This window comes from Drosophila subpulchrella, unplaced genomic scaffold (genome assembly GCF_014743375.2).
Source record: "Drosophila subpulchrella strain 33 F10 #4 breed RU33 unplaced genomic scaffold, RU_Dsub_v1.1 Primary Assembly Seq24, whole genome shotgun sequence".
In the NCBI taxonomy this organism is placed as follows: domain Eukaryota; kingdom Metazoa; phylum Arthropoda; class Insecta; order Diptera; family Drosophilidae; genus Drosophila; species Drosophila subpulchrella.
In genome coordinates, this window is record NW_023665550.1 from 258942 (window position 1) to 539747 (window position 280806).

General features: G+C 41.9%; 28 protein-coding genes and 2 long non-coding RNA genes across 77 annotated transcripts; 16 read left to right on the top strand and 14 right to left on the bottom strand.

Moving 5' to 3' along the window:
* Positions 1 to 267: 267 nt before the first annotated feature.
* LOC119559470 (YLP motif-containing protein 1) lies at positions 268 to 5318 on the top strand. Of its 2 annotated transcripts, XM_037872581.1 has the most exons (5): positions 268 to 513; positions 1508 to 1709; positions 1765 to 1901; positions 2096 to 2939; positions 2999 to 5318. In XM_037872581.1, exons 2-5 carry the CDS (start codon positions 1512 to 1514, stop codon positions 5195 to 5197), a joined length of 3378 nt encoding a protein of 1125 aa, XP_037728509.1. In that variant the 5' UTR covers positions 268 to 513; positions 1508 to 1511; the 3' UTR covers positions 5198 to 5318. The 2 variants fall into 2 exon arrangements, with proteins under 2 accessions (XP_037728509.1, XP_037728510.1); XM_037872582.1 differs by lacking the exon at positions 268 to 513 and having other exon boundaries at positions 661 to 1709.
* A 12291-nt stretch (positions 5319 to 17609) lies between these two features.
* LOC119559392 lies at positions 17610 to 35865 on the top strand. The gene is made up of 4 exons (XM_037872455.1): positions 17610 to 17675; positions 21863 to 21952; positions 22012 to 24117; positions 35647 to 35865. Exons 1-4 carry the CDS (start codon positions 17637 to 17639, stop codon positions 35863 to 35865), a joined length of 2454 nt encoding a protein of 817 aa, XP_037728383.1. The 5' UTR covers positions 17610 to 17636.
* On the bottom strand, positions 27370 to 29354 carry LOC119559393 (cytosol aminopeptidase). Its single transcript, XM_037872456.1, has one exon. It carries the CDS (start codon positions 29087 to 29089, stop codon positions 27506 to 27508), a length of 1584 nt encoding a protein of 527 aa, XP_037728384.1. The 5' UTR covers positions 29090 to 29354; the 3' UTR covers positions 27370 to 27505.
* An 8504-nt stretch (positions 35866 to 44369) lies between the features above and the next one.
* LOC119559400 (pro-resilin) lies at positions 44370 to 54885 on the top strand. Its single transcript, XM_037872464.1, has 5 exons — positions 44370 to 44497; positions 44683 to 44780; positions 53163 to 53279; positions 53887 to 53979; positions 54502 to 54885. The coding sequence occupies exons 2-5, from the start codon at positions 44751 to 44753 to the stop codon at positions 54787 to 54789; spliced, it is 528 nt and encodes a 175-aa protein (XP_037728392.1). The 5' UTR covers positions 44370 to 44497; positions 44683 to 44750; the 3' UTR covers positions 54790 to 54885.
* An 801-nt stretch (positions 54886 to 55686) lies between these two features.
* On the top strand, positions 55687 to 72066 carry LOC119559377 (voltage-dependent calcium channel subunit alpha-2/delta-3). Of its 8 annotated transcripts, none has more exons than XM_037872421.1 (24): positions 55687 to 56187; positions 56241 to 56322; positions 57834 to 57938; positions 57998 to 58274; positions 59341 to 59735; positions 59942 to 60391; positions 60482 to 60622; positions 60795 to 60878; positions 61226 to 61282; positions 63694 to 63774; positions 64882 to 64956; positions 65021 to 65128; positions 65192 to 65263; positions 65993 to 66195; positions 66258 to 66400; positions 66559 to 66615; positions 67260 to 67353; positions 67711 to 67758; positions 67880 to 67990; positions 68054 to 68172; positions 68238 to 68377; positions 68427 to 68651; positions 68889 to 69431; positions 70378 to 72066. In XM_037872421.1, the coding sequence occupies exons 1-24, from the start codon at positions 56072 to 56074 to the stop codon at positions 70468 to 70470; spliced, it is 3819 nt and encodes a 1272-aa protein (XP_037728349.1). In that variant the 5' UTR covers positions 55687 to 56071; the 3' UTR covers positions 70471 to 72066. The 8 variants fall into 8 exon arrangements, with proteins under 8 accessions (XP_037728349.1, XP_037728355.1, XP_037728350.1 ...); XM_037872427.1 differs by lacking the exon at positions 61226 to 61282 and adding an exon at positions 62405 to 62458; XM_037872422.1 differs by lacking the exon at positions 67711 to 67758.
* On the bottom strand, positions 68783 to 69743 carry LOC119559378. The gene is made up of 2 exons (XR_005220759.1): positions 69525 to 69743; positions 68783 to 69462 (listed from the first exon to the last, which is right to left on the bottom strand). It is a non-coding gene; the product is annotated as an uncharacterized LOC119559378 (long non-coding RNA).
* A 43-nt stretch (positions 72067 to 72109) lies between the features above and the next one.
* On the bottom strand, positions 72110 to 76966 carry LOC119559398 (pre-mRNA-splicing regulator female-lethal(2)D). Of its 3 annotated transcripts, XM_037872462.1 has the most exons (5): positions 76261 to 76381; positions 74368 to 74685; positions 74066 to 74190; positions 73666 to 73999; positions 72110 to 73447 (listed from the first exon to the last, which is right to left on the bottom strand). In XM_037872462.1, exons 3-5 carry the CDS (start codon positions 74153 to 74155, stop codon positions 72651 to 72653), a joined length of 1221 nt encoding a protein of 406 aa, XP_037728390.1. In that variant the 5' UTR covers positions 74156 to 74190; positions 74368 to 74685; positions 76261 to 76381; the 3' UTR covers positions 72110 to 72650. The 3 variants fall into 3 exon arrangements, with proteins under 3 accessions (XP_037728390.1, XP_037728388.1, XP_037728389.1); XM_037872460.1 differs by lacking the exon at positions 74368 to 74685 and having other exon boundaries at positions 76261 to 76966; XM_037872461.1 differs by lacking the exon at positions 76261 to 76381 and having other exon boundaries at positions 74368 to 76227.
* A 408-nt stretch (positions 76967 to 77374) lies between these two features.
* On the top strand, positions 77375 to 79703 carry LOC119559465. Its single transcript, XM_037872574.1, has 2 exons — positions 77375 to 77659; positions 77711 to 79703. The coding sequence occupies exons 1-2, from the start codon at positions 77422 to 77424 to the stop codon at positions 77929 to 77931; spliced, it is 459 nt and encodes a 152-aa protein (XP_037728502.1). The 5' UTR covers positions 77375 to 77421; the 3' UTR covers positions 77932 to 79703.
* Positions 79704 to 82658: 2955 nt separating this feature from the next.
* LOC119559388 lies at positions 82659 to 89587 on the top strand. 3 transcript variants are annotated; one of them, XM_037872446.1, is made up of 4 exons: positions 82659 to 82798; positions 85806 to 86032; positions 87707 to 87874; positions 87931 to 89587. In XM_037872446.1, exons 2-4 carry the CDS (start codon positions 85975 to 85977, stop codon positions 88170 to 88172), a joined length of 468 nt encoding a protein of 155 aa, XP_037728374.1. In that variant the 5' UTR covers positions 82659 to 82798; positions 85806 to 85974; the 3' UTR covers positions 88173 to 89587. The 3 variants fall into 3 exon arrangements, with proteins under 3 accessions (XP_037728374.1, XP_037728373.1, XP_037728375.1); XM_037872445.1 differs by having other exon boundaries at positions 82684 to 82833; XM_037872447.1 differs by lacking the exon at positions 82659 to 82798 and adding an exon at positions 83346 to 83363.
* Positions 89588 to 91825: 2238 nt separating this feature from the next.
* LOC119559390 (zingipain-1) lies at positions 91826 to 94069 on the bottom strand. The gene is made up of 2 exons (XM_037872450.1): positions 93890 to 94069; positions 91826 to 92806 (listed from the first exon to the last, which is right to left on the bottom strand). The coding sequence occupies exons 1-2, from the start codon at positions 94019 to 94021 to the stop codon at positions 91880 to 91882; spliced, it is 1059 nt and encodes a 352-aa protein (XP_037728378.1). The 5' UTR covers positions 94022 to 94069; the 3' UTR covers positions 91826 to 91879.
* A 1392-nt stretch (positions 94070 to 95461) lies between these two features.
* LOC119559397 (procathepsin L) lies at positions 95462 to 101114 on the top strand. Its single transcript, XM_037872459.1, has 3 exons — positions 95462 to 95527; positions 96663 to 96991; positions 100289 to 101114. The coding sequence occupies exons 2-3, from the start codon at positions 96663 to 96665 to the stop codon at positions 101019 to 101021; spliced, it is 1062 nt and encodes a 353-aa protein (XP_037728387.1). The 5' UTR covers positions 95462 to 95527; the 3' UTR covers positions 101022 to 101114.
* Positions 101115 to 101764: 650 nt separating this feature from the next.
* Positions 101765 to 103281, top strand: LOC119559453. The gene is made up of 5 exons (XM_037872555.1): positions 101765 to 102048; positions 102107 to 102391; positions 102448 to 102732; positions 102788 to 103049; positions 103103 to 103281. The coding sequence occupies exons 1-4, from the start codon at positions 101791 to 101793 to the stop codon at positions 103025 to 103027; spliced, it is 1068 nt and encodes a 355-aa protein (XP_037728483.1). The 5' UTR covers positions 101765 to 101790; the 3' UTR covers positions 103028 to 103049; positions 103103 to 103281.
* On the bottom strand, positions 103272 to 108908 carry LOC119559456 (synaptogyrin). Its single transcript, XM_037872559.1, has 5 exons — positions 108358 to 108908; positions 105732 to 105963; positions 105533 to 105672; positions 105299 to 105470; positions 103272 to 104739 (listed from the first exon to the last, which is right to left on the bottom strand). The coding sequence occupies exons 1-5, from the start codon at positions 108484 to 108486 to the stop codon at positions 104687 to 104689; spliced, it is 726 nt and encodes a 241-aa protein (XP_037728487.1). The 5' UTR covers positions 108487 to 108908; the 3' UTR covers positions 103272 to 104686.
* An 82-nt stretch (positions 108909 to 108990) lies between these two features.
* LOC119559448 lies at positions 108991 to 114889 on the top strand. 4 transcript variants are annotated; one of them, XM_037872551.1, is made up of 4 exons: positions 108993 to 109212; positions 111774 to 111932; positions 112083 to 114699; positions 114753 to 114889. In XM_037872551.1, exon 3 carries the CDS (start codon positions 112116 to 112118, stop codon positions 114696 to 114698), a length of 2583 nt encoding a protein of 860 aa, XP_037728479.1. In that variant the 5' UTR covers positions 108993 to 109212; positions 111774 to 111932; positions 112083 to 112115; the 3' UTR covers position 114699; positions 114753 to 114889. The 4 variants fall into 4 exon arrangements, with proteins under 4 accessions (XP_037728477.1, XP_037728479.1, XP_037728478.1 ...); XM_037872549.1 differs by lacking the exon at positions 111774 to 111932 and having other exon boundaries at positions 108991 to 109212; positions 114767 to 114842; XM_037872550.1 differs by lacking the exon at positions 111774 to 111932 and having other exon boundaries at positions 112070 to 114699.
* A 60-nt stretch (positions 114890 to 114949) lies between these two features.
* On the top strand, positions 114950 to 118327 carry LOC119559447. 2 transcript variants are annotated; one of them, XM_037872547.1, is made up of 2 exons: positions 114950 to 115582; positions 115631 to 118327. In XM_037872547.1, exons 1-2 carry the CDS (start codon positions 115001 to 115003, stop codon positions 118163 to 118165), a joined length of 3117 nt encoding a protein of 1038 aa, XP_037728475.1. In that variant the 5' UTR covers positions 114950 to 115000; the 3' UTR covers positions 118166 to 118327. The 2 variants fall into 2 exon arrangements, with proteins under 2 accessions (XP_037728475.1, XP_037728474.1); XM_037872546.1 differs by having other exon boundaries at positions 114950 to 118327.
* Positions 118293 to 119715, bottom strand: LOC119559455 (probable enoyl-CoA hydratase, mitochondrial). Its single transcript, XM_037872558.1, has 4 exons — positions 119607 to 119715; positions 119419 to 119537; positions 118521 to 119242; positions 118293 to 118463 (listed from the first exon to the last, which is right to left on the bottom strand). Exons 2-4 carry the CDS (start codon positions 119513 to 119515, stop codon positions 118398 to 118400), a joined length of 885 nt encoding a protein of 294 aa, XP_037728486.1. The 5' UTR covers positions 119516 to 119537; positions 119607 to 119715; the 3' UTR covers positions 118293 to 118397.
* A 93-nt stretch (positions 119716 to 119808) lies between these two features.
* LOC119559454 (very low-density lipoprotein receptor) lies at positions 119809 to 121155 on the bottom strand. The gene is made up of 2 exons (XM_037872556.1): positions 120355 to 121155; positions 119809 to 120290 (listed from the first exon to the last, which is right to left on the bottom strand). The coding sequence occupies exons 1-2, from the start codon at positions 121115 to 121117 to the stop codon at positions 120109 to 120111; spliced, it is 945 nt and encodes a 314-aa protein (XP_037728484.1). The 5' UTR covers positions 121118 to 121155; the 3' UTR covers positions 119809 to 120108.
* Positions 121156 to 121580: 425 nt separating this feature from the next.
* On the bottom strand, positions 121581 to 124125 carry LOC119559449 (rac GTPase-activating protein 1). The gene is made up of 4 exons (XM_037872552.1): positions 123848 to 124125; positions 122857 to 123787; positions 122011 to 122798; positions 121581 to 121956 (listed from the first exon to the last, which is right to left on the bottom strand). Exons 1-4 carry the CDS (start codon positions 123924 to 123926, stop codon positions 121880 to 121882), a joined length of 1875 nt encoding a protein of 624 aa, XP_037728480.1. The 5' UTR covers positions 123927 to 124125; the 3' UTR covers positions 121581 to 121879.
* Positions 124126 to 125343: 1218 nt separating this feature from the next.
* LOC119559450 (nedd8-activating enzyme E1 catalytic subunit) lies at positions 125344 to 127006 on the top strand. The gene is made up of 2 exons (XM_037872553.1): positions 125344 to 125448; positions 125526 to 127006. The coding sequence occupies exon 2, from the start codon at positions 125565 to 125567 to the stop codon at positions 126915 to 126917; it is 1353 nt and encodes a 450-aa protein (XP_037728481.1). The 5' UTR covers positions 125344 to 125448; positions 125526 to 125564; the 3' UTR covers positions 126918 to 127006.
* Positions 126915 to 128413, bottom strand: LOC119559452 (enoyl-[acyl-carrier-protein] reductase, mitochondrial). Its single transcript, XM_037872554.1, has 2 exons — positions 128124 to 128413; positions 126915 to 127861 (listed from the first exon to the last, which is right to left on the bottom strand). The coding sequence occupies exons 1-2, from the start codon at positions 128335 to 128337 to the stop codon at positions 127002 to 127004; spliced, it is 1074 nt and encodes a 357-aa protein (XP_037728482.1). The 5' UTR covers positions 128338 to 128413; the 3' UTR covers positions 126915 to 127001.
* Positions 128414 to 128477: 64 nt separating this feature from the next.
* Positions 128478 to 130599, top strand: LOC119559460 (E3 ubiquitin-protein ligase RNF25). The gene is made up of 3 exons (XM_037872566.1): positions 128478 to 128602; positions 128664 to 128732; positions 128792 to 130599. The coding sequence occupies exons 1-3, from the start codon at positions 128595 to 128597 to the stop codon at positions 129828 to 129830; spliced, it is 1116 nt and encodes a 371-aa protein (XP_037728494.1). The 5' UTR covers positions 128478 to 128594; the 3' UTR covers positions 129831 to 130599.
* Positions 130600 to 130659: 60 nt separating this feature from the next.
* Positions 130660 to 199897, bottom strand: LOC119559408 (microtubule-actin cross-linking factor 1). 25 transcript variants are annotated; one of them, XM_037872477.1, is made up of 36 exons: positions 189160 to 189324; positions 185572 to 186256; positions 181932 to 181993; positions 181831 to 181848; positions 181697 to 181756; positions 181245 to 181334; positions 180989 to 181159; positions 171456 to 171735; positions 170480 to 171393; positions 170052 to 170420; positions 169950 to 169973; positions 168905 to 169823; positions 167964 to 168594; positions 167718 to 167853; positions 166713 to 166796; positions 165836 to 166057; positions 161390 to 161520; positions 150337 to 160819; positions 148693 to 148839; positions 141153 to 148630; positions 141041 to 141052; positions 140539 to 140764; positions 138510 to 140469; positions 138276 to 138450; positions 137972 to 138031; positions 137610 to 137654; positions 137169 to 137240; positions 136851 to 137025; positions 136665 to 136782; positions 136368 to 136597; positions 136191 to 136308; positions 134504 to 134697; positions 133080 to 133353; positions 132755 to 132938; positions 132146 to 132232; positions 130660 to 131837 (listed from the first exon to the last, which is right to left on the bottom strand). In XM_037872477.1, the coding sequence occupies exons 2-36, from the start codon at positions 186062 to 186064 to the stop codon at positions 131696 to 131698; spliced, it is 26784 nt and encodes an 8927-aa protein (XP_037728405.1). In that variant the 5' UTR covers positions 186065 to 186256; positions 189160 to 189324; the 3' UTR covers positions 130660 to 131695. The 25 variants fall into 25 exon arrangements, with proteins under 25 accessions (XP_037728405.1, XP_037728407.1, XP_037728406.1 ...); XM_037872479.1 differs by having other exon boundaries at positions 185620 to 186256; positions 189160 to 189323; XM_037872478.1 differs by lacking the exon at positions 181831 to 181848.
* LOC119559411 lies at positions 163123 to 164690 on the top strand. Of its 3 annotated transcripts, none has more exons than XM_037872505.1 (3): positions 163123 to 163237; positions 164092 to 164399; positions 164480 to 164690. In XM_037872505.1, exons 1-3 carry the CDS (start codon positions 163157 to 163159, stop codon positions 164523 to 164525), a joined length of 435 nt encoding a protein of 144 aa, XP_037728433.1. In that variant the 5' UTR covers positions 163123 to 163156; the 3' UTR covers positions 164526 to 164690. The 3 variants fall into 3 exon arrangements, with proteins under 3 accessions (XP_037728433.1, XP_037728432.1, XP_037728434.1); XM_037872504.1 differs by having other exon boundaries at positions 164092 to 164394; positions 164476 to 164690; XM_037872506.1 differs by having other exon boundaries at positions 164092 to 164394.
* LOC119559412 lies at positions 179437 to 180227 on the top strand. The gene is made up of 2 exons (XR_005220765.1): positions 179437 to 179544; positions 179604 to 180227. It is a non-coding gene; the product is annotated as an uncharacterized LOC119559412 (long non-coding RNA).
* Positions 191710 to 192165, bottom strand: LOC119559375. The gene is made up of 3 exons (XM_037872417.1): positions 192023 to 192165; positions 191941 to 191978; positions 191710 to 191897 (listed from the first exon to the last, which is right to left on the bottom strand). The coding sequence occupies exons 1-3, from the start codon at positions 192121 to 192123 to the stop codon at positions 191710 to 191712; spliced, it is 327 nt and encodes a 108-aa protein (XP_037728345.1). The 5' UTR covers positions 192124 to 192165.
* A 13750-nt stretch (positions 199898 to 213647) lies between the features above and the next one.
* On the bottom strand, positions 213648 to 221379 carry LOC119559404 (protein DJ-1alpha). The gene is made up of 3 exons (XM_037872472.1): positions 218792 to 221379; positions 214612 to 214931; positions 213648 to 213842 (listed from the first exon to the last, which is right to left on the bottom strand). The coding sequence occupies exons 1-3, from the start codon at positions 218960 to 218962 to the stop codon at positions 213683 to 213685; spliced, it is 651 nt and encodes a 216-aa protein (XP_037728400.1). The 5' UTR covers positions 218963 to 221379; the 3' UTR covers positions 213648 to 213682.
* A 152-nt stretch (positions 221380 to 221531) lies between these two features.
* LOC119559401 (protein argonaute-2) lies at positions 221532 to 234207 on the bottom strand. 4 transcript variants are annotated; one of them, XM_037872465.1, is made up of 8 exons: positions 234053 to 234207; positions 233273 to 233440; positions 230217 to 230376; positions 227154 to 227228; positions 225486 to 226271; positions 225203 to 225425; positions 223529 to 225139; positions 221532 to 223470 (listed from the first exon to the last, which is right to left on the bottom strand). In XM_037872465.1, the coding sequence occupies exons 3-8, from the start codon at positions 230335 to 230337 to the stop codon at positions 223332 to 223334; spliced, it is 2955 nt and encodes a 984-aa protein (XP_037728393.1). In that variant the 5' UTR covers positions 230338 to 230376; positions 233273 to 233440; positions 234053 to 234207; the 3' UTR covers positions 221532 to 223331. The 4 variants fall into 4 exon arrangements, with proteins under 4 accessions (XP_037728393.1, XP_037728394.1, XP_037728395.1 ...); XM_037872466.1 differs by lacking the exon at positions 227154 to 227228; XM_037872467.1 differs by lacking the exons at positions 230217 to 230376; positions 233273 to 233440; positions 234053 to 234207 and adding an exon at positions 228607 to 229684.
* LOC119559405 lies at positions 229760 to 231050 on the top strand. Of its 2 annotated transcripts, none has more exons than XM_037872473.1 (3): positions 229760 to 229980; positions 230462 to 230589; positions 230818 to 231050. In XM_037872473.1, the coding sequence occupies exons 1-3, from the start codon at positions 229835 to 229837 to the stop codon at positions 231009 to 231011; spliced, it is 468 nt and encodes a 155-aa protein (XP_037728401.1). In that variant the 5' UTR covers positions 229760 to 229834; the 3' UTR covers positions 231012 to 231050. The 2 variants fall into 2 exon arrangements, with proteins under 2 accessions (XP_037728401.1, XP_037728402.1); XM_037872474.1 differs by lacking the exon at positions 229760 to 229980 and adding an exon at positions 229988 to 230119.
* LOC119559406 lies at positions 230995 to 231279 on the top strand. The gene has a single exon (XM_037872475.1). The coding sequence runs from the start codon at positions 231033 to 231035 to the stop codon at positions 231213 to 231215; it is 183 nt and encodes a 60-aa protein (XP_037728403.1). The 5' UTR covers positions 230995 to 231032; the 3' UTR covers positions 231216 to 231279.
* A 712-nt stretch (positions 234208 to 234919) lies between the features above and the next one.
* LOC119559403 (proteasomal ubiquitin receptor ADRM1 homolog) lies at positions 234920 to 237118 on the bottom strand. Of its 2 annotated transcripts, XM_037872470.1 has the most exons (4): positions 236981 to 237118; positions 236323 to 236864; positions 235583 to 235785; positions 234920 to 235477 (listed from the first exon to the last, which is right to left on the bottom strand). In XM_037872470.1, exons 1-4 carry the CDS (start codon positions 237104 to 237106, stop codon positions 235032 to 235034), a joined length of 1317 nt encoding a protein of 438 aa, XP_037728398.1. In that variant the 5' UTR covers positions 237107 to 237118; the 3' UTR covers positions 234920 to 235031. The 2 variants fall into 2 exon arrangements, with proteins under 2 accessions (XP_037728398.1, XP_037728397.1); XM_037872469.1 differs by having other exon boundaries at positions 234920 to 235785.
* Between the last annotated feature and the right edge of the window lie 43688 nt (positions 237119 to 280806).

A 280806-nucleotide genomic window follows, 5' to 3' on the forward strand; every position in this document is an offset into this window, starting at 1 on the left:
GCCGCCGTAGAAAGCCATAAAAACAAAATTGTCATTGCCTCGATGGAGTGAAAGAGACGGAGGCGCTTGCGCAATCGCCGGCTGGACAAGTTTTATGCTACACTTTAAGGATCGCAGCAGCAGCAGCAGCAGCAGCAGCATCAGCAACATCAGTTGCAGCAGCAGCAACATCGGCGACGAAAGCAACTTGCGACCCACGACGATGAAAAGAAAACGAAATGCTCAGTGCCCGACGGTTTCACTTTCATTCGCAACGCGCACGCGCAACTGGCAGGTCGCACGAAAAGAGCACCTGAAATACATACCTGACATACCGCCAAAGTACGCTTTTGTGCCATCCGCAGCCCAGAGAATTACAATTGTTTTAATCGAATAGAAAAGTGATTATAAGTGCGCTTTAATTGGGCGGCAATCAATATAAATAATTGAGTGTTTTCAATTCATTTCGCTGCATCCCAAACCCACGGCACAATACCAATAAAAATCCCGTCGCGCAATACTTAATGGATGCAGGTAAATGCAAAAAGCGAATGGAATATTTTAAATGCCCATTTAACTGTGGAAATTATTATTTTCTCTGTGGGCGCAGAGCAAAAAACCATTTGAATGTGCAAATTGAGTTAGAAGCGGCTGAAATTGGTTCGTGATCCGGTGTTCAATAAATTCCCTCACACGGAGAAATTCAATGCTTTCCTGTGAGGCCACTAACAAAGTCCTGAATGCTAAATGGCAATCAAAAAGGACTTAGGCGAGCATGCATACGAAATGTCTCCCGGTTAATAGCCCAGTTCAGATCATTATCCATACCCAATTAAAGCCACAATTTCCCTACCGAAAGCTCCGCTTTCTTGTGTTGTTTGGCCAACAGGACAGGCAACCGGGGGACCGGCTCAAAGCGCCCCGAGCCACTTAGCCATGAATATTGCAGGTGAAATATGTTTTGGCATGCATATTTAATGCCTATCAAAATACAGGCAGCGGCAAACTATGTGAAAACCCGTACGAACCATTTTAAACGCCATCAATTTCAATTTTCCAAATTAAATGCGTGGTGCAGGCGGCGCTGAGGAGGGGGCTAATTAATAATTCATTACGTTGCCAGTAGCAATGACATAAGCCCCAAGCAAACGCAGCCCCAAGTTCAACAACTTGGCAGGAAAAGCGACAAACGTTTTAGGGAAAATCTCTGGCGAAAGAGAAAGAAAAGCGCCGAAGTGCCAAGGCAGCCACTTAGGAAAAGTCATCATCCAGCGACGTATCGGTTGAAATCAAACAGCCCGACAAGTGAGTGGCCATAGTAGTCAGGAGCGGAGTCGAGTGGCTCGGACGCGAGTGGAGTGCAGGGGAGGCCAGTGGATGGCCTTTGGAGTGGGCCCAAACAGGCTTGACGACTCCTCCATTTGTCGCTTGGAATTTGTCGTGGTCGCCGGGGTTATTCACACCACCATTCGCACACCGAAGCCCAGCTGAAGCTAACTCTTTCTGCTTTTGGCCATTTCCGTAATAGCTCCATGTGGCCCCACCGCCACCAACGACATCTGCTAACGGCGGCGGCCACGCTCTGCTGTCTGTTGGCCATCATCGTCCAGCCGGCCCTCTCGGATGAGCCACCCCCGCCAGCACCCGCATTCCCCGCCCCCGATCTCCCCCAGAACTCCACGGAGGAGGCCACGCCAACTGAAGCCCTGAGTGACAGCAGCGAAAAGGAGGTGAGTCCGAGTTCAACGAAAGATTTTGACAGGCAATGAGCGTCGCTTTTGACAGCTTAATAAGCAGGCAGCCGGGCCACTCATCCGCGAGGTCATCGAAGGTCCCAGTTTGGACGGCGAACTGCAGGAGGACGCAGCTCTAGAAAGGGAAATCGAAGACAAGGGCTTGGAAACGGAACCAGAGTTTGTCGGGTAAGTCAAAGATCTAGGAAACCGTCCAGAAATATGAGGTTTATTGTCCTTTTGAAAATTAAATATCTTTTATAATTTCCATTTGTAGAAATTATTAGTGTGATATCTTAAATCATTAAAAAAAGTTCCAGAAGATAGCAGAAAATCTTGTAAGAAAACCACCTGTTTTAGTAAACCCTTCTCCCCGTTACCAGTGTTCCAGGCTTTCTGCCCACTGTGCTGCCTGCCAGGGCCTCCGACAGTCCCACTAACGGACACGGCTACATCCAATTTGAGATCAACGATGAGCTGCCCGTGGAGGTGGCTCGTCGCCAAAGGCCAATTGAGCAGACCGTAACTCGCTCGCGAACGGAGACTGTCAACGAGGTGCTGTCCAATCTGTTCCCCAAGGGATTCTCGGACATTTTCCGCTTGAGCGGCAACACAGAGGCATCCACCAGCGCACCCACTACCACCACAACCAACAAGGCGGTGGCTCGGCCCACAGTGGTGGATGTGATCAGCACCACCGAGACGGTCACCACTGAAAAGCCAACGGAAGCCCCAGCCCCGAACGCCACCTACTACAGCTATCAAACGACCGTCACGAAGGAGTACCGCCGGGAACTGGGGCCAGGCCACACGGAGATCGTGGTGGAGCAGATCCGGGATCCTCAGTTCCGGGACGGCAGCAACCACATATCGCGGGATGAGCTGCTGCGGATCAATCGCGCTGCTGTGGCGGCTCCAGTGCTGCCCAGCTTGCTGCTCCAGCCGGAGGGCGACGACAATGAGACCCTGGTGGCGGCAGAGAGTGCCCCCATTGTGATCCTGGGCGAGCACGAGGCTGAGCTGGAGGAGGGTCAGGAGATCAATGACAACCAGATCGCGGAGACCCGCCACGTGGGCAGGGAGGCCTACCAGCAGCGACTGCCGGCTCCAGCTCTCAATGGCATCGAGAGCTATGCCAACCAGAAGGGCCCTGCACAGGATCAGGAGATCAATGTGCACATCGTGCACGATGAGTCCTTGGGAAAACCACAGCTGGGAAAGGGAAAGGTAGGATTGAAATCGGGATAATGCAGGATATTCCGGTATTAAATGCTTAATATTTTCAGGCGGGCAAGGAGCAGACCCAGGTGCAGCCGCCCCAGCACGCCTTGGATCACTTCCAGGCGCACAGTGAGCAGAGGTTCCAGCAGCATCATCAAAGTCACGAGGCCCCTTCGCGCCAGTTCCTCAAGAGCTTCAATCCCATCGTCTCGGGCAGTGGCGATGGACCCCTTCCGAAGGGTAGTTTCCACTACGAGGTGCAGAGTCCTCCGCAGCTGCCGAGCCCGCGGCAGCCTAAGGAGGGAGACTACGCCGGACAGTTCGTGAGACCTGCTGCCCAGTTGGCCTACCAACAGGAGATCAGCCAGGTAAATCCACAGGTGCAGCATCAGCAGGAGTCGCTGCACACCAAGGCCATTTCCTCGCCGTCGCCCTCGCCGGAGGCGCAGCAATACTCCGGGTATGGAGGTCCCACTCCAAACAGCCTGGTGTTTGTCACCTTGAATACACCAAGTCCACCTCAATCCTCGCCTGCGCCTGCACCTGCCGTGGCTCATGCGCCCCTGGAGGCAGGTGTCCAGATCACCGTCAATCATCCGGCTCCACACAACTACGTGCCCGAGGCAGCCGCAGAGCCCTCCCAGCACAACATCCAGCATGCCCCGGCTCCGGCTCCCAAGAAATCCAGTCCGTTCACCTTCGTGGAGGTGCAGAAGTCCGTCAACATCCACAACAAGCTGATCACGGAGAAGGATGGACGATTGGTGGAGCAGCACGAGACGATTTATCACCAGCCCTATCTGCACAACCAGTTGCCGCAGGCCGCTCCAGCTGACCCTCCGAAGAACTATGCATCCTTGGCTAAGAATCCCATCCACGTGGAGTACGACAGTTCGCCCCAGGAGGTGGCCATCTCACACGCAGCCATCCATTTGGACACTGATCATTCCGGCCACTCTGCACCAGGTCCTATTCAACAAAATGTTCACCCGGGTCCGGTTTACACGCCTGCTCATCAGGAGCATTCGGTGCAACACCAGGAGAATCCAGTCCATCAGATCCATCAGGATCACCAGGTCCTTCACGAGGGAGATCATGCACCTCAGTTTCATCACGATCATCAGGTGCTTCACGAGGGGGATCATGCACCTCAGTTTCATCAAGGTCATCACGAGGGGGATCATGCACCTCAGTTTCATCAAGGTCATCACGAGGGGGATCATGCACCTCAGTTTCATCACGATCATCTGGAGCATCATGACCACCCCTCTCTGCAACCTTATCACGTGGAAAAGGTTGTGGACCACGACCATAATGGGAAGCAAGTGGTGGAGAAGCACATACCCATTCCCTACGCCGTGCCGCAACCCGTACCTGTTCCCGTTCACGTTGAGCACTACGTGGATCGGCCCTATCCGGTGGAAACCATTGTCGAACACCCCGTTCCTTATCCCGTGGAAAGGGTGGTGGAGAAAATCGTGGAGAAGCACGTGCCCGTGGAGGTGGAGCGAATTGTGGAGAAGCCCGTGCATGTTGAGAAGATCGTGGAGAAGTTCGTGGACCGTCCGATGGCCATTCCGATTCACGTCCCCGTTGCAATTCACATGCCCATGCCACCAGGCCACTCCTCGCTGGCGTTTTCCCACCATGGCCATCCAAACTCCCTAACTCCCTGGTCCCATTCGGTGGCCCACATTCCGCCGAAAGTGCTGCAAAACTACTACACCAGGATGCTGAAGAAGTTGCTGCCCCAGTTCGCGGCCAAGGCCCCTGCCCCTCAGTCCCCGTCCCCCAAGGCGGTCAAGTTGAGCAAACCGGTGGCAGCACTAAAGCAACCGGTGAAGCCCGTGAGGGGCGAGGCGCCCAAGGTCGCCACCTTCAGCTTGGCGGACATGAAGTTCGACCTTCGACCTCCGCCACCGCCGCAGGGATCGCCCTGGCTACAGGGAGCCCGTTATATTTACAACACCCTGCCCGCCGACTTGGCCACAGCCGCTGCCTCGGCGCCCGCCCAAATGGTCAAGTCCTACATTGGCCCGGTTCCAGCCACGACATCTGGCCACTCTGGCGACGGGGACGCCCCTCTAACCAGCGAGTTCGATGAGTTCCAGCGATGGCGCAACGGGCACTCCCTGAAACGCAGTCCCGATTTCGGACGCAACCTGCAGCTGGAGTACGGATTCAAGCCCCCTTTGGTGCCATCCATGGAAATCGACGACAAGGGGAATCCCCTCAAGCAGGCCGACCAATCGGAGACGCAGTGACGAAGGTAATGATGCGGGGAGAGCGGAGGAGAAAGCGTGCCAAAATATAAAGCTATAGTAATTATTGTATATTTATGTAACATATTTAAAATAATGCATTTAATAAAATAATATTCCATAAATGGTATTTTACATGAAACGCTGTGCTTTCTGTTCATAATCACCTTCTGTGCAGACACATGTGTACCTATTTGAATGGGTAAGCATTGTGATTTGCAACCTTTTTCGTGACAGGTCCTTAAAGATCTCTACCCTAGTCCACGCAGCACTTTGCAAATTGCCGACAATCCCCGAGAAAAGTGCACATGTGGCTGTCTGCGAGTAAATGCTCAACTCAAATAAATGCGGCCCTCATTTAGGGACAATATTAATTAAACAAATGACAGCTACAACCCTGGCATTAAGCCGGCGACGAGACTGTACCCAATTAGGGGCTAGGAGTCGCATAAAAATAACGAATTTCCTTAAGTAACATTCATGCAAATGAAAAATGCCGCATTTGCGTGGAAGGGTTCTCTAAGGGAATCCCTTATCTGCCCTCGAACAGGCACAACGCCCCTCGGATTCGGGGCACTCACGCCCCTCATAAGGGTGCCCAAGTGCAAAGATTTATATGACAGCTAATAAATTCACAACACATGTAGCGCCCAGCAGATATTAGGAGATACGAGTATTTTCGGTGACAAGCCAAGGCCTCGCACGTCTCGAGTTTTGAATGTTATTGAAGCGTGTTTTCGCAGGGCCAAAAAACCAGCCTTGCAAATGTTTGCGCAGCCAGTCGAAAATCACGTTCTGCGAACTGCGAGTCTGCAGCTGACATTTGACATTTGGAAGGCTTTCGGGCGGGAAATAATAGGGAGGGGCGTGCCGACAAACAGTTTAGCACACGTGTCGAACGGAAACGGAAGCCAAGACTCGGCAAACAATCGGAAACTTCGAGGAGCCAAAAGATAAAAAGGAGTTGAACTAAAAACTGAGGTGGGTGGATTGGCTTTCACTTCTAGGAATTATTTTGTTTTAGTTTAATAATGTTGAACCACTTTTGGAGTAAATAATATTTTAATTACATTACATTAAAGGAGTAAAGCAATGCTGTATGAAGCTAGCATTACTGTTTTAACCGTGAATCGCTAAAACATTTTTCTTCAATTTATACATATTAAGAAACTTGCCAACTTCTCTATTCCATGGTTTTTCCTCCTTTTAGTAATGGTACACCCTACGTTACAACTTATTGAGGTAATTTTCCATCGAAGACACTTAAAGCGTATTACCGATATGTTAATTTATAAGTTATAATAAGTTTGTAAGCTCCTTCGTGCCATAAATCATAAGTAAAGTAAGTGAATTCAGCAAAATTCTTAAATGGAAGTTAGTCAACAGCCAGGCGAACTCTCTTTAAACTCCGCCCATTTTTGCACTGTCTGCGGTGAATTCAGGCCAACTTTAGCCAAATTCAGTATCGTAAATCAAAAATTGTTCAATGCCACGCCCCCAGATATCAAAAAATCAATTGCGATTGCAATTGCAAATGCATTCGGCACTTTGATAGACTCCCCGCCGGGGGGTCAGAAGCGGAGCCAGCCAACAAGAAAGATAAGCATGGGAACAATTGAATAATTTATATGCAAATAAATAAAAGTACTTTCGGCACAAAGAGCTTTGGCAGAAAGCGAGCAAAAAGCGTGTGAAATATATTCTCCGTTCTGGCCACAAAAGGCGTGACACACGCTACAACGGCCGTGTTCCAGGAGTTGGCTTTTTTGGCGGCCTTCGAAGGCCCCACCTATAGGACCACCCACCATCCGCCACCCCTTCTGCGCCGAAAAGCTGTCGGCCTTTTCTGGTTTGGCTGAACGCTCGCTGCATGTCATTGTCAGGGGCTGCCAACTCTGCATTTGATATACGATGTGTTGGCAAGCCGCCCAAGTTGGCGGCGGACCGCGGGCAGGGGGCGTGGCACTGCGAGACAAATGCAGCTGAACCGAAAATTGCATTTCCGCTTTGGAAATTGCGCAAACTTCCGCAGCGAGCGGAGAAACCCGAATCCGAGGCCCGAGAAAAAAACAGGCAAACGTCACCAGACAATTGGCAAAAATTTTCTATAAAAGTGTGAAATAGGCCGTCACCCCTTGGCCCCCAAAAGGATGGGAGGACTGGTGGCACAGATGAGGCTGACGTGCCGTAAAGTGGCCCCACTGAACCACAGAAAACTTGTCACACAAAAATGAACGCAAAAATGTCAAAAGCACACAAAGATAAGGCGAGATGGAGGTGGAAGATTCGGGAAACTCCGGCCCAAAGTGGGAGAAAATGCCATGAGAACGAATGAATGACTTTGGAATCGCACGGAGAAGTGCATGCGAATCCCCAAATATAAACGAGTCGAACTCTGTTCCCTTTTTAATAGTGGTTCCATAGCCCCTTTTCCATACTTAAAAAATGTCCGTAACCTCCGGGTAATTTCAAACCCCAGGCTATAAGTGCAGCTTTCAGTTGACAAGGGTTAGTTTCCATGTCGCTTAACCCGCTAATGGGCGGCCATACCTGCGGTTGGCAAATCGATCCCCTTAAAAAACCGCAAGAGGTAAAGGTAAGGAGTAGCAAATATTTGCGACCCCACTTCGTCTAGACTGGGATTTCAAACTGCCTTTGGCAGGCCAACAAAAAAATAAATTCTAACACTTACCAGGCGACAACCGCAAACAAACAGGAAACCAGCTGAAATTCTATTCAATCAGAAAAGAAACAAGTCGTCTGCACGTACTTGCAAGGCAAACAGTCATAACTTTGGTGCATTGGGAATACTATGCAGGGGATATCTATAGTCTGGAGGATAGTGTGAAAATGTGGGGTCCAAAACAATGGCTAAATTGCGAAATCAAATAAAACGAATATAACGAACAGAGGTCTTTTTACAGAGCTGTTAACGAATGATTGGCCCAAAAGTATTCAACACAAAATAGCAAATCGGTTTTTGCGCATGTAAAAACCGAGTAAAATTACATTTCTGTTTACAAAACGGGTGAAGCGATTTGTTTATTGTGCCTATAGCATTGTCAAAAAAAAAAAAACATTTCATAAAAGTGGACTTTGGGATTAAAAATTTCACATTCTATATAATCCAGTTACCTTCACGATATTAATAAACACAAACAACTAATAACGAAGCTTTCTAATGCTTCCCCCATCTTATTATCATTGCCTTTTCCACCCTAATCCTTTGTTGAAGTAGATACAACACATCCTCGAGATATTAAAAGGGAGAAGATTTCATTCCGACCCAGCTCACAACTCGGCAACAATAAGAATACGCAATCAATGGCTCCCCATTGCAATGAGCAAGTAAAAACTAATCAAAAACCTCAATTGCAATGCTGAAATAAATGCAGAAGCAAAATATTGGCAAGTCTGTGGGAGAAAGCTCAGGAGCAGCAGACTTTATTGTATCCACAGCAACAACAATAATTAGAGCAAGTTGTGCAGATTTTTTAGGAAGTAGAATCATCAAACACCCTTGCAATGTGATGGTTTCCCGTGTGAAATAAAAGAAAACTTAAATTTCAAAATATCTTATCATGGTAGTATGGTCGCCTTAAAGTACTTAGGACCTTGTGAGTTTCTTGGCTAAAACGCTATCCATGAATAATTTCTTTAGGGTATAATAAGAAGCCATTGGCAAATAAACTGGCCACTGACAATATTAGTTGCAGACGGCCGACATCCAGCTGCGTCGGAGGAAAGGAGTCTGATTTTGATAATAATAATAATCATAGCTCAGATGAAAACTATCCACGTCCAAGTTGTGATCCTGGCCGAGACGATGCTGAAATTATTATAGGCAGCCAACGCAAAGCTGGCCAAGGAATTTCAATCAGTGGCGAAGACGACGGCAGCAACTTTGTGATTGCATAACTGCGTTGCGGCCGAGAGAAGTGGTTCCTGGCTTCTTGGCTCTCAGCAGGAGATTCTCCACACAGGTTTTCCGGCTTTCCGGTTTTCCTGCAATTTTCTGTCAAAAACAACGGCCGGCAACAACAAACTCCGGCCGGAACTTTTTGCTGGGCCACAAAGTCACCGGAGCCGCCGAACCCACACCTTTCGGGTGGTGGTGGTGCGACCACACTTTTAGCATGCGTGCGGTCAGCAGGTCGAGGACCGGGGGTATTAGTTTGCGGGCACTAGGAGCTGGAAGCTGCAGACTGTAAACTGCAAACTGCAAACTGCAAACTGGCAACTGGAACTGCTGTCGTATATTGGCAAAGTTTTCGTGTTCGACGGAGGCTAAGGGGGTTAAGTCCAAGTGTTTATTTTGTACCATAAGAGTGGAGTGCTTGTTTGCTTGTGGCAAATTATTTAGATTGCGAAATCTCGGCTAAAGATTCTATACATAGAGAAGAAGTATTGACTGGCTATGCTCACCCCCCAAGACGGCCGCAAACAGTGGTGCCAACAGGCAAGTTAATAAGCAGGTCAAGGGATAACAAGAGAACAACAAATTTGGGAAAACATAATCTTCTTCAACTTAATCAGAGTAAAATTGCGAGCAAAAATAACCTGTACAAAATTGCTAATAAATTAACTATGTTGAATATAGATACTAGGTCACAATAAATATTTTATTGTTTCTATTTTTAAAACTTCATTGCATTAAAAAGCTTGTATTAAACTCTCAGTTTGTTAAGTAAACCCGATCTTTCTTATAAAGTACAAGCTGGCAGCACTGTCACTAATTCACTTTACGACTTCTCAGAGACACAAATCCTAACTTAATTTCCCCAAACTCCCCAACTTCTTCGGATGGCATTATCAGGATTCTCATTACCGGAATAATCTTCTTTGTGCGGCGAAAACCCCAAACGACTCACGCAATAGTTAAGTATTTAACGACCCTTCTCAAGTCGGGTGTGTCAAGTGCAGTTCTCCCCTAATCCCGCCAAGAACTCCACTCCGAGCCAGCAATTGCTTTAAACTGTTTACACTTTACGTCGCCAAACAGCGTTGGTGCAAAGGAAAAGCTCGGCTTTACGTTAGCAAAGCAATTTTCAGGAAAAATCATTTAAATTTCCACTCAAACCCTATGTGACTGCGCGCCATTTTGACACTTAATTATTTCAATTGAGGCTGAAAGGGAGGTTATCTCCCAACTCGCCCTATGTGGGGTCTTTTGTTTTTCAGGCCGTTTACCTTTTTTGCCCCCTTTTCGGGCTCTCGTTAACAGCTTTTTACAATATATATACACACAGATATTTAATCGTGTGTTGGGAGCGCTGGTCTTTGTTCCGTGCCCGCCTTTGTCTGATGATTTTGTCGCAGTCTCATTTACAATATTTGCCACCCTGCCAGCAGAGAGCACAACAAATGAAATCAGCATTAGCTGCATTGGCCGTTTGTTTGGGCTCGTCCCGAATCCAAATCCGAGGCCAGATCCAGGTTCAGATTCATATCCCGACCCAAGAGCAGAACCAAAATCCCACCCAGACGACAGGCGACACATTGTACAAGGCCCGAGGACCGCAAATGATAAAGAAAATCACTGCAAACCTCTCCCATTCTAGTAAACTACTGACAAATTGCGGCGTTGCATGACGGGTAAATACACTACAATAAAAAGCAGAATAAACGTACTATGTATTGCATAAAGTACTACACACAAAAGTAATGTTTATTTTTCCAGAAGAAAAAAAAGATCGACATTTTTATAGATTATATTGACACATGCGCCAGACTATCCAAAAACATTAAGTAACAACAAAGGCACATTTTATTGTTTAAGATTAGTAAAAATATTGTTTTATAATTTCAATGTACAATGATATTGTATATATTTATTTCAAGCCCTTACATAAAAATAACCCTTTTTTTACCTTAGTTAAAACTTTTAATTTGGAGCACTTATTCGTCATCCCATACCTTTGCTTAACTAAAAACAGTTGACTTACATTTTACGCTTACATTATTTGAGCAGGTTAGGGTCTATATATAATCAACCTGCATTTGGCCAGATGTTTACACCATATGTCAAATTAAAATAAAATGTACCTAACACAAAATACCCGATTTGTTCTTAGTTCATCACTAAAAATATATTCTTTACTTTTGGGGTTAAATATCGTATTAATTGCGTTGCTTGTGTGAGCCTCAATAGTATCCTTATTGTTTCTACAAGAATAACACAAACAAAATGAAGTCCTTTCAGAGATTTTTATCGTTTTTCCCCTTAATTCGGACATGCCCAGCAACCAAACAGAGAATATTCCCCCATGTTTTATAACTTTGAGTGCGATAGAGGAAAGCGGCGATTTAACAATTTTAAATAAAATTGGATGTGATTCTGTGGGATTACACTTTGCCGCCGATCGCAGAGAAGCTAGGTGAGGGCCTAGGACCGGAAGACACATGAGAAGCCCCCAAAACAGAAGCCAAAATGACATTTTGCGGCCCATTCCCCGAATTGTCAGGGCGAATTTACAAGAACCCCGGCCAAATTGTGGGCGTGGCCGCAGACAAAAGACAATTGAAGTTAATGTGAGCCCAAAAACACTTGCCACACCCACCAGCGCCCAAGCAGAGCCACGCCCACATCCGATAGAGAGTGTGTGGGGGGGGGGGGGGGGGGGGGTGAAGGCAGCTGGCCATTTGGATTCGGTATTTTACTTTGGGATTATTTTGTGATTTATGCGGTCTTCGAGTTGACATGCAGATTTAGAATAGGAGCCGGGCGAAGGACATCTCTCTGGGAGATGGAATGCAGCACGCGCATAAATCTGCTTTTGGCCAGGCCGAAAAGGAGGGCGGTCGGTGGCGTATGAGTGATATTTTAGTTTTGTCGTTTTGCGGCTGCCATTTTGTGTGTGGCATTAAAAGATTTCGGAGTTCGGATTCTCGTTCTTGGCCCGTTCTTGGGCCTCGGACGTATAAAACAAGGATTTGCCATTAAGGCAAATTAAATGTCCCAGCTCAACTGGGTGTTCCGGCTGTCCCTGTGCCCGGCTAGTGGCGATAAAAGTTTAATTAATTATATGGTCAGTGGCCACTGAGTGATTTTGGTTTATTGTATCCGCATTTGATTAGCCACGGGGCCCTAGTATATTTATCATTCGGCCATTGGCTAATTAATTTCGAGCCAACTTGCAGGGGACTGGATTGGGAGTAGATTTGGCCCGAGGAATAAATAAAGTTATTAATGAACCTAACTACCAAGTGACAATTTCACCCATTAAATAATGAATTGTTCGTAAATGTTTTCCATAAAACCTCTTAGTTTTCCCTTCTGCCTCTGACTCGTGAAAAGCAATCATTCGAACAATTAGAAATCGTACTTAATATCAAATTGTTTGCAATTACAAAGCATTTTAGTGCGAACCGGAGGACACAGACAATAATGGAACGACACATGAGGCCAGCACACAGCCACACACACAAGTGACACCCTTTTGGCCAACTCTCCGACCACAACAGCAATAACAACGATAACAACAGAGTGTGGCGAGAGGAGGGAGACCTGGACCTGTTAGGACGGTACGAGCCAAGTCGAGCGAATTTGACTTAAAAATGGGCAAAAAATTGCGGCAATTAAAGTGGCAAATTGTCTCGAAGAGGCCATGTTCGAACGGTTCTCCGACATTGTCATGGAAAGCCCCCTTTCGCCATTTCCCCTGCTGTTTTCACATTGTGAAATGGAGCCTTAAATGAGTTTTCAGTTGACTTCGCTCGGTCTCTCGACTCTCGCCTTCCAGTTCATCTCCATTTGGGTTTTGATTGAAAACCCCTTAAATGCCCTGAACAGAGTCATTAACAGAAAAATGGGGAAAATACAAACAAAATGCACCGCATTTATTTTCGTTATTTATATAAAGGGAACCCCTGGCCCAAGCATTTAGTTTGGGCAATAAAAGAACTCTTCGGCTGCGACAATTTATGCATTTAAGGTTGGCCCAATCGAACCCAGTCCACAGATTACCCGTTACCCATTACCCATTTTGCATTTGCCAGGACAACTCTTTCTGGCCTTCTTATCTGCGCCCGACTGGGGTTCGATTTTTATGTGCATCTCAGGCCCAGATAAGCCCTGAAATATGGCCAGACTTGGCTGGCCAATGTCTTAAAGGGAGTCCAATCGAAGTGGGAGCAGCTGCAGTCCTGCTCGGACTATCTGCCACCGAATCTCAATTAACATAATTCACCTAGACCAACGTGGAAGTGGGGTCCTGACTGGCATACCCGCTCATAAACTAACAGTTTCGGTAGGAATTGTCGCCCCCAGATAGCAGCTTCCCTAAACAGGATCCGAGTTTCAACCCGGACATGAGTTCAGCTCGGGAATAAGGGGAGCGGCTCATCTGCTTGGAAGTTGTACACTAAAAAAAGGACTTTGGGCTCAAGTATCCCTTTATTTGGAGCTTACATTTTCACGCTGTCAATACTTAGAGTCCTAAGAAAATGTATCTTCTAAAATAAGTAGATGTTTCTTTTTTAGTTACTCTAAAATTAAATTTAAATTTTTCATTTCGAATTAAGTAAACATAATAAAATTTCAATTTTAAAATAATGACAAGCTATAATTGGTAAAGAAATGTTTTAATATATATTTTCAAGCTTTGAAAATATACCAACTCAATATGTATTATAGGACTTAAGTATTTTTGGCCGTTTTTGATCTTCTATAAACATTTGTTTCCCTTAATAATACTAATTTTTGAATCCCTTTACTATTTCGAAGAAACATTAGAACTTGTTCAGTACATGTCCAAAACTCACATGTAATTTTATAACGCAAATCCCAAAGCCAGGTATCCATTTGTTTTTGTCGCCGTGGAGCTATCGGCGGAGTGCTCGAGAGTTGGAGAACTCGCTCATTGTCAAAGTGGAAATTGTGTTCATAAATCAGAAACTGTCGCACATGTGTGACACCCGCAACCTCCGAACTCCCACTCCTCCTGTTTATTGTGTTGTCAATTTGCTGCGCTCGTTGGCTTTCTGGCTGCGATGGCGTAATTAGATTTCGGCCTGGTCTAGTCGGTTCGGTTCGCTTCGGTTTGGCTTGGATTGGTTTGGCCAGGATAGATGGCGGCTGGATGGGCTGGATGGGCTGATGGGAAGCTGACCACGAAAACGGGAAGTGTCGGACAATTAAGGCAGCACGGCAGACCAGCAGGGAGATCCCGATCTGGCGAATGAAGGAAGCTGCGAGCGAGTCAATTAAAACGTTCGATACGATCGCTATCGCTGTTGCAATTTCCTCAAAACCAAATGACCAACTGTCCAAGTTTTGAGCCACCAGCCAGCTAAACAATTTGAGGGCAATTAAGTGGCGGGCATGGCCATTGTCAAAACTGGAACATCGAATCCGTCGGCTCAACCAGTTAACCGGGATGAGCGGCTGGAAGCGCCAACAGAGCCACACATTTGGCCAGCAATTGTTGCCCCTGATTCAGGCTCGGAGTCACTTTGTTAGTTGGTTAAACTTCCGCACAAATAAAGCCGCAGTCTGGAGGAGATGGGGCCGGGAGATGCCGACGACGACTGCATCCGCAATGCAACTTTCTGTGTGAGATTTCCGCCTATTGCAGCTGCAACTGGCGACGCATCTGGTGGCGAACAGGGGCTTCCAGCCGGGGAGGGGCTCCTCCAACTTCTGGCGCATCTTCGGCGTCTGAATTTATTACGAGATTGCAAATATCCACCGCGATTACAGCAATTATGTGGCTTTCGGAAGGAGGTTGGCACATTGCCCGAGGAACGTGTCAGAGCTGGCGAGTCTAAGCTTGCCAGAGGGTTTTAAAAGAAATAATGGTTGGGATTTCTCAACTGTATGTTTGCCTCTTAGATAAGCGTAAATTAATTTGAGAAGTCAATTTAAAAATATTAATTAGCTGTATAATATTTATTTAATAGTTTATATTATTTTAAAACTGTTTTGGAGACCTGAAGACATTTAAAATTCTGAGAAACTAAGATACCGAATACATTGCTAAGGTAAGTCAGTAGAAAAACTAAATCAAAATAGGATAACGTTAAAGATTTATTTTTCAAAAATTGTCTACATAATTATTTTAAGTAATGTTCGGAAATGTATTTAGGATAGTGTTTTCTTACCTAGGAATGGCACTTCCCCTTCTATATTAGCAGATTCAGTACACGCCCCTGCCCGCTTACATGGCTTTCCTCTAATAACTCAATTTCAACACCAGCAAAAGCAAATGTGAAAGTGCCAAGAGTCGCCTCCTCGCACCGCCTCCCTGCTGGCAACCACCAATCATAGCCGAAAATCCCCAATCGGCTCTGCATCTGGCCCAGGTTTGATGCACTCCACTAGATAGCTCGACCTCGGCACTCCAAGCCGCCTTGGAGTCACACAATGGGCTGCAATAAAATAAAATAAAGATAATTTGTCAGCTACTTCATCGGCGGCAGCGCGTGCGTGACTCGCGGTTGCCTGTTGCATAATATCTGCAGTTGAACTTTCCCATGGGCTGGTATCCCCCTGCCCCGTGCCCCATGCCCCTCCCCCACGCCCTCCCGAGGGGATAAGTTCTTCCTATAAATCACATAATCAGCCAAGCCTTATAGGAAATGCGTGGCAAGGCATTTCACTTGTTGCCATTAATAAATTAATTATACAACCATGACGGCACCGAGTTCAGTTTTATCCTCAGTCGCACGCACACGACTCAGTAAAAAACACAAAAATGCACACAAACGAAACAAAAACTTGAACATTTTTTGTCATCAGCACAACAACAGCAAGCATTTGCAAATGTTGATGGTCAAAAGTTGGCTGATGCCTGGGCCAAAGCCATGGCCAAAAAAGATGCTTGAAATGCAGCCAGCTAAAAGACAAATATCAAGTGAGTGGTGAAAATTGCAGTTTTCAAAAAGCGAAAAAGGAATGCTCTACAAAAACTAAAATTTTATTTTTAATAAAATTTTCTAAGAAACTAAAAAGAAATAAAATAATGGGGAATAGGAATACAAATTTAATTTTTGAGAATCCTATGAAAAAAGTAAGTCAAGCACCGCAAGCCTCTCATAATTTCAATTTTTCCCAACGGACTGGAATGCAAATGCATTTCCCCGAACAAATCCCGAATTCGACTTCCTTCTGGGCGTTGCAAATTTAATCATCAGCTTATTATGCCCCACACTAAAAATCCACAAAAAGTAAATATGGAAAATGGAATAGCAACACACCAGACCAGGCCAAGTCTGCTGGCTGGCAAAGAAAATGGAAAATGGGAAAAGCGAAAAGCGAAGCAACAACAAACCGGCCGTCTACGTGGAAACTGCGCGGCCCGAACACACACAAAACTCAAGTGGCGCGAAAATTCGAGGCACAGTTGCAGCAGCAGCGCGCAAGCGTGCGGTTTTCCTCCTCAGTTTTTCCAGCCAAAAGTAAACAAGGCAAAGCGAAACGAAAACTCAAATTAAAAGTCGCATTAAATAAATGAGAAACGAACGAGGACTGCGACGAGCAAGTTTAAACAAAGCTCAAAGACAAAGTTGAATGGAATAGTCAAAGTTTGTTTTTTTCCGCAAAGGATATGAGGATATCATTTTGCAAAAAAGACTTACATTACATTTCTTAAAAGTGCTGGCTAACAAGAATACTATATACTAGACATCAAAATAAATATAATAATCGCTAAACTGAAAGTTGAGCAATAAGCTATTACAGGATTGTGGTATTAACAGGCAAAAGTGAATGAAAGTGCAAAATAGTTTAAAATAAACTCATTTCCTCAAATACATTTTGAAAGCCAAATCAAAATATAAAATTGGCAGTTTTGTTCGCTAACATCGCTATCATACAAAATTTCACGTAGTAATTTACTTTTCTTGCAGAATTGAGAACAACACAAAGGCTATTTTATAGTTCCCAACACATCAAATTGTGGGTATAGAATGTGTAGGCCATAGGGGTCGAGTTGATTTTGGAAAAGTAAATAATGCGAGAGGCGAGACAAATTTTAATAGATTAAAAAATATACAGTTGAATAGAAATTTGTCTATATACACACATTTAATTTCCGTGAAGGCTTTTCATCAACCACTAAAACCTCACATTTAAATTAACAGCATATAGATAATAATGTGAGTGGTTAGTACAAATAATGCGAGTGCTTAAAAAACATTTTTCGCCATTAACTCCTGTCATAGCTTAGCAAACTCATCAAATACTTTTCCAGGCTCAGCAAACAATAAAGTTCAACGCTAAAAAAAAACTCATTTACAATTTGCATTAAAAATAGCAAGATAAAGAAAACAGCGTGGGAGAATAACAGAAATTTAAACAACAATTACAAATTGAGCTGCCACTTTTGTGGAAACGCGAAAAGTGCAACGTGCAACGTGCAAAGTGCAACGTGCGACCTGCAACTTGACGCCTCATTTGCCCGAACTTCCGCCGACGTCCGACATCCGAGGCGACCCAAGGAAAATGAGAATGGCTATCTGCGGCGCCGGCCCCACCTTAATGGTAAGTGCACGGGGTTCATCATTCTGAAATTTTAATATAAACAACCGACAACTGCGAGGGCCATCGAGGCGTGAAAACAACAAGCGCCAGTGGAGAGTCTTCGGGCGAAAATGGCCTGGGAAAAATGTCGGCCGTCGCTGCGATTTTCATTTGTGGGCAGGAAATGGACGATCCAGTCATTCCATATGGTCTCCTCTTTCCTGGCCCGCACATTTTGCAAATAATTTATTTTCATTGCACTTGAACTTCAATTAGCCAGGAACAGAGGCGCTCGGGGTCTGGGCCACAGCGTTTCCCGCACTCATTTAATTACCAGCCATAAAAATCATAAGCCGAGTGCGAATGTTTCAAAGTCTTTTGGCGAAATTCGTTACGCAACTGGCATTGATTGTTTCGCTTTGTGGAAACTCTCTTGATTTTATGACCCCGGCTTTATGAAGGCTGTATGTGCCGCTGTGGTTATCTAACCGAATCGCAATCGGAATCCATATCCAACTGCCGGACGAAAGGAAAATGCAGCCCCATTTGCAATCGAAACTGGAAATTTGCAATTTAAGTGGATGGAAAAAAGTTTGCTGCCATTTCTGGCATTTCTTTTGAGGCAAGTTTCCTTGTGGCCCAGGAAGTACCATCTCCCTGCCTCGCTTTGGACCAGTCAAGTCTTTTATGTGCTTTGAACTTGACTTTGCCTGGGGTTTTGGCCAGAGAAAAAGACCGACTGGTTCTAACTGCCGCCACTGCAGCTGGTAACTTGCACAGCCACCTCCCTCTGCCACAGCCAACAATTAGCCCAAGCTGTGCCTTTTGCCTGCTCCAGTTTCTTCTGGTGTCTCGACTGGGGCTTGGGTTGGTCTTGCTCTTGGTCTTGGCCCGGCCCGGCTCTTGGCCCTCTCCACTGGCCTGGGAACACCGAGCCACGTTTTTCCGCCTTGTTGCATACAACAGGAGGCGATGCCGTAAGCGCATGTTGCAGCCAACAATTATACAAACTTGTGGCCAACAGCAATTACAGAAACCATTTAATGAAGCAACCTGCTTCGGAACAGAACAATAAAGTCCAGAGGGAGAAATGGATGTATTGATTGGTTTGAAGACCTTGTCCTCGAGGCGGACTGCAAAAAAAGCTTAACAAAGCGTAATGTTAATGATTATTATGAAAATAAATTTTACTAAAGCCACAAGAAATATTTCCTGAAGCTCTTTTGATTAAACAAAAATTGATTCCTTTTAGCTGCGTAGGATGCAAAGAGGTCATCAAAGGCCGAGTTACTGTACTAAAAGTATCACCCCAGTATAGACTCAACGCAGTTTGTTTCCCTTACCCAAACAAGACCTTTATTATTTGCCTTGTAAAATAAACGGAGAGCAATAAAAGATTGAGCAGCACTTTCAGATTGCCGGTACAATAAATATATCTTGTAAGCAGCTGTAAGACACAACAGCCAATGGTAAAAATGTAATTTAATCAAACTTTAGCTCCTCCTGCAAATATTAAAGTTTCAATTTGGAAACTAATGTCAAAACAAACGAAAACTTTTCAAATGCAATGCAGATGGACGGAGAAGCTCCGTTCCTCTGCCTCTTAGCGGCTCGTAAAGGAATAGTTAACTAGTTTTCGCAGCACTTTTAAGGACATAAAATGCGAGTGAACAAACAGAAACAAACGCAAATAGCAACAATTTTTATCGCTGCTTTCTATTGAATTTTAAAACGAATCCAGCGCGTGTCCCAACTGGAATGAAAAGACACTTTTTGCGAGCGAGGAAATAAACCCAGAATAACCCACCCGCCCGAAAGTGTTAAATAGAAAGCACATAAAATTTTATGCAACCCAACTGTGCGGCCTGAGGTTGGGTGTTTCCCTCTGTATAGAAAACGCGATGCAGTTGCCAGGTTACTAGCCTCAAGGGGCGGGAGTAAGGGGCGTGGCACAGGGGCTAGTGTGGGCGCAGGGCGTGGCAGCTTCATAAAAATTCACTCAGGCGCAGTTTTAACGGCCGTTAAATGTTTACGCGGTTGCATTTTTAACGGCCGTTGACAGTTCATTTGGATTTAGCTCGATGGGCTCAGTTAAAGAACAGCTGGGGAAAAAAGTGAGATAAGTCAGGGGACTCCAAAATGTAGCCATTTACATGGCCAAAGGCCTTATGGTACTTGCCGAAAGTTTAGCTGGCTGGCTGGATTTACTTTAGTTCCTGCTACTGAGCCACTAAAATACCTCCACAACTTTCTTATCGCAGTCCATCGCGAAATGTAAGTTAATGATACAGCTGGGTGCATTGCATCACTGACCAAACCAATTCGAGTACCATAATTGGTCTTACGTAAACCGAGAGTGCAAGAAAAGCAATTGAAATCGAGCATCGATGAGTTTAATGGCCATAAAAGCCAAGTTCAACATGTTGACGTGAAAGTGGCGGCCAGGCGAACACCCAACTTCGATCGAGGGGAGCGCGTGCGCAACTCGTTTGGTGTGTTTACTTTTGTTTTTTGAGAGTCCAGTCCAAGCCGAGAATCGAGCTGAGCTAAAGCTAGGATCCAGTTGCAGTCGGACCTGTAGCTTCCGTCCAAATGCGGATCGGTGGAAAGTGAAAGTGGGCAGACGACCAAAGAGCAGGTGGACGGGTGGACATACTCGGATTATTTATGGGTCTTTTTTTTGTAAACCAAAGTTGGTTCAACCCTCGCAGATGGTCAAAAATTATTGTTATGACCGCGAACAAGACTGTTATCAGTAAAAAAATATTTAAGGATTGAAACAAAGAAAGAGATTGTTTCTTCTTTAAATTTTAAGTAAACGAAATTTTTGATCCCAAACTATGACTTTTACTGATTATCAGAAAACATAACTGGATTGGTCAAATAACTATAAAAATATAAAAAAAATAAATAAAGATATAAAATAAATGGTCCTGATGGATTTAAGGTCTGTTGGAGAAATTTGAGACAGGACCCGATGGAATTCAGTAAGATTTCCCCAAAGTTCGGTTTTCAACGGGATAATGCCTCTGAGCACCCTAGTAAACCACTACAAACTGGCTTGGGCCCCATGAGTTACGAGTTTTGTCATGGTCAGCTTTTTCCTTCGATATGAACCCAATTTAAAATACAAGGCCATTCTTGTTCGTAGTATACATGATAAAAATACGCAATACAATTGCGTACTAAAACTTAAATTGGCAGATATTAATGTTAGGAGAAACTTTACATTTTAACCTTTTCATATCCGATACTCGTAGAGTAAAAGGGTATACTAGATTCGTCGGAAAGTATGTAACAGGCAGAAGGAAGCGTTTCCGACCCCATAAAGTATATATATTCTTGATCAGGATCACTAGCCAAGTCGATCTAGCCATGTCCGTCTGTCCGTCTGTCTGTCCGTCCGGATGAACGCTGAGATCTCGGAAACTATGAGAGCTAGGCTATTAAGACTTGGCGTGCAGATTCCCGAGCTTCTTACGCAGCGCAAGTTTGTTTCAGTAGAGTGCCACGCCCACTCTAACGCCTACAAACCGCCCAAAACTGTGGCTCCTATAGTTTTGATGCTAGAATAAAAATTTTCACTGAAATGTATTGTTCTCATCAATACCTATCGATTGATAAAAGTTGAAAAAAGTTTGCCACGCCCACTTTTACGCCCACAAACCGCCCACAAACTTCAAAAAATCGTAAATATGAACGTGGATATCTCGGAAACTATCAAAGATAGAGAATTGGGATATCATATTTAGATTCCGTAGCCGTGTACGCAGCGCAACTTTGTTACGCGAATATGCCACACCCACTCTAACGCCCACAAACCGCCCACTCCTGTGGCGCCCACAATTTGCATGCTAGATACAAAATTTTAACTGAAATTTATTGGTCTCGTCAATACCTATCGAGTGATCCAAAAAAAATATTGCCACGCCCACTCTAACGACCATAACGCTTAAATCTGTATAACGCCGGTAGGTGGCGCATTTAAATCTCGCTTTGCTGCTTGCATATCTCAATTTCCCTTTGGTCCCTTAAGCTGAGTAACGGGTATCTGATAGTCGAGGTACTTGACTATAGCGTTCTCCCTTGTTAAAATTGTACTATTTCAATAATAGAATGTATACTTTATCTTATTAACAAAGACATAGGTTGTACTCATCGAAAAATGTCAGGACATACTTTTAAATTCACTTTCTCTTCTTGTTCAGATACTGACCCTGACTGTGATTCTGACATTGTGTCAGTCTACGGATACCTGGCAGCGTTTACCGTCTCTGGAAACCTTCTCCTCATACGAGGTAAATACTAAAAGCCCAAACACTAAGAAATACCTAACTCAAGTCAAATTTTATACTAGGATATGCAACGTTACTTTGATCAGCGTAATTTCCGTAGCATGCGGCACATTGACAATCCCACGGACGATAGTTACCTGGCGGCATTCAATCAGTACAACGAGCAGCTGGAGGATCAGCATCCTAAGCGGGTGGCTCAACTCCACTCCAGGATAAAACGCGAACAACGCCAGCTGCCCACAGCACCAAGAATGCTGCGCTTCGAACTAGCGGATGCCGTGGAGCCGAGTCCGGAACTAAAGCAAATCCTGCGACAATACCATGCCAGATCCTTGAAGGAAAATCCCGCTCCTATGAGTCCAGTTAGTACAACTCAGGAACCTTCACCGGCTGTCAGTACCACCAAGGCTTCAAAGGTTAAGTCGCGGAAACCTCGTCGTCAGAGGCGATCGGTTGTTGGAGCCCAGCAACCAGCGGATTTTAAAGTCCAGATGATTCCATTTGAGGAAACAGACGCCAGGGAACCCGATCCCGTGACAGCTCAACTGATCAAGAAGGCTCGCACCCTGGATCTGCAAAGCCAGGCCACCAGATCTTCTGACTCTCACCAGCCGAAACCGCAAGTGGCTAGGAAGCAGCCCTTCCAAGTGAGGATTCGCAAGACGAAGCGCTCCAAGCGCTCCGCTCCGCAGATGGTTAAGTTTGAGTTGGCGGATGCCAAGCCCTTGCCCCAAAGAGCCGGAAAACAGTTGTCATCTGAGATTGTACCCACCCTCCTGACGATGGAAACCCAGGCACGGAATAAGACCCATTTTTCCCAGTTGACCACACCCACTCCTCGGGTTGAGGACAACGATATACTAACTGGAGAAGCCACGGCGGAAACGAAGCGCATGTATGTTTATAAGGAGTCACCTCTCACTTCTGGACATGTGAAGAGCAAGAAATCCCTGAGCGCACTACCCCATGAAGTTCAAAAGGTCATCGGCCATCTGATGAAGGACGGACTTGGTGGCAAGGCGTATATCAAGTATCTTCCTGCCCAGAAGTCCGACTACGAGCACTACAAGGCCAAACCTCTATCCTATGGGGCTAAGCCTTTGGGTAACTATATTAAGTACATCAACAAGCCGGCAGAACCATCTGCAGCTCCAGCTCCTGTCCAAGTGCACATCCAACCAGTTCCTGTGGTGGAGCAACTCCGATACGTATACAAGCCCAGCTATGTGGCAGCTGCCCCCACAATAGCCCAACCCATTGTGGTCCAGGAGGTGCCTGCCCCCACAGTCGCTGTGGAGGAAGTGCACCACACATACACCGCAGAGCTGGCTCCACCGCCGACCCAAAACCTAGAGGTTATTGTGCCACAGTTCAGGCCTTCCAAGCCAGACCCTCTGCTGGCCGAAGCTCCTGCCATCTACGGGAAACCCCAGGAGTCCTACAACTACGACATCCAGCAGGAGGCTTCCCCCCTGATCAAGATCGAGTACCATGCCCAGCCGGATGGCCTCAAGGAGCACTACAAGCAGCTGCCAGAGTTCCAACAATTGTCCACCCTTATTGGCAAGTCCCCAGACGATCAGATCCACGGCTTAACCTATCTCCTGGCGAAGGAAATGCAGGCCAAGCTGCAGAGGCAGGGCAAACAGCTGTTGGATCGCCCACAGGACAGTACGGCACCGATCCTGTTCCACCCAGGACAAGGTCCATCGCCGGCACCCACTCTCAAAACCCTGTTGGATCACGGGTCCCTGGGCGTCCAGCCGGGTCGGCTTATCGGCATGGCCAAGAGCAAGCAGTATGTGCCCATTATCGAGCCGGGCAACAACGACGTCAAGGAGCTGCCTGCGGCTTCCAGCAGCGAGGCCTCCAAGCTGCCCACACCCAGTTCCTACATCGATTACACCCACGGACACGGTCTGTCGAACGGATATGAGGGCGTGGCCAACGTGGAGGAGCCGGTGACCACGGTGGAGCATGTGGTGCACCACCCTACGGTGGCCACGCAGTTGCTCCAGCAGGTCCATCAGCAAAATCCGCACCAGCACCACCAACAGCACATCCAGCAGCAGCACCACGGACTTGTGGCCACCGTCCTGCCGGCGGAACTGGATGCGGACAAGGGCGGTAATGGTCTCCACTTTGTGCACAGCCAGGAGGACAAGTCGGTGAGTTGGGATTGGAATCGTAAGAGCCGAAGATTTAGTCACCCCTCAAGTATTAGCCAGTGGCAGGCGGTCTTCTCTAAGTGGAACTACCTGTAACTCATCTCCTTTCATAAAAGATATTTAGATAATATTTTCTCGAAATTAAAGTACCAGTTAAAATGTCAAATATACAATTGCTCATATATATATACTCAAAACTTATTCTAGTTGGGAACATATCTACCAAGTTAAAAAGATTTACATTTTAATTTAGTTTAATCAATTCCATAATCTAATTTCCTTTCCATTGAGTCATTTCCATACCAAAATTCCTTAATGTGTTAGTTCGCCCCGAGGAAGTTTCACTGTAGTGCCGGCTGGTAATCCCCCGAATGCATTAAATTAAAGCATACCTCAGGGCGCTGGGTAAAAGACTTAGCGCTCTCCGAAAGCGTGCCCATTGATTGGCATAGGCAAAAACACAATCAGCATAAATAAGACGAGCTGGGGCGGCCACAAACAAACACGGTGCCAGACGGATAGACACTCCATTGCACGACACTGCGGCAGTCACAACAATGGAATCCCCTGCAGCAGGGACTTCGCAAGGACTCCCTGCGCACCTCCGCACAACCTTTTAAGCCCACCTCGCCCCCCGATGCCGCTCTGTGTGCAATTCAGTTTGATTGCCGATCCATGTCTCGCCGGTAATGCACTTAATCGAATAATTTTCAAGTTCGACAAGCATTTTCAATGTCGTTAGCCAGTCCCAGCCCTCTCCAGTTCTCGAGGCTCTTCCCTCCGATCCATCGTCTGGTACCTGGCAACACAGCCACAAAAGCAATGCAAACGACTTCGTCTTTCATTACTATATAGTACTATCCGTTCGACTGCAGTCTGCAAGTGCACTCAGAAAAACTAGCTCCATACCTAGATAAATTGTATACTTTCCATTGTCATGATAATAATAATAAGTGTAGATCTCACAGTATCGGTTCCGAAATGGTTTTCATGCCATCAAAATCATTATGGTCTTGAAGTTTCGGAGACGAGAGGCCCTTATTGTACAGATTTTCCACAACATTTCACATATATTTTCGTACAAGTGTATTTGTGTCGGGCCGACATTTTGGGGCGCTGTCTGGACCAATTGATATAGATATATGGCAGCTGATAGGGTATATATTCATTTGGCCAACCTCAAGCACTTGGAGCGTGTGCCAGGGAAATGCACTCCACTCCACATGCGTCTCGGAATTAACATTTTCTTTCACTGGCGGAAAAACTTTCGCGCAGCTTGGGGTTTCCTGAATTTAATTTATCTGTATTTCTTTGGCGAACCAGAAGGCAAAGTCCCGGGCAATGGTGCGTCTTTGTGCGCAGCCAGGCAAAAGGCCACGAAAAGTGTCTTGAAAATGCGAAATGAGCAGAGTGTGTGTGCAGAGTCACCAGACACACCTGAGATGGGGCAGAGAAAAAAAGGTACAGCAGGTGGGGACAAACCCGGCAAAATAGCGAGTATAAGGACCAAAGACAGCGATAGTCGTATTAAAATCGAACTAAGATGGAATGGGCGGAGTATTTACTTTGTCGTATCAATTTGTTGTAACTCTCAACATTTTTTAAGAGGTTGGTGGGGACTCACAATTTAAATGCCTTCGTCAAAATATCTTCGCCAACTTTTTGTGAATATATGACCAATTCGGTTATTTTAAAATCAAACAAAAACACCTCTTAACGAGGTAGAAAGTAGTGGCGAACGCGCCTTTAACAAAAATTTCTGATATCAACAATTGTGACGAAAAATTCTATTACATTCGATAAAATAAATAAACTATATTAGGGACCATAAAACCATAACAGGTTTTCCGATTGAAAAAATCGTATAAGAATATTTTTCATCAAATTGGTTTTTTCTTGTTTATTAAAATAAGTGAAATATTTCGAATACGGAGCTGAAACGAGTTGCACTTTTTATCGCTTAATATCTTCCAAACGGTAATTTTGAGGGCAAAAAGTGTTATAGATTAAAAGTTGAGGAATCTCAAGGGCTATATGATTTGAAATTTAAAAAGAAATCGGTTGACTCAATTTTGAGAAAGTAGTCAAAAAGTGGTTTTAAAAAATAACTTTTTATCAAAACTCGAAATCTATTATATTCGGGCTACTTTACTATATGAAGGGTATTTAGCAAATTAAATTATCTTATCAGAGATATATAGCACGTTTCTGTAGGATTAGTTGTTTAGATACTATAAGCATTTTAAATCTGGTTTTTTTTTGGATTTTCCGTTAAACTAGCGGGTTTTTCCAAAAGTCGTAGAACAAACGTTATCTAATTCAAGCTACTTTATACACTCATAGGGTTTCCAAAACCCTAAAACTAAGATGGGATGCATACAAACCCACAAGCAAAGGGACAAACATTTTCATTTTGGGAAGAAGAAGAAAATCTTGTTTTTTGAATTACTTTTGAACGGGACATCGGGACAAATTAGGTGTCATTCGAGGCGTATTCTCAGTAAGAATAAAACTAGCCAAACAGCCGGGGGCTTTTATCCCCACCGTATTCAGCAGATCCAATTTTCTAAATTTTTACTTTTACACTTTCGCCGCTTTTGCTCCCAAACAAATCTATATTCTTGGTATGCAATCTTCTTAGTTTTTGCGATACCTTTCGATTGGTGTATCACTCGTTACGATCGGACCATAATGGCAGATTTTCAATTCTGCGGCTATATATAGTAGTTGTCTTCGCACGCTCTCTTGCGCGCTTCGCCAATACGGGATTATTGCCTAACAATTTTGCATTCTTTAATGCTTAAATTAAAAAATTCTAAAAGAAAGACTCGTGATTACTTGATATCAGGTACTGTAATGATTATTGATCTGTTTTTTTAACCAAAAAATCAACCACTTAGGATCAACACACACGGAAAAGGAAAATTCCATAGTGATTCTTTGGATTGCATTTTCATCATGATTTCAAAATTTTTTTATAATAAAAATCAAAAATAATCATTTATTATCAAAAATAATGATTATTTTAACATAAACTAATAGTTTTAGAAACGGTATTCGTTAAATCTTTTCAAAGTATATATTCGTTGTTTGTCCGATTCAAAATTTTGACAATATCATAATAGATTAAAATATATTTTATAACGCAAGACTTTATGAATTGAACTCGATTCTTCTATATCTCGCATTTTACTAATACTAGCCCTAATATCCCCCCCTCGAAATCCCGCAACGACGAAATAAACCAAAATCTTACGCCGAAACTCTTTGATTTACTTGGAAATATCAAAACAAACTATAACACTTGGCCGAAGATAGCTCCGGCTAGTCGTCAAGCACTAGTCGTCAAGCACACGGCTACAGAACCACCGCAGTCAGCTACTGGACCTCACTTCATTTCCGGGCAGGCCATTTGGTAGACGAACTGAACGAGTGTGCGAGTAGGACGTCCGGTCATACGCCTCTTGGTCAGGTAGGGCACCAGTCCGTAATTGCTCAGGAGTCCCGTGCCGCGGGTGTCCAGATGCGCCCAGTCCACGCAGGGCACCAGTTCGTGGAGGATGGCTGCCGCCAAGCAGGAGGTGGCCAGTCCTCGGCCATTGTTGCTCAGGTCGTAGGACCTCTCGTCGGTGACCTGGCGCCGGTAGTACTGCCACAGGGGAAGGCGCCACACGCGGTCGCCGGAAATGGAGCCGGCCCGCTGGAACTGCTTCCAGATGTAGTGCGAGTTGGACCAGATTCCGGTGGCGCCGCCACCGAAGGCCTTCTTCACACCAGTGTTCAGGGTCGCTATGTCCACCACCAGCCTGGGCAGGTAGGTCTTCTGTCCGTAGAGCAGCGGATCCGACAGCACCACCACGCCGGCCTTGTCCAGATCCCGCACGGCCATCGACTTGCCGTTGAGCAGGGTGACCACGTCGCCGGGCTTCGCGGACATTCCGGAGGGCATGTTCTCGCACAGCGGTATGATGCAGGTCACGTTGATGGGCAGCGACAGGGCGGCGATGCAGCGCATCATGGCCACGCAGCAGGCGGCGGCGGACATGCTGCCCCGGTACTCGTCCATGCCCTTGCAGGGACGCAGGTTGAGGGCGCCCGAGTTGAAGGTGATGCCCTTGCCCACGAACAGGATGGGCTTGTCGTCGGGCGCCGTGCCGCAGTAGCTGAGCTCCAGGAGCACGGGCGGCTCGCAGCTGCCCTTGGCGATCATCAGGAAGGCGTTCAGCCGCTGAGCTTCGATCCAGTCCATGGTCCGCACCTCCACGGTAATGCCACACGGACACAGTGCGTCCACGGTGGCCTGGGCGAACATGGTGGGAGTCATGCAATTGGCGGGGGCGTCACTTAAGCGCCTCGCCAGGTTCTGGGCCTCCGCCTTGAAGATGCCCCTCGTCCAGCCCTCGTGATCCGGCGACTCGAAAAGCTCCAGGGTCGGGACCAGCGGCATGTTCTTCTTGGACAGATTGTCCGGGAAACGCCAGACGGCCAGCTGCGAGCCCTCGGCCGCCTGCTCCGCGTAGTCCATGCCGTCCACCAGGACGTTGGTGATTCCCTGCTGCTGCAGGGACCTGGCTCCCACGCCGGCGGCCACGCGCACGAACTCCATGCCCTCGTCCAGCATCTCCAGCTCGTTGAACCCGATCCCCTCCAGGCCGACGCCCACGACGGCCACGGCCGCGAACTCCGTGTCGATGTTGTGGAACACCTTGCCGCGCCCCAGCCGCCCGTCCAGCTTCGTCTCGCAGATGACCTTCATCAGCTTGCCCTGGACCCGCTGGTCGATCTTCTGGCCCGCCGGCGTCAGCTTGGGGTCCTTGTCGCCCTCCTTCTGGTACAGGCCAACAACCACGCCCTTCATTATCGTCTTGCCCTCGCCGCAGGAAAATCGCACTCCTGCACTCGACAGGACCTGCGGCTTGCACAGGGCACTCACGCTTTTCAACGAGCAGTGGAACTGACGTAGCTTGTTCATTCTGACGGCGGTTGGCTGGCTTGATTATATTATGATACTTCGAAATCGGTTTAGGGTCTGCAAAAATCCCCTCAACGTTACTAAATACAAAAGATTTTGGGCGTTTAAAACAAGTCCGTCTGGTTCCACACTCGAAATTTTCACGAAAACCGAAACAAAGGCTAAGAAAAAATAACCAACTAACTCGAAAAAAGAAGACGGAAAATTTTTTCTGGGGACTTTTTAAAACAAACGATCTGTTCTCTACCGGCGTACGATTAAAATGATACTGAACATATTGGGGCCAAACATTTGGTAGTCCAACTGTCGTTAGCACTTCAAGGAAAACGTGATTGGAAATTTTTGTAGACTCGGTTTGGCCACTAATGGGCCTAAAATCTTAAATCCCATTAAGAACAGGCTAATTACTCTTTTTAAATTGACAACTGAAGAATTGGATTATATTACTGTTTTTTAATATTCAAGCCTTCGAGTAGTTAGTACTTTAGTGGTTTAGTCAAAAAAAAAAAAAATTAATTAATTTTGAAAACAAATGTACAAACCATACTAACCATCAGTTTTCTATAATAACACATATGTATATATTGCATTTACCAGAAATATAAATAGCTTACGGTTTAAGTGTAAATCTAATTTGCAAAGCAATTGCAAACTATTTCCGAGTGATGCAAAAACCCAGAGAATTATATTATAGTGCCATTGAAAAGCTTTTCGTCTGAGTAGAGTGTTAACGTGCAGTATCCAAAATGCAATTGCCACAAAGAGGCCAAGAGGACCGCTTTGCAGTCAAGATGGCAACAACTTGCTTTCCCACTCCCTAACTCTCCTCCGCCGCTGCCAATCCACTTAAAATTGTTTTCGAGCTGAATTTTGTTTTGCACCGAGCAGCACTTTTATTCGGCTCTCAATCGTCGAGTCGGGGGTGAAAAGCTGATTACATTTTATTTATTGGCGTCACCGAATTGCAATGGGGATATCAGCTTCACTCGCAACCCGACTTTGGCGTTAATGCGCATTAAGCCGCCTGACCAAGGGTGCAGCAGCTCCAGTAAACAAGGATGGAGTCGCAACCGGCTGGCGAAAGTGGGATCTGGGAGCTGGTGCCGAAGCACACATTGTTTTACTGCCGTTTAGCATGATTTTTAATAGGCTTTTGCCTTGTCCTGTCCGAGTTGTTGGACTTGTCGTCATCGGACTAAGCCCGGTGGGTCGGTTGGCCGGTTGGCCGGTTGGTTGGTTGGTCCGGCTGTTAAACCCCAAAAACGCCGCCTGATGGCCATGATGGCCCAGCAAAGGGAAGCCCAGACATTGTCCTGCTCCTGCTTCTGGTCCGTCCGGTCGGTCCGTCCCTGACAGGCAAACGACACTTGTTAGGCTCAAGTTTGGGTGGAGGTTAGGCCGCTTTGGGGCGGATTGGCCAGCAGGAGCAGGGGGCGGTGGCTGGCCAACATGCCGTTGCAGTGCTCGTCATGGGACTTGTTTGACGGCATCTGCCGCTCCTTCTAACGTGTGCGAACATGGTCAGATTTTTCGGGCATTTGTCATTTTATTGTGGTCGAACTGGTTGGTAATGGTCGTCACTCAGTCTCTCAAGCGGCGTACAGGGAAAATTGCCTTTAACAAACTCTCTTTAGACGAATAATAGGGAGTGTTTGGTAAGCTCCAGAAAACTTATTACTTCATAATGTGCTCTTTTATACGAGATATAAAATGGTTGTAGTTAAATACCGTTAACAAAAAAAATTGTTATCGGACTCTAAGATCAAATATTAAAGAAACGTTTTTAAGTATGTCTGAAATTTTGGACTCTGAATACCTTGCATATTTTGCTGATCTGAAAATAGTAAAAAACTGTTTTTAAGTCTTAGGAAAAGTAATGATTTAGATTCAAGTTCAAGTTAGCTTAGCACTACTGTGCTATGTTTGCGTTTGTTTGTATATTCGCTTGCCATCTGCAGGTGCAATATTTTCTGGTTCCCACTCACATATTTTAATTTCATTTTTATTTCAACCCCTTTGCCGTTGCTTGTTTTCTTTGCCTTATACTTTTTGTTGGGCAGTGTGGGGCACAACATATTTTTACAAGTGTTGAAAAGAGGTTGCCAGGGATTTAAGTTTTATTTAATGGAGCCCTCCAACATATGTTTCGGGATTAAAAGTTCGGCTCGGGGATTGCGAATCACTCGACAAAAGGGTTTTCGTATACCCAGCAGAGGGTTCCACTGAAAGGCTGAAAGGCTCCCCAAATTCCTCTTGGCATGTGTTGCTAATGTGCTCCGAGTGCCTTTGTCCTGCAATTGATGGGTGTTCAGTGTGTCTCCTTTTAAAGAAATTTGCAAGTGAAAGCCTCAAACAAGGCATACGAAATTGGTGTCGATTTACCAAGCCTGCCCCAGCACATCCGAACCGATGGTTGACTTTAAATTAGCTTCACTTCATTCGCTAACCATAATAAACCACAGCCACCCATCTTCAACTACAAGGACAGCTAATATTCTGCCCTCTGAGAGGGGAAGAACTACATGTAGCCAGGTCCCTGCCACTGCCTGTGCTATTCCTATTCCTATTCCAATGATGTTTGCAACGTATTGACAGTCACATTCGCATAAAAATCACGTAGTTTGACATTTTTCTTGCTGCTCTGCCATTTCGTTAGATGGTTTTTTTCAGCTGCCGCTCCGGCAGGTCTGCAGGTCCGACTCCCCGGGATAACAAGGATGTGGAGCAGGAGGACTTCCAGGAGCAGCAGCTGTCACGCAATCAGCCCGAGAACAGAGCCAACAAACTGATAACTCAATTTTGGTCGGAGACGCCACAACTCGAAAAATGAAAATTGCTAACAAGCGAGCCATAAAAACTGTGGGTGGTTGCATTTAAAATGTTCCCCCACTTTTCGGCACTCTCTCGAAAATTATACAACAATTTTCGTAGGAGGTCCGCCGGTCTAATCATCGTCCTGTTCGGATGCTCTTTTCGGGTCTCGAGCTGCAGCGGTCATAATTGCGTGGCCAAAAAGTTTCGTCGCAAGGCAGCGGCAATTGTGTCAATGGCTGCCGTGTGGCACCATCGAGCCCAGGACATCCATTTGCCTGACGAACGCTGTTGAACACGTTCCACTTGATGGGGATTTTCGCACTCCCGCTCCACGAAGGAGCCCTTTCGAGGTCCCGTCCTCAGTCCAGGCATCACCCACAAGCACATGGCATTGAAGCAGCTCCGAACGCATTACATTGTAAAATTGGTTTTTGTAAATTGTTTGGACACAACATTTATTTCCATTTAAATGCGATTTGGCCCGACCCGGTTGCCGGCCATCCTCGGTCCCAGCTCCTGTTCAATTTTAAATGAGCATGCAGCTGCAGCTGCCACGTCCCCTGATTCTGCCCCAATCCGGACAGGATGCCCACGCCCCTCCTCTCCAGTCTCCCAATCTCTGCCTGTGTCCCTTGAGGTTTTCGGGCTTCGGTTCGAGGTGTTTGCAGCGCTTAAACGAATTGTGTGAATAATAAACGCAACACATTGGGCCACTGGCATGGGCAGGGGCGTGGCAGGCGTCCTGGGCGGCGGCTTTAGTTACCCAACAGGGATTAGTGTTATGGCACTGGGCGAGAGGAGTACGGAATCCTTTCCGGCTGAGTGAAAATCATGGGCTAATTGAAGAGGGTAGCTAACGCAACGATTTGAATGGCTAAGAACGAGATTAAGTGGGGTCTCCCCAGGCTGGAGTCATGTGGAAATTTAATACCATAAAATCTAATGCTGTCCACTTCGGTAGCCTTATCTTGAAAAAGTGTGGCTAAAAACAAATGGGTGGTTGTCTCAAAGTGGGATCCTCTATATACTTGTTATAGAAGAAAGTTAAAGGGATGTGTTTCACGAGTAATTTAATAATTTAATGAGGTACAATAAGCTATATTTTGTGGCTTAATAACTTTATAGGAATACTGTTACTTTTTATCTTTTTATAAAACACATTAAATTTACATTGTTTTAATTTACTAGGTACTTTACTCGCCCTTTTCATATACTTATGGACTGGGCTAGTATTATTTTTCACTGACAGCCCGGGGGCATAATAATGTCGGTGGTTGGCCAACTTTTCTTGATGTTTCGACCGCAAAAACCTGACAGGCAAACAACAAATCGAATTAAGTGGAAAATCACAATGAAATCCAGTCGCACAGTGATTTGAGCCACGCCCACGGATAATGAACATCCTGACCCCCCAGGGCCGCAAGGGTTAACCACAAGGGCAGTGGCCAGGGGAAGGTTAAGGCCAGGCCAATGCCGCAGGGCAAACAAAAGGCAAAAACATTTTAATGAGCGCAGATGAGATGACAAAGCCACGGAACACAAGGGAAGGGGGAAGGGCCAGGGAATAACAATGCTGATTACATGCAAATTAAAAGAAATAAAAGTCAGCCAACGCCTTGGATGTCCGATGTCAAAGCATTTTCCTCTGGGCCAAAGGAAGTGGGAGTGGTTGGGGCTCGGAAGTGCGCATTAAGTTACCAGAGGAGCCGGGCGATGGCTTATTGCTTTTCGCCATGAAAGAAGTCGGAGCTGGTCGGCATGTCAATTTGGACATACTTCGGCCATCTGATCGCTCACTCGCAACTAAACGAACTCACGTAGTTTGGCCTGCAATTGCATTTTGCACTCGACTTCGCTGCACAATTCGCTAAGAGCCAGCGCCAATGGAAACGTGTTAAATGCAAAAAAGTGTCCATCGGATCCAGCAATAAACTTGGCTCGCAGGGGCACTTTTGTCATATTTGGCCAGCCATCTATCTGTTTATCCATCCATCGCAATCTGATGGAGACGGGGCGCAAAAAATGGCCACGTCATCCGAAAAAGGGTCCAGTTCAATATGGCACGTGATCTGATTCGGATTCCACTTCGCTGGGCTCTGTACTTTTTTGCAGCAAACATTTGGTCTCGCCCCCGACATTTTTTATATGGCTTGTAATTATGTTCACTTTAATCAGACCCACTGGTAATGAAATTCCGAATCGCTGAGACTTGCTGCACAATGTTATATCTCGTCTGGACTCTATCCACAAATTTGCATACTCGTCCGCTGTTGCGGTCTATTCTGAATTTTTCCTCCCAGACACATAGAAATCTATTAACATTTTTACCGTGCTCCTAATGAAGCCCTTACCAACGCAGAAATGTTTTTTGCATTTCATTAGGAGATGAAGGAGAGTGCAAATGTTGGCAAATTGCTGGAGCAGAGAATTTATTAATTATGTTTATCGCGTTGGTGGTAAAAAGATGAGGGGGAGAATGCAATCAAATCGAGTCTTTTCTTGGGGGAAAACTCCTTAAAACAAATGTCAATCAGGACTGCAATCAAAAGAAAACACTTGTGCTAGGTCTATACACTTTCAAAAGCCTGAACAACTTTTGTTCCGTCACATGGAATAACATTTCCCGCAGTCAGTGAAATCTAGTCAACAATGTAACTTAATTAAACTTAATTTACAACTCATTAACATATCAAAAAGTTGCCACGCCCCCTCTGGCGCACAAATCTTGGGCCAGGCCATAAAAACCGCAAAAGCAGCCCAAAACATGTAGCGAAAGTTGCCAACAATTGTCGTCGGGATCCCGAAAACATTTGAATGAGCGGAAACGGAAACGCACACTCACACCCGCGAACACACATCCGCTTGCTTATTTTATTTCATGTGGCTGAAATGCGAAATACTTACAATAAAAAGGCAAAGCCAAAATTGTTCAGGACACAACAAAACGACAGCTATGCTGCATGCAGAATGCCACAGATTTTGAGGGGGTTCGATGGGGGACTCGGGGACTGGTCTCGTATATTGTTGCAAATTTCATTACGATACAATTTACAATCGCATGCATAACAAACCGAGCCGTGCGAGTGACAGACAACCCCGTGTCCCCACTCCACATCCCAATCATCACCAGCCCCTGCAACTCCCAAAATCAGCAAAGACCCAATTCTGCTTTTGCAATCCATTGACGCGACTTAGGCACGGAGAATACCCTTGCTATCACTGAAGAACCAAGGTTAAATATTTTGTCTAAATAAAAATATTCAAAACAGATCGGAAAACATTATCGGAACCTTTTCTATGTAAATACTAACTAACTAATTCAGAGATGGCGGTGGTATTTTTTAAGTTTTTGAAATTTGAAATTCTAGAAAAGTATCATTTCTGACCGTAGCCCTAGGGTGTTGAAGCTCCAATCACAACCCCAAATGTCCCCATACGTTCTTACATTCGCTGTTACTTAAGCTAAAGTTGTCACAGCGCGTGTTCCAGTTGTCGCGTTCAGTCTCCACTGTACATGACAGTGTGCTTAATGCATTTTGCATCGCATACTTTTCAGCATGCGCACGAGTCCCCCAACTGCAGCAGTGTGGAATGTGCATATAGTGCGGGGCAGGGCTGCGGGTGCTGGTGCCGAAAACCGATTCCAGCCCCTTTGGAGGATGCAACTTATCGGTTTACTGAACAATCTACGCAAATACATAACTAACTTATTCCCCGCCCGTTCCCTTGTGATTTCGTTGCAGCTGCAGCAGTACGCCTCAAAGTATGCGTTCGGTTATCGCATACGTGATTTCCATACCGGCAACGATTTTGGCCACAAGCAGAATCGTGATCTCCACGGCGTGACACGCGGCCAGTACCACATCCTCTTGCCGGACGGAAGGATCCAGAATGTTATCTACCACGCCGACGACACGGGCTTCCATGCGGATGTCAGCTTCGAGAGCGGGGCGAAGCACTGAACTGTCTACACCAAGCGGCCTACCTTAAGTTACTAATAGGGTCTTCTCTCAAAAAATGTGCAATAACCCACTGACTAGGGTCAGTTTATGGAGGGCTGTATATTTATACAAGGAGCCATCTTCACCGACTCATTGAAGAGTTGCCAAATTGGCTAATGACTTTCGCAGGTAATGCGAGATTAAAAGTAGCCAATTACTTTCAAAAATTGTTTTTTTTAGTTCAACAAGAATTTTGTGCAGCACTCACAAAGTCGAAGCAAAGTATTGTAATTAAAATAACGAGATCGAAATTCATGGATTAAAATTGTTACGTCTTTCTAATACTTTTCAAACTAAATGCAGATAAAATTAGCTAAGACAAACATAAAACAATCGGTTAATATTAAGAAACAATTTTCGACTTCCTTCGACCATTTCGTTTTTAAAATAAGAGATAATATTGTTGATTCTTTCTAAGGTCACTTCTTACACCAAAAGTACATAGAATTGAGCATCGAAGCGTCGATTACTGTATTTAAGGGTAAGCTTATAAGTCCCATGTACAATTTAAAGAACGATTGTGCACAGAACATACGCCCCAGATTGGCCATTCATTGTTTTATTGTTCAACTAAATACCAAATAATGACATTCTGCATTTTCCATTCTTGTTCAAATGCTATCATAGATATTAAGTGATTTCCATCTCATTTCTGGTTACTTGAGCACTGCTCAAATTAGTTTAAGCTCATGAAAAATGTATTTTAAATTAAGGAGCCAGTGCAATAACGCATGCAAACAATGCCAACCAATGTGTTTAATCGATGTGCAATAAAGTGAAATCAATAAATTACTGACAGCATGCGTGAACGGAGGTCTCTGACAAATTGAGCAGCTTTCAACAAGGCGACTGCGAACTGCCTGACGGAATCGATTCGAGGCAAACCTTCGAATAGTATTGAATTGGCAGATGCGCTCTGCTCCGTTCGCCTTTTCTTCCATAATTGACTTTTAAATGTTCGTTATTGTGCGTTTAACGCACTACCTGAGCAATTATTCAAGCCTTGCCAGTGACCTTTCGCTTCCGCTTGGCCTTTTATGATTTTGGCTTATGTTTCCCACACTCAGAATAATAAATTATTTTAATTAAATTTTGAAAATCGACCAATAGCTGTGGTAGCCTTTAGAAGGCCTTGGCAAATATTAAAGTGCCTTTCTTTTAGAGCAACAATTTAATGACTGTGCGGGTCTCCCAAGCCATTTGATTTTTACTAGCATTGTTATCACTTTCAAAACTGTTGGGCTCCTTTTGTTGCACTTCAAAAACTTAATGTGATGGTATAAAAAACTAGTGGTTTCCTTTTCTTCTATTAACAATTTATAATGTTTAATTATAAGTTAGTTGGAAATAGATGGTCACCGAACAACTGAACAACTTCAAGAACCAGTGAGCAGCACCGTTAAAAACATAATAACATATTTTTTCCCAAGTGCAGGCACTTTTGCGGTACGAGTACTAACCATTTTTGATCTGCTCAAAGTCTTGTTTGACTTTAATTAAAATTGTAGCAAAATTTCTTCTTGCGATCTTCGTCCATCCGCTAACCATTTATCATCGCCGAAGGTCAAGGTGTTTCTGCTGGGTGCTCTCAACAATTTGTATTGCTTGTACTCCAAAAATTGTTGTTTAATTAATTTGCCTGCTTGGAATATCGATCGATCGCAACGGCTTTTGTGCCCCATCATCATCATCAGCGGCGTGACGTACTTGGCCCGAGAGTCCGGGCCAATGGCTTCCAGTTTCGATGTCATCGCAGATACAGAAATATGTATGAAAAATACCACAGATCAAGAATCACAATCACATGTGGCTCTGCTACCATTTAAAGTTCAATGTTGCCAACAATTGTAGAAACAAATTTCAGTCTCGCTTACTTCTGTAGTTGGCTTGTTTGTGTCGTTGGCCAATTTGTTGCCACTTTCCGGCTCCGCACCTTTAATTTGCTTTTGGCATTACTCTCTGTATTTGTTCTGCTGCCTTTGCCTTTGCATTTTTGCGTTTGTTATGTTTTTGTTTTTAAGGTTTCTCGGTTTTTCATGACGAACTCATGCAGAGCTCATTAACTAATTTAAGTGGCTGGCCCAAACAGTCAGCCAGATAAGTCTTCACATGGAGCTGAAAAGCCAAATTATATTTATGGTTTCGTTGGAAAATTCCCGATGTTCATTCACCCTTCTGCTGAATAATTTATGAAGCTTTGAACAAATCCACCAAGGAATTTCTAATTAAATATGTTGGAGAGGAGTGGCATTATATGGAATTCGGCACCTTTTGGCTGCCACTGTGACATACGTAACTTGAACATGATCTTTTTGGGTTTTTAATTTTCGATAGTTTAATTGTTTTGACATTAAAAAGTATGAAAATGATTTGTTTCCAACGTTCAGAACTGTACGTTCTCCTTCTGAGGTATTATGGCTCGGATACATCATGGCCCAAGTTGGTACTCGATCTTACCAACTTGATTGACATTAATTGCCAAAGCGACCAGGCCAAGAGATGCACACGTCACTCACGTCGGTGCACTTCTTATGAGTTTTGTGAGCATTTTTTGTAAGGTTTCTTGTTTTTTCTCTGGGTAATTAAGCAATTCTTGAGTTAATTAAAACAAAAGTATAGAAGAATGCACAATTTTGACAAGATTTATGTGGGCTGACCTCAAAAGTTGCGGTATGAATTCTGTGGAGCAATCCATGAGAACCAAGTGCATTATAATTATGGTATTATATATAAATCAGCGCATTAGGCGTGGCAAAAAGAAGAAAAATTATACTCCACGCCCTCGCAACTCGGAAACCCTGAGACCAAGCCCATTCTCAGGCTGCATGTGAAGCCAAAAAAATGGCGAAGGAGCAGCGAAGTTGAAGTTTTCGGCGACGATAATAAAATCCCATTTAAGTTTGACGATAAGTTTTGACCATTAGTCGCTTGCCAGGGGCTGTGGGGGGTCTGTCATTGCGAGTTAAATGCCTTGGATTTTCCCCCACCTTTCTTTTTTCACCACCAAGTTATGGAGCCAACTTCGGTGGGCTCACATTGCAATTGATAAGCAACTTAGGGGCGTGGCTAATGCCCTGCCAAAACTTGGCCAAATGTTGTCACCCACTGTATTTGATATATGTGGCGGGGTGGAATTTATCTGCTGCAGATCAAAATGTGCGAAAATTTGGCAGCGACAATTTGGCAGAGCTATTTGGGAAATTTTCTTTTTTTTTGAAGGAGAGTAGCAAATGATTTACTTTGGGTTCTTCCTTACTTTGTAGTCGTTAATTTAAGTATTATTTAAAGGTATCTTTTCTGGTTAAATATTTATTTAAACTTTGTAGACCGTACGTTGTATTCCACCACAAAAAGGAAACTATTTCAAGATTTTGTTGAACATTTTTTTAAAGCAAAATGTTAGGGCAGAAAGGAAACACTTAAACAAATTTAAATATCATTTATTTTGATGCGGTTGTACTTTTAAGTGGTTGTACCCAAAATAATATTATTAATGATTTTAGAATTTGTCGCTTTTAAAGTTGTACTATTGTGTATCAGGAAAATACAATTTGTTCTAATTCATTTGAGGAATCATATACTAAAAAATTCTAGGGAACTCAATCATTTGATTAACTTGATTCAGAGCGCATTTAATTGACTACAAGTAAATGCCAGTGGGACATGTGTCTCAATCAGAATCGTCCTTTGTCCTTCGTTTCCGCTTAACTTGTTCGTCGTCTGTTGCAGTCAGTCAGTTACCGAATGGACTGCAGGTGCCACCCGCAGAGCCGGAATGAATCCGTATCTGTATCTGCGCTTTTGTATCCGTGCTTCAGAGAAAACACGTAAACAAGTCAACGCAGGTTACGACTCAATCGCTCAGACCTCCGGATGAAGCCCAGTAAAAACTGGAGCTAAGGGACTTTTTTCTAGCTGGCTAAATAAAAATTAACAAGGATAAATGATGCGAGCAGGCAGGCGATGTCAGGGAATGCTGGTAATTGTCTAGCTGCCAGAGTTACCCTCCTCCATTATTTCACAGGGTTTTTCTGTGGGTGGGTGTAAATTGATTAAATGCAAAATTGGAATATGCAAATGCACCCACACACACTGCCAATGGGCGTGGCAAAGGGGCGGGTTGCCTGGTCTGAGATGTGATTTATGTTAGGTGCAAAGTTTTCCACAACTTTTTCCTCCACTTGGCCTGCCTCGAATTCATTCTTCTCGCCTTTTTTGGGTGCAATGAACGCAAGTGCAGAAGATGACGATGACAATGAGGATGCACAAGTTGGGGAAGGTGTGAACGCAGAAAAAATTCGCTTAATTTGTCTAAGGAAAAGCCAAGAGCATGAAAATTTCCATTAAGAAAAATGGTGGCAAGTGTGGCAAGTGACAGGGAAAGCTCGACTTTAGCCCGAAGATTGTTGCAGGAGCGCTGGAAAAACTTATCACAGTTGCTCGCTGGAATAATGAGAGCAATCAACAGGAAACTCCGGCAAAGAGATCAAATCAAATCAGAAGGAAGTGCCAAAGGAGATGGCCGTAATGAAAGCAATCAAAGAAGCCGTTAGCAACTTTAAAATGATCATTACTCGGTAAGTTTTTAATGAGAAAATCAGTGGATGAGTTTTACCAGGAATTAATACCTCAAGAAGAAAATATATGTATCGCGGGTGCTACAAAAACTGCTCAGCGCAGAGTTCGCGAAGAATTTGTATTAATGTTTTTAAAAATGTCCCTGTATATTCATATTTTACCAATACGATTACTTCTTTTTAATGTCACTTCCAAAATAAGCTCCAGTATTTTCTGTATAGCAGATATGATCGTGGGGAAATGCCAAGCAAATCGAACGACATTTGATGCGCCTTCACCGCGCGTCTATCGGAAACTCCATTTATTCCATCAGAAGTCCAAGACATTTGGTCTATAAATAGCAAATGGTAAAAAACGCGCCTCCGCGCCGAAAAAAATGCAAATCATTCGTCTGGACTTAAAACCAAAATAAAACAAAGATCGCTGCGGCATCGACCACTTCTCACACCAAATTTAGAGGGCCATGGCGGCAGCAACAGTTGCAAACACAGCAGCAACACCAAGTCGCCACAGCAACAACAGAAGCCGCCACAGCAACAAAAACATTAGGTCTAGGTGCAACAATAGTTGGGAAAACAATAACAATACCAGCCATGGCGGCAGCAACACCAACACTAACAACGGCAGCAGCAACATCTATTGCTGGTGGCAATAAAATGCGGCAATTACATAGTTGGCTATTCTAATTCACTCATTTTTAGCTTGAAAAAGGTGCGCCTTGCTGGGGATTGGAATGTATTTTGGTTCTACAGCAACAGCAACACTATCAGCAACAACAACACTAATAGCAACAGCAGCAACAGTTTGCAACAACCATCAACAGGTGATTCGCCCGAATGTTGCACGAAATGGGCAAAACAAATTCGAGGAAAAATCATCTTAAATGCTTCTTCTGCTGCAGAATTTGAGTCTGTTCTTTTAAATGTTAATTTTTTCTTTTTCTTCTAGCTGCAACAATTCAATAAACTTTAAAATGTCAACAGCTGGGCGACAAAAAAGCGCAAATGGTTATCGAAGCCCACGAAATGTTTGACTAAGTTTTGCTTCCGCTTGGCTTAGGGCTCTCAAGTGTCCACTTGATGAATTAAGCGGGAAATTTGCAAAACTTTATTACTTTGGACGTTTTGAAAAATGATCGAAAGCTGAGGAAACCGAAACTGCAACGGCGGCAACAGCTGCCAAGGCAATGACAGCGAAACAAAAGTTGCCCAATTGATGTCAAGTTATTGTTGAACGAATCAAAAGGGAATATTCAACACAACTTGCACTTGGCGCTATTATATAAAATTCGCCCCATCACATTGCTCTAATTACATTTTAAGTCGAAATCTTTTCGTAATCGCAGCTACCACAAATGCACTTCATTTCGAGAGCGGCTCAAAGAAATTTCAATGTGGCCGGGAGTGTGGGAGAGGACGGGGAACAATCAGTTGGCCCCGATTGTCGGCGGGTATTATGTTGTTAAGACGGTTTTGACAGTCTGTTCGCCTCCACGTGAAGAAGTGCGTTCGGGCCTCACACACATGTCTGCAGCTCAAGTGTCACGGAAATCAAAAGCCAAAAGTAACCACAAGATGTTCAATTGCTGATCATAGCGGACCATGGCAGCAGGTGTGAGCGGTGGTGGCAGAGGTACCAGTTTATTTGACGTTAGCTAGAGTAACCGGTGAACGGCTCCAAACAAAAAAACAAGGGCATAATGTACACAACTTGTTCATTTATTAACATCTATCCAATAATATCCCACATTTTTTAACAGATAGAAAGAATTAAAAACTTTTTTAAAAGGCGTTTGGGAAGTTTTTATTTTTTTGGTAATAAAAATATAGTAATGGTTTGTTATCTGCAAGATAATTTATGTTACAGATAATAAAGTTTAAAACATGGAGCATAATAAACAAGAAAGTAAACTCACTTCGGCAAGCCGAAGATTCCATACCCTTGCAGGTCGTTCCCATGGGAGCATTGTTTGTATAGAGCTTTTCGATTTTCAGAAAACTAAAAAATAATTACAGAAGTATTAAGATAATGTTTCGCTTCAATTTTCTGCCGTTTGTGTTTACCGAATACGAAATATAGGGTACTTGTATTATTCTGACATTAAATTTCAGATCCTCCCTATGGCTGCTGTATGATAAAGTAGTCCGATTTTTATTACATTTTTGTCGAGATTCTGAAATATTAAAATAATGATATTCCCAAGTAGAAGGTAATATGTCAAAAAACACCAAAGTTATAATGGTTTACGTTTTTTAAAAAATATGTTTATGATTATTCCTATGGGAGCTATAGGATATAGTTTTTCCGATTCGGCTTATTTTGACTTAAATACTATATGCAATAAAAATAAAACTTTTGGATAGGTTTCACTCCGAAAGCTTTAAAATTGAGAGACTAGTTTGCGGACATGACTTGTCTTGTGATGCTGTTCAAGAATATACCTTATGGGGTCAAAAACGATTCCAAACTTCTGACTAAAATCATTATACTCTCTGCAAGGGTATACAAATAAAATTGCATTGTTTTGTACAGATACAACATTTTTGGAACAAATATTACCTATTTGATTTAATAGTACTCAATAATAAAGCCTTATTTCGTTAAGTGTGGTTGGATTTTGAATTTTTTAATTTTAGGGGAGATTGCAACCCACTCATTAAATACATTTTCTTGGCTATACGACAACAAATACTTGTAACCCTTGTTTATATACATCGACTTCCCTTTAAAATAATTAAAGCATCTTACGGTCCCAGGAACCAAGACTTGCCATCACTGGCGGTGAGACGAGCTCTTTGAAAGTGTAGCTATTTTCGGTCGGTGGCTTCCCACAAAAATTTCAATATCTAATTTTAATACCGCACGCACGCACACATCATCACCTCGCAAGTGGTCACTACAATGTGAAGAAACTCTGAAATCAGACATCGAAAATAGATTGCTTTAATTGTTATTTAATCTCGCCCCGTACGGAGCAGTGTGATACATTCAAGGTTAATTGGTTATGGGATTTGATGCCTGACGGAAGGAAGGAAGGAGGAAGTGGGGCAGGGCCCAAAGCCCTTGTCACGTCTGCGAGCCTTGTGCAATGGCCAATGGATAAGTTTTGGGACTGCGACTCCTTGGCATGAGCCTCACGTCATAGATTGCATTTTGGCAGAGGTGCTGCGGGAAATTGGGACGCCACATGAACACGTTTGTGCAGCTTGTGCAATTTTCCCCAGGCAGCCGCGTCACGTACTTCTCACCAAACTTATTCTATGTTCTGCTGCTTTCCCGAAAGGCGAACAGCAACACAAAACCCAAGGCTTGGAAACACACAGAAAGGGCGACTGTATCTTGGCAAACCGAAACCTATCATCTGACATTCCCAGTGACATTTTCCTCCCGTCTCGATTTCAACTGCAGCGCCCGAGGGCCCAGACTTCATAAAAGCTAAATATCAAATTTGGCCGAGTATTTAATGGCCAGGTATTTAATGAAGTCATTCGGGGCGTTGCAGGCTCTCCAACTCGCTGTTATACATCCGCCCCAGCGAGCTGGCTTCATCATCGGCTAACCCATTCATTTATCATCTGGTTGCCCACCATCGTAACGATCGTGCCTCGGCGATGATCTGCAGCGTTTTTCACCACCTCAGACTTGGCCGAAACGGAGAGCGAGCGCCGTTCTCTTCGGGCCATTCTGAGAGCCCAGAGCTCGAGAGGCAGATGATCTAGAAGTTAGGCGCTAGACTTGCCTCAATTGTTCAAACCGCTTTTTCGTTACTTTTAGGTGCAGTTGGCAACGCGAACGCCGCTGCCTCCGTCGCCGGCGCAGCCAGCGTCGCTGCCAGCGTCTCGAGCGTTTATTATAAAAAGCAAGCGCATCTCCATTGTCTAACCTAATTCAAAACGTTCGTGTACTTCGTGCGGTTGTCTAGGAGAATCGAACAAACCGATCCTAAAATCTCCTCTGCAGAGGTCCACAGTCGAGAAATCCTCCCTCGAACAAAAGCCATTCCCGCCCAGTGAAAGTAAGAGTCAAAGTTTCAAATAAAACCAGTGCCTAAAGGACTGCCAATTAAACAATGTGCAATAATGTAAAACCCAGCAAACACTTGGTCAGATTGCTAAACTGCATTCATATATAAATAAATATAAAGCCGAGCTCTGTTCTTAATTCCCAACTCTAATGCATTTAATTCAATTTCAACTTCAGCCAGCGGCGTTGTGGATACAATATTTTTTGCCATCGCCTGCACATAAAATCGAAACCCAACTTACAATATGATGTCCTTCAAGTCGTTCGTCTTGCTGGTAAGTATTCATGCATAAACAAGACAAGGCCACCTATTTTTAAGGGAAAAAGCTAAGCCTACATAAATCAGTTGGCCAAACAAATCATATGAGATTTGGCAGGCAAGTCTCTGGCTAACGCAAAACTATGTGCGGAGCCCAGAAGTTAAGCTCGCTATATGTCAAATTTGTTTATCGTTGGCACGGAAAACGGATCCTGGTCACTCAGTGTCCTTTTTCGGCAACAATGTCGTTTTTCTGATGCGGCTCTCGGGGAACTTTAAATGGGATTTGCCAGGGAAACTGAAGGGAACTACCCATCAACTGGTAGTTTCGAGTGCCTGGCAAACAATTCGGTTTTCCTTTTTTGTAACACTTGCCGTCAATGGCAACGAAAACGATTGCATAACTTGGCACACGGCTGCCACAGAGACTCTCATCATCATCACCATAATCCCAAGCCTAATCCAAAGTCAAGTCTCGTAGGGGCAGAGAAACCCCGTCGAATCGAACAAATTGCAAATAATCAAAGACACTTAGGTGCTCCACTCCGCTCCGGTTAATATATGTACTCCTCTGTGGGGATGCGAATACGATATTTGGCAACATCTGTGCGTGCCGAGTGCCACGTAAAATACGCCCCAAATCCAGGCAATATTCTATGATTGTTCCCAACTAAACACTTGACAAGGGGGGCTAAAAGGTTGGCGGGCGGGGTACACATATTGGTAATATTTTTCCCTTTCCCAGTTAGGCATCGTTTGAGTGAGTCCCCATCTGAACGAAATTGCAAACCTTTTTTCTAGCTTGAAGTTTTTCGGTTAAGCGTTTCAATGCTCGCGCTAAGTCTTTTAGAACTCTGCGAATATCGCAGAACTACAGATTGAATACATTTCCAAGAGTAATAACAAATCTAGCCCGCAATCAACAGCACACTTACAAAGTCCAAAATACTTTCACTTGTCCGCCTTTGTTAAAGCATTTTGAACCGCGTTTTGGGACGACGCCCTTAAGCAGGCAACAAAACGAAAACCACGGTTTCCCTGGTCTGTTTTTTGTAACTGGGGCGTGTTAAACTGTTGGTGCGACACTTGGATGCAGTGCAGGTCCAGACATAAGACCACAGTGTCTGGAATCCATCCAAAGTCCCTCGGCACAGGGGAAAAAGTACAGTGGGCAAAATAATACTTGACTATATCTGAGGAGCAATAAGGCTTCAAAGCTTGGTACTAAAAGTATGCATTGCAGGTAAATGAGCAATACTGAAATAGAAAAGTGATTGTTTTGGGTGCCGACTCGGAATTCATATCCATTTTTGGCTGCTTTCTCCCAGTGTACTTCCCCAGCTCTGTGCGTCTGGTCTGCCAAGCAGATAACTGCCAAAAGGTAGAGCAGACGGTAGAAAGAAATAGAGTTTGAGAGCAGAGAGTAGAACTCCAGCCAGACGCGTGTAATTTGCCGCTTGTAACTTTTTGACTTTTCACCAGCGATTCCGTTCCCCCAAAGCCTTTTTTGCCATTTTGTTTTGGCCTGGCCCAGGCCAAAAGCAGCAGACGAGGATCCGGAAGGGAAATAAAATAAAAACCGGGAGCCAGCTCACGCCCACCAAAGGCAGACACTCGATAGACAAATGGCCGCTGGCCAGTCGAGTGCACGGGCTTTTGAGAACATCATGGCGAGCATGTTTTACATGTTAATTTCAGCAGTCCCCGCTGGCCGGAAGACCCTCTACATACTCGCAGTCCACCCACACCGTCACCCAGGGACTCCAACTGCTGCTGCATATTAATGCCCATGATCCCAGCTGCTCATTTTCGCACGCGAAAACTGCAGAGTGGCAACGAAGAATCCGAGAAACGATTGGCGGCGATAGGAGCCATCGACTGCAATTCAGGCACGCTTTTGAATTTCAAATGACAAGCCTAAAATATTCACAGTTTGATATTTGAGTACGTTGCTGATGAGCTGGCAAGCCGAAAGTAGGAGCTGCATTCCGCAAATGCTGAATTGTTGTAATTTGGCCACGGCGAATCGGGAATTGCAAACGCAGGCGGGTCAATGCTGCCCCCGGCTCTGATTAGAGCCGCCTGATTATGGCCAATATCTCGCATGTCTGGCCAAAACCCTTTCATTGGCTCTTTGCGTCGCTTCGCTCGACTGCTGACGACTGGAGTGTAAGCAATTGCCCAATGACTGATGGATAAGCAAAGGGTACATCGGCAGGATACTTACCTTTTCTCACTGCCCTGGTGAAACCTAAAAATGAATTCGGAATTTTCCCTCATTATTGTCTGGAAAGTTTAAGTCGTTAGATCATTTTGAATGATTTATAGGTGGGAACATCCAACCACGAGGGTACCAAACATCTGATCGAAAGATATTTCTGCACAAGAAACATAGAAGTTACTCAGGGATCATAAATATTTACTTATGTTACCTATGAAAAGCGTATCCCCCCTTCGTTATTTAAGTTCAGCTCCCCTCTTGCATTACAAATTCAATTTTAATTGAAATAATTTGGCAGATTTGCGAGATTTCGCTTGATGCCACTTGGCATTGCCTCAAAGCCGATCTGTGCCTTGGTAATTGAGCCCGGGGGTCGTCGACGGGGGCTCAGACCCATTCTTCTGCCTTGGATGTATGCAATTCTGCGGCTTCACCGATATTTGCTGCATCTTTGTGCGGTTTTTATTGTCTTTGGCAATGGCTTGAGTGCCGGGGGAAAAATACAGCCGAAGAAAACCCAAATAGCAAAAAATTAATGACGCTTGAGCAAGCGGCAAGTGCAGCAGCCCGATAGCCAGATACATTCAAGGGAGGGCTTTGCAGGGAAATGGTAACCAGCCAACCATCTGCGCCTTTGTGTGTATGTGTGGTAATCTAATTAAATCGAAATTTCAGCTGATTACAAAAGCCCAGCCTCCGCCTCCGCCTCCAAATCCGCTAATTGCCCAACCAAAGGCAAAGAGTCCAACGCGGCGTATGCGCAATGTGGTTAAGAGGCGCTTCTCCCCGGCTCCCCTTGGCGAGGAATTTTTAATTGCACTCTCTGGCTGCAAGTGTTATTCGGTCGGCGTTTTTGCGGGTCCACAACAGCTGGCAATTGGAAAATTGGTTCACTGGGGTTTTAGCCGAAATTTTAACATTTAAATGGCTGAGAAGTAATTTCCACTCAAAGATAAAAATAGCTTTGCGCACTCTTCTGAACAAGAAACCATTTCGGTTGTTGCGGCTGCTTCAGACCAATTGTCGAAATTGAAATTCCCAATTATATTTAGAAGAGAGTTTATTAAAGAAAAAACTTAATCAATTGTCAAGTTGTAGCAAAAAGAACAAAAACAAGAAGATTTAAACAGGTTATGTTAGGTTCAATTATATGAATTTGTTTTTATATTTTACATTCAAGAAACAACCTAAGGTCTTTATAAATATATCTCAAAATAATGCCCCTTTAGCTGTTAATCAGTTTTTATGAGACGATCTCCTCCAAAAAGCTCCCACATAGTTTTTATACCATTTTAAGTAATTGTGGATGTAGCTCTACAGCTTGCAAATTCATACTTGGCCATAAACAACTACTTGAAGTATTCGATCGTAACATATAATTTATACGATTTTTTTCTCGCCCGTTTTAGGCTGTTTGAAAGGTTAATATCTTTATGCTCTAGCTGGCGGCTTGGCCGTGTTGATGTGGGTGTGTTATTGAACTCGGGTTAAATAGGGTTAATGTGGTGTATGAGGGGGATCCACTAAGTTACGATCTGCCAATGGGCAGGGGACCTGGGACCAAAGAAATTGACTGATCAAAGTCGAATCCCCAAGGAGCGCAAGTCGTGAGACAAACTGGCTGACCTCTGATCTTTGGCATTGTCCTTGTGGCCGCCGGGCACGTGACTCTTTGGCAAACAGCTGGGAACATTGGGCAAATTGCACAAGGAGAGGGAAAGATCTTATTGAAATCGACTGGCAAGTTGCAACAAAAGACTCAAGCGGCGAACTGCAATAAAAGTCAGTTCCCATTGCAAGCTCTCTTCTCCCGCCGCCTGCCATTCACTTGGCCCATTAACTTTTATTTCGCCAAATTTGCATTTCAATGCCCCAAACTGGGGGAGAGCAGCAGAAAAAGAGGCTAAGACCCGCACAGCAACATGCAACATGCAACAGAGCACCGGAGCGATGCAGATGTAGATGGCGATGAAAAGGTCAACCAAATGTTTGTTGTTCTACTGAACGAGTCGCGACGCGGAGTCGTGTCGTGTGTTGCAAGTGCATGTTAATCTAACATCTATGTAGGGGACTTTTTTCGGTTGTTACTCTGGTAATTGCTGGGAAGCAGCTGCGGCGAGCTACGGGAAAAATGTGCAAAATTCCATAAATTAAGACAACATGGCATCCATAAGTAGGAAGCCCGGCCGAACCTCATCGACCAAGTGTGGGCGTTGCAGAATGCTGCTGGTGTCTAAGGTGCCGCCGCTCCAAAATGACGCAACTGATGTAAGATCCATAGCTTCCATTCCCGATGATGACGTCTTAATCACAGGCCCAGAAACTAAGCAAACAAAATGCCATGGTCCGATTCGAACAACTGAGATCTCAAACGCTTATAAGCGCTTAAACTCTTCCCAGACAGGGGCCAATTAAGTTAATTAAAATAAATGCAACGGCAGCATCTCCGTCCGTCCAGATATTTGTGAAGACATCTCGGCGTAAACATTTTTATTGCCCGCCATAAACTTCTTAGCTTGGCCAATCTGATGCGGCGATCCGATGCGATCGGCTTAAACATATTAAATGCTAACCGCCCATAAATCAACTTAGCTCCAGACAGTCGAGTTTGCCATTTAAGCCGCATTCAAAAGGCAATTGTCATAAATAAATACATCTAAGCGGATCGCTGTAATTCGGCATCCGACTCCGTAACTGGGTCGTGATCTAATGTGAGCGGGGAGTCCGACAAATGTGAAGATTTGCACAGCCATTACTTATTTATGGTATGCAAAACTCAGCCAGAGGCGGGATGACCTATTAGCTCTACAGGAAAGCACATCTACATCTTCCTTAAGTTTTAATTTACTCGGCGAATCTGTTGAACATGCCGCTAACCTCCAGTTAATATGAACAATATTTGTTTTATGTTCTGGGTGGCCCTCAACTTGAGTGACCAGTGGGCGGACCCAACATTCTGTCTAGAACTGAAGAACATGCTCATACTCCAACAAAGTTGAACATATTGTTACTTTTGACGGACTTCCGCACAGACTTCTATACCCAGTGATTAATTATGGAAGTGCTCGGGCAAAACTTGTTGATTTAATAAAACAAATTCAATTATTCGCAAAGAGCTCGTTCGTGTAATTAACAACTCAGCCCGGCCAACGGCAGCAGCCATGTAGCATAATAGCTGTTTAACAGTAAGCCGGACAAAGCACACAATTGTTAATTTATTGGATTGCGCACGATTAATGATGCTTCAATGCGAGCCGGCTCGTGCCTTTTGGAGTGGGGAAGCCTGCGTGCGATGAGCACCAAAGTGCGGGCACTTGGCTAAAGCAATCTTGGTCACAGACTGCTGTTTTGGTAGCACCACTGGGGCAAGATCAATGCCTGTTGCTCCACCGAGTCAAGGTGCTGCTGGGCACCAACCATGGCAAATGGGAAGCCAGCAAGCCATGGCAACCCAAGGAAAACCTTCGATATAATTAACATTTCTCAACAATGAGAACAGAACTTGAACCATATAAAAGATGCGGTTGCTATAGAAAACTACTATATACTATGAAGGGTAAACGAAGGCATTTTAACCGCCACCAGAAATTATTTTGCAGAGCTTATAATTTAAATAACTAAAAAACTAAATCCAAGGTTCTTGTATTTTTGTTCCCGACTCTGCCAAAGTAAAAGAGCATGTTTCATTCGTCGAAAAACAAAAGGTAATTTCCTTATGGACCATATTCGAATGTAGAAAAACATTGTGTTCTTTTACTTTTAGCCATATAATGGGCTTACTATATGTTTCTATATATGTTTTCTATAAATATTTAAGCTCCGAGGATTTCAAACCATTTAGGTTTTTAAATCCAATACTTTGAGATTAAGCCGATTACTTTATATAGTTAAGCCCAACGTGGCCATCTTAAATATCCAGCAGATTCGTTGCCGGCTTGTCTCAATCTTTCAGCCAAACTGTTGCCTCGACTACTCTTCTGCGAACTTTGCCTGAATCTCTTGTTGCAACTTGGCAGTCTGCACTTTTTGGCAACTCCGTCTCCTCTTGCCCATTAAATTTCGGCTGTCGTCGAGCTGCCGCAATTTATTTTGCGGTTCCTTTGCCTTTTATTTAATTAACACGAAAATTATTTGCCGTTATTTTATTGAAGTCAACTAAACTCCTCTTCGTTTTGTGTATCTGCTTGCCCGGCCAGAGATAATTGCATTTGTTTTACATGGAAAATTGCAGTTGACATGCTTATTGGCCAGGTTTTTTGTCTGTTTCCGTTTCGCGTTTTGTACTTGAAGATCTTGAAGGTTAGGACCACCCAGCACGGTAATTGCGGAAACTTTAGTGGAGCTAATTAATTTAAGTTTAAGCTCACTTGATGGGGGAGCAAAATGTATTAAACGCCGGCGGTAATTGCCTGATATACAGCATTAAACATAAGGAAAATGTAGTGTATAGGAGGGGTTTCATTAAAAATTAGATTTATGAACATTATCGTATTTTAACCAGAGATTGGCAAGGTAAAAGTTAATACAAATTTAATAATGAAAAGCAGGAGGAGGAAACTTTATATACGAAGCGCGAGAAAAATTATTATTTTTTATATGTGTTAGCCATAAATGTATAAGCAACACGTAGTAACTGGAAATGAAACGGAAACTGGAAAATTTTAGTAATTTATACAGCATAAAGTAAAAGTAATGCATAACAGTGTTATATTTGGTTAAACGAGAATCGATTGATTGTAGATGAACAATTGAATAACAAAGCGTTAAACGACAAGGTGAACTGGAATCACTTTAACTATAATATTAATACATAAAAAATTCTGAAAAGAGGTACGAGAACAAATAATAAAACGTATTTGTATTTTCGTGAAAACAGATTCTCCAGCAAGATTATAGATTCCAGTGAGTTTATCCATGGGAAAGCCTCGTGCGAAGCGGAATCCCGCTTTCCTTGACCAAATAGTCTCCCATGTGGCTGAAGTTACACGTTCGGCCAACACGTCGTATGTGCAATTAAGCAATATGCACACACACCTAATCAGCAAACAATGTGAAGCAGTTCCCACCTGGGATGCTAATGATAATAATGATCAATGCCCCAGCAAAGCCGCACATAATATATATTCTGTGAGTAATTTAGTGCCTGAGCAGCGCTTCCGCAATCCGTTGCAGCATGTAAATTGAAAAGTTGGCAGAAAAACCAGACATTAGATGACAGGCAGAAGCCCGCGGCTTGGCTCGGCCAAGTGGTTATGGCAACTAGTTGACCGGCGGCTGTCAGCTGCCTGATGGATGGCTGCAATCTGCAATGTGGCTGCGTTGACGAGCTGCCGTCACCAGCAACCACCAGCCACCAGCCACCATGTGCATGTGTCAATTAGCCGTGTTTAAAGAGCGGAATCGGCGGCAGATCGCCACTAACCTCCGCCATTTGTTGCCCTTTTGCGGGCGATGAGCAAACGCCTTTCGGGCACGTTCTAAATAAATTGCCGCCGCTTCGGCTTTGGCTCCGTTCCGGCTCCGGCTTGGATAGAGATGCACCTGCTCTAAGGCTGAATGTCAAACGCGATCTTATCGCCGCTTCTACATCCATTTGCAACCGTTCACTTTTCAGTTCGCCCTCTTAATTTAACCTTTAAGTCACTGATATAATGTCGCACAAGGTGTCCGGCTTTTTGCACCGCGAAAAATAAAAATATATAAAATATATTGATATATTGGTATATAAGTAATTTTAGGGATCACACTTGGGGAATCACAGCATTACGCACCGTAATATATTCTCCAGGAACAATACATTTAGGAATCTTGCTAAACTAATTACTCCCCCATTCATTTTTAAACTTTTTTAAGGGGAGTATACGTGCATACTTAAAAAAAAGTAAAATTAAAAAATTATCATCATAAAATGGATTGCGGTGTACATCATAGGGCACTATTCGGCTTTAAAAATTACTGCGTCTGATAGGTGATACAATTACCGTGGATATTAGGAAGCCCTTATTTCATATAATTCTTTTTTATTTTCAAATTTAAGGAATTCAAAATAATTCACAATATTAACTTTATAGATCTCTATAAATAGTCATTGGAGGAAAGGCCAATTTTAAAGTTAGCTTAATCCAAGTGCAGTATATCCTTCTTAATAAACTCAATTTTGTTCAATGTTTATTGCAGAGCTTATCCCTCGCTGCCATCACCGCCTATGCCTACGCCCAAATCGCCCCTGGCTCCAACGCATACCTCCCGCCCACCAAGAACGGCTACGACTACTCGGAACCCAAGACCCCATTCGTGAGTACCGCTCCAATCCGAATTATCTGGCCATGTGGCTATGGGGCTATCTGGCCATGTGGCCTGGCCAACCGCCTCAAATTGAATCCCAGTCAACGGACTAATTACGGCCATCATTCTGGGAGCAGTTGCAGGCACAGGCGGGCAGCCAACTCCAGTCTGGAGCCGAGATTTGTCGCCGCATTTATCACCCAGAGTGCTGTGGCTCAACTCAATAAATGCTGCACGTCATGCTGCTGAATGTCGGCCGAAAATGATGGCACCATTTCGAATCGGTGAAGGGCTTTGGCTTTGGCAGTTGAAAATGACTGGAAGTTAACCTTTTGAGATCCGTTAACTGCGCGGCAGATCGTTGCGAAAATAGCAGGTGAACTTCCATGGCTCGAAGTTCGCCCAATCAAGTTTCCTTAGCTAGAGTTTTAGAGTTATAAACTATAACTTTTAATTTAGTCCGACAGCCATATTCAAAGGCGACGAGTAAGGCGCTAGACATTATTCTCTAGTAATGTTTAATGTTTTGAGCTACTGCAGCTTGGCCCCATTTTTTTATGTTTCCTCGAATCATTTTTATAGTTTTCCATTTGCTAAAGTGTCTGTAAATCCGCAGAAGCCCAGCCAACCTGGCAGACCAGCAGCGCCCGGACCTCGGCCACCAGCTCCACCCGGCACTCCCCGCAACATTCCTGGCCAACCAGGCGATGTGAGTATATCATAATTATCATCTACCAAAATCGTCAGACATTAAAAAAATCAAAGCTCGCTTGGTAATGCCCCATTGTAATGGATTTTTCAAAGATCAATTTTTATTTCAATGGAACGATCAAAGTTCGCGCATAGCTATCAGCAACAAGTGTCAGATCAAAGATTAGTTTGGAATGGCAAAGAAACAAATTAAGTTACTATGGTTTCAGAAACCTTTATGTTCTAACTGTCTACGTTTCAAACTTTTTAAATAGGTTGTGCCTGTAAATATATAATCGAAAATAAATAACAAAGCCATGAGAAGAATTCAACAGCAATTCAATTAATGATAATGTTATTTGACTTAAAAACACTTTTACTGTCCCATTAAATAATATAACTATCGGTTAATGAAAATGTCGATGTAATTTATGATTAAATGATACTTTAAATATTTTTTTACAAATATAATGATTGCGACTCTGAAGTATAGTTATCTTACACATTGATATTTATATTTGTTAATCTTCATTGAACTTAGGACCATGTCCACGTGCCCGGTATGCCGTATGACTTCGAGTACGCCGTTCAGGATCCGGAGACCGCCAACGACTACGCGCACAAGGCGTCCAGCGACGGCGACGTGGTGACCGGCGAGTACCGCGTCCAGATGCCCGACGGACGGACCCAGATCGTCCGCTACACCGCCGACTGGAAGACGGGCTACCACGCGGACGTGACCTACGAGGGCGAGGCCACGTTCCCGCAGGGTCCCCAGCCGGGAGCACGTGGTGGCGGCGGCGGTGGTGCCGGTGGGTACAAGTACTAGGCGTGGGTGGTGCTTTGACTGGGTCAGCTGGGGTCACATATCTTGCGAAACGTGTAAGCCTTACGATATACCAATAAAAAGTATTGATAAACTAAAGCGACCGCTGGCTTTTGATTTTTGAACTACGGCGTATTCCTGAAAGCATTACGATATTCAGGATTGCTAAAGCTCTGACCTTCGTCCTTTCTGCGTCAAAAAAAATCGAACCTTTCAAGCCAAACTGTCGCTGGACGAAGTACTTTTTATTTTTACCCTCGAAAAAGCAATATTTTGGTTTGAACTGCCACCCTTCCCCTGTAATCAATATTTTTAAAATTCCTTTGTTTTGCGACAAGATAATTAAATACGAAATTATTTTCATTCTTCCATTGCTTTATCAGTTTACGAACTAGAGATTAAGAAAGTTAAAATTTCCATTTATTTGGGAAAACCTCTTTAAGCTCCTTGCGAGTTCTAGATTCCCTCGCAAACCGCCCCCTGTTGGCCGTTTAGGCAACTGCATTTGAATGCGACCTATGGCCAACGGCATCTGGACTGCTCCCGCGCAAAGTTTTCCCAACGAAAAGCTCGTTCTCCATCCAACTGTCACCTTTCTCCAGCTGAAGCAACAGATGTTCGGCCAGCTGGGGGGACACGCCAGTCAACATTTCCCGAGCGCAGGCGCGGTGACAGGTAAACAAACACCTGTGGGACTCCCACTGAGGTAAACAAGTTGAAGGCGCAGAAGCGCCAAGTGTCAGAGCAGGCGCACTGAACGCCTAGAAGAGCTCGGCGAATGGTTGTTGGCGACACTGGAGGGTTATCCCTTTTCGGCCACCGGAAACCCAATTAGAGAGCTTTAAGCTGGCCCAGAAACGTCAAAGAAACGTCAAAACGGGCCACGACAGTGTAGAGAGAAAAGTTTTCGCTGGCCAACAACACACACACTCGGAAAAGTGCTGGGTCGCGCGAGAAAAGTGCTGAAAATTCATGAAAAATCGGTGAAAACAGACAAGTATAAAATGCTCTGCGCTTGAGGGACCGTGAGATATAGCCGCATTTGAAGGGATCTAGTGACACCGCGGTGGTATGTTACCGGATGGCCAGGGCAGGTGGCCAAAACCGAGCTAACGGGGTATGTGGTGCAAACGTGGTGCGTGTGTGCCTGTGAGTGTGTGAGTGCAGCTGCAAAGTAGGCTAAGAAAATCGCATCGCCTGGTATTTATGTCGCGCTCCCACTGGATCGACCTCCATCATCAGCAGTCAGTAGACCATAGGAAAGATCGGAGGATCCCGGGGAATCATGGCCTGGTCGCGACTCCTGGCCTGGTGGCGCCTCTGCTTGGGCCTGCTGTCCGTCTTGGTCTGTTTGGCCCCGTGCGTCAATCTGCAGCCAGCCGAGAACATCAACTACAATCTGTGAGTGCGCCCGCTGCGGTTTTCCCCTAATTATAGCGACCTTTTCCCACCAGGGTTCATTCGTGGGCCGACAAACTGGGCATGGAGCTGTTTCATCTGGGCGATTTCATCACCAGGCGCAAGGAGGTGCAGGAGGTGAGCTGCCGAGAGCATTTTATTGATTTTTCCGCCGCTCCGTTTTCCCCATTTTCCAATCCCCATTCCCCGTTCCACGTGCCCCACTGTGTGTGTTTTCGGTTTTCTGTTTTTGTGCGCTCCTTGTTGACGTCTCTCTGAGGCTGAGACTTCGGCTCGGAATTTGGGTTAAAGGCTGCCCGAGCGGCAATTATAAAGAATGTAAAGCAGAAGCCAGATGAGAAACTGCGGGGCAGTACGTCGAAGCACCAATGCTCTTGAACACCCCTTTAATTGGTTTTAATGGGAAACATCGAGTCATTTTAAGTTACGAGGCACTAGGTCACATTTAAAAACACACTAACGTAACAGGTTATACGGCATTCGTTCTTAGTTAGCGATAATGAAACCTCCAAAAACCTATTCCAAAAGAATATGTAAAAGAACAGTTCGATTTTAGGTGGGTTGGAAAATATAAGGTACAACTGATGGGGGTTTAGAACTTAAATTGCAAATAAAAAGTAAGTTAAATAAAATATGCCTCAAGATATACCTCATATTAGGTTATTTTTATAAAGGGTGCGTAACCATAATCTTTAAGCCTACACTCAGAAAAAAAATCAAGTATTTCGTGCTTGAACCTAGTATTTTCGGTGTCAAAACTTCGCCAAGCATGGAAAACACAGAACGCGAGAACAAAATACTACTTTTGAGCACGAATTTTCAAGACCGAAAATACTAGATTTAAGAACCTTTCGGTCTTCAATCAAGTATGAATAATTCTTAAATCAAGTCATTTTTGGACTAAAAACAAGAACGATTTAATAATAAAGTAAGAAATTTGCAGGCATGATTTAAGGGCGAATAATTCTTAAATCAATATATAAATATTATGAAACTAAAATGAGTTTTTATTTTATGCTAGTAAGAGAAATAAGTATTGGAAACTGAAACGAAATAAACGAGATATATATAAATAATATTATTATTTTAAGTTTACTTACGACTTGCCGCTCACGGGCATTAACACTACCTAATTTATGCGCCTTATATACTGAGTACTTTCAGAATAAACAGTTGGGAATTATTAGAGTTGGCAGACATAAAAACTCCAAAATGTGCTCAATATGAGAATTTTTTGAGCACGAACGTTCTTAAATGTTAAGCATGCAATTTTTCTTAAATCAAGGCTGTTTGTACTTGTTTTTAGCACGGTGTTTTTCCCTGAGTGTATGAGGTCAGTTAGCTGTCCGACACAGCTGGTTATTTATTTTTAGGCAGCGCAAGCGGATTTACAAATTAAATGTTTCCGTCCATGAGTTACAACCGCATTTGCGCCAACTGTTTATAATTCTCTGTATGCATGTAAATGTGTTTGCCAATGGGCCCTCTGGGGCCTCTAAATGGGCTTTACGGGGAGGTTCCGCCTATGACGTACTTCTAGAACAACAATGGTTTGGGGAAATCGTACAAAATTCCTATTTTTCTTGAAACATCCCTTAATATATTGTTCATGCTTAAACTTTAAACAGAGTTTCAAGGATGCGAAAGTTGTTTCGCGCAACGGCGCCTCCATTGTCGACTCGATGGCCAAGGAAATCGAAATGATGATGGACCTCAAAGTCAGTGCAGTGAGGGTAAGTGTGCACCTGGTGCCCATAAAAAAAACTATCTACTTATTACCGATTATCTTCAGCGGATTATGGACACGGCTGAGAATACGGCTCTGTCGCATCAGAACGATATGGCGGACAAGATGTTCTCCTATTACAGTGCCAAGGAAATGCTGGAGCCCGGCGATCCCGTACCCCCTATACCGACCCCGGCGCCCGATATGGACAAGGACATAGGCGAACCGTTAATCTACGTCCAGCCGAAGGTGGTGGTGCTGGAACCCCGTCCGGAGTTCCACAACACCCCGGTCAACTTCAGCGTCAGCTCGGTCCACGTGCCAGTCAATGTGTTTGATCGAGGTTTGGAATAATACTGATCCATATAATCCGTATATCTCTTCTCTCCGCTCTCGACCTATCTCTCTCTGTATTTCTCTCTCTTTTGCTCTGTGTAATTGTAACTGTATTGTCGCCTGTGTGTATTGTCCTTATCTAACGACCCCGTTCCTAACTGCTATGCGATCGGGTTTGGGGTTATGGAGTTGTCAGTTTCTAATAGCTAATATGTGTATATGTTTCGAATATCACAGTGGAACTTCTTAGCTTGAACTTTATAAGTTCAGATAAGATGTAAGCTTTTGTAAATTTGATTTAGTTTTCAAGAATCATAATTTTGTTGGGTTAACGGAAATACTTGTGTTTTCACAAGGGTAATTGGACAATCAGATAAATTGGAAACCAATTACTATATCAGCTGATCATTCCCCAAACTCAATTAGGCAGGGTGTAGAACCTTAAAATCGCCTCTAGCTCGCTCTCTATCTATCTCGCTCACTCGCTACTTACCTGTTTACTAGCTCGCTTGACCGTAGAAGTTGATTTTTTTTGTATGCCATACAAATATTTGAATATATTATAATACAAAGCGTTATAATATAAAGCCATAAGCTGCGCCTTTTCCTATTTTTTTTATTTTAAAATCCGCTTGCGTCAATGCGTGCGATGAACGTGTGCGCAAGTCAAGCAGGGCATTGTGCCGCCCGGCCCACCCACCGTACCTAATGATCCGCCGAACTTGACTTTGATGATTCTCCGGGGCCGCCGGCGGTACAATGTCCACGTTGACGCCGCGCTCGCGTTTTGCGCCAGGGAATGTAATAATGCAAACTAAAATGCGAATGCTCCACTGCCGACACACGCGGAATGCTTGCCAAAAACCGTATAACACCCAACTTGAGCCACCAGAACACAACCCCAAGAAAACCCGAGAGCCCGTAAAAATAACACTAGGCTTAAGTGCACGACAGCAGATGAGGATAACTAATCGTGTTTCTTGCAAAATTCTTCCCATTTCTTTTAACATGACAAAAACCACAAAAAAAACACCCACAACCATAACAAATTATCCCTCGATTATATGACACAGCACCGGATGTGATCAAAGCAATTCAGTGGTCGGAGAATTTGGATCAGATATTCCGCGACAATTACAAAAACGATCCGACATTGTCGTGGCAATTCTTTGGCAGTTCGACTGGCTTTATGCGTCAATTCCCTGCATCGAAGTGGCGAAAGGACGTACCGGTCGATCTATACGATTGCCGACTACGCTCCTGGTACATGGAGGCGGCGACGAGTCCGAAGGATATTGTTATCCTGATGGATGGATCCGGTTCAATGTTGGGACAGAGGCTAGATATCGCAAAGCATGTTGTCAATACGATACTCGATACATTAGGTACAAATGACTTTGTGAACATCTTCACCTTTGATAAGGAAGTCACCCCAGTCGTCGCATGTTTCGAAGACACACTGATTCAAGTATATATCAATTATGTTTGTTTTAACCTAGTTTCTCTTGATTTAACGCATATTTGATTTCTGTCTATCCCCACAATCAACAAAAAAACAACACCACCACCAAAAAAATCCGAAATCTCAAACAACACACCCAATTGATGCCACCGAATACGAATACAAAACTCCAACAACTATCCACATCCCAAAAAACTCCGAAATTCATCCAGGCGAATCTGGGCAACATACGTGAACTGAAAGAAGGGATTGAATCGTTTAAACCCAAATCGATCGCCAATTATACCGCTGCATTGACAAAGGCATTCGAGCTATTGGAAGAGACCAAGTTGAGTTCGCGCGGGGCGCAGTGCAATCAGGCAATCATGATCATTGGCGATGGGGCGCCCGAGAATAATCGCGAGGTCTTCGAGTTGCACAATTGGCGGGACCCGCCGTACAAGCCGGTCCGTGTGTTTACCTACCTGATTGGCAAGGAGGTGGCCAATTGGGATGATATACGGTGGATGGCGTGCGAGAATCAGGGCTACTACGTCCACCTCAGCGACACCGCAGAGGTGCGCGAGATGGTCTTGAACTACATACCAGTTATGGCCAGGCCGCTCGTCCTGGGCAGGCACGACCATCCGGTGATTTGGTCGCAGGTCTATGCGGATATCGAGGTGGGTAGCGCCCCAGAAGGGGTGCCAATCTTTGTTCCCCCAAATGCGGATAGCAACGTTTTTCCCCAAATTCCCATCTTATGTGCGTAGGACACAAAACTCTCCGACTATCTGTGGGACATCAGCCAGTGCGAGTACCAAAAGGCCGACGTCCTCGAATACTGGCAGGTGCACGACCGGATGCTGGAGCCCAACGAAATGCACCGCCGGAAATACAGACGGATGAAGGAGGTGAGTTCGGGTCCCAGCTTAACGAGTACAAGTGAATATAGCCAGCCGCATTTTTAAAATGGCTTCGCAAGTCGAACAATTCGTTCGAAGGGGAACTGTCATCAGATATAGCTTTTTATTTAGAAAATGATCAACATTATCTCCATTTATTAAATGCGTTCTTCTTTCACAGACCTGGAATCAGCCTGTGGACTCCAATGTGTACCAGTTTATGACCACCGTATCGATGCCCATCTACGATCGGCGTGAGAATGCGGTAAGTGAAACTGACCACAAATCGATCGCGCCCCTGGCACGGGGGAAAAGCTATCGAATCGAACTCTATCAAGCGAGTTAGCACTGCCAAATTCTTAGCGGAAAATGAAAGAAAGAAAACTGAAATCAGAATCAGAATCAGCAGCCGCCGAAGCAGCGACGAATTCATTTTGCCCCTACTCATTAACGATCGAAGCAAGAAATCGAAATACAGCAAACCAATCCGAACCTATCTATGTAACAACTCACTTTAAACTACTACTACTACTACTGTATTAATAATTTATGCGTTATATATATAACACACTACTACCTACTACTACCAAACTATACACAACTATACCACAGAATATCACCGAAGAAGTTTTAATAAATGAAGCACTCTGGGAATTGCAAACACGTGAGGTACAAACTATAATGCCAAATTCTAACAAATAACAACCAAATCCAAACTTAACAAATTTCGAACGAAATTTTTGCGTATAACGTATTTATTGCTCTTGATAAAAGTTTTATATACGCCAATTAATTGCATATCGTATTGAGCTCTACCTACATATATACTCGTATATACATTATCCGTATATATATCAAATAAAGTAAACGATTTGTTATACTTTGCGCTACATACATGCATACCTAATCCATATTTAACCGATATATACTATAACTAACTATAATATAACTCGTATATAAATCTAGCTAATATGGTCTAGGACCATGGCATTCTTTAGCAACCTTTTGACATTATAGTTGACCACGTACTGGGTTCAACCCCCAAAATCGAATCCAAATCCAAAAGTATTCTGATGTTATAACGAAATCAATTCGAATTGGTCCAGTATTTATCGATATCTAGATATTGATTTTCTTTATATAATCGTACTCGTAATGTTATAATAATTTTTATAAGCAATAATCGAATTATAGCTATGCCTAGTTGATTACTAAACGTATAAATAGAACATTTTATATAGCATTTTGAGTAGTAGAATTTTCCATTTGTTGTTTTTAACTAAGAAAGATTGGGTTGAGCGGCGATCGAATAGACTCTATATATATATAGTGCTAATTGGTAGTCCCACCCTGTCCAAAATCAAAGAAACCCCACCCTATCCCCTAACAAATAAATGTTAGAACACATTGATGTTTAGTAAGTACAATCATTAATAAAGCGAAAAGAAACCAAAAATCAGAGAAATCCTAGGCTACTGCTGAGGACCTATAGAGCACACAAGAACAACCATTACAGATCAATTTATATATATAAATATAAACCAAAAACACACCTGAGCACCTCCCAATCAAGAGGCCAAGATTCCGACGGAGTTTTTATACCCTTTTGCTGGACAGGATATAGTAGGGCGCAGATCGAATAGGACCAGAATCCTTAAACGCACCCCGTCGCGCTTTCCGCCCACCGACACCGCAACGCCTCCAACTCCACCCGCCCCTAGAATAACCCTATTTAAGTTGCTTTCGTTCCTAGAGATTGATTTATTAAATACTACAAATACGAATTCACAGCGCATTAATCTAACGACCGATATAAATCCGGCTGCGAAAATAAACCTTCAATTTGTGAGTAAATTGTATCTAAATCAAACCAAAACAAAACAGCAAAATCTAACAAAATGCAAACGCCCATCCTAAATTTGTCACTTTCGTTTGTCTAAACCGCATGTGTGACTTGATCAAAATTCTTTTTGGCCCTTTAATTTTCATCTAATTTCTTAGAGCACCTACGAAATTTTTTATAATTTACCATATTTAACAATTGTGTAATGCCTCTATTCATGCCACCAATCCCCGTCCTCAGCGACAACCCTATATCTTATGATTTCTTGGCCAGTCCGATCAAGTGCTTGGTACTAACCCGAATAATTCATTTCTGCAATCCTAGAATAAGATTTCTGCGGCACTTTCTCTCTTTGTATATGTATGTGTGTAAAGCTTCGCTAAATGGACCCTACAAAACTGAACGATCGCTGATCGAATTCCTTGTCTATCCTGCTCTCTGTAACTCTTTATCTCTCTGGCAACTGGCATCTTGTAGATTTCCTGCCACGACCAAAAATGTTTTTGTGAAGGGTATAAAAACTGTGAAAATAAATACACTGCCAAACATTTGAAACACCAACAACGCAAACAGATACGCACAACTGTACTTTCTTCAAGAAGAAGTAACCTCTACACTTGTAAACAGCTTCTTTCACACATCTTCAGTTTACAGCCTCCCAAAAACCCACCTTTTAAAAGATTTATTTGAAAATTATACTTTCTATCTCTATTGTTTTACTGTTTCCGAAGCCTCTCCGTGATCTTAACACTTTATTTCCAAATTTTGGTTTCACACCCAAAACTCAACGCTCTCATACGCTCTTAGTACTACTCTGCTAGCCATGTAATTAGCCGCTAAAACAGAAAAAACGCTTAACTAAATTCTTTGTAAACATCAATACAAGAAAACAAAATGCAAAAAAAACAAATCTTTGAAATCGACTTTCTTGACTGTACTCGTAAGTTCTTGCGTAGTAAACGATGCTTCTCATATTTGCATTCGACATTGTTTCCGTTTTTGATTTACATCTTTGTATTTTACTTTGAGATGCCTTAAGGCGTTTTGTACTAGCAATGCCATTTATCGAATTCAAATTTCAAATTCATTTTTCAGTATTTGATTAACATGCAAATCCAAAATTAACTACCAATTCTCTGTACTTGTAAAATTTAAAGTCCAACTTGTGTATATGTTTCGTTTCCAATCACTTGACCTGACACAACTCTAAATATATATTAAAACTTCTTACGCACAGACTAGGATTGCGAATATACTGGGCGTGGCCGGCACTGATGTGCCTATTAATGAAATCAAAAAGCTGCTGTCACCATTTACGGTAAGTTGGACGTTGGGATAACATGAATTATCAATACATATCGATATAGGATCGATATCCTATATCTGCCTAGAGGCTGTTGAATTGCTGAAAACCAGAGTTATCATCTATTTTATTAGAAAGTCGTGGCAACTCTGTAATATTTTAGCATCACCAGTAGGCATTATTTAATTTTAAAATACAGTTATAAGTATATTTTAAGTTCTTACCTCAAAAAGAATTTTAGGCAATAACTTATAACAAACAAGAAAGGCAAGGCGTTCCTGTGGGAGCATTGTCTGTACAGAGCTTTCCAATTTAATAATAAGATTTAATATAAGATAAGAACTAATAAGATCGTTCCTATGGCAGCTATGTATATGATAAAGTCGTCCGATTTTTTTAAATTTTGTTCTAAGTTCTAAAATTTTAGAAGAATGATATTCCCAAGAGTAGAAGTTAGTATGTCTAAAAACACGGAAGTTATAATTATTTTACATTTTTTTTAAATATTTCTTGGATTATTCCTATGGGAGATATGGGATATAGTTGTCTGATCCGGCTTGATCTGACTTATATACTACGTGCAATAGAAACTAGAATTTTGGAAGGTTTCATCCCGATAGCTTTAAAACTGAGAGCTTAGTTTGCGTAGAAACGAAAAGACTGCAGACGGACGGATAAACGGACGGACAGACGGACATGGCTAGATCGACTCGTCTAGTGTTGCTGATCAAGAATGAATATCCTTTATAAGGTAGGAAACGTCTCCTTCACTGCGTTGGAAACTTCTGACTGAAATAAATATACCTGCAATGTTACATGTTTTTACTACCGAAAAATGTGTTATTTAGTCACAGCTGCATGAAATTCCATCGGACCCATATAGGGACGTTTCCTTGAATACTGAAATTAATTGTTGAATTTTTAACACTTTAGAAATTTAAAAGCTTAGGAATACACAATACACACAATCCAATATATTTTAAGCGTAATATTTTAGTGGATATATATTATCTGACTTTTCATTTGAAAAAAAAAATTGTTTTGTAATGCATTATAAGTTGGGTATACTTGTACTATTGGGTACCACGAATAATACTTATTAAATCTATATATTTTTCACAGCTTGGCGTAAACGGCTATGCGTTTATAGTAACCAACAATGGTTATGTACTATTCCATCCAGACTTTCGTCCAATTGTAAGTGATCTTATAACTTTTTCTTAGAATGTGTTAGGACTAACCCACGGCTCTAACCCAACAGTTCCAAGGCTACATATTAAAGCCATCATACAATAGCGTTGACATGATTGAAGTCGAGCTGTTGGATGACGATCGACCCGCCAGAGACTTTAATCCAGTGCTGATGACGGTATGTCTTTTATCAATCTTCCTTAAAGTTACAGTCTTTATTATTAATACCTTTTGTTGATAGATAAGAGATTCCATAATCAATCAGTCGACAGGCAGCAAATGGATGTTGGTCAAAAATCATTTTGATGAAATGGTGAGTAACGTTTGCAAAAGAAAGTGTTTAAATTTATCCCCAGAAACCAAAAACGATTTAAAAGCCATTGCATTAAAAAGTAAAAACACATATGTTTTGTTAATTAAAAGTTCTTTAAATTCGAATACCGCACTAGGGGCAGCATCGCTGAAGCTTAACAAATCTTCTTTTAGTATGCTATTATACTCGTATTAATATTAATTTGTGCAATTTTTATTTCTTCTTTTAGTATTTAACTTTATTAATATTAGGTAATGATATTTTGTATATTTGTAATCTCCGGGCATTATGACTCGCATACAGGGTAAAGTTGTCAGATTTTGATTGCGAAATTGATACAAAATCACTCAAATTAAGACCAGAAAATGTTTGTTTGGGTTGTCCTGTTTGTTGTTCTAGAGCTTAGGTTTCTCAAAAATGGACACTGCAATAGAAATTTCCTGTATATAAACACTTTTATGCTTAAATGTCTGAAGTTGACTAAAGAAGTTCACTTCAGAAAAATGTTTATTTTTGTAGATAATAGTTCAATACACTTTGAAATTCCTTTTGAAGGTGCGCTCGACACGACCTTTCTAGATCGTTGAGAAGTCTTTATGTTTGATACTTTATAAAGTTGCACGGTTGTCCAGCAGTGCGTTGAAAACTTGTAAACAATTTTTGGTGGATTTTCCTATCGTTGCTCTTATAACCTTTTCTAAGACACATTGAATTTTCTTTCATTTAAAGAAACGGGTGGCTCGCATAAAGCGACAATACTATTGGACGGCCATTAAGAAGACCCCCTTCACTCTGGTAATTTCCTATCCAGAACAATATGGCGTAAGCCACATGGACATTCGAGCTGACCAGGAGATCCATCGAATCTCCATAAAAGGCACAAACTTACGCAACGTCTTTAGTGGCAAGCGATGGAAAATACATCCCGACTGGTGAGCTGCAAACAAGTTAATAAAGATAGGTGAAAACTAATCGAACTATCTGACATTTTTAGGCTATTTTGCAAGCACAGCAACAGGACATTCAAAACGCCAGAGATCGAACTGCTGTACTTTCTCGAGCGTATGTCTGAGCCTGGCTGGCGATGGCCGGGAAGTCGTAGCGCTTTGCCCCCGGAACACGCGGCGGCCATGTTTTGTAAGTATATAGCACCCAAACACTTCCGGTAACATCCATTTCCGAATCTCGAATCGATCGCTTCGATAAGCCGCCGCTTTCCCAGACTCTGTTTTGCGTTTTTGTGTTCGATATGCGAAAATTACGATTGCGATTTCAATGTTCATGCAAATTCACAGCTAACAACTCATCAACTGGCCGTTATCCATCAATCAATGAAAAAGAAAGCTACTATTGTGAGTAACGAATATCAAAAGTCATCACAGTCACAGTTGTGCACCCACCAAAATACACACGCACTCAGTAGCACCGTCCTCATTTTTGACCTCTCCTGCACCTGCACTTTTGGCGAAATGGCCGATAAATGTAGCCTGGTCCTAACTTAACTCGAAAACTTTAGATCGAAATTCACTGGTAAAAGGTTAAAACCTTTAGAATCTATAGTGTACTTCATTAGCCTAAGCCAAGCATTTAAAAAACTTCGATATAAGCTGAAATGGTGGTTTACAATTTACAACCCTAGAATTTGCTTTTTTCTTTACTAAAAGAAAACCAGGCAAAACCAAGTTGATTGGGCCAGTTTAAATCCTCTATTTTCATAACATTTATTACCGTTTTAATTTAAATTAGTGTCTTATGTGTTTTGAAACACACTGTAGTTAGCTGCGGAATTTGCACACTCAAATCGTTGCATGTCACAAAGGACTATTAACTCTATATTATGTAATTACTTTGCTCACATGAAGCTAATAATCGTGAGTAATGGTTACAGAAGTAAGGGGAACTTTACTAGAGCCACTAATGCCACTGCAACCATTACTTCAGCAAGTTTCTCTCTGACAATCCTGGATTGTTTTGACCCTGTGAATTTGAATTTCAGGCGATCGACAGCTGATGCAGGCTCTGGTCTTCGATGCCCGAGTCACCGGGTGGTTCTCCAACAACACCAGCTTCAACTCCAAGGACGACAAGGGGTAAGTGGCGACGAACGGCGGTTTTGGGGGTTCTTAACAATGCTAGGCTTGACTCGTCAGACACCTTCAGTACAGTCAACGCCATGCACTCGAGTTTACGCACCGGAAAAGCAGCACATATTAACCGTTTTTATTTCTGTGTACGCCCTTCTTTTTCTCACATTTATTTGCATTTTATACCAATTCTTTGTCGTCCTTGTCGCTGTCGTTTAATGTCTTTCTCATATTGAATTTTTGCACCCACCACTCTAATACCACTCTACTGTATCTATATATGGACTCTTAAATATCCCGAACTTGATACCACAAAACATAATGCCTCTCCATTATGAAATACCAAACCATTCACAAATTTAGCACAAGCGCATCAAGCCCAATAGCCGTTCTAATGGGTTTGTTGCCAAGGTAAACAATGAATAATAAACTTCGATACTCAGTCCTCTTAACTAGCCTTAGTTGTCTAGTCACCATGTTTTAAATAATATTATGTTGTCTGGTTTTCTAATTAACTGATCTGTTTGCACAGAAATGAATTCAAGCAGCGCTTTGGCGTCACCGTCGCTTTTTTGGCCACCCATAGTGGCCTCACCCGCTGGCATGAGTTCCACTCGAACGCTGCCGAGGAATCTGGAGTCGGGTGAGTCTGGGAAGCCCCGGCAGTTTTGATGGGAGCTAAAGCTAATGGGTAATCCACTTCCAGCGAGACTTTTAGCCAGAACAACACACGGGCCATCGATGAGATTTGGTATAAACGCGCCGTGGACCAACATTTTGTACGGGAGGAGAGCTTCGTGTACTCCGTGCCCTTCGATGCGGGTGGTAAGTTGAGATGTACATTATTTTCAGACGTAATGTGACGATACCATTTTGTTTCTCACCCGTAGAAAGCAATTCAGAGATCCTGGTGACCGCTAGCCATGCAGTGTTTCACAATGAGGGCGGAAAGACAGCGCCAGCGGCAGTTGTGGGCTTCCAGTTCCAGCACTCGGCGCTCTACAAACTCTTCCACAACATCACCGGCAATGTGGGTCAAGTCCCTGACTTTTAACTATTTACTTACAAATTCTCCATAGGCCTGTGCCGTGGATGACAAAGACTGCTATATACTGGACAACAATGGCTACGTGGTCATATCGACGAGGGTCCACGAGACTGGGAGGTTCTTCGGGGAGGTAAACGGAGCGATCATGAAGCGTCTGCTGGAGGAGAACGTCTACAAACAGGTCACCGTTTACGATTACCAGGCGGTGTGCTTCGAGTCCAAGAACGACAACAATGCCTCCAGCATGTTGCTTTCGGTAGGATTGGTTTAACTGATCGACTTGGTTAGTTGCAGTCTAACTTCTATAACTCAATTAGTGGCTTGTTAAAGCGAAAATGATCTTTCGCTACAGATACAGTATTTTACCCTCCAAAAACTCATCTTTAATTTCCCAACATAGTTTTATATTAATGGTTTAGTTCTCGAAATTTAGTGAGTTATAGAGGTTCGGCTGTTAGACTCGAATCGGTACTAACATCACAACGTTTTTTAGCCCCTGATTCATCTGCTGCGAGTGGGCAAATGGCTGCTGCATACGGCGCTGTGGTATATTGTGCAACTGTTGCAGTGGGCGCCCGGAGTGTCCAGCCATTATGCGGATATGTACGGCGACTCCAACGACACCGAGCCTCCTCCGCCGGAGCCGCATCCGGAGCACCATGGCCGCAACGGCAATGGCCACGGGAAGAAGGACGACGACTACTGGCTGCGCTACTTGACACTCCATCGCACACGGCTCAAGCCGTGCGACATGAAGCGCGAGCTTTACACGCTGTACAAGGAGAAGGACAACGTTGTCTACAATATGACAGCCCATGCATGTGAGCGGCCATTTGTCGTCCTGCCCATCCCGTTCAGCAACCTCATCCTGCTGGTCATCGACCAGCTGTGTCCACGGGACGGCACCGTCGTCCTCACGGTCAATCCGCAGCCGATCGACTACCACCTGTCGGTAAACGACTCGCTTGCCTGCTACAAGCAGGCTCGGGAGTTCAACCGCATGCGGCCCCACAGCTGCATCAGTCGGCACGCGAATGTAAGTTCTTCGGGTCCTTGGGGCTGGGGTTCTGCGGGAATGAACTAGGGGTTATTTTTGGTGCTTCCTTACTTTTAAATGATATACACATACACTAATTTGTAATAGAATTAATAGTATGGTAGGGCTCGCCCATTACTGCTAGCAGCTAACTAATGAGCTTTTACTTAGGGGAGAGTAGGGTATAGTGCCGAACGATTAGTAATTTGAAGGCAACTTTTCCAAAAATAAATATTTTTCAAGAGTTTTAATGCAAAAAGTTGCTGAGATCTATTGAGCATGTTCGTGTAAAAGTTCAATGGCAAAATTCTAGCGGAGTTAAATTCTTAAGCTCTTGGACCAATTTTTTTTCACTTTTAAAAGTTGTAGGGTAAGGTGACGAACTGATTAATACCCGCTAAAACTCTATACAGATGAGACAATTATTTATTATTTCTTTAAGATTGAAAAATGGCTGTGGAAATAAAGAATAACGATGAGTGTCAAAATTTACCGAAATAAAATTTATGGACTTAAATTTTTTATTTTAAATTGTTGTCCTGAATGAGCTGATAAAAACAATATTAAACTTAAGAACATTAAGTTATCTTGAAATATTATATGCTTATTATCACAATGCATAAATCAAATTCAAAGAAATTCTTGAAAAAAAAAGTTTGTCACTATACCCTAAAAAATGTTCCCTTAAGGTACTGTTGGAAATTTATCGGTGTAGTTTTTATAAGACGCAAAAAAAACACAAAGTACCAAAAACTGTTGCTAAAGATACTTGATTAATACTTGTAAAAATTTGCCAAACAGGTGAAGGCAGATATGGACAGATTGTGGGTTAATAGCAACTTATAAGCCTCTGATGGCGATGAAAAGCGTTTCCTCTCTCCCACCCAATTTTGGTGCAAATCAAACCAGTGCCCACTTAATAATGTATCTAATTGTTCCGTTTCAGGAGAGCGGCATCAAGCTGTGCGGAAAGGCGTGCTCCGTCTACGCGAATCTGGGGCTCCTGCTCCTCTGCCACATACTGAGTCGCTGGCTGTAACGGCGGCCCATGGGTTTAGCTTAGATATAGACTATGTTTTTGTATTATATACGAAGGGCAATCCGGGAGGTGGGAAATTTTTTACTCTAACGCTTGAGCGCAGTTCAATATTTTTGGTCACCTATAGAAACTTTTCCAAATTAGTTGTTAAGTAGCTAAATACTAGTATCCGTATCCGCATTCGCATCCGTTTCGATCCTGCGTTCGCTGTCGAACGGAGCGAGCGGACACAGTGAACGCGGACAGTGTGTGCCGCCTATGACGGACGGGGCGCAGGGCTTATTGTAGACCTTCCAATAGACAGGACAAACCGATATTTAAAGCATATACATATATTATATACATACGCATAATTGAAAATTCCAACAACGGCCTTAAACGACTTGCAACCTTCAAGTGAGCTGAATGCAAAGCGCCGTCATCCAGGCGACAAAACTTATGGCACACACTGTACCAAATGCCGACTACTGCCCATGGTTATGTGTGTGAGTGAGTGTGCGAGTGTGTGGGTGTGTGTGTAGGTGTGCGTGTGTGTTAATCCTAATCTAAGAAGGCCACATTTGTAAGTAACACCTAGCTACGAGTTTATGTTTACAGAACGGATCAAGAAACCTATCGGTAAAGGCGAATAAAGGAACCATTTAATTATATATACACACTCATACGATAATACGATATACCTACGAGTACGCCCGGTACAGTACATGCTAACTAATTTAAGTAGCTTTTGTATATTTGCTTAGCTTAGCCCAAAAAAACTAACCGAACGTTCAGCCTCGGAGCCTTGAAAAACTACATACTTTTATAGACATGCGTTAAAGGATGATGTACGCCACTAAACAGAAACCGAAACCAAAACAAGCGAAAAACCGATCTTAAGGCATTGTTTTTATATACACTGATGATGACGATACCTAGCATTACCCACAAGTACCTACATACATATATGAGAAATACTTTTTATTACTAACTACTTGATACGAGCCACAGAACTGAGCCGAGATCGAAGACGATTGAATAACAGCAACAGCATCTAGTGACTAAATTATTAATAATACTACACTTAAACATTGAATAGTTAAAATTTACCATGACAAGCCATCGTACATCTAGACAACTCTCAGCCGAGAGGATCTCTCCTCCAATAGGAACAGAACTTGCTAAGCTTTAGCCCCACATGTCCCCATGGTAGTGAAACTAACTTGTGCCATTCGAACTGCCTAGAATTTGTTATTAACTATTTAATATTGAACTCATAAGCGCGGTTTTAGATGCGACTAACCGGGAAACCTGTTATCCTCCTCGCAGGTTGTTTCATTTCTTATTCATTTTGTGCATCCCGATGGAAAGTAGGGTGGAGCAAATATCAAGCTTGCAGGCCTCTTCACCAGGACATTAAGCTCGATCTCAAATTTAAAACTCTCCTCACGAACAAACAAACGAAACAAAAGAAACAAGACACACTTGCTGGCAACCACAAATGTACTACATACATAAACATATTTCGAATTCAATCAAATACAAGTAAAAACCATTTGTCTAATGTGCTAAAAGAAGAAACTGATAATAAACACAAAATAATTTCGAAAATCAAAACGATTGTTTTCTTTCCAGTAAATGCAAATGAAAAGAATTCTGGTTATTTGAAATATTTGTTATGCTTAACAATTTATTTTAACACAAGTTTATATTATTTTACACAACTTTCATCGTATTACAAAAAGGCCTTAAGTTCATAATTAAAATCTAATTTAGCTAAATGACGAGTTCTCTTTCTTTTTCTTTTGTCGAAGTTCCTTTTTCAGCATTTCAGTAGTTGCCGTGGTTTTTAAAAACATAAATAGGTTATCAGTTTTAGCATTATTGTTTAGATCGACCGTACATGTGGGCTGAAATGGTACACTGGTCTACATAATTATATTTCGTATGTATTGCAGTGATTTCTAATTAATTCGGGTATTAAGTATGCCTATGCTGCATGCAAACAAAATAACAAACGTATTTTACAAGACATGTGTAAAAAAATAAAAGAATCTAATACGATAGGTTAGAGTTATAAAATGAAGTCTGTCTTGGTTCTGAAATCTCAATTCACAAAAGTAAACGTCAGGAATTAACGATCAATATGACGAACTCATAAAGAGTGCACCCTTTTTATAAAAAAAAAGGTCCAACAACGCTTAGGTGGAGTAGTCGACCGCTCCGCTGCCGTTCTGCTGCATGCGGACTGACCGGCGTCGGGTCAGAATTCGGGCCGGTGCCGCCGGAGCAGCTGGATCGCTAGCCTCAATTGGAGCTCCAACCACCACTCCCGTCTCCGCGTTGTTGCTGGTCGCCGCCGCAGCAGCGGCCGCCTCTTCACTGGCCATTCCGGCCACGGCGTTGTCCAGGACTAGCGGCACAGCCACTGGCGTCGTCACGGGCTGATGATCCTCTTCAAGCTGAGAGTTGCGTCGCGTGGCTATGCCCCGCAACTTGGACTTTTTGGGCGGCAGAGTACGAGGGGCAGTAACTTCCCTTATTGGCGGCGCTTCCTGGACGGTGTTGCCCACTGGCGTTGTTATGGGCACCACTATTGGTGGCATCTCCTCCTCCTGATAGTTTCGCTTGCGGGCCAGTCGCGCCGCATTCCCGTTGCTATTGCTGCTCTCGTCCGCCGGTGGTATCTGTGGCACGGCCACGATCTGTTCGTTGTTAGTGTTGCCATTGTAACAGTCTGAATTTGATGGGTTGCTCGCCAGACAGGCGTTCTCATCGATGGTCTCTAGTTTGCCCACCGTCTGGTTGGTGCCACCATTGGTGGCTGTCGCCGGTGCCACAACCTCATCCTTGGTGCTAACCTGCTTCAGCTGGGCGTTCTCCTTCTCCAAGGTTTGGATGCGATCGCGAGTGGTCTTCAGTTCTTGCTGTAGAAACAGAATGGTGCTCTGCATGCCCTCCACATCCTCGTCCAGCTCTTGAAGGAAGTCGTCCAGCTCTGCGAATGGGAGTGTTTTTATTAGGCAATTTTATCTTCTGGTACTGGGTAAATGATGATAGATCTACGCAATAGATTTTTTCTCTCAATGCTTATATTTCGCGAAATTATATTGAGATCGACTTAGAATTTTAAAAAATTAAGTTTTCACGCAATAGAGAAAATTCAAAATTGCTTTCAGTTGTAAACATTAATTGAATCAGTTGAAAATGACCTACCCGACTGCGACTTCTTGACCTCCTCGCTGAAGCTCTTCTGCATCGCCAGTTCGGTCTCCAGCTTGGCCAGTCTGCCATTGGAGGTCATCTTGCCCAGCTCCTCGTTCTCCTGGTAGAGCAGACGGCACTTGGCCATAAGGCGCTTACCCGTGTTGGAGTCCGGTGTGAATTTCCAGGCGGACAGCTCATTCTGGGTCTCCTCCAGCTTGGCCTTGGTGGCCTTCAGTTCCTTTTTGAGCCGTTCGAACAGAAGGTTGACCGCCGGATCGAGAAGGGCAGTGCGCAAGGCCAAGGCAGTTGGCGCCTGTTGGGCCTTGTACTCGGCAATCTGGCTCTGAATGAATGCGAGGAGATAAAGATTTGTATTCGAACACTTGGGGGTAAAGACAGGTGAGCCTACCACATAGTCCTGGAATTCCTGCTCCTTGTTGGCCAGCCGCCGCATGAGGATCTTCTCGCGCCGCAGGGCGTCCGCGCACTGCTGACCCATGCGGGCCTGCTCCAGTTTGAGATTCTCGATCTCATCTGCGAATCGAAGGATAGGATTAGCTATTGGAACCTGGAGGGGGGTTGCAAGCTGAGAGAGCCACTCTGTTTTTGGTTTGCACGAGACATTACAATATTGTTCTATATGTATTTTACAAGTTCTTAGTGGGCAAGGCAAAGTGTTTGTTTAAGGTGGAACTTAATACGAAATCATACCAATGCGTTGCAATCATTCGTGTAAGTTCGTGACATGGTCGGTGGAAAAGGCCGCATCCCGTCGTCAATCTCTGGCTGATAATGATATTGATATTGATTTTGATTCGATGCGAGGGTCACAACCACTTGAACTTGCACACGATCTTGATTTCGATTTCGATTTCGATCTCTTCGTTATCTCTGGCATTATCTCTGGCACTTGAACAACCACACCTGCCATTATTTTCGTATTGATTTCTTGCGTTTGCCTTGGCATTTGCATCGAACTCGGTTGGCGATTGAATTTGAATCTTCGCGGCATTTGTGGAATTGCATACACTGTGGGAAACAACGACGTCTGATTGATACATTTTTGTGGCATGGCAAAACTGAAAATATTTTTGAAAAACACTTGCAAAAAACTCGACGCACACACTGGGCTCTCGAAAGCTTTTTCGCATACACGTATGTGTATGGGTTTCAAAAGCTTTCCCCTTCTCTTTTTTTGCGGCATTTTCGAACACTCTTTTGTCATACAAAAAGTTTATTGACTTGCATTTTTGTTGTATTTGTTGTGCAAACACGTACTTTGTTTTGTATTTGTATTTATTCAGACGAGTAATTATTTATGTATTTTTAATTTTCTGAGGCAAACAGTCTGTGTGCGTGTGTCCCACATTGCATGTAAATCGATTGATGGGCGGCCAATTAGGCGTTAAAAAATCAATTGAACAATCTTATCAACTGGGAGTACACACGCACACACCCGTTTTTGGCGCCCTTTTCGAATATTTATTATTTAACACACGAAGCTTAGTTTTTGGCATTCACTTTTCTCACAATTTCAACTGAAAAATAACTTTACTTTATTTTCATTTCGGTTATGCACTGTCACTTGGTACTGGGTTATTTACTATTATTATTTATGCTCGACAAGAAGTGAGAGGGGCACAAAGAGAGAGAGAAATATAACAGGGGGCGGAGCGGGGGCGCAGACACGTTGACTCTCTTCTTCCTCTCCCCACCTCTGCACTTCTTCTTCTTCTGGCACGTAGGCAAACGAAAAGTGGTCGCAAAACGAAAACTGTACACCGCAAAGACGAAGGAAAAGCGAGAAAACGAGGAAATTGGAAACCTCCGCTTTGGGTTATTTAATTATTTTAGATTACTTGGCGGTATTTTTCATTATATTACTGGAAACCCGTGTTTCATTTTGTTATTCAAGATTTTGATAGATCTTAACTCGTATTAGAGAAGCCTTGGCTCTTTGTTATGTGTATTTAGATTGAATCTGGTGATTTCTTTTATGAAAACCTCTTGTTATTTTTTCAATTAATAACGATTCTATTAATTTTGTAGCTTAGTTTACAAGCTGGGTGTTGATTATTATATTTGCTTTGTTGTTGATTATTAAAATTATATTTTTTATAGTTCTTTTGCACAACACTTTATAGGCACTTTATAACTTTTACAGGCTTCGTTGCCTTTGCTCTTAGTTCATATTTAGGCATTACATTTCATTATTATTTCGTGGTCCTTTTAAGCACTTTCACTGTGTGGAATTTTGCTGGGGTGGTGTGTAAAAAAATAACTTAAAACATAACCAAAACGCCGCTGAAAGAATGTTCGTTAAAAAGAGTGTTCGCTTCGATTCGATTCACATAATGATATACGTTGAGTTCTTTTCCGAGTGTTTTTCATAAACAAATTCAATGGCACAAAAACCCAAATGGAGGGGAGAGAAGTAAACTAAATAAACTAAGTTTTCTTTGGTGGATTCTTTTATACAATTTACACAGAGTTGACACTTTAGATCGTGGTTTTTGAGTTTGAAACGAGTATGTATGTATATAGGGGGTATTATACAGATCAGATCTCTGATCAGATAGCAGTGTACCAAAATGTGCAAAATACCTTCGAGCAAGCGTTGTCGCTGTTCGGCGGCTGCAACAGCCTCTGCAACAGCTGCTGCGTGTTGCTGCTGCTGCTGCTGCTGTTGCTGCTGGTGCTGCTGATGCTGCTGCAAGTGTTGCTGCTCCTGATGGTGGTGATGGTGCGGATGGTGATGATGGTGATGGTGTGACGACGCGTCCTCTAAGCCCGAGGGCGTTGGGGAGGCGGGGCCGCCGCCGACTCCACTGTTTTGGCTGCTGTTTAGGATATTTAGGTTTTGCTCGTATTTGGTCGGGGGCATTTTATCGTAACTGTTCATCAAAGGTCTCTGATCGTCCATAGTCATTGCAGCGACACTCATTATTTGAAAATTAAAACGCTGTTGTTGCTGTGGGTCCTTTGCTGGCGTTGTTGTTGTTGTTGTTGCTTTTCATAGGGGCCGCTCGCTCACACATTCACACACAGACGCTCCCACCAATACTCCCCCACTCACACGCACATTCGCACACACCAATGGCGACGCGTATTGCGAACGTTTTGCAAAACGTCGATTTCGCGTACTTTTCGCGCTTGCTCAACGCTCAATTAATGATTAATCGCTGGTTGGTCCTTTTATTCACACTTTACGTATGTTTTTGGACGTTTGGGTACACTTTTACGGCGTTATTCCTTAATTTTTCAACGCTCCGAAGAGATTTCTCGATTGCTGCTGTTAACTGTTGTGCGGAATCCAACATGGCGGAGCTGGAAAATACCAGATTTGCCATTATGTACGAATGCACCCCTGGGTTCGGAACTCAGATATATTCTAGCTACGGCACGATCCAATCGGCAGGAGTTTATTATCGATAACAATAGAAGTGCTAGAGTTGCCGCATTTCGTATCTCGTCCAATGCTATTTATAAGGTGGTGTAAATAAGGTAACTTACAAATTTGATCATACTTAATAATAAGCGCATGTGAACAATAACTATCTTTTGTCGAAAATGCTTATATAACTAATACTATAGCGAAGAAAAAAAATTTTTTTTTGCGACACAGAATGTACTTGTACCAAATCAATCAGTGGGAAAAGGCCATTTCAAAATCCCAATTATAGCTAGTTTGGTTATTTTTTACGGCCTGTAAGGGGTCACACCGATTGACTGATTGGGAATTGTTTTGTTTTAAAAACGTAAAACATGGAAGAATCATCGAATGTACAAGTTAAGATGGAGCAGCAGAACATCAAGGAACGTTTAAATTTACATGTCAAGCGACGCTTGCAACAGGATGCGGACAATCCCATCGAGAGTACAGAGTTATTGCCGAGTAATCCAAACCCGAAGCGCAGCAAGGGAAAAGATGATTCCAAGCCCCGAAAACCCTATCAAAAGCGCGCAGAAAAACCCAAAACGGAGGCAACAAAGTGCAAGAAAGGTGGGATTATATATTTTGTGTAAGCATCTCATTAGGATATGGCTTTTTTAGTTGGACAACTCGGCAGTCCGGCTGCGGAAACGGATCCCTTGGATGAACAGGAACCAGAGGGCATTATTCTGGAGGCGACGGACGGCAAATCCGTAAGACGGGACTGTTGCAAAAACGCCGACATCCTGAACATGGTATTGAACGTTAAAAAACGCACTCTAATGCAGGATCCCGAAGTTCAAGCCTTCTGGACCAAAATAATGACAGCCATTAAAAGCTGAATAAAAGTATAATGCTTACAATCGGCGCCGATCAGGGTATAGCTATACCAGTTAATCGAGAGTAAAAGGGTATATTGGATTCAGTATGTAATAGGAACAATCCCTTTTCCGACCCTATAAAGTTGGTATTTATAATCTTGATGAGGATCACTAGCCAAATCGATTCAGCAGCATTTGTGCGTATGAACGCTAAAACTTCGGAAACTCCTTTGGATATTCCAGCAGCGCAAGTTTGTTAACGTTTAAAAAGGACTGTTAAATTTGCGGACAATACACATCCCATGCCAAATGTTGATCAAATCGTACCATGCATGAAAAAGTTTTAAGGAAATAAAGGTATCCACGCCCTTCAATCTCGAAACCCGTGGCTTTGCCGCTTGAAAGTCTTGATCTCTTTCGCACATTCATTAGTCGAGTAATGGGTTTATGATAGTCGAGGCACCCGACAATAGTGTTTTCTCTTGCTTTGAGTTGTTATGTTAATATAAAAAGAAGTTATTAAGTAACGAGGTGTAAGTAAAATGAAGTACAACAAACCAACACAAAAAAACCCAAAGAAATCAGTACAGGTGACACGTTGGCCCAAAACACAAACAATAATTTGGGATGTTAGCCTTTTCAATACATATATAATTTAATTTGAAATATTTCAGAATCTTTAAGTACTTAAACAATAACAATAACAAATTGTGGCATAAACAAATGTTTGTTTATATGTATATAACAATTTCGAGTTATCACTGGTTTCGAATGGACTATGATGGCAGATTTTCACTTCTGCGGTTATACAAATATGTTCCAATTTCTACAATAATTGAATTCTGTTTTTAAAAGTTATTAGGGTTACTTATTTAGTAACTAAAGTACGCCCAACATGCGCACGGTATTTACAACCTAGGTGCATTTACCAAAAAAGTAGAAGAATTAAACGGCAACAAAAATAGCACTATTGATGATTTAAAGGATAAGTACTTTAATTTGATTCCATAAATAAAATGAAAGTGAAATATGGGTCAACAAACTCGTTTTAGGAATGCCGCAATGACCTCATAGCTGTCAAAAGGTCAGGTGCATGAATGCAAGTAGGTCCCATTAGGCGTTCTATGAGAAGTATGAAATTACGTAGATAAACATTTTATAGGCGCCTGAAGTCTTAATAAAATGTCCCTTGACTGGGAGCGCAGTAAGGGTCAACACATTTTTACTCCGGTTAACGATCTTAAAAGAATAAACATGGTGAGTCTAGTAACTATAAGGGCACGGCCATGTTTATCATACTATTGTGTACGTTCATATCATTAGGAAAACCAATAAAAGATCAACTTATTTACGTTGAAATGCTACCTTATTCGGAATACAAAATATATTTGATTTGGGAGTTCCACCAGGATTATAATCCAAAACAAATTGGAAAGAGAGTCGTCTGAAGGTTTGCAGCCATAAGATGGAAAACCCCATTACAAATCTTTGGAAAAAAGTTTAAAAAACACGTTTTTAATGCAAAACTAAGGAAAAAGACTCCCCATGATCCATTTTGGAAGAGTCATGCAAGGAAAGATTCTACAGTCTTTTGACTTAAAAGCAGGAGCGTTTTTGATGTTGTTGTAGCTGAAGCTTATGTTATGTTTATAAATTTTAGTATTAATGTACACACGGTCCCTGGCATGCAAGAAATGCTGCTGAACAATTTAAATTAGTCCAGCTCCTTTTAATTGTAAGGTTTAATAATAGACTAATAAAAATGGGTTTTTATTCGGTAATAATAAAGATAATCTTCAAGGCATTATATACTTGAATGATGGGTTTCTACGCAGTTCTATGTCAAGTAATGTTATTTTCACAGCTAGCTGGTTCAAAATGACCGCTTTGATACCCTGCCTCGAAAAAACCGCTTCTTATGTGGACGGCTGTTCACGTAGTGACGAAGCGCACCAGGAGAGTGTGCAAGGGCGATTACTATATATAGCCGCAGAATTTAAAATCTGCAGGGATGGTACGATCAAAACGAGTTATACACCAATCAAAAGGTATTGCAAGAACTAACAAGATTGCTTACCAAGGCTTAAACAATTTTAATTGGTTTGGAAGAAGAAGTGTAAAAGTGAAAAGGTAGAATTTGAGCTGTTGGGCTGGTGGGAATAAATGGCGCATGAGAATACGTGACGATTCGAATCCTATCCTTCGTCCAGTTAGTTTAGTTATTCCAAAATAAATAGGATGTACACGCTACAATAGAATATACCTTTGTATGCAAGAAGCTTAAATATTTTAGAAAAAGTATTTATGTAGTCGGTTGTATAATCATTTTTCGTCACAAAATTGTGTATCAGAACTTTTATATGTTAAAGGTGCGATCATCACGACTCCTTACCCCGTTAAGAGGTGTTTTTGTTTGATTATTTATTATTGTTTGGTAATAATTTTTAATGAAACGTCCGATTTGAATAATTTGTGGCATGTAGATGGGTATTTATAAACTGATTTAAAAGAAGAAAGGAAGTTAACTTCGGCAACCCTTGCAGTTATAATTATTAAATTTAAAAATGATATTCCCAATAGTTAAAGATAATATGTTAAAAAACACCGAAGCTATAATTTGTTTCATATTATTTTCCCACCAATTTTCCGATCGTTCCTACGGCAGCTATATGATAAAGTCGTCCGATTTTGATAAAATTAAGTTCGAAATTCAGAACTAATTAAAAAATGTTATTTCCAAGCTTAGGAGGTTATATGTTAAAAAACACCAGAGATATACTTTTTTTCCTGATAATTCCTATGAGAGCTATAAGATATAGTTGTCCGATCCGGCTGGTTCCGACTTATATACTACCTGCAAAAGAAGAAGGACTTTTGGGAAAGTTTCAGCCCGATAGCTTTAAAACTAGAGACTAGTTTGCGTAGAAACGAACGGACAGACGGACATGGCTAGATCGACTCATCCAGTAATGCTGATCAAGAATATATATATTTTATGGGGTCGGAAACGTCTCTTTCAATGCGTTGCAAACTTATGATTGAAATCAATATACCCTCTGCAAGGGTATACAAATTTTAAAAAATGTCGACGCTAGACCGGATTTTGCGTTATGGGCGTAAGAGTGGGCGTGGCACCCTGTTCAAATAAACTTGCGCTGCGCAGGATTCTCAGGAATCTTCATCCCAAATTTCAAGCTTTTATAGTTTCCGAGATCTCAGCGCTCATACGGATGGACAGACAGACGGACATGGCTAGATCGACTCGGCTAGTGATCCTGATCAAGAACATATATACATTATAAAGTCGGAAACGCATTTTTTTTCTCTGAGTGTTGGCCAGAAGTGTGCGCGGTTCATTAGGACACGTGAGATCTGACGTGAACAGGGTAAACAAAACGGGACTCACGACGCCCCTCTCCCCTCGACCATAAATCTTCGATCAAGCAGATATGATTTTAATAAAAGAAATTGGGCAGTCGGAAGAAGGGATTTCAACTTAAGAAATTTCAAATTTTGCTAAAGATTAGTAAATATTTTTTCTATTTTTGGGTTTTTTTTCTTAAACACAGAAAATTAAAATTTTGCTATACCTTAGAACAAAAAATTGTTTAGTATAGAATGTTGGGATAAGGCATGCAGATTCTAGAAGTTCTTGCACAGCGCAAGTTTATTTAATCAGGGTGCCACGCATAGGAACGCTGATATGTCTGAAATTATAAGAGGTAGAGTGTTTAAAGATTTAGATTCCTTAGCTTTGAACGCTTTGTTACACGAATAAGCCACGCCCACTCTAACGCCCGCTAACCGCCCAAAACTGTAACGTTTGGGAGCTAACGCCAACTAACCGCCCACAAACTTCAAAAATCGTCCTATGAACAGTGATATATGAGAAACCATCAAAGCTAGAGAGTTGGGATTTCAGATTTAGATTTCTAAGCTTCGTACGAAGTGCAAGTTTGTCACGCAAATGTGCCAATGTGCAATTGTCCTAAAAAGAGTTTGCCACGCCCACTCTAATGCCCGCATAACCATACATCGAAATCGTTGGTAGGTGTCGCTTTGCAGTCTTGTCTTGCTGCTTGTATATCTCCTTCTCCATCTTGCTATCTTAACCTGAGTAACATTTATCTGAAGGAATCTAAATCTGGAATATCAACCCTGTAGCTCTAATAGTTTTCGAGATCACAGCGCTCACACAGACGGTCAGACAGAAGAGCTAGAACGACTCGGCTAGTGATTTTGATGAAGAGGATATATACTTTATGTGGTCGGACACGCTTATAAATATATATATAGCATCTGCTCAAAAAAAATCACTTTTAATTATATACAAATTTGTTATCTTAAGAAAACTAACTGTTTATCTCCTATTCTGGACTGACCTTCCTTAAAATAAGAACATTTTTTCTTAATCTTAGTGAGACTTTTCTAGTGTTTAGAAAAATTGTTTTATAAGTGTATAATTTGCAGGGTCGGGGAAATGTCTCCCTAACTGCAAGGGTACACAACGTTTTTATTAACAAAATGAAATGTAACATTTTTCAATTAACTAAAAGTTTAACAGCTAATACTTTCTAATATTCCAAATATTGTTTTGTAAATTTTTTGGACAACGCTAAAACAGTTAGGAAGACAAAATTGAAATAAAAAGTGTATAAAGTTTGTGGATTGTCAGGGCTTTTAGTGCGCAGTCGCGTTCTCGCCGAAGCCTCCCAGAGAACTGTTTCGGAAATCTCGCCGGCCGCCAGAGAAGCGGCCTGCGGACAACTGCGGATTCGACAGAGCGCTCAGAAAGAATTTCACCGTGTTTGGGGTTGCATCGCGTCGCGTGATCGCATCACAGAGTCCACAAAAAACAAGGAAACCTTTGGCCATAATATCGACAATTGTGAGTCCGAGTTCGATTGCGTGACCACTTAAAAGGTAGCCAAGAAATCGAATCGAGTGTAAAGTGGCGAAATTTCGCAGCTTTGGGACCATCGGGCCATAAAGCCGTGTTAGATAATCCCGTTTCAGTGGCGCGGTTCGCTATCGATTTAACTTTTTTCGCTTGGATTCTCAAAAGGGCGCTCGCACCCCTCTCTTTCTTTTGAAGTCCACCCTCCTCTCTCTTTCTCGTTCTCAGGGTGACTGGTTCTCTCTTTCTCCGCTTCTCTCGGTCGCTTTGACTTTGTGCTTCGTCCTTGCGAGAGAATTTGCACTGAAATCGCACTGAAATCGGACCACCCGCCGGAACCCTTCACCCACAACTTTCCACCCCTACGCCCACAAGCCACCCCTTTTTCACCACCTTCTTCCCCCGGACACCTCCCACCCCCACCCATTTGCTGAGCCCTTCTCCCTGACATCCGATTTTCTTTTCGCTTTTCATTTCGGGTTTTTCATTCCACTTTGGTGTCATCAGCTTGAAATAGTTCGAAAGCCAGGGAAATTCCAAATGTCTCCACTCTTACGTAAATAAATAAAAGAAATTCGTTTCGAAAGGAAAACTTTGTGGAAAAGTATTGACAATGCTCGTGGGGGTCTGGTATTATATAACTATCAAAGTAAAAGTGAAAAGTGACTTTAAAATAATGGAGAAACGAAGTGCATAAGTGATTACAAAACAAACTGAAACTTCAAATGGTTCGAAAGGAAAATGGACTATGAATACATCGAAAAACATTGCTGATTTAGAATTTAAACTAAATAGATTTCAAAAACCAGAATAGCTTAAATAAAATTACTATACCTAACAATCAAGTGGCTAAATATCCGATAGCCAGCCTCATAAGCTTGCCTCTATGACTAAGAATCCATTAATCCCCGAGGCTTTCGACTGCGTTACACAACAAAAGAACAGACCCAACCCCTAATAATTTTACCTGGGTGACTATTTATGCCACTTGTGCTGCTCAACTTTTTGTTCATTCTATTTTTTAATGGCTAAATCGATATGCCAGATTCGTGCTTCTGCCAATTGTCTGAGCTATTACATAACAACAAACAGAACCAGCCCGAAGAAAAGCCCACTGGCAGGAAGGGAACTCAAAACATTTCCCGGAGGAAATGCCAAAAGACGGAGACAGTTGATAACAAAAAAAGGAGGAAAGGGGGTAGCGAAAAAGTGGGCTAGAACAGGACCTGATCTGGGTCAGTTATTGAATTTTCCGAGGAGAGAAGCGTGGTGTTGCATGTCCTGCAAAATGCAACTGAACATCGAATGCTGATGGGAAACTAACATGAAATAGCCCCACTCAATCAGCCATCCCCTCCATCGTTACATATCATATAGCCCCATATAGCCTGTCGATTGGAACTCTTCGTGTTTGCCTGTCCGTCGACCGACAACAACCCCATTTCGTTGGGATTGAGTGGCCGACATGACAACGGCCCCTTGACTACCATATTGATTGGCTTTTCATTTGCTCGGTTCTTAGTCGTCTTCCTTATAAGGAGGGAGACCTCCTCCGATACCTGAGTTTGTGTGCCAGAAACCCTAATTTTTTTGGCTACAGCGGGGCGTACGCGTAATGTTTCTATTCCGATCTGTCTGCCCACTTTGTTTTCTCCATTCTCGGGTCTCGACAATTTTGAAGTGGGCCCAACGGCAGTGCTCTAGAATCGAGCTAAGGCTTCAGTGCATTGCACTTTTCCGATTACGTGCCATAAAGGGTTTGCAATGGGGCTGTGGTTACAGTTAGGCCGAAATGGCCAATGGAACTGCAGGGGTCCCGGAAATGGGTTGACAATGTAATTACTTAAGTGGTCGGGAAATTGCTCATTTAAATTCTGGTAGTCATGTTGGGTAACTTATAAATTGTTTAATATTCGAGTGCAGACACTCGTATGAAGGAACTAGGGATATTAACACATTTCCAAAATCGAGCTTAACATTTGTTATAGTGTAAATAAATGATAAGGATAATAATAATAGTAATACATACATAAATTATAAAATAGGAAAACGTTTCAGATTTCTTATGAAAGATCTTTCTGACAATGTATACATTAAGTTGATTTGGGGTGTATCTAATTCTAGCACAAAACGTTGTAGGTAACATGTGTACCATGTACAATGTACGTAGCCCACTTAAACCTATTCAATCAGATTTGACGTACGTAAGCGTAGGCAAAGCCCAAGAAAGCCTTTTCGCTTGACAAATATGAAAAGGGAAAATAGATTAACCCTTGGCCGGGTGGCTTCAAACCACTTACCCACAAATTGCAAACGCTGGCAAAACTATTAAAAGGCCCAGAGAACGGTGGATAGAGGCTTAATGGGCGGTACATATTGGTAATTTGTTACCTAGCTACCGACAACCGTTAGCAATTACCCACCGTCTCCAAAAACTGGTAGTGCAGGCTGGGAAAATCAATTGCCTGTTGGCAAAAAGGAAGGGTGCTGGTACTGCGTTTGAGCAATCATTGCAATCCAATTAAACGGGCAGTCGATCCCAAGACAGAAAATAAAAAGAGGGTAAAAGTTTAAGAATCAACCGAGAAACCCGTCATTCCGATGGGTTCCGCATGGGATCCACAAGCTCACTAATTGGGTCGCTAGAGGGCGCGCGTCATCAGAGAGAAAGAGAGAGAGTGCGGACAGGAGGGAGTGGGCGAGGGAGAGCGCTCTAGTTGCATTGCGCCGTCTCCTTGTCGTCCCTTTCCCGCCCGCGGGCTGCACTCGATTTGCTCTTCTTCGTCCCACTTCGTGTTTTCGCCCCTCTCTTTCTGCTTCTTTTCCTTGGATTTATTTTTGCCCTGCGATTTTCACTTTTCATTGCAGTCGAACTATGTGGAACATTTTCGCTAATCGTCCGCGGGTGGTTCGGCAATGCATATCTGTACAAGTGAATGTTTCTGAATTACTTTAAAGTTAAATCCTATTTTTCTGCTCTTCTCGTCGCAACTTTCAGGCTAACATGCTAATTTAGCATCGAATCAGTTCGCAAATTGTCCATCGAAAGCGAAACCCAAGCGCCAGCGAACAAATTGTTGCTCCAGCCGCCGGACAAACAGCGTGGATTCGAAAATCCAAAAATAAAGAATTAATAATTAACTGCAATAAACCCAAATACATACAAAATGTCGCCATTCATGGAAAAGACGTTGTTGTTGTTAGGCGTGCTTTGCTGCATACAAGGTAAGCCAAAGCCCCAAAGTTTATGCAATGCGAAAAACATTCAGACCCACACACAAGCACACACTGACGCAGCCCCGAGCCCTGACATTTGGCTTTATGTAAACACACTTTAAGAATAGTATGCCATAATACCACGGATCGGAGAAAGTGGTCGTGGCTGCACCAAAACCCGTTTAAAGAGCGGAGACCTTAAGTTGCATATAATTTAAGCCTTTGCTTATAAAAGGTTGAGCATACATTTTGTGTTCTTTGGTTAATTCCGATATTTGCAAATCTCGGAACTTAGAGAAATCTACTTTTAAAAATTAATTGGACTTATTATATATATATTTTTTCAAATATTATTGTCTTACAAAAGTCCATTCGTCCGAATATGCTGAGCTTTTCGCAAACCATATTCCTTGCTTTTTTGTTTTAAGATGTCTAATTTTTAAGCTGCTCCTTTTTATTTACATAGTCTTATATTTTATTACAGATCAGGTTTAAATATCTTATTTGATTAACAGCAATATACTTAAAATTGTTTTAATTATTTTATTATTTAATTAACATTTAGTAATAAAAGTTTAACATAACGTTGTGAATTAACATATGTAGCTCGTGATTACAGTTACTGCAACTTTGTAACTACAAGGGTGGTCAAAAGTATTTTCACAAAACAAAAGTTAAATATACTTATAATTTGAACTTACATCTTGTTAACTTTGGCATCAATGGAAAGGTAATTTAAATGCCGTTTGAATGATACAATTCATTTCTTAACCCATTCAGTACTTATTGAAAAGGACGAATTTGTGTGAAAATGTCCTTTTTGAACTTTTTTCGTCGACTTAAAAACTTAAATTTTTTGATGCAAAAAGTTTCTTCAAACAAAAATAAAAGTAACTGCAAAAAGAATTTTTTTAAAAATCATTTTGCTTATATTTTTTATGATTTTATGAAAAAGTTTAAAAACGTGAATTTGAGCCATATTTTTCTCTTTTTCATAGAAATTTTTTTCGACATTGTCACCTTCAAATTATGAGTATATTTAACTTTTGTTTTGTGAAAATACTTTTGACCACCCCTGTATACCTATTTAAACGCCCACTGTTTAAGTAGTGGATCTTTACTTTACTTACTTTACTTTACTTTACTTTTTAAGTCAACAAACCGGCTGAGTTTCTTTAAGATTAAGATAAAAAAATATTATTACGTAATTTATTTTAGTAAATTTAATAGTAATTTTAATTTTAATTATTTAATTAAACGTAGTGTGTGAGATAGTTAGTTAATAAATAATATTAGTAAGTAGGGGGCTGTCCATATGTAAAGTAATCATAGTTTTACCTGTTTTTGACCTCTCATTTGATACATTTTTTAAAGATATAATTAAGCTAAATTATAATTATACATTCCAAATGTAATTCTGCAACTAAAGGTATTCGGCTTAAATTTTATAAATACGATACTTATTGCATTTTTTTAATTTTAGGAACAAATACTTTTATTTTATTAAATTTACTTTATTTAAAAAATATTGTCTATACTGATTATGGAAAAATTCCCAATAACTCCTAATTTATATAATCCAGAGAGAATACTTTTTGAGTGTGAATTATAATTCGCATTTGTCTAGCTCCTCTATCTTCTTGTCTTCTGTATGGATCGTTTCTCTTTTACTCCAACCTGTAGTGACTACTGCCCTGATGTGCTATGACTGCAATAGCGAGTTCGATCCCCGATGCGGCGATCCCTTTGAGCCGTACTCCATTGGGGAGGTGAACTGCAGCAAACAAGAGCCACTGGAGCACCTCAAGGACAAGTACAAGCCCACCCTGTGCCGCAAGACCGTTCAAAAGAGTAAGTTAGAATCAGACAGCCTAGCACCCGCTTACTCACCTTGACTTCCCCCAAAGTTTACGGGAAGACCCGGATCGTGCGAGGCTGCGGATACATCCCTGATGAACACACCGACACCAAGTGCGTGAGGCGCTCGGGAACCCACGATGTGGCCGCCATCTACTGCTCCTGCACCAAGGATCTGTGCAACGGAGCCGACTCACCTGTTGCCAAGTGGATGATGCTGCCCCTCGTCTTCTTCGCCGGACTTACACTCCTGCTGAACTCGAGGCACACAATACGATTCCAGAGCTCGTAAATTGAGCTCGACCTAGCATTTCACTGAGTTCACTTGTACTTATCGTTTTCGACTTTGTTTTAAGTGGTTTTTCGTTTCAAGTCTGCAATTGATGTTCATTTAGTTGCATAATTTACTTTAATATTTAATTTAATTTGTTCGTAAGCGTAAAAATTATAAGAATAATATGAAAATTTAATTAACTTACCTTATGGGTTCACACAGACATTATAAAGAGCAACAGGATATAAACAAGAAGGTAAACACACTTTTTGGGGGCAGTAATAAATAAAAATTGTTTAAGCTTTTGTTGAAAATTAATTTAAAAATACAAAAAAACTGCCAGTAAATGTCTCCGCCTAAAAAAAAAACCGTCGACCCCGATAAACTAAATAAACAATACAGATCGCTGATCCATTGCATAAGTCACAATCCAAAATAACATTTGTCATGATGCAGAAATACCTTATTTTATTCTGAAGCAGATTTACCATCCTTGCATAAGATCAGAAAAAATAGGTGCATCTCTTGTTCAAGGCTTATGGATTTTGAGAAAGAGCTGTAAAAAAACCCGAGAAGTTTTATAAATGTTTCAGTCTATTTTTCGTTGTTTGTGAGTTGCATTTTACCCAGCATTTTGCCTAGTCAGTTTATAATTGAGGTAAATCCTAAGAGGCAAGTCCCAATGAAACCTGTGAGTCCGAATCACATCTTTCTGTACGGGATGTCCCCTGCAACAACTTGAATTTGCGATTTTATTATGTCGAAATTCTTCTACTATTGTGAAGCGATTTTATCGTATTTGATTAATTATAAAATTATTTGTAATTTGGAGCTCATGTGTCTTAACGTGTAGTAAATGAGCCATTACTTATGTTTTGTTTCCAAACTTAACTCAGTTTTTATTTAACTCTAAAAAATAAATGGGGTAGGGCAACCTCAAAGGCAACCCCCTTATGAAGCCTGTTAGTGCAAATTCTAAGGATGAACATCTATCTTTACGGCAAAGAATTTGCAGTGATGTGCATTCATAACTCATTTAAGCCCGAAAATCCATTTTCATGAAGAACTAAATTAGAAAAACTTATTAAAATTTACACGAAGTAAATAAATTAAAATAAGCCTATTTGCAAAAAAAAGCGAATCCGTAAAGTAATAATTCTGAGAAGGAAAAATAAAATGTGTCCATTATAAGCATCATACAAACTAAACAGCTATGATCCCGATTACATTTTCACAGGAGATCGACCTCCGTCTGGTAACAGTGAAAATGAAAACATGGCTAATATACATAAATCTTCCTAATACTTTAGACGGAAAGAGCATAAACATTTTGATTTGTGTCCCCAAAACAATACTAACACAAACGATGGTACAGTCAACACAGAGCATGGCAAGATATTAATAAACAGAAACACTAGCCAACATATAAAAAACAGTTACAAACACATCATTTTGTGTAGAAAAAAAAAGATATATATATATACATGAAGAATTGCATAAATTATATAACATTATTTATTTAGTTAAATATTATTAAGAATTATATGGAAAGATAATGAGATAACAACAGAGAGAAGCGAGAGCATATGTAGATAAACCTAACTAATTTTAATTTATAAAATGAATAACAAACACTAGCCGTTGTACCGTAATAGAAAAGAAACAAACAATAAAATGAAAAAACAATTTAAAATCAATATTCCATTAACTAGTCAGAGTACTTAAGATCCCATAACTAAACCAATTATGAGGAATAATTATTTTAATTTTGTTTTTCATCGGAAAGACTTTTTCAAGAAGGTAACCCAAAATAATTGCAAATCAAGCACATCCAAAAAATACTAAAAAACACAAGATCACGCCAATCTTTATAAACTGCAAATGTTTGAAAATAATAAAGAACAAGTTAAAACACCTTTTAGCGTGGATCATATCATTGAGCTTTGCTTCACAAGTGACGGGAAGACATTCTAAATAAAAACTAAACTAAAACAAAATGCAAACACAACGTACATACATACTTATATTTCAAATTATTTAATGCAATTGAAATATAATAATGAGAAAATATTAATAATAAAAAGTTTTCAAACAAGTTACTGAAACTTAAAAAATGTATGGATAAGTAAACAAAAAGTAAGAAATCTACAGAAAGAACACACACCAAAAAGCTTTTGTCTGCGCTGGCTGAGTCGAATATTCTATAACCATAAATATAATACCTAAATATATATCAATATCATTTCCTTTCGTTTTTATATCACAGCAACACGAATAGCAACAAAATGGGAAAATTATTTATTATGCAAGAAGATGATAACAGAAAAACACAGCAGAAATAATAGAATAAAATCCCTGAGCAGAAAAAAGATGCGAAAAACAAGAAAAGTAAATAAAGTGAACTTGTTAATTTTTAGCATTTAAGTCTGTAAAGCTCCGCTTGTAGATGAAAAATCAATAAATAAACTAAATAAAAAAGTAAATTCAATAAATGGAGACAAAAGCTATAAGCTTTCACAACAAATACAAAACAAAATTTAATAAAATTACACGGGTATTTAGCTGCGGAATCCTATCTCACAACTTTAAACACAATAGTGGGTATAAAATATGGCCAGTTCGTTTACAATGTAATGGGTTTAGTGATTGTCAATACAAAAATTCGTTAAATTCATGTGAACAAAATGGTCGAGATCGAAAAAAACTGAAATTTTTATCTGAATATTGTTTAAAAAAAAAAATTTAATTCATAAGTAAGTCCTATAGATAGTGATACCTAAAAGAGAGTGGTAAATCTGAGTTTGATAGACTTATTCAACGAGGCCGACTATCCGGAGCTGGTGGAGCAAGGAGACGGATGACGACGAGGAGGAGTTCGAGGACCAGGGAACAAAAGAGTAATGTTACGCCACGAAATTCCGGGCCGTGAGATTTTCGTTCGGGCTGTCGTTATTGAGCGCAGCGTCACAACAGATCTGATGATCTGGGTATAAATTAAAGGTGCCAGTTAAGGGAAAAGTTTTTGCATTTTTGAGGCTAGGCTTAACTTGATGGTCGAGCACCTCAACTTTTTTTTTGCGTCAATCGATAGGTGTTGACAGAACTAATAAATTTCAGTTTATATTTTTTTGGAGATTTGTGAACGTTATATTATAACCAAAACCGAGATATCAGCGTTCATATCTACGATTTTTTGAAGTTTGTGGGCGGTTTGAGGGTGTTAGAATGGGCATGGCAACATTTTTTGGCCAGTCGATAGGTATTAAAAATGCTTGAAGAATAAATCAAAGTTTATTTGAGAATATCTTGTACTTAATTAATATATTAAATTAAATTTTTTTTTTATTTTCAATAAAATTTTTATAATTTGGAATTGGGTTAAAAAGAAATCATGCTTAATATAAGCATAATAAATTCTTAGTTCAAAAACTTTTCGTACTTGGTTTTGCCTGAAAATGTTCTGAAATTAAGAATGCTGGTTTAAGAATGAAACGTTCTTAAAATGAAAAAGACCCCGTTTCGTACCTGTGGTTTCTGGTACCTAAATGGTTTTGAAACAAGCCCAGTGGGTTTTTTCTTAGTGTAGAAGCTTTAGAGACTTCATGTATGCTGTCTGCATAACCACCTTAATTTGATAAACTTCCCCTTAGCAAAAAGTTTAGTTCTAGTAGTTTTTACATCAAAACAAGTTTTTTATTTAAAATATGTTACGAAAAGCCTCATGTTTAGGCCAGAGCACTGGGGAAGAGGGCATTTTTGGCAATGGGCTGGTTAGAGCTGCGCACAATCCTGATATAACCCTCTTCGCCCCACGTTTCTCCGAAGGAGTTCAGGCACCTCCAGTAGTCCAGATTGGAGTCCACGTCGTGATCGTAGCCCACAACTACTAAGAACTGTGAGCTCTTGGGGTTGGTCAGGGCCTTCGTCTCCTGCACGTACACCCCACTGGAATATTGCATAAAGCCAAAGGTTGCCGGATTGTACTCCACGATCACGGGGAACCCGTTCGATACGTAACGCATTACGGCGGTATCATCGTTATCGGCCACTGCAGAGTAGCTGGCCAATTTCACGCCCACTGACACTGAGGAAGGAGGCTGGCACATTCCCGGAGTTTTCAGTGTGTTGTTGTTGGGATAGTCCACCTCCGGATACAAATACGCATCCGTCAGCTGGGTGAGGTAGTTTAGGGCAGCCTGGGGTGTCTGTGTGCTGCATCCGGAGCCCATTCCCGCGCAATCGAGCAGTTGCTGGGCGGACAAAGAAGAAGGCAGCGGATTGGCCGTCTGCACTGCATTCAAGATCTCCACTGCCTTGGCGGTGGCATAGGCCCAACTGCTGCTGCAGTTAACACCCTGGTCCTCCACCGTTACGGTCAGTCCGAAGTCTGTGATGATGTCGTAGGAGGCGGCTGCCGTTTGGGTGGTGGGTGGATCGCTGGCCGCCGACGACACCGTGGACACGGCCTTGGGCAGAAGGGCTGCGAACTGGATCAGCCGGATGTCCGAGAACTGATTGACAGCCTCGCGATAAGAGGAGCGATTCCGGTCCGCCTGGGCATTGTGCTGAGCAACCTGGTTGCGGTTGTAGATGAAGTAGTAGTTGGCAAAGTTGCGAGCCGAAGTCGACGCATACGTCTTGTTGAAAGTTCCCTGCAAACGGAAAGTAGGTCATAACTTAATCTGAAAAAACATTCGACAGGCTTAGGGTCTTTTGGTTTGAAAATTAAACAAAATAAACGTTCGTGTCACAGAATATAGAGAGTTGGGTATGCGTTTCGGAGTATAGAAAGAAACGTTTTTTAAAATGTTGTTCGGAAGACATTTCAGTGACACTTCTGGGCATATTTATCTAGCGAGTACATAACATTTATCACAAGAGAACGCTTTAGACCAGTGCCTCAACTATCAGATACCCTTTACTCAGCTAACCAACTTTAAAAAAATATACATATGTACCTTCGGAAGAGGCAAAGAAATTCGATCTTACACTTTATCTACAATTTACTTGCTAGAAACGGTCGTAAGGACATTTACAAATGATCCGATTTTAATAATTTTCAGCGTGCCTGTAGATATTGACAAACCGAGTGGCACCCTATACTTGAGCTGCGGAAGAATTGCTTAATCCTTTAGTTTCCGAGAAATCAGCGCTTAAACCTACGGATTTGGTCGGCTTGTGGGCGGCTTTAGTATTGTATTGGTATTGGCTATACATTCCAGTTAAAATTTTTGTTCTAGCATTAAAACTGTAGGATCCACAGTTTTGGGCGGTTTGGTTGGGGTGGGCGTGACACATTTGAATAAAAAACTTACACTGCTTAAGGAGCTCAGGAAACAAAATCTAAAATTACAACTCTCTAGTTTTATAATTTTCCGAGACAACAGCGTTCACATGGTCTGATGGACATACAGACCTACGGACGGCTAAATCCACTCGGCTACCGATCCTGATCAATAATAAATATACTTTATGCGGTCGGAGACGCTTTTTTCTACCTGTTACTTATTTCCCCGAATGCAATAAACCCTTTTACTCTATGAGTAACTGGGATAAAAATTATACTGAGAATTATGCAGTTTGTTTTCTGTTAATTAGATAATACCCCATAAAAATTACCCCATAACATTTTTAAATGTGTATTAAAACTGTTAAGTACAAAAAATTAAATTCCGTAAACGTATGGCGCACTCTATTTCCGTGATTGTGTTCTTTATATCAGCTGGTACACATACCTCGTAAGTTTGAAAGTCCACTAAATCCTGGCCATGATTAAAGGCCCATCCGCCTCCGGCGATTAGAAGAAAACAGCCAAGCAGCAACTTGAACATGACGAAACCCGAAATCCGAACGAACTGATGCCGCATAGAAGCCCAGAACGTTCTTTTATAGGCACCGTCAACTCTCCTTCTGATTGCAAACGCAAATATAAGTTTACCATACCATACCAACTTACTTTCGCAAGAAAAGTGCAAATAGATTTCTATGAGGCCTTGAATTCGCACTTGGCCTACAGCACATATAGTACACGTAGTATCCATGTCCATATTCCGGGTAGGTCGTTTCGATAAGCACCCGTTAGAAGAAAAAGTTGGGGTGCGCTATGTTTGCCCAACAAACTTGTCAAATGCGCTCTGCTTCGTATCACTGCGATTCGGTGGGTTCTCGTACCTCTGTTAATTCGAAGTCCCCACTGCCCCAGTTCAAAAATACCCGTACCCCCACCCGTAGCATCGTAAAAACGCCTCCAGTGCCAACTTATCGTCACTTGTTGAGGTTTTGTCTTCTCCGCAGGCATGATTAATCACATTCATACTTTCATGGGGCCCATAAATATTGCAACACCTGCGATAGGCCTGTTTGAAGTCTTGGCTAAATTGCTGTAAGCCAAGTGCTAAATGAGTTGTTGGGCAATTTCCATCGGGAAGTCTAACAGATATTTTAGTTCGTACTCAGCCAGCTTCTTGGAACCCTGCAAAATGTAAGCCCATACATATATAGGCAGTCAATGAACTCCTTAGCAGTAATACTAAAATATTCGGATAATAGACGACCACAAATCTGTTAATTGAACTACAAATAAATTCCCAACGTTTTCTTCATTGGTATACATTATTAATCTCTTGGTAGAAATTCAAGTGATACTCATTTGAAATGGAAATATATACTTTTTCGTATTTCTTATTTTATGCTTTAATCCTTTTTTATGTCCTAAGATATTTACTTTATTAAATTAATTGGTTTCTGATAACATATTTGTAAAATTAATCAGCTACAAACGATGTACTTTATTGTATTTTATATTTAAAAAAAAAGGAATAAGGTATTACGGTGGCTTTAAAGTAAAGTGATGGTTTACTAAACGCTTATAATGAGGGGTGCCATAGAAATCAAGTCAAGTCAAATTAAGAAAGTCAAAACAAATAATAACGTATACAATGTAAATAAACATGTTTCTACTCACTAAGAGGTGATACCATTAATCATAAGAAAAGTGAAACTTATAAAATCAATCCTACTAATAATTACCTTTTCCTCCAGTTTGATATTTAACAACAACATAATTTTGTTATTGCCACCATCGTATTGCTTAATAGATAATTACTAATCATGCATAAAATTAAGAAAGTTATAGACAAATAAACCAAATAGCCAGTAGGAATGAAGACGAATGGGCTTTTCGGTTTTCAACCATTTTGATATTGGGGGCTCATCTGGTTTCGGGCAGATGTCCCACAGACGAATCCGTGGACCCTATAAAACCGAGGTGTGCGTCTCGAGCGCAGCTTATAACCTCGCCGGTCGTCGTGTCTGCGCCATCTTCGCCCAGATCTGTGAACGCGGAAGATATATACTTCAGATACCTATAAAAGGTGATTGAGCCGGGCTTTCAACGTATTGTATAGTGCGTGTGTTCGGTTTCTGTGTCCCATTCATGAAGCGTTATTATAGGCAAATCGAACAGACAACAGAGTTGAAATTGCAATTAAAACGTACATTTGAATCCACTTCCTTTCACCAACCAGCATGTGATCAGTATAAACGGCATCAAAAGTGAAATTTTGGTCTGCGGTTGCCCAATCTAGATTAGATTTATATGGCCCTCGGCTAGGCCAATCTTGGCCAAAGAAACAAAAGTGGAGAGGCCTCACGAAATCATAAATATGTCGAAATTCGGATGAATCCAATGGTTACACCAATGTAATTATGTTAACCATATGCAAATGAGCTTATTCAACCAATAATGATGCAAATGAAATCAGTTATCTAATTTGCAAAGTAGTTAGTTTTAAATCGCAACTTCAGATCGAAATGAAGACATGATTTTGGTCGGTGGGTGATTAATTTTGATTAATATTGATGACAGCAGCGTGTGATCTGTGGATAAAAACATATAAGTTTTTTTCCGCTTCATCGATCATTAAGTCGTCTAAAACTTAAGAAACCGTCTTACTATGTTTTATATACCAACAATTAAGTGGTTTAGCTTCTTCAAATACATGCTGGTTCAAAAATAAGACATTAATAAGTGTCTTTGGGAAGTTTGCATTTGAAATTTTAATTTGACAACTTATTCGTTTTGTTTTGAATTGTTCAGTAGACGGTGCTGAAGGAAATTCACTTAGTTTTATATTTATTTAATAATATTGAATGCAAAATAGGAAATCGTGCAAACGATTTACGACTTTAAAACAGATTAATGGGTTTTGAGACATTTTGCTTATTTCCAAATGTGTATTTTGTGTGTTTCGTTACGAGTATCAATGGTTATGATATGTCCATAAATTAACATTAATGGCGTGATTTCCCTTAAAGAGTTACAGAGTTATTGGATATTCCACAAGCTGCACGGCAGGCTAGTCCGATTCGAGGTGAATGGACCGGTTAAATTTGCCTGTGATTAATGTTGACAGATGTGGCAGAAAGGGGGTCGAGGGATGGGGTAACTGTGTGTTGGCCAAGTGGTTACTTAACACTTTCCACTCTTTCTGTTTTCCCTCGTTCCAGATGCGGATGTGCTCACCGATGTGGCTGCATTTGGCGCTGGGAATGGCCATGCTGGGTGCTGTGTCATTGCAGCAACTGCAATCGTTCCCCAAGCTCTGCGACGTTCAAAACTTCGACGACTACCTCCGCCAAACGGGCAAGGTGTACTCGGACGAGGAGCGGACTTATCGCGAGAGTATCTTCGCGGCCAAGATGTCGCTGATCACGCTGAGCAACAAGAACGCCGACAACGGAGTGTCCGGATTCCGCCTGGGAGTTAACCCTCTGGCTGACATGACCAGGAAGGAGGTCGGCACCTTGCTGGGATCTAAGGTCTCCGAATTCGGCGAGTAAGTATCAGCTAATTTAACGTCAGTCAGGCTAGGATACAAAGACAAATGTATAACTATACAAAATAGTCGCTTAGTTTTTAATTTAATGGTAAAAAAATTTATTTAAATAGATATAATTACACGATGTGAGTACTTTGTTCTTGTACTATGAAAAATAGTATCACAACGTAATATCTTTCTTATAAAAGTATGTAGCAATAACTTTAAAAATTGTCCGCAACGCTAGATATAGCGCATATTGCACCAAGACCCTCAAGTCAGACTCTGAAAAGTTAAAAAAGATTCACATAAATACTTGCACTCTAGATGGAAGCCAAGTGCAGCCCACACCTTTTAAAAATGTGGGATGAATTTAGAATGGGCCTATTCTACCCTATTTTATAGTTGCAAAACAACATTTAAAATTACCCCCACATTTACGCATTACTTTTTCATTTACTATTATTACTATTACTTTTCATTTAACTATTATACTAATAATTCGACCAAAGAGTTTTTTCGCGTGTAAGCATCATGGGAAGCCCCTGTGCATGGACAAATTATCACCCACCTCATAACACATAATCGGGTTTCCAAATAATAAGTTATGAATTTATGTCTAAGACTATCTGGTTTTTTATTATGCTAAACTAGTTCTGTGAATTCCCAAAAATTCCGTTCTTGGGCTTGCCCTTTTCGAATGGCAATAAGTAAACAAACAAAAGCCTAATAATGTTGAACATATTTGTCACTTACAATATGACCAATCCCATAGTCAAAGTTGTATTACTTGTTTGTTCTGAGAATTCAGTCAGTACATACATATTTTATTATTTACCCGTTGTATTTATTTTATAGTATTCAACTGTATATATACATTCATCAAAGAATTTATAAAACGTTTATAGTTATAAGTAACAAGAAAGGAAGTTAAAGTCGACAAGCTGAAGTTTCTATACCCTTGCAGGTCGTTGCAGAGGGATTGCATTTAAAGTACAGACCTTTTTGGTTTTAGGAAAACTAATAGTTAATTACAGAAATATAAAGACAATGTTCCATTTAAATTTACTACCGTAAATAAACGAAATTAACGGATTTGTATTATAAATATTCTTCGAGTCGATCTAGCCATGTCCGTCTGTCCGTGTGAACAATGTGATCTCAGATTTAGGTTCCATAGCTTTGTACGAAGCGCAACTTTGTTACAATTTTCATGCTAGAAAAACATTTTTAACTGAAATTTATTTGTCTCGTCAATACCTATCGATTGACCAAAAAAAAGATTGCCACGCCCACTCTAACGCCCACAAACCGACCAAGCCTGTGGCGCCCACAATTTTCATGCTAGAAACAAAATTTTAACTGAAATGTATTGGTCTCGTCAATACCTAACGATTAATCCAAAAGAAAGTTTGCCGCGCACACTCTAACGCGCATAACGCTTAAATCTGTCTACCGCCCACATAACCATATATTGACATCACAGGTAGGTGGCGCATTTCAATCTCGCTTTGCTGCTTGCATATCTCCATTTTCCTTTGGTCCAATAGCTGAGTAACGGGTATCTGATAGTCGAGGTACTCGAGAATAGCGTTCTTCCTTGTTTTATTAATTTATATTTAAACTTTTAAATTTGATCACAAAAGTTGATATTACAAGATTTGCTTACACTTTTCACTTTTTTACCTCGTCAATAGGTGAAACCTAGGTGGCGCTAGTGAAATGTCGTAACAACCAATTTTTTGTATGAATATGTTTTCATCGCTCTCTATTGAGTTTGCTAATTATTTATTATTTTTTGTTTTAACTGTTTAATGAATGGTCCGATTTGAATAACTTTTGTCACGTAGATAGGTATTGATGATAAAAACAAACAAAAAACGCTATAGTCGAGTACCTCGCGTGTCAAATTTTTTTTTTTTATCAATCGATAAATATTGACGAGATTAAGACATTTCAGTTAAAATTTTTTATCTAGCATGAAAATTGTGGGCGCCACAGGTTTGGGCGGTTTGTAGGCGTTAGAGTGAGCGTGGCATATTTGCGTTACAAACTTCCGCTGCGTTCAAGGCTACGGAATCTAAATCTGAAATCCCAATTCTCTATCTTTGATTGTTTCCGAGATATCCGCGTTCATACTTACGATATTTTTAAGTTTGTGGGCGTTAAAGTGAACCTGGCATCAATCGATAGGTATTTATGAGAACAACACATTTCAGTTAACATTTACATTTAAACTGTAGGAGCCACAGTTTTGGGCGGCTTGTGGGAGTTAGAATGGGCGTGGCACCATGCTAAAACAAACTTGCGCTGGGCATGAAGCTCAGGAATCTGCATGCCATGTCTCAACTTTCTAGCTCTTATAATTTACGAGATCTCAGCGTTTATACGGATAGACGGACATGGCTAGATAGACTCGGCTAGTGATCCTGATCAAGAATATATATAATTTATTATTTTTTGTATTTTTAAGAATTTTGAGTTAAATTTAATAATTATAACTATAAGGGTATACAAACTTCGTCTTGTTGAAGTTAACTTCCTTTCTTGTTTTTATTACAGTAACCCTATTTTTAACATCTTACTTAGGAGTAACTATTTCAATGGTGAAATCACCGATTCGATGGGCCCATTGTTTGTAGGATCACTAGCCGAGTCGGTCTAGCCATGTCCGTCAGTATGTCCGTATGAACGCTTAGATCTCGGAAACTATAAGAGATAGAATGTTGGGATTAAGCACACAGACAAAGCCCACTCTAAAGCGCACAATCGGTCATAACGGTAAAATGTGTCTGGCGTCAACTTTTGGGGATTTTGTTTTAGATGAAATTGATTTTATTGATTAATACCTACCTAAATTCTGAATATCGCTTTATTATTTTAACTGTTATAACTAACTAGCCACGTGGCGTGGATTATGATTCTTATTTAAATTTAAATCGAGTAGTCGGGGCACTGGACTACAGCGTTTCTTTTTGGTTTATGTTTAAAGTGTTCATTATTTTCGAAATACAGCTACTACTACTTAAAACCCAAAGTTTTATGGTATAATTTCTTACATAAATTTATACTTTGTTTTTCCTTATTTATTTTTAATTTGTAGTCTATCTTAGACTATTTTTATCTTGAATATTATCATAACGATCTACATCTTACGGTCATGTAAAATTTGTTGGGTGCTGGTCACGTTAAGCAACATTGGCTACGAATACTTTATTTACAAAACACCACATTCTCAATAATTTGAATTAGGAGTGAATATTTCAAAGGTTATTAATTAAATGTTATATTAATTGAACCCCACCCTCTTTGCAGGAGGTACACGAATGGCCACATCAACTTTGTGACAGGCAAGAAGAGTCCGGCGAGTGCCAATCTTCCGGAAAAGTTTGATTGGCGCGAGAAGGGGGGAGTGACGCCCCCAGGTTTCCAGGGAGTAGGATGTGGTTCCTGCTGGTCGTTCGCCACCACCGGAGCCCTCGAGGGTCACATCTTCCGCCGGACGGGAGTGCTGGCCTCGCTGTCGCAGCAGAACCTGGTGGACTGTGCCGACGACTACGGCAACATGGGATGCGACGGTGGCTTCCAGGAGTACGGTTTTGAATATATTCGCGATCACGGCGTTACCTTGGCCAACAAGTATCCGTACACGCAGTCGGAGATGCAGTGCCGCCAGAACGAGACGGCCGGTCGTCCGCCCAGGGAGAGTCTGGTGAAGATCCGAGATTACGCCACCATTACGCCGGGGGACGAGGAGAAGATGAAGGAGGTGATCGCCACCCTGGGTCCACTGGCCTGCTCCTTGAACGCGGACACCATTTCGTTCGAGCAGTACGGCGGCGGAATCTACGAGGATGATGAGTGCAACCAGGGTGAGGTGAACCACTCGGTTACGGTGGTGGGCTACGGATCGGAGAACGGACGGGACTACTGGATTATTAAGAACTCGTATTCCCAGAATTGGGGCGAGGGCGGCTTTATGCGTCTGATCCGTAATGCCGGTGGATTCTGCGGAATCGCCAGCGAGTGCAGTTACCCCATTCTGTAGGCAGACAACTATGTAATACAGTTAGATAGATAGTATAGACAATTAAAAACCACGAATTTATAACTTTGTTACTATAGTATGTAGCGTTGCAGTGACGACATGCAATTCATTAGTCACTCAAATAATAAATAAAAAGTGCCTTATCTGTTTACGTTTTCGCCAAGCTTTTGCGTTCAATATTACGTGGATGGCATTCTAACTTGCGTTTAACGTCCCCACTTTATTTGATGAACCAAATTGTTGAGTGCAGGAAGGAAGCACAATAAATTTACATTTTTAAATTCTTTGATCCTATTAAATTTCACTTTAAGAAAGACATCGCATAAACAATTCACAACCAAAGAGAGAGGGCGCGAGCTACGGACACCGAAGCCTAGAATCCCTTTCAAGTAGGGATATATTTCCAAAAATAACATTTTCAGAAGTACTATAATTTAAGTCAAGATTTGATTTAATTTTAACACTAATCCAATATGACTTGAAGGGAAAATTGTTTCAAGAGTTATGTACTATGTACTTTTCTCGATCCCAATATCGTCATTTTCATGCAAGGGTATACACTGAATGCACATGCAACTTAGGTAACTGACTATACTCTCTTCAACGCTTTGAAGAGAAGGCAGGGCGAATGCAGATCGGCGGTTCTCGAGAGAGGTCTTATTTAGGTTTCCTCTCTCGAATCAGCTGATCTTTGAGTATTCGCATATATTTCCCATATTTAATTTGCCATTCTCGCCGTTCGTTGCGCAGTACCAAAAAAGTTTCCGAGATGGGCACAGTTTTAATAATTGTTGGCGTTCCACTGATCCTGTGTTTGATGGGCGCGGCTTCTGGCCTACCAACAATTTCAACCATCACCACACCAGAAACTCCAAAAATTGATTTGGAGAGTAGTGTCACAACTGGAATAAGCCCTACTGACTCATCGACAGCTACAGAAATCATAACTCAGTCAGTGTCAGTTAAAACCACCACTGCAATATCAGATGGGAAGGGTCAGTGCCAACCTGCATGGCAAAAGTTCCTGGTAAGCTTTGATTACGCATTTCCAGAAATGGATCACTTAAAGAAGTCGTTCGCTTTAGATCGATTTTGATGTACACTACGAGAACGATCTCGAGAGACAAAAGCGAAACATCATCTTCTGCAAAAATTGGAAAAATATTCAGGACCACAATTCGAAATACGAGTCAGGACTCGAGAGTTTTAGAAAGGGTATAAACCAGTGGAGTGATCTTACCATTGAAGAGTGGAAGGAGAAACAACGCCCCCAGCTCAAACCGAAAATTTCCGAGACTCATATCACCATAGAAGCCGCTAAAGATGTGAGAGATAATAAGAATTGTCAGGCTGCCTGGGACAAGTTCCTGGTAAGATATTTTAGAATTAAAAAAATAAAATTGGGACTAAGTTATATAATTTGCAGATTGAGTTCGGATCGAAATATTACGATGCTGCTGAGACCGAGAGACGCCGAGATATCTTTTGCGACAACTGGAAAGCGATTCAGGTGCACAATTTGCAATACGAACTGGGGGTCGAATCCTTTAAGAAAGGTATAAATCAGTGGAGTGATCTTACCATTGAAGAGTGGAAAAACAAACAGCGACCTAGTCTTGCTCCAGAATTTTCTAAGATTCATTTCAGTACTGAAACGTCCAGGAATGATCAAGATAACATTAAATGCCAAGATGCCTGGAAAAAGTTTCTGGTAAGATATGGTATGCAATTTATAGCAATTAAAAATAAAGTCTTGTGAGTTACAGATTGACTTTGGAGCTAAATATGAAGATGCTGCTGAAGCGGAGAAACGCCAACAAATCTTTTGCGACAACTGGAAAGCGATTCAGAATCACAATGTACAATACGAGTTGTGGGTTGAATCCTTTAAGAAGGTTATAAATCAGTGGAGTGATCTGACCATTGCAGAGTCGAAAAACAAAGAACTACCTAGTCTTGCTCCAGAATTTTCTAAAGAAAAATCAAATAAAACAATCTCTGGATGAAGATCCCCAGGAAAAGTTTTTGGTAACATGTGGTAGAATAAGTTCTTGAATTTTAAACTGAGTAATCTATTTCAGACCGATATGCACCATGGTTCAACGTATTGACCTGAAACATTTAACAACTCGAACTTATATCTGAGTTTATAGGGGAATCTAGGCAACTGCAGTAATTCCAGTATTTTATCGAACTACATATAAATAGAGTAACACGCCCAAAGAGAAAACATTACTAATTTTGGGTTGGTTTTTAAAAATATGTATTTATTTTTATTTAAGGGGTTTTCAGTTGAGAATCTTGTTTGAGGAGTTTCTCTGTTACAATAGTGTTCGCAAATGTTCAAGCCGATTTAGGGCTGGGTTCGCTATTTTTATCGATCTTTATTATTTAAATGAGTCAATTGTTTTTTTCTTTCTACCATTTAACGCACACGAATTCTACATGATTAATTTATACTTGTATATTTGCTGAGATCCCCATCAACTTGTTGCATTTAACAGGGCGCTTCGTATTACACATACAATCCGTAAATATATATAATATATATGTATATAGTATTTAAATTAACAAATACATTTGTAGGTTATCGCAACTTGCTGCACTAAGTGAACATTTATGTAATCAATATGTTTACATTCATTGATATTTGAGTATATCGAAGGAGCCATCTCGCCCAGTTGTATCTGTCAGTTGAGATCTCCCCTTTACAATGCATAATGGGTATTGTACACATAAGTAAATTTCCATTTGATTGGGTATTTATAGTTACTATACAATTTGTCATTAATATTTGGGCAACAATAAGCCTTGAACAAGCCCTATACCATTTTCAGCGTGCTCGCGAACCATAACTATTCCTGCAGTAATCTCCCGAATTCTTATTCCCTTACAACAATTTCTCGGTTTTAAGATCTCTTATGGCTTACAATTTACATATTGTTTGGCGTTTATTGTAGTGGTTGCTATTGCTGCTCATTTAACCAAGCTTTGACCCTGGCCGCAGGTCTATTTGTGGGGTTTTCCAGATGGATATTGGATATGTGGTTCGAGCAGTGGTTCGTCTGTCCTTCCGGTGGCCAAATTGCATCGTTTTCAACTATTTGCACTGCAAGTGTGTAAATTTATCTAAAAAACATCATGTTTCCCTCTGTTGTAGGCTATTGCCATCGTTAACAAGCTGATCATTGGGGGACCAGGGTCTGGCACAAATCAAAATCATATAGTACGTACACGTAAACACTAAATAACTAACAACGTTGAAAGCACGGGTAGGATGTATACATATGGGATATATAACTAGTTGTATATCTGTATAATATATTGCAACAAATTCCCACTACAAAACTGCACACTCAACTTAAGGGGCTAGCTTACGAGTTATTCAAACTACTCTGACATATCCGATATCGGAAATATCCCCTGACTCTCCCGGTAGATAAAGCGTGGATTGGGAGATTGGATCCAATGCGTGGATTGGTTTCTGCTGCTGCTTGCTTGTATCAACTGTTATTGTTTCGGTTACTCTTGTTATATGTTCGACATCGGTGTATATGGTAAAGCCAACATGTGTGTAGCTGTTTAGTCGTGTAAGCCTTTGCCAGTTGCACTACAAAATCGAAGTGAGTGTGTGCGGACAACGGAGGAGCAAGTTTGGAAATTCCTTAGTAGGTGGGCTGCTGGTACTCCATTCCGGATTGCTGCTGCTCCATGCCTCCTGTGGAAAGTTTTAGATTCATCGTATGAGAGGTGGAAATATCATTAAAAACTAGTAACTGCGGACTGTGGACCTTCCTTCAGTTTTAGTTGGTGAAATCAAAATATAACAAAGATTCAGGAATCCCCTTCTAGTTCCTATCTGTGAGAAGGCTGATAAAACATTCTTGAAACTATACTTCAAGCATAAACATATTTAGCACCGCAATGTAATAATTATGAGTTATTTATCTGTACTAACTATATAATTTGTAAGACACCTATTAGATTATTTTTCCCTACTTGGAAATTACTCTGCAAAAGGCAATGTGCAATTGTCGAATAATCATCGGCTTCATAAAATTTGATTACAAAATCGATTAAATAAAGTCGCATATAAAGCCAATATTTAAATATTTAAAGGTCCTTAAACTTTGAACAGATATCGACAATGTCTTGCTTCAACATACTACAATCGAGTTAAATCTGTATCTGTAAGTGGAGAATGGATGACCGATTTTAACTGAATCGACTCTTCATACCTCTCCCCTACACAGGAAATGTTTTGGCTATGGACTTACCCTGTTGGGGCTGGCCAAATGGTGAGGCGCTATACTGGTCATTGTCGTTGTCCATTGAGTAACCGTAGGCTTGTTGATGGACCACGTTGGCCGGGTCCGTTTCGAAGGCCGAAGTGAACTCATCACCGGCGCCGATCAGGAAACGCTTGTAGGCCATCAGAGCGCAGAGGGCCTAAGAAACGGAGTCGTTAGTGGAGAAAACTAATTGCAGAACAAGGACTAAAATCTACCCACCCAGCTGACAATCGAGAAGAGGCAGAACCAAATGGCGGTCTTCATGCTGCCAGCTCCGATTCCCAGTGGCGGCGGGGGCGACGAGCTCCATTGGGACCACAAGTAGAGGAAGGCCACGAAGTACATAAAGGTCCAGAAGGCTGCAATGAAGGATTGTCATTAGAGTTCAGTCGTAGTCAAAGGAATGTACTGAATGTACCCGAGAAACCCATGTCAGCCATGACGTAACGCTTTCTGCTCTTCACCGACGACATCCGCTCGAAAAGGAACTCGCCGCCCATGAAGCCCATGGAGGCCAGGAACCCGAAGACGCCCACCATGTTGCCGTACTTGCAGGCCATGCCATCGCCATTGTAAAGGCAGTACTCCTTGCCATCCTTCTCCGTCCAACCCTCCGAGGATATGCAGCCGAAGACCACGACCGAGAAGAGCTGGATAATGAGTAAATTCCTTATGAGTGAGGGCATACATTAACTTTTAATGATGCGGTAATGGGTAGAAAATAGGTGACCCATTTAACATATTATATGTGTTAGTAATATATGTTTTTATGAACTCAGTCTTATGTTCTTAATGTTTTCTTCAAATCACAGTTCACGATAAACTTCCTTGATATTTACACACTTCCACTCGACTTACAATACGTATATATTTTAGTATCCAGTTATTATTTTTGAAGACCTTTGAACTGAATTTTTTATCAAATCAATCTTTGGTCTTTGGGGACAGTAAGGGCAGCTAATAAATTTGGTATATTCTTCCCTTATTAAATATAAACTTAGATGTGGAGTGTGGAGATACAGATGTTTTTATATTATGCTTCTATAGAACTCACACTCCATTATTGATTTTTTAAGCAGGTGCAACAAACCAGAAGTTCAAGTACACAGACATCGGGCAGACACGTACTTATGCTTGTGACCCAATTCGCGAAATGAAGGCCAAGTTTAGTTTGTTTGGCCAGGAGGGAGGGAAAGGCTCTGCAATCGCAAGGCAGAGTCCTTGGTCAACAGAGTGGGTAAATATTACGTATACACAAATGGAAAGCAAACAGGCACCAAACTACCGCTCTCCTCGGTTATAGCACTTTCCCACTTTGATGGTGACGCACGTCAAATCGGTGGTAAAATAAAGTCCTAAGCCTAGTGGTCAATTGCCCGGGACCTTACGACATTTAATTATAAAGCTTTTATGGACGTGAGAGTTTCTATGGTCGCTTTGCAGCTGAACTCTATGGTACCCCCCTTCATCGGCGCAAATCCCCAGCGCCCCTGCGCAGCGGGTGTAAACAAATCGGACATTTGGGTCCAACTACGTTTATGTGGTGACATTCACGGTTTGCTCTGATTCCAAAACACACGTACGGCTTATGCAACATTTACAAACCCATCATGTAACCGTACGAGAATTGGCACAATAAGGTCACTTTTAATGCGTTAATCTAAAAATCAGATTTAATATTATGAAAAAATGATTTCAATAAGAAAAGAAAGTTTCTTAAATTTTTATACCCTTGCAGAGGGTATATTGATTTCAGTCAGAAGTTTGCAACGCAGTGAAGGAGACGTTTCCGACCCCATAAAGTGTATATATTCTTGATCAGCATGACTAGACGAGTCGATCTAGCCATGTCCGTCTGTCCGTCTGTCCGTCTGTCCGTCTGTCCGTCCGTTTCTACGCAAACTAGTCTCTCAGTTTTAAAGCTATCGGGCTGAAACTTTCCCAAAAGTCTTATATCTTTTGCAGGTAGTATATAAGTCGGAACCAGCCGGATCGGACAACTATATCTTATAGCTCCCATAGGAATAATCGGACAAAAAAATGAAAAAAAATTATATCTTTGGTGTTTTTTAGCATATAAACTCCTAAGCTTGGAAATAACAATTTTTAAATAATTTTGAATTTTGAATTAAATTTTACCGAAATCGGACGACTATATCATATAGCTGCCATAGGAACGATCGGAAAATTTGTGGAAAAATAATATGAAAAAAATTATAGCTTCGGTGTTTTTCAACATATAACCTCCTACGCTTGGAAATAACATTTTTTAATTAGTTCTGAGTTTCGAATTTAATTTTATCAAAATCGGACGACTATATCATATAGCTGCCATAGGAACGATCGGAAAATTGGTAGGAAAATAATATGAAACAAATTATAGCTTCGGTGTTTTTTGACATATTATCTTATACTATTGGGAATATCATTTTTTGTGTTTTTAAATTTAATAATTATAGCTGCAAGGGTATATAAGCTTCGGCTTGCCGAAGCTAACTTCCTTTCTTGTTTAAAATCATTTTAAAATGGTGAGATTCCAAATAATTATTTTCTTCCTTATAATTTTTGGATTTGTTTAAATTTGTTTCCAAGCTGTAATCTTTTAATAATATATTTAAAACGACGAATTTGGTATACTTTTTTACTCTACGAGTAACGGGTATAAAAATAAGGACGCAGAAGAGGGCCCAAATATTTTGATATGTTTAGGGTTTTCTTTTTCCATTTACAGTCCTTATAAATCATTTTACAAAAGAATAAGACTTAAGGATGTGAATTTTGTAAATGCAATATTTATGACTTCAAAAAAGTCTATTTTTCTGAAAGCTGAAAGTTTAAGTGTCTTTAATTAATTGAGCCTATTAAAACGCCAAATAATATTGAGTAACAAAGCTAAATAGGCTGGCAAGTTTGGGGTATAAGATACTGTTTTTCCCATTACTTCATGAATTATGTGTTGTGATAGTGTGACAATGGGGTCGTGTGAGTGGCGTGTGTGTCCACAAATCCCAGCGATTCCCAGGACGGCACTCGTACGAACTCACCCAGCAGAGGGCCCTGATGACAACTTGGGGCTTCATGGCGAACGTGAGGGGGTCGAAGGCGCCACCAGCCTTCCCGCCCCCGTAGGCGCCGCCATTATTGATGCTGAGTATCTGGTTGAGCATGTCCATGGTGATAATGGGTCTCCGGTTCTCGTGTTTGTCGTGGTTTTCGGGCTCTCGGGGTTCCTCCGCTGGCGTTTTCACTGGCTGTTGTGAAAAATCGAACGCTTCTTCTGTCCGTGGGGCCAAGGGCAAAGTGGGGGCGGCTCACCCACAACTGTGTGTATATACCGTGCCTGGTGTGGGTGGGGGCGCTCGAGTGCTTGCTCGCAATTATGGATTACGGCACAGAAGGGAAAAAGTATATTTTTGCCACTAGCTCTTCAAATTCACTTTCCGTTAACCGCGCTCGCAAACAAATCACTGTACTCGCTCGTGGTAATCAATCCATAATTGATGAAGAAATTTCAAGGGCCTGATTTTCACTTTTACTTTTTGCCAGCTTCGCTCTCAACGGAAATTCGACTGTCAGCGCGCAGGACTCTTGCTAAATGTACATATGTCGGAGCAGCCGAACATAGCCGCGCTTTCTTACGGCTCTGCTAAGAAGCCGTTTACAGCGTGCTGTAAGGCGCAGCCAGTGTGGCCATCCATGATTTTTAATTCAAGTTCTGACATACATTTCGGGGAACTACAACTAAGATTCTTTATTTGTGGATATTTGCGTTTCAAACTTCTATTATGTCTGCGGTGTGCTGGAAGCCAAGGCAAAATTCCTACAATGAGGTTCGACGAAAGATACAAAATTACTGTGTACCGCACCAGAAAGGTGGCTGGAATATACCCAATCGTCAGGTGAATACTCTGTTTATTCTGTCGCAGGGCGACAGTCGTACTAATTCAACGAAAAAGAAACAAGTTTCTGGACTCTTTTTTTCGACGGGGCTTAATTTAAAGCAATTGATGAGGCCTGACTTTGAGATATTGTTCGTTTAGATTTAAATAAAAATCAAGCCATTCGAACTTTTGGGCGGTTTGTGGGCGTGACACCCTGCTGAATCAAACTTGCGCTGCGTAAGAAGCTCAGGAATCTGCACGCCAAATCTCAATAGCCTAGCTCTTATAGTTTTCGAGATCTCAGCGTTCATCCGGACAGACGAACAGACGGACATGGCTAGATCGACTCGGCTAGTGATCCTGATCAAGAATATATATACTTTATGGGGTCGGAAAAGCTTAATTCTGCTTGTTACATACCTTCCGACGAATCTAGTATACCCTTTTACTCTTCGAGTAACGGGTATAAAAATTTTATGGGCATTTCCAGGGGTCGCGAACGTACGTTCGTACGCACTTAGGGCAAATAAAAAAAGAAAATAAACGTTTTCTGAATTTTTTTTGCTATTCGATAGCATTTTGTTAGCTCTTAGCTTAGTGTAAATGATGGAATTTATTGAGCTATCATTTTCATAATATTGGCAAAAAACATGCGGTCGCGAACGTGCACAAAATGGAAGTCGACTTTGGCTTAATCTAGTAAAATGCAAATATCTGCGAATTGGGACGGATTCAGGTAGCTTTCATTCGAGTCTGTTCCCGAGGAAATATCTCCATTTGTTTTTTTTTTTATTGAATAAACGATTTTTTCATATTGTTTTATTAAAAGTTAATTGAAAATTTTTTTGCCCTCTTTGGATTTTTATCTTACTAGTTTGCAATAAAGAGATTTGATAGAAAAAGTTCAAACAAATCATCATCATAATCATAAAAATGCCTTTAAAAGTAGCTAAAAATGAAAAAAGTACATTTTTTCAGTTTTCAGGGAAATTTCTTCAACAGAACAAATGAAATATGCTTTGGTTCCACTGTATTATGAAAATATGGCCACCTGTTTGTGAAAATACGCAAAAAATACGATGATTGTGAAGATTTTTTTGTTTCAGTCCTGGTTGACCATTTTTCGGATTCGCCCATATGTATTAGCCTTGTCAATACATATCGATTGACCTAAAAAAGATTGCCACGCCCACTCTGACGCCTACAAACGCACATAACTCTGAAATCTTTCTGCCGCCCACATAACCATATATTGAGATCGCGGGTAGGTGGCACATTACAATCTCGCTTTGCTGCTTGTAGATCTCCATCTGCCTTTGGTCCCTTTAGCTGCGTTTTTTTCCTATGGCCTTAAAACTGACCCCCGACTAATTGTTTTGAATATTGGACTGTAAAGCTCTTGATATTTCTTAACTTTAGACATGCAACACTATTTACATGTGAAAATTCGCGACCGAAAGTTGCTGAGCATTAAAAAAGACAACAAACTTTCGAGCATTTTATTTCCCTGAAATAAATGCAACATATAAAAATTAACAAAATTATGAGGAACATTAACGAAGCCATAATGTTGTTTCTTTTTATTAACCTATCATTCCTATCTTATCTATACAATATAGTTGACCTATAGGCCTTTTCGACTTACACACTCGATTGGTATGGTGATGCTGATCAAGAATATACAAGTATATACTTTTGTATAGACTTTTTAGGATCGTAGACTGACTGAAAGTATAATTCCCCTGCAATGGTCTAAAAATGATTGGGGTAAGTTTAGCAAGTTGATTGTGACACAGCAGAGCTAGTGGGGCAGCAGAAATTTTAACAGGTGGCTGAGTTATAGTATTTGTATTGACATATAGACGATATTTTCATACAGACAATAGCAATGTAGATACTGGTATTATGGAAATGTGTAAAAAGAGTCAGACCTCTGCCAAAAAAGAGCCATCGACTGGGTTGTTGTACTACTGCGTCCTCCTTGTTTTATTTTTCTTGTAGCTTATTGACTTCTTTTACTACTGTAAAAAAAGTAGGGTGAATTTGTTTGTAAATTAAAAAATCTGTATATACTCTTGTAAACCAATTGCATCACCTTTAAAGTAATCCCCTTCCGATAAAATACTCTTATGCCAACGTTTTTTCCAATCCTCGAAACATGCCAAATAGTCCCTTTCCGGTATAGCCATCAGCGCCATCTTTTATTCAGCTTGTATCTCCTCAATAGACTCAGCGCGTTTTCCGGTGTGGTCTCTTGAGTTTTGGGGACAGCCGGAAGTAACACGGAGCCAAATCAGGCGAATACGGTTGTTGCGAAACGATATGCGTCGAATTTTTAGCGAAATGGTTACGAAGAGCGAGTGCGGTGTTATTATCGTGATGCAAGAACCAAGAGTTGTTGGCCCATAATTCTTGTCTTTTTAGACGATTGATTTTCGCAATAAAATTTCTTGTTAAAAGTTTGGCCGGGTGGAAGGAATTCATAGTGCAACCACGAGAACTGAAACGACTTTGACGTGCTCTTTTCAGTTTAGCCTCGCCTTTAGCACGATATCCACTTGATTACTCCATTGTTTCAGGGTCGCAAGTACAGATCCAAGTCTCATCTCCCGTAATCATGCATTTCAGCTTGTCCTGATAGTCAGAAAGCATCGTTTCACACACGTCAAGGCGACGATATTGAGCGCTTTCGGTTGAAAAATCTAAAAATTCACTCTTGCCGTTTGGTAAACATAAGCGTAAGTATATTACTGATATGAACAGTTCTGCCAATTCAAAAAAAACGAACTAGGCGGAAATGTTAGGCAAGCGAAGTTTAAATTAAAAATTCACCCTACTTTTTGCCACAGAATTATCTTCCTAATTTGACATTTAGCTTAATTTTATAGATCCTACAAGATCAATTGGTTTATAAAGGGCAAATGTCAACAAAAATCAGCGATAAAGATGCATACGAAGTTTGTTGTCGTCGCATACAAGGAAAACCAGAAAATCTCAAAGGGCAAAGAACACCTACTAGGATAGAAGAACATTCTGTTTCGCCTGAAAAAACAGACCATCGGTACGCTGCACCCACTTTAAAAGCCCAAAGATCCCTAGCTCCCCTCGCCCAACGTCCCGTCATCGTTAGAAAAATAATGCCCAGCTGGCGCGAGGAGCACGAAAAAAAGGTCAAGGCAAATGCCAAGGCTCAAGAATTAGAAAAGCAGAATATTTTAATACAGAATTTGAACAAAAAACGTGATGCTATGAACAAGTTTCAGAAAAATTTTGAGTTAAACAAGGCTCAGACCGTTCGTAGACGCCGAATAAAGGATATCCCATATTTTAACCCTCCGAAAGCAATGACGCCTGACCCTCGTCAAGAAAATAAAAAGCCGTCTTCTGAATATTTCGAGCATGCTTTGCTTAAGCAGGTTTCCAAAGAAAGACTAACTAGCAAGGACTTCAAGAGGATCAAGCGAGTCCATACTACCTTTGGCATTTACCAAAAGAGAGAGGAGCAGGCAGGGAGCAAGGAGGCTCAAAGGGCCTCAGAACATTTCGGCCCAATGTTTGAGAAGACGACTACTGTGGCGCCCGGGCTGCACTCTGCTTTGAAGAGCATGCACAAACTGGAAGCTTCCAAACTCCCCACAAAATCAGCTCAGCACACAGATCTTTTTAATGAAATGCTTAAGGGTAAGGCCGTCAAGTATTCCGAGTTTAATCCTCTTCTTAAATCATCTCAACGACTTAAAGTTGCATTACCGAAAGATAATACAAAGATAAGTAAGCAGCGTGAAGGGAAAACCACCAAGGTCGGAGCCAAGTTTTCATGGGGGCTTAGGAAAAAGCTTAGAAACTGGCAAAATACCGGAAATAAGAGCTTTAAAGATCTAATAAAAGGCAACGATGTTGAGATGCCCGAACGCATTTCAGCATTGAAAAGCCGGACTCGATTGGGTTCTCAGATAAAGCAGGAAGGAAAAAAGGCAAAAACAAAGAAGTCCCAGCTGAAAAAAAAGCTAGAACCAAATTTTGGATTTCGTACTTTCGAGACCTACAGGCATTTTAATATTACCAATACAAGAAAGGGTCCGACAAAACTATTCCTGGAAATGCTGAAGGGCAAAGAAACATTAATGCCAGAACTCAATCGGGCATTGACAAGCATGTACCGAATACAAGATGATAGTAAAGATCTTAAAGAATCACATAGCGACCTAAATCCGGTATTGCTAACCAAGAAATCAGTATTAACCAAAGATCGAACAGTTTCGGAAACTTTTGAAAAAATAGCGACAGCCAAAGAACCCGAAGTCTTACGACATTTTGAGAAAATTCTGGCTTCCAAAGTCTGTAGATTGCCAGACATTCGCGGAGTACTAAAACGCAAGGAAAGGTCTACTAGGGCTCGACCACAAAAATTCCAATCCAGTTCATCCAGTGATTTCGAATATTTCTCGCTTAAGTCAAATCGGTCTTCAAGGCATCACCTTTCGTTTTCGTCTGGGAAGAAGATTAACCTTAAGAAATTTTATCAGTACATAAAGAATTCAATGCCAGATCGGAAAATATATTACCAGATGAACTCAAAGAATCCGATTTCCTACTTGACCAGCGAGAAAAGTTTTTTTTATCCAAAGACACCCAGTCTAACCTCATCGGATAAAAGCCAGCGAACTGTCGAATCGGTAATCAGCACAACGGATTTTGCCCAGTCCATGCTACCGAAACAGAAGAGGGAGGAAAATAAGGGTTTTGAAGCCATAGACACAGACGAAAACTTGTTTGACACTTTTCCGGAGGACCACGATATACATGATGGCTTAAAGAATACAATGAACGACATCATAGCTAGCATTGCAAAAGTGGACAAAGCTCAAAAGAAATCCCAGCCAAAGCAGGAGAAGAAAAAGTCAAAGCCTAGTGAAAGCACTCTGGAAGCCACGGTCAACCGACAGAGCATCTTGTCCATAAAGTCGGTGGGCGAGGAGGTCAAGACCCGTGAGAGCCTGGCACTCAGGGAGCTGGATTTGCGGGAACAGTGGCGGCAGAGTTTCCTCACTGAGGAGCGGGCCTCTGTGCAGGCACGCATCCAGGAGCTGATGGAGGAGGTGGCCATACGCAAGGACTTTCGACCCCCGAAACCCGCAAGAGATTTTGTGACTGAGAACATTCTTACGCTTCGTAACAGTCGGCCGACCAAAAAATCACACTTAGAGGAGAAGGTGAAACCGCGAGGGAAGTTCGAAACCTTGAGTGAAGTTTTGACGGTGCCCGAAGACCCTGTAAATCTTTCAAGATTCTCTGAAGAGATCTACAACAAGTATTTCCAGGAGTGGCCCGAGGAGTTTGCCTCTTCGCGAATGGATTCTCTGAAGCCCGTAAGAATACGTCGGTACTCTGACAGATTGTGGAAAGGCCAGATGGGTCCTTATCAAGCGGAGATTAAGAAATCCTCGCCAGAAGAAACAGTTTGTATGTTAACTGCAAGGAAAAAGAGAAACTGCTGCTCTTGAGGTTTGGTTCCAAAAAGTAATCCAATCACTGCTAATAAGAGTCCTCTTCTTTAGGCAAGGACCAACAGGACTCGGAATTTAATTAAAAAAGCAGCGAACTTCGATCATATAGGAGATGAACAGGAGATGTGTTTACCAAAGAGCTTGTAATATTTTAAATATAAGTTCGTAGTCGGTATATTTAAGGTTGCTCTAGCACTAATATTACACTTTAAACCATTTTTGTGGGTCAGTCAGCCCTTGCAAATCTAGGTAATTTTTCTAATATTTCAGTTTTAATACCACAAAATTTCGTTACCGTCATGAATATTTTTAGTGCTCCGAACACAAAAAAGCTGAACCTACAGAATACCTGCTCCTCCTATTATGACTTTTTGACCTGTGAGCACACCTGTCTGGATTCCTTGAGATGCTCCACCCTGCACAACGATGCTCCTGCCCAGCAGAAATTAAGGGAGCCGCCAGGCATAGCAAGGCGTGGACTAAAGTACTTCGATGTGGACGACAAGGCGGCGGAGTGGTATCTGGATACTCGACGATCCACAGCCGAGAGGAAGCCTTGCAAGCGGAAGTTTTGCTTCCGCTTTCGTGTGCCCGTAAGACATGCCGTACGCCGGAAGGACAAGGCGTCGACGTACTCCCTTCCTGGTCGACGGGTGTCCCCAGAGTTTCTGGGCCTCCTTAAGCAACACCACGCCAGGATGCGGGGCTTGGAGCAGCCGCCGCGTAAGTATCTATCCCGCAAGCCAAGTTTCTCCTATTACAAGTACGATGCGGCGGCCAAGAGAAGACACATGCGTCCGGGCATCGATACTGCGGCTCCTGTGGAATTCCCCTGCACTAACTTGACATGTACACGTCACCATGAGCAGCTTTGCCCCTGTCCTCAGAAGAAGGAGGCTCTTCCCGCGGCACCTTTAAGTCGGGGAGAGCCTCAGAAATCTGAAATCAAGACCAACAAGAAGCGCTTGTTCCTGTTTGCCAAAGATAAAAATCTGAGCGAAAAGAAAAGCAATCAAGTAGTTTCAGCGAAAAGAGTTGACGATGAGGCTATGGATGAGGGTAATCTGCAGCCAAAGGAGAGCCAGCTGGAAGGAACTAAACTTCATAGAATTTATGCCAGCAATCCATCCTTAGTTACGCCTATGGAAATTCAAGATCAACCTAAGCCACTGAGTTCCAAGTCACTAAACAGTTTCGATGTCAGCTGTCCACCGAAACCCATTTTATCTAGACCACATTCCACCCATGCAACACCCATGGAAAAGATTAATAATTGTCCCTGCCCTGTTGATCAGCTTAAATGGTTGCCAAGACCCTGCGACCAATCCACATGTCCCTGTAAAACTGCCAGATTTAGAAGAAGTCGAGACCCGCGCTCCATCGAGTACGAGAATCGTCCTTTCTTTAAGGCCATTCAAGGAACAAGTAAAGTAAGCGGTACGCAAAATAGAAGTATTACACAGAGAAGGTGCACTCAGACTAAAACCACCAGTGACAATAGAACACATCCCACCGACCTTAGAGAGAAGGATTGGAACAACAGGACAGGTCAAGATCACTGTAAGATTAAAGGTTTCGAAACAAAAGCTCCAGAGAACAGTTTCTATGCATCCATCTCAAGTCATCAGCAACATAGTGAGGAATGCCTTCATCGACCCGACTTTTATGGTGTGAACGATATAGAAATTTCACCTAATTGCAGGGAAGGAAGCATCGGTTACAAAGGTTTTGTACGACGCTCAGAAAAACAGAAGATAATTGATCGATGCGGTGGTCCCATTCCGAAGTGCACGAAGGTAAAGCCTCCGCCTTATTGCTATCTGTGGTCCGCCGTGGATCCGGACATTCGGGAGGCGGAGAAGCGCCGTCTGGCGGAGCACAAGTGCTACCAGCGGCAAATGTTTCCAGACAGTAAGCCATACTCATACTACTGGTCAAAAACGAATCAAGACATAAGAAGGCAGGTGAAGCGCAGATTGAAGAAGACCGATAGCAAGCGCAATTGTGGGGTACTCCAACCAAACAATTTTTGCCGAAGCTGTCCAGATCGAAATCAGGAAACGTGTTCCTGCACTGCATCCATAATAACACAGTTCGTTGAAAAAAGTAGTTGGGATTTGGATGATCACCACCCCTACCTATCTTGTTTACATGGCAGGAAGCCAAAATCCTACGTCCCAGGGCACACTTGGAACCGGAAACAAGCTACATCAGATGAGAGTTCCCCTGCGTGGGAAGAAAAAGGGCATTCTCCAAACGAAAGCCATCGAAAGTGGTCGGGGCTGGTTTCGACCAAGTTGCACACAGATTCAGATAGACGCACCCCGAAAAAGCCACGCCTGCTGCCCAGACTACACGCCTTTGCCAAGCGATTCCTATTTTCCGGCACCAAAGGACTCCATTTAAAGTCAAACCAATCGGGAAGCGAAAGACCGACACACAGTACACGATCCAGATATTCCAGCGCAGGTGGTTCTAAAGAACGGGAATCTTATAAAATTAATCATCAAGAGGATAAGCAAATAGAATTATGCAATGACACTTCTTCGGTGGACAGAAAAATCACCTTTAGGGATCAGGTCAGAACTCAGCATATGCAGGGACCACGAGATCCTAAGTTATGGGCCAAGCAAAGTCAAAAAGTATTTCGGCAACCTAAAACAAAAAAGAATAGCCCGGAGACCCACTTAAACCGGCCTACCGAAACCTCATTTACGTCGAAAGTAAGATCAGGTTTTCACTCCAACTCTGGTTTAGAGCAACCATCATGTTCCACACGATCATCCAAATTCAGGAACTACCAGACGTCCCAACCACAGAAGTCCCCCATATGTATCAGAAGTCCATCCTGTGGCAGCAGTAGCAACTGGAGCAGCCCGTCAAGTGACCACTGTGTAGCCCGCCATCCACCGCAGCAATCTCCCTGCCAAGCTCCTCAACCATTGGTATCCCGTGCCCAACGAGAGTGGGAAGAACGTCTGGAGCGGAAAAGGGCCAGAAGACTTAGGGAGGAGTGCAGACCATGTACTGATTACCTATTGACGTCACGGGCAACGGAGCCCAGAAATCCGGACATACGTCGGGGAGTTGTAACATATCGAAACTATGAGTTCTTAACGGAACCCAGTGATCCCTGCCTGACTAAGCCAACGGGCAAATGTTTCCAGTTCACACAAAATAGTCCTGTGCTTAGAAATAAAAACCACTACTCGCGATCACGAAGACGTCGACGTTCTGCTCAATGTTGCGATGACTCCGATGCGTCAACGCACAGCCAGAGTTCTCGAAGTTCGGGAAGAATGCGGGGCGGATTAGAATTCCGGGAGGAAGTCTTGGCTTCTCGAAGGCATCGTTACACAGCACACACCTTTCCAACCAGCTTGCCTTGCAAGCTCTACACCAAGAAGAGGGTTCAATCCATCAAGCCGTCCAATACGCCTATGCACTTATTTAGTTTCGATTAGGAGCAGAGCAATGTAGCTTGCAGCACGACTATCAAATGGATAAACCATATTTATAGGAATGGATTACCACTTGACAGCCGAGCTAGCATGCCACAAATTGTTCCGACAAATTATCGTACTTTGTTCATTTCAAATTATCACGATTAAAGTTTTAATTGCGTACAAACAACTGATTTTGTTACAAGAATATAAATGCATTGCTGGCTGGGAGGGGTCGTGCTACCAACGGGCCTTATTCGTTGGTGAACTTGGCCGGGCGCTTCTCGGCGAAGGCGGTCATGCCCTCCTTACGATCGGCCTACAGGAAATCAAGGATATCAGTTAGGGTAAAACATAGAAGGAATAATGGACTCACTGTTGAGAACGTAGCATGGAAGGTGCGACGCTCGAACTTCAGACCCTCCTGGAGAGTGGTCTCGTAGGCCGTGTTTACGGCCTCCTTGCACAGCTGCACGATCAGATTAGAGTGGGAGCCGATCTTCTCGCCCAGCTTTACGGCCTCACCGAGCAGCTGGTCGGCGGGCACCACCTTGCTGGCCAGTCCAAGCTTCTCCGCCTCCTGGGCGCCAATCATGTTGCCGGTGAGGCACATTTCCATGGCCTTGGACTTGCCAACGACGCGGGTCAGACGCTGGGTGCCTCCGGCTCCGGGAATGGTGCCCAGGGCAATCTCCGGCTGGCCGAACTTGGCCTTGTCCCCAGCATAGATGATGTCGCACATCATGGCTAGCTCACAGCCACCGCCCAAGGCGTAGCCGTTCACGGCCGCAATGATGGGCTTCTGAGTGCGGGCCACCTCAGTCCAGTCGTTCAGGAAATTTCCCTGGATGCACTGCGAGTACGTGTTGCCCACCATCTCCTTGATATCGGCTCCAGCGGCGAAGGCCTTCTCGCTGCCCGTCAAGACGATGGCGGCGATGCTCTGATCCTTGCCAAACTGTTGCAGTGCGGTGGACAGCTCCTTCATCAGGCCGTTGCAGAGAGCATTCAAGGCCTTGGGACGGTTTAGGGTAATCACAGCCACGTTCTTGCCCTCGCCGGCCACTTCGGTCTTGATGTACTCCCAGCTGTTGGTGGCTGAAAAGAGACGGCGTCATGAGGTGATCGTTATCGTTACGCAACCAATGTTTGGCTGGAAAAGTACCAAGATCTAGACAGAAACCGGCACTTGATATCTTGATATTCCAGCTTAGGGTGGAGCTGGCCACTGGCCGCGTGGACTTTGATCTTCCTGGAATCCCACATATACTTACAGGTGCTGCTGAAACGGGTGGCCACCTGTGGCTGGCGGGCGGCTGCCTGCAGGACACCTTGGGCACGGGAGGCGAAGATCTTAGCAATGTTGGCCATTTTGAAGGGGACTCTTAGCCGGCTGTAAGTGCAAATCGTTATCTAACCGAGAAATATCTAGCATGGATCCACTCTGGTGCGGGGTACCTACACTTCGGAGCACTGGAGCAATATTGGCGCTCTCGACGGAAAAGTGTGAACGCGTGTCTTCCCCGCAAAAATGCCACGATTCCCAGTCACAGTTTAGTAGCAGCAACAAGTGTTTTTCACATTACTGATAATATTTATAAAAAATGAGCACTTACTGTTTACATAACAAATTGGACTCATATGTAATCCCAAAAAAGAGTATATTAGCATTAAGTCCTTGACTCGATCTGTAATTCTACTAGATTAAAAAAAAAACATTTTTTAATATTTTAAACAGTGATTCTACAGCTCTAATAGCATCACCCTGAAGTATGATTTGTTTCGTCTTAAAAATAATACAAAAAAAAGTTAACTTTTGATAAAAATATATACGTTTAGTGTCTAAAGATTTTAAAATTAACAGTGACTTTTAACAGCATCTCAACAGAGTTTGTCAGCACTTAAACGGTTACAATTTAAACTTTATAAGCATTTAAGCATAATAGCTGATGTTCAGCTTATCCTTAGACCTTTGGTAAGTAAGTTGCTTTGGGATGCGTACTACTCGTCTCCACCAGCCAAATGTGCTCCTCACGTTGCCTTCTCTCGCCATTGTCTCGCCGAACCCGCCAAATTAGGAATATCAATATCACCATTAGGAACGAGAATATGGATATCACCAGGCTAAAGATAAAGGCTTGGGGCGCTGAAAAAAAGTAAAATGATATTGATAAAACAGAATAAAGAAGTTATTTGAGGATCAGATTTACTTTCGCAGTATGGAAACTTCTTAGCCCACAATGAGTCTTCACAAATGTTCTGGTCCTCTCCCTTAAGTGAGTGTTCAGCGGGACAGTCGTAGAATATACGAGTCCCATTGGCTACTCTGGATCCTGCAGTTAGGATCGCATCAGTAAAGTGCTTCACAATCACGTTTGGCAACTGTGGAATCGCGCACTCCCCATTCCCCTCAACAGGATAGGGACGAGGTTGCTCTTTCACTGTGGGAGTCATCTCAGCAAGATCGACTTCCGCGGTCGCAGTAGTTGATCGGACAGTGGTTGGGTGGGCGACACCTTCGCAAAGGGACTCCAGCTCGTCATCCCCGTCCCGGCAGTCCCTGATCCCATTGCACAACTTGGAGTAGGGCATGCACTGGCCGGAGGAGCAGTACATTTCCCCGTCGTCGCAGTTGGCCTGCTGCATCTGGGCCCGGCACAGCCATCCCTCCTCGTCCGATCCATCCACACAGTCCCGCTTGCCATCGCAGACCGCTGTGCTGGCTATGCACGCTCCATAGCTGCAGCGGAACCCATATCCCGGACACCAGACCTTCTCGCACATGGCGGCAGTCTCATCGGAGGCGTCCGAGCAGTCGGCGGTGCCGTCACAAAGCTTGTCCAGTTGGATGCAGTCGCCCCCTCCGCACCGGTGACCGCAGCTCGAGGCGTTCGGCGATCCAGAGCAAATGGCGAACGCCAAGGAGAGGAGAACTACGAGCTGCAGGGATCGATTTTGATGCGCTTCGAACATTCCGAATGGGTTTCAATCAACAGACTGCCGCTTCCATGTCGCGGGTAAGGTTTTTACGGGAGCTGTCCAATCCAAACCTGTTTGATGAAAATATGACGATAGCAGTGTAAAGTTCTGTCATGGGCTTTTCTGAGCGGCTCTGATTATTGCTTTGCATGTATCATTGACTGAGTTTGTTTTGCTTTCAGATAAAGTTATCAGTTGGTCTTTCCGTAATGTACATGTATAGTTTGTTATATTAGTTGTAATTCTACTGTAATGGCAAATGCGCACGAAATATCCCCCATTTCTCTGTATTAATAAGATTGTAAAATGGTTAAATTCTCTTAGCAGCGGAAATTGGTGACATATTTATGATAATCATAACAATTACGCCAATCGTTCGGGGTCAAAAAATCACTGGAAAGAAAAGTGTTACTCACGAAATAGTATTAATTCTTGGCAAACAAAAAGTCACTAGTAATACAGTTTATAGAATAAAATTCGTTATATTATTGTTATTTATTCATCTATTGGTTTATTTTTCTCATTGCTTTCATATGCATATTTTACTTTATTTCTCCAAATGAGTATACTTTCGTTAGTATGAATTATGGGCTTAAGTTTATAATCGAACGCATTAATTATAAAGAAAAGCGGCTTGTGTTAGTTGGGTACAAATATAAACACAGCTCGGGGATGGCTGGCCGGAAACAAAAAACTGCAAATACTTGAAGTAAACTTAAGTAACACGTCAAATGCCTTCCAACGAGGAAGGGCTTTTTATTTCTTGTGGGCAGATGCCGGCGGAGTGCCATAAAACTTTCGCTTCTTAATGGTGCCGCCTTTGAAGGGAGTTGCTGTGGAAAAAATAATTAGGAAAACAGACTATAATAATTCCGTATATCACTTACCATACAGCGACAGCAAGTCATGTTTGCTGCTGGGCACCCTCTTGATCACTGTTGCCGGCGTTCTTGTTGGATCTACAACGATGTATTGCTCCCAGAACGAAACGGGCAGCTCGAGCAGTGCCTTCATCACCTGTTTCTGGGTGAAGACCTCTGTGTAGATCGCATGCTGGTCGGGATCTGGCGTGGAGTAGCCCACGATGGTGGGGCCAAAGATGAGCGAGATGTTATCGATCGGCATCAGCACAACTGGGCACTGGGCAATGCGCTGGAAGTGCAGTATGAGGAAGGCCAGCGTATCCCGATTGGCTTGAGGTAGCTGCTTCACCGATTTATACAGCATCTCCTGAGCGATATTGGTGTCTGGATTCTGCACAGCGTTGGCAAAATCCTTCCACTGGCTGGTCGGAATGAGAGGCTCGGTGAGAGACCTAAGGAAATCCTTCACACAACAGCACAATACGTAGATGTCCGTGTTGCCCAGATGTGGAGTGGCTTTGCCTCGCAAGAACTGCTCCTTAAGAGCCTTGTACTCCCGCTCAGACGACGACAACCGGTAGAGGCCCACCTCAGTAAGGCCACGGGCCTCTATCTCGTTGACACAGTGCACAATCAGAGCCGGAATCATTGGGGCAATAGACGGGGCAAAGTCTGTGACGTAGCCGGTCATGGTCTTAGTCGTGGGCGTTCCCGTTTGGGGCACACAGCTAACGGTTAGCAGATACCGACAATCGATGTGACAGCGCACCGGGCAATCCCGACATCTCAGACCAACGGCCCCAAACCGAATTCTTGAAAAAGTATAATATTTAATGAATAAAGCTTAACTGAGAGTTTTAGGATACCAACCGTTTTTGGCACTGCACGCAATTGTCCCCGCGCAAGAAAGTCTTCTGGCTAAAGGTGTGGTTCCTCATTAGCGGACGGTGCTGCAGCGGTGTTCCGGATTCGGTCACGTGCGCCGCCATCACGTTTACCGGCGTCAGCGGCGGAGCGGTAGCCTCCTTCAGTACAGATCGTCGTGGCGTCGAGGACAGTCCGTCTCCAATCCTCTCTTTTCCCCCAATCACTGGTAGCGACTCAATGGTCGACTCTGCTCTAATCACTCCCTGCCCATCCTGGGGTATGGTTACCTTGGTAGTGGCACAAAAGCGCTCAGCGCCCTGACCCACATCCACCGTGTGCTGCTCCACTCCGATACCCACGCCTGAGCGCCGTGACTTACTAGTGGTTGGTGTGTTTCCGTTCATACTGCCGTTCAGGCCAGTACTCAGGCGCGATCTCTTGTTGCCGACACAGGGAATCGTATTCTTGGGCAGCGAGGGTCGGTGCTCGCGCCAGGATTTCGATGTACGCACATCAAGGAAGTCGTCCTCAGAGTGTGTAATAGACAGATCAGAAAGCAGCGAGCCGGTGGAGTTGATGTCGCCATAGGACTTATCCTCCCGTACAGCATTCAGCGATTTGCGCTTCCTTGAGGAGGGAAGTGTGTGCAGGAAGGCCAGCTTGTCGCGTGTCTCATTGTTCAGATTGCGCTCGTGACGCAGCAGATCCGCCACAGCCATGATCTTGCCCTCCATGGCGTCGCGTTCGTGCTCCGCCTGACGACGCGCCTTGATCTCCATGTCAATAATGCGGCGCGCGTGGAAGAGCTTGCCCTCCAGGTCGCCCATCTTCGTTAGCGACTTATCCAACTCGTTTTGGATCCTGGCCGTCTCGGCCGCGTAACCAGCGCACTTTTCGTGGTATTGCTCGAACATGCGCAGGAACCGCAGGAATTCTGGATGGGAGATGAGGATGTGAGCATTCATTCACCTCGTTTGTGGCCATTTTAACTCACCCTCCTCGGCAGTTCCATCGGTTAACACTTGCATGCAGCGTCGCAGATCATCAAAGGATGCCAGGGCCGAGAGCGCCATCTTCAGTTTGCTCTGTGGATCTGTGGATAGGTTTTCACTTGCAGGAACAACCTGCGCACTGAATGCCTCGATTCAACACAAATTCTGATGAAAATCTGTATTATTTCCACAATAACGAACAAGCAAACGGAGCACGCTTAAAAGGACGCGATAAAATTTTCGAGTTCCGTTGTTTTCAAATTGACGCCATGAACACAGTGTGACCGCTTTCGAATTGAAACCCAGTTCTATTGTCAAATAAAAAATACCGATAATTAAGTCTGTTCAGACAGAAAATGTTGTGTTACAAAAATAAGGTAATTTATTAACTCTATTTCTCCAAAATAACAATTACACTGCGTTAACTCAATGGCGGCGTTCAGCAGAACAAACTTGATTACTGAAGTTGCAAGAATGCTTGCATCATAATTAGTAATCATGTGCGTTCAGCAGAACTATCGTAAAAAATCCATCAGTCATCAGGTATTATGTTGTTCTGCTGAACGCTGCCAATAACAAAATTGACACAAAATCCATAAAGCATATACATATATGATCTACGATTTTTCGACGAACTATTTCGGGTTGCGCTCAAAATAAATTTTAAAAAATACATTCTGAGTATTCCCTAATCTGTTGAATTGTTGAAAGTTCAACAGAACATTTTAGCGATCAAGGAAACGACCGACGAATGGTTTCTATCGAAATTTAAAGCAGAAAGAAAAAGCATTAAAGCATTTTATTTTTTTTTTTAAGAAGAACTACTAATATGCATTCAAAATTAATTTTAAGCTAAAGAGGTACTAAGGTCGAGATAATAAAATGTTACAGAGTTCCTATGGCTTTTTAATGAACTAGGGTAACAGCTCTGGGTTTCAGCTATTCAACAGCCTCCATTTCTGAAAATGGAGTTTGTATAAAGCAGTTGATTACCAACTTACCAAGGTTTAACAGTTCAGCAGTTAAGGGAATACCCGAATTATATAAAACCAATTAGATTCTGTGGTGTTCAATCGCCGACGATGTAGCCTAGCACTCGAGTCTAGATTGAGCGAGCTGGACTGCAGATGGCGAAGCATCCGTGGGACGAGAATGATGCTTTGAACTACTAATTTACATAAACAAAAACATTCGATGAAAATTCCACTTCCAGCAGACTCTTCCTTTTTAAAATGCTCGAATTGATTTGTTAGTAAGATCATGCTACATGCATTCCGGGTGATCTTTGACAACTTCGGTCACACTACAAAGAACACGATTTTTCGGATAGTGAAACTCTTTGCCAATATGAGTTCTAGGCTTAAATCACAAAGTACCAAACTAATACCGAGGCCTGTAAAAGACTATGTAAAATAGTGTTGCGCTATAACTTCACTATAGTGTAAACAGGACCTTAGAGATGGGCATCAACTTTGCCTTCGATAGTCTCAAGTCGTGCATTACCTATCGAAAATAAATCCCAGCTAGCCAGAATGTTTAAAATGTATTAACTTTACTTGATAAATGTAAATTAATATCTGTATGAATTTTATTTGTATTGGTTGTAAGTTACTAAAAATCTATATTAAAAATATTATAATTTTAAACAACCATCTCTAACATTTGTTTCATCTCGACCAGTGTGGCTAAACAAATCGCAGTCTCGATTTTGTTTCAAAAATGTCTGTCCACTCGCCCAATCCTGCCCTGATCCTGCAGAGCAAGCGCTTCAATGGACTGCGGAATATCCTAGAGCGCGAAGGCCCCTTTTGCAAAGACGACTTCGCTTCCTCGCCGGAGAATCTGGAGTTCCTGCAGACCGAGTGCCAGGTTCTGATCATTGGAGCCGGCGGTCTGGGCTGCGAGCTGCTGAAGGATCTGGCTCTGATGGGCTTTGGCAACCTGCATGTCATTGACATGGACACCATTGAGCTGTCCAACCTGAACCGCCAATTCCTGTTCCGCCGCACGGACATTGGCGCCTCGAAGGCCGAGTGCGCGGCGCGCTTTATCAACGGACGAGTGCCAACCTGCCGGGTGACTCCTCACTTCAAAAAGATCCAGGACTTCGACGAGTCCTTCTACCAGCAGTTCCGCCTGATCGTCTGTGGACTGGACTCAATAGTGGCCCGGCGCTGGATAAACGGCATGCTGCTCTCCATGCTGCGCTACGAGGAAGACGGCACATTAGATACCAGCTCCATAGTGCCCATGATTGATGGCGGCACCGAGGGCTTCAAGGGCAATGCCCGCGTCATCCTGCCCGGATTGTCGGCCTGCATTGAGTGCACCCTGGACTTGTTCCCGCCGCAGGTAAACTATCCCCTGTGCACCATAGCGAATACTCCCAGGCTGCCGGAACACTGCATTGAGTACGTGAAGATCATACAATGGGAGAAACAGAATCCGTTTGGTGTTCCCCTGGATGGCGACGATCCTCAGCACATTGGCTGGGTCTACGAAAGGGCTCTGGAGCGGGCCAACGAGTTCAACATTACCGGAGTCACCTATCGTTTGGTCCAGGGCGTGGTTAAGCACATAATCCCCGCCGTGGCCAGTACGAATGCAGCTATAGCCGCCGCCTGCGCCCTGGAGATCTTTAAGTTGGCTACAAGCTGCTATGATAGCATGTCCAACTATCTGAACTTCAACGACCTTGACGGGATCTACACTTATACCTACGAGGCTGAAAAGTCGGAGAACTGCTTGGCCTGCAGCAACACACCTCAGCCGCTGCCCGTCGAGGATCCCAACACCACCACGCTGGAGGACTTAATAAAGCTGATGTGTGACTCTCCGCGGTTCCAGCTCAAAAGCCCGGCTCTTACCACTGTGATGAAAGATGGCAAGCGGCGGACTCTGTATATGTCCACGGTAAAGAGCATTGAGGAGGCAACGCGCAAGAACCTAACGCAGTCCCTGGGCGAATTAGGCCTACAGGATGGCCAGCAGCTGACGGTTACCGATGTTACCTCGCCCTCTGCCCTCACCCTGCAGTTAAAGTACCAGTCCAATGAGGTTGAGATGGTCTGAGTTGTATCACAGTATATAACATTTTTAATACACAATACAATATGTATGTAAATAAATTGGCAGGATCAGCCCCAAGTTACGCAACTAAACGTTCATGTCCAAGATGTACTTCTTGCCGGTGAATCCCTGGAAGTTCAAGGCTGCGGCTGCAGCGTCTTTAAAGTTATTTAAGGGCACCATCTCATGGTTCGGGGCCACGAACTTCCCTTGCTCCATCAGCTCAAAGATTTCCTGAAACATTTTCGAACGCTCCGGGGAGCTGTAGTTCTCCTTTGACCAGCGTGTCATCCAGAAGCCTCTAAATGCAATGTCCTTGAAAATGAGCGGTCCGGTGGCCACGGTGACGGGCTCGCGGGACATGCCACCATAGGTGACCATCACTCCACCGTTGTCCAGATGCCGCGACGCCTCCGTGGCACTCTTTCCGCCCACACAATTGAAGGCCAAGCGGGGCTTCTTTAGCTTGCCCGACTTGAAGATGTCGCTGGTGCGGATTTCAGCCTCGGTTAGCACTTCGGTAGCTCCAAGGCATTGCAGCATCTGCTTGAGCTCGGCAATCTCGGGGCGATCGCGAACGATGCCAATGCTATTAATACCCCAGGCGCGGCACAGCTGATGCACTGCCTGACCCACGGCGCTGTTGGCTCCGTTCTGAATGACGGTGTCACCCGGACAAAGCTGCACAAAGTCCTTAAGCATACGGTAGGCGGTGGTGGGATTTACCGTTGAGGTGGCGGCTTCAGCCAATCCCACTTTTTTGGACACGACCATCAGTTGATCCTCCTTATAAACGGCGTGCGTAGTCCAGGTGCCCAGGCCGGTGGCCAGGGGAATGACATGCTGCCCCGCCTCCAAGCTCTTGACATTGTCGCCCACGCAGATGACCTCCGCCACACATTCATTGCCGCCGACGGCTGGAAACTTGGGCTTCACCGGATATTTTCCTGTGCGATTAAGAAATGTTTTATATATGTACTCTGGATTCTTAAAAGGAACATAGTTCAAAGTACAACGATAACTATCAACAGCTTAAAAACACTTTTTCAGGAATCCAGTTTCTTAATTTAGAAGTGTAGTTGGGTCAGTTAAAATCAAGTCTTAGTTTCATAAGGTCGATAGGACTTTACCCTTTCTGCAGTGCAGTGCGTACAGCTTATCGCATTGCTTTTTGCATATAATTATTATGCGTCTTAAAACCCGGCATACCTTGAATTGTGTTAATGTCCGCCGGGTTGATAGGGGCCGCAAGGATCTTGACCAGCACTTGTTTGTCCTTGGGATCAGGTAGCTTGTCCTCCACCAGTTGCAGTACATCTTGCGGTTCGCCGTGTTGTGTGTATTTCAAGGACTTGGCCACTACCGACATGTGGCGGCTCCGCAAGGTGGGGCTGGTTCCAAATAAAAACCCCCGGCGCAACATTTGGTGATAATAGGATATGCGACTGATAAAATAAGAAATGGAAATTGTTATGCAGGCCGGTGTGACCGTTCCAGTTAAACAGCAACATCATGTTTAAGTGCGACCGAATTTTTGAGTATTTTGATAATTACATTCTTGGTATTTCCAGCAAATCAAAAAACAGCCGTCGTGTTTTCGCAGAATTTCAGGTGTCTCAAATCGATTTTTTAAACAAAACTCCAAGAAATACTCAAAAAAGTAAATTAACCGGTGGCAAAATGGACGCGTAAGCACTCGAATGTGGTAAATCGGACCTTTGGTTCATTACAAATTTGTGATCTTTGCAGTTTACAAGACGAGGTGGAGTCGCTGGAAGCCATCCTAATGGACGATGTTCGCATCAAACGCACGCCCAGGTAGGTGATAAAACCGATGTGTTTACGGTAGTAATACAGATATTGAAATCCCTATAAAGCGGCGATGTGGAGCAGATTGAGACCACGGTACTGCCTTTGACCGGCGAGGAAGAGGAGCAGCAGTACGTGTGCGTCACTTTGCAGGTGCAGCCGACACCCGGATATCCGGAGGAGAGTCCCACATTTAAGCTGCTGCGTCCGCGGGGACTAGACGATGCCCGCTTGGAGGCCATTCGAAGCGCCTGCAATGCGAAGATCAAGGAGTCCCTTGGGTTTCCGGTGGTCTTCGACCTCATCGAGGTGGTGCGGGAGCACCTGAGCGGCAGCAATCTGCCCAGTGGTCAGTGTGTCGTATGTCTGTACGGATTCGCCGACGGCGACGAGTTCACCCGCACCGAGTGCTTCCACTATCTGCACAGCTACTGCCTGGCCCGCCATTTGAATGCCCTGCGCCGCAACTACCAGGAGGAGTTCGACAAGCTGCCCGCCTGGCTGCAGAAGACGGCGGATCCCTTCCAGGCCCTGTGTCCTGTCTGCCGTGAGCACATCGGCGACGAAACGGATAGCCTCAAGTGCGCCATGCCCCCGTCGGAGCTCCTTAATGCTCCGGACTTTAAGGTGACCGAGGAGCTGCGCCAGATGCAGCAGCGCATGTCGGAACTGTATTTGCAGCAGAAGAGTCGCGGAGCCATCATCGATGTGAAGGCCGAGGGATCTGCCGTGATTTCAATCGAGACGGAGGAGGACATCAGGCGAAGGCGTCGTCGCGAGGAGGCCGAGGCAGCCAAGAAGCTGGAGGGACCGGCCAAGGAGGAGGCCATCAAGCCAACCACTAGTTCCACATTTGCGCCCGTCGTGCAGGAGACCCAGCGTATCATGCCAGAGCCGACCAATAATAACTATCATCACAATCGTCGCCACTATCGCGGGGGCCGGCGGCACCATCACCAACATCAGCATGGTCACCACCATCGGGTGGAAAGGGATCGAGAGCAGAATGCGGCTACAGCTCCGGCCACCGCCGGCGGTTCTACATCGAATTCGGGCAACGGCAAGCAGACAAAGGCCCAGTCAGCCAGCTCCGGGCATGCCAGGTGACGATGGCTTCCGAAAGAGATGGGGATCCGGATACCCATTGCGATGCCATGCTGCTAATACACAATGAAGCACCAACCCAAACGGCCCAGGTTTAATTTCGTGAGGCGCACTCGTTTCTGTGAATTTTTAAGTTCGTATATACTTATGTTTAGTTAGCTTTAGCGAGCCGGGTTAGCTAATTTGGATTATATTAATGATGATATTTAGTTGTACCTTAACTATAATGATATTTGTAATGATTTACAAAAGACTTGCGGCACCATGCCGATCCGATATTAGTAGGGCCTTTGATAGTTAGCGCTTAGAGCATGTATTTAGCAGAACCAACTGGCAGCGCTGGCGTTGACGAGATTACACCACAGCATTGAGAAGATCGAGGAGACGACGGTATTGATATCCACTTACGCATAATCTGCAACTGCACTTCGACGTTTAGTATAAATATTTCTATCTCTGGCAGCCTATAGCACAAAGAAAAGTAAGAACCCAGCTTATTCTTGACTAAGTTGGGCGATTGAAGTTGGAGCGGCATTTCTAGTCAGTGAATGGAGGTCGGGAGGCAGCAGAGAAGGAGAATCCCGATACAGGGCATCTGCATTAGCATGCATGCATACATATTTAAATATCACAATTAATTGAGTGTTTGTAGGAATCCGAATAGTGATCAGCAGTGATCGACCATGGTATTATATCGAAATTCCAATTTCAATGTGTCAAATAAATACTACGATTGAGAACTTTAATGAATAAATCAAATTCGGAAATCAAATCCTGTGTTTTGAGTTTAACTTCCGTGGGATCCATCACTAAAAAGTCAAAAAACATTGGGTTATGTTGTTATTTTTTGTAAATGTTTATTTCGCATTTAAATTGTTTTAATTTAATAGAATTACAAAAAACGAGTTTTAATGCATTTCGTTCGTTTCGTACAACAAAATAATTTAGTATTAGTATTTTACAATATTTATATAAACGGGATCGTTTTTGTTTCACCCATCTGCATCGTAATTCAATCGCTGGTATTGCATATAAAAAACAAAATAATTATGCAATACAAAATCTGTGTGTTTTTGTCTCTTAACAGTTAAATATTAATTAAACTTATAGTAATGACTTTTAGTATATAATTAAATATTTTCTTTATGCGGCTTACAATTTTCTCTTTCCTATTAGTTTAATAACAAAACAAAATCAAATTTTATCCTTTAACGGGTTTAGTTATTTTTTTGGTCGTTTTGCTTCTGCCACTCCCCGTTCTTGGCTGGGTATCCATCGGACTGGCGATTCCAATGGAGCCCTCAAACCGAAGTTAGTTTGCAGCAGAGGCCCCGACTTTTCATTCGAATGTTGTATTTTTTCTAGTAGTTTTTAATTGCCTTAGAGCACTTGGAGTGTATTTTTCATTAATTTACGCTTGCTTTTCGCTTTATAAGTATATACAAATCATAATTTTGGAAACGTGTATAACTAGTGAATAAAGGTAGTAGGCATTACAAATTAGTAGTAGCAAAAGGTAGTATAAGTATTAGTAGTACTCGTAAGTAGGTTGCTTGTCTGATCAACTTTGTGTGCTAGCTATATGTCTGCATTACTTTCATCTTAACTGCGTGTCTTTTACAAAATATATATAGTGTAAACAACTATAAATTGATTCGCTTTTCCACTCCACACTTCAAGGGTAGTCTCTTTGGAACTGTGTGCTGTTCCTGCTACATTCATTGTTAATGTAGACTCGGTTATTTCTGAGGAGGGTTTGGTTTAGTTTAGAACTTCAGTGCGTAGTTAGTACGTTAATTTGTGTGTGTGGTTTAAATATTGGCATTCTCTGCTTCTCTATTGTCATCCTCATCTGTGAGGTCGCGTTCTTACAGCCGGAACGGTTCGCGCTTCTCCGTTGGTGTTGTTCCACGCGAAGTGCGCCGCATGGTCGAGCTGAAAGTGGGCTCCGCTGAACTCTTCCGCGGCGTCTGCATGCCAGAGGGCGTGGAACTACCGCTGATGTTTCGCCTGGGATCGAAAGAGAATGGATTAGTTTCAACTCTTCAAAATTTTGTACACATTATAACACATAAAAATAACAATAATGTATTTAACTCTAATAATCGAACTTAAGCATTAGTCCAAAGCATTTTTGGTCGTGTTCCTGTTGTTTTCATGGCACGGACATGCACATTAACATTTACATGCTTGGAAAAGGTATAACAAACAAGGAAACTTAACAATAACTTTAGACGAGTGTAAATCATAATTACTTGATATAGACAGAGTTGAAAATTGACTAGGTAATGTCTTTGTTGTGAGCTTATTAACTTTACCCCAAGCTGGTTGGATTCGTAGTCGAGCTGGGCGATGTTGACTTGGAATCGAATGAGGGTATCTTAATCGGAATCCGTGATGGCCGGCTTTTCGTGTTTTAGGGGGTAGTAAGTACAACGATAGTTAGCAAAGGTAAACCATAACCGCTGCCTACGATATTTGATCTGTCTTATGACTAGCCTAAACTTATGAGTATGTATTTATGGTAAGTGTTGAAAGGGCTGTATTACCTAATAGGTTTGAAGCCGAAGCCTGTTAGTGCTGGTATACTGGATGATCTACTCATGCCTCCGTTGCTGTTTCAGTATTTAATGTTTATTTTTGATTTTTGTGTTTTGGAAGGGGCAGGCACAAGTTTTAGTTGCATTTTTTAGTTGCGTTCAAGCCAATTTCAAATGGTCAAATGCCAATTGTGTTGAAGGTTAGCGTTTCATGATGTTGATTGTTTGTGTGAGTGGTGTTGGTCAAGAGTTAATGCGGTACACCGAAATCAGTGTGAAAATAAAAATAATAAATTAATAAGAGTTTGAATAATTAATGTGGTTTGATCCCGCCCAACGTCCCCGCTATTACTGATTCGCCGAACTGATTAAATCATAGAATCCTACCTTGTGGGCGCCGGACTGGCCGATCCGGAGGCGGTCTTGCGGGTGATGGTGCTGGTGCCGTTGAGACGGCTTCCGGGAGTCGCCGTGGTGGTCACCGATAGACGCGCCGGACGAGGCGTGGTGCCGCTGGCGGTGCTGGCCGTCGATGGTTTGCGTTGCGGAATGCGAGAGGGTGTGTGATCGTCTACAAAAATGCAAGTTATTAGCTTCTGCTCTTTGAGAAGTGGGCTTTAAGAGTACGCAGGCTTATTATCATATCCAACTTTTCCCCTGAACGGGATCCTTAAACTCAAATAATAATTGCTGCGATCCACCGACTACTTACCGGTGCTATCCAACGACAGCGTGGAGCCATGTCGCGATGGCGGCTTCGATCCTTGTCTGCTGAGTGGTCGCGAGTTGGGCTTGGAGCCCGCACGAGAGCCTCCTGGCGTGAGACCCGTGCGCGTGCTCGTGTAGGTGACCTTGCGGGGTGTGTAGCGGCCCGAAGGTCCTCCGTGACTGCCCTCGTTGTCGCTCAGGGAGTCGGGGGTGCTGGCCGAGAGTGAGGAGCGCGATGGGCGCGACATGGGTATGGAGCGAACCGATCGCTCGCGTACCTGTGCGGAAAATAAACATGCATTTTAACACTGATTCCATTCTAAATTCAGGACCCCGTGAAAATGGAACCAAATTCAAGCACTCCTCCTGGAGCGCAGCTTCTTCGTCTCCTGCTGTCTGCGAACTTACCCAGTGTGTTGTTGGATGACAATGCAGCACGTGTGGACTCAGCGGCACCGAGCGGCTGGTATTGCAACGGACGAATACCGTGCCGCCGGCACCCATGTGAATAGGAAAGGCGCATGGAACCTGGTCTTGAGCACGGATTTTCTCAAAGATTGGCATTAGCTCGGCCAAGTGCTCGTCGGCTAGGGAATTAGTTTCAATACGTTTAACCAACAATGGACAGACTTTATTAAGCTGGCAAACGGTTTATGATCATTTAAGCCGTGGACAACAACCTAACCTGGCCTAGTAGTCAAATAACCTCATCATAAATAGTGTGGGGTGTACTGTACTCTAGCTTAAACTCAAAAAAGTCGCAAACACATATACAAAATATACTTCAGTACTTAAGAAAATTCGAGTTAAACAAATATATCGTTACGAAAGTATTCGGTTCTCATGCAGATATGTAAACAAATGAAATATAAAGAGTCGGCGGCGCAGCAGCGAGAGCTTTTCTTTGTCAACAACACACACAACGAACCCAAAATTGGACCAAAGGAGCACTTACCTCGTGCCCTTGTAGGATGGGGACATGTTTGGACGGGCAAAGGATTGGGCTCGGGACTGGAGAAAGGGTTTACCTCTTTCTCGTAAACCACTTAACTGTTTTATACCATTTTCTCCCTTTCCATTTCCGTTCAAATTTGTCAGTATCAGAATTGATGGCATATTTACTCTTCAATGAAGCTAATATATTTCTTTAAAGGTATCTTTTTAATGACTTTTCAAAAAATAAAGTGTATAAATTCAATTTAGTCATAACTGGTAAATAAGAACGTTATATTCTTGATTTTCGAAAACTGAATTATTACATCAAACACCACTTCATGGAAGTTTACATAGTCAGGTGTATATTAGCTTTTCTGAAGGATAAAAATCGCATCAACTCTGAACAAGGACAAACCTGATAAGAATGAAATAAGGAGAAGGACGCCTTAAGTTTCTGTGGCAGATTCTTTTGCTGATTGCTTTTTGATTTACCTTGATGATGGGACCCTGTCCACTCATATAAGGCGGCAAGTTGGAGCTGCCGCCATTCTGGGCATTGGGTGAGGAGGAGGCAGTGGCGGCCGCATTGGGCGTGGAACGTCTGGGCGTGAATGCGGCCATGCTCTGCGAGACGCCATCGGCCAATATGAATTGCTCGCGTAGCTCTATGTTAGTGCGTCCCTTGGCTGCTCCCGGGTAACAGTTGCATTGGTTTTGGTAGCGATTGCGATTGCAGTGGCAGATGCACGGATGCATTTATACGCATTGGCATGGCATATGCACCCACATATAACATGTACACGGATAGGCAATGTTTTGTTGTAGGGCGAACATATAAACAACAACAATAACAACGAAAGTTCGTTACCGCAAAGTATTTGTCAGTTTGTTTTCAGTTTTCAGTTTTGTGGTTTTTGTTTTTTGGATTTGTTTGTTGTTTAGTATTTGGTGTGGGCACAGGCGGGTGCATGTCGGGCGTGGGCGTGGTCGTGGGCGTGGCGAGCGGGCAGCGCAAGCGAAGAGTACACATATATGTATATTTTTCGGGTTCGATTAATCAATATTCAATCGAGTTTCGGTATAATAAGGGAAACCATTTTGAAAAAGAAAAAGGGGTAAACATAAAATTGGATTAGTAAAAAACGAAAAACAAATAACACAAATTAATACACAAATTCAAATTTTACTAGAGGACGCACAGCGAATTCCGTGAGGCTTCAAACATAAAATGCGTGACATGAAGTACAGTCTACAAAGCCCCTGTTAGTCTACAGAGGATGATTAACTGTTTAAGAAATAATGCAGAATGTTAGTTCTAAAGTAGGATAGGGTTAACAAAAAGCGTTTTTAAATAATGGTTAAGAAGTACATATCGTTTTTTGACTACCACTAGAAGTTGGGTGGAGAAACCTGGTTAGTATCACTAGTTAATAGGGAATAGTACAGTAGGTAGACAGGATAGTTTTTGGTAGGCGTTGGTGTGTGTTTTTATGGACTTATAGCAGCTAGTTGTTACGAAGTTAGGTAAACGAAGCGACGAAAATGAGCATGAGTAAAGTAATGGCCAACCCTCGGCTAGATTGTTTGGGCTTTGGGTTTCATTGGGTTCGGTTGTTGATTTTGTTGGCTGGGTTATTGTGTATGAAGTGGCTTTTGGCACTGGCTGGATGGCAATTACATATATAGTTCGCCTTAGGCACACTGTTAATTTTGTTTTAGCGTTGTTTAGGGCAACTTAAGGACCAGAATTAATAATGAGGCTTAAACAAAGGTTTCTCTCTTTATTTTCCGGGTTCTTTGGCTATTATTATTTAGGCACAGTAGTTTATTGTTGGTAGGTTGTTTGTTGGTTGGTTAAATGACCATATCCGTTTGGTATTATTATTATTTGGCATTAAAGTATAATTAGTTGTTAAGCACAACTGTACCTAGGTGTGATATGAATGCGTTTAAATGAAATGAGCAAACGATGCACAGCATCTGGGTAGACAAAATGCATGAGTTGGGTGAAATATTTAAAATGCGGACTAAAAGATTACTCTAAAATATTATTGTAGATTATGATATATGTGACTGGTACTAATGTGGAATGGATGAAGTCCAACAAATTTTGAAAATGTGTGTACTCAACACAACTTAATAAGGTGTTTGGATAGCTTCGGATAGATGGTCCACTTACCGCGACAAGGATCGTTCTTCTGCAGGAATTCGTCCAGTGCTACCCAGCCGCCTCCCACGCGCACCATAACAGTACTGCGAAGAATGCGAACCAGGCGCAGTTTCTGGGAGTCTCCGAACTGGAAGAAATCCATAACTAATTTAATTTCGTTCAAGAAAAATATAGGCTCCAACTTACTCTGTACTTGCCCTCGCCAACTTGGAATACTCGGAACTTCTGCCGGCAGGTACACAGCATGACCAGACGTTTGACCTCGTCGTGTATTTTATCCGAATCATTGGCCGGCTTCCTTTCTTGCCAGTCAGGACGGAGGGCAGCAATGAACTCTTGCCAGTCGATGAGACCTTCGCCATTGCGATCAAACAGATCGGCTACAGCCTTCATTTCCAATCCAGAGGTGTCGAATTCTATGGGAAGGTAACGCCATTAGTTGAGCACTTTGTAAGGTTAAGGGAAGAGCCTCCAGGAACTTACTTGTGTTGAGTATGCCATCGATAAAAACATCGCGTGGAATCATGCCATTGTTGTCCTTGTCCATTTTACGGAACAGATCCGTCAAGCGCGACTTCTTGTGGTTCATGTACTTCAGGAACTTAAAGGGAATATCGAAATAAACATAAATATTCAGTTGCTAAGAAAATGGTGGGTTAAAGTACTTACGCGCTTGCGCCAATCGTCCCAGCTGAAGTTGCGGGCACGCTCCACATCCTTCAGGTACAGGAGATGATCGTTAAGCAGACGCTGGCGCTCCCATGAGAGCATCCAGACATCGCGCCACTTGGTCCACAGGAGTTTGGCGCGTGGCGAACGGAATTCCAGTTCTGGTCCAGAGGTGCTAAATTCAAATTGAACATTTTAAATAAGAAGTCCCCGACAGTTGAGTATATGATGAGCAAAACTACATATAGTACAAACATTTGTGCAAGAGTACTCGCCATGCACAGCATTAGATGATATTGGGGGTTATTAAGGACTTACCTTGGCGAGAATCGGGGGCCGTAATGGGGCAGGCGATCTCTGTCGGGAGTGTCACGCGTGGGCGTGATACGGCTGCTCAGAGATTTTGTTTTTGACATAGACAAAGGCAAAAAAGCGGCAAGATGCATAGTTTGATATTTGATATTCGAGCGGTATGATCAACGTTTACGGAGTAGCGTAGTGTGTAGACAAGATGAAAGTAGATTCAAAAAGAGACAAAACAAAACGATAAAGTAATGAACAGAATACGCAGAACATAATGGCCAGTAACACAGATAGAACAACATAAATTGATATTTTTATAAATATTTCGAACATTTGTAGACGCAGCATTTCCAAAAATTGTTGAAAACAAAAGAATTTCGATTTTAGAATTTAGAAATACATGCGGAATCTATCTATTCTTGAATTAGGGAGAATTTAGTCCCAATGATAACTCACCTTCCTTTGCGGGCGTTGAGTCCCTGGTCTCGAGATCCCTTGAAGCTATGAAAAGAGTGATAAACATAATTAGTTATACATATGTAGAAAGATTTCGGGTCGAACAAGCAATGGTTTTAGCAGCAATGATTAAGCAGGGTGTTTTTTTTGTGGAGTGCTAGATTGGTAGGATTTGTGCGTTAGCAGCTACGGATTTTAGCGCTAGTTTGGGGCTTTTAACGAGTTTCTGGGGTGGTTTTGGAATATCGGATGTTAGGCAATAAACAAGTCCATTCGATAGTGTATGGTGGGTAAGCACATTCGCCACTGGGCAAGTGGATGAAACGAGTAGCGGGCATTAGAGTATAAACTTGCGTCCAAACCTTTGACGCCTCAGGGTGCCGTCGGGTGACTGCTCACGCAGATCGTGACTGGAGCCACGACTGTCGGTCGGTAGTTGGTTCATTGGTTGGTGTGGTTTTTGGATAGGCAGAGAAATAGGTGTGCGAGACGTTGCGGGGTTTTTGGATTTGGTTTTGGAATATTGTAGCAATAAGGTGGTGGATACAAAAGAAAGAATATAAAAAGAAATGGCAAAAATAAATACACAAAATAATAATATAGAGAGGATATATACAGCAAAGTTACAGTTTTGGCATCAACCTGTGAAGGAATTGGTCTACTCACATTGGCGTCTTGCCGCTGCGAGACGGCTTTCGAGCTCCCGGAGGCAACTGTCTTGGCTTGCAAGCGCGGTCCACCTCGTTTTGGCGGCGAGCCGTGTTCTCCATAAACTCCTTGTGGTCCTCGATCAGTTTCTCCACAGGGGGAATCTCATCCGGAAGTTGTTCGTGCTTCAAGTCTGCAAAGGACTTCAAATAGAATCTTCTTTCTATAATTTAATATAATTCCAATACATACTCAACAAAGTGCCCTCCAGTCCGCTGAGCCAGGCAAGGAGCTCCTCAATTGTGTCGTCCAAATCCTTGAGCGACTGCAGGTGCTGCTCCAGCTTTGACTCACGGTTAATGGCCCATTGGCGCACCTCCTCCCAGCGCTGCTGAATGATCGACAGCCAGTTCTTGATAATCGGGATGGCATCAGGATAGGCCTTATTGATGATGTCTTCAGCGTACTCGAACGTCTCGGTCTTTTCCCGCTCGCGCATCCGCAGATCTTTCATAAACTCCATGTGGATATCCATCATTTCGCGCGACACCTTCTCATCATCAGGGGCATTCTTGGCGTATCGAAGCTTGTGCTCGGCATGATCCAGCCAATCGAAGAGAGCCTGGACACGAGCATTCAGCTTCTCGGCATCAACGAGCGCAACTTGGAGACGTTCGCCTCGATTGGCAACGGCGCTCTTGACCTCTTCCCAAATTGATTGCATCTCGTCGAGCTGACGTCCAACTTCAGGATTGTTGCCAGATCGCTCTAAGTCGCGTCCAGTTTTGAGAACACCCTGCATTTGTGCTGCGCGCTTCTGCAGATCCTGCTCAATGTGCTTGTGGTGCTCGCAAAGACCCTGAACCGTCTCTAGATCTCCGTGGACCGGTCCATTTTCGTTCAGGCGGCTCTTGGCCTTCTTCAGCCACTCAAGCAGCTCACCCAGAGCATCGCTGAACTGTCCGGAAAGAAGCAGAGCCTCCTCCAGCTTGCGTTGACGATCGATGCTCTTGGACCACACTCGGGTCCATTGTTCCTTCAGCTCGAGCAACATTTTGTCCAGCACTGGGCGATCGCCCTTCGGCGCCCGCTCTAAGAGATTCTTTCCAGTTCGCATGGTGGCATCGTAGACCGATTGCTTGGCACCTAGCTGACGATGAGTCTCCTTCAGTTTGCCAATGTACTTCTTGATCTTCTGCGGTTCCTTGGAGGCAGTGGCCTCCTCAATGATCTGATCCAGCACCTGTTCGGTCTCCTGCAGATACTGCATCATGCCGCTCCAGGCATCGTTGAACTCACGGGCTTCTTTGTAACCGTGATCCAGAGCTCGAGTGCGTTCCGCGGCCTTGCTCACTACTCGTTCCCAGCGATGCTGAACAGACACGAGCAGATTCTTGATTAAGATCACGTCCTGCTTTTGGCTGAAGTATTTGAGGTGAGTTCCTTTCTTGTCCAGCAGCAGCATGGCTTCGCGATGGGTGCTAACATCTTTCTGCAGCACCTTGTGCTCCTCCATCTGAGCCTGAATTGTTTCCAAAACGCGGGACACGGGTTCGGCGTTGGACAGCAGCTTTTCGGCCTGGGTGAGCCATTCTACAAAGGCTTGAAGGGTATCATGGAATTCGGTGGCTTCCTTAAGCGCAATCTCTAGCTTTATCTTCTTGTCGGATGCACGTGATACCACTGCATCCCAGCGTTGCTTGAGCGTACGGAGTGTATGCTGCAAATTGCTGGACGATACCTTCATCTGGTTTTGCCGCTTGATGTACTCCTGGCCCTGGGCCTGAATCGTTTCAACCTTGGGCCTGTTTTCGTCCAACTCGTTGTACACCTCCATGAAGCGTTCCAGCTGCTCGGTGGCAGTTTCAGGCAGTCCCCCCACCGGTTTGCTTGCTCCGATCACAGCGTCGACATCACCCAGCCAGCCCAGAATATCCTGGACCTCAGCGATATAGCCGTGAGCCTCGCGTAGAGCCTCCTCCAGTTCGTGCTGTCGGTCACTGGCCTTTTGCAGCAGTTGCTTCCACTCGTTGTTGAGTTTGCGCAGTTTCTCCTGCGTGGTAGATGCCTCCACAGATCCCTTCTCGGTTTCGATCAATTGTCTGCCCGCATCGTTCAATGTGTCCACTGAGTTCTGGTGGGCCTGAATGTCGTTGGCCAGCACCTTTAGCTTAGCCAACTCAACCTCGAGCAGTTGTGGGTCTCCAGGAATCTAGAATATTGTAATCACATTCGAACTTGTATTCAACGAGACTTGCTCCTTCTAAATTCTTTGGCTTACCGGTTTCAGTTGGTCCAGAGTACCGTCGGTCTTGTTGATCCAGACCAACAGCTCGTTGAGCGCATGCTGGAATTGGCCCAAGTGCAAGAGAGCATGCTCCAATTGCTTCTGACGTTCGACCATTCCACGGAGAAGAGCTTCCCAGCGTCGATTGACTACCGACAAGGGTTCGCGAATCGATGCTGCCTGCTCGGGTGAAGTGCGTTCCGTCAGTTCCACAGCTTGTCTGGAAGATGAATAAAATAAATTAGACAGGGAAGTTAGGAAATCTAAAGTGTGCCAAACGCAAGCGCAAAAACAAGAGTAATTGGCAAGTGCATTCTTTTTTTTTCGCTTTGCATGCAACAGGTTAAACTGTGGCAATTAAAAAACATGCTCAGCTCAGTGTAGTTCTAAGATTTAAGCGAACCCCGATCTCTGCGTTAGCAGGCAGTTAACAGTAATCAAATTCACAACAACAACAAATGAACGAACGAACTTGACTTTTTTGGAACTATCTTGCCTTTTGAGAACTCTGCCAATTCACAAGTTGATATAGACACCACGACAATGGAAATTAGATTTATAAATTTGAATAGAGTCGATTGAATTCCAAAATATCTTAACCACATTACCTGTTTAATGCTTCTACTTCAACCATATGCGGATCGACTTCATCCTTGAACGACTTGAGCTGTTCAATCTGTCGCTTAACGGCATCAATGTCCGAGCCCACGGCACCCAGATGTGCGAACTTGTCCTCGGCCTTGGTCAGGAACTTGAGGAGGTTCTGCAGTGTCTCGTGGAACTCCATGGCCTTCTCCATTGCATCGATGAGGTTCTCCTCGCGCTTGGCATACAGCGCTGTGATATTGTCCCAAGCGTTGTCCAGGTCTTCGATGTGCTTCTTCACCTCTGGCTTGTCGGGTTCGCCGCACATGTTCATAAGGTTGCTTCCGTGGCGACGCACCTGCTCCACCTCTGGTTTGGTCTGGTCAATCTCATGACGGATTTCCTGCAGCGCCACCTGTTGCTTCTTGATATCCTGTGGCTGAGCCGCTGGGGGCTCCTGGCAGGAAAGCGTCTCCTCCAGGTCCTTGAGGGTCTTCATGACGCTGTTTAATTGTTTCCAGAAGGGCTCGGCCACGCTCAGGATGTCGTCTAGAGAGCTGCCGCGCTTCTTGGTGGCATTTTGAACATCATTCCACAGATTGTTAAGCTTCTCCAGCTTGGCCTTAATGTCACGCACAGCGGGATCGGATTTGTTACCCGCCTTGGCGATCACATCGTTGGCCGCACGTTGTACTGCACTGAAGGCATCTTGACGCTTGTCTAGATCGTCCATTAAAGCATCATTATCCTCTATCTGCTCGCGAATCTTCTGCGGCAGGGCTGACAGGGGATCCAATTGATTGACCTGGTCCACGGTGTTGGCAAGAGCTCGCAGCATGCCCTCCAGCTTATCGGAGAACTGGCTAGATTCCTGCAGAGCACTCTCTAGCGCCTGCTGGCGTTCGCGCAGTTCCAAACGAAGTGCAGCATAACGGGCATTGTCCGTGTCCAAAATCTCGTTGATCTTGGCGCTATCATCATCGGCCACCAACGCACCCAAAGCCTCACCCGTCTTGTTCAGTTTGTCCAAAAGAGGTTTGTGCTCCGCAATTGATTGTAGCAGACGCTCGTTCTTGTCCTGCTGCAAGGTGATTTGATCGGGACGCAAAGCCGGCATGCTCAACCGCGAGATCTGCTGCTCCATGTCATCCAGCCAGGCGGTGAGTCCTTGATGGGAGTCGGCGAAATGCTCAGACAAGGGCAGAGCCTGCTCTAGAACGCCTAAACGCTCGCTGCACAGTTGAGCCACGGTATCGACGATCTCTTTGAGATCGTCCAATTTTTCACGAAGAGTGGCAGTATTCTCGCTCTGTGGCGATTCACGGAGCACCTTTTTGGAGGACGCCGTTACATCACGCACACGTCCTTTCTGACTGGAAATATCGTCGTTGATAGAACGATGCTCCTGCAACTGCGCACGAACCAATTTGGGCTCCATCGCCGGCAGATCCGCCTCACGCAGAGTTGTGTCCATTTCGCGGAACCACTCGAGCAGTTCATCAATATCACCGGTCACCTCCTTGGCACGTTGGTTGCTCAGGTGCAGACGCTCCGCCTTGCGTTGAATTTGCTCTACAATGGAATCGAAGCGACGGTTGTCCCTGGTCACAATGGTTTCAATGGTGGCAGCGCCTTCTCCTGGTGAAAGCTGGCACAGCTGTGGTCCCACTTGGTTGACACTGTCTAGAATTGGGCGCATATCGGCCAATTCACCCTCCAGACGGAGCACATCCGCCTGACGAGGCTCACTGGGAGCAAGGGCCACCTCAGCACTTTGCATCCATTCCACCAAACGGTTGTGGGCTTCATGAAATTGTTGCACCAAAGGTAGTGCATTCTGTGCACTTTTCAGGAGATCTCCACCACGATTAGTCAAGTCTCCATAACGACGTTGCAGGGAATCCAACTTATCCTTCAGTTGAATGGCTTCATCGTTGGAAATGTGCTTCATCAGCTCGGCTCCAGACTCTACCGTAGATTCCACATTCGAAGCGTGACCGGCAATGTTCTCGTTCAGTTCCAACAGATGATCCATCTGTTCCAGAAGCTTTTCAGCGTACACAGGAACGGACTTGAAGCGCTTCAGCTCCGCCTCCATGCTCTCCATCCAAGCCACAAGATCCTGATAACTCAAGACCAAGTGACGCAATCCCTGCCGGGATTCGGCGAGCAGAGCTCCAATATTGTCGCTGGCATCGACCAATCCTGTGTACCTCTCAGTCACACCGCGCACCTTCTCGCCCAGATTCACGGCCTCCTCGTCGCTGACCAAATGCATCAGCTGGGCGGCCACATCTGCAAGATCGGTAAAGTCGGGCTTCTTACCAAGGATCTCATCATGCAAGCGATCGTGCTCGCGGATACGCTGCTGGATCTTCTCTTCGTCGGTAGGTATCAATTCCATGGCCTTGACCGACCGTTCCGTATTGTCCAGCCAAAGTTCCAGCGGACTGATCTTGTCGTGGAATCGCTTCGCCACTTCCATGGCTTCCTCCAAATCCAACTCACGTTGCTCGGCTCCGTCGGTCAGCGCATCGAATCGTTTCATCAGATCGTTCAGCTGCTTCTCAATGGAGGCACGTTCAGCGGGTTCACAGTGATTGGCAACTTCTTTGCCTAAGTTGGCCAGAGAACCCATCGAGTTTTGGCGATCCAAAAGCATTTTCTTGAGGAACTTTTGCTCCTGCAGCTGTGCTTTCACCACCTTGTAATCGGAGCTTGGCGGCTTCTGATTAGCCACCATCTCCTCGGTGTCACTGAGCCATTTGGATAGACCAGCCAACGCTTCCTGGAACTTGCCCGATTGCAGCAGAGCCACATCCAAGCGGCGATCTCGTTCGTTCATACGTTCCTTCAAGTCGTTCCAGCGGTCATTTAGCTTTTCCAGGTCCTTTTCAATGATCGACGTAGAGACACCACTGCCAGCCGAGCGCACTAAGTCCCTTCCAGCCACATTAACCTTGTCAACATTGATGGCCAGTGGTTCCACCTTGCGCTCCCTGAAGTTACGGAAGTCCTCTTGCTGGCGGCGAATCTGATCTAACTCCGAGCCCACGGGCTTCATGCGCTTAAACTCATCGCTTACGTCTTGAATGTCATCCAGAGTCTGAGATTGGTTGTCGTAGAACTCGCGCAGGGCCTTTAATGTGGCCTGGAGGTTTTCCTCATGATCGCGCAATCTGTTATCCAAGCGACCCAAAGTCTTTCGCAGAGTGGAGATTTGCTCACGGGTCTGGGTGGTGTCTGCAGCGAATCCTGCATCCACCAAAACATCAGCGGCGCGTTCGGCATCCTCCAAACGTCCCACCAGACGATCCAATTTGTTCTGGATTTTGCCCACATCGTCGATTTGCACTTGAACAATCTTGATCTCACGGGCAGGTGGTGAAAGCTTCTCAATCTCCGTCTCCAGATCGTTCAGATCGATGCCTAAACTCTTCATTTGTTCATTAAATTGAGACACAGCGGTGGCTGCAGATTGCAGTTCACCACAGCGGTCATCCAGGCGTCCCTGCAGCTCTGCCAATCGATCGGCCAGTCCGTCGACTTCACTGGTCAAATGGTCAGCATCGCCACCAGCAGCCCTTGCCTCAGCACTGATATCCTTGGCCAAAGCCTTGAGCGACTGCAACGGCTTGCTCAGGTTGGTAAGTTCTTCGCGAATGGCCTTAACACGCTCTAGAAGCTTGGGATCCTTGGCAGCTCCACCCAGAGCATCGTGTGCTGCAAGACGATCCTCGCAGCGTCCCAGCGAATGATCCAGGTTTCGCAACTCATCATTGAAATCACCCAAACGACGTGAGCAGTTTTCAATCTCATGAGCTCGGGCAATCAAATCATTGTTTAGTCTCTCCCAGCGATCCCGAATGTCCTGCAGCTCCGCCTTAATAGGTTCCTTATCGATGTCACAGCTTGTGAGGAAAGTCTCGCCCAAACCCTTTGTGTTTTCGAACTCTCCGGAATGCTTCCAAACCTCGCTCCGGAAGGTCTGCAGGTCACGTAGACGTGTCTCCAGCTTTGCCTTGGATAATACACCGGGTGTCAGATCGGTCAACTTGTCCTCCGCGGTGCGGAGCCAGGCCAAGAATGTCTCCGAAGTCTGAGAGTACTTTTTGCAGTGCTCCATGCAAGTCTGTAGCCGTGTGTGGCGATCAACAGCTTCACGGCGCAATTTCTCCCACTGCTGCTGGATGCGGTCCAAATCACGTTTTACTCCACGATCCTGCTGGCGATCGGATATGTCCTTACCCTTGTTGATCAGCATGATTACCTCATGCTCACGGGCCATAACCTCTCGGTAAATCGGTTCATGAGTGTCGATCTGGTGCTGCAGTGTGGGCTTGTGAGCAGAAACGAGTAGCCTGTCTGTTAGGTTGGAAAGCTCTCCACCTAACCAACCAAGAGTCTTGGAGCAGTTCTCGGCAAAGTGGCGGCCATCGCGTAATGAAGCCTCCGTTTCTGCCTTCTTGGTGTCCAGTTTCTTCTGGAGCGCCAAATACTGTTTCTCCAGGGCGGCAACACGAGAGTTGACATCGGCACGCGAGGCGGGATCACCCAGAATGTTGCACAAGGTGGCGGCGGATTGCTCGACATCGGCCAGCAGCGGACGCTGTCCCTCGAGCTGACGCTCTAGGTTTTCGATCTTGCGTAGATTCTCTTGGTGATCGCCATCCGTGGGCAAAGCATCCAAGTTGTCGCTGATGTTCTGTAGAGCCTCACGAAGACGATTGACGGCGGCATCAAACTCCTTGGAACTATCAGCGGCACCGCCCAAACTGTTGGCACGGTCGTCTAGCTTCCCAACCAGATCCTCCCACTTGCCAAGGATGTCCTTCAGTTTCAGTTCGACAGCTTGGGCATCGGGTGTGCCTGCCAAATGGTCGACCACATCGTGTCCCAGCTCCTGGAAGTGCTTCAGTTGTGGTTGCTGAGTACGGAACTCCTCGCGAAGCACTTGCACCTGCTGCACTTGGCTCTGTACCATACGGGGATCGGAAGAGATTGGTCCCAGCACGGTTAGCATACGCTCCTTGCTGTCCAACCAGCTCTTTAGATTTCCATGGGTATCCAAAAAGTCCCTCAGTTTCTCGGAGAAGGCTATACGGTTCTTGCAGATGTCGTTGAGATTCTTCCATTTCTCTTGAATGCTATCGTTCTCCTGGCGCAACTGTTCTGCGCCGGGTACATCAGACTTGCGTCGGAGGATGTCCTTCACCTGAGCCTTTGTGGTGTCAAGAAGGCTCTGCTTCTCGTACATGTCCTCTAGGATCTTTCGCGCCTGCTTAATGCAGCGCTCGGCCTCGTCCTTGTTGGATACGGACTCCTTGGGTAGTTGGCGCTGAATGCGCTCCAGGAATTGAGCTAGCCCCTTAAGGTTCTCGTACTGCTTGCGAAGCTCCTCATTCAGGTTGTCTAGCTCGTGTTGGCGATCGTTCAGCCGTACGCCAATAAGCCCGTATCGGTTGTTGATTTCGCTCAGCTGCTGCTGCACCGGAGACAATTCAGACAGCTGGAAACCGTCCTGGGAGGATCTGCGGCTACCGAATCCACTGGAACCAGTTGATAGTGGCGACAGGATGCCTCCCTTGGTGGGGCTAGGGCTTCTGGCGTCTCCGGACATGCGGCGTAGCGGACTAGCCCGCTTAATCGGACTGTACGTAGAACGTTTGCGAGCAGGACTCTCTGGCCTGATTAGCGCATCATACTGTGCTCCAATATCGTTGATCTTGTCAATAGTTGGAGCATAGTCGCGGTAATCTTTGCAGATTGGCTTTAGCTCATCATGCTGCTGCTTAATCCTTTCCAGATCGATAGCGACCGGGGGAAGGCCATTAACGCGTGCCTCCGTGCTGGCTAGCCATGAGAGAACCTGATCCTTCAGGCCCTCGTAGGCCAGTTGCTGTTCGGCCTTCTGCTTGGACAACTTGGCGCGCTCATCAATGCTTATGTTAATGTTACGCCACTGAGATTCAAGTGCCTTGATGCGATCACGAAGTACTCCGGTGTCAGTAACATCACGCAGGCTGATCAGATCCTTGCCATTTCGCACACAATCCTCAAACTGAGGTGCCAGTTGATCTTTATCGCGGGATAGCTCGTGCATCCGGCGGGCCAGCTCCTCGGTGGGAAGCAGGCTAGTCTCACGGCTATCGAGACCCTCCTGCAAACTGGCCATGCGCTGCTCCACAGTGCTGATTTCATCCAGATACCTGCTTAGCCGGTTGTAAACGTCGTCCAAGAACTCGCCACGCTTGTTGGCTTTCTCATACAGCTTCTCGAACTTTACGGTCACATCATTTAGATTCGACTCAACCTTCTTGGCAATGCGGGCATTCGAAGCGCTGGCTAGCAGATGCTTGGCCGAGATTTGAACGCTGTCAATGCTGGCCTGGTGGGATTGAAGATCGGCGAGGAGGACCTTGTGCTCGCGGATCTGCTCTTGTAGACGTTCCTTGATGAGCGAGGCAGGGCGCAGGTTTAACTTGTACTTGTCTTCGGCCTGGTTGACCCATCCCACAAGACTGTCCAACGCATCCTGCACGCCCTGGGATTGCACCAGAGTCTTGTCCAGCGTTTTGCAGTGCTCGCCGAGATTGTCTAACAGCTGCTGATAATTGTTCTTCAGATCAGCAATTGGCAGCTCCAACTGATTAATTTCCATGGGACTTAGTTGACCGCCAAGGCTTCGCAGCAGATTATCAAGGGCCTGCTGTGCGTTGTCCACCAAACGACCACTGGAGAGCAGCTCGTTGTGCAGAGCCTTTGCGTCATTCATCTGATCCTGCACTGCCTTTGGGTCGCCGGCAATCGGCTCGGAGATAATGCGCGAAACACGTGGATGCACACTTCTCAGCCACTCGTTGGCCTTGTCCAAGGCATCCTGGTATTCACGCTGGCGTCCACCCAAGCCGGAGACACGATCTTGCAGAGCGTTGACCCGATTTAACAGATCCTTGTATTGCGCTGAGACCAAAGACACCTCTTGGCGGATTGGACTCTCGGCACTGGAGAGCGGCTCGACGTGAGGCAAGCGTTCAGGCAGTGAAGTACGGAAGTCGTTGAGAATGGCTAAGAACTCCTTGCTCTCGTCCACAAACTTCTGGGCAGCCATTGTAATGAACCGCAGATCGGCCTGGTGGCCAATCACATCACTCACAAATTCACGAACCGAATCCGCTTGCGAAGGCAGACGAGTCAAGTCGGACAGGGAACGTTCCTTGTCCTCCAGAGTGCGTCGGGCGACTTGCAACCAATCGGAAAAGACATCCAACTCGCTGCGTTGCTTTGTCAGCTCATCTCGACCAGCTTCCAAGCGGCGGAGCAAGCGCACGGTGCGATCGTTGACACGATCCACACGGGAACGCAACTCCCGGCCAGAGTTTTCCAAAGTGGTCACTTCAGGGGCAGACAAAACATCGCCACCGGTGAGCACGATCTGTCGGATTTGCTCCAAACAAGTGGCTACCGGACGCTGCTGAGACTCGATCTCATCCTTAATTTGCTGTAATAAGCAAAATAACATATTATTAGATTTCATAAGGCATATTGAGCCATACACCTCACCTTAAGAGCATTAATCTGGTTGCGCAACTCATCGATCTTTTCACGAGGTCCGCCGACACTTGAGATTTTCTGTTCCACAGTGGTGACCCATTTCAACAGATCGTTGACATTCTCTTCGCACATGTTGAACTTCTCGAATACTGCTTGCTGTTTAGACCCATTATAGTTTGGGAGGGCGAAATATTTAAATCATTAGAATACTTTAAAAACAGAAATAAATTCTTAGCTCGGTACGGGTCGCTATAAAAGGATTCATATAGAGGTTTCAAAGATATCGTAAATATTTATATGTCGGTAGACAAATGGAACACAAAATATATATAAAACACAAACATAGCTGGAAAGAAAACATTTAGTTGTTGAAGCAGTTGCAAGGCAAAGACATAGGGCAAAGCAATTTTATAGCAAGCACTTTAGTATTATAAAGTATAAAAGCAGGTAACATAAGCCAACATAATAATAAAGACATACAAACACCAAGGTTTACTACTTTGGGAAACGAGCACTACTGGGACTAGCAACTACGAGTTGTTTTACTTTTAGTATGCACTAACTACGGTTTAATGGTTTTGTTTTTGGTTGGGTTTCGCTTTTTTAACTTTTTATTTTGGTTAGTGTTAAATTTGGTTTGGGTTTATTTTTCAAATTAAAACTGCAAACGAAAGAATATATACAAAATATTTATATGTATGCTGAAAATAGGTAGAAAATTGGTATTTAAACAAGGTGTAAAAAATAAGAACTAAAGCCTGGGCTGGAAAAAATTTAACCTTTTTCCAAACGTAAGAGCAAAAGATAGAAACTACTTATGCATTGGGTATTTTGGGTATACCCCTTACATTTAGTCAGACCAGTCTGTAACCGCTGTATAGAGACAGTTAAAGTTTGGTCTGATCCTACATAAAATACTGCCTAGAATATAATGGGGAATAGGTAAGAGAAAGAGCAAGGAGTTTATATGTGCAAGTTCGAATAGAAAAAGATTCGTATGCTAGTGTTATAGACAAATCGAGAGAGTATATATAGAGTATTGAATATGGTGTCCTATTGCCGACGTCATTTATGTAGAGGAGTATGAGACATAACGCATTGGTCTTCGGCCTGACAAAGCGCGATCGATGGAGAACGATTTATATGGATGCATGTTTGTTGGATGTGATCTGTGATGTACTTGCTGACTCTGATTGCATTATTGTGGCTGCTGTCGCTTGAGAACTTAAAGCGATCTCAGCGAAAAATACGATATATAGAACATAAAACTGAATGCCATGCGCTGCAATATAAGAGATTTGCAAAATAAAAATAATTATGATTTGCAAATTAAAATTGCTGAATGCTTTCGTATTGGAGAAAGCTCACATCTTGGTTAGTCTGATGATATGGAGTTTGAGATTTAAGTGGAGACAGAGATAGACAGAAAGATATAGAAAGACAGCGCGCTGATCAAAATGTTTAAAAAAATCGAAATCATATAATATCGATAGTAGAGTATATACCAAACATGCCACGAACAAAGCTTTAAATTTAGAATTAAATTAATTTTGCTGTAATTTCTTGCAGTGATTTGTTGCATTCGCAATTTCGGAATCGAGATCAGTTGTGATGAAAATTGATAGAGTTCAGCTGACGTGGACTGAGACTTACCCTCTGTTCTGCCGGCAGGAGTAAACCCTTCTCGGCGGCCTTTACCAGGTCGATGTTGTTCTTCGGGTCATTGGCGTCGGTCAGGCGACCCTCGATGGCATTGATGAGCCCGCTGCTAATGGCAGCTGCCAGTGGTACAATGATCCCAGTGCTGGGGTCACGTACCACCGTCGATGACGGATCCACCAGACCCGAGCCAATGGCCTCGGCCAGCGTAAACTTGCGTCGCCGGATGATGTCGGGATGCATTTGGAAGGGATCAACTAGGCAGCCATTGGTTGGGTTGTACAGGTTGAAGGTGATGGCTTCTAGCAAACCGAATGAGCGCTTAGGCGTGCAGATCAGGCCACTCTCGTAGGCCTCCTGCAGGGTGCAAAGCTTCGAGGTCTGCGTGTTGAGCACATTCGCCTTGTTCGCATCCATCAAACCCTTGCGGAATGCTTCCGGCAAACGGACGAGCTTGGCCTTAGCCAGATCCTTGACCAGCGCGGAGTCGGGATCCACTACGCCCGCACTGGCGGCTTCCTTTAGCGTGTATACCTTGGGCGTCTCGATGACAGTCAGAGAATCGTTTGCGCTGTCGTCGCCGGCTAATGCGCTTGGCGTGCAGGCAGATACACTTGCTGGCACATAGGTCAGCATTGCGGTCTGCAGGTCCAGAGACTTGGACTCGGCCGCCTCTTCAAAGGTTATTGGTTTACGTAGATACACGATTAAAGTGGGATCGAAGGCAAAGTACAGCGCCTTTGGATCGACGAGTGTGCGCTTAGTGGTGTCCACGAGACCGCGTTCTACTGCTACCGAGTAAGGTACGAATTTAAAGCTATCGAAATCGCGAACAAAAGCGGTCTTGGGATCGATTATGTTGTAACGAATGGCCTCTTCGAGAGACATTTCACGCGGCTTGCTTATCACAACGCTTAGGGGCGTTTGACCTAACAATTCGACGCTATCCTGACGCCGCACCACATCGTTGCGATCGGTTAGTGGTCGGGTAACAGTCACCAAAATTCCGCGAGAGAGTGCCACGTCGAAGTTATAAGCTGACTTAGACTTGGGATCAAATACTCTACCCTTGGACACGTCAATGTCACCATTCTCGATGGCTTCTGTTAGCGGCAACTCCTTACCGGTGAGCTGGTTCTTAAACACTGTCGTCGCGGGATCTATAAAGCCCGAATGAATGGATTCGATTAGGTCGAGATATTCCCCGGTTGTCGGATCACAGAACTTGCCAGTATCGGGCCGATAAAGCTGCTGGCGCAACACGAGTTCAAGGCTAAGAAGGCGACGATTGGAGACAATTAAACCTCTGGCCCTAGCTACCTGCAAGTCCAAGTGCTCGCCATCTATATTATAACAACCCCTTGAGTCATCAATCAATTGTTCCTTGATTGCATTGGCCAGACGAAGGTACTTTCCAGTCTCGTGATGTTTGACCAAACTGGAAGATAAGCTAACCACATCCTCCACACATGCTTCGTTGAGATCAAGCTTGCGATTTGTAACCGGATGCAGAACCTTTCTTGTGAGAACGTCATAGAAGCCCATGGATAGTAGTTCGTACAGACCAAAGCCGGCGTTCTCAATGTCCACAATTAGACCCAGGCTCAACGCTTCGCCCAGAGGGACAAAGCTATTGCTTCCCGGCTCCCGAAAGACACCCTCCCTTCTATTAATTATGCCATTACGACAAGTCTCACTTAGCGTGAACATCTGTTCCGTGTGCTCATCAAAGTAGCACGGTAGGTGAGGGTTGATCACGAAACTGCGCATGCTCTCGAGCAGAGTGATTTGGCGACCAGTTCTGGGGTCGCTCAGCTTGCCGGTCTTGTCGTCAAACAGCCCCTGATGGATTGCTCGCTGAATACTGATGGGCGCATTGACATCCATAAGGATTCCAATATCAAAGGCATGCTTGAGGGTCATCGTCTGGTTGTTATACAGTAGCTTAGAGTTCTGGGCATCAATGATGCCGGTGTCCTTGGCGTGTGTTAGGTTAAACTGCTTAAAAAGACCCGTCTTGAAGTCCCTGATCTGCACACTATGCTCGTCTAGTAGATTGGTGCTTAAGGCCTCGGCAAAGCTAAGTTTTTCGCCCGACTTGGGGTCGACAAAGTGTCCATCTACCTCATCGTAAACATTTTTTACCACAGCTTCAATAAGGCGCAGTGGCTTTTTGGCTTCCACTAAAATACCTCTATCAAAAGCTTCCTTAAAGTCAATGGCATTGTCATCGACATCCCTCACCGTACCTTGTTTACTGTCCACTATTCCCGTCTCGGTGGCTACCCCAAATGGAATAATTTGGCCAGAACCCAGATTGACGACCGTCGAATCGGGATCGAGAATGCCCCTACGAATGGCACGTTCAGTTGTGAGCTTCTCGCGGGTCACCGTGTTGCTGAACTGGCCTGTCTTGGGATCGTAAAGACCACGGTAGACGGCATCCGGAAGGCTGCGCTTACGCTTTGGCGGAATGAGAATGCGATTCTCGAGAGCTTCGTGGAGGGACAACTTAGTGGAAGCATATGGATTAACCACATATCCAGCAATAGGATCGAGATAACCCTTTGCTATCGCTTCGGTAATCGAAATAATGGATTCTGTCCTTGGGTCGAGCAGCACAAGCTCCTCAGGATTGATAAGCTTTTGAGCAATGGCAGATTTCAGGTCAAGTTGCTTGTCGTCGATGGTGAATTTAGCTGTCGAAGGATCGTAGAGACCACGCAGTAGACAATCGACTAGAGACAGTGGCTTCTTAGTGCTAATGAGATAGCCCTTAACGAAGGCCTCATCGAGACTGATGTTGGGCGAGCTTAGGGTACCACGAACCGTGTCCAGAAGACCCACCTTGGCTGCCTCTTTGCCCGGCAAAATCTTGTCGTGATCGGCATCCTTGACCAACGTCGTCTCCAGCTCTACAAAGCCCATTTCAATGGCCTGCTGGAGAAGAATCTCCTCACCGGTGACAGGATTAAGAACCTTGCCAGTGCTGGGCATGTAGTATTCACGCTGTAGCAACTCTGGCAGGCTCCAGGTGACACTGTCGGTTTTCAGCAAACGCTGTTGCACACCAACATCGAAGGGCACTAGTGTATTATTCTTGTTGTCTTTGATTTGACCTGTGGCTGGCAGCACCAAATCATCTTCGATGGCACAATCCAGCTTGACTTCCTTCTTTGTGACAGTATCCACAATTAATGAGATCTTTGGATCCACTAAGCCGATTTCAATGGACTTTTGCACATCGACCTGGTTCTGACTCTCGGAGTCGAAGAGTTTTCCTGTCTCGGGGTCGTAGAGACCCTTGCGAACGGCGGCCTCCAGGGAAATGGGTTTGCGCGCACCGGGCACCAGGAAACCCAGCTGGAAGGCCAGCTCCATAGGGATTTCTTTAAGCGTTTGGATGTCTATCACCGTGCCAGCCTGCATGTCTACCACCCCCAACTCAATTGCCATACGCAGTGGAATAACCTCACCGCTGACTGGGTCGCGCACCGATATCGACTGGATGTCCAGTTTGCCACTGTTGATGGCCTCAACAATGGAGCAAACTCGACCATCGTCAAGTACCACCTGTCCGGTTTGTGTGTCTATTGTTACGTTATCAGTGCCTGGTTGTCGCTGATCCTCGGGTTTCGCACGGATGATCCATTGGCGAGCAATGCATTCAAAGAATTGTATTTTCTTGCCTGTCTTGGGATCGACCATGTGACCGGTGTGCCTGTCCAGAAGAGGACGTTCTAAAGCTGCAGTGAGAGTCTCGTATTTGCCGGTACTAAAGTTTTTTACCAGAATGGTTTCTGGGTTAAAAACGTTCATGTCAAATACTAAAGTATGGAAGGAGATTTTCTGGCCAGTGCTCGGATCAATAAAGTACTGGTTTTCGGGATCGTAGATGTTAAGCTCGCCCAGATTTTCGGGCGTCAGTTCGGTGTCTGCGTCCACCAGGTAGGTGACCTGATGCAGTACAATCAGTTTGTCGTCAATGATCTGCACTTCGTCTAATGGACTCAGCTGCTCCTCCTTGAGCAGCGTGGAAACAGTTTGAGACTGTTGTTCTCCATCTACTATCACCTGACACTCATCGGGGCTAATCAGTTTTTGGGAAATGGCATCGCCAATGGGCAGAGTTCTGGGCACATCTCGCTTGATAGTAGTTTCTGCAAACTCAGCAGGCAGTTCAACTACGTCACGGGACTCATCTAAGGGAGTGTTTTCAACGGTTGATGTTGTGGTGGTGGATGTTATAGTGGTGACTTTTGTTATTAATGTGGCGGGGATGGTGGAGATGTTATCCGTTGGCAATTCTTCCACTGTCTCAGGCCCAAATTGATTGGATTGTTGTGGTTTGAGTGTTTTTTCTGTGGTTAGAACATCTACTAAAGCCTTGCCAGCGAGGACGGGTGCTCCCACAATTGCAAGAGCGCCTAACTTGGCAGCATCCTTAACGTTCTGCAGAATGCTGGTGCCACTTTCCGACCCTTGTGGCCTTTTTTCCATCTCAATGAAATCAACTACGGATTGATGCTTGTCCGAAGCAGGCTGAGGTAGAACAGTACGCTCAAGATCACTTGAAGGTTGTGGATTTTCTTCACTAATGACAGTTGTCGTTGCGATCACTGATTTAATTGTCTGAGATGTCTCAATAGGTCGAGTTGGAATAGGTTGTATTGGCTCCTGATCTGGCGACTCAGTGTCTGTGTGTTCTGACTTACTTTCTTCACCGCTAGTTTTCTGTGATGTCTCTGAGGGCTGAGCTGGGATAAGTTGTACAAGCTCCTCCGCAGCAGATTCCTTCACCGTAACTTTAATCTCGTGGGGCAGGTTCGCCTCAGCGCCTGTGGTGGTTGTTCTAATAGTTGTTGTTGTTACTGTAGATTCTGTGATAATTGGGTCTTCAATGGTGAAAGTGCTTTCATTGAGCACTGTTGTACTGGTGTGTTCAGGCTTAGAAGAATTCTTAGTGATATCACTTGGCTTATCCATGTTGGAAGGCTCTTGGACGGCTGGTTCCTTTACTTGCACATCAACAATCTTGTCAGGTTTGCTAGTCACAGTACCTTCCTCAATCATTGGATGCTCCTCAATTGTTTTTACAGTTGTAATAGTTGTTATAGTTTGAGAACTTGCAATAGGTTTAATTTCGGTTTCTGTAATCGAGGTATCAGTGAGTTCATCAACAAATGGTGCAAGTGGTGCTGTGAAGGGCGGCTCGATATCGGGATGCATTTCTTTTTTACCAGTTCTTGGTTTGGGCTCTGGTTTTGTAGTGGGCTCTGGGGAAGGTTCTGTTTCAATGGTCGGTGCACGATTAGTTTCTTTTTCTGTGATCTGGGCCGGCTCTGGAGTTTTCTCTTTTTTAACCACCTCGGAAGTCGAGTCCGTTTTATCTGCATCGGGAGATACTTCTCCTTCAGCTGTGTCGGGAGTTTGGTCTTTTTGAACAGGCTTCGGGGATAACTCCGGTTCTTTCGTAACATCGGGTTCCTTCTTTGTTGGCTCTTCAGAAGTGAATTTAGTTGGAGATGGTTTTTCTGGCAAACAATCTGTCTCCTTAGTTGTCGCTGTGGTCACTGTGGTAATGGTTTCAGTTACTTTAGAAGAATTTTTTTTATCTTCCAACACTTCCTTAGGTTTCTCTGATACTTCATTTATCATTTCTACCATTGGACTCTCCTCAACAGTAATGCTAGCTGTGACATCTTCCACCACAACTGGCTCTAGATTTGCGATCTCTGATGATGTCTTTGAGGTAGTTACGGTTTTAACTGTTGTGGTGGTCAGTGTGCTTGTTGATTCAACGGTTAAAGGCCCCACTTCTTCATGTGGTAACTTTTTGGAATCCTGCTGATTTTCGTTGGCTATGAAGTTGGCAGTTGTGGAGCTAATAAAGTTATTCGTTTCGTCGAGGAGATAATCCACGTCACTTGGCACTTGTTGTGGCTGTAACATATTGCGGCGCTCCTGGTCAATGAAGCTGCTGTGAGGTTGCTCTGGTTTCGCATTGGACTTGGCATCTTCCGTGGGAGACTTCACAGACTTGATGAGGCTTTTAACGCCACTCACGATGGCTCCCCCGGCCAGTACAGGGGCTGCGATGACTCCGAGTGCCCCCATTTTGGCGGCATCTTTTACATTCTGTAACGTCTTTGAAGGCTCCTTCTTTTCGGTTTCGCTCAAAATTGAAACCGGTATTTCCTTGGTGGATTGCGTTGTGCTGATTACTTGCAATTCTTGTTTGCGTGTGTCCGAACTTACCACCACTGTCTGGGTGCGCTCCTCCACTACCACAGTTTGATCGATGCTAGTGGCTAGTGCAGCAATCGATTCCGGACTTTCTCCTGCCGCCGCCTTGGTCTCTCGAGTTGTGGATTCTTCGCGCAGGATTCCGAGGTCTTTAGCCTCCTCCAAGGTGCATACTTCACCGGTGTTAATGTTCTGGACTTCGTTGTTAGAAATGAGAACGTAACCCTGCATCAGCTCAATGGTTTTGGTTGTCACTGTGTGAACCGCACGCACAGTCTCCATTACCTCCGTCTTGGGAATGGGTTTCTGGGTAATCACAAAATCGGAGAGATTCTTTACCACTAAAATTCCATTTTCCATAGCTTGACGCAGAGGTACACGTTCCCCAGTGGACGGGACTGTCAGCGTCTGCGCAGCCACATCGATTATATCTCGCTCCATGGCAGTAACCACCTCTATAGCATCTGGTTTCGGTGAGTAGGGAATCGACATAATGAAGTTCTCCTTGATGGCTTGCTTGATGGAAATGGCTTTCCTTGTAGTTGGGTGCAGAACCACACGCTTCGAGGGTTCCACAAGGCCCTTTTCCACTGCCACTGGGAATATCATACCCACCGGAGGAATTTCGACTTTGGGTTTCTGCTGATCGTAACTTGGGTCGAAAAGCTTAGCTTCGATGGCTTCTGTAATGTTGAGGCTTTTATTCTTATGGCTGAATGTAGAATCATCAGCGTTCACAATGCCCTTTGTGATTGCCTCCTCCAGGGTACACTTCTCCGGTTTAAGCAGTTTCGAATGCGGATCCAAGACTTCGCATACTATCGCCTCATGGATGCTCAGTGGATAACCGCTCTCCGGATGGACAATAGTCTGCGTTTGTGGATCAATTAACCCCTGCGCTGCCAGCCGTGGCACAGATAAGCTCTTGGCCAACGGCATTAAAATATGATTCGTCTGTTCGGGTTCAAGAACTTTTTGTTCCACCGCTTGACTCAAATTAAGAAATCGATTGCTTTGAGGATCAATGATTTGTCCACGGCGTCCATCAATCAGTCCCGTGTTTAGAGCCTCACTTATGTTAACCACCTCACCTTTAGGATTGGTGAAGTTGCTTGTATTCTCGAGTATCTCACATGTCTCCTCGTCGATAATTCCCTTTCGTAAAGCATCCTTTGGCTTCAGAATAATCTTTCGCATTCTTTGCAACACTACCATTTTCTCCTCAGCTTTCGCCGGTTCACTATCAAAGGATCGCCCGCGGTGCAGCTGATCACGTGATACAATACCTCTCTCGTAAGCCACCTCCACAGGTATTTGTTGACCGGTTCGCGGATCGGTGACGAAACGTACGGTTCTAAGGGCTCCTTCGGCGGCAACCAATGGGGCACCCACGACACTCAATAGACCCAGTTTAGTGGCTGTGATCAGGTCCACAGGTTGTCCTTCAGAATCAAGTATAGTGGCGGTCTTGGGATCGTAAATAGAACGCGCTATCGCCTCAGTTATGGAAATCGCTTGCTTGGATGCAGGATCTACAATCTTAATTAGCTGATCGTCTATCAGTCCCTGGCGGGCGGCATCAAGAATGTTTTCAGTCTCCCCCGTTTGCGTGAAGATTACCAGCGCTGTTGAGGGATCATAGATGGCGCCCGGGGCAATTTGCAGAGGCTCTGGAGAGGCGAGCTCGCGCTGGCAGGTAAGAACTTCTACAAACTTGGGAGGCGCATCTTTTAGGAGTGTCGAAACCTCCAGCACATCTGGACTGTTGTTTACCCTAGTGATGCGAAGAATTGTCTTTTGGTTGGTGCCTCTCGTGACTGGGACTGTCTCCAGGATGATCTTACTCTCGTCGATGGCACTGCGCATGCCCTGCACTTGTTTCCTGCTATTGGTATAGTTTCCATAACTGTCCAGTATATCACGTTCAAAGGCTGACTGCACAGAGATCTTATCGCCGGTGCTGGGATCAATTACTGAAACTGATAGATTGTTTATAATCTTCTTGTTGATGCACTCCTCAAAGTTGACTAAGCGATCCGTGCCATGCACATGGAATACTCCTGTATCTGGGTTAAACAACCGCTGTTCGATGGCGTCTTTCAGCCGCCAACCTCCTGGAGGCAGCTCCATGATCTGCCGCTCCGTCACATTTTGTTCGATGTAGCTGCTCTTTTCCATATTTATGAATTCGGAAACTACACGCTGTGGCTTCACTAGTTCCTGGGAAATGGGAATCTCCACCGACTTCTCCACGTATTTGGTGTGCTGTGTGTTTAGCTTAATGGGCTCTGCTTCTGGTATGATCTGCTTGGTCACAATGGTAATGGTAGATTTAGTTTTTTTCCTATTAGTTGGCTCTGGCACGGTTTGGTTGCTGTCGGGAACTAACAAACCGTAGTTAAGAGCCTGCTGCACCGAGTAAACATTGTCCGTTTTAGGATCTTTAAAGAGCTGTCTTTCCTCGTCAATGAAACCTTGACGCACTGCCTCCGTAAAAGTGAGCAGCACAGTGTCGCCCGGCTCCTGGGAACCAGCCCTGATTGTCACATAACGATTAATTGTCCGCGTCACCGTCTCCGTGGTCAAAGTGATGTTAAGCAAACTGCTTAAAAGAAGAGCACCCTCTGGAGTAATAAACTTCCGCTCGATCGCGGTATCTAGGGGCACTGTCTCCCCGCTCTTGGGATCCAACAGATATCCCGTCTTCGGGTCAATCAAATTGTGATAGACCAAATCAAAGACACTAAGCTCCTTGCCACTGGCGTTTTGAACCCCGATGCCGCGGCTGAACATCTCGTACACCTCCTGGCGTACCAAACCCTCTTTTACTGCCACCTCAAGTGGAACTAGACTATCCCTACCAGTCTCTAAGGCAAAGCCCGTGCTCTTGCGACGCAAAAGATCGCGCGAGAGGGCCACATTAAAGCTAACGTAGTCATTGCTTCTCAGATCCTTGAACCCGTCAATGTCAAAGATCGATCGCTGCGCCACCGAGCTGATCAGGCCGCGTTCCACCGCCTCCGGAATGCTGATCAACTCTCCTGTCATAAAGTCGCGGTACTTGCACTCTGCCGGCAGCACGATGCCGTCGGCGATGGCCTCCTGAAGGGTGACCAGTTCACCCTTACGCTTGGTGATGCACTTAAGCAGATTTCCGTCCAGCACACCGGCCTCGATGGCCTGCATGATGCTTAACTTTTCGCGGCGCATGGGACTCGTGATCTGGGCCTGTTTGTCGAGCAGGTTCAGGTCGCAGATGTCCTTCAGCGTGTACGGTTTTACGATCAACTGACGGTTGCGCGCCTCCGCGAAGGTAAGCTTTTCCTTGGTCACCTCGTTTACGTACCGACCCGTTTTCGCATTTAGAACACCCGACTGCAGTGCCTCCTGCAGTGTAATCTTCGCATCGCGTTTCGCGTCCACCACTTCCCGAACACTCGCGTCAATTAGTTGGTTGGCAATGGCCGAGTCCAGACGGAACTTGTCGCCGGAATTGCGATCCGCTATCCAGCCGGCGCCATCGACCAGGCCATGCGCAATCGCATCGCTCAGGCACAGCGCATTCGACTTGATTGTCACCGACTCGTGCCGGATGAGGTAGCCGCGCTCGTAGGCCTCCGCCAGGCTGATCGTCTGGCCCGATTTGACGCGATACAGGCCGGTCTTGGTGTCCACACTCCCCGCGGTAATGGCGTCGGCAATGTTTCGGGGATTTTCGGGAGAACCCAGCTCCCCGGATGATTGCTCTACGGTGACAGTGTTGTTTACCTTGATCCGCTTCTCGGCCGTCTCGTAACCAGATTCCGCTTCGCTAATCTCGCGCTGAATAACCTCCAGGAGCGAAAGCTCCCGTCCGGTGGTATCCCGACCGGCTCCAGGCTGAAGCAACTGCCCGGCCAGCTGCGCATCGATTAGCCCCTGGTCGGCTGCTTGTTCCAGCGTGATGCGGCGGTCAGCCACCAACATCTCGCCGGTGCGCACGTCCAGGATGCGAAGCTGAATCGCTTCGCCGATGGTTAAAACGCGACCCGTACGCGGATCGCGAATTCCGGCTATATCGAGCACGGAATGGCTTCCCGGCTGTTGGGAGCGCTTAAGCGTCCGGATTTCGTTAAACTGAATCTGGGACTGGGGCAGGTTAGTGGTGCTACCCTCCTGATTAGCAGCATCCAAGCCATCGCTGCTGTAAACGCTCTTCGTAGAGCTTTTCGTTGTCTTCGTTGAGCTGAACCTGCAAGAGAACGTAAGATATCCATTAGCAGGCTTATTTGGCACGTTCAAATTGGAGCATTATTAGGGATATTACATTTTGACTCTTAGTGGGGCTTGGCTTACTCTCTTCAAGTATTCATATTTGATTGTAACGAATTTTCTTTTGGAACGAATTAAAAAACTCACGATAAAGGATATGACTTTGGTAAAAAAAATGTGAGAATATGAATAATTTCTGTACTGGTGCAGATATCATCGGCTTCTCCGAAATGCTTTTTGTTTGTGGTTAACATTTAAACAACAATTAACGATAAAGAAAATCTTGATTCACGCCTGTACTCATTATTTTCAAGTGTATTTCTAAAAATTTATAAAAATTCATTTTAATGTTATTTTATTATTTTTAGTACTGAAATATTTTTTTAGGCTACATTTTATTATGACTTCAATTAAAGTATTCAAGTATAAATAAGTGATTTGAATTTAAAACATTACGATAACTATGCTAAATACTGTTTCATTTAGAGTCTATCTGGAAAATATTTTTGTGTTACAGATCTTTACCCTACATTTTATTTAAAATACTCACTGTGTGGTGCTGTAGGTGGTGGTGTACAGATCTTCCTGGCGCGCAGCGTAACCATCGCCAGTTGGCACGCTGCCCGCACTGAAGTCAACCCTAAAGGTCTTGAGCGGTTTCTGTAGACTCTCAGCGTATTGCTAAATGCCAAATGAAAGCGATTTCGGTTAGTAAAAGTTAACAACTGTGGAGGCAAATTAAATTTAAATCGTTGGAGGCTTTGCGAGGGTGGCAACAGGGGGGAGGGAGGATAGATGGAGCATTACCTGAAACTCGAACGCAAAGTCGTAGTCACTTTCCTCTGCCACTTGGACAGTCGTGGTTTGGGTTTTGGATTTGGTCGCCTTGCGACCCGATCTATGCTGAGGCATGTCTAAGGCTTTCGATTGGTTCAGTTCGACAAAGTCATAGTCAGCAATTGGGATTTGTTTCGTTGGCTTAGGGGCTTCTTGAACACACTGCGCGAGATTTAATTGTGACAAAAGCAATTAGATATTTACGAGTTACGAATTTTAGGTAGACGCGTCACTTTGAAGTTGCCCGTGGAGTCTTAAACTTGTGTGGAATGTTTATGGCATGTGTGAATGATTTGACATGGCCGCGAGATAAAGTCACCGGCGATAAAGCAACTAAAAATAAGTTGAAGCTATAAAACAACGATTTACGGTAGTGTCCATCGGTCCAACTTTACTCTACTACTATTTTGTTGATTCACTTAATCCATTCATCGGATTCTATTCTCTGGCCCACACACAGGGATAGATTATTATCAGCCCCGAACCAAAGCACACAATTCACACGAAACACATACAGTAAAGTAAAAAATAAAAAGCGCACACAAAAAGCAAGCCCAAAGCCTTTATGAAAATAGAAATGACGATATATAGGGAGACGCCTCAATCGCTCTGCAAATACGTAGTGCAAACTCTCTCAAGAGGCCCCAACCATAATACAAGAATTGGGTGATTACCCGGAAAGAGTTCTTCGATTGTACTGGAGTCCAGAGTGGGCCTTATCGAAGGCATCTGGTAATTTAATTTTTATCTTTATTGGCCATTTTGTAGAGGCCGTGATTCAAAGGAAAATGACTGACATATGGCTGCAGGTCGTAGCCCCAACTTGAAGTTGCATTGACGTCATATACAACTTTATAAGAAGGCTGCAGATGAAGTCATTGAGTGGCGACTCTATAAAACGATCAACGTTCATGATTTGCATTTTCAAAATAAACAACTAGTCTGCTATTCCTGTTGCTGCTTTTCAAGGTTGCCCTAGAGTTGGTAAAAGCAACAAATAAATTATAATTAACAAAACATACACCGACACACATTGAGACAGTAAATACGAGTACGAGAACAATGATGTCATCAGAGAGGCGAATATTTGATTATAAATGAAACAAGTTTGTCGGGCGCCCGCACAACGAAAAATAAAGCTGAACTAAGGCAGAAAATAAGTCTGAATAGTTTCTAGTTAGGGGCTTCAAAAGCAAGCGGATTAAACTGATTCTTGGCCCTAATCGACTGTGATGCGCTTGACACTGATAACATGACTAATACGCCACGTTGTGCCGGCTCGAAGTAAGGGTAAGAGAGCACGAAATAGCCAGAGGAAAAGCTCCGACGAGAGCGTGCAGCATGCAGACTGCAGTTGGACCTCGCCTATGCGGCATCACGAAAATAGGCGCCTCCCTTTTGCTTCAGTGGAGGCAAAGACCTCGAAACGCTCGCTTTCATTCCTGATTTATCGTTAGAATGCCGCTAAAAATATATATATATGAACGTGCATATATATAGCAGGCAAGCGGAATCGGGTAGTTTAATCGATAAAATCACAGGGAAAGTGCTGGGTTTTCAGGTATATACAAACTCCCACAGTTTGAAGTGTTTCCCGGGAAACCGATCGCTCAATCCAAGGTATCGCATCATGCCTAATGGCTTGCATCTCATAGATTAGATTAGCACCAGCCCTGACACTCCCGCGATCTCGGTTGTTGATAGGAAGTAATAATTCACGCTAGTCACTAAGTAATGGACCTAGAGAGTTTTCACATTATTTTGGTCTTTTGTTTTAACTGCAGATTTTAGTGGTTTATGCAACTTTTAATGACCCTAACTCGCTGAGTCACTACGTAATTTCAGTCATAGGTTTTTATTTTCTTGCTTTTTGTGTGTGAGTGCTTATTAACACCAAACAGACTGCCGAAAATATCAACATTCCGATTCTTGCGACATGTTCAAGGCTACATTAATAATGTGTTTCTTTTATTTTCGATTGCACACTCTTCTGTTTGTGTTTCTGTTATATTTGAGTTGTTGCGGAGCCAGCAAGTGACTTCATTCTGAACTACAATAGAACTCATTGCGACACAAATTGGAACGCGGCTCGGCGGCAACAAATTTAAATGTCTTTAAACAAAATAATAGCGATCCGAAGCGACACGGTTCGCATTTAATTGAAATTTAAGGCACCAAGACAGCGACACGGACACACTTTCTATCCGGCCGTGTATGTGACATCACGTCGGCCCATGCGGCGGATGAGCAATGTTCTGTATTTGCGTCTGTTAGCACATTTATTTATCACAACTATTCACTCATAATTACACGGTCGATTCGTATTCGAATTCAAATTCCACAGACTTCGGCTCCCAACAAAACCTGAGGTTTTAAAGGTTTTGGCCTTTGTTAAGTTTCGTTCACCGGCAGCAGGCGGCACACACAGCGGATACGCGACGTTACACAACCACGTCGCCTTTGGTACTGAGTGGAGCAGCCCCACTGCGAGAGCCAATGGGCCAAGTGGAGAGCGAGCTTTTGGGGTTCAGAGGCACAACTACCACCGGGAGCGAGCTTTCAAATGCCGGCTGGTTTCAGCGAGCATTCCCCAGCTGTTGCGCCAAAAAGTATAAACAGTCCATTTACAATAGCCTCAAAAGATGGAAACGGGCATGGGCAGGGAGTACGCGGAGTTGGATCCACATTAAACTCGAAAACAATACACGGAAGTCGGGAGTTAAGTATCAGAAGAAAAGATAAAACCAGTTTGTGCCGCCATCTAACCTTCTAAATAACATATTTTGCTTTTCAATCTAGTTAGGCCAGCGGAGCTTCAACGTCCGCCCCTGCTATGCATATCAAGTTGAGTTGAAGGCGAAGTGGTAATGGAGCAGCTATGATGTCACTCCATCGCCCGAGGCGAAGGTAACGCCTTCGAGCACCAAAACAACAATTTCGGATTATTTTAAATTGGATTAACTGATCAAAATCAAGGAGGCGCTTTTTTTTGAATAGGACTGGGATGTGAGACGAAAAACATTCTACATTGTCAATTTATCTTCAGTTTTATTTTTAAAAGGTAAACTTGCGTGCTTTTTAAATCTACATTTTATTAAAAAAAAAAACAAACAAACTTTAACTACTTTCTCAGTATAGTATAGTATAGACCTCAAAGGAGTCTGGCACATTTTAAAAATTCTTAAGTTTGTTGAACTTAAGGTTTCGCCATGTCCGGTGATCTCTTTTGCGTTTCTATAATTGCCTTCTAAATATTTACAAACAAATATTTTACCACCGGGTAAAAAAACTGGTTGGTTAATAAAATTCTTAATTGAATTTTTAAGATGGAGCGACCCAAAAAAAACAAATCCCAAACCTGTTGAACAAAAATAGTCAAATGGTGAGGAGACAGGAATTAAAGAAAAGATAAGTTGACAGATGGCGACAAAGACGTTGATGACGTCCCCTGGCATTGAATTTCGAGTATATATAAGCCCCTATGAATGCTGGGGCTTCATTAATATTTATAGATTTCGCCGTCGTCATTATTAATTTCGAATCTGTCTCCAATTTGCCTAATTGGTCAGGCACATGACAATATCTATCGTTTTTGTTTTCCTTTCATTGAAACTCCTGACATAATGCAGTATTTATAAATACATTTGATACATTAAACAAATTACTGCATCAATTGACAGCGCAGACAAACGACGGTCACGATGACAGAAAAAAATAGTTTAAATTTTTATAAATTAATCAAGCCGTGATTTATGGCGGCAACATTTCAAGCCATTGACGGAATTTTTGGTCAATTCGCATTTGACGTGATGTCATTATACGGCTGCTTCTGCCGTCAGTGTGCACCGATTCTGAAGGTTAATTTAATAATAACAACCGCCGGGCAATCGGAGCGGTAACAGATACAGATACAGATAGACAGGCACAGATGGAGGAGACACAATGATACCAGAGAGAGACGTACGTATTTGCATTTGAAAACTTGACTTGACTTTCGTGTAGAAAACGAAAGCATAGAACTCGTTTGCTGAACTTGAACCCCGTTTTATGGTTACGAAACAATTGAATATTTTGAGCCTATACTTTGAACCCTGACGTCACCTCGCAAAGATCCTTCCAAAGGGGTAGGGTTTAGGATGAGGTCACCTGGATTACTCACCAGACCATCGCTGCCATTGACTTCGATTGCCGTTTTTAACCTCTGCGACAGTTGTTCCAGCAATCTGTCGTATTTCGTATTAAGGTTGTCCAGTCGTTGGCTGTAATACTGTGTGGCACCCGGATCGCTGTCCGCCGGCCGGAGATCCCGGCGTGGCGGCGAAAACGACGGACGGGCCTCGAGCAGCCAGTCCACAAAGCGTAGGCATTTACTATCGTAGATCTTCTCCCCGAATTCGAGGTCCCACGTTGACATTGTTGTTTGGTTGGTTGGTTAATTTCGGTTAAATGTTAGTAATTTTTTGTGTTATACAAATTCGGTTTGTTTTTCAGGAGGTAAGGGTAGATATATTTAGTGCTTTTTATTTTATTGATTAATCAATACGAAATTACTTTATGTAAAAATTGCGTTTTAATTGGTTTGTTTTGTAAGTTTGGAATTTGGTTTGTTTGTTGTTTGTGTTTAAATTTGTTTGTCAGGCTGTTTCTGTTCCACCCAAGTGTTATTGACGCACCTTTTACCCACAAGATAGCTAAGAACTGGAGCTTAGAGTCCGGCAAATGTTTTAAAAAGCATTAAATATATTGAAGGTTCGATAGAGAAACAGCTAAGAGGTGTATAGAGCTATAAAGGTTTTCTTTTCGGAATTGGAGGGATTTCGGTGTTCGGTCAAAATATCCACAATCACTCACGCAATCATACTTAAAAAGTTGGCACTCGGCCACCAACTGACCTATCGCAACCCAACTTTTGAATCCAACTTCGAATCCTACGAAAAACAATCGAGTTTCACATGTCCGGATCCAACGGCTGCTGGGTTACGATGGGTCAGCCATTATCAGATCAATCACACCTCAACTGGCATACAAATTTTTACCTTGGCTTCGCGTATAAGTCGTCCTCCAGCCACGTTGACATTTTCGATTTTTGGTTTTCGTTCGATTGCAGCTCCGAGCAGTTTCTATAGGTTTCGAGGGGTATTTTTTGGTTTTCGATATTTTCAGGATTTTTAATTCGTTTTGTTTTTTTTATAATTTGATCAATTTGGGTTGGTTTATAGTGTGTGATAATTTGATTGTTGTGTGAAAAAGTTTACATTTTTTTGTTTGGTAAAAATACAAAAAATTAGACAAAAATACATATACAATTAGTTTTCAACTACAAATACGATAATACTGGGTGAATAAATATATATGTATGTGATATAGAAGCCAATATCGTATGATATAGGCATATGTAAAGGTGCAGCTTACAATTCTAAGGGGACAAAGCTACAAACATAAAAGTAGTGAAGTTTCAAGACTACTACACAAATTTGGGATCAATTTACTGTGTGGTGGGACGAGGGGATATCACTAGAGATTACGTATATGGGTGTTTATGTGTAGGTGGTCGAATTGACCACATTTGGAGGTCTGTCTGCTGTGTATATATATGTACATGTGGTATGCTTATGTGGGTGGTGGCCAGCACTACATGTCAAAGATTGCTGTTGGATTAGACAAAAACTACTGCTAGAATTTCGGACAGGGACTGGAGATTGTTTCTTTTTTGTCGGGGACAGTTTACAAATGGAAATGCAGTACAAAAACAAAAAACAAAATAGATTTAGAGGCATGTCCAACACCGGAAGGTTTTATCCCAACAAAAATAGGAGTAACAACTGTGGGAGCAAACTACTTTGGACGCGAGTCAATGGCTACTACGGTTTCCATTTATGGGCTAGGTATATATACTTTGTGTTTTGTCTCCGAAAGAGACCCACTGGAGCGGCTAAAACTGAGCAAATCTGTACAAGGATCTAGGTAGATCTAGGGCTAGAGACTACCGCTTATCGAAAATGGCAGTTTGGTTATTACAGGGGCAGTTTCTCTCTACTCACGTCTAGTTCGTACGCCGAAGTGGCAGTGGGCATGGCAGACAGTCGCTCCGTGGTGCCATCCACCCATGATTCCTCCACTTGCACGCTCGACTGGAGATTCTTCATCAGCCCGATAGCCGTCTCGCATGAACGCATTCTGAAAAAGCATTGTGACACGGTGTTAGAAAGTCAGGTTTATCTCCTTATGTGGCCGCCAATGAGGCGACACCCACGCACGAACAGAGCAGGTGGCACCTGTGAACTTACCTTTCGCCCAGTTGGTTGCACACCGCACTCCAGCGCGTGTTGAGACGCTCCACATTCGAGTGAAGTCGCTTGAGGTCGCCGAGCACCTTGGTGGGCACACCCATGCGCCCCAGCTGATCGGCTGCATCGTTCATCTTGTCCATCTGCGGCTGCTGTTGTGTGATGATGTCCTGCATGTGGTTCAGTTGCTTGAACACCTGCTGCAGTCCCTCGGCCGTCGATGGCAAATCCTGGTGTTTGGCCAGCTCGTTCTCCAGCTCGGAAATCACATGCTCATTGTCCTCCAGGCCAGCCAGAGAGGCTTCAAGCAGCTTCAGGCGGTCCTTGTGCAGACCACTCTGGGTGTTCAGCTCCTTCCACAGCTCCATCAGGTTGTCAAGGCTCTTCTTTAGCACGGGCGTCTTTAAAGCAATCGTACGGAAAGTCTCCTGCAGATGCTTCAGCTCTGGCTCCAAAAGGTTCAACCTGCGCTCATAGTCCGAGTGAATCTCAAGCACATGTTCTAGAGAGTCCAGATCGCGTGGCAATGGAGCCAATATAATCTGATCCAGCTCACGGGCCATATCCTCCAGTTTGCTCTTAATAGCAATGCATTCCTCGGTGAAAATGCGACTGGCTTGTTTGCTCTCCTCTGCAAAGAAGAAAAATAAATGAATATTAGTATGATAAGAGGCTGTTAAGGTAAACTGCCAGGACTACCCCTTGTTTTGACACTCGCAAAAAGCTTCTTCATAGTTGACTAGGCTTGACAAGACTAAGTCGCATTCCGGCTTCCTGATTGCCACTTTCCTCACAGAAAACACGCCAGCAATAAATTCAATTAGCCTCCATCAATTAATCGTTTTGGACAGCTGGCGAGCGCCGTTAATTGAAAAGCGAGGCAAAAACTATATTCTACCCGTCGGCGATACCGATACACATACGGATACTCCCACACTCACCTTCGGCGCGGGCTCGCTTCTCGAACTCATCGAACAAGCGATTAACCTCGTCCATTTCGCGGCGCAAGCGTCGCAGCTGCGGATCGTTGGGGTCACCCTCGCTCAGCAACTTGTCGGCATCGTCGTTAAGGGCACGCCGGATGGCCGTGCGCTGCTCGGGACCCATAGCCAAGAACTGGTCAAAGTCCCAGCCCTTAACCACACGAATGGTTGCGAAAATCATGTTCTGGCGTAGGCGTAGGTGCTTTTTCTGCCAGAGAGCTACGGATCGATCGAAAAGTCGCTTCAGACGTTCGGCGGCATCGATGGCTTCCTGGTCAGGAGGCGGAAGTAGCAGGCAGGCACCGGGTATTGGTCCTTCCTGACCCTTGGCCGTGCGCACGCGCCACTTCACTCGGCCCGAGTTGTCCAGGAGAGTTACAGTCTCACCCTTTTCGATCTGCAGCTGACCCTGCTGTTTGTAGGCACAGATGGCCTGCACGGGTCCCTGACGATTCACCGGCTGGCGGCGCTTGTTTAGAGGCACCACTGTCTGAGCCCTTCGCTGCAATGTAGCCACTGTCTCGCCAAAGGCATTCAGCTCCTCGCGCAAATCCTGCATTCCCCTTAGCAAAGTTTCACCCTGGTCCAAGCCAAAGTCCGACTGCGAAAACTTGCTGTTGAGTATTTCGTCACGCTTGGCTAGCCATTGCTCGGCATCCTTGATCTCCCCAAAGAACTGATGGTACTCCGTGGCGTGCTTCAGATGGACCTCCAAGCAGAGAGTAAGCTGCAGCAGCCAGGCCCACTGCTGTTGCAGGGCAGTCAGATGGGCTTCGATGCACTTGGACGCCGGATGCTGTTGGTTCAGCAGCGCCTCTCCACGATCCAGGATGGTAGCAAAGTGCATCTCACGCTTCTCCAGTTCGGACATAAGGTTCTGGGGGAGTCAAACCAATTTTGATTAGTGAATTATATTAAACGTATTCGAGTAGTGCACTTGGTTGGTTGCTCTTTTTGAAATATACATTTTACAATGGTACTTGTGAACCAATCGGGATCTTACCTCGTCGCCATTACCAAATGCACGCTTGTAATCGGATAGAAGCACAACACATATATAATACTAGCTCTAAAAGGGTTCTAGTGGGCGAACGCCACTACTTACCTCGTAGTATCTGTGCACGGAGGGCAGATCGAGTTGTTTGTCCGCCCAGTCGCGCGTGATCTCCACCTGTTCTTTTTCGTTGAGCCACTGCAATTCCGCCGAGGCCTGTCCCAGGAAGTGCTGCAAAGAGTCCAGATCGGAAAGGCGTTTCGTCGAGGTGCTGAGCAACTCGGCGTACACTTTCTGCAGCTGATTGAGACGCTGCTGGTACAAGGCCAGTTCATCCCCGGAAAACTTGGTCTGTTGACGCTCATCGTTGAGTATTTTAGTATGGAATTGGTCAATAATCTTGTGCTCGTGCTGTTGACGATCCAGTTCCTCCTTGACCGATGGCAGGTCACTGCCATAGTCAGCGGCAAGCAATTGTTTCTTCAGGAAAGCATTGGTTATTTTCTTTGCAAGATGGAGTATCAGTAATATGTACTTACCAACTTATTCTGGCACCATTCAATGTGCTCCTGCAGATCGCGGAAATGGGGGTTCGTGTCGATCTGACGGGACTCGACCACCATGCGCGTTTGACGCGTCACCGTGGTCTCGAGGACGGGATACTTCAAACCGGACAGCTTCTGTACCAGGTTCGTGTGGAAATTGGTGCGCAGTTGAGCCCAGCGCTGGTGCAACTTATTAACCTTCTTGTGCAGCTCGCTAACATGGGGATAGCGTCCCTCATTCAGCACGTGGCAGTCCTGGTTCATGTCCTGGATGGGTTCTTCCAGGTGCCGAATCTCGGTTTCAAGGGCCTCGACAATGCTCTTCGCGTCCACGGGATGCAGTCGCTCGATGCGACGACCCTCCTCACCGATACGCGTCTCCAGATCAGTCAGTTTCTGATCCACATGTTTAATCTCTCGCTGAACCTTGTCGGCCAGTCGTTGCAGCCGTTCCAACCGCTCAATCTCCTGCTGAAGGATCACCTCGCGATCCTGGAGTGCAGTGTTCATTCTGTACCATGCTTTCTCGATGGCATCTGGGCGCAGTTCGGCCTCCACGTCCACTTCACCCACGGTTTCAAAGTAGCGCTCCAGCTCCTTGTAGATCTGGATGAGCTTGGACTTCTCGCGCTTGCGGGCACTCACCTCCTCGCTGCGGAAGCGCTGCAGATCACTCAGCAGACGCTTCATCTCAATGAGAGTGGGCGGGAAGGAGCGCTCCTGCAAATAGGCTGTCTTCTCACGGCACCAGTAGATAAACTGCTGGGCCAGGTCGCGGTATTCGTGCACGCGACGCTGTGAATCCATGTCGAACAGTGGATGGATCGAGGGTGGCTCCGGGAACACATCGTACAGCGATGAGATGTACGTGATAAGGGACTTTTCGTCCGGTTCGTTGGTGTCCACATCTGAAATGGTATGATTCCAATTAGATTCTCATCTTCAAATATGGATTAGGTAGTTGACTTACCCTCGGGATCCAGCAGACGCGTCACTCCGTACTCCTTCTCCACAATGTGGAAGGCCGTCTCCAGGCGTTCGCGTGGCCGATCGTTCCTTGCCTTTCGCCAGTCAAGCAAGTCCGGTCGGTTGCGATGCACCAACGCCGAGAAGGCCAATCCATCTCGCCACGACGACGTGAAGTCGTTGACACGAACACCCGGATACCGAGCAGTCGAGCGACGCGCCCAGCGCAGCAGGGCCTCCCGAGCGGATACGTTGTCCTCCTTGCCCACAACAATATCGGAGATCTGCGTGTAATCAAGTTAAGTATTAAGTAACTGCGTTACAAGTTCTACTGGAAACGAAAATCAATGATATATTAGAGGGGAGCAAAACTGTGGTCGCCTGATTTAAACTATTTTAAAATGGGAAAACATTAGTGGTCCTTATTCTTGATATCCATTCCGGAGCACTCTCTTTACCTCTCTGCGCTGCGTGGACGACTCTATAGCAGGCGGCAAGGCACGTCGGTATTCCAACTCCGAGCTGCGAATCATTTTAGCTGGAGGCAGCAAGTCCTCGGCAGGCTGAGCATTTTCCTCCGCCCGACTCAAAGTGGTCACCTTCCGAACAATATGCGTGGTAACCCGTCGATGGCCATTCGGGGCCCTTTGCGATGTCTTCGTGCTCTCCACACTAGACCCCAACACCTCCGTGGATATGCGTTTATTCCGCGTCACCTGTTGGTAATGGGCGGAGGATGAAGCACTTCCGCTGGCCGGGACCAGTGCCCGGGTCTCTGAGACGCGACGTGAATTGCCAGCGGGATCTTGGAAGGTCACTGTGCGCTCAAAGTTGGTTCGTTCATGGGGAACGCTTCCTAGGGGAGACACCCCCGGATAGTCCGTGATCACCGCTTCCACGGTGCGCTCCCTTTTCGTCTCATGGCGATACCGCAGACTGGAGTCATCGATGTTGGTGGTTATCGCCGGACCTCGGGAGGAGTGGACCACCTCGGATCCACTGCTCAGGACATCACCCCTGCCGCCGTTCGTTTGCCGCACTAGTTGTTGTGTGCGCTTCAGCGTCGATTGCGAGCTGGAGTGCATATTATCGCAAAAATCGAACTGCTGTCGCAGTTATCGTTGCGCTATCGTTGGTTTCGATTGTATCACTTTGTTTCGTTTCGTTTTGGGGTTCGTTAGAAAATCGTTTCGCTTTGCCGCTTTACTTTTACGCCGATTTTCGTAAATCTGCGTGATTTTCAAAATAAGTTTAATTACTTGCCGGTCCTCACAATTTGAGTTTAATTAAGCCAAACCTAAAGCCAAAGTCAAATCCCAAACCGGCACCGGATGTCTTGTTCTATGTGGCATTGCCCTAGACATTGTCAGAAACCCCATCGAGAACTGAAGCGGGGAAAAATTAACCGAACGGAGCCAAAGTGGAGTGAAGCATTATAGTATGTGGAGGGCCCATTGTTGTTGCGAATTATTTATTGTGTTGTACGTACACATAATTATCCCAACTGTCTGTCTGCCTCGCTCTCGGCGCTATTTGTTGCTTCTTTTCCTGCCGTCATTTTTTCTTTTTTTTTTTGCAAACAATACACACATATTCACGGCAAAAAGTTAATTTACACCGCTGATTCATGGGCAGAGATTCATTAGTTTCGGAACACGCAAGCCTATTTTGCATAGGAAAATGGAGAGAGGAACGATATGGCAGTGAAACAGGGAATACCGTTTGTTTATTTTGCCTATGGGAAGTGAAAGATAGCTTCGAATATGTTGTAAAACTAGTGTAAGTCGAACCAATCAAAAACCAGTAGTACCCAGAAATTATGAATGTAATCTTATATGTAAGAACATTGTTGCAATATTTTTGTTTTACGATTGAAACATAGTTTGCACAGAATACAAATTATGGAATGCTACGCCAATTGAAAATTAATTTCTTAAACTGACGTCGTAGGGTTACGAAACCCAAAATGGTATAACTAATATTTAAGATCAACACAATAAAAGCAAACATCACTAATTGCTCCAGTAAAGTAAAAAATCATTTGCAAGTGTGATGGCAATGGAACAGAGTACACTTTCCAAAATGCTGTTATTATGCTCTGGATAGAGTAAATAGGAATTCAGCGAAAGCTTGCATATGTTCAAAAAAAAGTGCCTTGATACACCTCTCCTTTTCAAAAAAATCTCTAGACTAATCTATATGGCTCATGATCAATAAACAGACCAATGTAATCGCCCACCTAACGTAAAGCACGACAAATGTTTGTTTAACTGGAGGTTGTAGCTGCGTTTTACGCCTGCGCAGCAGCGTGATATTCGAATACACATATCCATTCACGTCGCCACACTACCAAAAATGCTAATTGCAGCGTTTTAAGCACACTATAAACGATCTGCGTTGTTTTTATGTGATTATGCCAAAAGCAAAATGATAGAGAAATAAGAAAAATACCTTGTGACCGAACAGCTCGAAAAAAGTGTCTGTGGAGGCGTCTCTAAGAGGCGTTAATGGCTTGACATTCTCATTGAGTCTTTTGAAAGGCGGCAGAGCTCCATCTGGTCGTTGCCTATTTGGGGTTTTGGCTACTGTTCGATGTTTGGAGATGGTTGACTTTCAGAGGTGCCTGCCAATTTGCATTGCCTAACGACAAAAACATTAATTCATTGGAAGTCGGGGCTACAAATTAAATTTGAAAATGGATAACAAACTTCAAGTTTCATTCTGAAACTGTAATAATTTATATTTTTTAACTATAAGTTTATATATAAGTGAGAAAGAACCAACGTTAAAAAATACTTTGTAGCACAAAATCTTTTCCAATTTTTCGGATTTTGGTTATTTGTGCCCATGTTAATTAAAATAAATAAAGCCTCGTCAGACAATAAGATAAATAAGAACCACTTGAGAGGAGCGTTGAAAATTACGAAATAAAATACGAGACACGCACACAAAAAAACGTTTTTCAAAGCTACGAACTGGAACATCGTCGAATAAACCGAGCCCGAGACCGAAACGAGATGGAATCGGGGGCCCGAGATCAGCAGGGGTGTACGTCATTATTTTACAGCTACTTGACTCCATTCGCGGGGCATTTTGTTTGCAAACAAACGATCGAATTGAAGCAAACCGTGCCGCACTTTGGTAATAAACTCGTCATAAAAATAATTGAAATAGAACTCAATTGCGAGAGATTGAAATCAATTGAGATTGGCGGCATTTAATAAATCAGAAACCAGAGCGATTATAATACAAGATTCTGACATCATGGCAAGGCGAATTAATTGATTGAAAACACTCTGGGTGGGGGCTAAGACTTTGGCTTAAAGGCTTTCTAAACACACACTTTGTAAATATTTTCTGGGGTTTTAAGGCCCGTTCCCGTAGGTTTGTAATTCCGGGGTTCCTAGGAAACGCATGCGGTTTTTAGGTAATGTTTTATGGAGAGGGATCGTGAATGGAATCGGCGGCGTCTCGACAACAACTAAAAGCGATCGGGCCAAGTTAAAACGCTTAAAGTGTGGCTTTGACCAGGTGTTGACGCCTCTGCCGGCGTCGGCGTGGCTGCGCTGCTTTGTTTTTTGTTACAGGCAAGAATAGAAGCGAAGCTGAAACAAAGTGGAATTGGCACATGGTGAGCGCTGTCTGCGTTGGCGTTGACGTCAACGTCGGCGTCAAAAGTCGGTCTTTGTGCCGTGGAATATGTGGAATCGCGATCGTGCTGACAGCTGTGCGTGTGTGGCTGTGTTGGTGGCTCTGCCTCTGCCTTCCCCGTTATGGCCTGCTAGCTCCGCTGCCGCCTTCGCTGCCTCTGCCGCCGTTCCACCTGATTCTGCCACCACTGCTCTGCGCACCGATGACGTATTTGCAACCAACACCTGTGCCTTTGCCGCCGCAACCATGGCAACGTAAACGCCGACGCCAGCCGAGACGCCCACGCCAACGCATATGTAAGTATGTGTGCAACACTGCAGAAGCAACAACAACGAAAACACAACAAGGGCGGCGATGCTTGAAATACCCTTACAAGCCCATAATTCCAAATGCAGATATACATATCATTCCGGGGTTCCCATAACAATCCAAACACCTACGGTGACAGAAATTAATATTTTTTATCGATGCCTTCCCAATACAAACTGTAAATTACGCTCTCTTGGAGCTGTGGTAATACATAGAAAAAACCTTTTAGGCCTGTAATTACTTTGGCAGTTACAAAAATATGGGTTTAGTGTGTAAGGACTAACAAATGCCTTTAAGGTTGGTACCCTAAAGGTTCAATTGCACTATACATCATTACAGTTCAAAGTATTGTGTACTTTGCGTTAGAGGAAGCTCAAATGGATTAGTTCGTAAACTTGGCTCTTAATTGGATCTAAACTAATAATAGATATATATAGGCGGGTATAAATATTTTCATATTGTTTTATTAGTTCAAGACTTCCCTTAAATTCAAATGGCACCCCGAAAGAAAGCTTAGCCAAACGAAGGCAGAGGGTTTGTTACACAACACGGACTCGAGATGTCCCTCTCTCTTTCGTAATTTTGTTGTGGTAGCCACCACTCACTCAGTGGATCAGCCGCCCCACGGCGGGTAATACGTCATTCCAGGTACTCAAAAGTACAAGAACACAAAGTCAAAGAATAATTATAAAGATGGAAACAAGACTGAGAACCTTATGATGGCAAGGAACAGCGCAAAAGGCAGAATATAAATGAAGAAACAGTCGAAACGGTCGAAACGGTGGTGGAATGTGAACAACGAACAACATTTCGATTAAAAACTTAACTAACTAAAAATACAAATAGAACGAAGACAACATCGGTTCACTTTGACCCCATGGTATTTTGGCTCTTCGCAATTTAATTTTAAATCTCATAACACATCACGACCAACTCATTACTTTGCAGGGTGACCCAAAAACATGGCAAAACAGAAATATCCAATGATGCTAACAGGTTTAACTCAGAGCAGATAATGAAAGACAGTCGGAAAAAGTGGAGAACAAGAAAACTAAGCAATGAGGTAATGCGGAAAAAACCCTTTTGGGAAAATAAAAAGGTTTTGGACCTAGTTAATTTGTCCTGTTTTTGAGGAATTTAAATCAGTACAGATGTATAAAATTATTATTTATAAAATGAGTTATCAAATACATATTACCTAATCAATGTGTTGTCTTTATACTAACATAAAATTGTACAAAATGATCATGAATGAAATGTATTTTTTCTAGTGTATGCTTTTCGAACCCCGAAGAAAAAGTACACTTACGTAATAATGTAAGGGAAGCACTAGATTATAATTAATGCAAATTAGCAGCAATTACCGACACATTGCATGCATTTCCCCTATCAATCTCCAGCCAAATATGGTAACTGAGAACTATTGCAATAGTCTTGCACCAAGAAAGTCCAACGGATTAAAGTGGGTGTCGAAATCCGAGGCTGAGCTATGAGCTATCCAGACGGAAGTGCCTTTTGTTCGTGTTTGCCCAAGATACAAACACTCGACACATTCGCTCTCGTACGGCCAACATGGGTTAATTAGCATGTTACATGCCTTAAGCCCCCGATGGCGATGCCCTATATGGAGTAAAAGGCAGTGACTGCGACTACTACAGCTGTTGGCCCGGCATATTTGCTGGCCATATTTATGTATGGGTATTAAATACTCTTAACTGCTGTCAGTTGTTTTTCGATTCACACACACTCTCGAATCGCCACAGTCAATACAGTCATTACAGTCAATACAGGCAGACGTAGACCCCTCACCTTGAGTTCCCCGAGTCTCTGAAACTGTGCAGCTGAATTGCAAATCTAATTAGCTGCCGAAGGAATGCACCGCAGAGAGTGGGGCGGAATTACGGGCAAGTACTCGCACTGGGCATATGCTTATTAATACTGATATGATGCAACCCAGTAAACAAATGCGGCTTTATGTTTGGCACTATTCGTAATTTGAGCAGTGTTTTGCACTTGAATTGTGTTGTTTGTGGTGGGAAAACAAAGCGAAATCAGTAGCTGCTAATGTTCTTTCACCCCGCTCCTAGATTCCCATTCCCCCAGTAAATTTCACTTATGGAAAAATAAATACAATTTTAGTCTTCACTGCTATTATCTTCCTCCTACTATTTTTTCTCTGTGCAACATCATGTTCTAGTTATTACCCTTAGCCCCGGACGGAACTTGTGGGTGTGTAGTGAGGTGTAGGTGTCGCACCAAATTCGTCTGACATTCCTAGGGATATCACCGTGTGGGCTCATCATCATTGGCAAATCAAATCATTTACGTAGCCGCTTGTAATTCCATCTACACACTTGAAATGTATCCAGCGGTGAGATTTCAAATTAATTACAAGTCATGAACACACTTACACTGGTAAATGCTTCTCCTCGATTGCAAACAACTATTCTAGACAGCTTGACATTTGCATGCCAAGCAGAAAGAGATGGCAAATCATATTTAGAAAGAGAGAGGTTGTCAGGCATCTTGTTTCCTTATTTGACCAAAAGCAAGTTGTCGATTTATTAATGAAAACTTTGTTTGCTTTATCTGCGATGGCTATAGATAGATTTCGAGATCGAGATCGAGATCGAACCCACACACCAAGCTATTCAAAAATTCAGTCATCAATGTCATAAATTAAGACGAGTAAGTGCATCTGTTGCTGGTATTGCTGGCATTTTGTTTTGGCCATTTCATATACTTCATAGCCAGCTGGTCGAGAGTTCGAGTTCGCCGCCTGCGTTGAAGTCTTTCGATTGGCGAGAACCGAGGAACGCTGATGTCATGGGCAGGGCAGCAAAGAAAAAACCGCCTTTACTCCACCTGATTTTTTTCAAGTAATTCTTGTTATTGTCTGCTGCTGTTCCCCAACTGGCATTGACTTTATTGTAACACATACCTTGGCGTATTATAATAAATCAAATGCCACACACAATAATCCAAAAAATAAAAGATAATAATAATCTTTTCAAATTCGAACGATGACGTGAGAACGTCTGGGTTTCGAAATCGTTCTAGCTATTGTATTTCGGCTTTCTTTCGAGGCGTTATTTTTCATGGCTTAGCGCCCTGACTAAACATTCGTATTGGCCACGGCATTTTGACGAAATATAAATGCCTGGCACACATGCCCGCACTTACTCCCCAACTAACAAGCAATGAAAAATGGCAAATTGCTGGAGAAATTATCTGATGCTCATAATGAAAACGTTTGTCAGAACAATTCGACACAGATCTCGGCGATTTGGCACACACCGTCGCCTGGGGATCACGGCAATTTATTATTTAAATTCAGCAATTGAGCGGCTTAGGAAGTTTACGTGGCAGCTGCAAGGTTAGCCATTGATTTGTGGTTCTCGATAAGGCGCTAGAGGGGAACCAAATGATACCCTAAACCGTACATCGCGTATTACTGCCCACAACAACTTTTCGTTTGGATCCTAATGGAGCTGTATAATAATTCATCAAGCTGGGGGAATAATGTTTTTAAGGAAAATGTAATATTTGACCAAAAAATGCGATGTTTAGTGATATTCCTAAATGAAGTTATAAAATTACATTTTTGTAGTCAAGCGATCATCGTTTATCTAGAGCGTGCTAAAACCTGTAATAATTAAGCTAAAAGCGGCCATAAATATGCACTAATATGTACGGCGATCATTGAAAGCACGTGTAAAGCACTAGAAAACTCTACAAAGCTCAACAGGTTTTATGTCTCAAGCAAAGGTAAAGTCTCTGATTGATTGTTTTGTTTTTGCTGTTGTTGTGGGTGGTTCATAGATCAAATCGATTCGCTTGCACAATTTATAACTTAATTACAAGCCAAGCAGCGTTACAAACTGCCAGCGGCTGCTGTTTAGAAAATTGTTCCGGCGCTTATTATTATTTTGTTCGCCTTTAACAATATATTTTCTCAACGTTGACCCACAAAACACCGATCATTAATTGAATATACAAAGCAGCTTCGCTTTTCGCTCGCGAATGGAAATAGGAATTATGTAATAACTGCAAGATGTCGATTGCGATTTGGATTTGGATTTGGATAACTTAAAATTAAATGAGACTGAGAACGCTGTAAGGAAAATCGTTTGGTATGCAAAACAAGATATATCCTTTTAAGTCGGTCGTTTTGAATTTGCATATTTTTCAGAGCCAGATCGGATGACATCAGGCACCCGCAATAGCATATACAATATACATAAATCCTTGGCGGCAAGCAGACAAGAAATAATGAATAAGACAGAAAACAGTAAGCAGTAAATGACGCGCGATTGAGTTTCACATTGTCAAGTGATTTACAATTCGTTCGCCTCAATTGAATGAGCGCCATTTGGCGGCCCGAGTTGCGTGTTGCTGCTGTCGTTGACGTTGCTGCTGCTGTTGCTAGTTGCTGTTGCTGTTGCCTCATGGTCGCTGAACTGGCAGCATCATTGAGCATTTATGCGCGCCATCGATCAAGTCGGAGCCAAGCCGCAGCCACATCGACATCCAACGACGACTTGGAAAATGCATCTGCGTTCGTCGGCAGTTACGAAATATCCAAGTTTTGTTTGCAGCCAGTTGACACACATACTGCGGAAATGTATCTCAGCGATGAGTCAGTGTCGAAAAACATTTAATAGGCGTTTTCTACAATCATTTCATCTCGAATTCTTTGTTTTACTTTACGACTCCCTAATGAAAATTAGTAATTTTTTGTTTTTAAGTGCGAGTTTCATACGGATTTGTCATAGGCCTTTTGATAACATTGCTTATTAAAAACCTCTTAAACTTTTTTCAGTTACTATTCTTATACACATAAAGAATTACTCTACTACAAGTTTGTTATTTATTTTAATTAATTAAACATTTATTTCTTGGGTGAAGGTCCAATTAGTATTTTAACCTTGTTAATGATACTAATCATTAAATGATATTATACCTTTTTTATGAGAACAAATCAGGATTAAAGATCATAAAATAATATTTTTTGTTTATAGGTACTCGTTGATTGCATGAGTTGTTGTATACAGTTTATGCATACACACCTCGTAAAAAATTCGTTTCTTTTATATTATTTCAAAACTGCATCCGTTTTGTTGTGTAGGTGGCCCAAACCACCCCCTTCCCAAACTCCCCCGGCTTCAAAGCCAACTCACGGCCTTGCTGCTGACGAACTGTAGCAGCAGCATCATCGTATGTGTGTCAGTCGGCGGCGGTGGCAAAGAGAAGGCAATCGGGTTGCCTTAAAAGGCTGGGCCGCGTTCGCCAAAAATATAACTTTGGGTGGATCGCGCGTAGCTCGTAGCGTGTCAAGACTGTACCTATCTGGCGATGTGTGGGCTGCTGCCAAGTCGGCTCAATGAATCGATCCAAACGCCCAAATGAAAACAAACTCTAGACCGGGGTCACCTTCAGTTAGTCGCAAGAGCGGTTCGTGGGCGTTTGCTGTCTCGCTGACTTTGAATCGCTGCCCACCAAAGCGGCGCCCACGGTTTTGCTCCAATTGCTCAATCAATGAAAACATATACCTATCGAATGTGTTCAACAACTCACCTGGAAGTGCAGTATAATGGTCCAGATCAGGCCCAGGGTCAGCTTTGGGTTGCCGTCCACAATATCCTCGGCGCGTATGTTGACCAGCTTGATCTTCTTGTAGCGCAAGAAGTCCAGAGCCATTTGTGCATTCTGCAGCATATGGAAACGCATTTTACCCTTCTCGCGTGGCTAAAAAAGTACATGGAAATGCGAACAAAGAAACGTTGGCGAGAGCGTGACAAAAATGCTGAGAAACCAATTGAATAACGCTTACCAGGTGTTCGCCAGATAGCACCTCCAGGAGTGAAAGTAAGTTGTGACCATCGCGCAGATCTTCGAACAAGTCCACCACACGACGATTGGCCTGCAGGTGGGGGAGGCGGTTGCAAAATACCAGTAAAAGGTGAATTCAAATAAACTAGAGAGTAAACCGAAGCCACGACATGCAAACAAAACAACTCAAAATTGCTGGGATTGAACAGCAAAACAAATCGCAAGGTAATATTTAACATATTAAAAAAGCAGCACGTAAAAAATAAGGAAAAAATATGAACCAAAAGATTATATGCCCTTGCAGTTAAAAATACAATTGAATGGTCTGGTCAATGAAGCCAACAGTTTTTCTCGAAATTATAATACTTTCTGCAAGGCAATAACAACTTAAAAAAGACAACATCAAAGAATATTTGGGTTTAGCTTTAGTTAATCCCCTTAAACTCGACTTACTGATTGAGAACAACAGGGTATGCCATTTGTGGTTACACAAACATGTAGCATAGTATAGGTCTGAAAATCGTACGAAAATCAGTATTTATCTTTGTAAAAAAAACTAAGGAGTTTAAGTGATAACTGGGTAATACCTTAGCATACTTCCAATGCTGCATTTTTGATTAAATCAGTAGGTTTTGTTAATTTGAAATGAGTTTTATGTTTGTATTTTTAAGCTCGATCATTAACTCACCTTTTTCAGATGTTTGTTAACCCATTTTGTGAAAGTCTTCTTCTGAATGGCATCGCGTTCGTCTAAAGGGGAAATTAGTAAGAAAAAGATCACATATTAATATGTTTTGATAAACTCGATTTTGGTTAGTAGTCAAAAATCATGCAAGGCTTGGGAAGTTTGTGCCGAAAGAAGATCCGACTCTAATGGCGTCATCTTATATTGAAAAATGCTAAGTTTGTGTAAAAAAAACATTTTTCACCCAGTTAAAAAAGGATTTATTTCTTTTAAGTTATTTCTGAACGATCTAAGAATATCCTCATAAAGGATATAGGAAAATATGAAAGAATACGCAACCCATTTTGTAGAGGCCTGTTTCTCCCCCTTTAACTTTATGTTTTTTTTTTTTTGTTGAGTAAGGGATTGAAAAAGCTGTACTAAACCGATTGGGTTTTATGCTGGCTTATTTTAAAGGTAAAATCTGTTCTAGATAATAACAAATAATTGATTTTCCTTTGTCTAAAATCAGTATAAAGTTTTATTTTATAAAAAGTGTTTTGTCAAAAAGCCTAACATTTTTGGGGCAATGTTTTATTTAATTATATTATATTTATAAAAAAGATGTATAGTTTAAAACATCTAAGGAAGAGTTTCTCTGAGGGCAAAGACTATTTCTGCATTTTAAACTACTGTTCCTTTGCTTATGAATGATTTATTAGTGCTTGTACTGTAAGTGTGTGATTTCCCTATTTAGCCCTCACATTCGCCCTATCTATATTCCTGTTCAGGGTCTCCGCAAACTTTGGTCAATGTTTTCCTTTAGCGTGATATATACAAAAATCGATAAGAAAGGGGTGGGCGGGAGTTAGGTAGCGTCAGCTCTGATTTGTTGGTCTGACAAATGACGTGTGTTTGTTTGCGGGAATAACCCGTCTGCAGATAGGCGAATAGGCATGTTTCCAAAACTATCGGCACAAAAATTAGGCATTTACAAGCTGTTAAACGTTTTTGCTGCAATTAGTAGAGTTTTTGGGCGCTGATAACTCAATGCTGGGGCAGAGCTTGACAAATTTTTAGGGTAACCACCCCTTTTGATTACAATCTAATCAACGAGGAACAACAAAAGGTTCTGCAGATTCATAAAAAGCCAAATAGAAACTTCAAGTCAAAAAAGTATTAAATTGGCTGATAAACCCGATACATTCAAGTGCCAAACGTATAAAGCCATAAACGTAGTAGAACAAAAAACAACCAAGTCATATAACGAGCAATTCAAAGCAGAAGCTAAAAAGCAAAACAAAAGCGATAACAGATAAAGTATAAGGTGTCAGAGAGAAAAAGTGAGTATAGTCGACGATCCCAACCAGTTTAACCCTCTCTTCCCACAACATTACTCATTCTCTTAATTTCTATAAAGCATCAAGAACGAAGTTTAAATGCCCTTGGAGAAGGAATTACTATGATTCCAATAAGTATATGCCTACGTATGCTCTTTAGGCGACAAAATGTCTAACGAGTCAAATATTAACGCACTAATGTGGTTGTATGGTCAACAAAAGAACGGTGTTTATTGACAAACAATTTGTTGAAGATACTGCAAAACTAATTGATAGATCGTCGAGGGGAATGTCCAAACACAGTAAAGCTTTCTAGAATAGTATAAGCTTCGTAAGATGTTTCTGGACATCAATGTTTTCAGTCAATTTTTATTTCTAACATAACTAGTGATTCATTATACACAGTTTTATAATTTGTGGAATTTCATGACTAATTCCGCCAAGTTTTGATAAACTTCGAAGTACCATTAACCTTAAATACCCTATCAACAGTTTTCCTTCTCTTCAGTTAGAGGTAAGTTAAAACAGAGAGAGAGAGAGAGAGAGAGTGAAATGGTGAAGCGAAAAGATCATGAACTTGTTTCAATCGCCGATGACTCATCCGTTTGCAATTTTCCATTCAAGCTGGGATCCACCTTTTGAAAACTCTGTCATTCATCGGGGAGCCGATCTTTCCGCAGAAATCTTTCTGCACGATTGCATGCAACACAACCCGATTCGTAATCGGACTTATTTTTATCTTCCTCTAAGCCAAGAACAACACACAAAGAGTTCATAAATATTCAGGCAAATAATGATTGTGCAAAGGTGTACGACTTCGCCGGCACAAATACCGAAACAGGGTAGCACTATCTGAAAATGTGTCTGTATGCGGCTTTTTGAAGAGCGCGTGATGATGTCACGTTCTAAGTTGAATTTGTTTTCGACGATTAAACGTTCGTTAAGTTGTTGTAGAAGAGTTCGAAGAGGCTTATTTGATATTCGTTAATGTTTATTTTTGTATTTAGTCATTGTCATTGATTAGCACACTTAACCTTAGAAGGACGTTTGATTTTGGATATATATAAACAGTTACTTGAAAGTATTCCAACGTACATACGAACGTTTATTCAAACAAACTATCTGTATATTTAAAATGATTATTTCTTTATGGAGTAGTACCTAAATATTAGAAAGAATTAGATACATTCTACTTGAGACATTTTTTTTATTTATTTTGAATGACGTTAGCTTAATCGTTTTGTGAACGTTGGCAATAAACGATAAGAAATTCAGGCATTTTCCATATTTAAATTACAAACTCACAATATGTTAATAACCTTAGAAAAGTAAAATATTTCTTGCTTTTATCTACAAGTCCACAGAATTTCCAGCTAACGGCGCCAGCAAATGAGTGCCAGGCAATCAAAAACGGATAACCATCAGCATAAAAAGCTAATATAAATGTTTACAAAAGTCAATCAGCATAAACCCGTTTTTCGTCTGGACAAATGAGTTCACTTTAAAATTCGCGGAATTCTGAAGACAGTCGAAAGTTTGTTGATTTGGCAGCACAGATTTTTGGTGTCAGAATGACCGAAATCGGGGTGCCCGGAACAGAGTGGTTTTATCCACTGCATTGATCCCCAAACAAACCCCTGCTACCGTCGATCACCCACTTATTAAATTCAAGGTCGAGATGACACCCTTTTATTTGATCACTTCTGATGTGCCAAGAAAGGTGCGTCTAATGGTTCGCACACCATTTGTATTTGTATTTGCCCAAGAAGTGTCAACACATTATATTTGGCGATTGTCGGAATTTGTAATATATTTATAACACTCGATAAGGCCTTGAAAAGTCCACCAAAGATATGAAATGCATTGCAAAAAAGTGAGGTAATGTATTCGTAATAGATACATTTTTCGTTCCTGGAGATCTATTTCACATTCCATTGGGCTTTGCATAAATTCCACCAGAAAGCTTTAAACCAGTTAAAAACTTCGAGCTTAAATATTTGCTTAAAACTTCTGTGGACTCTGAGCTAGCATTTAAAGAGGGTCCTAACCTTGACCCTTTATAATTTGCTCTCTAGCTTGGCTTCCGTCATATGGTGTCGTTGGAAAACATGTTTTCTGGTTAGTTAAGCTTAAAAGGTAGGAAACCGCGACGGAATCATAAATGAAATTCATACAAACAAGATACAAACGAAGCGAACTCGAAATGCAAATGATTTCCGCTGGGGCAATTAATAAATCTGTGTTGGACGTAAGGGGAGGAAACATCAAAGAACTGGAACACAACATGCCACAAAGGAATCGAGGAAATCCTATTTCCCACTTACGCATTATATCCCAATCTTCTATAAAGTGATCCCAAATGGACATGCTACCTTTAAATTGGGTGAGGGCATCCTCGTAACCACCCTGCGGCTGTGCCTGGGTGGAAGAGTGCTTGGCCTTCTTGGGAGCAGCCGGGCTGTTGCTGGTCTCGTAGAGCGGCGAGGATGCGCTGCCAGTCGCCGAGTGGCGGTGGTGGTGCTGCTGCTGATGGTGGTGATGACTGTTGTGGCTGTTACTGTACAGCTCGCGATCCCGCTGCTCCCGCTGGACCTGCTGGTACTCCAGAGTTCCGTTGTTGGGCGGTAATACCGCACCACCCGGGGAAACCGAGATTCTTGCCGGCGACTGACTGCTACTGGTGGTTGCATGGTGGTAGCTCTGGTGGTGGTGCGTCGTCTGACGAGAGCTGCTCCGCTTCATCGAGTTGCTGCTGCCGGGCTGCTGCTCATTGGGATCGAAGCCCAGGCGGTCTTTATAGTAGGAATGCGATGTCATCTTGCGGGTGGCACATTAAGAGAGACTCAGATACACTTTGAACACTTTGGGGACTTGTCAGTCGTCAACTTTCTCTGCAAATTTTTCGTTTTTTGACGACTCTTAGCACGTTTCGAAGTTTATGTTTGCGATGGCACTTTGTGATTTTTATTTCGATTGCTCTCGGTTGGCTGGACCTGGAGTTGGAGTTGGCTAATTTAAATACAAAAGATTGTATATTTGTACCCCTAAATTAGCTGCGATGATTCAGCTGCAGACGCTGCGATCCGCGTACTTGAACGTGAAATCATCAGAGAGCAGCAATTGCAAATGAGTTGCAATTAGCGAGATACCAAAAAGGAATGTACTAAGCACTTAACTAAATTTATGTAAAAGTTCTCGTTGACGAAGTCGGCTATCTGCACGTAAAAAAAAATGTTTAGAATATCTACTTGCCACATAAAATTGTGTTTAATTTGTAGGACTGCTTTTAGTTAAGAATTGTTATTCTCTTTTTATCTTATTTTTAACGATTCTAATATTTTTTCATAGGATTTCCTACACACTTAGTAATATTTTAATTAGTCTTAGTTAATAAGCACTGCTGACATCAATATAAAGTTTATTATTTTTAATGAAAAACATCCCCAAACGCCCACCATTTAAGACTTTTTTCCTGTGTACCATAGAAGAGTTCCTATATATTTGGTGTCTTTGACTGTATGTTTTCGCGTTGCCGGCATTTTGTTCCAATTGGCCGTTGGCCAAAAGAAAACGTGCTGGGCGAAATGTATCTACTAGATACGATACACTAGTTTACATGGTGCATTTGTCGCCAGGGGCGAACGAACTGGCGACGCCTTCCACCAGATACAGCCACATATACCAAGACACTACGGGAGAAGGGCGCGATCGCGATCGCTTCACTTTTACCCGGCAGCCAAATTGAAATTTATAAAGATAAATTGAAACTGAAATCAGACGCAGCTGCAGATACAAAGCTCAAGTAAAAGCGAGCACTTAATTCATTTCATTCCGCGTCCACTTTTTGTCTTCTTCAATTTTTTCAGTCTCCACAATGACAAAACTGTGATCCAATTTGACCGCGTACTTTCATTTGCAAATAACAAATAAATCTCTACTTCTGCCCAGGTTTTAGAGATATATTTTTTTTGGTGGGTGATTCCATTCAATTCATGAGGTCAGCTTGGAGCTGTATTTCTGGCTCGGACCCGAAGGCACAATAAGTATAAATAAATAAATGCCCAGACACGCAACCAGCTGCGGGCCCAGGAGACGGGTTGTCGCTCTGATTAGATACGAATACAATTATATATACCCGTAGTCGTACGTAGATATGGACGGACCAATTTCTTCGCTCTCCCAACTCATTTTTCATTCAAAGTTTGCGTAGTTTACTTGGGCAGAAGGGTACTTTGATTTTAATCTGAAGATTGTGATAAAGAATCCCTGTTTTTGATCAATTTAATTTAAAAGATAAGATTTAACAAAATAGTACTGCAACTAAAAACATTTAAAAATAAAAAAATTCGACTACTTTATATGCTATTCAGACTTCCTGCATAAAACAACTAGTTTTTTTGGTTTACTCTGACTTAGATGTTTTTGAAAAGTATAAAAACTTCGACGTGCCTTCTTAATATTTTCAATTTGTTTGCATTGTCTGCTTTAAATTTTTAATGTATTTATGTAAACGCTGGGCGTTGCGTAGCTAGATAACACACAAACATTTTCTGTGCCGTTTTTGTGAACTTTTACTTGAATTTTAGTTAAGGTTTTAGTTTTGTGTATTTTTTTTTTATTTCTTTGCTGTTTATATATTATTTTCCAACGTCAACACTTTTTGTCTCTTTTGCTATTTGCATCTTTTACTGGCTGCAGCAAGTGGCTTTCAATAATTTTCACTCGTATTTTTGTTGCTTGTTGTGTTATGGCTTTTTGTTATTGTTATTTGCTGGCTGCTTGTTCCGTGTGCATTTTCCATTCACATGCAAAATTTCACACAGTAAATTCACGGAAAATATTTCCCCACTGCCACTGTCTGAACTTGGCTTTTTGCCTCTCTCTTTTCCCGTTTCTGTCTCCACCTCCTCTTCCTCCCCCAATTTGTGGCACAGTTATGCGAGCTGTGCATTTTCTCTCATTTTTCTAAGCCAGGCTTAAACGGGAGAGCCGGAATTAAGTATGCCTGGCATGCCAAGAAGCCGTGTGTTCGGAACCAACAGGTAAAAGAACAGGGAGTTCGAAGAGGAATGAGAGAGGGAGAACGGCGGGTACACGGAAAAAAATAGTTAAGCTGTTTGTTTCAAGCCTGCTTTAAAGCCTAACAGATTGAATTGTACTTGGGGCAATTATTTATAAAAAATATATTTATTTTTTTAAAACTGCGCCACACAGAAGGGCAGATCTATTTCCATTGTACAACAAAAATGCAACTTTTATTGCAAGGTTCCTAACGTTATTAAGTTAAAGTTGGTGTTTTTGGTGTGTGTAGAGAGCACTGCATGCGTTTGGCATGACTAATTTGTCTTTAAAAAGAAAAAACGAGAATGAAATACAGACTACAGTGGGACTTTGTGGATTTTAGTGCGTGTGAGCAGCGATCAAAAATCCGAGACCAGATCGCCCCTAAAGAGCAATTCAAGCTCACCAAAATCTGAAGAAAAAATCTGACAAAAACTGGTTATTGAATGAAAAGTCAGCCGACGACGAACAACAACAAAAATGGCAAAAACAACAACGCACAACCAAAAAGAAGTTGGGAGAAGTTGAAAATTTCTCGTTTGCGACAGGCAAATATTTAAAAAATGCAACACAGCTGCTGGGTTTGCGTGAACCATCCGGTTCTAAGTTCTTGGTTTCCTCTTATGAGTTTCTTTATCGGCTTGGTTTATTTGGGACGATAACACAACAGCGGCCATTCATCCAGTCGCCGAATTTAGTCACTTATTTATTTTTATAGTGTTTCGGGTCTTTGCTGCTTCAACACAATGTTCGCAGTAAAGATAAACGCGGTTGTTGTGTGTAAGTTCCGAGTGTGGTTCCTTTCGGAATCTATATTATAATTTTGCACTTTTCTCCGGGTTTCTCCTCACTTGTTAAGGGCCAAGTTGCGTTCGCTAACTGCGCGTGAGTGTGTGCGTTAACAAATTGTTGTTGCCACACCACACACACACTTGTATAAAAACACGGTCGCAACGCACGCACACACAGTCACTGGTAAGAGAACGAAGTTCTAGTAGAGAAACGCCCAACCGCTCGGTATCGCGGTTCAAATTTGACTGAGCGTCGTTGGGCTAAGCGAATGTACTTGGGTGCTGAGATACAAATGCAAGAGTCGAGATACAAGAGCGAAGAGAGCCCGCAGAGAGAGAAAGAGAGGGCGAGAGCGGGGGCGCGCGACGGCAGGTGAGTGTGAGTGAGCGGAGCAGGTGTATCGCGATAGTGTTGTTTTGGGCAGTGCTCTCACTTCAATGAGCAAGATCAGTTGGCTAACTTGTTGTGAGTGAATAAACGCGCTTACTCTCCCATCTCAGCTGTTCATTTGATCAGTTATTCACTCGCTCTCCGCTGTTCACTTTGATCAGCTGCTTAAAATGGTCCCACAAGGGAATTTATGTGTGCTTGGATCAACTTGATAACCCGATGTTAGGACCGTAAAGAACCCTGCGCAAATTACGGAAAACAATGTTGGCCGCCATTTGGATAAATGAATACTTCGAGTGTGAGCCAAGAAGCGTTAGTTTTCTTATTAAAGTAAAGAGTGAACTAGTGAACAAGTCAGCAAGCGGGTGACCAAAACGTAAACAAAAACTTCAGATTGTTTAGTTACTCACTTATGTAAGTAACTGATTAACTATTTTTCCTCACTCACTCATAAGCAATTGAAAACCAACTGCGTGGCCGGTTTTGTGTGGGCAAAAAAGAGCGTGAGAGGGAACAGCAAATATCCGCTCTTTGAGTGGCGTTCGAGGCTCAGTGCACAACATGAATGACCGAAACTGTCACTCTAACACGAGTGAGTGCACTAACGAAAAAGAATCATTATTAAGAACATTATTAATAAATGTTTCATTTTATAATACTTGCATACCCCTACTTTCATTGAAATATCCAAAAATATTTCAAAACCTCTCCCATTTATTACAATTTGGGTTTCAATCATTTGGGTTTCAAATCATTGTAATCTCTAAACTTTCCAAAAGGCTTCAAATCAAAAAATATTTATACCATTATTTTTATTGAAGTATCCAAAAATATATTTAACATTTTTCAGTGTGAATGGAATAAAAAGAAATTCCTCATATTTGGTCAGACGTTGGCTATTTTTCTGCGGGCCTGAGGAAGCCGCTTAAACATGTGGGCTCACCGAGATGCGAGAATAATAAGTATGAAAGAAAATAAAATAAACCGCTAATGGTCATGGCCGTTAATAAACAGAAAGCCCTAATTTGGCTCTCGTCTTTTTTGTGGTTTATTAGCCAAGCCGCAAAGAAATAGTCATGGAAGTAGAGGGAGACCGCAGATCGACACGCACTTGTAAACAAATTCGGAAAAAACTGCAGTTGAAAGAACTTTGACATAAACACGAACAAGCAGTGGCCAAAAAAACATGTGTAAAAATAGAAGAATCCATAAAAATGTAAGATGCAATTGGATTAGAGAGCAGAGAGTCGAGTGCTTTTCGATTTCTTTGCTCAAGAGCAGGCTAAGAGAGCGGGGCCCGATCAGCTGAGATGCGCATTAACTTTTTTGGGCGACATTAGCTTTTTGGAAAACGCGTTATGAAAATGGAAAGTGGAATGCATACTGCCACGAAAAGTAAAAACGTAAATCGATCTGAAAAGCGGCCATCAAAAACAGCTGTTTCGCTTTCAACGGAAATGCCATGCAGCGGAATTTCAGGCAAAAGGGTGTGAGTGAGCAGGAATCACTTGTATTCCATCATCACAGTGACTCAGGTCGAAAATGTGACTAAGCCTCTGTCCATAAATGAGTATCGAATTTTCGGCGTAGGCTTAAGCGACCAAGTTGGCCTTTTTCAGTTCTTAGGCCAAAAAACATACGTAAACCATGGAAAGTCACAGAGAGAAAAAGTCGCAAACATCGATGTTAACTGATGTTAAACAATTTTCGTCCTGGCGATAGGTATTGCCAAATCAAATTAAAAAATTGTACACCACTTAAAAATGTGGGTGCGGTTGATTGGACTCTAGAATCTTCATGCAGCACTACTTGCTTCGGCCGAAAACCATGGCCACAAATCTAAAGTTTGTGGCGCCCACATTTTTAAAGATTTGCTAGCTGAGTATCAGCAATAGAGCCACTTAAATTAAACGTTCTCCTTTGTTTTTTATTAAAGGTTTCGCATTTTCTTCGAGTGCGGGTATTGTCTTTGGGCCCGCCATCGTTCATTTGCATGTCTCTCAGCCGGGGTCTCAGTCTCGATCTCCGTCTGAGTCTCAGTCTCACTCGAGTGATTCCCGCATCTAGATAATCCAATCCATCCACTCCAACACTTGGCAGTCATCTAGTTTCCCTCTTGGCCAGCCAGCCCACTTCCTCAAGTGGACAACACCCCCAGACAATCGATACAAAGTACATATTAAGGGCAACTGTTTTTTCATGCACATGGTGTTTTGGTTTTAATTAGTAATTGGCAATCGCACATCGTTGAGCAGATTTTGAATTACCAGAGCTATTGGCGTTGGAGGGGGTAAGAAGGGGCGCCATTTAATTGCCAACTGATTGTTATGGCATTTTGAATTGGCTTCTGGCACGCCATTGAGTTTGGAACATATAAATGGGTTAACAAAGTGGGAGGTGGTGGAAACTTTATTGCCAATCAGCAAGGATTTTCATGGAAAGTTGAGGACTTGGGTTTGATTTGAGCCAGGTATTGTTTGCATAAAAACTAATGATTTAGCAGCGATTGAATAGTCTCACCCACTTAGTCACTGAGCCGGGCAGCGGCTGCCGCCCATAGCTATTGCTATTACTAAACCGCTGCCCACGCTTACGCCCAAAGTCTTCGGAATTCCGCCTGTCACAACCAACATCCGTCTCAAGGCAACCAGCGCAGCCCCAACCACTACGAAAAATTCAACTACAGACTGAGCCTCAGACGCCGCTGCAGACAATTTCCCGTTCGGTCGCGGAATGCCGGCAATTGAAATTGCAATCGAAGAGAAACGACAATTTATCCGCACACCGTCAAGTCAACTTAGTCAAATGAATTAAGGTATATGAATACAAGTTCTTAATTTATTGCATACACATACACAAAAAAAAACATACTTCATATTAGGCAATTCGGAGTAGGCTTTTTAATTTCAATCCAAGAGCATCACAGCACGTTCATCGAAGTTTAACTTAACGACAGGTGATAACAATTCTTATGATTGACATGTAAATTGACATAATGTCAGATGAGGTTTTTCTGATAATTACCAAGGGTTTTTTTATGTGCACTTCTGGTTCGTGCGATTTCAATTCAATTTGAAACACTATACGGGCGCATACGGACACTTTTCTTATATCATATTACTTCATCATTTGCGTCGAATTTTATTTTAACGAAGAATAGATGGTAGCTTGCTGTTCGAATATTATATTAAGTTTTATTTTTGTGTATAGATTGCTGTATTCCGCAAAATACGGCCTTCTTACGATAAAATACCGTAATTTTTTTAATCATTTTTCGATTTTAAAGGCCCTTTGAAAACTTCATTGAAAGGGTTTTGGCTTTTTGGTTCCTCGGTTTTAAATTTCAATTGGCTTACAAGGCTTACATTACAAATAAAATGAATGTTTATAACTTGAACTCGCTATAATAGGTAAGCCAAATTACGGTAACATTTTTCGTGTTGCAATGTGTAACCTAATAAAATGTCTATTTTGTAAAGCCCAAAAGGTATCCCATATAATTTTATATTTCTTGTTTTTAAGACACGAATAAATTAAAAATATTTTTTGTCTAACACCTTATGTAAAAAAAAACTAGCTAAAAAATTTTTCAAAACTTTCTAGTTTTCAAAAACTTAAAAGCCTTTTTATAAGATACAATTTCTATCAGTATTACACATTTTAATCATATCATAATGCGATGCAACAGCACAACAATTAAGCGTTCAGTCACTATTTATTTTTAATTTTAAATTGTGTCATATAAATAAATAAATATATGTATATAATAAATTTATTACTCATGCATTAAGTATTTTTAGTCCCTTGCATAGGGTATTATTAATTCAGCCAGAAGTTTGTAAAGCAGGGAAGTCTATATATATTTAATCAGCATCAATAACCGAGTCGAACTAGTCTCTCAGCTTTAAGGTTATATACAATTTTCCATATTTTAGGTAGTATATAGGTCGAAACGGGCGGGATCGGACAACTACGTTTCATAGCTCCCATAAAAATGATTGGACATTTATTTTTAGCTTTGATTATATGGTTGAAATATTTTTGAATTACGAATTTAATTTTATTCAAATCGTACGACTATACCAAATAGCTGCCATAGGAACTTTCGGAAAATTAAATGGAAAAGAAGAGGAATATTGTTTTTCGGTTTCTGTACTATGATTTGAATAGCATAATATGGTTTAAGCTGCAAAGTTGTGCTTATGCGCCTTTACAGTTATTGAAAAACTCAAATATTTTCAAAAATAAATAAACTAAATCATTTAAAAAAGTAGTAATTTAAAACTATAAACTGCTCTCAATGAAGACATAATCTGGTCTCGAGTTTCTGCAACTGTCGAAATAACCAGACGGATATGTGTGTCAATGTGGCATTTGGCCTGGCTTACTGTGAAGTCACAGTGTAAACAAGTCAGGATGGAATGCCGGCTAAGTGGACTTCCCCTCTTCCCCAATCTCCAAGCCGCTGAAAAGTTACATTTTTTCCTTATTCGGCTACGGCTTTGACTGACTTATTCCCCATTTTTGCTGGCTTTGTAAACAAAGGTGGCAAAACGGGAAAAAACAATGGAATATGGAATTCGTGTAAGTTCACTTCACTTCAAGGGTGCCCTGCCCCGTGGGCCCTCCTCCTTTATGGAACGGGTGACCCACTGAAGGCAGGCAGACCCCAGAAGTGAGTGTAGTTACCCATCCCAAAAAAACAGGTTTACTATACAAAGTAGTGGGCGTCTTCTACACAAACAAAAATAACCCCTAACATGTAAAAAAAGGTCCAAATTATTGTCCACCCACTACAAAAAAGTCACCATTTTCATAAAATTAGTTTGTTTTCTTTTTAAATATTTGTATTTTTAAAGACATTTTTCTTTAAATAGTTTGGGTATTGAAATTTCTCTAAATAATTTCTGGTTATTTTGAAAAATGTGAAATTATTATACAACATATATTTTCCGAACAATGACGTTTTTTCTTTAAGTGTACGTGGCTTGTTGTTTACTTTTATTTGCGTGTAATGTCATTTAAATGATTGCTCGATTGCTGACAAAGGCCAACTTGTTTCGCAGCAGTGACGTCATGGTCACTCCACCCACACAGAAATCGGAAAAAACATCGCTGCGATATATATAACAGGTCATAAATATCCATAAAGTGATATTGGCTGGAGCTGAGATCATTGCAATTTCTGTGAAAGCCACAAAAGCAGGAACGCCTTGAATGAAACTCCCACAGCGCGAAAAAGTAATGCCACTTGATCTAGCGAAATAAAAGCATTGCACAACATCTGCGGGGGGATATGTATATAACTATCTTCCCCTCGATAAAGTATCTTGACCTCGCATAGCCCGAGTGTCTCATTTCGTGGCTGTTGATCGTCACTGGCAATTAGTAGCGTAATTAAATATTTGTGTACAAATAAATTGTTCGAGTGTGCCTGCGTACATTTTTATATAGATTTTATTTATAACCATGTGCTTTTGGCGGTCCTTCGCTTTGATCCAAAGTTTTTGTTTCTCATTTGGAGTGGACAAATTGACACACGAAATTGCGTATCTTAATGAGTCAGAAGAGTTTCTCGGATGTTTTGGGGACCCGAAGTGGGGGACAATTGTCTGGGAAAGGTGCCATATGGCGTTTTCAGCCGTCGGGGGAGTTAGATACCGAGATATTTACTGAATGTGCGTTTGAATATTGTTCACGAACATCACCTGCCAGTCAGGAAATCAATATGTTCGTTTGGCTTCAAATGCTACATATTTATTTTTGTATCGTTTTTTTATTTGCGTGCGTACGATGATTAAAACTTTAATCGTCGTTAGTTATTTGTGAAACTCACACAATTTTTTTTTATTTCAAGAGCGCCATTTTTGCGGTTAACTTATCTAGTAAGCATTATGATTTTATTCAGGAAAAATTTATTTTGATATTTATATACACTATTTTGTAATGTTATTGAATCTTAAAATAAATCGAGTAAAGAAAAATGTAAAAAATAATTTTATATGTAAATAGATACTAAAGAAGCTGTTATCATGTTGAATTAGTAACCATTGTTGGATCTAAAATCTTTTGTTTTTAGAAGTTAGCATGGTTTAAATAGTTTTAAAGTCGATTTTATTAGCATTCGAATAGACCAAGCATTCTCTTTTAGCCATGCAAAAAGTTAGAAAACTAAATTTATAGACACCTGGCAAATACACATAAAAACATCCACAACAATGTAGGGAAGATAAAAAACCCAGGATTCATTAGATTCCATAGCACTTAAAAATGTCATAACTCAAGACGAATAATTACTAAAATCAGTCGCTGGAAATAGAGAGATAAACACACGGAGAGTGGGGAAACAAAGCGAACGAGAAATGCAAATTGAATTGAAAACTAATTAGAGATATCTATACAAACACAAGCCCACCCAATCGAAATACAGATAAACAGCTGCAGAACGATATGGAGACACAAGAACACATAACGACAATTAAAAAACCAAAAAGCCAAAGGAGAATCGCCGAAAACAGAGAATGCGAATACGAAATACCCCCAATGTCACAAAGAAACAGAAGCAGAAGATAACAATTGGAGAATAAAACCGACTGTAACAGGAAAACAGTTATCAGTTTTCAATTAACAACATCGTGTTATGTCAGCAGGCGTATCTGTATCTTCTAGATACAACAGAAAATGTCAAAAAAAAAAAGTATTTCACGCGAAAAAATTACTTCCTTTTTGGATTTTTATAAGAAACTAATGAAATTTTATTGGGAAATTTGGAAAAAAAAATTAAGATCAAAGAAATCTAGCATTCGACCTAGTTCCGTGAATGTCATTAAAATACAACTCTGTTGACTTCCTTTTGGCAACTGTACTTCCGGTGGCGGCCGCAGCCTGTTGCCGGGCTAATTTGCCCATTAAAACCGATCGTGTACGTAAATGTGATTGGAATATCTAATAGTTTTCAACCACATAAAAACAGAACACAGACACTTGCCAGATTTATTAATGAAATCTGTGCGATGCAACCCGGGGTTTGGCGTCGCCCCTCCACATTTTTCGATGCGATTTTGGCCAAGCCTTCTGACAAGCTAACGAAAAAGTTCGATAACGATAACGCGGTATCGAGCCAGGTACTTCAAGACGCTGTCGATTAATGGTAATGGGACAGGCCCGGTGATAACACCAACCTAAAAATAACTGCTGTCGAATGCTGTCAAAGTAATCCGAAAACAAAATCAAAAATGGCTCGATACTCTGAGTATTATAGCCTGGCCAAAAACTGAAAATATTGCTTCATACCCACACGCAAACGGCTAAATATTCAAACACCAAAATTGGTTCACTTTGCGCAGGCGTAGCCAAAGGTGAGAAAATCAAAATGAGAGATTTAATGCTTAAAAATATACCAGCAATTGAAAACAGAAGACCGTAAGCTAAAATTATTTAACCCAGGCATTACACATCTTCGGGGTGATCCAAAGCAACGCGTTTGAAGGGGCGTTGTACTGCTCATTAGCTAGTTGCCTGTCTTTTTTCAAACAGTTTCCAACTGTTTGTAGGCAAGTTTTCCGCTTTCCGTTACATGCATTTGGCCAAACTGTGTGTGGGCTAACTGGCTCAGGGCTAATTAAAACTCAGTGGCAAACAACGAATGTTACGGGGAACCACACAAAACTTGATAGAAAAAGAGCGAAAACTCCATCAGAGGGCGCAAAACTTTTCATTTCGCATGTGAAATCGGATTTGGGTTTGGATTCGACTAAGGAATGGGAACATGGGGGCACATTTGTGGAGGTGTCCCTCTCGGGGCCTTAATCCCAGACATCAATCTCACTTTATAAATATCTCCAGCACATGCACACAAACTCGAAGCTCGTTAAGGTAAAACGAGTTTTGTTTTCAGTTTCATTGACGATCTTGGGCGTTTCTCACTTATTGAATCAATTTCAATTGAAAGTAATTACGACTGAGCGCTGACGCATGTTACTTATCATGTTAAAATGCTGGATCTCAAATAATATTATAATATATTATAATATTATTATTATTATTATTAATTGTTAGCTGTTGAATTAGTCCGAACCTATATAAAATAACTTTAACAAGAGAAAACGCTGAAGTCGATGGCTTCGACTATTAAATACCCGTTACTCAGCTAACGGGAGTGCGAGAGGAATGGAGGTATGCTTGCAGCAAATCTGCCTTTGCACTAACAGATCTAGAATACAACGCCACCTAGCCCCACCTAGCCTTTAGCGCCCCTAGCGGCTTGGTGGCGTATTAGTGAAAACAACTGAATTGCTGCATGTGGTGTGCAATCTCGGTAGAATAAGCAAAATATTGATTGCTATTTGGTTATAACATTCTAATGAATGGTCAGATTTTTGGCATGCATATTGATAATTAGAACAATATCTGACCCTGCCTTTATGGCATCGGAAACACTTCCTTCTACCTATTACATACTTTCGAACGAATCTAGTATACCCTTTAACCCTACGAATATCGGGTAAAAAACTAACAAAAAATTGCAGAGTCAGAAACTTCAGACCTCTATTTGGAGTCAAGCAATGGACAAAAATCGTAAAAACACTGCTACTGATCTAAAGTCTAATATATTTCAGTGGGCTTTGATCCGACATTCTTTCTTCCCTCGACCATCCCTTGAACTCCTCACCGTCGGAACCTTATAATAGACACCGCCTGGGCACAATGCGACAAGTATTCAATAGACTTCGCATTCTGCCTCCATTTGCGTTCTAGCCTCTTTTATTGTGCGGCACTAACAATGCCCTCAGGCTGCGACGGCGACATAAATTTCGATTTTTCAGTTGCCATTGCAAAATTGCGAACGGAGGGATGGGGAATATATCTAGTACACAGTTCTGTGGGCCGCAAAAACTCCGTTGGCGGAACAGAAATAGAATTACAAGTGACTGACAGACAAAACAGCAAAGCTGGCACAGAGACGGGATGTGCAGGCGGAGGGGGGCTGGGCTGGGCGGAGGCTGCAACCGTTAGCGTGGAATAAGCGCATAATAACGCTGCGTCGATGAAAAGGCAGCAAAGCGAGTGGAAATGCGAGCACAGTTTGGCGGGCACTGCTGAATGCTAAGTGCAATGAACCACCGGGTGGTGCAGCTTTGGGTGGGCGAACGTTCGAGTGGGGCGACCAAATATTTGTGCAACATATTGCCGTTTGAGTGGAGCTGTCGGCCGGGGGATTACCTCGACTGCGGTACACTGCTCGTTTGTTTAAGTAATCATATTTTGTAGCTCAGTTATCCAGTACTTGAGTTTCTACGACAATTCTCTTTCACCACAAGCATCCTGAATGTTTGTTAAATGTTGACTACAATGATCGCTCGCTAAGTGGCAACATTTGGTATATTGTCAGTTCCAGAGTTTGCGTTTAAAACAATTTTTTTTTAATTTGATTTTTAGCAATATTTTACATACAAATGGGAGTTAACAAAATTTACTTAAATCGCATTTGATTTTTGACAAAATTTATATTTGAATAATTAATAATTAACTAATAATTAAAAAAAAAAATGATTTCTATTACTCATTGTATTTCGAATTTTGTATGGGTTCTCAGATGGTAGTGCGATTGTATCGGTAGTAAATTTCGATTACTTTTTGATTGTTCTACGACGATTGATTAACTCTTCTGCGGGGGAACTACCAACTAGTTGGAAAGCGGTATGCGTTTGACACGAAAATGCGAAATGTATCCCCAAACCAGCAAAAAGGTACTCAAAGGAAGGACAAGAAAACGGTCACCAGCAACCACTGCAGTTTCCCAATGGACATTTTAACTCGCAAAAGTAATGAAATTATTTGGACTCACCTGCTATGCGGAGAACCGCACGATCCGCCGGATCCAGCTGCAGGATGCTGAGGGGCTTGTCCTTAGCCCATTCGCTAAGGGATTCGCGATCCATCATGATGTTGGCGGCACTCCCCGTGGACGCATAGATGCGGCGTCGCTGGCACAACTGCTGCTCCGACTGGTGCAATCGCGGCTGCAACTGCAGCGTGGGGCACGATGGCGACGGTGAGGAGGGCGACGGGGATGGTGAGTGGTGGTGGTACGGGTGGTGGTGATGGTGACCGTGGGATCTACCGCCTCCGACGCCGCCGAGGAGTGCCGCCTGCGGGGAGTGGGGCGACTGGGGGGTGGAGCGCGAGCGGACGTAGTTGCGGGGGGACGCCGTGTTTGCTGTTGTTGCGGCTGCGTGGCGCGGAGGACGGATTGCGGATGACGGAGCTCTTCAGAATTCACGAACGTGTTGCCGCTGCAGCCTCTTTTTCGTTTACCCTGGCGGCTTGCGACGTTCCCTGCACTTAACCTTAATATTTTAACTAACTAGAATTCGCCTAGCAACATATTTGCTAAATTTTAATACTTTAACTGGAAGAAAAATAAAAAATATGCATATAATTAACTTTAGGTTTTGCGAAGTAATTAGGTTTTCGGTTGATTTTATGAATCGCCTTTATTTTGCCTAATTGTCTTAAGAAAACCCGAGTTCTTGTGAGTTTATAATAATGTTTCTGGGCTAAATATAATTTTGTTGCCATTTAAAGTGTTATTATCCTTTACTAATTACGTTTAAAATAATATTTATTAGAACGGAGTAGAAGCAGCCACATACACATTTTGCTATCAATTGGGTAACTATTACTGTAAGTAAGCAGAACATTTTAAAATTGTTTGTATTCACCAAATATGTATTTATCGAAAAGGTAGTTTTTCGGATATTGAAACTAACAACACATTACTTTTTTATTACACCCGTTACCCGTAGAGTAAAAGGGTATACTAGATTCGTCGGGTAGTATGTAACCGGTAAAAGGAAGCGTTTCCGACCCATCTTATTCCATTCGGGACATTCATTAAAAAGGTTAAAAGCAAATAAAGTAAATAAAGTGCTATCTAGTAACGGGTATCTGATAGTCTCTTGTTTTTCACATTCAAAAAGCGCGCTTTCAATTTTTACTGCATACACTTAGGCTGTTCAAAAAGTTTGAAGTGTGTTCACCCGATTATTTGCATATTTACTGGGTAAAAGATTGCAGAGGAGGATGCAAAAGGGAGGCGAAGGAAGCGGGATATGTCCACTGCTTATCGCTCTGCTCTCATTTACTCACATTGTAGGTCATTGGCAAATTAAGCGGAAAGCAATGGGCCATAAATAAAAACAAATGTACAGGCAAGCGCTACTGATAAGTACAGTTTTAAAGTAACTGTGTCCCGGCTAACTTTTCAAAATAAGCAAAGCAAATGTAGAACGGAAACTAACAATGGCAAAAACAAAAACACCTTAAAGAACAACCACATTAAAATGCAGATAAGAACAACGGTGAGCGTAGATTCGTGTGTGTGCGTGGGTTTGAGTGGGCAGTGGAAGTGCAGCAAAATGTCAACAAAAACCACAAAGAGAGGTGAAAAGAAAAGAGAGCGACCGGTTATTTTCCAGTTAGAAGAGAATACGCATGCGCAAAGTTTAAATACCGGAAATAAAAAGAAAGAAAAAGATTTGAAGAGGGAGACAGAACGATAGAGGGAGGGGAGAACAGAGCCATTGTATGCAGCTGCTAAAACGCCATAAAAAAACAAGAAGAACTAGAATTGTTATTGCTTTTGGCCCGTTATTGACTTGGTTTTCCTCTAGAGTTTCTCTCTTTCTGTCGCTCTATGTTTTGCAATATCTGTTTGGTCAAAACTCAGATAGGCTTTAATTCATAGATTTAAATTGGCGAATTCTAACCTAGTCACGACGAAGTTTCTATACATTTGCAGGTCATTCCCGTGGGAGCATTGTATGTAAAGAGCTTTCCGATTTCTAGAAAACTAAACTAGTTATAACAATTTTAGATAATGTTCCATTTCAATTTACTACCGTGTATGTTTACCGAAGACGAAAACGGTCTATGTATTATTTTGACATTAATTATCCGATCGTTCCTATGTCAGCTATATAATGAAGTCGTCCGATTTGATTTAAATTTTATTCGAATTCTGAAATATTAAAAGAATGATATTCCCAAGAGTGGAAGTCCTATGGGAGCTATAGAATGCAGTTGTCCGATCCGGCTCGATCCGACTTATGTATGTACATAGAAATGACTTTTGGGAATGTTTCATCCCATAGCTTTAAAACTGAGAGACTAGTTTGCGTAGAAACTGACATACGGACAGACGGACATGGGTAGATTGACTTGTCGTCTAGTGATGCCGATGAAGAATAAATATACTTTATGGGGTCGGAAACGTCTCGTTCACTGCGTTGCAAAGTTTTGACTGAAATCATTATAGCCCCTGCAAGGGTATCAAAATAGGTTTTAAGCTCCTTTTTTTCATACGTGTTTTTTAGAGCACAGTTTAGAATATATACAAAAATAATTGGGATTGGTCCTTTGCTAACCCTTAATAAAGGCACAGTTTTAAAAATCGGAAATAGAGGCTTTTAAATCAATCCGTTTTTTGCCACTGAACACTTGAGTTGTCAACATTTTATTTTATACCCAATTTTTTTAATAAAATTAGAATTATATACTAGCAATGCTATTGGTATGGCAGCACCTGTCTTTCAGCACGGCTCAATGGCCAATTATCGCTGCTAAATTGTATTATTGGGTATTGCCGATTGCCGCGTGGGATCGACGACTGGCGTGGTTTTATCAGCTGCTGCTGTGCCGGCACATAAACAAACTCTAACTGTACAGCATGGAACGTTAAACAAAATCGTTCCATAGATGCCAGCCAATCGACTAAATTTGGAATGGAATGGGGAGTACGCGAGCCGTGAGCGGGGTGCTTGATCAGATTATCGCCAGTGGCTCTCAAACAGTGCGCACTCAACAGGTTGACTGACGACTGACGGCCTTTGAATCAAAAGAGTAATCAAACGATATAAATGGGGAAAGAATACGCCAGTATTTCGGGTTTGTGGCAATGTGTTACTTTTTTCCATGTGCGTGACTCTTTTTGCTTATCAGTAGATAAGCAGGGCAATGTTTTTGATTGCGCTCATGACTTGATAAGTTTCACAGCGCTTACGAAACTGTCTATGTGGTTCTCTATAGGGAAAACAAAGGGATCATTTTAGGGATCCCTACTTTATGATAAATATTCTATTTGCTTATTATTTTATCCTAACTTTGAAGGTTCTAGAGAACTAAAATGTAGCAAGATAGATACTAGGCAAGACAGTACGTTTTTACATTCATCTTTTTTCGTTTAGCTTGTATTTAGCATTGTATTTCTCATTAGAAAAACGAATTAAATACTTTCACATACGTAGAACATTTTCTGGTTGTGCGGTTTCTAGACGAATTTAACAGTAAGTAAAGTAGCTTTTTAATGGGAAGATTCTAGCACACATATTTATAGGATTTATTATTTACAAGGTATTATTGCTACCTGAAGAACGGAACCCGAGCCTGACGCTGATCTAATCGAGAGGCCTTCTACCTTTTTCCAACTGATTTACGATTCCTCCCTTCCGGCGTGTAAGACAGCGGCAGACCCACGTTCGGTCTTAATTTAAGCAAAGCAACTTGGCATTAAACTTGCAAATTAGATGCGCAAATTGAACGAATATGGCAACTGAAAACGAAATCGAAAAGAGACAACCGAAAGTAGCTCGTTGCCCTCCGACTGAGCGGTGATCACAGCTGCTGTTGTGGCAGTACAATAAATAAATGAGGCGCCGGCCAAACAAAAAATAACAAACTAGACTTGCCAAGGCCAAGGGCTTGTGCAAATAAAGGAATTAACAGGCTGCAGTATGGGAGTGCAAACAGAATGTGTCTAGACAGTGTCTTGTTGAAGAAGTGCCAGCAAATTCCTCTTAGGAAACTACATATTTCAACGAAGTCATCTCGGAATTTACCAAGATTTCGCAAAGCTGAATGTATTTCAAGTATATAAAGAAATCCGTGGAACTTAAGGGAACCAGTAACGTTATACTTTTCAGTAGAATACAATTTCTTACACAAATAAAGTAATTGTTTTAAAGTCGTTACATTACAGGCATTGTGAAACGTAAAACACAAACACATTAATCAAATATGAGAAATATAAAGTATACCAATACTCAATAATTAGCTCATAATTTCCGGGCGATCAGTTTTATCATCAAAACAGAAAAACAACTAAACTTTATGATTCAATGTCACTCAAAGCGCCAGTTAAAAGACCCTTGAGATAAGGGCGGAACTAGATAGGCCTAACTAGACCGGGGCTGGATGGGAATTAACTTATTCGCGTAGGTGTCCCCAGTTCTCTCAGGGATAGCTTAAGGGGTTCACCAGAGGAGAATTATGCGGAGCACAACCAAGCCAATTAAGCGACAGTTGAAAAGGCAATAAACAGGCAACCGCAAAAGTCACAAAACAATAAACGTTGATAAAAACAGCAAGGGAATGAAACAAGTTTGACAACGTCATCGCTAGGAAATAGAAAAAAAGTATAAAACTGTGGACAAGGGATCGAGGGGCTCTCTATGGGAACAACGATCGGGTTGAAATATTGTCTAATGATCAACAATGGTAAGCGACAGATTTAAAAATGTGAAACTGGGCCCCGGGCTCCGGTACGAAATTATATGTGAAATTGCATCGATTGCTCCATTAGATCATAGCTTCAGGGTTTTTGTTATGAGATTATGTCATGAAATAACTATCAGCGATCGAAAAAATTTGCATGTCAAATTGCTAAACGGGTTCAATTGATTTGATATTCTACAAGTTCAAATTCAAACTGAATCGAGTTATATATTTTGCTGGTGTCAGTATTCTCTGAAGGTTTGTAGAACTGCCAAACTGCTCCATTAGTTAGTTGTGTGCTTATTAATAAATAGACAGACGACTGCCGACTAATTAGGCTTCGAAATTCTTAGTGGGCGTTGCCCAACGAGCGGCGGAACTTTAATTATCCACTCGAAAGGGCAAAGATCGGATCGGGGTGGAGCGGAGCGGAGATCTGGGGAGTTTTTGTGCCGCCGCTATTGTGTAGAAATCGAGCGGTTGATTGCACTGTGTTCTCGCTTATCACAGATGCCACACACCAGATATGGACCGACAAGGGTCCCGAGATGCATGTACCATTCCGCAGATAGGCGAGAAAGTATGTGGGGCTTCCCGACAGCGTCTGAGAACATTAGCTAATGGAGCGCAACTAAACGAATTTGACACACAAACGGGCCTTAAACCATTTTAGACAGAGTCACTGATGAAAATGTCTTCTGTTCCCTTTTTTTGCGGATTTTATTTTTAAATTAAGGATGATAAAAATATGGTCGGTAGGTGTATAGAAAAGTGCAACCATTGACAATTATATTAAAAGACTCACTAATAGGTACTTGTATTTTAAAACTGACACATAACACTAATCCATTTAGGCATTTTGAAAATAATTAATTAAAGAGGTGTACTACACTCAAAAAAAAATTAGCCTCATTTTAAGAAAATTGCCCTTTTTTTCTAAATACGAGTAAATTCTTTCTAAAGTGAAGAAAATGTTCCTTTAATCGAGAAAGCGTTTCATACATATAGGATATGTTTACCATAAAATAAAATCGCCCTTAAAACAAGAACACATTTTCTTATATTTAGAAATTTTTTCTGCCCTGCGTAATAGAGGTGCAGAAAACATCGCTATTCCGATGTTTTAACAGGCAAACATCGATGTAACATCGGAAAACATCTATGTTTCTGCACCTCTACTGGGTATGTACATTCAAAATATAAATGCTTATTCAAAAATTACACGAATGAAACTGTTTTTATAATTTAAAAAATATTTAAACTTCGACATCGACATTTACACGAACGGACGGACATGGCTACATCGACTCGTCTAGCGATCTTGATCAAGACTATATATACTTTATAGGGCCCGGAACGCTTCCTTCCTGATGCTGACTCAATTGGGAGTCATTATAAGAAGGTTATATCAATTACATAGATCCTTGAACAGTTCAATATCAATGGTTGACTTTATCCCCTTAAGGCCCCTTTTAAATGCTTTTACCGACATACCTTCAATCATCCTAATCTTAAGTAAAGTAAATTCAACTCTTAGGCTTGCGGACACACCTCCGTGAGTGGCAGAACTTCCAACCAGGGGAGGCATCTAGATTTCCACGGCCGATGGCCACTTTGTAGCGCAATCGCGACCTCGATGGAGTTTTCCAACTGGCGATGCCAAGTGCATGTCGCTGCCAATCGAGGGAAACACTACAAAAACGTAAAACTTGTCAGACGGCCCAGTAAGTAATAAAAAACGCTGCCGGCAGAAGAAACAGCGAGGAGAGAGAAGTCTAGCTGTTCGGGCCAACGCTTGAGTGCATTTTCCAGGCCGACAAACACCACTAGACAACTAACAACTAAACACTACTTGAACAACAACTAAGACAACAGCAATAACGAGCGCCTCAAAGGCATCAACCCCTTTGACGAACTCCATGGTAGATGGTGGAAAATAACGTTTGACTATGTTGTATGAAAGTACGTTTGCGTATCACTCAGTCGAAAAAGGACTGGGAGTGTCTCATCCTTTTGGGATTCATTAAAAGCGCATTCGAAAAAAAAATATATGCAGTGTTCGAATCGCAACAACTTTAACAAACTAAGAATGTTGTTAAAGCATTTCATATCGTCATTTTTTTATGCCAAAAATATAAAAAAAAATTTGTTTTGCTAAATTAACAAAATTATCTGAAAACTAAAGCACTGTTATATCAAAAGAAATGTGGGCGGCAGTCCACGTAGTGACGAAGCGCACCAGGAGGGTGTGCGAAGGCAACTACTATATATACACGAAGAAATGAAAATCTACTGTGATCGTCTGATCGTTACTAGTGATACATCAATTGAGAGGTATCGCAAAAACTAAAAGGATTGCATACTAAGACATAAAAAAAAAAACAATTGGTTTGGGAGAAAGGGCGATGAAAGTGTAAAAGTGAAAAGTTAGACATTTTGATCTGTTTGTGCCGCTGGGGTTAAATGCACAAGTTCAATAGTCTAGTTGAGAATATAACTTAAAATTCGCGTTCTCTCATTCTCATTCGACAGGCTTTATCAAAATCGTGCAGCTAAACACAGGCATATTGAATTGCAGCGTGCCGAATGTAATAAATTTAGAAAGTATCTAAAACTTTCGTTTATTGAAGGTGCGATCGTCACTCGATTCATACCTCGTTAAGAGGTGATTTTGATTGATACAAAAAAACCGCGAGTTTAGTAAAAACAAGGAAGAACGCTATAGTCGAGTACCTCGACTATCAGATACCCGTTACTCAGCTAAAGGGACCAAAGGAAAATGGAGATATGCAAGCAGCAAATGCGCCACCTACCGGCGGTAGACAGATTTAAGCGTTGTGGGCGTTAGAGTGGGCGTGGCAAAGTTTTTTTTAAATCAATCGATAGGTATTGACGAGACCAATACATTTCAGTTTCAATTTTTTATCTAGCACAAAAATTGTGGGCGCCACAGGCTTGGGCGGTTTGTGGGCGTTAGAGTGGGCGTGGCAAACTTTTTTTGGATCAATCGATAGGTATTGACGAGACCAATACATTTCAGTTAACATTTTTTATCTAGCATAAAAATTGTGGGCGCCACAGATTTGGGCGGTTTGTGGGCGTTAGAGTGGGCGTGGCATATTCGCGTAACAAACTTGCGCTGCGCTTAAGCCTACGGAATCCAAGTCTGAAATCCCGTTTCTCTATCTTTGATATTTTCCGAGATATCCGCGTTCATATTTACGATTTTTTGAAGTTTGTGGGCGGTTTGTGGGCGTTATAGTGGGCGTGGCAAACTTTTTTTTGGGTCAATCGGTAGGTATTGATGAGAACAATACATTTCAGTTTATTCTAGCATCAAAACTGTAGGATCCACAGTTTTGGGCGGTTTGTGGGCGTTAGAGTGGGCGTGGCACTCTTTTGAAATAAACTTGCGCTGCGCAGGAATCTCAGGAATCTGCATACCAAATCCCAGTATTGTAGCTCTTATAGTTTTCGAGATCTCAGCGTTCATACGGACAGACGGACAGACGGACATGGCTAGATCGACTCAGCTAGTGATCCTGATCAAGAATATATATACTTTATGGGGTCGGAAACGCTTCCTTCTGCCTGTTACATACTTTCCGACGAATCTAGTATACCCTTTTACTCTACGAGTAACGGGTATAAAAATTTCAATAAGTAGAAAGATCGCCTAAACTAATACAACCACCATACAAAAATGTAGGTTAAAACTTCTCTAATAGTAGAAAGGTCGCCTAAACTAATCACACATTTTGACTTTAGGGATGGTTAAAAAAAGCATTAGTAGTACAAGACAACTATTCAGTTAAAACTCCCTTAACGTATTCCGATTGTGTTTTAAGAAAACCCTGAAAGACTCTTTGGGAATAGAAAAAACAAGAATGGAAATTGTGCCTGCCGCCAAGTGGTGTTTTTTGGGGTTGCTCACCAAAACAAATGAAATTGTAAACAGAGCAGCAGGAACCGGCAAATGGAATGAAGGAAAAGAGCGCAAGAGTGCGGAGGTGGAGGTGAGCGTAATGCGTCTCTCTCTGCTTCTCTTTTTACCTGTGGTCAGTGTCAGTGTCAGGCGCTCACGCACACGTGTGCACGTAGTGTGTGAAATGCGCGTGGCTTGCCCGCTTTTGAATGAACGGTAAGTAGACGGACGAAAAGGAACGGTACTCGGGATGGATGTGTCACCCACCACTCGGAAAAAACTTTGACCGCCCCTCCTTACTATCGATTTTTTCCAGCGATTACATATGTATGTATTTGATGTTGGCCCATACATATGAGTACGCTTACGCGACAATGACAAAAACTGAAGCATTTGCTAATTAGAACAAGTCTTTGATAAAACCACAAGGGCGAATGTTTTAGCAGATAGTAGATGGAGAGCAGATGGGCGAGAAGGGTTTGGAGGCGGAATTATTTTGCTGAATCTGCTTTGATTAGCCGGCCAGCAACACAGCGATCTCACAGTCCAGCTTTCCTATGACGAATTTACTTTTGTTTCGAAGGGCATTGTCTGTTTCTGTGCATTTAACATTATAATGGTCTAGTTTAATGAAAATAGAAAGGAGCTGAGTTACTACAATAGCTAGCGTCACTATTAAAACTTTTTATGTCCTTACAAAAAACAATAGGGTTTACTTTAGGAAAACACTAGAGATTTTTCATAGGTATTTTAAAATAAATGGTGAAACAGGATTTTAAGGATATAAGATACTTATCCAACGGAAATTAATACAAAAGTAGGTTTTAGAATTCTAACATTTATTCGGAACCAAGGTGTTGTATCATGGAAGATCTGGATATGTTAAGCTCGAAAACCTTTGAAAAGGTAACCAAAAATCTTTAATTATGATATGTACATATATTTCGGTTTTGTTCCTAGCTAACTTTAGGCGAGTTCCACTGTTGATAAACGAACCTGCGTCAGAGGGAGCGGGTTGGGACTCACACATCACCATTGCTCTGACACACTTTTATAAACAAATTATTTAATTTGTTTACCCGCCCCCGCAACAAAAGGCCGCGTCTGTCGGTTAAAAATTCCACTCACACAATGGCCGAATGGGAGGGTGAAGAAGAAGGAACACCCAAAAGGAACAAATAATGCCGTTTACTCCGGCACTTGGCACTCAGCGCATTGCACTTTGCTGGAATTCGCTTAAGTTTGCTTGAATTTTGGCTGTTTGCGGTTCGCACTGTCACCGCGTTTTGCAGTTTCCTCTTATTTTACACGGGTTTTCGCCTTAGTTCGTGACTCATGAAAAGGAGCATGAAAAGGGCACCAAAGTGCACTGTGAGAGAGCGGGAGAGGACGCATGTCATGGCAGAGAGAGCATCTGCGATTGCGGCGGCGGGTGCGAAAGAGACAGCGAGTGGAAACGGGGAAAAGGACGCAAAAGAGAGAGGGTGGGTAGTGTGTTTGTGTGTGTAAGTGCAGCAAACGTTTTTCATCCTCTTCTTCTCCGTTTTTTGTTGTGGCTGCTTCCACTATTTTCCTGGTGTTTCTTTCTGGTTTAGCTTTTCGCTCCTGCTCTATGCTAATTTTCACTATTCACTGTTATATACACAATATTTTCCACTATTTTTCTCGCTCGCAGCGCTTTTCATTTGCCATTGCACTGTTTTTCTTGCATCACGCAACGCAAAAGCTTATAGCAATAATTTATGGCAATTCCGTTTGCAGTTTGAATGAACTGCACTTTTTCGCGTTTCTGGTTACACACACTTTACATGGCTGTCGTTGTTGTTGCTGCTGCTGTCGCTCTGGTTGTTGCACTTCTTGAAAACCGTTACACTTGTGCAATTCACCCAAAAACAAAAGAACAGCAGCAGAGAAAGAAGCGGCAGATTTAATGACCCGTCTACACACACACACGCACACACGGCCGCACTTTGGGCCGCAAGTGCAACGGGCGCGACAACAACAAACGGTTCACGTGCTCTCGGAGCGCAAGAAGCGGCCTACTCTTCGGGAGCTCAAACTTTGCAAGACCTTCACCCGCCTACCCCCTCTTCATATGAGCTATCCTGATTGCGATTCAAATGAGTCTTTTCCGCCAAAAACCCAAAAGAGAAGAACTTCACGGACCGCCACAAACTTGAACCTTCCGATTTCCCGAACTGCAGCAATATGACCACGGAGTTACCTTTGAATATTACCGACCGGCTCTAAAAATATGTACTTTTAATACCATTTTTTCTATAAGACGTTTTATAAACGGTCATGCTGAAATGTCTGGATGGTGCATCCGCTGTGTCAGGAGGGTGTATTCGCTAACCGCCACTGTTAACAAAAAATGTGACCAGCCGTCGCTTACTGAGATGAGCGAACTCAAGAATGACGATTTATTCAAATTTTAAATTTGGAGTTGCTGAATAAGTAGATTACACTCTGTTTTAGGGAGTGCAGAATTATGGTTCTGCGTCTTATAGAAACTTTACTGTGTGAATCTAAAGATAAAACGTTGGGTTTTCGTTTACAATAAAAAAAAAGTAAATTTGAATCCCTATCAACTTTAGCAAATTTTTTGAGTTTTTTGTTTTTAATACTTATAGGAAAAAAAATTAATCTAAAATTACCTGTGCAAAAAGTTTCTTTAATCGTAACCCTTTTTTTTAATTTATAAAATTTTACGTAATCAAATAGGGGTGGAGGGTAAGGAAGTGTATTTATTTAGTCGAATGTATAATGATTTTTCGTCACCAAATTTGATATCACTAGTTATCATGTTGAAGGTGCGATCATTACGACGCTTTACCTCGTTTAGAAGTGAATTTACTTGATCAAATACAAAATACAAAATTATAACATGTTCAAAATTTTGGTCAGTTGATTTAATCGTCACTTTTGGGAAGACGCCTGCCAAGGTTGCCAGAAACCGCCCAGAAACGTAGCTTTTTAAAGACATATTTATGTATTTAAGGACTTCACAATTCCGTTGTCAAAAAAGGTATTAACATGAATGGTCATGAATGTTTTTTGATTGTTGCAATATACGAGTAGGTTTAAAAGATATAAGCGTTGAAAATAAAAATTTTCAATTTTTATAATACAAATTAAAGAGTTAGTCTTGTTTAAAATGTTGTTATTACATATATGTATGTACAATGTACATTGTACATGTATATGAAAAATAACATTTTTTTCAATTAAAATTTAAAAAGGTTGCTCAGGTTTTTCAATATGTTGTAAAAAAAATATCTAAATGGTATTTTTCCAACTATTTGTTTTTATTCTTCATTTAATTCCTTGAGGACCGAAGATTCGTTGTTAAATGCGGAGAAGCCCGTTTTGCCACCAAAGTTGTTCGCGCTGGTGTTCCCCAAGGAAGCGTCCTAAGCGACACGGCAAAAGAAGTGGAACGTCTCGGTCAATAGGGACAATAAAAATTTAGATTTCAACAATCGCTGTGATGGTAATTTAGCACGCACCACAACAATGTGCCTGTATAGGCAAGAAGCTGTATTAAGAAAGGTTTAAAAAGTGTATTTTTTCAATGGGTCGTATAATATATTTTTGTCGCAAAAGTTGATATCAAATCTTTTATAACGACATTGAGATCAATGTTCATTGATGCCAGCTCGCTTCCATATAATATGACTGTTCTCGGTTCTTCCAACTCTCTTTTTTTACATAGATTTTGCCTACGGAACTAGTGATGGACAAAAGTGGGGTCTTTGTATGTATATTTCATAAATAAATTAGTTTAAAGGTCGTTTTATTGGTAGATTACCGATTCGTGTGGTCATACGCGGCCACAAAGTCGCTGTTTGACCTAAGAGAGGAAATCATTGACGGATTCCATACTTCCGAAAGGATTCTTCTTATCATGGTATGCAAGAATAAGCAATAACGCTGTCCTTTTGAATTTTGTTTATTTTAAACAATTGCTTGGTCTCCGCACTAAAGTCAAAGCAAACAACAGCTGACACAACCCGTTAGGAGGGGTTATAATAATATTACACTGGGTTGATAAACACTGTTTTGGAGTATTGGCCCACTTGATAGATAACCAGACATAGCATAAAACATGTACATCCAAAAATGTTGTCTTTTAAGTGTCTTATTTTAGGAAATAAAGCATTACATGTATTAACATATTTTGAGGCATTTTGTGTTTCGAAACATTTTCACAGTAAGATTCGAATGGTTCCAACATACAGTGTGATTCATAGGATTCAGTCTCAAACGTGACTTATAAATTAATGCCGTAATAGATTATTTTTGTATTAACAGGTTTGGAAATTGTAATTGATTTTTTTGAAAATGCTTAGAAACATGCATTTTAGCCAAATTTTTCTCTTTTTCATACAAATTTTTTCCGATAGTGTCACCTTTAAAAAATCATAAAAAATATAAGCAAAATGATTTTTTAAAAATTCTTTTTGCAGTTACTATTATTTTTGTTTGAAAAAACTTTTTGCATCAAAAAATTTAAGTTTTCAAGTCGAGGAAAAAAGTTCAAAAAGGACATTTTCACACAAATTCGTCCTTTTCAATAAGTACTGAATGTGTTAAGAAATGTATTGTATCATTCAAACGGGATTTAAATTACCTTTCCATTGATGCCAAAGTTAACAAGATGTAAGTTCAAATTATGAATATATTTGACTTTTTTTTTGTGAAAATACTTTTGACCACCCTTGTATTCCATAACAATGCTGTATTCATCGGCTTCAAGACCAGCATCATATGTACTATCCATGGATATCCTACAGGTACTGCATGCCTATTTTTTTGAATTTTACGAAGGGCACACTTATGGCTAATTACCATTGGCCATGGGCCTTAGAGTGGGCGTGGCAATTTTTTGGATCAATCGATGGGTATTTACGAGACCAATACATTTCAGTTAAAATTATTTATCTAGCATTATTTATCTGGGCGCCACAGGTTTGGGCGGTTTGTGGGCGTGGCACATTGCTAAAACAAACTTGCGCTGCGCAGGAATCTCAGGAATCTGCATGCCTAATCCCAGTATTGTAGCTCTTATAGTTTCCGAGATCTTAGCGTTCATCCGGATCGACTCGGCTAGTGATCCTGATCAAGAATATATATACTTGATGGGGTCGGAAACGCTTCCTACCTGTTACATACTTTCCGACGAATCTAGTATACCCTTTTACTCTACGAGTAACGGGTATAATAATGACTAATAACCAACAAATTAAAGGTGTTAGAAAATATTTGGCGCTTTTAAAATGCGTATACCAACTGCAAAAGTGAGCAAGAAAATGAGTGCGTTTGTTCACGGACTTAAAACTGAGCACCTAAACTAGCTTGGACTCCTCTTTACAGAGGTTCAGTTAGCGGGCGCAGTACATCCTAACGTTCTTCATGACCCATTCGCTTTAAGCATTGCTAGTCTGGTACATGTTTTCGTGTCCAAGGTCGTTTTAACCCGCATCTAAACGAAAAACTATCATTATCAAGAAGACCATGTCGGCAACAAGCAAGATCGTTGGTCCTGTGATGGTCATCTTCATGTTGGACTTCTGCTGGCGATCACATTAATTCATTTATAAAACAATCAATAAATAGATGTTAAAAGTGTGTGTTACATCTTGCCGTTTTAAGGAAAATATTACCAATTTTATTCACTGCAACTTTATATAATAAACATTTATACCGCTCTATTATAATTTGTATGTATAAAGCATTGCCTTGGCCACCTCTTTGGCAACTTCAACTCCAGCCAGCTCCTGGGTAATCTTTAAGGCGAAGTCGAAGGAAGTGCCAGGACCACGACTTGTAATAATATTTGTATCCTGAACCACCGCCACGTCGTCTATATAGCTAAGTAAGGAAAAGGATTTTAAAAATGTAAAGATGTGCAGTAGAAATGGCTTATATCTTTATTATTCATTCTGATCGTCCTGAACATTTAATGGACTTCATATTGCTCACTTACATGCAAATTTACATGAACTAGTTAATTACACACAGAAAAAATCCGTTGGTAAAATTGACCAATATAATAGTAAAGCGATCCCCAACCATCGACTCATCAAGATTACCCATCAAATAGTTACTCTTATTTAAAACGTAAACGTAAGGGTTATTATAAAAATAGTTATGTAACTATAAAAAGGGTATAATTGGCACATCCCATTTAAATAACTATTTTTATAGTTATTCAACCCAAAAAAAAATAGAGTTGTGATTTTTTGTATTGTAAATATATACCTATAAAATTGAACAAAGTATTAATTAAATTCATGGATTCGTCGCTGTAGCATGGTAATTTCTAAGCAAAATACAAAAAGTAATTTCAAATTGGACTTTGAAATTTGCACAGTGACTTCCAGCTAGTGGTGAAGTAAGTTGAAGACGTTAGAAAATATATGTTTAAAGTAGTCTTTACTCTTTAGAGTATTGCTAGACCCAGTTAAAATTTTAAGCAAGACATTGGTGAACATTTGTAAAGTTATTGTTACATACTTTTGTGTGAAAGACTTACGTTAGGATAACTATTTTTGATAGTTAATCAAATATTTACTATTGAAATAACGAAATACACACATCACGTGTGTAGAGTGAAAAGAAGGGACGTTAAGGGACGTACCAGTAATGTTTCTCCAGTTGCGGCTTCATATCTGGGTGGGATGTAATAGACTTTCCTTTTCCGATTCCGTGCTTGGCCAGCGCAGTGGGAGCCGCGCAAATGGCAGCAATCAATCCGCCTCTTGAGTCCTGACAACGCAGCAGTTCACCAACGGCAGTCGAGTTCATTAATGCCTTGTTTCCAGCTAATCCGCCAGGCAGGACCAACACATCGTAGTTTCCTTGGGACAGGGCCTGTTCCAGGGAAGTGTCCGGCACGATGACAACAGACCGGGAGCACTTGACCGGCTCACAGTTCAACCCCGCTACGGTGACATTAATCTTACCAAGCAAAAATCACAAAAACGCTTTTTAGAAATTATGTAGCAAAAGGAGGAAAGAAAGTAGTAGAGCTAAAAAGATGATTTGTATTCACTGGAAAGTAAGTAACAGGTAAACGGAAGCGTTTTCTACCCTGTACAAATTTATACTCTTGATCAGAACTAGCCATGTCCATATGTCCGTGCTAACGCTGTAATCTCGGAAACTATCATAACTATGTATATAAGAAGGTTTTTAGACTTATTGTTGACCACAAGTCTATTATCCCACTGAGCCACGTCCACTCCAGCGACATAAGATTGTGGTGCCCTCATTTTTGAAAGTTTTTCCCGAGTGCAATCTTTTTATATTTCTTTATTTCAAAGCTGTCTGATTATAATAATTATTAGATCTTGGATTTTGTGTGATTTTGTATTTCTGATCCAATTCCTCTCAAAATTTGTTGTTAGGCAATACTCTTTATGAAGATTACAGTAAAAACGACATATTTAAATAAATTTTGTGTACCCTTTACTAGTAGAGTAAATGGGTATATTGTATTTGGGGAAAAGTGTGTAGAGGTTGAGATTTCAGATTAGATTCCGTATCTTCGTACACAATACGATCAAAACTTTGGCTTCTAAAATTTTAAAGCTAGAAAAACGTTAACTGAAACGTATTTCTCTCGTAAATGCCTATCGATTGTCCTAAAAAAAATATTGCCACGCCCACTCTAATGCCCACAAACTTCACAAAATCGTCCATATGTACACTGATATCTCGGAAACTATCAAAGCCACAGCGTTCGGATTTCAGACTTAGATTCCTTAACTCCGTGCGCAGCGCAAGTTTGTAACGCGTTATGACACGCCCACCTCTTAACAGAAAAGTCCACGCAATATTTACCCATGAATTTACGTGAAGTGAATTATTCAAAACAATTCTTATTTTGCGCATCCAGAAAATATATTTCTAACTATGCTTTGTAAATGTATCCGTGATCAGGCCGTTAACAAAATATTATATTATAGAAAAAAAAAGGAAGAACGCTATAGTCAAGTACCTCGACTATCAGATACCCGTTACTCAGCCAAAGGGACCAAAGGGAAATGGAGATATGCAAGCAGCAAAGCTAGATTGAAATGCGCCACCTACCGGCGTTAGACAGATTTAAGCGTTATGGGCGTTAGAGTGGGCGTGGCAATTTTTTTTTTGGATCAATCGATAGGTATTGACGAGAGCAATACATTTCAGTTAAAATTTTTATTCTAGCATCAAAACTGTAGGAGCCACAGTTTTGGGCGGTTTGTGGGCGTTAGAGTGGGAGTGGCACTCTGCTGAAACAAACTTGCGCTGCGCAGGAATCTCAGGAATCTGAATGCCTAATCCCAGTATTGTAGCTCTTATAGTTTCCTAGATGTCAGCGTTTATACGGACAGACGGACATGGCTAGGTCGACTCGGCTAGTGATCCTGATCAAGAATATATATGGGCATTTATAGGGGTCGCGAACGTACGCAGTTAGTGCAAACAAAAAAAAAAAAAAAAAACTTTTCTGAATTTTTTTTTTGCTATTCGATAGCATTTTGTTAGTTCTTTGCTTAGTGTAAATGATAGGATTTATTGTGCTATCGTTTTCATAATATTGGCAAAAAAAAAACATGCGGTCGCGAACGTACACAAAATGGAAGTCGACTTTGGCCTCATCTAGTAAAATGCAAGTATCTGCGAATTGGTACGGAATATTCTAAAGCAATAACTTTACTTTTAAAATGGATTCATGTAGCTTTCATTTGAGTCTGTTCCCAAGGAAATATCTCCATTTGTTTTTTTTTGTTGAATTAAGTACCGGTCGCGAACGTACGGGTCGCGAACGTACGATTTTTCCATGTTGTTTTACTAACAGTTAATTGAAAATTTTGTTGCCCTTTTTGGATTTTTATCTTCTTATTAGATAAAGAGATTTGGTAGAAAAAGTTCAAACAAATCATATGTTTTCCTTGCGAAATAATGTATCATAAAAATGCCTTGAAAAGTAGCTAAAAATGAAAAAAGTGCGTTTTTTCAGTTTTTAGGGGACAAAAAAAATTAAATATGCTTTGGTTTCACTGTATTATGAAAATATGGCCATTGATTTGTGAAAATACACTAAAAGTTCGATGATTTCGAAGATTTTTTAGTTTTGGTCCTGGTTGACCATTTTTCGGATTTGCCCATATACTTTATAGGGTCGGAAACGCTTCCTTCTGCCTGTTACATACTTTCCGACGAATCTAGTATACCCTTTTACTCCACGAGTAACGGGTATAAAAACATCTCTGCGAAGATAAGTACTTCATTTGCAGGATCAAGGTCAATCGTATTAGGGAACAGGAGGTCATAACCTGCTATTACCGTACGATGCCTTCTATGGCGGTTTAAAGACTCTCACCGTAACTAAAGGCCAATGGCCGTCCCAAATTAGTAAGTTGCCATTAGGAGGGAAAGCTATAGTCAAGTGACTTAACGTTACTTTGCTGAACGATTTCAAAACGAATATGCTTACTAAGTAATAAGGCGACTGCTATCTATTTACTGGCAGTGATATCCCTGCCATGTTAGGCCATGCAACACTTTTGAACGTAATAAGTCATAACTCTTGGAAGAAGACACAGAAAATTCTTTCGTAAAAATTTGGGTGGATGTTTGATGTTAACATAGCAGTACCATTCACCGCTTCTTAGACACTGAATCACTGCAAAAAGATCATCACCATTAACCTAGGCATGTCCTACCATTCATCACTGTACAAAAACTGGCACAACTTCATCACCTTATAGGCGCCTTTTTCAGCACCGAAAAGGTGCTTTCAAGCCGTTGCCTTGGGCTATGCCGCCGTTGCGTTCGGCTCCTTTGGCGTCGCAGTCGACGTCGACGTAATGATGTTGTGCCAGTGCTGAATTGTGGAACTGCAGGGACAATTCACCCGAATGGTGGTGATGTTTGTGGAAATGGGCGTGGAAATATTTTTGTTTGGTCACTCGATAGATATTGAAGAAAAATACATTAAATACATTAATAGCTTCCGAACTGTGGAAGTTTTTGATGCTTTGTGCGGTTTGCAGGCGTGGTACACCGGGATAACAAACTTGCGATGCACTGGAACCCCAAGAGTCCGTATGCTTAATCCCACCTCTCTTGCTCATGGTTTCCGAGATTACAGCGTTTACACAGAAAAATGGGCAGACAGACATATCCTGAGACTAGTGCTCCTGATCGCAGTATATACTTTATAGTATAGAGTCCGTATGCTTAATCCCACCTCTCTTGCTCATGGTTTCCGAGATTACAGCGTTTACACAGAAAAATGGGCAGACAGACATATCCTGAGACTAGTGCTCCTGATCGCAGTATATACTTTATAGTATAGAGTCCGTATGCTTAATCCCACCTCTGGCTGATGGTTTCCGAGATTACAGCGTTTACACAGAAAAATGGACAGACAGACATATCCTGAGACTAGTGCTCCTAATCGCAGTATATACTTTATTGGGTCAGAAACGCTCCCTTCTAATTTTTATTTATCCTCCTACTCTACGAGTAACAATCTGCTAAAATGTGGGCGTTTAGAGATTGACCCGGTTGGCAAATGTGATAAATATGAACCTAAGTCTGAAAGGGTCGGAAATGCTTTCAGTAATAACGTAGCTGGCCGTCCGTCGAAAGATATTTATTACCCCATTTTTAGGAGTGACCACCGTCACAAAGAGTATTCCTATTTCGTCCTAAAAGCTTGTAGAGCTCCGTTAAGAATTGCACAAATATATCTATTGAAACCACTAGGAATTGATTCATCTCAAGCAGTTTCTTCGATTTACTGGTTGATATACTAGAAGACTTACTTTTCCTCGCCGTAGGACATCTGCGGATATTGTAAACTCCATTTCCTCGGCACCAGGGGCCAGGATGATCAGTGCGCTCTTGGCTTCCTGAGTGGCTTTGTATCTGGCCACGAAATTGGCGTGCTGATACAGTCGCCCCTTTCCGAATGATCTTCTAAGAACAGACAACATGCTAGCCCGTTTCTCAAAAAGCAAGTCGAATTTTTAGTTAAATATATTTTATTGAACAAAAATGAATTGTATATGCTGTTTTCTTATTTTAAACGCAAACTGAAATCGTTTTTGTTTTGTAAGGGATGGGTTGATTTTGTGTGTTTAGAAATCAGATTTAAAACAAAGCCGCAAAACTTGATAAAAATAATTGTAATTTGTTTTAAAACCTAAAGATTTTGTTAAATATAATTGTGTTCTTTTTAACTTAATTGAGTTTGTTGATTTTTGTTTAATGGTATTTTGTATTGAAGCGCTTATAACTAATTGTTTGACAGCTTGACATAATTCTATCGAAAAGATCATAAACTTTCAATAAATTGCAAATGTCACAAACACTTAATTTGGTTTTGTCTTGTTACATACATAATTTTGTGGAAAAATGTCGTTTACGTCGTATTTTAAGTCACATTAAAAACTGGTTTGATTTGTATTCGTCATTAAACTTGATTTTTTGTTTTCTAATAACATTTAAAAAGATCACCAAAGTTACAGATTTCCCATATTACGTTGCTCACGTTGCTTATTTTTCTTTATCATTATGTTGATGTATTTTGTTTACTCCGCTTAGATTAGAACTAATAATATGTATTTTATTGATTAATTACCCGGCATTTTGGTTGATTTTTTAAAGTAAGGGATGTACCAGATTATCTCATTAATCTTAACGCACGAATAAGTGTTATTATCATATTGATTTTGCTAGTCGAATTTCAGCTAAGGTTATCTGATTTGATTCGTATTTGGAACACTACGTCGAGAGTGTTGAGTGTGTAGCTATGGGGATCGCGCGAGTGGTCTGGCTTAAGTGGGACTCTGGGACCATTTGGAAGAGTATAGAATACACACATATCATAAGTTAGTTAGTCAAATATAACGTTTAATTGCTTGGAGTTAGACCGTCACTTCTTGAAATCTCGTTAATTGTGGCATATAATTTAATCGATTTAGATTTGTATTTTTATTTCCTTTAGGAAGAGTTGTGCAAGTTTCTGTTCTAGCTTCGATTTCGATCTGATTATATATCTAGGTATATATCTATATTTGTTGTATATAATTGTAGACATCTATAAACGGCACATTTATAAGTAATATGTAGAAACAATGCGTCCCAATTCTATTTCTTAATCATCCGCTTTCCTCTTCATTTTCTCGTTTTTTCATTTTTTTTTCGATTTATCTTTATTTTAAAGCTCAATTGAATTTTGACAGATAAAAATGTGAACATCCCGGATATTTGTAATTACTTTGGGCCTTAACTCTGAGCAGAACATAGGTTGGAAATGATATCTAAGGCGTTTTACGGTCTCCAACCTTCTAAACATTTTTTAGCTGCACGACACTGAAGAAACCATTGAAATTGTAGCGTGTGTGAGTTTCTGGGGGAAAATCGGAGTTCTCCAGTTTACGATATATACCTATATTTACGCGTGTATATAGGGACAATTCTTACAGCCCATTTTATTGGATGGGAGATAGCAGCTTGTTATTGGCATTTTAATTAAGTGATTAAGGGGTATTCCGTCAGTATTACGATTTTTCTTTGCGAGTAGTTAAAGCTTTGGACTTTCTCATGTATTGTGTTGGTAAAGTAAATTATTGTTAAATATTTTGCTCATTTTAAAACTACGAGATGCATTCATTGTCGGCACACATTTCAGCTTCAGCTTAAACTAATTGAATATATAATGTAAATGTTGGTACTGTCTGGGCGATCTCAATTCGACCCCCAAATCGCGAACTCCTTTGCATTGTTTCGTTTTCGATATTGCTTAGAACTAAAATTGATTTTTGTTTTGCTTCGGGTTTCATTAAGTATTAAGAAATAAATTTAAAATTTTAATCCCTTGTGTAGAAACGTTACTACAAAAAACAAATGGAAAATGAATAATTACAATTTAAGAAGTCAACAAATACACCCACCCTTTGATTGCACAGCCCCACAAAATGTTAATCGCTTCTAAACTCAGCACTAAAATGGGGAAATAAATATCAGATGTCCGTAAAGACCCTAGCTTGAAAAGCTAGATGAACATGATGCACTGTTCCTAGCCGATAAATAATCAGTGACCTTGGCGTTAAAATCAAAAACCAAGCATCATTTAATTTAGTGTAAAAACCTCATAAACATCTTACTTTATAAATGATTTGTCTGGTGCTTTCATTTAAACAGGTATTAAAAAAACAGATTGGTTTTTGTAAAAATAATTGGATTTTTTTGGATTGAGAACTAATTGGAAAGATCATTCTAATTCCTAATATTTTGTACCAATCCTTTGAGTATAACTTATCTTAGCTTGCACTCGAGAAGTCGGCCCTTAAGTAACTGTAGTGACGAATTACTGAAATCTCAAGTGACTTGAAATCATTTGTAGTTTCCTTTTAAATGAAATTAAATCCAATGAGATTTCTAAGAGTTTGATTAAACATTTTGACGGACTGTGACAATCTCTCCAATTTTTTTTTTAATGTATTTTTTTAGGAATACCAACTAATTTGTAAGTGCGGTAAATGATTAAAACTATGCATATAGATTTATATATTATGTATTTTATAATGCTCACATAATGTATACGATTGGCAAAACAACTTGCAAACTTGGAAACTAGGTCTAAATTAAAGGATCTGTAAAGGATGTACACAATTATAAATAAGGTTCGGCCCGGGAGATTCGAAGGAAATCTTCCTCTCCCGCACCGCATAAATAACAACTCATCATAATGTTAACTTGAACTGTGTCCTCGATATAGTACAATTACTAAGCATAGGTCTCATATTGATATTGTTTGTTTGTTGTTGCTTGTTGATTTTGGCGAAACTAAAACTACTTTGTAAAATATTGAAATGTAGTTGCCACCTCTCTCCGGGGGACGGTGGAGAAGAGTTACCTTGTTTATATTACCCGTACACCACTTTGCTCTAAAGTTAATTAATTCGAAATTACAATTAAAAGCAGGCCTGTTCGCGATCTGTTTGCCCATTCGAAGAATCAACATGAAGAAATCAACAAATTTCGTTACGCTTTTAAAAAAATATAAGGTACAACTAAATATCGTTAGGCTAAGGGTGGGAGATACATAAATAAGAGGACATTGAGTGATATGCTTTGGACTCGGGGAGGGGAGAAGTTCGGAGTCTGATTGTGTGTGCATACAAGGGGATGAACTAAACACTAACATAAAATATCAGCACTGCAAACGTATCTGCTACCGCGTTATTTGCACTTTTGAATTTAAGTATTCTATATTGTTACAGTTCCATTCCGCATTTTTCTTGCTTTGTAAAAACTTTAAACGTTAGTTCTAGGCTTAGGTATGTATATATTAGGCTCCGCTTTATAAGTATAGCTATTGTTTTGACCAAAAGTTTGTCCCTTGTTGAAATTGCATTTCTCGTTATTCCGCCGCGCTCTCATTGTCCATACATCTGATCTGGCATACTCTGTTTTTTTGGTAGAGCCCAACTTACAAACTATTAAATGTTCTTGCTTGGTTTAATCTGCGCCCTAGTTATTGAAGTATTTCATTAGTACATGCTAAGTTGTGTCTACACTCTTTCAATGCTTGTCGCTTTAATGTCGTTTGTGGTTTTTGTTTATAATTTGGTGGTGGTCTTCGTTCACAGTACAGAGAATCCGAGTGGTTGGTGTTCTTGTGGTGTTTGCTGTGTGAGTCGATCAGCAACGTATTCATTTTGTATACTAAAAACCTTTGGTTGTATGCATTCATTCATATTCATTCATCATGTCTTCATTTCGTATCGTGTAAAAATATATTGTACAATTTAATCGTAATTTCTATTACAAAAGTTGTCTCTCTCTCGTGTGATGACTCTTTTAATTTTTTGTGTTCTGGTGTTGGTTGGTGTTGCTGCCGTAGTTTTTGTTCCCTTTAGTTGATTTCCTATATTCTTTCAATTTGTTTGCTACGCTTGTTCTTGAGAAATCTCACATTTCGCTTTCCACTTCTTGTATTTTCCTTCGGTTGCGCAAACTTGTGCCTGACATTCGATTGCCTATTCCTATAATTTCTCACTTCGTGGCTATCTGCTTTGTGTGTGGATGAGTAAGTGGTGTTAGTAATTGTGTCTTTGTGGGATTTTCTTCTGCTTACTAAATAACATGCAAGATCTTCGTATTCTCGTTGGTTTTCTCTGATCGCGTTCTCTCAAAGTAAAATGTAACTTTAAACTAAATACTAAACTTCTAGCCTTGGCTTTCATCCGCTTTCTGATCGGGGGGAGGAAGGGGGAGTAGTTTATTCGAATCGAATTTCGAAACTGATTTTGTATTCCTTAGCTTTTTGGTGTTGGTAAATGGGGACGATACTTTTTAGGCAAAGTACATAACCTTCTTGGTGTCCGCGTGCACAGTGATGGCCCTGGCCATGGCGCCCGGCGTGCGATCCTCCGAACAGCCGCTCTGGTGCGAGCCCTCGCCCGAATCGTGCTCCTTCTCCACCAGATGGTACCTGCAAAACAAGAACACATGTAAGTACAAGCAATCCGGTATGCGGTCTCACGGCTTACCTGGCACGGAAGGCCACTAGATGGGCGTAGTAGGCCGGCGCCGGTATACTGACGGAACGGGTGCAGCGGACGTACGTGTGGCACAGCTGGTACGTGAGGCACTGCAGCTCGTCCGAGTCAAAGTGATTGTCGTCCCACAGAACGTGGTAATGCGAGGGGCGACTGGTGCCCTGAATGCCCTGATGGCTGCACAGATAGAAATCGAATTCGGTGGGATGTGTGATGCCCACATCGACGGTGGTGCCTGCGGGAATATTGCCCGATTTGCCGCTCTGCTCCTTTTTCTCGGCGCAGAAGAGACGCGTGTGATGGCGCTTCTGGACCACGATGAACGTGATGCCCGGTCGGTACTCTGGTTCAAGCTTAATGCAAGCCTCCCGGATGGCGGTCAACTCATGCTGCAAAACATGAGGGAACTGGCCCTCGGAGACACCGTCGCGGTATAGTATGATGCGGTGGGGCTTGTAGCCGCCCGTCGACTTGTAGAACATGATTAGCAACTCGCGGACCATGCTGCTCAGCTCCTGGATGATCTCCTGGCGGTGCTGCTGCACCCGAACGGTGGCTGCGTAGCGCGATGGATGGGCATCCATGGACCCCACGACGGCTGCAATCGATGGTTTCTTGTTGTCGCCAGCTGGTGGGTGGGTCACATCAGCACCCAAAAATATAACCGGCTCGTTAAAGACCTTTGGTCGGATGGACGGCACCAGGATCGAATTAATGCCACCCAACTTGACGTTGATCTTAAGACACAGGTTAGACAGCGTCTGCGGCGATGTCTTGTTTACGTTCTTGGCCTGCACACACTGGGTGGCCATGCCGAGCACTGTGTCGCCCACGCGCTTTACTTCGGCATACACCGGAGTCTTGCCCGGCAAGACCACAACGACGAGCTGCAATCCCGGAAATGTGATCTTCAGGTAGCGGAACATAGGCTCCACCTGATCCGGCCCAGTGGCATACTTGCAGAAGCACGGCTGGCCAATGATCGGCATGCCGGCATCGTTTGAGATCTTCTGCAGCTGCTGGGTGAAGTTACGCAGTGCATCCTCGCGCACAGTTCGCTGTGGGGCAAAACAGGCGATGGCCCAGATCCGGATCTCCACGCCAGTGAAGAACTGCTTGCCGCGCATATCCCATACGCCCTGGTTGGGCGAGGCCAAGCTCACCTTGTTCTGCGGCGGGAACAATTGCTGACCGGTTAGTCCGGTGGACACACGTCCCCCATACTGAAGCTTGGGCGGCGGGAGAACGCGTCCTCGCACTTCCATCATCGAATTGGAAATGGTCAGGCCGAACTCCTGCACGTATGAATCGTTGTTGAAGTCGGCGCGTTTCACCAAATTGTTGATCTCACGCTCGCGATCCGGAGCAGAACGGGCGGTGGCCTTGATCATGGTCGAGGTCTGCATGTCGGTGAGCTTCTTTATGCACCGCTGTCCAGCCACAATGTTGCACACTTCCAGAGGGAGGTATGTGTGCTTGTGCTCCTGACCCACCTGCAGGCAGGGCAAATGCGGATAGCGCAGTTTCATGCGGTATTTGTCCAAGAAGTACTTGGCCACAGTGCACTCTACGGTCTGTCCGTTCTCCAGCTGCAGAGGGAAGCTAAAATGGTGCACATAGACAGTTAGAAACAGTAGAAAGATTCGGAAACTGCATAATTCTTACGATTGCATCTGGGCAGGACGCCTGGTGACGTTGCACACACGGTACTTGCGACGCATCTGGCCGCAGTGGGTGATCTCGATCTTAAGACCCTTTATCTCCTTGGTAAACTTGACACGCTGCGAGTCGGTAAGCGGTTTACGTTGCTCGTTAATGTCGCGAATGTCCAACACCTCGCACATAAAATCAATGACTGGTTGAGCCTTGTAGAAAGCGGTGGCCGAGACTGACGGAGGTTCAATTATTAGTTTAAAAAAACAGGTAATTACAAGGACCTCAAACTCACCATCAATATTAAGCATCATTTTCCACTGTGAGGGCCTCACGCTCTGATGGAAACCGAACCAAACCTCGCGTCCACCTCCCAAAGGATGGTAGTAACCATCTGGGGAGCTGAAAAAGCTGCGTCCCACCGGCGTGTACGTCATGCTGGGGAGATGGCGCATAACCACGTCCAGAGCCAGAATGGCATCATAGGGTATCTGCCGGGTGCGGCCTTCGAGAGCCTCCTCCAGATTAAAGAGCGAGACCTGAGCCTGCCACTTGATCGTCACGCGAAAGATGCGATCCTTGCCCTCGCCGGGTAGAGTCACCTCCAGTTCCAGACGCTCGTTGCCAATTGGCAGCGGATCGCGGGTGTACAGATTATTACGACCATCGAACACCGGCTTGAGCACGCCGAAAATTTTGCTGTAGGCATGCACCATAGTCTCGATAATCTCACGGTTCACCTTCCTCGGGCACTTGTCCGGCTGAATATTAATGTCGTAATGATGCACATAGCCACGCGGCATCGTCACCTGGAAGTGATTGGCTCGCAGCACAATCGGGCGACCCTCTCGTCCGAGATTCGGGCGACGTGGACATGTGAAAACGGGCATATCCGGCTGAGTGGCTGGCGTGGCGGTGGCAATCGCTGGCGTCACGCTGCCGGTGGTGGCGCCCAAGGCGGAGGCCACCTGGGCGGCAGTTGCAGCTGCACCGGCCACAGTTGCTCCACCAGCGGCCACATTCTGGGCACTTGGGCTGGTGACGGCGGTGGGATTGACCGACGAGCCGGGCGCTGGTGGTGCTGCAAAGTCAATTGCCAATTAGTGTCTTCCCGAAGAATAAGTTTTTAAGGTTCAAAAAGGTAAAAACTAGGCAATATCTAAATAACGGTTTGGGTTGGTTCTCATATGCTTTGATATCTCAGAAATCTCAACACGCAACGAAGGTTTTAAATAGTTTATTACTTTAGGTGGTCTGTTATTAAAGAATATTTTTCTGTTGTAATTATTCTGACATGTTTTTGACACACATCTTATCCGCGGAAAATGGCAATAGCCTTTAAAATAGTTATTAAATTTTCTGGTATTTTTAACTCCAATTAATTTGTTTTCTTGAGAAATTTTTGGATAGATCTATAAGATATTATGTAATATAACGCTTTAATTAGTATAGAAAATATTGTATTTATAACTGGCAACGGTGTTACTAAAATGTTACATTTTACTATGGGACAGGGCCACTGCCGACCACTGAATCCAATCCTTGATTCTAATGAGATAATCCAGCAAATGAGAAAGACTTCCCTCAATCGCTATAAACCAAAATTGTCATGCAACGAGCGTAAACACAAAATAATACATGTTTTAAAATTCAAACAGAGTTTGCAGGTGTTTAGTTATACTTCAAGTGCACTTTGCATGGTACGAAGAAACAAACCTTTACAGGAAACGAAAAATGGAAACAATTTCAGTTTTTGGTTAGTTGAAAGTTTTGTTTTTTGTTAGTAACATTACGGCAAAAAGGTTAGTTTGAGGATAGGTTAGTTAGTGGACAAACAGTGTGTCAGGAACACCAAACTAAAGAACGTAAACACAAACAGGTTGTACAGCTTTTCGAATCAATCAAATTGCATAAGGATCTTAGTAATTTTAGTAATCGTTTTTGGTTTTGGAGAGAAATTTACATGTGAGCGTGTCGAAGCTAGTCTGCGCCTGAGAGGGACTCTGAGGCCGAGTGGGCGAGGGGGTCCACTGTGACTCTATAAAAAGAAAAGGTAATCAAATAAACACAAGGTAATCAAATGAAAATTAAAATGAAAATGAAGAGGTTTTAACCAAATGGGGTAATGGCCAATCGATGGTTTGTTGTCGATGATGGTAAATCAAAGTTGTAATGTCAGAGGTGAAACGATGTGAAAACCGAAAAGGTGGCGATAACGACGAAAAGAAAAATAAATAAAAGTGCGTTAATAATATTTTAGTTACAGTTTTCTTTCATCATCGTCATCAATAAATATATGTTTCGGGTTATATATCTTGTGTGTATAGTATGAAGTGTTTATAGGCACTATATACTCTGTTTATCCTGCTGCCACAAGTTGAATTCCCTTCGGTCAGTTACTTAGTGTTCTAAGAGGTTGGTTGGGTAATTGCATATCCAAGTCCTGGGTTAGCCACAATTGTGTTAATAGTTCTCAGTTATTTCACCTTTCAACCCTGGATCCCCGAATGTGTGGTAAGTTTTGATGTTCTACTCAGTAGGTACTCCGTCCGGGTCTATATATTTAGGTCACTGTAATTACTTACAACTTGGACACTCTTTAAAGTTTGTGTAGACTTATTTTATATCCTTTTTGTAAATACATTATAATTCACGGTTGTAAACACTTTTTAGTTATATACGACTTCAATATGACTAAGCATCTTCAAAAAACTTGAGAACATTTAAGAAATTTGTTTGTTTTAATTTATTCGGAGTTCATTAATAGGAAATAAGTGTAATATTTTAAGTGGCCCTTTTTTAATATCAAGAATGAAAGTACTACTTTAAGAAATTTGATTTCTTAAAGATATTGGAGAACTGATTGACCTTCCTTTAGGATAAACAATAAACAATGCTGTTGAAATCGCACTAAATATTCGGGTTTCAAACAAAAGATATTCCCTGTCCTATGTTTTCACCCCTCGAAGCATAAAAATTTGAGTGAACCCCGCACAATCGGAGACGAATTGCGACGCAATTAGGAGAGTCTGCTCCTAAAACCCAGATCCAGATACTCCTAGGCCCCAAAAAGCTAAAGAGCGAAAGCAACCCCCGGAAAAGCAATGAACTATTGCGACGCGACGACGGTCGTTGACCCAATTTTTGCGCATTTTCAACTCTGCACTTTGACGCACGTGTCTGTGTGGGAGTTGCATACTAGCATAAGGTCTGGCACTCGCTATATGCATATGCATATGCACTTCATATATGTAGGTGCAAGTAGAACATCGAAAACTTGATTAGTGGGTGGTTGGGCGACGGGGGGCGGTGGGAATGTGTGGGAAACTTGTGGCAGCAGCAGTTTTCAGTTTTCCCGCAGTCGGGAAATTGTCTTTTCTTTTATTCTTCTTCTCAGTCACTCGGTAGCCACTTACGTTGTCCGACTGGATACATGTTTTTGCACTAAGTTAGGTTTGGTTTAAGAAAAATAATTAATGTATAAAAGGTTGGCTCGTGTTCTCGTTTTTCTCTTGTTGATGTTTCGTGTTTTGGTGTAAAATGTAATTGATTGTTGTTTCCTTTGTTGTTGTTGCCTTTGCTTTTGGTTTTCTACTAATTTATAGTTTTGTTTTTGTTTTTGTTTTTGATTTCAGCCTTTTGCTTATCACACTTTAAAGTAGTTTAAAGTTTTATTCGTTTGGTTGATTTTGCATTTGTTGTTGTTGTTGTAGTTGCGCGTGGGCGTGGCGTAGGCGTATTTATATAAATTGGAATTAGCAACAGACAAGTGGGCTTTAGCTCGTCTCTATCTCTCTCTTGATTTGCATTATTTTATTTATGTTATTGTTCTTGTTGCTTGTTGTTGTTATTTTAATATTGGAAAAGAACACAAATGTAGGCACAGCTTTCGTTTAATTATATGTATGTATCTTTTATGTACACACCTAGGCGTGTATATATGTATATGTATATACTTATATATGTATCTAATGCTCTTGTAATACAACTAAGAAAAAATTCTTCTTTATGCTCGCATTTCTCGTGAGTGCAATTGTATGCGTGTGTGTGTCTATGTGCTCGGCCTGAGTGTGTGTACTGCTCCTCTATACAGCAAGAAAATGCGTTTGTATGCGTTTTTTTTATATATATGGCAGCCCAAAATGTGTGGACGTAGAATTCTTCACTTTTCGAGACGTGGTTTTTGTGCTCCAAACACGTTCGCGCCGCCCGTTCTTACGCACAAACCGTGGCCAGACTACTGAATTTTAATTTAGCACAACTTTTGTTAGCTTTTCACGTCGCGCATTATGCAAAAAATGCAATTTTCTTCAGCTTTTCCCACAGCAGCCACACACTGGACGTCCACACAAAAATTGTACTCGCGACGTGTGAGCGTGACGCATGCTGTACACTCTTAACCACACTTAAATGAGGGCAAAGCACTCTCGCCTCAAGCCGTGCTAGTGAGCGAGACGACTATACGAGCAGCAGACTGGGCCTAACGAGGCAGGGTTGCTCACTCAGTGTTGTAAAGCAGGCGGAAGTTATCGGTTCTGGATGCCCATCGATATCGCCGCTCAGCTGTTACGTAGCGTGTTTGTTACGTCGCAGTTGTGGGTGAAAAACTGCGGTTTTTCTTTTGCTGATTAAAAAACATACATAATGTCCGTGCCTTTTAGTGGCGCTCTGCGCCGTTCCGGTGGCATTGTCTCTGCCATCGGTAAGCAACTGAAGAGCGTGAACTTGAAGGGCGTCAAGCGGATAACCGTGCAGTTCGATCCGTTTGCGGAAAACGTCAAGTCCACTCGGTGAGTTGGGAAAACCGCTTTCCACCTATCGATAGCGGGACATGCGCAGTCTCCCCCAGTGGATTGGAAAATTTTCACGGAGCCAAAGTGAGGAAAAGCAAAAGGAATTCATACGGAAAAAACCGAGGAAACCAAAGAGGTGCAGTGAAGTATTCAGGTGTTCACCACAGAACCGATCCTTGGGGGCGCTTTCCCTTGGGGAGCATGAAAGGATGAAGTGGATGTGTCGCACTCACCGTACACCTTCCCGATGATGCCCACGGCGGAGGTCATCTGCAGGTCCGGAAACGTCAGCGGCAGCGTGTGCGGGTGGAGCTGAGCTGGCCCGCCGGGAGCCAGCTCACGCTCCGTGGACATTTTAGTCGGTGTCGGCGTCAGTTTGAGGCGGCGCTGGTCCTGGAAAAGCGAAAGCAAATTAGAAAGTGGTAGCAGCGAAAAATCAATGGCCCCCTAATCAGCTCTTTGTTGTCTCTATCCGCAGAGAATTCCTCTTCCTGCTCTCCACACCCAAAGTGGCACTCACGAATCCCAAGTGCGTGGTCAAGCCGGAAATCGTGTGCGATCGACAGCCGGCCAGCATCAAGTTTGCCCTGATTGACTCGGCACAAGGTGAGGATTCCATTTTGGCTTATGCTTAAGATTGTCGCCAGCAAAAACTCAAAACTGGGCAGTGGAGAACCCACTCTTTTAGTTTAAGCAAAGACCTTTTGGGAAACTGCAGTTGCAAAATTCTAGTACCACCTAACTAAACAAAGTTCTTCTGGACTTAGGCTTTGAGTTTTAGCTGCTCTTCCTGCCTTACATCCATACATAGCTGATAATACCCCTCTTCCGCAGAACAAGCCAAAGTCAAGGAGATTCGGTTCAACAGCGACAATCTCAACACTCTAGAGCTCCTGCAGCTGTGCAACAGACACGTGTCCAGTTTGGCACCACCAGAGGAGATCACCACCAAGGTCCTAACCAAGGCGGAGAAACAGAAACTCGGAGGAGGCGCCGGCGGCGGAAAAAAGGCTCTCAAAAAGAAGTAGGGGTGCGTGGCAGCCATCACGATGGTGAGGAAACACAAAGGAACGCTGGCGGTGATCGAGAAGATCTACCAGGATATACCCGCCTTCTCCGACATCTTCACCGAGGAGAGCTTCTACATGTTCGCCTTCTGCTTCGTGTGCGCCACCATCCTGGTGGCCTTCATTCTCTCCCGGTTCATCACCATCAAGCCCGTGGACTTCTGAGCCAAATGTGTTGTCTAACTCCGCACACGTACTTTTGAAAATATATAAGCTCTGACATTTACCACTCTGCACTGTATTGTCTTTTTGGCCCGACTGTGCGAAAGGGCAGCGCACGATTCGGTCCGTCGGCCTGCCTGCAGTTTCTTTTTTAAACCTGTTTTCGGTGCCTGGCAAACAGGAAAATCATCTGCTCCTTCTGCTGCTGCGCCGGCAGATTGCTGTTTCTGCCGCTGCGACTGCTGATGTCAGCGGATCGCAGAGTCGCCTGCCGGTCGGAGCTTATAATCACAATGTGGCGGGAGGAGCCGCTGCAAATTGGACCGGAGGAAGTCGAGCAAATGGGCCATGCAAAGTGGACGCTGCTAGGGTGGACCAGCGAAACGGAATTTTGAGGATGAATGTTTTGCATATCGAATGCTCATTAGACCGCTTACAAGGCAAATAATATATCCACTTATCATTTCCGATAAGATATATTAATTTATTTGCAGTTATAGTTCTCTAGGAAGGTTTTTATTGCGATATATATGAAGACTTAACTGTGGAACTGGGGCTTTAACAGTTTCTTTATTTGAAAAGTCAAAGGATAATTAAAGTCTTTGAATAATTAAAATTAAAACCTTTTTTTTACCGCATGGTGAGGTTTCTTCAAAATGACAATTTTCATGTCATCTTCATAACTCTTGTTAATATAAATATATTTCGAAAAAGCCCTCTGTTGATACAAAATGGGGTACAAACATAGCGCATGTAAACTTAAAACCGATTATCAGCGATACTTTTTAGTGATTATTTCTGATAAGTATTTATAACTTTCAAAAATAATAATTTTTTTTTAGAAAAATCTATAAAAAATTAATATCTTTTGTAGGTTAGAAAGGGTTCTCTCAATAGTAACCAAAAGGTCTACTTCATTTGGTTTTCCGGCTATTGTAAGTTAATGATTTTGGGATTAAAAATATCAAAAATAACGATTATTTTCGATCTCTGATCAAATATCCCTTTTAACCTCTGCCTCAGTAATAAATAAGAGCAACAGGCCAAAGAGAAAGCTCCTTGGCTTCCAAGACAGCTGTCGAGATGAAGTTGGTATCCCAATCTTCTTTAAAAAAGGGTGCGGGAAGAAAGTGCACAATGCGCTGCAAGCTTTGCGCTTGTATGTGCATATGTATACAGTGTAATCGATGAAATGGCTGCAACTGACAACAAACTGTTGAAGTGTGGCAGCTGCAAAATTGTTCGGGAAAGTGCCTCAAAAAGCTGCAGCACCCTGTCCCTGTGCCTGTGCCTGTGATTAATCGAATTCAGCCAAGTTCAATGTCATGCTGGAAGCTTTCTCGCCTGTTGGTCGGCAGTGTTAGTGTTGCAGGAATCGCATCCCAAAATTGTAATTTGTAACACTGTTTTTCTAAATTTTGATCACAAGGCAGGACCTAGAAACCTTGTTCTAACATTTCAGCTTCTTAAAGAATATACCTTCCTGATAATATACACACATATATATAATATATTATATAAATATTTTCGAAAAATGAATACAATATGAAACATCTTTCATTATTTGTACTTGTAATGGGACCAGAAAGATACAACCCGTCAATGTACCGATTTGAAATCAAAAAACTATCCCCAAACTCTCTTTCAGGATAAAGCGGAGTATCTTAGCGTATTTAGGAAGGACAACGGAGAAGTAAACAGGGCATATAGGCTTCGACTTGTCGAAACGGACTTTTTTCGATCCCTGACGTAATTTGCGCGGGACGAGGGTGGTGATGAAGGTAACGAAAGTTCTATTGGAAGCTAAGGATGTGACCTTTCTACCAAAACATAAACACTGTCTGTACGGTTGTCCCGCTCGCACCCCCACTCCGCTGGCGCTCTCGAAAATTTCCCGCAGCATATGCTCAGGCGCCATTTGTGTTTTGGTTTTTTCTCCTGCTTTTTTTAGGGGGACGGGACACCTCTATTATACGTAGCTGCAGCTCCTGCAGCTGTTCTGGAGCCCCGGATTGCCGGCAAAATCAAAGGGCTCCGCGGACTCGAGTGCTTATACTCACCTTATCGCAAAAGTGCAGAATGGGCTGTGTGGCCTTATCGCTTTATCAGCGGCAAATCAAGCGTTTTTTGTTGCGAATTCCGTTTATTTGGGGGGAACTCATTAAGGAGTTGCGTGGGGTTCGTGTCTTGACTGCAGATAATCCCTTACTGGCGGTACTTTCCCAGCACTAATTGGAAGAAACGAGAAAAGATACATGAGTGCGGGAAATGGTTGAAACGCAGTTTCTTTTTCCTATGCGGTTGCTACTGTTGTTGTTGGTGTTGCCAGACCGAAGTGCCGGAGATTTTGATACTGCGAGTCCGGGAAGCTTTTTGTTTACTTTGTAATTTGACAACACACACTTCAGCAGCTCCTTTTTATTTAGTTTTTTTTTCTGCAAGCTTCCAGTCCTGTTCGAGTGTGCGTGTGTGTGTGCGCGAGTGAGTCAAAGTCAAAGGTTGCCAGTGTGTGTGCGACTCTCTCTTTCTCTGTCTCGCACGCCTGCCCGTGTTTTTTGTGTTTTCTTTGCCTTTTGTTATTGCCGCGGCTTTTAACTTTTATATGGCAACTACTTTGGAGGGAAAAGCTTTCCACGAAATCCGCGAAGCAGTCATGCATTGGAAAAAACATGCAGGCTGCCACCAGCACACGCACACAAACTCACGTCCGCCAAAAGCACCAAACGCACACACACACACACATGCAGCAGAGATTGCTGCAAAATGAAAGCACCAACAACAACAGATACAAAAACATCCAGCCCGCGACGTAAAAACTGGCGAAAATATATTGCAATTACTGTAGATCTGGATATATCCGTATTTTGGATCCGGCAGAGGGAGATCGATTGAGATCGTTATGTATGAGAATCGAGTGCCAACTACCAAAATTTGCGAACGCGCGAGATCTGCACAAACACAACTAATACGCTGGCCGTTTTGGAATTGAATAAAATAAATATTGTTGCGTGTGCCTGTGTGTGTATGTATCTGTGTGAGACGGCTCGCTGAGAGAGAGCGCGCAGTTCGTGCCAGAAAGGGACGACTAGAGTGACTTATCTAGCGGAGAGCTTTTTGTTAGGGGGACACCAAGAAAATGACCTTGTCGGGATTACTATTCCCGTTACTTCCATAATTTTACTTCCAAGTTTTGAAATTCTGGTGAAATGTAAAAATTTCATTTTCAGCAAGTCACAAGGCGATATACACACATACTATTTAATGCATAACAGATAATTGAAAGATAGAGAAGTCCAAACTGCCTTTTTAAAAAATATGTTAATTTTAAGTTAATGTTTGTACATTTTATATTTAAAATGTAATCTTAAATTACCGACAAAAATTCGGTATTAGGGATATTCCATTATTTTTATTTAGAAAAGCAAGTGTAAAATATTTCAAAAGAATTCCGAGTATATCAGGCAACTAATATTTTTTTAATTAAAAAAAAAAAGGTCAAACAATTATAAGCAGTTTATATTAAATATGTATAAGTAACCAAAAATAAATCAGTAATACAATTGTCAGAAAAAACTTTTGATATTTAAGTTTTAGTGTAATTGTTTCCAATATATCGATGGGTAATTTAAGTTTATATTTATCTTGCTATACCGAAACAGAATTTATATCCAAGCAGACATTTGACCCACAATATTATTTAACAGCTGTTTAATGCATCTGTAACTCCCTTGTTAATTTATTCAAAATCAAAGAATACTTAATACATGAAAAAATAAGCTTTCGAACGCACTTTAATAAATGTTGGGACGCAAGTTAAAGCTATTTTTGTTTCTCCTCCTGCTTTTCAGCAGCGGGATCGGTGTTCTCGTCCACTGAAGCGGGAGTTTCCGCGTCGCCCTTCTTCTCGCTGGCCGAAGGTTCGCCACCCATGGTGGCACCGGCTGGGAGACTCTTCTCCAGAGCTCGCACAAAGTCCTCCAAGTTGCCGGAGAAGGCGGCAGCCACCGCTTCGTTGGACAGCTCGAACTGCTTCACCACCGGTCCCAGCTGGGCCGATTGCAGAGCATTTGAGAACTGGGCGAGGGCCTGCTGGAACTGCGGGGAGGTGATGTGGTCCTTGATCTGCTGCTTGCGATCCTCGTCCGCATCCTCCGACTCGGGCAGGTGTACGATCAGCGACTTGACCCGCTCCGGATCTGCAATGAGCTGGTTGATGGCCTCGGCGCCGGACAGCGCCGTCGACAAGTCAATGTTCAGGGATCGTCCTGCGCCATGTTCGGGGGAGAGATTGGATAAGTAGGCTTGGAATGGATTGGCATAGGCTCCGGTCGATTCTGACGCCGTTGTGGTCGATGTGGTTGAGTTCTTACCGGAGGCATCCGCATCAACGGAGGAGCCGGCACTGCCGGCAGCCTCTCCTGCCTGCGAGTTCACGTTGCTGCTGCTGCGACTACTGCCCGATTTGGATGGGGCGGTCGGAGTGCGAGGCACACTGACATTCTCGGGAGTCTGTAGGGCCGAGGCACCACCGCCACCCGATGAGGTGGTGTTGCGCGACGAGGGCGTGCGTGAGCTGAAAGGCAAGATGGAAGGCTTATTATAGCAGTTATTAAAACGTAAACTTCGAAATAGCTAGTCTGCAAATTTGCTGGCAGTTCTCTTCTTCCTTTCGTCGAATTTATCTATTTAATGTCCCCTTAAGTACAGGTATACATAAGAGCGTATAGTTGAAAAAATAATAGTTGACTGCGATTCAAAAGTGTCTAAGATACATGCACTACGAATAATAACCACCTATCGCTTTCTTATTACAAAGTCTAAAGAGCTAGTTGTTTTCGAGGGCGACATAACTAGTACAGAAGATCCATAACCTGGCCATGGACTATGATTGTTATTTGGCACACTTCGATTTGGTAAAACAAGTCATGACACGCGATATAAAAAAGCTGACAGTTTTGCCTTCGATGAAATTTGCTATCTGCCAAGTTGACATTGGCAATACAGAGGATCAATCTAGGTATACAGCAAGAAAAGTGCTATCTCATCGCTCCCATTGAGTGCAATATAAATCAAGGCAGATATCTCATTTCTGAAAAGCTAACTTTCTCACTTCATTTGGCCCAGCAGTGAACTCAGACCGCCCATCTGGCCGACGCCTCCGAAGAGCTGCATCAGCTGCTGCTGCGACATGTTGTTTAGCATGTACTGGAGGTCGCCGTCGTTGCTGCCGCCGCCGCCGCGCTGGTGGGCGGAGGGGGGGTTGTTTAGCAGCTCGTTGATGCGGCGACAGTGCTCCTCGTCCTTGTCCGTCTTCGGTTCCTGCATCCAGAAGAACATGCGGCGCGTCGAGGACTTGAACTTGAGCACATAGACGCGGCCCGTCTTGCATTGGTCCACGCGCTTGTACTCAAAGTCGTCCGGGAAGACGATGAGGTCGTCCTCAATTTTGCCGGAGGTGCGATCCTTCCAGCAAAAGTGCATCAGGCCATCGTCGCTCTGGGTCATGTAGACCAGGCCCTTGCGCGAGTCCGGATGAACCATCTTGCCAACCATGTTCATGCGACCGGCACGGAACTCCACCAGGTTGCTGCTGTTGCTGGAACTGCCCAGTCCACTTTGTCTTCCGAACATGATGCGGGCGCTTCTCGAGAGCTGGCGAGATTGGAGGGAGGATGTGTTGTAGTTACGCCGCTATTCAGTCAATAACACTAGGTTGTTTTGCTCGCAGATCGGCACCGGGCTGTCAGCTATCTCGCAGGCATACTTACGGGATATATAATGCGTTGAATTTGAAGGGGTTTTGAAAAATTTAGCGAATCGCCTACTGCAAATGACGAGCAATTTTTGTCTTGTTCTTCCACAACAAGTGTGACCCCTCGACTATCGCCTCCCATGTTTTAGCGTTTTGCAGCACTATTGTGGTCCCGATTACACTAAGGCCGAGTTAGGAAGCTGTAGTCTGTTCAGACAGAGGGTATTTCTGCATCAGCGCCCAAGTTCCGCATCAGTGCTAGAAAGAGACGGTTAAGAATTGATGTGCATTATTAAATGCAAAATTGTTTAGAATAAAAATATCTATCGATCTAGATAGTTTGCCAACATATCCGACTTCTAGAAATTTATTAAAAATCTATTTAAAAAATCGGGTCCCCACAGTTTTGTTTATTGCTCCCCTCACAGAAGTTGTACCAATATGCACGGTAAACATGGTTATTGGGCGTTAATTCAAGTTTCTTGTCAGAAAGTATCATTGAACTAAAGCCGTCAGTTTTTGAGAAAATATTAAATTGCACAGGGCTCCACTCTCAGACGTTGTACCAACATGCACGGTATATTGGCAGATTGGGGATCGCCCAAAGCAAGTTCAGTGAAAAAATCATAACGATAAAGCCGTCAGTTTTTGAGAAAATCGCTTTACAGTGGGGGAAGATAAATATTTAAAAGAAGTGCCGCCAGATTAAAATTTGAGCCAGAAAGTTCCAAGACATGAACCACTATGTAAAAAATGTATTCAGGACACTAACCATATGGGAAAAAATTATGTTTCGACGCTATCTCTATTTTTAATTAATTTGACTTTCACAGACGTTGTACCAACATGCACGGTACCTCGTTGGAAAGGAAATTCATTTTACTAACTAACAAATGCGGTTCGGCGATCGAAAAGCCGTCAGCTTTTGAGAAAAAAGCATAGTGCGTTGTGGGCATCTCATATGTTCCAAAATTGTAACTAGGAACACATTAACCTTATATCGATACCCTATATCGATACTTCGATAAAAGCAAGCTGAAAGTGTGGCATCACTCCCGATTCGCTGGAACTCACAGGGTGAGGGCAAATAGCCTCGCAAGAAGACGGAGGCGGCTGGTCAAGATGCGGCTAGCCAGGAGGCGGCCGCCAATAAGGCTGCTGGCCAAACGCAAACAGCACAAGTGCTAAAGGCCACAAAAGCGCCGCAAGACGGCGGCTGATCAGGAGGCGGCTAACCGGGAGGCGGCTAGCCAGGAGGCGGCCGCCGACAAGGCTGATGACCAATAAATAAATATCAAGAAATAAAAACATATCAAAAGTAAATGCGTCGAGTTTTTATTTTTATAAACGTTACTCGTAGAGTAAAAGGGTATACTAGATTCGTCGGAAAGTATGTAACAGGCAGAAGGAAGCGTTTTCAGCCCCATAAAGTATATATAATCTTGATCAGGATCACTAGCCAAGTCGATCTAGCCATGTCCGTCCGGATGAACGCAGAAATCTTGGAAACTATAAGAGCTAGGCTATTGGGATTTGGCATGCAGATTCCTGAGCTTCTTACGCAGCGCAAGTTTGTTTCAGCAGCGTTTATTAAACTAAGGAAAATATCGAGTTTTTTAATTTTATTTTTTGTAGGGTATGACAAATTCGTGTATTTGGTACAAATTCTGAGTTCCTTAAACGGGGTCAGCTACACAATGCTGTTTCCCACCGATTTTCATTATAATTATATTTTTATAAAATACACTAAGGGAAATAACGAGTTTTCTTAATTTTATTTTTTGTAGGGTATGACAGATTCGTGTATTTTGTAAAAATTCGGAGTTCCTTAAAAGGGGTCAGCTAAACAATGCTGTTTTCCACCGGTCTTCATTACAATAATTTTTTTTATAAATTACACTAGGGGAAATATCGAGTTTTTTGAATTTTATTTTTTGTAGGGTATGACAAATTCATGTATTTTGTACAAATTTGAGTTCCTTAAACGGGGTCAGCTAAACAATGCTGTTTCCCACCGATCTTCATTACAATAATGTTTTTATAAAGAAGGATAGGTTCATTATGTACATACTATTGTATTTATATATATTTCTTATATGTATACATATGTAAACTTAACAGCGTTGCACACTTCTGCAACTTTGCATTAGCATTTTCTTATTTTGCGATGAAAAAAATATTTGTTTTAGGTATTACGTTATATATTAATAAATTATATGTTATATATTAATTAATAACTACAATATTTACATACATATGTATGTAAGACTTACAGACTTACTTTTTTTGCGTATACTTTCCACTTGTTAAACGGCTGGATACTGTAATTACGTTTTGAGCTGCAATAAGAATCCGTGTAAATAACATTTATCCTGCTTGTGCACGTATCAAGCGAAAATATACTTACACATGATGATCGCTTCTACTATGCCTAATAAAAATAAATTAGCTGCTTATTTTGCTTTAACTTTGTTGTCGTTCTGCGCCGCTTTTCCAAAGTAACGGGGAAATCGCTTGACAGGGTGGTAACTCCTGTCTTGTGCACAAGGGCTGGAGAAGAAATAATTAATATATTTTACTGAAACTCTTAAAATGTGAATTTCTAATAAACTGCGGACCCGATTTTAATAAATAATACATGAAATTGATCAGGTGAGCGAGTATAATCGAAGTCATGTCTTTATTTCGTTGAAAATATTATTAAACATAATTTCGTTTTTATATATTATGGCGCCAAGATGTTGCCAGAGCGCAAGGGCAGCTCCTACAAATGCACGAGGGCTGGAGAAGAAATAATTAATATATTTTACTGAAACTCTTAAAATGTGAATTTCTAGTAAACTAGTGAACTACTATTTCAATAAATAATATATCAAATTAATCAGGCATGTCTTTAATTCATTACAAATATTAACACAAGTCCGTTTTTAAATGACTTTTTTTTTATTTTATTAGTGTATTTTATAAAAAAATAATTGAAATGAAAATCGGTTGGAAACAGCATTGTGTAGCTGACCCCGTTTAAGGAACTCAGAATTTGTACAAAATACACGAATTTGTCATACCCTACAAAAAATAAAATTAAAAAAACTCGATATTTCCCTTAGTGTATTTTATAAAAAAACATTTGTAATGAAAATCGGTGGGAAACAGCATTGTGTAGCTGACCCCGTTTAAGGAACTCAGAATTTGTACAAAATACACGAATTTGTCATACCCTACAAAAAATAAAATTAAAAAACTCGATATTTTCCTTAGTTTAATAAACGCTGCTGAAACAAACTTGCGCTGCGTAAGAAGCTCAGGAATCTGCATGCCAAATCCCAATAGCCTAGCTCTTATAGTTTCCAAGATTTCTGCGTTCATCCGGACGGACATGGCTAGATCGACTTGGCTAGTGATCCTGATCAAGATTATATATACTTTATGGGGCTGAAAACGCTTCCTTCTGCCTGTTACATACTTTCCGACGAATCTAGTATACCCTTTTACTCTACGAGTAACGTTTATAAAAATAAAAACTCGACGCATTTACTTTTGATATGTTTTTATTTCTTGATATTTATTTATTGGTCATCAGCCTTTTATTCTAAACAATTTCGCATTTAATATTTTTCGAATCGGCCCCAAGAAGCCGAGAAAATAAAAGAATAAAAATTGGCCCCATGTTCCAGATTCCACCGTTCCGCTAGCGCCGCTAAGTCACCGACGCTTCAGCGGAAAGTGGGTAACATTTCAATGTCCGTCAAATTATCAATTTTTTTTTTTGATTTTCTCGGCTTCTTGGGGCCGAATCCAAAAATATTAAATGCAATTGTTTAGAATAAAAAATATCTATCGATCTAGATAGTTTGCAAACATATCCGAGTTCTAGTAATTTATTAAAAATCTATTTTAAAAATAGGGTCCCCACAATTTTGTTTATTGCTCCCCTCGCAGAGGTTGTACCAATATGCACGGTAAACCTGGTTATTGGGCGTTAATTCAAGTTTCTTGTCAGAAAGTATCATTGAGCTAAGGCGTCAGTTTTTGAGAAAATAGCTTAACAGTAAATGCATCTCGGATTTTTCCCATACAAAAATATTAATTGCACAGGGCTCCACTCTCAGACGTTATACCAACATGCACGGTACATTGCCAGATTGGGGATCGCCTAAAGCAAGTTCAGTGAAAAAATCATAACGATAAAGCCGTCAGTTTTTGAGAAAATCGCTTTACAGTGGGGGAAGATAAATAATTAAAAGAAGTACCGCCAGATTAAAATTTGAACCAGAAAGTTCCAAGACATGAACCACTATGTAAAAAATGTATTCAGGACACTAACCATATGGGAAAAAAATTATGTTTCGACGCTATCTCTATTTTTAATTAATTTGACTTTCACAGACGTTTTACCAACATGGTACCTAGTTGGAAAGGAAATTAATTTTACTAATTAACAAATGCGGTTCGGCGAACAAAAAGCCGTCAGTTTTTGAGAAAAAAGCATAATGCGTTGTGGGCATCTCATTTGTTCCAAAATTGTAACTAGGAACACATTAACCTTATATCGATACCCTACATCGCTACTTCGATAAAAGCAAGCTGAAAGTGTGGCATCACTCCCGATTCGCTGGAGGGCAAAAGCCTCGCAAGAAGACGGAGGCGGCTAGCCAGGAGGCGGCCGGCCAGGAGGCGGCCGCCAATAAGGCTGCTGGCCAGAAGCCGGCCGCCGAAGAGGATGGAGCACTTTAGCCACACAAATATATATAAATAAATAAATATATATCAAAAATAAATGCGTCGAATTTTTATTTTTATACCCGTTAGAGTAAAAGGGTATACTAGATTCTTCGGAAAGTATGTAACAGGCAGAAGGAAGCGTTTGCGGCCCCATAAAGTATATATAATATTGATCAGAATCACTAGCCAAGTCGATCTAGCCATGTCCGTCCGGATGAACGGTGAAATGTTGGAAACTATACGAGCTAGGCTATTGGGATTTGGCATACAGATTCCTAAGCTTCTTACGCAGCGCAAGTTTGTTTCAGCAGCGTGCCAAGCACACTCTAACGCCTACAAACTTCAAAAAATAGGGTATGCGTGTATTTTGTACAACTTCTGAGTTGCTTAAAAGAGGACAGCTAAACAATGCTGCTTTCCACCGATCATCATTACAATAATTTTTTTATAAGTTACACTAAGGGAAATATCGAGTTTTTTAAATTATATTTTTTGTAGGGTATGACAAATTCGTGTATTTTGTACAAATTTGAGTTCCTTAAACGGGGTCAGCTAAACAATGCTGTTTCCCACCGATCTTCATTACAATAATTTTTTTTATAAAGAAGGATAGGTTCATTATGTACATACTATTGTATTTATATATATTTCTTATATGTATACATATGTAAACTTTACAGCGTTGCACACTTCTGCAACTTTGCATTAGCATTTTCTTATTTTGCGATGAAAAAAATATTTGTTTTAGGTATTACGTTATATATTAATAAAATAACTACAATATTTACATACATATGTATGTAAGACTTACTTTGTTAAACGGCTGGATACTGTAATTACGTTTTGAGCTGCAATAAGAATCCGTATAAATAACATTTTTCCTGCTTAAGTACGTATCAAGCGATAATATACTTACACATGATGATCGCTTCTACTATGCCTAATAAAAATAAATTAGCTGCTTATTTTGCTTTAACTTTGTTGTCGTTCTGCGCCGCTTTTCCAAAGTAACGGGAAAATCGCTTGACAGGATGCTAACTCCTGTCTTGTGCACAAGGGCTGGAGAAGAAATAATTAATATATTTTACTGAAACTCTTAAAATGTGAATTTCTAATAAACTGCGGACCCGATTTTAATAAATAATACATGAAATTGATCAGGTGAGCGAGTATAATCGAAGTCATGTCTTTATTTCGTTGAAAATATTATTAAACATAATTTCGTTTTTATATATTATGGCGCCAAGATGTTGCCAGAGCGCAAGGGCAGCTCCTACAAATGCACGAGGGCTGGAGAAGAAATAATTAATATATTTTACTGAAACTCTTAAAATGTGAATTTCTAGTAAACTAGTGAACTACTATTTCAATAAATAATATATCAAATTGATCAGGCATGTCTTTAATTCATTACAAATATTAACACAAGTCCGTTTTTAAATGACTTTTTTTTTATTTTATTAGTGTATTTTATAAAAAAATAATTGAAATGAAAATCGGTTGGAAACAGCATTGTGTAGCTGACCCCGTTTAAGGAACTCAGAATTTGTACAAAATACACGAATTTGTCATACCCTACAAAAAATAAAATTAAAAAAACTCGATATTTCCCTTAGTGTATTTTATAAAAAAACATTTGTAATGAAAATCGGTGGGAAACAGCATTGTGTAGCTGACCCCGTTTAAGGAACTCAGAATTTGTACAAAATACACGAATTTGTCATACCCTACAAAAAATAAAATTAAAAAACTCGATATTTTCCTTAGTTTAATAAACGCTGCTGAAACAAACTTGCGCTGCGTAAGAAGCTCAGGAATCTGCATGCCAAATCCCAATAGCCTAGCTCTTATAGTTTCCAAGATTTCTGCGTTCATCCGGACGGACATGGCTAGATCGACTTGGCTAGTGATCCTGATCAAGATTATATATACTTTATGGGGCTGAAAACGCTTCCTTCTGCCTGTTACATACTTTCCGACGAATCTAGTATACCCTTTTACTCTACGAGTAACGTTTATAAAAATAAAAACTCGACGCATTTACTTTTGATATGTTTTTATTTCTTGATATTTATTTATTGGTCATCAGCCTTTTATTCTAAACAATTTCGCATTTAATATTTTTCGAATCGGCCCCAAGAAGCCGAGAAAATAAAAGAATAAAAATTGGCCCCATGTTCCAGATTCCACCGTTCCGCTAGCGCCGCTAAGTCACCGACGCTTCAGCGGAAAGTGGGTAACATTTCAATGTCCGTCAAATTATCAATTTTTTTTTTTGATTTTCTCGGCTTCTTGGGGCCGAATCCAAAAATATTAAATGCAATTGTTTAGAATAAAAAATATCTATCGATCTAGATAGTTTGCAAACATATCCGACTTCTAGAAATTTATTAAAAATCTATTTAAAAAATCGGGTCCCCACAATTTTGATTATTGCTCCCCTCACAGAGGTTGTACCAATATGAACGGTAAACCTGGTTATTGGGCGTTAATTCAAGCTTCTTGTTAGAAAGTATCATTGAGCTAAAGCCGTCAGTTTTTGAGAAAATCGCTTAACAGTGAATGCCCCTCGGATTTTCTCCATACAAAAAATGGGGGCAAATATTAAATTGCACAGGGCTCCACTCTCAGACGTTGTACCAACATGCACGGTATATTGGCAGATTGGGGATCGCCTAAAGCAAGTTCAGTGAAAAAATCATAACGATAAAGCCGTCAGTTCTTGAGAAAATCGCTTTACAGTGGGGGAAGATAAATAATTAAAAGAAGTGCCACCAAATTAAAATTTGAAGCAGAAAGTTCCAAGACATGAACCACTATGTAAAAAATGTATTCTGAACACTACCATTTGGGAAAAAAATTATGTTTCGACGCTATCTCTACTTTCAAATAATTTGACTTTCACAGACGATGTACCAACATGCGCGGTACCTCGTTGGAAAGGAAATTAATTTTACAAATTAACTAATGCGGTACGGCAAACGAAAAGCCGTCAGTTTTTGAGAAAAAAGCATAGTGCGTTGTGGGCATCTCATATGTTACAAAATTTTAAGCAGTTCCACCCTGTTCTACGCTCCCAAGACACTAACCATATGGGAAAAAATTATGTTTCGACGCTATCTCTATTTTTAATTAATTTGAATTTCACAGACGTTGTACCAACATGCACGGTACCTCGTTGGAAAGGAAATTCATTTTACTAATTAACTAATGCGGTACGGCAAACGAAAAGCCGTCAGTTTTTGAGAAGAAAGCATAGCGCGTTGTGGGCATCTCATTTTTCTCCAAAATTGTAACTAGGAACACATTGACTTTATATCGATACCCTATATCGATACTTCGATAAAATCAAGCTGAAATTGTCGCGATTCGCGGGAACTTTTTATTTCGCTGAGAGCGATCTTGCATCTCCCTTTTTCACTGACACTTACGGTGGCTTACGTTTTATTGACACTTACGTCGCATCTTCCATCCCTTTTTCACTGACACTTACGCACCTTACGCGGCTATCTTTTTTTTGCCGACACTTACGTTTTGTGTTTGTAAAATTTGTAAAACGAAATCACCCCCACCTCCTGTCTCCTCACCGTGCAATATGAAAATATGAAATAAGTCATCCGCCACCGAAACAAAAAAATCTTCATAATCATCGCATTTTTTTGCGTTTTTCAGCCTTGCGTCGCATTTATATTATATATAAGACCGGAGGGAGAATGTCTAAGTTCTTGTTAGCCAAGTGCGTAAGTTTATTAATATGTATTAATTAAAATTAAATACTAATCATTAATTTATCCCATTTACAGAATATAAGAATTGGTTTAAATCACAGATGCTTAATTAATCAGGTACACATTGAAGTGTCAGTCTAACTGGGGCTCAGTCCTTACTCTCGCTAGTGGCCATCTTCTTCTTCTTTGCAGCCTTCTCAGACTTTTCAGCCTTCTCAGATTTCTTGGCCTTCTTCGTGAGGAACTCGCTCTTGTCGAGATGGTTCTGAAAGAAGGTGGTCGTAATTCATGCGCTCGGCGAGGTGCACCCACTTGAAGCGCGGAAGATATTTCATGCTCAACAGCGAGTCGTAGAACTTCGAATTCTTACGCGTAGAGATCTTGGAGTTGTTCAGCACGGTGACGAGGAACTTGGCGATCCCCATCGACTCGAACTCCACCCAGCCCTCGGTGGAAGACTAAAGTTGAGTTTACCAAACTTATGGCCACCACTGAAGGACTTGTTACTGAAAATCATATAGTATTAATAAATACAATCGTCAAAAATATACGAACAAAAGTAACCGAAGAACTAAACAATTTTATACCACCGCTCAAAACTAACAGTGCCACTCGATTAAACAGCAATATCTTTGAAATTAGTGCACAATTTTTACAAAACAATGAAACAAAATCAATAATATTAGGAATGAAACAATAAAAGGACCAAATTAAAGAAGTTTAAGAAGCCTAGCGAACGGAATATAGTAACCCCAAAACAAATGGCAAAAGGCCTGCAGCAAAAACGGTTTGACATACAAATCTAAAAATAAACAGAAATTTGGAAATAATTTGAAGACGCGTGCTAAGATTAAATTGGTGCAATAAGCGACCCCGGCAGGGTGCCACGCCCATAACAATCAGATCCGTCCGACGCCCATATTTTTAAATGCCTTAAAAAAATTTTAATGAGAGTTTGTTCCAGACCAGTTTTTTAAATGTCATATACATATAATAATCAATATTTTGCAATTCAATAAAAATTGCACAACACATGCAGCAAATTAGCTGTTTTCATTAATACGCCACCAATCCGGTAGGGGCGCTGCACTATAGGTTGGCTGACCACTTTTTGTGGCCAAAAATCCATTTTTCGAAATTTGTTAATATTAAAATCTAATGACGTCTAAGTGTTGGGAAAACATCAAACTTCAATTTTACGTAATAGAAATTTTAACAGAGTCACGATCTGCTAAAATATCGGCTGTTAAAACACCTATTCGGTGACACGGGCGCACGAAAGCTACTTTGCGAAAAAAAGAGTCGGTTTAAAATTATAAAAATAAGGCACCAAACTAAGTTTTTATCAAACAAGTTATAATGGCATCGAAAGATAGCGGCTTGTACTTTATGTTTGTGGTCGTCACAAGTTGGATTTGTTTGTGTTGTCCCTGTAATTGAATGTTTTTTATAGTCGCCTTACGTGTACAAATTTACAATATAAACTATCTTTAAATAGAGATATAAAGTGAGTTTCACCTAGTTTCACCTTAATATTTACACTGTGTTGTCGGTAGTTCAGTTCTTGTTCATATGAATGCAATCCTAAAGTGCACTTTTGCGCACTTTCGTCGCAATTTACCTTTATAGGTCACAACCTCAGGTTGGACAATTCAGAATTGTTTTGGATTTGGAGTTCTGGACAGACAAAGCGAGAGAAAGAGCAGGTCATATTTAATAGATTTATAGCTTCGATAGCTGGTTCAGATGCTAATGAGGATGGATTGAAAAAACAAACCGAAGCATTTTGTTATAGATTGTCTCGCAAATGGACAGCTTGCAAAAGAAATTTGAACCATTTCAAAAGAAAATACTTAACTTGGCTTGCATCCCACACTGAGTTTTGCATAAGTAGGAGGAGATCGACAGGCAGGCCAAAATTGTCTTATTTGTTGGCGGGAGCCTCAGAGAAGAGCAGCTTCAAATTTAGTCAAATCCACGGCTGGAAATATTAAATTATTAATAAATTCAGCTAGTGCGGCTGCGCGTAAGGGCGGTAAATCAGATCTGGCACATATTTTAAAATTGCTGGCTATCTGCCCTGAAAAAGCCAAGAGCATGCGCATCTTAATAAGTCAGCCCGTCGCGAAATTGGAGAAAATACCAGTTAACGACGCACTAGCTCTTCTCTTAGATCAAAATTTAACCAAGCAACAATATATCTTAATTAGAGATCAAGCAAAAAACAACCTTTTTCCCTCGTACTACGAAGTTGCAAACAAAAAGAAAGAGTGCCGCCCGAATGACTCTGTAGTATCCGACACAAAAGCAGAAGTGCCTTTGCAAAGTTTGCTTAACCACACAGCTGGCCGCATTCTAACTTTACAAAAAGAAGTTGTTTCGAAAATAATGAAAGATCAAGGGACAAACTTTTTAATAGCCGAACTTCTACTTAATTATGGATTCGATGGAAGCTCAGGTCATTCGAACTACAAACAGGTATTTGCAGGTCCACAGAAGTGTGATGTCGATGGAAGTATATTCGCCACAACAGTAACTCCTTTACGAATGATTGATTCTAGCAGAAATATATTATGGAACAATCGAACTCCACAATCTATCAGGTTCTGCAGGCCTCTAAAGTTGGAATTCATAAAGGAAACAAAGGAATGCATAATAAAGCAGCATACAAACTTGGAGAAGCAAATTAAGTGTTTGCGGTCTTCCAAATTTGTTTTTGAAAATTTGAAAACGGTTAATATAAACTTTAGTTTATACTTAACAGTAATAGAAAGAAAAGTATTAAACACACTGACAGGCACGAGATCAACCCAATCCTGTCCCATATGTGGGGCGACTCCACTGGATTTTTCAAACAATAAAAACTTCAAGTGTGAAAAGTTTTTGCCAAATCAGGATAACTTAAAGTACGGGTTAAGTCCACTTCATTGCTGGATTCGTTTCTTAGAGTTTTATGTAAAGGCGAGTTATAAAATCGCGAGTTAAAAAAAATGATCCAACAATTATTTTGCGAAAAACTTTCCCTGAAAATAGATAAACCAAAGATCGAGCATTTAATGCACCCGAGGTTTTCGCGGAGATAACAGGCATTGACCTAAGCTTAATAAACAACTTAAGAATTATTCTTTTATCTTTGTCGTGCCAATTGCCAATCAACGTCACAAAATTTCAAAACTTTTGCTATGCTACCGCAGAAATAATAATAGCTAAATATCCTTGGCTGCCCATGACCGACACGGTTCACAAAATCCTCATTCATTCAAGTGATATTATTGAAAATACAATGCTTCCTGTGGGTTACTTTGGAGAAGAGGGTGCTGAGGCCAGGAATAAAGTCTATAAATCGGATAGGCTAAATCATGCGAGGAAAAGCAGTCGTAGCAACAACTTAAAGGACGTATTCCAAAGATCTTTGAATCCTCAGATCCGATCATTTCATCGGTAAACCTTGCGAATCGAAAAAAGGTACAACACAGATTGCGTCTTCCAAATGAAGTACTAGAATTGCTCGACAGTCCCTTAAGAAGTTCCGTAGACCACTGCAAGATACTGACGACGATCACCTTCAGTTCACGAAGATGGAACGTGTCACCGAAGAAGATGTTACAATACCATAATACTAATAATTGTTAATATCGAGGGCTTTTAAAGACCACTTCTTAACATGTAAAAAATGGGCGGCGCCACACCTCTTTTCTAAATATATGTTCATTATATCAATATAAATCCAAATCAAAAATATACACCTTTATATTAAGTTTTGTTTTTAGGGTAAGTATTTTCTTATCTATTTTTATATTCTTTTTTATGATATAACAAGAGATTTCTTCCAAAAAGGGGCGTTGCCACGCCTTTTTTCTGTTAATTTGCTAATTATAAGCCCAAATATAAGAACAGAACTCAAATATTTGGTTTTGCTTGAAGTTATTAATTTTGGCCACAAAAAGTGTGCAGCCAGCCTATAGTGCGCTGTAGGCTAGTTGGCGCTGTAGACTAGGTGGCGCTATAGACAAGATAGGTGGCGCTATGTAGGGCCATAGGCTAAGTGTGTTTGTTTAAAAAAAGCAAAGTTGCTTTAAGCATACAATCTTTTTTCATCACAAAAGTGTATATCAGAACTTTTGTTTGTTAAACATGCTATCGTCACGTCCCTTACCTCGTTAAGAGGTGTTTTTCTTTGATCGAAAAAGTTCCATACAGACCACGTTTAATATCGATTGTCGATTAATTAAAAACCTACCTTGGCAGAAAATTGGAATTAAGTCGTGAACATTTTCGTGCAATCATTTTTCACAACTTTCGAGTGCATCGATGAACTTAAATTTTTTTATGGGGATGAAACACCACCCTATAGCAGTGTGAAATACTGTTTTAATGAATTCAATAGTGGCCGACGCTCACTCGAAGACGAAGGTCATGAAGGTCATGAAGCAGTCGGACTTCTGAAAATGAATGGGTCCCCACAATTTTGATTATTGCTCCCCTCACAGAGGTTGTACCAATATGAACGGTAAACCTGGTTATTGGGCGTTAATTCAAGCTTCTTGTCAGAAAGTATCATTGAGCTAAAGCCGTCAGTTTTTGAGAAAATCGTTTGACAGTGAATGGCCCTCGGATTTTCCCCACACAAAAAATGGGGGCAAATATTAAATTGCACAGGGCTCCACTCTCAGATGTTGTACCAACATGCACGGTATATTGGCAGATTGGGGATCGCCTAAAGCAAGTTCAGTGAAAAAATCATAAAGATGAAGCCGTCAGTTTTTGAGAAAATCGCTTTACAGTGGGGGAAGATAAATATTTAAAAGAAGTGCCGCCAGATTAAAATTTGAACCAGAAAGTTCCAAGACATTAACCACTATGTAAAAAATGTATTCAGGACACTAACCATTTGGGAAAAAAATTATGTTTCGACGCTATCTCTATTTTAAACTAATTTAACTTTCACAGACTTTGTACCAACGGTACCTCGCTGGAAAGGAAATTAATTTTACTAACTAACAAATGCGGTACGGCAAACGAAAAGCTTTTGAGAAAAACGCAAAGTGCGTTGTGGGCATATCATTTGTTCCAAAATTGTAACTAGGAACACATTAACCTTATATCGATACCCTACATCGATACTTCGATAAAAGCAAGCTGAAAGTGTGGCATCACTCCCGATTCGCTGGAACTCACAGGGTGAGGGCAAAAAGCCTCGCAAGAAGACGGAGGCGGCTGGTCAAGAGGCGGCTAGCCAGGAGGCGGCCGCCAATAAGGCTGCTGGCCAGAAGCCGGCCGCCGAAGAGGATGGAGCACTTTAGCCACACAAATATATATCAATAAATAAATATATATTAAAAATAAATGCGTCGAATTTTTATTTTTATACCCGTTACTTTTAGAGTAAAAGGGAAAGTATGTAACAGGCAGAAGGAAGCGTTTTCGGCCCCATAAAGTATATATAATCTTGATCAGGATCACTAGCCAAGTCAATCTAGCCATGTCCGTCCGGATGAACGGTAAAATCTTGGAAACTATACGAGCTAGGCTATTGGAATTTGGCATACAGATTCCTAAGCTTCTTACGCAGCGCAAGTTTGTTTCAGCAGCGTGCCAAGCACATTCTAACGCCCACAAACTTCAAAAAATAGGGTATGACAAATTCGTGTATTTTGTACAAATTCTGAGTTCCTCAAACGGGGTCAGCTAAACAATGCTGTTTCTCACCGATTTCCATTACAATAATAAACGTGTATTTTTGTATTTGTCATAGGGGAGAGTGGGGATAGGTGAACCACTTTTTTTTATTAACATTATTATGTCTGAACAATACGACGTAAGGGTCTGCTGTATATAGAAATCTAAAAGAACCCACATTCCTTGGAATATAAAGTATTATGCAAAAATACTATCTTTTGTTTTGTAAAGTTTATTTGCTTTCCAAATTTTTGTCTCAACCCTATGGGGATAGTTGGACCACCTATCAGGATAACACAAAAACTACAATTGTATTAAAAAAGTGTTATTTATTTCTTTGTGCATGCCTTCTTTCTGTTCGAATATAAACATTGCACCTTTACAGCATGAAATCAAACATTACAATATTGCTATTTATTCTTATTTTTGTTTTTATTCATTCTTTTTTCGAAGGTTTTCTTGAGTTTTCTGCGGTGAGTCCTCGTTTTCTTCCCCCGAGTCGTCTGTTTTCGTGGTTTAGCCTTTGGGTACCCTCGTAAGTCCTCTGGCGATTTTCCTGGCAAGTACTGGTTCATGTATCCCCACAAGTCATTAGCCAATTAGAAGTGATTTGAAGAAAACATGAAATGTTTAAACTGCGTGAGCTATCCGTGGAAATATCATAATTTGCGTCTACTTACGATAAAATACAATTTTATGAAGTTCAATGCCTCTGGCGAAGCACGATAAAATTTTTCCAAGAAAACGTTAGGTCACAATTGAAGCTGCAAACGGCGAATACAAACTTCGATTAGCGATAAAAACGACAACAATCGTTTGACGCGACTGTGCGTGCGTGTGAGGTTAGGATATCGACTAAGTAAGCAACACACATATAGATGGCGCACAAAATCATGACAGAAGGTGAAATATTCGTAGTGGTTCATCTATCCCCGGGGTTCACCTATCCCCACTCTCCCCTACCCTACAAAAAAAAAAATTCAATAAACTCGATATTTCCCTATATATTTTATTTTCTATGTCTATGGTTTGCCAGTATGATGAATTGGTTTTGCGTCGTTTCTCTCTTCTCCCTTCTTCTTGCGGCATTCAAACGCCTTATGTCATCTTGCCGCAATAATGACATTTGATTTGCGCCTGCGCCTTAAACCTCTTCCTGTCCGGTCCTTGATCCAGAGATGTCGCTCACTTTGCTGAACGCAAACGCCTTTAAGAGTTCATTCCTAGTTTTTATGTTTGTAGTGAAAACAGAACTTTGCAGCCTGGGATCAATTTTGGACGTGTGGGCCAACACTAAAGAAACAGCTATATCCTCTTGGCCCATCCCTTTTTTTTGTCGTTATTATTAAAATATTGTACTTACCAAATAACGTTCAAGCGGCGTTTATAGAATTTCAAAATAGCTTTACAACGAGGTACAGCCCAAGTCTGTAGCTTCAGTGGTACAGAAGTTAGGGCCTTTCAAAATTTCGCTATTTATAGCTTTTTTCCTGCTTAACTAGCGGGTTTTTCCAAAAGTGGTAGACCTAATGTTTCTCATATCGAGCTGTTTAACACCATCTAAAATTTCTAGGATCCTAAAACATCATTTTGGGACAAACGGACAAACTGATTTTAAATAGATTTTTAATAAATTTGTAGAAGTCGGATTTGTTTGCAAACTATCTAGATCGATAGATATTTTTTATTCTAAACAATTGCATTTAATTTTTTTGGATTCGGCCCCAAGAAGCCGAGAAAATCAAAAAATAAAAATTGGCCCCATGTTCCAGATTCCACCGTTCCGCCATCGCTGCTAAGTCACCGACGCTAATATGACGGACAACATTTCATTATGTGTATTGAATATGATTGATATGAACGATTTTTTTATATGGCGCTGTGGGATTTTTTCGGTAATAATACCCCCTTCCCATAGAGTCCATCCGTTCGAAACGGTTGAGATTTTTTACAAATGTGAAACTCCGATTCCCACAGGGCACATTCACCATCTACCATCCGATAATTTTTTTTAAATGTATGCCCTAACCTTATTCACGTATGAATACAAACATACACACACACCATATAAGCAAAACACAAATGAAAACAAGGAAGAACACTATAGTCGAGTACCTCGACTATCAGATATCCGTTACTCAGTTAAAGGGACCAAAGGAAAATGGAGATATGGAAGCAGCAAAGCGAGATTGAAATGCGCCACCTACCGGCGGTAGACAGACTTAAACGTTGTGGGCGTTAGAGTAGGCGTGGCAAAATTTTTTTTTGATCAATCGATAGGTATTGACGAGACCAATACATTTCAGTTACAATTTTGTATCTAGCATTAAAATTGTGGGCGCCACAGGCTTGGGCGGATTGTGGGCGTTAGAGTGGGCGTGGCATATTCGCGTAAAAAACTTGCGCTGCGCTCAAGCCTACGGAATCTAAATCTGAAATCCCATTTCTCTATCTTTGCTATTTACCATTTTTTGAAGATTGTGGGCGGTTTGTGGGCGTGGCAAACTTTTTTTTGGGTCAATCGATAGGTATGGATAAGAACGATACATTTCAGTTAAAATTTTTATTCTATCATAAAAACTGTAGGAGCCACAGTTTTGGGCGGTTTGTGGGCGTTAGAGTGGGCGTGGCTCTCTACTGAAACAAACTTGCTCTGCGTAAGAAGCTCAGGAATCTGCTCGCCAAATCTCAATAGCCTAGTTCTTATAGTTTCCGAGATCTCAGCGTTCATCCGGACGGACAGACAGACGGACATGGCTAGATCGACTCGGCTACTGATCCTGATCAAGAATATATATACTTTATGGGGCCGAAAACGCTTCCTTCTGCCTGTTACATACTTTCCGAAGAATCTAGTATACCCTTTTACTCTACGAGTAACAGGTATAATAAAATACCTGGGAGTCTACTATGACGAAAAACTAAACTAACCCTCAATACATCCTTAAAAAAGCAAAATCTCAAATAGCCCAAATTCATAATGCTTTCGGTTTAAAATAACATAACTAATATACAAAAAATTTATACAACCAATACTCTCATACTGCCACATAGCCTGGTTCAACTTAAAATCAAATGAAATGGAAAAGCCAAAACTTTTTGAGCGAAAAATACTACGTCGATCCATTAGTTCCTCAGCCAGGAATCGAATCATCTCGATCACCATGCAAAAATTTTCGATCAATTCAACTCACTTCGCTCAGCCGAAATATGATCGTTCACGATGCATACCCGAAGTAAAAGCCGAAAGAATAATCAGCACGAGTAAGCATTCTGATTTTATGTTCGTGCATCTGATCGGATCTCTTCGGAACGATCAAAACGATCGTACGATACGTAAATTATCGGATACTACTCGATAACTTACTACTCGTTGCAGATCTCTGTCGTAAACTACAGCAGCCTATACAAGCGCACACAAACCAAGCGCACCGATACCCACATATTCAAAGTAATCGAACAATTCCTTGAAAAAAAAACGGAAACAATAGTAATCATCTGATCTCGCCCAAATCCAGACTCATGTTAACTATTTCATCCATAATTTAACCATAAGCCATATAGATTACCTTAAAGAAATAGGAATAATATACAATACAAATAGTATACTTATATTTTATCACCGGAGACATGACTCTGTAAACCCAAAATCTAGTATATATTACAAACCAGTAAAAGTAATAGACAAACACAATAAACACAAGCCACCATGTCTTATATACTTTCCTTGTACATATTCTCACTGTGTATACACCCCCTCCCTCATTATTATCAATTAACTATAATTTAGCTTTAAAGATTACAAGATCAAAAAATGAATACTCTCAGGTTTAAGACATTTTTTCTCTGAATATAAAAGAAATATAAGGCCAAAGCAAATACAATACACTACTTCTAAAAATTTACAAAGTAAAAATGAACTTAAATAAATATTTAGAAATGAACGACCCGAAAAGCCTATAACCGCAGGGTTAAAATGTAAAACAACTAAACTAAGTAAGCATGAACTTTTCACTCGTTGTATTCCTATTAAATAAAATTAGCTATGTATTTGAACCAAAAAATAAATTTGACAATAAATTGAATTGAATTGATTTGAAAAGGACGATTTATTTGAATTTTAAATCAGTTTGTCTAAAAACACTACTAAGTTGTTCAACACTATTTGTCAGTGTGTGACATCCTAAATTTGTTAGTGTTGAAAACTTAAGAATGGAAGAAGAAAAGGGACGCTATTAGAAGCTGAAGAGCGGCAAACCACAAGTGTAAGCAGAAAAGATTAAAAATGTATGATTTTGTAAGCTAACATCTTTGAATTAAACATCCAGTTTTCAGACGTTTTAAGCCTTAGTGTAAAAAGCTGTTGAAAAAATACCATTTCCAACATTGTCAATACCGATTCTTTTTCCAATAATGCCAAAGGGTCTCATGTTCTATTTATATGCGGCTGCTATTATTCTTTTCCAACTTTGCCTCAATACTTGCAATCTAAGCTCTATTTTTTTGTCCATTTGCATATATTCCAAGTCAAGCCTTTAAGGAAATAGACAGTGATGTTGTCTTTTGTCAAATATACATAGCGTATTTTAAAAGAACTAAAAAAAATTAGGTTACCAATAGGGATAGAGGGACTTACTGTTTACTTTGTAGTAGATCTCATTTTAGGTAATAGTTTAGGTCTTGACCCGATTTTAGAATTTGTACAATCATTTGGAGCAAAACGACTTTGCAGAGCATGCAGGAGAAGCAAAATAGAAATGAAACGCGACTTTTGTGAACATCCAAATTCTTAAGAGATTCGTTTAAAAATGATTCAAAAGCACAATACATTTTTGAAACAGGAATAAGTAGCGACTGCTTGTTTAACAAACTTACAATTTAGCATGTAACAGAACATTTGTATTTTGATCTTATCTTTATGCCTTCACACTCACAGCTTTGATAAAAGAAAAAATATAAAAATATATTTATACTCTTATTGATGTTATCAATTATCGAAAACAATTTTTGGGTGAACTGCCGTTTAGCTCCAACACCTGATTTCGTCCCAACTTCAATATCCACGTTATTTGGGGACTACGGGAAAAATAGTCAAAGTTGGCGCAAGTAACGGGATCATGGAAAATAACGGTAAAAACGGTTTTTCGTAAATATCTTCGAATATATTAACTTAATCAAAAAGAGAGAAATGAAAGCTATTAAAGAAATGAGTAATTTATGTTTTATACTTTTTTTCTGTAAAACTAATAGTTTTCGTTAAAAACGCTAAATAAGATTACATTTTCACAAGGTTTGGAGCACACTTGCGTCATTTTGCCCGATACATCGCACGAAAGCATGTTGTTATATCGGCGTGTCGATATTGATATTAATGTCACTCGATGTTTTAGTGATGGTTCGACCAAAACACGACAACGGCGTTAGCATTTTTAAGAACACGAAATTAATATAATAAAAATAAATGAAAAGTATAAGCAAAATATAAATGTTGGATAGAGCATATCAGTTGTCGTAGTTAAAATTAAAGGTAAGAAAACAAAATAAAATTCAAATTTTTAAACGGAAATAAAATGTATTCACAAAAATTATATAAAAAGCATTTCTAATGTTAAAGGCAAAATTTTTTTAACATAAATCGCTAGCGCAGCAGCGGGTCTTTGTACTATCTTCAGTATGTTTGTCTGTACCCTATTTTTTTTTTTTTTTGTAAATTGTGTTTTTTTTTTTTAGCAAAACAATTAATTTATTTTCCGGGATATACTTTCTTAGTGTCTTTCAATAGTAATGAAAACGGTTCTAGCTTAAGCTTTGTAGCCCGTCGTCGCCACAAAAATTCGCAAAGATGGTCGTCCAACTTGGCTTTGTGAACGCCCCCACGAGACAAATTACGCCGCATCGACCGCCAGGAAGACTCAATATTTTGGGTATGAGCACCGGTTACCGAATCCACAAATTGTTCCGAGTGGTTGACGGTCTTGTGAATATATCCCTAAGCTTCTAAACCAATATACCCCTTCCAGCCATCTGTATGTATTTCGGTCCCTGGTTCAACATGTTTTTTATTAAGGATAACAGGGTGTCCTGTCCCTTTTATTGTCGGGTCAGATTTCTAATCTATAAATTTCGGGACATCCTCGCTCTATAAGTCCCAAAATCCACGAACCTTCAACAACGCGACCACTTTCGAACTTCCGCCTGCCAATTTTACATTCGTCTATTTCTACAACTTTGCTTACACTTCCAATAGGTTCCTAATCCTCAAAATCTGTATCCAAAGCTGCCATACAGACATCGCGGCAAAAAGAAAATCTGTCTGCCAGTTTCTGAGGAAACAGTTTGATCTTCTTTCACGCTGCATTCCCGTATAGCTTGGGCAAACGTAAAAGAATTTGCAAGAATTTGCAAGATATATGACACCTTTTCAGCCACGTGTTCTTCGCAACACTTTTGGAATGGTCCTGCTTTCCCTTTTTAAGCATCTGAATTCACCGCATATTGATTTACGATCTAGCAAAATCATGCTCTGCTTATGTTAATGGCAATAGCGGTCTTTGGGTATTAACCCGAATTCCCGCAGCCATTGCAAAGTACTCTCCCGGGTGCTCAGAATGGGGACCAATCTGAAAAAATTAAGTTCTTCCATTTTCAGGTCTACTCAGTTAAAGCTAAAATGCTGTAATCGATTAATCGAAACTATCTGACGCCATATTTTTTTTATTTTATTATATTTTGGTTTTAACTCTTCCTAACGCTACAAGTACAAAAATACTTATAAATTAGTGCGCTAGTAATAATTTTTATGGCGGGATATAGCAATAATCTAGGAATGACAGCTACTAAGAAACTTAGCCTAGCAAGGTTTCAGCTATTTATGATAAGGGAATGTGGATCCCCTTTGTTATCTTGTGTTATGGGACTCGAAGCTAAAACATAAAAACTCTAAATCACATTTAAGTTCTTTAACGTCGCCAATAGTTGAATTTCATTTACTCGCTATTAAAGAGAGCCTTAATGAAGCACAAGAATGTAATTCCTCCCTATTTTAAAATCTTAAGATTTATGAATACCGACACCAAACTTAAAGATTACTTAAAACAACTAAGTTTCTATAAGTTGTCATCTGAAATTGTTCAATTATCTTTGGAGAAAAAGACCATATTGGTAAAGCCCTTCGCTTGGTTTCTTCAGAAATTGTCTGAAAAATTCTTTTCCCACCAAAAGGCGCTAAAGTTTGTAATACCTGCAAGAAAAATATTGAGTTAGTATCAGTATTGATATCTGGACTTCTTAAAAACTTTTAAAATGATATGGAGTGCAAAGCTATCAAAGTCAATCACTTGGTAAACTAGAACTGGAAGAGACTAGAAGTTATTGTGCGATTACAACTTTTAACAGTGGCCCCATTTTTCCGGAGTGCTCAGAAAATTAGCAGCCAGTACCGAACTTCGAGGCACTTTGCTTTAAAGACCAAAAATTTTTAAAATCAAAATCATCAAAATACAAGAAATGATGACTGTACAACATTCATCATTCGTTCTTTTTGTGTTTGTACGTACTATCAAAACTGCAAGTTAGTGCCAAAAGCGATAGATATTGGCATTCTAACAAGAATTTCGGAACAACCTTTGATCAACTTGTGTGTCCGACCCAAATACGACCTCTACTTTAACGTGTATGCCAATTGTCCTTTTCAACGAAGTTAAAAAATGTACTGTATGATATGGCAAGGTTGACTTTAAGACGTGGAAAACTGTTGACAGGACAAGATTACTTGGACGGACTTTACCATATGAAGATTTTGTTGACTCACTATTTCAAGTCGCATAATATTATCGGAATAGAGGAAACAAGGGGGAAAATATTAAATTGCACAGGGCTCCACTCTCAGACGTTGTACCAACATGCACGGTATATTGACAGATTGCGGATCGCCTAAAGCATGTTCAGTGAAAAAATCATAAAGATAAAGCCGTCAGTTTTTGAGAAAAACGCATAGTGCGTTGTGGGCATATCATTTGTTCCAAAATTGTAACTAGGAACACATTAACCATATATTGATACCCTATATTGATACTTCGATAAAAGCAAGCTGAAAGTGTGGCATCACTCCCGATTCGCGGGAACTTTTTATTTCGCTATAACGGAGGAAAAATGTCGAAGGTGCTGCTGATCAAATGCGTAAGTTATTTATATGTATTAATTAAAATTAAGTATTATTAATTCATTTACAGAATAAAAGCATGTTCGTCGTTGGAGACAACGGGGAGGGGCTCCCCCCCCAAAACGCCAAAGGCGCAAGGAGCAGGCTGCTAGCCAGAAGCCGGCAGCCAAAGCCAGCCCCACAAATATATTTCAATAAATATTACAAAAATAAATGCGTCCAATTTTTATTTTTATATCCGTTACTCGTAGAGTAAAAGGGTATACTAGATTCTACATGAGGTAAAGTAAGAAGTAGAGCTGCAGTTTCATCGATATACCCAGGATTGCATTTGCATATTATTCGATTCATTCGATTATTTAAATCTTGTGAAATTATAAAAAGCATAATGTCTTTTAACTAAAAAAAGACCCATTCAAGTTCCATTGTGATAAGATAATAAGAATGAAACGATTATAAGTTCTTCAAATATTAATCGGTTTATTGATTTATTTCTTTTATTGTCATATTAAGAAATATGAACGACTGTCCATTTGGGACCTGGACAGTAAAACTTATTTTTAAGTCATGAAGTCAAATTATGTACAAGTGTCTTCAATTTCGTGTCAATAAGTTTTGAAGTAAATATTGCAAAAATACATTGGCACATTGTGAAGTGAACCAAATGAAAATTAACGGTCTCTTCGGGAATTTCTGTTTTCATTAAAGGATGCAAGGAACCTCTGATAATGCTACAATTTTGGAGTTACGACAAAAGCTGGAGCCAATAATCGCAGTTCCTCTGTTCAAGATACATATCCATATATCTGATTAGTGTCCGAGAAAACGAATTAATTACCGACGTTTTGGGTACGAGGATTCAGCAAGATTCCAGGATGGATGCGGGACTCTCCGTATTCACCGGAAACTCATTCTTGGCTCACCTAAAATTTTATGGGCAAGTATATAGAAATGAGGTGTCAGCGTCGAGCAATTTGGAATCAAGACAGAAGCTTGAGCCAATTATAGCAGTTCCTTTGCTCCAGATTAAACTACGAAAATCTGACAAGACAAAGAATTAATTTGCGTTATGTATATATCTGACTAGAGTGTACGAGAAAAAGAGTTAATTTCCGATGTTTTGGGTACCAGGATTCTGCGAGATTCAAGGATGTGCTGGTTTAACCTATTGGCGCTGCTGGAAGAAAAGAAAGCTCATTCTAACAGGGACAAGTTGAACAATGTATAAAAATAATACATTTATTCAAGGAGAATAAATCCGAGAAACCTCGGATACTGCTAAAATCTTGGAGTTAAGACAGAAGCTCTAGCCAAAAATAGCAGTTCCTTTGTTCCAGATAAAACTACGAAAATCGGACAAGAGAAAGAATTAATTCGCGTAATTTGTTAATGGTAAAAACATTTGAGGACAAACAATTTCTTGTCTTCCTGATAGAATATCTATCAGCGTTTTAGTTTCAGGACGATATTCATTAGCCAAGTCGTTGTCATTTTAAGAAAAACGAACGACTGACCTTTTGGGACTTGGATAATAAAACTAATTCTTATTATAAAGTAATTAATTTATTCAAGATAATAATATAAGCTGCAGCCAGTGCAGACAGAGGGGTTTTCTTGCCCCAGCGACTAGAAAGAGACTGGTAAGGTAGTAGTTTCTACAACTTCGCTTCAGCGGAAAATGGGACCATACCCATAAATTTTGTATTTCCCCATTTTTCGTCAGTATTTTTTCTTAGAATTTAGGTTATTTCTGTACATGGCGCTTTGGGATTTTTTGGTATAATATGCAATGTAATATACTGAAATTTTAGAAAAGTATAAATTAATTAAATAATGTATATAATTATAATTAATTAATTATAAATTCAATATATAAAGATATATTTTTCAAGTTCTCTTGCGATCCGTACGTCTCCATGATTACGTCTCGTCTTTTTTGAAGAAGGAATATTTAATAAAAAGGAATAAGAACAGCTACTTGCGGTAAAGTAAGAAGTAGAGCTGCATTTTTATCGATATACCCAGGGTTGCGTTTGCATATTACTCGATTCATTAGATTTCAAAACAAGGAAGAACGCTATAGTCGAGTACCTCGACTATCAGATACCCGTTACTCAGCTAAAGGGACCAAAGGAAAGTGGAGATATGCAAGCAGCAAATGCGCCACCTACCGGCGGTAGACAGATTTAAGCATTGTGGGCGTTAGAGTGGGCGTGGCAAAGTTTTTTTAAATCAATCGATTGGTATTGACGAGACCAATACATTTCAGTTAAAATTTTTTATCTAGCACGAAAATTGTGGGCGCCACAGGCTTGGGCGGTTTGTGGGCGTTAGAGTGGTCGTGGCAAACTTTTTTAAAATCAATCTATAGGTATTGACGAGACCAATACATTTCAGTTAAAATTTTTTATCTAGCATAAAAATTGTGGGCGCCACAGATTTGGGCGGTTTGTGGGCGTTAGAGTGGGCGTGGCATATTCGCGTAACAAACTTACGCTGCGCTCAAGCCTACGGAATCTAAATCTGAAATCCCGTTTCTCTATCTTTGATATTTTCCGAGATATCCGCGTTCACATTTACGATTTTTTGAAGTTTGTGGGCGGTTTGTGGGCGTTAAAGTGGGCGTGGAAAATTTTTTAGGGTCAATCGGTAGGTATTGATTAGAAGAATACATTTCAGTTAAAATTTTTGTTCTAGCATCAAAACTGTAGGAGCCACAGTTTTGGGCGGTTTGTGGGCGTTAGAGTGGGCGTGGCACTCTTCTGAAACAAACTTGCGCTGCGCAGGAATCTCAGGAATCTGCATGCCTAATCTCAGTATTGTAGCTCTTATAGTTTCCGAGATCTCAGCGTTCATACGGACAGACGGACAGACGGACAGACGGACAGACGGACAGACGGACAGACGGACATGGCTAAATCGACTCGGCTAGTGATCCTGATCAAGAATATATATACTTTATGGGGTCGGAAACGCTTCCTTCTGCCTGTTACATACTTTCCGACGAATCTAGTATACCCTTTTACTCTACGAGTAACGGGTATAATTATAAAAATCAACGTGCTGTTCAAATCTTCAGAAAAAGAACTTAAATAAGAAATTATTCTCATTGGTTCCTCAACTACTGGGTCGATTGGTTAGTGTCAGGGTCTGAGTCCGTCACAACTGGTGCCAGCAAATTGAGGAGTTCACCGAACCGCCCCTCATTTTGGCTCTGGTTTTGAATAGATTCCGTCAGGACGACCGTGGAGAATAAAAAAAAACTCCCATTCAAGTTCCTTTGTGACGAGATAATAAGCATGAATAATAAATATTGATCAGTTTATTGATTTATTTCTTTTATTGTAATTTTAAGAAATATGAACGACTGTCAATTTGTGACTTGGGTAATAAAACCTTTTCTTAAATTAAATATATCAGTTTATTCAATATTGTAATGTTGGTATTATTATTATTATTATAGTGCATTATACCTAGACATTCTGCCAAGATAACTATCAGCGCTGCAGGACGATACCCACAAGCCGAGACTTTACTATTTTAACAATATTAAGGAACGATTATTGAACTTGGAAAAACTTTTTAGCAAAAGAAAAAATTAGCTCATTCTAACAAAAACTAACTGGGAGTTGTACAACTTTATAAAACAAATAATTTGTTTTACGAAGAGAATAATTTGAACTCCTCTGGAATTCTCCATAAAGACGAAGAATCAGGGTTCCTGCTAAGCAAGTATCAGCGCTTCAGGACGTACTCATTAGCCAAGTCGTTGTCAGTTCAAAAAAAAGGAACGACTGTTCATTTGGGATTTGGACAGTAAAGCTCATTCCTAATTTTAAAAAATTAATTTATTCAAGGTAACAATTTGAACTGCAACCATTGCATGCTTAAATTCACTGAGTTATACTCTGATCACACAAGGAGTTTTTTCTGCTCCATCGACTAGAAAGCGAATGGTAATATTTGCTTCTCTGCTTTCTCAGTGTAAGCATGTGAAATATATAGGCAAATGGAATATTGCCATATTGGTCCTTTAATGAGGCATATGCTAAATATAATTTTTAATTTGGTGAAATCAGGTCGGGGACCTCGAGCTTCGAGGAGGAGGAGGAGGAGCAGGCCTAGTGTAGTCTCCAAATCGGCGATCAGCGAATTTATTTTCATATTAATAGTCGAATAAAGATTAAAATCCATACAACTATGGACTATAGTTCCGGATAATCGGAAATTCTTGTGATACTTGGACTTCAACGAAGAAAATAATTTAGCTAAGCCTATACGGCAGCCAATACTATTTGAAATCAAACCTTGGATATTGCTTAAATTATGGAATTGAGACAAAAGCTCGAGCCTATACTAGCAGTTTCCTACCTAAGGTAAATATACATATATCTGATTAGAGTGTCCGAGATAGAGAATTAATTTCGCCGTTTTGGGTACGAGGATTCTGCTAGATTCCAGGATGGATGCGGGACTCTCCGTCTTGCACGGCAGCTCATTCGTGGCTCAAATTCGATTTTATAGCCAAGCGTACAGAAATGATTAGCCGGTTGTCGCGATGTACAAGCATTCTACGTCTCTCAGGACTCTTGTGCGTCGAGCAGTAGTACTAGTTCATCCTATTGGCGCTGCTGGACGACAACAAAGCTCATTCTAACAGGTATAAGTTAAACAATGTATAAAAATAATAAATTTATTCAAGGAGAATAACTTGAAATACAGCCTATAGTTGCAAGTTTGTTTCAGCAGCGTGCCACGCCCACTTTAGCGCACACAAACCGCCCAAAATTGTGGCTCCTACAGTTTTGATGCTAGAGTAAAAATTTTAACTTAAATGTGTTGTTCTTATGAACACCTATCGATTGACCCAAAAAAAGTTTGCCACGCCCACTTTAACGCCCACAAACTTCAAAAAATCGTAAATATAAACGTGGATATCTCGGAAACTATCAAAGATAGAGAATTGGGATTTCAGATTAATATTCCGTAGCTTTGTACGCAGCGCAAGTTTTTTACCCGAATATGCCACGCCCACTCTAACGCCCACAAACCGCCGAAACATGTGGCGCCCACAATTTTCATGCTAGATAAAAAATTTTAACTGAAATGTATTGGTCTCGTCAATACCTATCAATTGATCCAAAAAAATTTGCGACGCCCAATCTAACGCCCATAACGCTTAAATCTGTCTACCGCAGGTAGGTGGCGCATTTTAATCTCGCTTTGCTGCTTGCATATCTCCATTTCCCTTTGGTCCCTTTAGCTGAGTACAGGGTATCTGATAGTCGAGGTACTCGACTATAGCGTTCTTCCTTGTTTAATTTGTACTTACACGATGTTTTGATTTCCACTTAAAATTAAATATATAAACCCTTTTTTTGGTATAACCATAACTCAACACCAAGAACCTATTGATGGGAACTTTTGGGACCATCAATTGGAAACAATTGTTTTCAGGTGGCTTAGTTTTTGGCGTCCTTGTTTGCCAGGTTGTTGCATTTACCGTGTGCGTCAAAGGGGCGTGGCATGTGAACATGCCTAGTCAGGGTATTACGGAGTGTCCAGGCCTTGATTTGACTAAACTACGATTGAAAAACTGGAAAGAAAAATCGTTTTTTGACTAAAAAATGAATCTCGTATTTTTGACCAAAATCGGAATCCCATTTTTTCGCCCTAAAAATTCAGTTCTTTGGCTGCTATAAAGAACATAAACGTCAGATCGAGGAACGTTATACCTCGTTGAGCTCATTGCTTAATTTCCAATCCATTGCACTATGTTGTATTGTCGTCTTCCCTTGCGTCGATATCATTTGCAGACTCATCTGCAGATTCAACTTCACGAGCCAACACCTGGTTGACTTCTACTGGCAAAGCAAGTCTCTTATATTTTTGGATCCGCCTTTTTAAATTTAAGGATGACATTATGGGGCCGGAATTATCCATTGCTTTGTGAAAAACGTCTGTAAGGTTGTTAATTCTGCTGTTTTTCCTTGCATTGTGTAGTCTGTCGGATTTATGTATTTTATTTCTGGATTCAGCTGCTTCTTCACCAAAATAACCGACTGGAAGAACCGTGTTTTCCAATACAACTCTTGAGTGGACAAGAATCTTGTGGACCGTCGCTGTCATTGGTAACCATGGATATTTTTCAATTATTAGGTGACCAGTTTGATGGCAAAGTTTTTCAAATTGTTCGGATTTTATTGACAGCTGACAGGATAATGATATAAGTATATTCCTCATGTTTAAAATAAGCTGTGTATCGACGCCAGTTATTTCTGCGAAAGCTTCATATTCGCTGAATGGACGGCGTGCTGTATTCCCAACATTTGTGCTTCCTCCTTGTTTTGGTTGGTCAACTTTCAGGGATAGCTTTTTACTTACATCATGATAATTGGGATATATATCAGCTTTCCTGCATTTTGCATCCTCTCGAATTGCGCAATATTGTTCAGTTGTGAAACCTTGATCCAGAATGAAAGCCAACGCCTCTTCAGCGGCAGATCGCAAAGGCTGTACCACGGGCTTGCTTATCATTTTGCGAATAGTGAATAGTGAATATAGTGAATAGGTTTAATGCAAGTAATCTTAATAGGACAGCAAGATCAAATAGCCCACGCCTACGAGCAGCTATGCTTACCGCTTGAGTCAGTTTTCTTGCTTTATGTTTTTGTCCCGCAGAGACAAAATTGAATGTCATTTTTGAACGTCCAACTAGTTTTTATATTTCCTCTCCCTTGGCTTTTTCTCTAGTTAAATTAAGGCTCATATAACCTTCCATCCAATTTGAGTATGTCTTTTTGAACCTTTCCACCTTCCTACAGCATTTTTGCCAATTTCGCCATAAATTTACAGAAAATTTTCGGACTTTATCTTTTAAATAACGATGATTTTCTTCCAAAACGCTGCCATTAATTTTGTCAATAATAAAAGTGTATATAGCATTTGGTTTCTCACAAAAGCTCCTTTGTTTACGCCACACTTCTAGCAGATCTGCATTGCTGATTAAGATGTTGCTTCCTAATAAATCAGAAAACGCACAAAGCGTTCTGAATTCAGATTTGATAACTCTACAACATGTTTATAGACACTCACTGAAATAATTTGTTTTAAAACTTTTTGGAAAGTTCAACTTTATTTCCAAAAGTGACAAGGGGACACCACTTGCTAAATATACAAATTGTTAGAAAAATACGAACGAAACACGCAACATATTAGTATCAACACATAGTACTAACCTGAAGAATTAATATTTATTTTGAATTTGATTATTTAATGATTTTTTGTCAGAGATATGCCAATTTGAAACTGCACCGCAAAGTTAACCTTTAAGACAGCGAGTGTTGTTCGCTTGAAACAGCTGACTTTAACAGCTGTTATTTTAACACTAAGCTGTTAAGTTAACATTTGAGGTATGTAACAGCATTTTGATCATTTCTTAACATGGTAACATTGAAAAATGAGTTTTGGCTACTGAAACGTGTCAAATTCAACATAGTGCATTGGCATTCAAATTTTTGACTTTTCGCCATTTTTGCAAAAAAAGACGATGCACCCTTACAAAAAATACGAAAACTAATCAAAAAATAAATTTTCCTTAAAGTGATTGGGATCGTTAGCATAGGAAGCAAGCTGTTCAAAAAATGTCGGTCTTTTAGCTGTTCGCCCTGATTTGGCCAAACTGACTGAAATCCTTTGGCTTTAAAATACTAGAAGAGTGACACCACCAAACATTAATAAACGATGGTTTATAGATATTATGTTATCGGCGAGCAAAATATTTAAAGAAAGTTATTGAATTTGTTTAAATCACAGATGCTTAATTAATCAGGTACACATTGAAGTGTCAGTCTAACTGGGGCTCAGTCCTTACTCTCGCTAGTGGCCATCTTCTTCTTCTTTGCAGCCTTCTCAGACTTCTCAGCCTTCTCAGATTTCTTGGCCTTCTTCGTGAGGAACTCGCTCTTGTCGAGATGGTTCTGAAAGAAGGTGGTCGTAATTCATGCGCTCGGCGAGGTGCACCCACTTGAAGCGCGGAAGATATTTCATGCTCAACAGCGAGTCGTAGAACTTCGAATTCTTACGCGTAGAGATCTTGGAGTTGTTCAGCACGGTGACGAGGAACTTGGCGATCCCCATCGACTTGAACTCCACCCAGCCCTCGGTGGAAGACTAAAGTTGAGTTTACCAAACTTATGGCCACCACTGAAGGACTTGTTACTGAAAATCATATACCATTTAATTTACTGGAATCAAATCCCATGCAAAAATTTAATTGATCAAACTTGTCAACGCTTTAACACTGACTTATACTCAAATAGTATTAATTAATACAATCGTCAAAAATATACGAACAAAAGTAACCGAAGAACTAAAACATTGTATACCACCGCTCAAAATTAACAGTGCTACTCGATTAAACAGCAATATCTTTGAAATTAGTGCACAATTTACACAAAACAATGAAACAAAATCAATAATATTAGGAATGAAACAATAAAAGGACCAAATTAAAGAAGTTTAAAAAGCCTAGCGAACGGAATATAGTAACCCCAAAAAAAATGGCAAAAGGCCTGCAGCAAAAACGGTTTGACATACAAATAAAAAAAAATAGAAATTTGGAAATAATTTGAAGACGCGTGCTAAGATTAAATTGGTGCTATAAGCGACACCGGCAGGGTGCCACGCCCATAACAATCAGATCCGCCCGGCGCCCATATTTTTAAATGCCTTGAAAAAATTTTAATGAGAGTTTGTTCTCAGACCAGTTTCTTTAATGTTATATCCATATAATAATCAATATTTAGCAATTCAATCAAACATTCAGCAAATTAGCTGTTTTCACTAATACGCCACAAATCCGGTAGGGGCGCTGTAGGCTAGTTGGCGCTGTAGACTAGGTGACGCTATAGACAAGATAGGTGGCGCTAGGTGGGGCCTTAGGCTAAGTGTGTTAGTTAAAAAAAAGCAGAGTTGCTTTATGCATACAATCTTTTTTCATCACAAAATTGTATATCAGAACTTTTGTTTGTTGAACATGCGATCGTCACGTCTCCTTACCTCGTTAAGAGGTGTTTTTCTTTGATCGGTAAAGTTCCATACAGACCACGTTTATTATCGATTGTCGATTAATTAAATACCTACCTTGGCAGAAAATTGGAATTAAGTCGTGAACATTTCCGTGCAATCATTTTTCACAACTTTCGACGTGGACACGACAATAGTGCATCGATGAACTTAAATTTTTTTATGGGGATGAAACACCATCCTATAGCAGTGTGAAAAACTGTTTTAATGAATTCAATAGTGGCCGACGCTCACTCGAAGACGAAGGTCATGAAGGTCGTCCAAAAGCAGTCGGACTTTTGAAAATGAACAAATAATTCTGTTTGTCAGTTTGTCCGTTTGTCCCAAAATGATGTTTTAGGATCCTAGAAATTTTAGATGGTGTTAAACAGCTCGATATAAGAAACATTAGGTCTACTACTTTTGGAAAAACCCGCTAGCTTAGCAGGAAAAAAGCTAAAATAGCGAAATTTTGAAAGGCCCTAACTTCTGTACTACTGAAGCTACAGGCTTGGGCTGTAACTCGTTGTAAATCTATTTTGAACGCCACTTGAACGTTATTTGGTAAATACAATATTTTAATAATAACGATAAAAAACAATTTTTTTAGCTTTTTTTTTAATTTCTCAAAAACTTTTCTTTAAAACTTTTATCTGCATGGTCCTTGAGATTTCTTACATTTTGGTATATAACATAACATATAAAAACAAGGAAGAACGCTATAGTCGAGTACCTCGACTATCAGATACCCGTTACTCAGCTAATGGGACCAAAGGGAAATGGTGATATGCAAGCAGCAAAGCGAGATTGAAATGCGCCACCTACCCGTGATCTCAATACATGGTTATGTGGGCGGTAGACAGATTTAAGCGTTATGCGCGTTAGAGTGGGCGTGGCAAACTTTTTTTGGATCAATCGATAGGTATTGATGAGACCAATACATTTCAGTTAAAATTTTGTATCTAGCATGAAAATTGTGGGCGCCACTGGCTTGGTCGGTTTGTGGGCGTTAGAGTGGGCGTGGCAATGTTTTTTTGGATCAATCGATAGGTATTGACCAGACTAATACATTTCAGTTAAAATTTTTTATCTAGCATGAAAATGGTGGGCGCTACAGGTTTGGGCAGCTTGTGGGCGTTACAGTGGGCGTGGCATATTCGCGTAACAAACCTGCGCTGCGTACAAGGCTACGAAATCTAAATCTGAGATCCCAATTCTCTGCCTTTGATAGTTTCCGAGATATCCGCGTTCAAATTTACGATTTTTTAAAATTTGTAGGCGTTAAAGTGGGCGTGGCAAACTTTTTTTGGGTCAATCGATAGGTCTTGATGAGGACAATAAGCATCAGTGAAAATTTTTATTCTAGCATAAAATCTGTAGGAGCCACAGTTTTGGGCGGTTTGTGGGCGTGGCACACTGCTGAAACAAATTTGCGCTGCGCAGGAATCTCAGGAATCTGCATGCCTTACCCCAGTATTGTAGCCCTTATAGTTTCCGAGATCTAAGCGTTCATACAGACAGACGGACATGGCTAGATCGACTAGGATAGTGATCCTGATCAAGAATATAAATACTTTATGGGGTCGGAAACGCTTCCTTCTGCCTTTCCGACGAATCTAGTATACCCTTTTACTCTACGAGTAACGGGTATAAAAAGTCCCGTCTTAAAGTTATTCAAAAACAAAAAGTCTCTATGGCCAGCTCAGAACAACTAACGCTGCCTGAGCATTGAATTTTGTGTGTGCGTATCCGAACTCTATTTTAAGGTCCTGGAAATATTTTAATGATCTGTTTAAGCTGTTTAAGCGCATTGTGAGAAACTTTAGGTCTACGACTTTTGGAAAAACCGCTAGTTTATAAATAAATATGTCGAGAGAATTAATAATATTAATATTTAATGTAAAATAAAATCAATGTAACGGAGAGAAACCTGTCAATAGAAATAAAGAGTTCAGAGAAAGAAGTGTGATCTTCTAAGACTGTTTAAGGGTTTCAAGAGCATGGCTAGGTGGAAACTCACCTTAGCCGAGTGTGGCGCAATTGTTGTTGCAACAAGGAGAGTGAAATTAAAGGGAGTAGAGAATAAATTAAAGGAATGACAAGTGACTACAGAATGACAAGGACACGATAGAGTTGTCCAGAGTATAAAAGTGTTCAGGACTCATTCTTTTGAGAACCTTCGAACGGGCAACACAAACAATTGCGACTCGCTGCGCATCTTAGTAAGAAAACCCAAGTGAAAGCAAAAACATGACGCATTAATAAACTCGCGAAGCGGCGAAGAGACCCTTATCTCCGATATCAGAAGTGGGATTCCCATCGCCACAAGAACATTTTAGAGACACAAAACCAAAACTTCCTAAAGTTGCTGAATACTGTGCCAGGCTGCAGCCTCGCAAAACATTTCGGTGACATTGCCTATGTTTAATCCTAATGTGCCTGGGGCCGATGCCGCAACGTGGTGTAAAACCGTGGTATGATCATATCCAAGCGTCCTCTGGAAACTCTTCGCAATGGCTGTCCCAAATTTGCTTCGCTGGAATGTCATGGCTGAAATTCAAGGATTTGTTTTTACACCGCTATGAATGCAGCGAGCCACCGTCTGCCGTATTGCTCAACATTCTCAACGGACGGCCGAATGCAAACGAATCCTTGTCAGTATATGGCAGCAGGCTGGTAACGTCACTGCTGACGAAGTGGAAAGGGATGAGCCAAGAGGATATAGCTTTTTCTTTAATGTTGGCCCACACGTCCCAAATTGATCCAAGGCTGCAAATGAACTGCAGCAACTCTTAAAGGCGTTTGCGTTCAGCAAAGTGAGCGACATCTCTGGATCAAGGACCGGACAGGAAGAGGTTTAAGGCGCAGGCGCAAATCAAATGTCATTATTGCGGCAAGATGGGACATAAAGCGTTTGAATGCCGCAAGAAGAAGGGAGAAGAGAGAAACAACGCAAAACCAATTCATCATACTGGCAAACCATAGGCATAGGGTAACTGTATAGGGAAATATCGAGTTTATTGAATTTTATTTTTTTTAGGGTATGACAAATACAAAAATACACGTTTATTATTGTAATGGAAATCGTTGGGAAACAGCATTGTTTAGCTGACCCCGTTTAAGGAACTCAGAATTTGTACAAAATACACGAATTTGTCATACCCTTTTTTTTGAAGTTTGTGGGCGTTAGAGTGTGCTTGGCACGCTGCTGAAACAAACTTGCGCTGCGTAAGAAGCTCAGGAATCTGCATGCCAAATCCCAATAGCCTAGCTCGTATAGTTTCCAACATTTCACCGTTCATCCGGACGGACATGGCTAGATCGACTTGGCTAGTGATCCTGATCAAGATTATATATACTTAATGGGGCCGAAAACGCTTCCTTCTGCCTGTTACATACTTTCCGAAGAATCTAGTATACCCTTTTACTCTACGAGTAACGGGTATAAAAATAAAAATTCGACGCATTTATTTTTGATATATATTTATTTTTGATATATATTTATTTTTTGATATATATTTGTGTGGCTAAAGTGCTCCATCTTCTTTGGCGGCCGGCTTCTGGCCAGCAGCCTTATTGGCGGCCGCCTCCTGGCTAGCCGCCTCTTGACCAGCCGCCTCCGTCTTCTTGCGAGGCTTTTTGCCCTAACCCTGTGAGTTCCAGCGAATCAGGAGTGATGTCACACTTTCAGCTTGATTTTATCGAAGTATCGATGTAGGGTATCGATATAAGGTTAATGTGTTCCTAGTTACAATTTTGGAACAAATGATATGCCCACAACGCACTTTGCGTTTTTCTCAAAAACTGACGGCTTTTCGTTTGACGTACCGCATTTGTTAATTAGTAAAATTAATTTCCTTTCCAACGAGGTACCGTGCATGTTGGTACAACGTCTCTGAATGTCAAATTATTTGAAAATAGAGATAGCGCCGAAACATAATTTTTTTCCCAAATGGTTAGTGTCCTGAATACATTTTTTACATAGTGGTTCATGTCTTGGAACTTTCTGGTTCAAATTTTAATCTGGCGGCACTTCTTTCAATTATTTATCTTCCCCCACTGTAAAGCGATTTTCTTAACAACTGACGGCTTTATCGCTATGATTTTTTCACTGAACTTGCTTTAGGCGATCCCCAATCTGCCAATATACCGTGCATGTTGGTACAACGTCTGAGTGGAGCCCTGTGCAATTTAATATTTGCCCCCCTTTTTTGTATGGGGAAAATCCGAGGGGCATTCACTGTTAAGCGATTTCCTCAAAAACTGACGGCTATAGCTCAATGATACTTTCTGACAAGAAGCTTGAACTAACGCCCAATAACCAGGTTTACCGTTCATATTGGTACAACCTCTGTGAGGGGAACAATAAACAAAATTGTGGGGACCCGATTTTTTAAATAGATATTTAATAAATTTCTAGAAGTCGGATATGTTTGCAAACATAAACAATCTAAACGGAAGTAAAATGTATTCACAAAAATTATATAAAAAGCATTTCTAATGTTGCAGGCAAAATTTTTTTAACATAAATCGCTAGCGCAGCAGCGGGTCTTTGTACTATCTTCAGTATGTTTGTCTGTACCCTATATTTTTTTTTTTTGTAAATTGTGTTTTTTTTTTAGCAAAACAATTAATTTAGTTTCCGGGATATACTTTCTTAGTGTCTTTCAATAGTAATGAAAACGGTTCTAGCTTAAGCTTTGTAGCCCGTCGTCGCCACAAAAATTCGCAAAGATGGTCGTCCAACTTGGCTTTGTGAACGCCCCCACGAGACAAATTACGCCGCATCGACCGCCAGGAAGACTCAATATTTTGGGTATGAGCACCGGTTACCGAATCCACAAATTGTTCCGAGTGGTTGACGGTCTTGTGAATATATCCCTAAGCTTCTAAACCAATATACCCCTTCCAGCCATCTGTATGTATTTCGGTCCCTGGTTCAACATGTTTTTTATTAAGGATAACAGGGTGTCCTGTCCCTTTTATTGTCGGGTCAGATTTCTAATCTATAAATTTCGGGACATCCTCGCTCTATAAGTCCCAAAATCCACGAACCTTCAACAACGCGACCACTTTCGAACTTCCGCCTGCCAATTTTACATTCGTCTATTTCTACAACTTTGCTTACACTTCCAATAGGTTCCTAATCCTCAAAATCTGTATCCAAAGCTGCCATACAGACATCGCGGCAAAAAGAAAATCTGTCTGCCAGTTTCTGAGGAAACAGTTTGATCTTCTTTCACGCTACATTCCCGTATAGCTTGGGCAAACGTAAAAGAATTTGCAAGAATTTGCAAGATATATGACACCTTTTCAGCCACGTGTTCTTCGCAACACTTTTGGAATGGTCCTGCTTTCCCTTTTTAAGCATCTGAATTCACCGCATATTGATTTACGATCTAGCAAAATCATGCTCTGCTTATGTTAATGGCAATAGCGGTCTTTGGGTATTAACCCGAATTCCCGCAGCCATTGCAAAGTACTCTCCCGGGTGCTCAGAATGGGGACCAATCTGAAAAAATTAAGTTCTTCCATTTTCAGGACTACTCAGTTAAAGCTAAAATGCTGTAATCGATTAATCGAAACTATCTGACGCCATATTTTTTTTATTTTATTATATTTTGGTTTTAACTCTTCCTAACGCTACAAGTACAAAAATACTTATAAATTAGTGCGCTAGTAATAATTTTTATGGCGGGATATAGCAATAATCTAGGAATGACAGCTACTAAGAAACTTAGCCTAGCAAGGTTTCAGCTATTTATGATAAGGGAATGTGGATCCCCTTTGTTATCTTGTGTTATGGGACTCGAAGCTAAAACATAAAAACTCTAAATCACATTTAAGTTCTTTAACGTCGCCAATAGTTGAATTTCATTTACTCGCTATTAAAGAGAGCCTTAATGAAGCACAAGAATGTAATTCCTCCCTATTTTAAAATCTTAAGATTTATGAATACCGACACCAAACTTAAAGATTACTTAAAACAACTAAGTTTCTATAAGTTGTCATCTGAAATTGTTCAATTATCTTTGGAGAAAAAGACCATATTGGTAAAGCCCTTCGCTTGGTTTCTTCAGAAATTGTCTGAAAAATTCTTTTCCCACCAAAAGGCGCTAAAGTTTGTAATACCTGCAAGAAAAATATTGAGTTAGTATCAGTATTGATATCTGGACTTCTTAAAAACTTTTAAAATGATATGGAGTGCAAAGCTATCAAAGTCAATCACTTGGTAAACTAGAACTGGAAGAGACTAGAAGTTATTGTGCGATTACAACTTTTAACAGTGGCCCCATTTTTCCGGAGTGCTCAGAAAATTAGCAGCCAGTACCGAACTTCGAGGCACTTTGCTTTAAAGACCAAAAATTTTTAAAATCAAAATCATCAAAATACAAGAAATGATGACTGTACAACATTCATCATTCGTTCTTTTTGTGTTTGTACGTACTATCAAAACTGCAAGTTAGTGCCAAAAGCGATAGATATTGGCATTCTAACAAGAATTTCGGAACAACCTTTGATCAACTTGTGTGTCCGACCCAAATACGACCTCTACTTTAACGAGTATGCCAATTGTCCTTTTCAACGAAGTTAAAAAATGTACTGTATGATATGGCAAGGTTGACTTTAAGACGTGGAAAACTGTTGACAGGACAAGATTACTTGGACGGACTTTACCATATGAAGATTTTGTTGACTCACTATTTCAAGTCGCATAATATTATCGGAATAGAGGAAACAAGGGGGAAAATATTAAATTGCACAGGGCTCCACTCTCAGACGTTGTACCAACATGCACGGTATATTGACAGATTGGGGATCGCCTAAAGCATGTTCAGTGAAAAAATCATAAAGATAAAGCCGTCAGTTTTTGAGAAAAACGCATAGTGCGTTGTGGGCATATCATTTGTTCCAAAATTGTAACTAGGAACACATTAACCATATATTGATAACCTATATCGATACTTCGATAAAAGCAAGCTGAAAGTGTGGCATCACTCCCGATTCGCGGGAACTTTTTATTTCGCTATAACGGAGGAAAAATGTCGAAAGTGCTGCTGATCAAATGCGTAAGTTATTTATATGTATTAATTAAAATTAAGTATTATTAATTCATTTACAGAATAAAAGCATGTTCGTCGTTGGAGACAACGGGGAGGGGCTCCCCCCCCAAAACGCCAAAGGCGCGAGGAGCAGGCTGCTAGCCAGAAGCCGGCAGCCAAAGCCAGCCCCACAAATATATTTCAATAAATATTACAAAAATAAATGCGTCCAATTTTTATTTTTATATCCGTTACTCGTAGAGTAAAAGGGTATACTAGATTCTACATGAGGTAAAGTAAGAAGTAGAGCTGCAGTTTCATCGATATACCCAGGATTGCATTTGCATATTATTCGATTCATTCGATTATTTAAATCTTGTGAAATTATAAAAAGCATAATGTCTTTTAACGTACTGTTCAAATGTTAAGAAAAAGATCTTAAATTAGAAATTAATCTCATTGGTTCCGCAACTACTGGGTCGATGGGTGAGTGTCAGGGTCTGAGTCCGTCACAACGATGTTTGAGGCAGATTTTAAAACGGAGCCCCACAAGTGCTCGAGGTGCGGATGTGGAGACGGGTGCCAGCAAATTGAGGAATTCACCGAACCGCCCCTCATTTTGGCCCTGGGCTTAAATAGGTTCCGTCAGGACGACCGTGGATAACTAAAAAAAGACCCATTCAAGTTCCATTGTGATAAGATATTAAGAATGAAACGATTATAAGTTCTTCAAATATTAATCGGTTTATTGATTTATTTCTTTTATTGTCATATTAAGAAATATGAACGACTGTCCATTTGGGACCTGGACAGTAAAACTTATTTTTAAGTCATGAAGTCAAATTATGTACAAGTGTCTTCAATTTCGTGTCAATAAGTTTTGAAGTAAATATTGCAAAAATACATTGGCACATTGTGAAGTGAACCAAATGAAAATTAACGGTCTCTTCGGGAATTTCTGTTTTCATTAAAGGATGCAAGGAACCTCTGATAATGCTACAATTTTGGAGTTACGACAAAAGCTGGAGCCAATAATCGCAGTTCCTCTGTTCAAGATACATATCCATATATCTGATTAGTGTCCGAGAAAACGAATTAATTACCGACGTTTTGGGTACGAGGATTCAGCAAGATTCCAGGATGGATGCGGGACTCTCCGTATTCACCGGAAACTCATTCTTGGCTCACCTAAAATTTTATGGGCAAGTATATAGAAATGAGGTGTCAGCGTCGAGCAATTTGGAATCAAGACAGAAGCTTGAGCCAATTATAGCAGTTCCTTTGCTCCAGATTAAACTACGAAAATCTGACAAGACAAAGAATTAATTTGCGTTATGTATATATCTGACTAGAGTGTACGAGAAAAAGAGTTAATTTCCGATGTTTTGGGTACCAGGATTCTGCGAGATTCAAGGATGTGCTGGTTTAACCTATTGGCGCTGCTGGAAGAAAAGAAAGCTCATTCTAACAGGGACAAGTTGAACAATGTATAAAAATAATACATTTATTCAAGGAGAATAAATCCGAGAAACCTCGGATACTGCTAAAATCTTGGAGTTAAGACAGAAGCTCTAGCCAAAAATAGCAGTTCCTTTGTTCCAGATAAAACTACGAAAATCGGACAAGAGAAAGAATTAATTCGCGTAATTTGTTAATGGTAAAAACATTTGAGGACAAACAATTTCTTGTCTTCCTGATAGAATATCTATCAGCGTTTTAGTTTCAGGACGATATTCATTAGCCAAGTCGTTGTCATTTTAAGAAAAACGAACGACTGACCTTTTGGGACTTGGATAATAAAACTAATTCTTATTATAAAGTAATTAATTTATTCAAGATAATAATATAAGCTGCAGCCAGTGCAGACAGAGGGGTTTTCTTGCCCCAGCGACTAGAAAGAGACTGGTAAGGTAGTAGTTTCTACAACTTCGCTTCAGCGGAAAATGGGACCATACCCATAAATTTTGTATTTCCCCATTTTTCGTCAGTATTTTTTCTTAGAATTTAGGTTATTTCTGTACATGGCGCCTTGGGATTTTTTGGTATAATATGCAATGTAATATACTGAAATTTTAGAAAAGTATAAATTAATTAAATAATGTATATAATTATAATTAATTAATTATAAATTCAATATATAAAGATATATTTTTCAAGTTCTCTTGCGATCCGTACGTCTCCATGATTACGTCTCGTCTTTTTTGAAGAAGGAATATTTAATAAAAAGGAATAAGAACAGCTACTTGCGGTAAAGTAAGAAGTAGAGCTGCATTTTTATCGATATACCCAGGGTTGCGTTTGCATATTACTCGATTCATTAAGTTTCAAAACAAGGAAGAACGCTATAGTCGAGTACCTCGACTATCAGATACCCGTTACTCAGCTAAAGGGACCAAAGGAAAGTGGAGATATGCAAGCAGCAAATGCGCCACCTACCGGCGGTAGACAGATTTAAGCATTGTGGGCGTTAGAGTGGGCGTGGCAAAGTTTTTTTAAATCAATCGATTGGTATTGACGAGACCAATACATTTCAGTTAAAATTTTTTATCTAGCACGAAAATTGTGGGCGCCACAGGCTTGGGCGGTTTGTGGGCGTTAGAGTGGTCGTGGCAAACTTTTTTAAAATCAATCTATAGGTATTGACGAGACCAATACATTTCAGTTAAAATTTTTTATCTAGCATAAAAATTGTGGGCGCCACAGATTTGGGCGGTTTGTGGGCGTTAGAGTGGGCGTGGCATATTCGCGTAACAAACTTACGCTGCGCTCAAGCCTACGGAATCTAAATCTGAAATCCCGTTTCTCTATCTTTGATATTTTCCGAGATATCCGCGTTCACATTTACGATTTTTTGAAGTTTGTGGGCGGTTTGTGGGCGTTAAAGTGGGCGTGGAAAATTTTTTAGGGTCAATCGGTAGGTATTGATTAGAAGAATACATTTCAGTTAAAATTTTTGTTCTAGCATCAAAACTGTAGGAGCCACAGTTTTGGGCGGTTTGTGGGCGTTAGAGTGGGCGTGGCACTCTTCTGAAACAAACTTGCGCTGCGCAGGAATCTCAGGAATCTGCATGCCTAATCTCAGTATTGTAGCTCTTATAGTTTCCGAGATCTCAGCGTTCATACGGACAGACGGACAGACGGACAGACGGACAGACGGACAGACGGACATGGCTAAATCGACTCGGCTAGTGATCCTGATCAAGAATATATATACTTTATGGGGTCGGAAACGCTTCCTTCTGCCTGTTACATACTTTCCGACGAATCTAGTATACCCTTTTACTCTACGAGTAACGGGTATAATTATAAAAATCAACGTGCTGTTCAAATCTTCAGAAAAAGAACTTAAATAAGAAATTATTCTCATTGGTTCCTCAACTACTGGGTCGATTGGTTAGTGTCAGGGTCTGAGTCCGTCACAACTGGTGCCAGCAAATTGAGGAGTTCACCGAACCGCCCCTCATTTTGGCTCTGGTTTTGAATAGATTCCGTCAGGACGACCGTGGAGAATAAAAAAAAACTCCCATTCAAGTTCCTTTGTGACGAGATAATAAGCATGAATAATAAATATTGATCAGTTTATTGATTTATTTCTTTTATTGTAATTTTAAGAAATATGAACGACTGTCAATTTGTGACTTGGGTAATAAAACCTTTTCTTAAATTAAATATATCAGTTTATTCAATATTGTAATGTTGGTATTATTATTATTATTATAGTGCATTATACCTAGACATTCTGCCAAGATAACTATCAGCGCTGCAGGACGATACCCACAAGCCGAGACTTTACTATTTTAACAATATTAAGGAACGATTATTGAACTTGGAAAAACTTTTTAGCAAAAGAAAAAATTAGCTCATTCTAACAAAAACTAACTGGGAGTTGTACAACTTTATAAAACAAATAATTTGTTTTACGAAGAGAATAATTTGAACTCCTCTGGAATTCTCCATAAAGACGAAGAATCAGGGTTCCTGCTAAGCAAGTATCAGCGCTTCAGGACGTACTCATTAGCCAAGTCGTTGTCAGTTCAAAAAAAAGGAACGACTGTTCATTTGGGATTTGGACAGTAAAGCTCATTCCTAATTTTAAAAAATTAATTTATTCAAGGTAACAATTTGAACTGCAACCATTGCATGCTTAAATTCACTGAGTTATACTCTGATCACACAAGGAGTTTTTTCTGCTCCATCGACTAGAAAGCGAATGGTAATATTTGCTTCTCTGCTTTCTCAGTGTAAGCATGTGAAATATATAGGCAAATGGAATATTGCCATATTGGTCCTTTAATGAGGCATATGCTAAATATAATTTTTAATTTGGTGAAATCAGGTCGGGGACCTCGAGCTTCGAGGAGGAGGAGGAGGAGCAGGCCTAGTGTAGTCTCCAAATCGGCGATCAGCGAATTTATTTTCATATTAATAGTCGAATAAAGATTAAAATCCATACAACTATGGACTATAGTTCCGGATAATCGGAAATTCTTGTGATACTTGGACTTCAACGAAGAAAATAATTTAGCTAAGCCTATACGGCAGCCAATACTATTTGAAATCAAACCTTGGATATTGCTTAAATTATGGAATTGAGACAAAAGCTCGAGCCTATACTAGCAGTTTCCTACCTAAGGTAAATATACATATATCTGATTAGAGTGTCCGAGATAGAGAATTAATTTCGCCGTTTTGGGTACGAGGATTCTGCTAGATTCCAGGATGGATGCGGGACTCTCCGTCTTGCACGGCAGCTCATTCGTGGCTCAAATTCGATTTTATAGCCAAGCGTACAGAAATGATTAGCCGGTTGTCGCGATGTACAAGCATTCTACGTCTCTCAGGACTCTTGTGCGTCGAGCAGTAGTACTAGTTCATCCTATTGGCGCTGCTGGACGACAACAAAGCTCATTCTAACAGGTATAAGTTAAACAATGTATAAAAATAATAAATTTATTCAAGGAGAATAACTTGAAATACAGCCTATAGTTGCAAGTTTGTTTCAGCAGCGTGCCACGCCCACTTTAGCGCACACAAACCGCCCAAAATTGTGGCTCCTACAGTTTTGATGCTAGAGTAAAAATTTTAACTTAAATGTGTTGTTCTTATGAACACCTATCGATTGACCCAAAAAAAGTTTGCCACGCCCACTTTAACGCCCACAAACTTCAAAAAATCGTAAATATAAACGTGGATATCTCGGAAACTATCAAAGATAGAGAATTGGGATTTCAGATTAATATTCCGTAGCTTTGTACGCAGCGCAAGTTTTTTACCCGAATATGCCACGCCCACTCTAACGCCCACAAACCGCCGAAACATGTGGCGCCCACAATTTTCATGCTAGATAAAAAATTTTAACTGAAATGTATTGGTCTCGTCAATACCTATCAATTGATCCAAAAAAATTTGCGACGCCCAATCTAACGCCCATAACGCTTAAATC

Coding starts and splice junctions, on each gene's coding strand:
- LOC119559406 (XM_037872475.1), top strand. CDS start 231,033: ATGGTGAGGAAACACAAAGGAACGCTGGCGGTGATCGAGAAGATCTAC.
- LOC119559390 (XM_037872450.1), bottom strand. CDS start 94,021: ATGCGGCATCAGTTCGTTCGGATTTCGGGTTTCGTCATGTTCAAGTTG. Junction 92,807..93,889: donor TGGACTTTCAAACTTACGAG/GTATGTGTACCA, acceptor TTCCGTTTGCAG/GGAACTTTCAACAAGACGTA.
- LOC119559454 (XM_037872556.1), bottom strand. CDS start 121,117: ATGTTCGAAGCGCATCAAAATCGATCCCTGCAGCTCGTAGTTCTCCTC. Junction 120,291..120,354: donor GAAGTTTCCATACTGCGAAA/GTAAATCTGATC, acceptor ACTTTTTTTCAG/CGCCCCAAGCCTTTATCTTT.
- LOC119559377 (XM_037872421.1), top strand. CDS start 56,072: ATGGCCTGGTCGCGACTCCTGGCCTGGTGGCGCCTCTGCTTGGGCCTG. Junction 65,264..65,992: donor AAAATCATTTTGATGAAATG/GTGAGTAACGTT, acceptor TTTCATTTAAAG/AAACGGGTGGCTCGCATAAA. Junction 66,196..66,257: donor TGGAAAATACATCCCGACTG/GTGAGCTGCAAA, acceptor TGACATTTTTAG/GCTATTTTGCAAGCACAGCA.
- LOC119559449 (XM_037872552.1), bottom strand. CDS start 123,926: ATGGCGCTCTCGGCCCTGGCATCCTTTGATGATCTGCGACGCTGCATG. Junction 123,788..123,847: donor CGATGGAACTGCCGAGGAGG/GTGAGTTAAAAT, acceptor TCTCCCATCCAG/AATTCCTGCGGTTCCTGCGC. Junction 122,799..122,856: donor TGCGTGCAGTGCCAAAAACG/GTTGGTATCCTA, acceptor TACTTTTTCAAG/AATTCGGTTTGGGGCCGTTG.
- LOC119559375 (XM_037872417.1), bottom strand. CDS start 192,123: ATGTTGGTTGTGACAGGCGGAATTCCGAAGACTTTGGGCGTAAGCGTG. Junction 191,979..192,022: donor GGCAGCCGCTGCCCGGCTCA/GTGACTAAGTGG, acceptor CTAAATCATTAG/TTTTTATGCAAACAATACCT. Junction 191,898..191,940: donor CTGGCTCAAATCAAACCCAA/GTCCTCAACTTT, acceptor TTGGCAATAAAG/TTTCCACCACCTCCCACTTT.
- LOC119559401 (XM_037872465.1), bottom strand. CDS start 230,337: ATGTCCACGGAGCGTGAGCTGGCTCCCGGCGGGCCAGCTCAGCTCCAC. Junction 226,272..227,153: donor TAGCTTCGACACGCTCACAT/GTAAATTTCTCT, acceptor TTGACTTTGCAG/CACCACCAGCGCCCGGCTCG. Junction 225,140..225,202: donor CGTCCTGCCCAGATGCAATC/GTAAGAATTATG, acceptor GCACCATTTTAG/CTTCCCTCTGCAGCTGGAGA.
- LOC119559448 (XM_037872549.1), top strand. CDS start 109,099: ATGTCTGCGGTGTGCTGGAAGCCAAGGCAAAATTCCTACAATGAGGTT. Junction 109,213..112,082: donor GGAATATACCCAATCGTCAG/GTGAATACTCTG, acceptor TTAATTTTATAG/ATCCTACAAGATCAATTGGT.
- LOC119559447 (XM_037872546.1), top strand. CDS start 115,001: ATGAATATTTTTAGTGCTCCGAACACAAAAAAGCTGAACCTACAGAAT.
- LOC119559404 (XM_037872472.1), bottom strand. CDS start 218,962: ATGTTGTCTGTTCTTAGAAGATCATTCGGAAAGGGGCGACTGTATCAG. Junction 214,932..218,791: donor ATGTCCTACGGCGAGGAAAA/GTAAGTCTTCTA, acceptor TTGCTTGGTAAG/ATTAATGTCACCGTAGCGGG. Junction 213,843..214,611: donor CAACTGGAGAAACATTACTG/GTACGTCCCTTA, acceptor TTCCTTACTTAG/CTATATAGACGACGTGGCGG.
- LOC119559398 (XM_037872460.1), bottom strand. CDS start 76,600: ATGAGTGTCGCTGCAATGACTATGGACGATCAGAGACCTTTGATGAAC. Junction 74,191..76,260: donor GCGACAACGCTTGCTCGAAG/GTATTTTGCACA, acceptor TTCGATTCGCAG/ATGAGATCGAGAATCTCAAA. Junction 74,000..74,065: donor AGGAATTCCAGGACTATGTG/GTAGGCTCACCT, acceptor GCATTCATTCAG/AGCCAGATTGCCGAGTACAA.
- LOC119559456 (XM_037872559.1), bottom strand. CDS start 108,486: ATGGACATGCTCAACCAGATACTCAGCATCAATAATGGCGGCGCCTAC. Junction 105,964..108,357: donor TCATCAGGGCCCTCTGCTGG/GTGAGTTCGTAC, acceptor CTCATTATCCAG/CTCTTCTCGGTCGTGGTCTT. Junction 105,673..105,731: donor GGCTGACATGGGTTTCTCGG/GTACATTCAGTA, acceptor CCTTCATTGCAG/CCTTCTGGACCTTTATGTAC.
- LOC119559405 (XM_037872473.1), top strand. CDS start 229,835: ATGTCCGTGCCTTTTAGTGGCGCTCTGCGCCGTTCCGGTGGCATTGTC. Junction 229,981..230,461: donor GAAAACGTCAAGTCCACTCG/GTGAGTTGGGAA, acceptor CTCTATCCGCAG/AGAATTCCTCTTCCTGCTCT. Junction 230,590..230,817: donor CCTGATTGACTCGGCACAAG/GTGAGGATTCCA, acceptor CCTCTTCCGCAG/AACAAGCCAAAGTCAAGGAG.
- LOC119559411 (XM_037872504.1), top strand. CDS start 163,157: ATGAACGTGCATATATATAGCAGGCAAGCGGAATCGGGTAGTTTAATC. Junction 163,238..164,091: donor GGAAAGTGCTGGGTTTTCAG/GTATATACAAAC, acceptor CACCGGCAGCAG/GCGGCACACACAGCGGATAC. Junction 164,395..164,475: donor ACAATACACGGAAGTCGGGA/GTTAAGTATCAG, acceptor TTTTCAATCTAG/TTAGGCCAGCGGAGCTTCAA.
- LOC119559465 (XM_037872574.1), top strand. CDS start 77,422: ATGGAAGAATCATCGAATGTACAAGTTAAGATGGAGCAGCAGAACATC. Junction 77,660..77,710: donor GGCAACAAAGTGCAAGAAAG/GTGGGATTATAT, acceptor TGGCTTTTTTAG/TTGGACAACTCGGCAGTCCG.
- LOC119559393 (XM_037872456.1), bottom strand. CDS start 29,089: ATGAACAAGCTACGTCAGTTCCACTGCTCGTTGAAAAGCGTGAGTGCC.
- LOC119559388 (XM_037872446.1), top strand. CDS start 85,975: ATGTCGCCATTCATGGAAAAGACGTTGTTGTTGTTAGGCGTGCTTTGC. Junction 86,033..87,706: donor CGTGCTTTGCTGCATACAAG/GTAAGCCAAAGC, acceptor TCCAACCTGTAG/TGACTACTGCCCTGATGTGC. Junction 87,875..87,930: donor CCGCAAGACCGTTCAAAAGA/GTAAGTTAGAAT, acceptor CTTCCCCCAAAG/TTTACGGGAAGACCCGGATC.
- LOC119559460 (XM_037872566.1), top strand. Junction 128,733..128,791: donor CGCATCAAACGCACGCCCAG/GTAGGTGATAAA, acceptor ATCCCTATAAAG/CGGCGATGTGGAGCAGATTG.
- LOC119559392 (XM_037872455.1), top strand. CDS start 17,637: ATGAGAATGGCTATCTGCGGCGCCGGCCCCACCTTAATG. Junction 21,953..22,011: donor AAACCTTCTCCTCATACGAG/GTAAATACTAAA, acceptor ATTTTATACTAG/GATATGCAACGTTACTTTGA. Junction 24,118..35,646: donor ACAGCCAGGAGGACAAGTCG/GTGAGTTGGGAT, acceptor ATTTCGTTGCAG/CTGCAGCAGTACGCCTCAAA.
- LOC119559403 (XM_037872469.1), bottom strand. CDS start 237,106: ATGGGAGGCGATAGTCGAGGGGTCACACTTGTTGTGGAAGAACAAGAC. Junction 236,865..236,980: donor TTCAACGCATTATATATCCC/GTAAGTATGCCT, acceptor CAATCTCGCCAG/CTCTCGAGAAGCGCCCGCAT. Junction 235,786..236,322: donor TCACTGCTGGGCCAAATGAA/GTGAGAAAGTTA, acceptor CTTGCCTTTCAG/CTCACGCACGCCCTCGTCGC.
- LOC119559400 (XM_037872464.1), top strand. CDS start 44,751: ATGATGTCCTTCAAGTCGTTCGTCTTGCTG. Junction 53,280..53,886: donor CGGAACCCAAGACCCCATTC/GTGAGTACCGCT, acceptor GTAAATCCGCAG/AAGCCCAGCCAACCTGGCAG. Junction 53,980..54,501: donor TTCCTGGCCAACCAGGCGAT/GTGAGTATATCA, acceptor CATTGAACTTAG/GACCATGTCCACGTGCCCGG.
- LOC119559450 (XM_037872553.1), top strand. CDS start 125,565: ATGTCTGTCCACTCGCCCAATCCTGCCCTGATCCTGCAGAGCAAGCGC.
- LOC119559397 (XM_037872459.1), top strand. CDS start 96,663: ATGCGGATGTGCTCACCGATGTGGCTGCATTTGGCGCTGGGAATGGCC. Junction 96,992..100,288: donor AAGGTCTCCGAATTCGGCGA/GTAAGTATCAGC, acceptor CCCTCTTTGCAG/GAGGTACACGAATGGCCACA.
- LOC119559470 (XM_037872581.1), top strand. CDS start 1,512: ATGTGGCCCCACCGCCACCAACGACATCTGCTAACGGCGGCGGCCACG. Junction 1,902..2,095: donor ACGGAACCAGAGTTTGTCGG/GTAAGTCAAAGA, acceptor CCCCGTTACCAG/TGTTCCAGGCTTTCTGCCCA. Junction 2,940..2,998: donor CACAGCTGGGAAAGGGAAAG/GTAGGATTGAAA, acceptor TAATATTTTCAG/GCGGGCAAGGAGCAGACCCA.
- LOC119559452 (XM_037872554.1), bottom strand. CDS start 128,337: ATGTTGCGCCGGGGGTTTTTATTTGGAACCAGCCCCACCTTGCGGAGC. Junction 127,862..128,123: donor GGACATTAACACAATTCAAG/GTATGCCGGGTT, acceptor TTAATCGCACAG/GAAAATATCCGGTGAAGCCC.
- LOC119559408 (XM_037872477.1), bottom strand. CDS start 186,064: ATGACATCGCATTCCTACTATAAAGACCGCCTGGGCTTCGATCCCAAT. Junction 171,394..171,455: donor GCGTCTGCTGGATCCCGAGG/GTAAGTCAACTA, acceptor ATACCATTTCAG/ATGTGGACACCAACGAACCG. Junction 166,058..166,712: donor GACTTATACGCGAAGCCAAG/GTAAAAATTTGT, acceptor TTCGGGGAGAAG/ATCTACGATAGTAAATGCCT.
- LOC119559455 (XM_037872558.1), bottom strand. CDS start 119,515: ATGGCCAACATTGCTAAGATCTTCGCCTCCCGTGCCCAAGGTGTCCTG. Junction 119,243..119,418: donor CACCCGTTTCAGCAGCACCT/GTAAGTATATGT, acceptor GTCTCTTTTCAG/CCACCAACAGCTGGGAGTAC. Junction 118,464..118,520: donor TCCATGCTACGTTCTCAACA/GTGAGTCCATTA, acceptor GATTTCCTGTAG/GCCGATCGTAAGGAGGGCAT.
- LOC119559453 (XM_037872555.1), top strand. CDS start 101,791: ATGGGCACAGTTTTAATAATTGTTGGCGTTCCACTGATCCTGTGTTTG. Junction 102,049..102,106: donor CTGCATGGCAAAAGTTCCTG/GTAAGCTTTGAT, acceptor CGTTCGCTTTAG/ATCGATTTTGATGTACACTA. Junction 102,392..102,447: donor CTGCCTGGGACAAGTTCCTG/GTAAGATATTTT, acceptor TATAATTTGCAG/ATTGAGTTCGGATCGAAATA.